Source organism: Nycticebus coucang, chromosome 2 (genome assembly GCF_027406575.1).
Source record: "Nycticebus coucang isolate mNycCou1 chromosome 2, mNycCou1.pri, whole genome shotgun sequence".
Taxonomy (NCBI): Eukaryota; Metazoa; Chordata; class Mammalia; order Primates; family Lorisidae; genus Nycticebus; species Nycticebus coucang.
The window spans coordinates 42,423,808-42,661,621 of NC_069781.1; the positions used below are offsets into that span (position 1 = coordinate 42,423,808).

Here is a 237,814-nt window from a genome sequence, read left to right on the forward strand (position 1 = left end):
GTCATTGTTGTTTGGCGGGCCGGGGCTGGATTTGAACCTGCCAGCTCAGGTGTATGTGGCTGGCGCCTTAGCTGCTTGAGCCACAGGCACCGAGCCATATCTGGAAGATTTTTTTATTTTTTTATTTTTTTTATTTTTAGAGACAGAGTCTCACTTTATGGCCCTCGGTAGACTGCCATGGCATCACACAGCTCACAGCAACCTCCAACTCCTGGGCTTAAGCGATTCTCCTGCCTCAGCCTCCCGAGTAGCTGGGACTACAGGCTCCCGCCACAACGCCCAGCCATCTTTTGGTTGCAGTTCAGCCGGGGCCAGGTTTGAACCCGCACCCTCAATATATGGGATCAGCGCCCTACCGACTGAGCCACAGGCGGCGCCCATATCTGGAAGATTTTTTTTTTTTTAATAGAGACAGAGTCTCACTGTACCGCCCTCGGTAGAGTGCCGTGGTGTCACACGGCTCACAGCAACCTCTAACTTGGGCTTACGCGATTCTCTTGCCTCAGCCTCCCGAGTAGCTGGGACTACAGGCGCCCGCCACAACGCCCGGTTTTTTTGTTGCAGTTTGGCCGGGGCTGGTGGCTTTGAACCCGCCACCCTCGGCATATGGGGCCGGCGCCCTACTCACTGAGCCACAGGCGCCGCCCCATATCTGGAAGATTTTTAAATGATTAGCATTTTTCTCCAGTTTCTTTTTTTTTTTTTGTAGAGACAGAGTCTCACTTTATGGCCCTCGGTAGAGTGCCGTGGCCTCACACAGCTCACAGCAACCTCCAACTCCTGGGCTTAAGCGATTCTCTTGCCTCAGCCTCCGGAGCCGCTGGGACTACAGGCGCCCGCCACAACGCCTGGCTATTTTTTGGTTTGCAGTTTGGCCGGGGCGGGGTTTGAACCCGCCACCTCGGCATATGGGGCCAGCGCCTTACCGACTGAACCACAGGTGCCGCCCTTTCTCCAGTTTCTGTGTATGAATATATAAATTATATAGGTGACTCTCTGGTTCCTACAATAAAATCATATAATTATAGAAAATGCTTTTTCACAATTATAAATGCTTTTTCTACAATTATCTCTTCATATTTAGGTTTTTCTAGTTTGATTGAGGTATAATTGACATGTAATTATCTGTACCTATAATATTTACAGTATACAATTTGATGAACTTCGACATTCCTCTATACTTATGAAACCATCAATACAACCAAGATAAGGAACATATTCATCACACCCAAAAGTATCTCAATACCCTTTTTTAATACATCTTCTGACCCTGTCTCAACCAGGTCTAGCAATCATTGATCTCCTGTAATACATAAGGTAAAAAATAACAGATCAGAATATGTGTCAGGTCCATGTGAAATTGTGCCAAAGAAAAAGAGAGAGAGAGAAACATCAAACCCTGTATATGCTGTTCCTTTTTCCAAACTCACCACTTACATAAGCCACCACTCCCCCAAAGGAGGTCACTCCACAAGGATGCATAAAACCTGGGATAAGGAGATTTCTTCCTCAACAATACCCCTGAGATGCCTCGCCATCTTCCTCACACAGAGTCAGTACCTCCTCTGGGCTCTCATTTTATAAACACCTCTGTAATGAGATAGGGAAAATATTATTCAGCAGAATTCCTGGAGGACTGGCAGAGTTTATGTTGAGGCCCCTCTCCATCACAGAAGCAACTAACTTGTTTCTCCCATGGACCTAAGATTATCTTCAAAGCAGCAGGATACACCTCAGTTAAGAAAGAATAATTTTGGGGGGCATTATATGAAGCTGGAGCTAGAACCCATGACCAATCTTCTGGTTTTTCTCCTACGTCCTAGAAAGCCAACATCACAGCAGTTTCCACTCAAAAATGCATTTGGGGGCGGTGCCTGTGGCTCAGTGGGTAGGGCGCCAGCCCCCTATGCCGAGGGTGGCTGTTTTGAACCCAGCCCCGGCCCAACTGCACCAAAAAAATAGCCGGGCGTCGCTGTGGGCATCTGTTGTCCCAGCTACTCGGGAGGCTGGGGTAAGAGAATCCCTAAACGCAAGAGCTGGACCTTGCCATGAGCAGTGCGATGCCATGGCACTCTATTGAGGGCGATAAAGTGAGACTCTGTCTCTACAAAAAAAAGAAAGAATAATTTTAGGGTGGTGCTTGTGGCTCAGAGGAGTAGGGCGCGGGCCCCATATGCCAGAGGTGGCGGGTTCAAACCCAGCCCCGGCCAAAAACTGCAAAAAAAAGAAAGAAAGAAAGAATAATTTTAGGCTCAGTGCCTGTAGCTCAAGCAACTAGGGCGCCAGCCACATACACCTGAGCTGGCAAGTTCAAATCCAGCCCGGGCCTGCTAAACAAGAATGACAACTACAACCAAAAAATAGCTGGGCGTTATGGCAGGCACCTGTAGTCCCAGCTACTTGGGAGGCTAAGGCAAGAGAATTGCTAAAGCCCACGAGTTTGAGGTTGCTGTAAGCTGTGACGCCACAGCACTCTACCAAGGCAACATAGTGAGACTCTGTCTCAAAAAAAAGAATAATTTTACTACTACTACTGGTAATAGCAACTACTTTTTTTTTTTTTTTGTAGAGACAGAGTCTCACTTTATGGCCCTCGGTAGAGTGCCGTGGCCTCACAGCAACCTCCAATTCCTGGGCTTAAGCGATTCTCTTGCCTCAGCCTCCCGAGTAGCTGGGACTACAGGCGCCCGCCATAACGCCCGGCTATTTTTTGATTGCAGTTTGGCCGGGGCCGGGTTTGAACCTGCCACCCTCGGTATACGGGGCTGGCGCCTTACCGACTGAGCCACAGGCGCCGCCCAGCAACTACTTTTTGTTGAGCGACTATAATACACTGGGTCCAGACACTTTTGTAAAGTAATCTCATTAATTGCAATTAAAATTTTATTAATTGACTACAGGGCGAGGGTGGCGTATTCAAACCCAGCCCCGGCCAAACTGCAGCAAAAAAAATAGCCAGGCGTTGTGGCGGGCACCTGTAGTCCCAGCTACTCAGGAGGCTGAGGCAAGAGAATCGCCTAAGCCCAGGAGTTGAAGGTTGCTGTGAGCTGTGTGACGCCTCGGCACTCTACCGAGGGCGACAAAATGGGACTCTGTCTCTAAAAAAATAATAATAATTAGGGCGGCGCCTGTGGCCTAGTCGGTAAGGCGCCGGCCCCATATACGGAGGGTGGCGGGTTCAAACCCAGCCCTGGCCAAACTGCAACCAAAAAATAGCCGGGCGTTGTGGCGGGCGCCTGTAGTCCCAGCTACTCGGGAGGCTGAGGCTAGAGAATCTCTTAAGCCCAGGAGTTGGAGGTTGCTGTGAGCTGTGTGAGGCCACAGCACTCTACCTAGGGCCATAAAGTGAAACTGTTTCTACAAAAAAAAAAAATAATAATAATTTTTAAAAAATTTCATTAATTGACTGCAAATAGTTTTATATGATGGTTGATTCATAGGCAATTGCAGTTACTCTCTAACCTTCTAAACTCATTTGTGTAAAGGGGTCAAGCTCTAGTGAAGTGGACTAGATTTCACAGTGTAAAATTAACACTGACCTGTGGCTCAAAGGGGTAGGGTGCAGGCCCCATATGCCAGAGGTGGTGGGTTCAAACCCAGCCCTGGCCAGAAACTGCAAAACAAAATTAACACCAGGGTGGCGCCTGTGGCTCAAAGGGGTGGGGTGTCAGCCCCATATGCTGGAGGTGGGGGGTTCAAACCCAGCCCTGGCCAAAAACTGCAAAAATAAATAAATAAAAATTAACACTGACCGGGTGGCGCCTGTGGCTCAAGGAGTAGGGCGCCGGTCCCATATGCCGGAGGTGGCAGGTTCAAACCCAGCCCCGGCCAAAAAAAAAAAAAAAAAAATTAACACTGACCATAGGGGTCAGGCAAGGAAAGGATAGAGTCTCTGCCCTAAATAGGCAGCTGCTACTTAGTCCCAGACAATTTTTGCCCTGAGGAAATGTGGGCTCATTGTTGTTGGATCTTGTAAATATTCCTAAGATGTCAGAAATGCTTTTTCCTATTGTCCTAATTTTTAAATCTGTCTTTTCTCTGAAACATTTCAAATACAAATGTTTAGGGAAGCTACCTTGTGTGCTCTCTTTGTTAAGAAGAAAAGATAAAATTAATGTCGTTTGGGCAGAAAAGCTTAAGCCCTTGAGAAAAAAAGGCAAGGATGAGGACAGGGTTGGTTGCAAGGTTTTTGTGGAACTTGATTTCTCTCCTCCAACCCCGAAACAGAGTTTTGCTCTGTCACCCAGGTTGGAGTTATAGTTACACGCTCATAACTCACTGTAACTTCCAAGTTCTGGGCTTAAACAATCCTCCTGCCACAGCCTTCCTAGTAGCTAAGACTACAGGTGCATACCACCATGCCCACCTAATTTTTAAATTATTTTTTTATAGAGACAGGATCTCGCTTTGTTTCCTGGGCTTGTCATGCTTTCCTGGCCTCAAGTGATCCTTCCAACTCAGCCTCCCAAAATGCCAGGATTGGAGGTGTGAGCCACCGCACCTGGCCAGAACTTGATTTTTTGAAATTATGCAACTTGCACACTTTTAAGTCTGTAGTTCTCTTGCTCACTGATGGATTTCTCAAAAGGAAATTGGGTACTAGATGGGTATAACATTATAAAGAAAAGTACTCAAAAGAAAAGATAGGCTGAGTTCCAGCTAAGTGAAGCAACCAGATCTGTTCTGAGCTTCCCTGTTTCCAGCTATATCCATTTCTGGGACCAGATCCTATAGAACGACCAGAGGAGAAATATATTTCTTACAATCCTTCAATCTGCACAATGCACTCTTGCTAGGGTTTTGTATTCCAATGCCAGGGAAAGAGAGGCTAGGGATGGAGGAAGGGAATGGGAATGGGGGAAGAGAGGGAGGTTCAAATAATATCAGAGCAAGGAGGGACACCATAGCAGTCTAGTCGGATTTTAAAAGTCCCTTATTTCTTTACATTACAAAATCGAGATGTACTTGTGGAAATGGACTGCTATAAATAGAAAGTAGACATTCCTTTTTCCCCTCCCTTCATTTACAGATGGAAAAACAAGCTCACAGAGGAAAATGACTGTGCAATGTCATCTGGTTAATAAGTGCAGGGGAGGCTCGGCACCTGTGGCTCAAGTGGCTAAGGCACCAGCCACATACACCTGAGCTGGGAGATTCGAATCCAGCCCAGGCCAGCCAAACAACACTGATGGCTGCACCCAAAAAATAGCCGGGCATTGTGGTGGGTGCCTGAAGTCCCAGCTACTTGGGAGGCGGAGGCAAGAGAATCACTTGAGCCCAGGAGTTGGAGGTTGCTGTGACCTGTAATGCCACGGCACTCTACCCAGGGCAACAGCTTGAGGCTCTGTCTCAAAAAAAAAAAATAAAAATAAATAAATAAGTGCATGGGAAGTCCTCATAAAGGCAGACACTGGGATTCAGTAGGACTGTTTCCCATGGAAAGGGAAAAGGTCAGAATGTCAAAAGGTTTTTTCAATTAACCATGTTTATATATCTAGGAAGAGGCCAAGAGGAAAAATAGAAAGACTAGTGCTGTCTTCTAAAAACAAATTAAGTGTTTACTATGGTATTGTGTAAGAGCTGTGTGTGTGTGTTTGTTGTTTTGTTTTTTGTATTTTTTGAGACAGAGTCTTACTACGTCACCCTCGATAGAGTGCCATAGCGTCACAGCTCATAGCAACCTCAAACTCTTGGGTTTAAGCGATTCTCTTGCCTCAGCCTCCCAGGTAGCTGGGACTACCGGCGCCCACCACAATGCCAGGCTATGTTTTTGTTGTAGTTGTCACTGTTGTTTAGCAGGCCCAGGTCAGGTTCAAACACTCCAGCCCCGATATATGTGGCCGATGCCCTAACCACTGAGCTACGGGTGCTGAGCCTGTTGTTTTGGGTTTTTTTTTCTTGAGACACAATCTCACTATGTCACCCTTGGTAGAGGACCGTGGTGTCACAGCTCACAGCAACCTCAAACTCTTGGGCTTTAGTGATCCTCTTGCCTCAGCCTCCCAAGTAGCTGGGACTACAGGTGCCTGCCACAAACCCAACTATTTTCTTGTTGTAGTTGTCATTGTTCTTTGGCAGGCCTGGGCTGGGTTCGAACCCACCAGCCCCATGTGCCCGGTGCCCTAGCCACTGAGGTACAGGTGCCGAGCCATGTGTGTGTGTTTTTTATTTAAGCCTTACTACACCCAGGGGAGGGAGGTATAGTTTTCCGCATATTTGAAATGAGGAAAGTTGGGGCGGCACCTGTGGCTCAGTGGGTAGGGCACCAGCCCCATATACTAAGGGTGGTGGGTTTGAACCCGGCCCTGGCCAAACTGCAACAAAAAAATAGCCAGATGTTCTGGCAGATGCCTGTAGTCCCAGCTACTCAAAAGGCTGAGGCAAGAGAATCACCTAAACCCAGAAGTTGGAGGTTGCTCTGTGATGTGACACCAAGCACTTTAACCAGGGTGATAAAGTAAGACTCTGTCAGTAAAAAAAAAAAGAGAAACGAGGAAACCTGATGTCAGAGGGATAATTAATTTGCCAAAAGTCACACTGCTAGAAAAGTGGAGTAACCAGAACCCAGGTCTTTCTGACCCCTAAGACTCAATCCCATATGGCATCTGGGTATAAATTAAAACCAGGGGGCACTGCCTCTGGGCACGAAATAATTTTCCCAGCTCCCATTCTTCTAATATGTTCATGAACATAGGAGTACATTTCACTCCGGATCCATGGCTCTTAACCACTACACAATATGGTTTATCTAACAAGCCATGGTATTTTCAATACAATGCTTGTAATATTTCTGCAAATTTTCTCCGTCAATTTCTAAAGTGAAAGAATAGGGAAGAGAGGTGCAGTACCTTCTAATACACACTAAGTCCCAGATACAAGGAAGAATCATACGGTTCAGACACAGTGGCACCATATTTTAGTCACCAAGAACCCCGGAGATCTGGGTTTTAGGGTTGTCTCTACCATAATCTAGTTATCTGACTTGGGTCTTCATTTTCTCATCTGTAGATTACAAAGAATGGATCAGATCAAATGATTTCTGAGGTCCTTCCAAATCTAAGGTCTAGGGTTTCAAGAATGAATAGAAGGTGCCCATGGGAAAATGTTTTAACATGAGCCAGCAGCTCAGCACCTGTAGCTCAAGCGGCTAAGGCGCCAGCCGCATACACCAGAGCTGTCGGGTTCAAATCCAGCCCGGGCCTACCAAACAACAATGACGGCTGCAACCAAAAAAAAACATAATAACTGGGTGTTGTGGCAGGCGCCTGTAGTCCCAGCTACTTGGGAGGTGTAAGCAGGAGAATCGCTTGAGCCCAGGAGTTGGAGGTTTCTATGAGCTTGACGCCACGGCAACAGCTTGAGGCTCTGTCTCAAAATAAATAAATAAATAAAATCAGCCAGAAACCTAACAAGCAGAAGACAAGAGACAAGAAAGAAGAGTAGAAGACTCTGGAAATAGAAAACACTCTAATTCTGTGTCTGAAGTGTTAACAGTGGCATCTAGTCTTTGCTTGAGATAAGCCATTACAGTGTTGGCCAGCTCTGGTAGTTAGAATTCCTTATGTAGCCCAAGCAACATGGTGAGATCCTGTCTCTGCAAAAAATATAGAAAATTAATGGGGCATGATGGCATGCATCTTTAGTTCCAGCTACCAGGCAGGGTGAGGCAGGAGGATCAGTTGAGCCCAGGCATTGGAATGGGCATCATGCACCAAGTAAGGCCTTGTGATGGCACCACAGCACCCAGTGAGGCCTTGTCTGCAAAAAATGAAAAAAGAGCTCCTGGGTGGCGCCTGTGGCTCAGTCGGTAAGGCGCCGGCCCCATATACCGAGGGTGGCGGGTTCAAACCCGGCCCCGGCTTCACTGTAACCAAAAAATAGCCGGGCGTTGTGGCGGGCGCCTGTAGTCCCAGCTACTTGGGAGGCTGAGGCAAGAGAATCGCTTCAGCCCAGGAGTTGGAGGTTGCTGTGAGCTGTGTGATGCCACGGCACTCTACCGAGGGCTATAAAGTGAGACTCTGTCTCTGTAAAAAAAAAAAAAAAAAATGGGGCGGCGCCTGTGGCTCAGTGAGTAGGGCGCAGGCCCCATATGCCGAGGGTGGTGGGTTCAAACCCAGCCCCGGCCAAACTGCAACAAAAAAAAAAAAAAATAGCCGGGCGTTGTGGCGGGCGCCTGTAGTCCCAGCTGCTCGGGAGGCTGAGGCAAGAGAATCGTGTAAGCCCAAGAGCTGAAGGTTGCTGTGAGCCGTGTGACGCCACGGCACTCTACCCGATGCCGGTACAGTGAGACTCTGTCTCTACAAAAAAAAAAAAATGAAGAAATAGCTCCTTATGTTGAGTCAGGACTTGGTTTCTTTATTCCTGAATAAATAAATTACTTTTATTTATTTATTTATTTTTATTTTCTTTCTTTCTCTCTTTTTTTTTTTTTTTTGAGACAGAGCCTCAAGCTGTTGCCCTGGTTGGGAGCTGTGGCATCACAGCTCACAGCAACCTCCAACTCCTGGGCTTAAACGAGTCTCTTGCCTCAGCCTCCCAAGTAGCTGCGACTACAGGCGCCCACCACAACGCCCGGCTATTTTTTGGTTGTAGTTGTCATTGTTGTTTGGCAGGCCCAGGCTGGATTCGAACCCTCCAGCTCAGGTGTATGTGGCTGGCGCCTTAGCTGCTTGAGCTACAGGCGCTGACCATAAATAAATTACTTTTAACTGACAAAAGTATACAGGGTGGCCATAAAGATCATGTGCAATTAAAAATAGTGTACAATTGGGCGGCGCCTGTGGCTCAGTGAGCAGGGTGCCGGCCCCATATGCCGAGGGTGGCGGGTTCAAACCCAGCCCCGGCCAAACTGCAACAAAAAAATAGCCGGGCGTTGTGGCGGGCGCCTGTAGTCCCAGCTACTCGGGAGGCTGAGGCAGGAGAATCGCGTAAGCCCAAGAGTTGGAGGTTGCTGTGAGCTGTGTGACGCCACGGCACTCTACCGAGGGCAATAAAGTGAAACTCTGTCTCTACCAAAAAAAAAAAAAAAGTGTACAATTTAAAATAGCACATAAACTTTATGGCCAGTCTGTATATATCATGTGCAACATGAAGTATTAAAATATGTAAATATGATGGAATAAGTAAATTGAGCTAATTAACATATGCATTACCTCACATACTTATCATTTTTTTGTTGTGAGAACACTTAAAATCTACCCTCTTAGAAATTTCCAAGAATAAAAAAAAAAAAGAAAAGAAATTTCCAAGAATACATTGGTTTTAACTGTAGTCATGTGTTGTATAATACATTTCTTTTTTTTTTTTTTTTTTGTGTGTGTGTGTGTTTTTTTGGCCAGGGCTGGGCTTGAACCCGCCACCTCTGGCATATGGGACTGGTGCCCTACCCTGTTGAGCCACAGGCACCGCCCTATAATACATTTCTTTCTTTTTTTGTAGAGACAGAGTCTCACTGTACCGCCCTCGGTAGAGTGCCGTGGCGTCACACGGCTCACAGCAACCTCTAACTTGGGCTTAAGCGATTCTCTTGCCTCAGCCTCCCGAGTAGCTGGGACTACAGGCGCCCGCCACAACGCCCGGCTATTTTTTTTTGTTGTTGTTGTTGCAGTTTGGCCGGGGCTGGCTTTGAACCCGCCACCCTCGGCATATGGGGCCGGCGCCCTACTCACTGAGCCACAGGCGCCGCCCTATAATACATTTCTTAAGACTTGTTTTCTTAGTCCTACCTGTGCCACTGGGACCATGTTTCAAATATACTTCCCCAAGACAGTCTTTCAAATATTAGAAAACAGTGAGTATATCTCCCCAGAGTGATCTCTTCTCCAGCCCAAATGTCCTCTAGACCTCCATTTACTCCCCTCCCCAAAGTTCATGGCTTTACAACCCTAGAACCAGGCTCATTCATTCAACAGACATTCACCAAGCATTTACATATGTGCCAGGTCCTGTGAGAAGTACGGGGAATACAGAAGATGAGTAAGACACAGTATCAACACTCAAGGGGTTTGTAATCTAATGGGAATGGCACAAACAGAGACACTCCTAAAACACTGCACTGGCCCGAGGAAAAGACAGTCAATTCTGCTCAGGAGGTCAGGAGAGCTTCATGGAGGAGATAGGAATTCTGCTTCCCTGGGTCCATGCACAAATCTCTTTATCTTCCTCTTCATTCAAGGACTTTACCTCCTTCTGCCTTCTTTTCTTGGCATTTCTCTAACACATCCTGTTGGAGTGTTATGTTTCAGGAAAAATTTTAAAAATATATTCATCTGCCACCTTAGAAATGTTTTCCTAAGAAGAAAATCTAGCAGCTTGTGACAAGAATGACTATTTCAGCACATACAGTCTGAAATAATTTTACCAGCTCCCATTCTTCTTATAGTCCCTCCAACCTGGCTTCCTCTCTTTTGTTATTTTCTTTTCCTTTTTCTTCCTCTCTCTTTCAGTCTTTCTTTAACTCTCCCTTTCAAGGCATTTTGACATTCTCATAGTTGTTCCTCACAATATAGCTTTTTCACAAACCCAGAGGGGTTACATTACTTGGCAGAAGGCACAAGCTGGAAGTGGCAGGAGCAGGATTTGAACTTAGCTCTTTTGATATAGATTCAATTACAGGTCATGGGGTTTCGTATAGGCGAAAAGCCTATTAAGTAAACCTTTAAATGGTTCTATTTTGTGAAGGCAAGTTTAAAGTCTTTTGTGAGTTAGAAAGGAAAAAATCCTGGATAGAACTCCATATGTGGCTTAGAAACTAATCATGTGAAAGTGATTTAGGGCGGAGCTTCGTGGAGGCAGGTCTGCAGGCAGTCACCTGTATGTATATCTCAGGATTTTCCAGACTACTCCCTAAACATGATTAACAGCCTCCAGATGGTCAAGCATTCATCTTGTTTTGTGGTTTTGTTTTTGATTACTTAGCGTAAGAATAACTTTAGTGAAGTAGTTATCAATTAATCCAGTTAAACCTTATCCCATAAGGATAGCTTTAGGTAATGTTAGTAAAATGGTTATTAGTTAATCTGGTTTTTAAGTACCAGGCAGTAAAAGGCCTGGGGCCAAGGTTTAAGTCATGTGTTTATTGATTAAGTTATGTGCCTATCTAAGCTTTGGTGGAAGAAATAAAGATTGCCACTTGCCATCAGAGTGTAAGTGGTCCTCCTTGTTACTCAGACTATTTCACTGCAGGACTCATTTCTCTGTGTCATCAGTCAATTGGGAGACTTTCACGCAACAGTTTCTGCTTGACCCTTTGCTAATCCAAGAGTGTATATTTGACTCTGGTTTCTCTCCAGATTGTATAAATCTTTAGTGTTTTACTAAGAGTGCATATTTGAAAAATATAATCATTTCAGGGGCGGCACCTGTGGCTCACTGAGTAGGGCACTGGCCCCATATACCGAGGGTGGCAGGTTCAAACCTGGCCCCAGCCAAACTGCAACAAAAAAATAGCTGGGCATTGTGGCGGGCGCCTGTAGTCCCAGCTACTAGGAAGGCTGAGGTAAGAGAATCACATAAGCCAAGAGCTGGAGGTTGCTGTGAGCTGTGACGCCATAGCACTCTACCGAGGGCAACAAAGTGAGATTCTGTCTCTAAATAAAATCATTTCCATCACATGCAGAAACTCAGGCTCAACTCTCTCATTTTGTTGCCTTTTATTCTTTCTGAATAAAATATGCCTACTCTTAACTGTGCTTAACTCATTTCTGCTATCTATGCACATATCCAACTATTTGTCTTTTAGTTAAAAGTTGTCTTCTCATTGTGTTCTGAGCAAGTAAATTTGTCAAAGTCCTTTATCTATTCTCATTTTTAAAATTTTATTTTATTTTTAGAGACAGGGTCTTTCTATGTTGCCCAGGCTGGAATGCAGTGACTATTCACAGGTGCGATAGTGGTACACTATAGCCTCAAACTCCTGAGCTCAAAGAATTATCCTGCCTCAGGATCTGGAGTAGCTGGGCTTATAGGTGCATGCCATGATGCTTGGTTTCAATTTCTGTATCTTATCTTGGAGAGATGTGATCAATATAATAAACATGATGGTTTTTTTTTGTTTTTTTTTGTGGTTTTTGGCCGGGGCTGGGTTTGAACCCGCCACCTCCGGCATATGGGACCCGCGCCCTACTCCTTGAGCCACAGGCACCGCCCAACATGATGTTTTCTAAACTTGGGTAACTTGCATATCACTTTCATAATTCTTTTACTAACTACCTTACTTTAAATTTTTTCTTGTGTTAATTTATTTGCCTTTTTAACTTAGCATGGCTCCTGACACATAGGAAGAGCTATAATATTTATATATAATATACATCACTATATAATATCTCTATAAAATCAAAGTTAGATGTACTTTTTTATATGCTTCCTAAACATTAAAATAAATGGATAATTATTTGTAACTTTCTTTTTTTTTTTTTTTTTTTTGTAGAGACAGAGTCTCACCTATGGCCCTCGGCAGAGTGCCGTGGCCTCATACAGCTCACAGCAACCTCCAACTCCTGGGCTTAAGCGATTCTCTTGCCTCAGCCTCCCGAGTAGCTGGGACTACAGGCGCCCGCCACAATGCCCAGCTATTTTTTTTGGTTGCAGTTTGGCCGGGGCCGGGTTTGAACCCGCCACCCTCGGTATATGGGGCCGGTGCCTTACCGACTGAGCCGCAGGCGCCACCCAATTATTTGTAACTTTCAAAGTTGATCCTGCACTATTTAAAATAATCTGAAGTGTGAAACCAGGGCTGCTGCATGTAGAACTCCACTGGTGCTATTTGCATTACAGTCATGTCAGAGTTGTTTAAGGCACAACCTGTGGTCATATATATCACCCATTGTGGTGGGCTTCTGTGGATAGTCCCAGCTACTGGGGAGGCAATGGGAAAGAGCACTGCCAGAGGAAGAAGAAAATGAACAACAACAACAACAAAAAAGAGTACTTCAAACGAAGAAGAATGAACAAGCAAGCTGAAATTAAAAAAAAAATTAAAATTAAAAAAAACAAACAAATAGGGCGGCCCCTGTGGCTCAAGGAGTAGGGCGCCGGTCCCATATGCCGGAGGTGGTGGGTTCAAACCCAACCCCGGCCAAATAAAAAAAAAAAAAAAAAAACAAACAAACTCTTGGGCTTAAGTAATTCTCTTATCTCAGCCTCCCCGGTAGCTGGGACTATCTGTGCCCACCACAATGCCCAGCTTCCTTCCTTCCTTTCTTTCTTTCATCAAATACACACAGATCATGAATACATTTATGCATATGTGGGGTACAATGTGTTGATTTCTTTTTTATGCAATCTGACGTGGTTACATCAAACAGTCAACATAGCTTTCACCTCATTTACTTGATCATTGTGTTAAGACATTTATGTTCTGGCGGTGCCTGTGGCTCAGTGAGTAAGGCGCCGGCCCCATATGCCGAGGGTGGCGGGTTCAAACCCAGCCCTGGCCAAACTGCAACAAAAAAATAGCTGGGCGTTGTGGCGGGCGCCTGTAGTCCCAGCTGCTCGGGAGGCTGAGGCAGGAGAATCGCCTAAGCCCAAGAGTTAGAGGTTGCTATGAGCCGTGTGAGGCCACGGGACTCTATCCGAGGGCGGTACAGTGAGACTCTGTCTCTACAAAAAAAAAAAAAAAAAATAGCCGGGCGTTGTGGCAGGCGCCTGTAGTCCCAGCTACTCGGGAGGCTGAGGCAGGAGAATCGCCTAAGCCCAGGAGTTGGAGGTTGCTTTGAGCTGTATGACACCATGGCACTGTACCAAGGGCAGTAAAGTGAAACTCTGTCTCTACGAAAAAAAAAAAAAAAAAAGACATTTATATTCTACATTTGACAGATTTGACTTGTACCCTTGCAATATGCTCCATAGGTGTGGTCCCACCTTTTACCCTCCCTCTATCAAACCACCCCCCTCCCCTTCCTTCCCACTCCATTTCTCTCTTTTTTTTTTTTTTTTTTGTAGAGACAGAGTCTCACTTTCTGGCCCTCGGTAGAGTGTCGTGGCATCACACAGCTCACAGCAACCTCCAACTCCGGGGCTTAGGCGATTCTCTTGCCTCAGCCTCCCGAGTAGCTGGGACTACAGGCGCCCGCCACAACGCCCGGCTATTTTTTGGTTTGCAGTTTGGCCGGGACCGGGTTTGAACCTGCCACCCTTGGTATATGGGTAACTCCATTTCTCTCCTTCATCCTGGGCTATAGTTGTGTTCTATCTTTCATAACAAAGTGTAAGTAAATATAAGTAGATTTCATAGAAGTACTGAAAAATATGGAACACTTCACGAATTTGCGGGTCATCCTTGCGCAGGGGCCATGCTAATCTTCTCTGTATCGTTCCAATTTTAGTATATGTGCTGCTGAAGCAAGTTCCTTCCTTCCTCCCTCTCTCTTTGTTTTTTTTTTTTGAGACAAAGTCTCAAGCTGTTGCCCTGGTTAGGGTGCTGTGACTCAAGCAGTTAGGGTGCCAGCCACATACACTGGAGCTGGCAGATCAAATCCAGCCCAGGCCTGCCAAACAACAATGACAACTACAGGGCGGCGCCTGTGGCTCAGTGAGTAGGGCGCCAGCCCCATATGCCGAGGGTGGCGGGTTCAAACCCAGCCCCGGCCAAACTACAACCAAAAAAAAAAAATAGCCGGGCATTGTGGCGGGCGCCTGTAGTCCCAGCTGCTTGGGAGGCTGAGGCAAGAGAATCGCGTAAGCCCAGGAGTTAGAGGTTGCTGTGAGCCGTGTGACGCCACGGCACTCTACCTGAGGGCGGTACAGTGAGACTCTGTCTCTACAAAAAAAAAAAAAAAAAAAAACAATGACAACTACAACCAAAAGAAAAAAAAAATAGTAGTTGTATATGTGCTGCTGAAGCAAGTTCCTTCCTTCCTCCCTCTCTCTTTCTTTTTTTTTGAGACAAAGTCTCAAGCTGTTGCCCTGGTTAGAGTACTGTGGCGTCACAGCTCACAGCAACCTCAAACTCCTAGGCTTAACCAATTCTCTTGCCTCAGCCTCCCAAGTAGCTGGACCCACAGGCACCCACTACAACACCTGGCTATTTTTTTTTTCTTTTGGTTGTAGTTGTCATTGTTGTTTGGCAGGCCTGGGCTGGATTTGATCTGCCAGCTCCAGTGTATGTGGCTGGCACCCTAACTGCTTGAGCTACAGGCGCCGAGCCTTTTCTTTTCTTTTTTTTTTTTTAAAGCAGGCCTGGGCCAGGTTCAAATCCACCATCCCCAGAGCATGTGGCTGGCGCCCTAACCACTGAGTTAAGGGCAGCCCGATATAGTCATTTTGTATATTGTTCTGAAGCTTTCCCTAGCTTTTAGTCAGAGAGGAAAGCCCTGTTGTTATTGTTGTTCAGTCAGATATAGTAAGTATTTACAAACTGAGGAGAAGAATTTTCTTTGCTTCTGTAGTCAAGAAATAAGATATTCCACTTTGGGGCTCAGTGCCCATAGCTCAGTGGTTAGGGCATCGGCCACATACACTGAGGTTGGCAAATTCAAACCCGGACTACGCCTGCTAAACAACAATGACAGCTGCAACAACGACAAAAAGAAAGCCAGGCATTGTGGCAGGCACCTGTAGTCCCAGCTACTTGGGAGGCTGAGGCAAGAGAATTGGTTAAGCCCAAGAGTTTGACATTGCTGTGAGCTGTGACACCACAGCACTCTACCAAGGAGTGACATAGTGAAACTCTGTCTCAAAAAAAAAAAAACAAAGATCTTCCACTTTGGGGCTCACGTTGGGCAAGAGGGCAGCTCAGGGCAAAATTGTAAGTTTGATATTATTATAGAAAATCAGATGTTGTTACTAGGATTATAGACATTGTAATTTGGGACTCTTTTTTCCTCTTTTTTTTTTTTTTAGACAGAGTCTCACTATGTTGCCCTGGGTAGAGTGCTGTGGCACCACAGCTCACAGCAACCTCAAACTCTTGGGCTCAAACGATTCTTCTGTCTCAGCCTCCCAAGTACCTGGGACTACAGGTGCCCACCACAACGCCTGGTTATTTTTTGTTGTAGTTGTCATTTTTCTTCAGCAGGCCCGGGCTGGATACAAAACCACCAGCTCAGGTGTATGTGAATGGTGCCCTAGTCGCTGAGCTACAGGCACCAAACCTCTTTTTTCCTCTCGACTGAAGAGTGAACTCTTTCAAGACAGGAGATCAAATCCTCACAATGCATTAGTTCAGTAGGATCTCAGTAAATGTCCGAAAATGGGAATAGAAGGAGAAGGAGAAAAATGAAGAAAAGGAGAGAGAGCAGGAAAAGAAGAGAGGAGAAGGAGAGGGAGGGAAGGCTTACCCTTTTTTTCCTTATAGTAAACTAAATTATAAATGTGAAGAGGGATTATTTCACTACTTCTGCTCCTTATCTTAAATTTTTTTTCGGATGTGGCTCAAGGATTAGGGCGCCAGCCCCATATACCGAGGGTGCCAGTTTCGAACCCGGTCCTGGCCAAACTGCAACAAAAAAATAGTCGGGCGCTAGTCCCAGCTACTCAGGAGGCTGAGGCAAGAGAATTGCCTAAGCCCAAGAGCTGGAGATTGCTGTGAGCTGTGATGCCACAGTACTCTACCGAGGGCAACAAAGTGAGACTCTGTCTCTAAAAAAAAAAAAAAAAAAATTTTTTTTGGTGGGGGGACAGGGTCTCAGTTTGTCGCACTCAGTAAAATGCCATGGTGTCATAGCTCACAGCAACCTCAAACTCTGGGGCTCAAGTGATTCTCTTGCCTCAGCCACCCAAGTAGCTGAAACTACAGGCGCCCACCACAATGCCTGGCGCATGGAGATGGAATTTCCCTCTTGCACAGGATAGTCTTGAACGCCTGAGCTCAAGCAATCCTCCTGCCTTGGCCTACTGCAGTGCTGGAATTACAGGTGTGAGCCACCAAGCCACCATGCCCAGCCCCCCTTATCTTAATTTTTTTTTTTTTTTTTTTGAGACAGAGTCTCACTATGCCGCCCTTGGTACAGTGCTATGGCATCACAGCTCACAGCAATCTCAAACTCTTGGGCTTAAGCGATTATTTTGCCTCAGCCTCCCAAGTAGCTGGGACTACAGGTGCCTACCACAACGCCAGCATTTTTTGTTGCAGTTGTCATTATGTTTAGCTGGCCCGGGCTAGGTGTGAACCTGCCAACCTCAGTGTATGTGACTGGCACTGTAACCACTGTGCTACGGATGCCAAGCCTCTTGTCTTAATTTTTAAGAATACATTATTTAATATAGTAGAAACCGTATATAGAATTTTTCTAATCTTTTTACCACTGTTAAGACTATTTTGAGATTTCCCTTATGTATCTTTGATCTGTGATGCATACACTCTATTTAAATGATTCAAATGCAATGCTACTTATTATAAATTTCTATTAATTCATTCACTTATTCAAAAATTCTTTTGAGGGCGGCGCCTGTGGCTCAGTCAGTAAGGCGCCGGCCCCATATACCGAGGGTGGCGGGTTCAAACCTGGCCCCGGCTTAACTGCAACCAAAAAATAGCCGGGCGTTGTGGCGGGCGCCTGTAGTCCCCGCTACTCGGGAGGCTGAGGCAAGAGAATCGCTTCAGCCCAGGAGTTGGAGGTTGCTGTGAGCTGTGTGAGGCCACGGCACTCTACCGAGGGTGGTACAGTGAGACTCTGTCTCTTCAAAAATAATAATAATAATAATAAAGAAGAATATCCCATTCTCCAAGTTTGGGGGATGGAAAATGTTTCTTGTGATCAATAAAAATATGGTACACTATTAAAAAATACCCTGAAAATACTGTAAAGGAAAAGCATGAGCATGCTGGTATCAATCCAGTGAAGATCACTCTTCCTACCATCTCTACATGGATGATATTCTGCTTTCCCACCCACACAAATATAGTTGTTCTTATCAATACGTGCACAGTTTTGCATCGCTTAGAACACAAATTTATGACTCATCTTTAGCTGTCCATCTTTGTTAACTCCGTTGATATTATTTAAAAATGTCAAACAAAAAGGTTTTTTGTGGGGTTTTTTTGTCTTTTTTCTTCCTTGGCCTCCTCTCGGTGGCTATGTTCTGGGAAGTCTCTGTTCTCTGTTTGTCTTGTGCTCTCTTAGATCTTATCCTTTTCTCCTGACTATGCCTCCTCCTGCCCTAATCAGAATTGTTTAGTGAGGTTGATCAGGTATAAGTAGTATCTCAGAGACTGGAGAAAACAACTGTGTCCTAGTGGCCTTTGCAGCATCAGGACCTTGGACAGCAACAGGAGCACCCTCTCCACTTAAACATTCTCATATGCTATGCCTATGCAGCGAATAATGAAGAGTAATCAAATGTATATGTCCGAGACTTGTCACAAAGCTCAATTTGATAAGCCTTATTCTATATGAATAAACAAAATGCTGTAGAAGAACCAAGGAGGAAGAGATTGAGTTTCCTAAAGAGTCTGGAAAAGTTCCATACAAAAAGTGACATCATACTGGGGGACCCAGGAGAATAATAGCCATAAGTATCCAGATGCTTGATCTAAAAAGAATTTCATTTGTTATTTTATACAATTTTGGCTAAACGTTTCTTTCTTAGTGTATCAGAATAGGATTGGCTGCACATAATAGAAAACTTTTTTTTTTTTTTGTAGAGGCAGAGTCTCACTGTACCACCCTTGGGTAGAGTGCTGTGTCGTAACACGGCTCACAGCAACCTCCAGCTCTTGGGCTTACGCGATTCTCTTGCCTCAGCCTCCTGAGCAGCTGGAACTACAGGCGCCCGCCGCAACGCCCAGCTATTTTTTTGTTGGAGTTTGGCCGGGGCTGGGTTTGAACCTGCCTCCCTCGGCATATGGGGCCGGCGCCCTACTCACTGAGCCACAGGTGCCGCCCCATAATAGAAAACTTAAAAAAAAATAATTTAAAAGCAAGGTAGGAATTTTGTTTCTCTTTATAAGAGAAGTCCAGAGACAGTTAATCTAGAGCATTATGAAGACTCCACAGTCTATTAGAGACCCAAGGTCCTTATGTTTCTTTCTTCCACTATCCTTAGTGGCTTCAATTCATGGTCCAAGATGGCAACTAAAACTTCAGCCATCACATCATCAACCATACATAGCTCTGTAGAGGACCCAGGGATTATGTTCTCCTCCTAGCACACAAAATGAATGGATGCATGAATAAACTAAATTTTAGAAAAATCATGAGGTCTCTTGCAAAAAATTATCTTCATTGTATTCTATTTCCCAGAATTTCTACTCACTAGTCCTTATTCTCCTCTGCAGTCACCTCGAACAATCTGTCTTTTTTTTTTGAGATAGAGTCTCATTTTGTTGCCCTCAGTAGAGTGCCATGGCATCATAGCTTATAACAACCTCAAACTCTTGGGCTCAAGCAATTCTTTTACCTCAGCCTCCCAAGTAGCTGGGACTACAGGCACCCACCACAAAACCTGACAATTTATTTTAGAGATGAGCTCTGGCTTTGGCTTAGGCTGGTGTTAAACGTGTGCGCTCAGGCAATCTACCTGCCTCAGCCTCCCAGAGTGCTAGGATTACAGGAGTAAGCCACCACACGTGGCCCAAATCTGCCTTTTTTACATGGCAAATCTTCAGATAAATGGAGACACTTATCATATACTGTATCCTTCCTCCAGATCTTTGCTTCTCCAAGACCACAACCTCTATGCTTTCAGCCATTTCTCTTAAGACGTGACTCCTGGAGTTTCCCTTTCAATTTGGTCTTATGGCAAAAGTTTTGTCCCAGCCTGAAGTCAGGACTAAATGAATCCATTTCAACAACAGCAGAACCTAATTTCAGGTGCTATCTGGGCTCTGAACTGACTTAAATAAGGCCTTGTGCATTGTTTTATGTAATTCCTCTACAATCAAACCTCTTACAATATAGGTGGGGAAAAAATAGGACACATGAAAAGTGAGATACCATCCAAAAGCTATCACTGGGATATCCACAAGTATTACTTGTCGCGTGTGTGTGTGTGTGTGTGTTTGGTTTGGTTTTGTGATTTTGGTTTTGGTTTTATGGAGACAGAGTTTCGCTCTCTGGCCCAGCCTAGTTCACAGCATCCTCAAACTCCTAGATTCAAATGAGCCTCTTGCCTCAGCTTCCTAAGTACTGAGACGACAGGTATTGGCCACAATGCTCAGAGAATTTTTTCTATTTTTAGTAGAGATAGAGTCTCGCTGTTGCTCAGGCTGGTCTCAAACTCCTGAGCTCAAGTAATCTTCCTGCCTTGGCTTACTGGAGTGCTAGGGTTATAGGTTTGAGCCACCACACTCAGTCTTGTCCTGTGTTTTCTATTCATAGCCCTTTGCATAGTGGAGTTTTGCCTTTTGGTTGCAGCCCCCTGGATATTCCCTGACTTCCCTTGAGTGTTGAAGGGAAGGGAATAGGTGCTGTACCCCTATTTTTCCTCTCTGCAAAATCTTTGGTCTCTCTGAATGAAATACTATCTGCACACATTACCATGGGGCTCACACTCTACTCTCAGTGCAGCTTTTCCAGAAGATGCTGCCTCCAGCCTAGGCTTCAAATCTCCGTTTAAGCTCCTCACCCACCTTCGGGTTCAGCCTATCTTTTTGCTTCTAGATTCCCCGATTAAGGCTCCCTTCACATATTTTATGAATATATACACCCACCCATGTAACCACCACACAGATCACGATACAGAATATTTATAGCTTCCTAAAAGGCTCCCTTCTGCCACCAGTCAATACCCATCCTTCAATCATAGCCACTATTTTGGTTAATTTTGCCTGTGTTTGAGTTTCAGGTAAGTGGAGTTATCCAGTTTGTACTGCTTTTGTGTCTGGCTGTTTTCTTTCATCATTACATCTGAGAAATTTATTCATGTTGTCCATAATGGTGTTTTGCTCTTTTTTTCTGTTGCGCCCATTGTGGTGAGTGATTCAATATCGTTTGTGAGTCCAGTGTGTGGTCACGATTGAGAACAATAGCTCCTAGCCCGGCGTTGTGGCGGGCGCCTGTAGTCTCAGCTTCTCAGGAGGCTGAGGCAAGAGAATCGCCTAAGCCCAGGAGTTGGAGGTTGCTGTGAGCCGTGTGACGCCACAGCACTCTACCCGAGAGTGGTACAGTGAGACTCTGTCTCTACAAAAAAAAAAAAAAGAGAGAGAACAATAGCTCTAGAATCACACGAAACAAACTTGGAATCCTGTTTTCGAAACTACTTGCCTTAGATCTGCCCCTGATATGTCCACTATCAGGTGGTTTTTGGACTCAACTAGACATTTAGCCTCACTTGGCATCAGATTAAACCAGAAGGATCCAGGACAAGAAACACTGGTGTGAGCAGGTCAGTACCTGGCACTACTCTCAAGCTCAGAGTTCTTGTGGTAATCTAGTGATTAGCCTTCTTTGGCCTCCTAGGTGACAGCACAGGTGAAGTGGATGTGGTGACAACCTTAGTTTAGAAATGTCCTATCTTGGGGCGGCGCCTGTGGCTCAAAGGGGTAGGGCACCGGCCCCATATGCTGGAGGTGGCGGGTTCGAACCCAGCCCTGGCCAAAAACTGCAAAAAAAAAAAAGATATAGAAATGTCCTATCTCAAATAGGATTTAATATCTGTGTCCTATGGGCATAAATTATAGGTTCCTCATAGGATATGAGCCTAGTTACAAGAGTCACCACAATTAGGATGGCCCAAGGCTATGGCTTCCCATCAGGTACTTATACCAGGTCAGACAATTAAGTTTGAGAACTCATCTTAGAAAAAGCGGTACATAGGGCGGCGCCTGTGGCTCAGTGAGCAGGGCACCAGCCCCATATACCGAGGGTGGCGGGTTCAAACCCAGCCACGGCCAAACTACAACAAAAAAATAGCCGGGCGTTGTGGCGGGCGCCTGTAGTCCCAGCTACTCGGGAAGCTGAGGCAGGAGAATCGCCTAAGCCCAGGAGTTGGAGGTTGCTGTGAGCTGTGTGAGGCCACAACACTCTACCGAGGGCAATAAAGTGAAACTCTGTCTCTACAAAAAAAAAAAAAAAGTGTATTAAGAAAAAGCAGTACATACCTCATTGCTGAATTTTACTATGGTCACTTTCAAAGTACTCCACTTGGCTTCCCAAGTGCCTAGTCTACTCTTGGACGCAATTTTGGAACTTTTTTTTTTTTTGCAGTTTTGGCGAGGGCTGGGTTTGAACCCGCCACCTCTGGCATATGGGGCCAGCGCCCTACCCCTTTGAGCCACAGGTGCCGCCCATGGAACTCTTTTCAAAGAATGACATTCAGAGCTGCTTTTTTGTTTTGTTTTGTTTTTTAATTTGTTGGGGATTCTTTGAGGGTACAAGAAACCAGGTTATTACTGATTGCATTTGTTAGGTAAAGACCCTCTCAGAGCTGTTTTTGTAAAGCATACAAGAACACGCAAAAATGATAATGAATGCCACTCAGCAAGACATCATCACACGTCAACACAAATACAGCTGTGAGATACTGATAAAACCAGATTATAAACCTTACGGAGTTGTTGGTACAGTGCTGCTAACATAAGCGCATGGTGGCAAGTTTGTGAACTTAATTGTTACATGCCGTATGACAATTGCTCCTTTATTAGAGTTCCTGGGGGAGCAGAACTAGGAAACTGATCCAAATTCATCCTAAGAGAAGAAGAGAAAACCCTTTATTCACACTCCCTTCGATGGACACACTGACCTTTATAGAGTAGTTAGCCAACATCATTATTTCCAAAAATGACCCTGTTCTTGAGCCAAAACAGTATTTGGCACATGAAGATGCTTAATAGAGGTTTGTAAATGAGTGAATTAATGACAATAACTACATTAAGGGGTTACGGTCAGTTCAAACCAAACCACACCAAACTACTTGATTACTATGTTATCCTTGGTGAGTCTTAATTTTTTTTTTTTTTTTTTTAGAGACAGAGTCTCACTTTATCGCCCTTGGTAGAGTGCCATGGCATCACACAGCTCACAGCAACCTCCAACTCCTGGGCTGAAGCGATTCTCTTGCCTCAGCCTCCCGAGTAGCTGGGACTACAGGTGCCCGCCACAACGCCCGGCTATTTTTTGGTGAGTCTTAATTTTTTTAAATCTCTGCTACCCTCTTTTATAAAATGGGAATAATGGGCATAATAACAGTTCCCACCTCATTGGAATCACTATAAAGATTAAATGTGATAATGCATGTAAAAGACATTACAAAAAGCTACACTTAAACTTTATTGTTAAAGATGGAGAGGGGTGGCCTAGAGAGAGCATGGGATTTGTATTAAGGCACTTAGGGTGGCAGGACTGCTCAGGTCTCCTGCCTCCCAGCCCAAGGCCTTTTCCACAAGGCTTTGTGATCCCATCACACAAGCGGACTTACCCAATTAATGCTTAAAAATTTATAAATCTCAAACTAATTTTCCAGGCGAAAACACTTTTGTGAATGTCCACTTTGCATTGCGGACTCCTCATCATCCTTCATGGGACATAGTCCATTCAGGTGCACTCCTTCTAGTGTTAAGGATGAAATCAAGATTTTTCTCAAGGGCATAAGAGAAAGTGAAAATTATGTTCTCAGCTTGCTGCTGATTAGCAGACATAGGACACATAGAACCTCTAAGCATTCATTCTTGAAGGCTCTGATTCCTTTTTCCTCTCCAATGGCCTCTGCAGGGAGGGGATGTGTAGAGCAATATGATTAGAATGTAATGAAGGAACAAATCTCCCTAGGAGTCAAATACCATTGTTAAAAAAAAAAAAAAAAAAAAGGCACCATGGGCAGAAGCCCAAAAATCAGAGGCTTCCCCCAGTGTTCTTTGAATCCATTTTTTAAGCTGTTAAAAACACCCTTAAAATAAACCTGCCATCTTGTGAGGACAGGAAGAAGGTTACCAGTCTTCCCGCCACCATCTGCAGGACTGGCTCAGCTTTAGAATCCCTTCAGCCATACTCTCCCACCCCCAGCCTGTTCTTTTTAAGATGTCAGGGTGGGATTGGTTGTAGTCTCTTTCCCTAAATTAGCAAAATTCATCACAATTAAAATTTGAAGTGAACCAAGGAGAGATTAGAGAGACAATAGTTTGCTTTATAATGCATTTTATTTTCACAATTTCACATATTATAATAATTTCTGACAAAAAATGACAAAAAATGTGCTTGGCCCATTTGTGTTTATCACACTGAGTTTAGATCAAGTCAGTTTATTTATTTTTACTTTTACTTATTTATTTATTTTTGAGACAGAATGTCATTTTGTCACCCTTGACCCTTAGTGGAGTGCCATAGCATCATAGCTCACAGCATCCTCAAACTCTTGGGCTCAAGTGATCCTCCTGCCTTAGCCTCCTAAGTAGCTGGGACTATAGGTGCCCACTACAATGCTTGGCTTTTTTTTTTTTCTTTTTTTGAGACAAAGTCTCACTTTGTTGCCCTCGGTAGAGTGCTATGGCGTCACAGCTCACAGCAATCTCCAGCTCTTGGGCTTAAGCAATTCTCTTGCCTGAGCCTCCCAAGTAGCTGGGACTATAGTGCCCGCCACAACACCCAGCTATTTTTTTGTTGCAGTTTGGCCAGGGCCGGGTTTGAATCCTCCATCCTCAGTATATGAGGCCGACGCCCTACTCACTGAGCCATAGGTGCAGCTCAATGCTTGACTATTTTTTAGAGACAGGGTCTCGCTCTTGCACAGGCTGATCTTGAACTCCTGAGCTCAAACAATCCACCTGCCTCAGCCTTACAAAGTGCTAGGATTACAAGTGTGCCTGGCCTGAGCAGGTCAATTTAAACCTATATGTAGGATTGGAGCTTAGTCTGTTTTTAGGATCATGGCTCAGACTATGGCTGGGATCAGAGTTCACCCTGTAGCTGTGATTAGGGCTCAGTGTGTGGTGACTAAGAGCAAAGTCTATGATTAAGGCAGAGACCGGTCTATGATTAGCATCAGAACTTAATCTATGCTAGAATCAGGTCTCAGCCTATGGTAGAGATCAGATTTGTTTGTGGTAAGCACTAGGATTCAACCAGTGACTGAGATTAAAGAAGAATGGGGCTCTATTCCAGGAAAGAATGGGCATGAGGAAGACTATGCCTATAAATCCCAGCATTTTGGAAGGCAGAGGTGGGAGGATCACTTGATGCCAGAGAATCCAAAGAACCAAGAAAGATTTAAAACAGAGTTGGTGACACCCACCAAAAAGGCTAAAGTTAAAAGGACTGACAACATCAAGTTTGTGTGAGGAGGTGGAGAAACTAGAACTTTATTAAGTTGCTGGTGGGAGTATAAATTGTACAACTATATCAGACAGTTGTTTAGCAATATATATGAATACATACATGCAACAGCATGGGTAAATCTTATGAAATGGTGTTAAGCAAAAGAAATCAGACACCAAAGGGTAGATATTGTATGATTCCATTTATATGAAGTTTAAAAGCAGGCAAAGTCAATCTATGATGGTAAGTGTGGTTACATCTATTTTTCTTTTTATTTATTTATTTATTTATTTTTAGAGACAGAGTCTCACTTTATCGCCGTTGGTAGAGGACTATGGTACCACAGCTCACAGCAACCTCCAGCTCCTGGGCTTAGGCAATTCTCTTGCCTCAGCCTCCCGAGTAGCTGGGACTATATGCGCCCACCACAACACCTGGCAATTTTTTTGTTGCAGTTTGGCTGGGGCTGGGTTTGAACCTACCACCCTCAGTATATGGGACCAGCGCCCTACCCACTGAGCCACAGGCGCCACCCTGTGGTTACATTTAGAAGTGGTATGGATGGAAGGGGGCATGAGGGAACTTTCCAGAGTGTGGTCTAATCCACCATCCATCATATAGATATAGATCAATATCTTTTTTTTTTTTTTTTTTTTGTGGAGACAGAGTCTCACTTTATGTCCCTTGGTAGAGTACCGTGGCGTCACACAGCTCACAGCAACCTCCAGCTCCTGGGCTCAAGCGATTCTCCTGCCTCAGCCTCCCGAGTAGCTGGGACTACAGGCGCCCGCCACAACGCCCGGCCATTTTTTGGTTGCAGTTCAGCCGGAGCCGGGTTTGAACCCACCACCCTCGGCATATGGGGCCGGCGCCTTACCGACTGAGCCACAGGCGCTGCCCTAGATCAATATCTTGATCTAGATGGTGGTTACATAGCTCCGAAGTTCACTGAGCTGAACATTTAATTGTATTTGTTGGGGAGTTAATTCCACAGTCATGACTTTTCTGCTACAGCAATTGTGATGTTACTGTCATAGCTTGTTGAGCCTGGGTGGGGTAGGCCTAGGGGCATTGGACTTGTGAGGGTGCAGCCCTTCAAGCAACCACATTAGGCAATTATATAGTACAAAAAAGCCATGGACATGGAGTCACAAATCCTGAGTTTGAATCTCAGCACTCTACTTGTACCTAATCCAGTAGGAAGCATTGGTGCATTCATGAGGTGAGTTACAAATTATTTTCTGGTAACTATAAATCACTGAAGGTTTTCATAATTTTCTTTCTAATATATTTTAATTCATAATACATGCATTTGGTTAAAAACAAACTAAATGTTGTAAAAGTACACACAGTGAAAGGTCATTTACCTCCCATCCCCAACTCCAAACACCATTCCCTCAGTCTCCCTCTGGAGAGGTAACCACTGTCATCAGCTTCTTGAGTATCCTTCCAGAAATAGTCTATGCATATTTATGAGTGATTTCCTTGAAGAAAATCAAAGCAGATTCAAGATATGCCTATAATAACGTTGCTTGCATACTGAATGCTTTATTTTAATAATTTTCAAAATGGAATTAAGTTTTCTTTTTTTGTTGTTTTTTTTTTTTTTTTGTAGAGACAGAGTTTCACTTTATGGCCCTCAGTAGAGTGCCATGGCCTCACACAGCTCACAGCAACCTCCAACTCCTGGGCTTAAGCGATTCTCTTGCCTCAGCCTCCCGAGTAGCTGGGACTACAGGCCCCCGCCACAACGCCCGGCTATTTTTTGGTTGCAGTTTGGCCGGGGCCTGGCTTGAACCCATCACCCTCGGTATATGGGGCTGGCGCCCTACCGACTGAGCCACAGGCGCTGCCCTTCTTTTTTTTTTTTGTAGAGACAGAGTTTCACTTTATTGCCCTCGGTAGGGTGCCGTGACGTCACACAGCTCACAGCGACCTCCAACTCCTGGGCTTAGGCGATTCTCCTGCCTCAGCCTCCCGAGTAGCTGGGACTACAGGCGCCCGCCACAACGCCTGGCTATTTTTTTTTGTTGTTGCAGTTTGGCGGGTGCTGAGTTTGAACCCGCCACCCTTGGTATATGGGGCTGGTGCCCTGCTCACTGAGCTACAGGTGCCGCCCTGGAATTAAGTTTTCATTATAAAAATAGTACATGCTTATTTAAAAATTGTATAAAGCAAACTGGACATGGTGGCTCAAACCTATAATCCCAACATTCTGGGAGGCTGAGGTGAGAGGATCACTTGAGGTCAGGAGTTTGAGACCACCCTAGGCAACATAGTGAGACTCTACCTCTACAAAAAATAAAAAGAATTAGCCAGGTGTGATAGTGTCCTGGCTTCTCAGGAGGTTGAAGCAGAAGGATTACCTGATCCTAAGAGTTCAAGGTTACAGTGAGTTATGATTATGCCACTGCACTCTAACCTGGGCAACAAAGCAAAACCCTGCCTTAAAATAAAAAAATAAAAATTGTGGGCGGCGCCTGTGGCTCAAGGAGTAGGGCACTGGTCCCATATGCCAGAGGTGGCGGGTTCAAACCTAGCCCTGGCCAAAAAAAAAAAAAAAAAAAATTGTAGGGGCCGTGCCTGTGGCTCAAAGGAGTAGGGTGCGGGCCCCATGTGCCGGAAGTGGTGGGTTCAAACCCAGTCCCGGCCAAAAACTGCAAAAAAAAAAAAAAAAAGTAAAGAAAAAAATAAAAATTGTAGGCTCGGCACCCGTAGCACAGTGGTTATGGCCCCAGCCACATGCACTGAGGCTGGCGGGTTTGAGCCTGGCCCGGGCTAGCTAAACAACAATGACAACTGAAACAAATAATAGCTAGGCATTGTGGTGGGTGCCTGTAGTCCCAGCTACTTGGGAAGCTGAGGCAAGAGAATTGCTAAAGCCCAAGAGTTTGCGGTTGCTGTGAGCTGTGACACTACAGCACTCTACCAAGGGTGACACAGTGAAACTCTGTCTCAAAAAAAAAAAAAACAAAACCAAGAAATTAAAATTGTATAAAACTCAAAATGAAAACTTCTTGTCCCTGTTGTACTACCTTTCACCTTTCAATTCCAGAGTTCACCTCTGTAACGGTTTCCGGTACGGCCTTTCTGACAACATGCATGTATGAACATGCATGTATTAAATAGAAATAGTACTAAAATATTACTACAAATAGTAAATTTGTAATCTTATTTTTTCATGAATATATTAATAACAGAAACATCGTTCTACAGCATTTACAGATAGTTCCATTTACCCTTCGTAATGGCTGCACAGCATCAAATACTTTCTAATGGGGGCGGCGCCTGTGGCTCAGTCGGTAGGGCGCCGGCCCCGTATACCAAGGGTGGCAGGTTCAAACCCGGCCCCGGCCAAACTGCAAAAAAAACAAAAAATAGCCGGGCGTTGTGGCGGGCGCCTGTAGTCCCAGCTACTCGGGAGGCTGAGGCAAGAGAATCGCTTAAGCCCATGAGTTGGAGGTTGCTATGAGCTGTGTGAGGCCACGGCACTCTACCGAGGGCCATAAAGTGAGACTCTGTCTCTACAAAAAAAAAAAAAAAAAAATACTTTCTAATGGGAGAGAAAAAGAAAAGATATGACAGCAATTGGAGTGTGTCTATGGGAAAGCATCATCTTTCTTTCTTTTTTTTTTTTGTAGAGACAGAGTTTCACTTTATGGCCCTCGGTAGAGTGCCGTGGCCTCACACAGCTCACAGCAACCTCCAACTCCTGGGCTTAAGCGATTCTCTTGCCTCAGCCTCCCGAGTAGCTGGGACCACAGGCGCCCGCCACAACGCCCGGCTATTTTTTGGTTGCAGTTTGGCCGGGGCCGGGTTCGAACCCGCCACCCTCAGTATATGGGGCCGGCCCCTTACCGACTGAGCTACAGGTGCCGCCCAGCATCATCTTTCAAATGTGTCATACACACAAAAATGTTGAGAGCAGCTGATTTAACATACCTGGGTCTCAGTTTCTCATCTGCAAAATGGAGACAATAATGACAGTTCTTACTACATCACAAGATTATCGTGAAGATTACCTAGAAAGAAAGTGAATGACAGAGTAATCTGAAAACTGAAAAGCGCTGTGCAAATGTGAGCGTTTTTGTTTGTTTGTTTGTTTTTGGTTTTTGGCCGGGGCTGGGTTTGAACCCGCCATCTCTGGCATATGGGACCGGCGCCCTACTCCTTGAGCCACAGGCGCCGCCCTGTTTGTTTATTTTTTTCAGAGACAGAGTCTCACTTTGTTGCCCTCGGTAGAGTGCTATGGCGTCACAGCTCACAGCAACCTCCAGTTCTTGGGCTTAGGTGATTCTCTTGCCTCAGCCTCCTGAGTAGCTGGGACTACAGACTCCCGCCCCAACACCTGGCTATTTTTTTGTTGCAGTTTGGCCGGGGCCGGGTTCAAACCTGCCATCCTCCATATATGGGGCTGGTGCCCCACTCATTGAGCCACAGGCGCCGCCCAAATGTTGGAGATTTTTATTCCTGAAGAGAAAGAGAAGAGGCGTAGTTCTAAGGTCTGAAATTTTAACAGCCAGCCTAATAATTATTGCTTCTCTTGCCCTCCCTAGTGAAATGAACTGTTCATCTTTATGTAATCATAAAGAATACTTTGCCATTCTTCTAAGATACATATATGTTCTTGTATGTATATATGTGCATTTATGTACACATACACACATATGCATGCATACGTACTCATGTAATCTAACAACTCTTTGTACAAGTACTCTTATTATCCTTATTTGACTGATGAGACAACTAAGGTTGACACAGCTAGCAAGTGGCAGTCTTACTTTTGAACCAAACTCTGTGCTATTCATTATGGAGGTTTTTGTCATGCTTAAACTGACTGTGTTGGGCTGTGACTTAAGGAGGCAGCTGGAGTGTGCATTGGAGAAAAAAGTGGCTCATTTCACTGGTACTAAAAAATAAAAAGCAACCAATGACAAAGCAAACCAATGAGTCCTGAATGTCATCTATTGTCAACACTGCTGTCTGCTCTGAGACCCTTCATGGCTCCTCTCTACTAAATAAAAACCAAGATCCAGCTCAGCACCCATAACACAGTGGTTATGGTGCCAGAGACATACACTGAGGGTAGTGGGTTCAAACCCAGCCCAGGGCCAGCTAAACAACTGCAACAAAAAATAGCCAGGTGTTGTGGTGGGTGCCTGTAGTCCCAGCTACTTGGGAGGGTGAGGCAAGAGAATCGCTTAAGCCCAAGAGTTTGAGGTTGCTATGAGCTGTGATGCCATAGCACTCTAATGAGGGCGACATAATGAGACTCTGTCTCAAAAAAAAAAAAAAAAAACCAGCCAGGTGCGGTGGCTCACACCTGTAATCCCAGCACTGTGGGAGGCTGAGGCAGGAGGATTGCTTGAGCTCAGGAGTTCGAGGCTTGTTTGAGCAAGAGTGAGACCCCAGCTCGTGAAAAAAATGGAAAAACCCAGCCGGGCGCGAGCGCCTGTAATCCCAGCGGCCCCGGAGGCTGAGGCAGCAGGATGCCCACAGCCAGAGTCTGAGGTTGGAGCTATGACACCACTGCCCTCTGCTCAGGGCATAGGGTAGAACTCTGCCTCGACGAAAAAAAAAAAAACAAAAAACAAGATCCTCAGCCTAGTGTTCCAAAGCTTCCTTATAGGAACTTCTTTTTTTCCTCCCCTACAATCCTAAGTTTTTTGCATATAGGAACTTACAAAATCACCTTTCCCATCATTTCACATCCATCTGGGAGACTGTTATGTGTTGAACTGTGTCCCCTAAAAAATGATATGCTGAAGTCCACATCCCCAGTATCTATGAATACGAACTTGTTTGGAAATAGGGTCATACAGATGTAATTAGTTAAGATGAAGTTATATTGGAGCAAGTGTAGACCCCTAATCTGACTGGTATCCTTATATGAAGAAGGTCACATTAGAACAGAGTCAAGCAGGGAGAATGCTGTGTGACTATGAAAGCAGAGATTGGAGTTACGTAGCTTCAAGTCAAAGCACTCCAAAGATTGCCAGCAAACTACTAGGAGCTAGGAAGAAAGAAAGGAGGATTGCTCTACAGGTTTCAGAAGGAGCATGCCCCTGCTGATACCTTGACTTTGGACTCTAGATCTGTGAACCATAAATTTATATTGTTTAAAGCCACCCAGTTTGAGGCACTTGCTACAGGAGCCCTAAGAAACTAACTCAGAACTTCAGCCCATTAACCCTAATACTCCAGATCTGAGCTCAAGACGCATGTGAGTGCCTTCTTTCTCTTGTTCCATTTCTGTGCTCTTAGCCATTTGCTTGCACAACACATAGACAATTATACCCATGACATTCCCCTTGTCTTTTATGGCAGACAGCAAACCAGTAGTCTGTTTACTTCCCAACATGCCCTGCGCACGGCCTGTACAGGTCCCCTGCCCCCTGCCTTTTCCTGGCTCAGAGCCAGCCCAACCCCTCTGGGGAGACAGTAGATTGAAGCCCCCTTCTGGGTTGCCTAGGCGACAGTGCTGTCTGAGTGCCCTGGAGCCAGGCGGCTGTGGCTGCAGGGAAGAGAGGGGCCAAGGGAAGCTGGTGTATGTGCAAGTGGGGAGTGTCACGGAGAAGGATTAGGGGAAAGACTCAAGGAGAGTCCTTAAAAGTGGCTCTAGTATAAACCAAAAAGGTGAAATTAAAACTGCAGCCTTAGCATAATGAGCCTCACAGAGAGATATGCCAAACTTGAGATAGAGAGGGAAAGACTTTCCTCAGGGAATTATATGCAGAGCTCAGCTTTATGGGTCTTTGAGTCCAAACTCCATTCAAACCCATGGTTTGAGGCCTTTTGTCAGCATAGGAAATCAACAGATCACAAAATCCAGGCAAATGGGGACTGGCGTTTTGCACAGCAAGGGCAACTCTTCTATAAACTGCAGTAAGATACACAGCGAGTGCGAAGAAAGATACAATATTTTGGTTCCCAATAAGCAATGCCTATCGTGTTCAGGAACATGCTGGGTGATGTGCACAAAAAGGCAGGGGTGCAGAGAGGAACACAATGCATAGAAGTACATGGTCTTTTTTTAACCCAAACATCACTTTAGCAATGGACTTGTATAATATCATGCTGGAATGCTCCAAAGCTAGGGGTTAGCAAGTGCTTCAGACATGGGACTCAGTCTTAAGTCAGTCAGGTCATCACATTGTCCTGGCCACAGATCAGTAAGGGGTGGGCATATATCCAATCTTAGTTAGGTGGTGAGTGAGTAGTGAGACTTTTGCTAGGATTACTAAGAGGGATACACATTCTCTCTCCTGTGCCAGGAGCTGCCATCACTATCTTGCCACCACATGGAGTCTAGTATGAAGCCAACATGGTGGTGAGCACAGCTGAGAGACAGAGGAAGACTGGGGGCTGACACATCATTCGAGTCCCTGAATCAAGCCATGCCAGATCCATCCCAGACTTTGGATCATCCAAGCCAATAAATTCTGTGTTTCTTAAAGTAGTTTATGTTATTTCTAATTCAAAAAATTCAATAAATCATGGATTAGAAACTCTTTTAACTGATTATATGGACTAACCAATGTTCTTCATTCCCTATGTAAAATGTACTAATTTATGCCCAGGTACACTGCATGTTCCTAGCCAGGAGACAACTTTCTGGTACTTACTAAACCCATCATTTGAGAGATTTGCCCCCAAATCTGTTTGTGTTAGTTGTATTTATTTATTTATTTTTTTGTAGAGACAGAGTCTCACTTTATGGCCCTCGGTAGAGTGCCATGGCATCACACAGCTCACAGCAACCTCCAACTCCTGGGCTTAAGCAATTCTCTTGCCTCAGCCTCCCGAGTAGCTGGGACTACAGGCGCCCGCCACTATGCCCAGCTATTTTTTGGTTTGCAGTTCAGCCGGGGCCGGGTTTGAACCTGCCACCCTCGGTATATGGGGCTGGCGTCTTACCGACTGAGCCACAGGTGCCGCCCGTTAGTTGTATTTATTATTGAAATTGTTATTTAATTAAATATTAACTAAACTGTGGAAACAGAAGTGCAAGAGGAAAGATAGATCTTGGATTTATGAAAATAAAATTAAGTTAAATGCTTTGAAAAACTTGATAAAAGTATTTCAAAATTGAAAATTGCTCTTGGGTTAGATATGCATTAACACATCTTTAGAAATACAACAATAGGGCAGTGCCTGTGGTTCAAGGAGTAAGGCGCCAGCCCCATATACTAGAGATGGAGGGTTCAAACCCGGCCCCAGCCAAAAAAAAAAAAAAAAAAAAAAAAAAAAAAGAAATACAACAATAAAAACATAGATGCAGGGCAGCGCCTGTGGCTCAGTGAGTAGGGCGCCAGCCCTGTATACTGGAGGTGGAGGGTTCAAACCCGGCCCCAGCCAAAAAAAAAAAAAAAAACTGCAAAAAAAAATAAGAAATACAACAATAAAAACATAGATGGAGGACAGCGCCTGTGGCTCAGTGAGTAGAGCACCAGCCCCATACACCAGAGGTAGTGGGTTCAAACCCGGCTCTGGCCAAAAACTGTAAAAAAAAAAAAAAGGATGGATTTTACACTCAGCTTTGGAGGATCTTCCAAAGAAACCAATGCTGAAAAAAGTGGATGATGCATATTGAGTGAGAAAGATACCATTAATTGTCTCATAAGGGGTGGTGCCTGTGGCTCAAGGAGTAGGGCACAGGCCCCATATACCGAGGGTGGTGGGTTTAAGCCCGGCCCTGGCCAAAACTGAAAATAATAATAATAATAATAATAATAATAATAAATATATTATTAAAAAAATTGTCTCATTAGAAGGCATGCAGCTTCCACCTGGGAACGCTGCTCTGGGGGAAGCAAGGCACTACGTCAGAAGGCTATCCTGAATCCACAATGCTGTTAGGAAGCCCAAGCCAGCCACATGGAGGAAAAGGTGCCCCACCAAACTCCATCTGTCCCAGTCATCCCACCCAAGGTGCCAGACAAGTGAGTAAAGAAGCCATATTGGAAGTCTAGCTCAGTTGACAACCTCATCAGACATCTCAAATTAGCACCACTCAACTGAGCCTCGTTTACTCATGGACCCCTGAGAAATAATAATGAATTATTGTATTAAACCACTAAATATTAGAGTGGTTTGTCATACAGCAACAGATAACCAGTTTGGTTTTTTTTTTTTTTTTTTTTAGAGACAGAGTCTCACTCTATCACCCTCAGTAGAGTGCCCTGGCATCACACAGCTCACAGCAACCTCCAACTCCTGGGCCTAGGCAATTCTCTTGCCTCAGCCTCCCGAGTAGCTGGGAGTAGCACCCGCCACAACGCCCAGCTATTTGTTTTGAACCCACCACCCTCGGTATAATGAGGCCGGCGCCCCACAGGCACTGCTCGCCAGGTTTTTTTTTTTTTGTAGAGACAGAGTCTCACTGTCCCGCCCTCGGTAGAGTGCCGTGGCGTCACACGGCTCACAGCAACCTCTAACTCTTGGGCTTACGCGATTCTCTTGCCTCAGCCTCCCGAGTAGCTGGGACTACAGGCTCCCGCCAGAACGCCCGGCTATTTTTCTGTTGCAGTTTGGTCGGGGCTGGGTTTGAACCCGCCACCCTGAGTGCCGTGGCGTCACACAGCTCACAGCAACCTCCAACTCCTGGGCTTAAGCGATTCTCTTGCCTCAGCCTCCCGAGTAGCTGGGACTACAGGTGCCTGCCACAACACCCGGCTATTTTTTTTTTTGGTTGCAGTTCGGCCGGGGCCGGGTTTGAACCCGCCACCCTCGGCATATGGGGCCGCCGCCCAGTTTTTTTTTTTTTTAAGATGAAAACAGAGTGTTACAAGAAAGAGGAAGTGGCCTCCGTTGTCAAATGCCATGAAGAGATCAAGGAGGACTACAACTGAGAAAAGGTCATTGTATTAGCAATTGAGAAGTCATCATTGTCTTTCAAGAATGTAGTTTCAATAGAATGATATGAGCAAAAGGCAAATTGGAAGTGTTTGTAGAGCAAGTGAATGGTGAGAAATAGATACAATGGTAGATTGGTCTTTTTTCTTTCTTTTTAAATAGTTTAACATTCACTGATGATCCTTGCTTGAATCAATTATCTCATTGGAGATTGCAATATGGTGATTTTCTAATTCTATCAATCCTTCTGCATTTATTAGCTGACATTCTTCTGTAAGAAGAGTTTGCTCTCATCAACTGGGGATGAACCTAATTTCTTCCTAAAATGGCAGGTTAAATGCTTCATTCTTTCTTTTTAATTACCAATTTCTTGACAAAAGAGTTGGTGTCATAGTATTTCCAACTGTGGTAAATGAGTTTTTTCTACCTCTTTCTCTCTCTAAGTATCGTTATGGACTTATGTATCACATTTATTCAATGTATTACAATCAATTACAGACTCAATTAGTCTTTAAAGAAGCAATGGAGGACAGGTCTAAGGATGTGATCAGAAAATTCCTAGAATACAGTAAAGAAATTCACACATACACATGTACACGTTTATCCTTAATGGAAATCAAAAAATGAAAATCAAAACTATATAAAAGAGAAAAAATATATTAAAAAAAGTTTTGCTATCATATATAGAACCCCCCCAAATTGTCACATAAGTTCTACAAGGGGCATGTATGAAGGCATTCATGGCAGTGTTGTTTTTAATTGTGGAGAGCAATTTGGGTGTTCATAATTGACAAAGTCCTTAGGCAAAATGTGGTGGATTAAATATTACACAGTAGTTAGAAGCAATGGACCAAATCTTAAAAATACATTGCATGGGCTGGATGCCTGTGACTCAAGCATCTAAGGCACCAGCCACATACACCTGAGCTGGCAGGTTCAAATCCAGCCCAGGCCCGCCAAACAACAATGATGGCTGCAACCAAAAAATAGCCGGGCGTTGTGGCGGGTGCCTGTAGTCCCAGCCACTTGGGAGGCGGAGGCAGGAGAATCGCTTGAGCCCAGGAGTTGGAGGTTGCTGTGAGCTGTAATGCCACAGCACCCTACCCAGGGCGACAGCTTGAGGCTCTGTCTTAAAAAAAAAAAAAAAAAAGAAAAAAAAAAAAAGGGCGGCGCCTGTGGCTCAGTCGGTAAGGTGCCAGCCTCATATACCGAGGGTGGCGGGTTCAAACCCGGCCCCAGCCAAACTGCAACCAAAAAATAGCCGGGCGTTGTGGCAGGCGCCTGTAGTCCCAGCTACTTGGGAGGCTGAGGCAAGAGAATCGCTTAAGCCCAGGAGTTGGAGGTTGCTGTGAGCTGTGTGAGGCTATGGCACTCTACCGAAGGCCATAAAGTGAGACTCTGTCTCTACGAAAAAAAAAAAAAAAATACATTGCATAGGCTCGGCACCTGTGGCTCAAATGGCTAAGGCGCCAGCCACATATATCTGAGCTGGTAGGTTCGAATCCAGCCTGGGCCTGCCAAACAACAATGACGGCTGCAACCAAAAAAAAACAGCCGGGCGTTGCAGCGGGCACCAGTAGTCCCAGCTACTTGGAAGGCAGAGGCAGGAGAATCGCTTGAGCCCAGGAGTTGGAGGTTGCTGTGAGCTGTGATGCCATGGTACTCTACCCAGGGCGACAGCTTTAGGTTCTGTCTCAAAAAAAAAAAAAAAGTACATTCCATCAAGGAAGAAAAATAAGAAAAAAAAAACATATACAAAAATATATACATACAGATTATCTCATATTTACATAAAAAATATACATCTAAAACAATTACATATTTAAAATAAATACCTAAAGATGAAAGGATATACATGAATGAGAAAGTGAAATGAGATTGGGAAATTTTTTTTTTTTTTGTAGAGACACAGTCTCAATTTTTCGCCTTCAGTAGGGTGTCGTGGCGTCACACAGCTCACAGCAACCTCCAACTCCTGGGCTTAGACGATTCTCTTGCCTCAGCCTCCCAAGCAGTTGGGACTACAGGCGCCCGCCACAATGCCCAACTATTTTTTTTGTTGTTGTAGTTTGGCCAGGGCTGGGTTTGAACCCTCCACCCTCGGTATATGGGGTCGGTGCCCCACCCAGTGAGCCACAGGAACCGCCTGGGAAGTTGGTTGATAAAAGAGTGAAAAGAAAAGTAAATTTAATGCCCCTTTAAGTTATAATTGCACACCTGAAAACAGTAAAAATACAAAATTCTGTTATGTATCTGTTATGTACAGTTTTTTATTTTATTTTTATTTTATGTATTTTTTTTTGGCCGGGGCTGGGCTTGAACCCGCCACCTCCGGCATATGGGACCGGCGCCCTACCCGTTGAGGCACAGGCGCCGCCCTATTTTATATATTTTTTGAGATAGAATCTCACTATGTTGCCCTCAGTAGAATGCCATGGAGTAACAGCTCACAGCAACCTCCAACTCTTGGGCTTAAGCAATTCTCTTGCCTCAGCCTCCCAAGTAGGTGGGACTACAGGCACCCACGGGAAGTCCCGGCTTTTTTTGTTGCAGTTGTTTAGCTGGCCCTGAGCCAGGTTCGAACCTGCCAGCCTTGGTGTATGTGGCTGGCGCCCTAACCACTGTACTACAGGCAACAAGCCAACAGAGTTTTTTACTTTTTATTTATTTATTTTTTGTAGAGACAGAGTCTCACTTTATGGCCCTCGGTAGAGTGCCGTGGCATCACACAGCTCACACCTGGGCTGAAGTGATTCTCTTGCCTCAGCCTCCAGAGTAGCTGGGACTGCAGGCGTCCACCACAACGCCCGGCTATTTTTTGGTTGCAGTTTGGCCGGGCGGGTTTGAACCCGCCACCCTGGGTATATGGGGCTGGCGCCTTACCGACTGAGCCCCAGGCTCCGCCCCCCAACAGAGTTTTTTAAAATTGTAAAAAAAGTGAAATTGGCAATCCTTCTATTTTGCCTCTCCTTTGTAAATCTTTGGATCTCAATCTCAGAAGGTCCTTAGTAATTGTATAGTAGTGAGTCTAGTTCATTCATTTCAGCTCTTCTGCCTTACATGGAGGGTCACAGAAATAAACTGATTTAACCAGCCATAGTTCTCTACAATCCCTATTTGCAAGAATGGCACTGCCATCCCCCCAGTTGTCCAAGGCAAAAATCTTTGTTATCCATGACTCTCTCACCTTTCTCAACAGTTACCCTGTTGATTCTACCACCTTAATATCTTAAATTCCAATGCCACAATATGGCATTCAAGAACTTGTCTTAACTTTCCAGTCTGATCTCTTCTCACCAGTCTTCATCCAGGCTGTGCTCCCACCTTATTAAACCTGTGATTTCCTAAATCCATAATGCTCATCTCACTTCCCGATTATCTCCGGAGGATGGAAATTTTGAGATAAAAATCTGAGCAAACACGGTGGAGTCTCTCTTTTGCTCCCCTTAACTGGCAAGGCGAAGTGGATCAGGGCTTTGCCTGGCCCTCTCCCTTATTTCTTGCTGGCCTCAGGTTACTGGAATAGACTGCCTCTCTTCTAGGGCTGGTTGTGAAGGCATTTGCTCAAATTGAAGTTGTTACAGCTGAAACTGGGTTTGGGCTTTGGGGTAAAAATAGATCTAATTTTGCTCAAGGCTGCTGAGATGTATTGAAGGAAAAAAACATGCCTCCATTTGGAAGCTTATAGGTGTTCTACAGTGGCCACTGGGACTGAAGCCCCATCTTCAGTATTACTTACCTTCTCTGTGACCAGAAAACCAAGAATGGGATTTAGGAAATCTTGGTGTCTTGGCCAAATATAATCCAAGTTATATTGCCACTCTACTTTCCCCAACCAGACCCACTTGGTGAATTCCTTCTTCTTAATTTCTAAAAATGTTTGTCTTCCAAGGAGATGGTAAACTCTTTGAAGATGGACTATACCATTTTCATCATTGTATCCCCAGCGCTTAGCATTGCTGATCATAGTATAATTGACAGTGTAATTGAAAGATCATGCATCTATCAAGAGCCAGCATGGAATTTGAAATGTCTATTGCCAATTCATTTACACATCTCTCATGAGATTGACCCAGCACTTTCCCTTGCCAACTCACAGCTCTTTCTGTCTGCTCAGTATCCAGTTGGGGAAAGGCTAAGACTTTTTTGAAACAATCTAGTCAACAGTTTAGCTGCACCCTCACCCACATGCCTGCACTTAAGAGGCACCCCTGTAGCTCATAGCTGAGTTTATTTTGCTCCTCTATGGCTTTGACGAAAGAGAAACGTGAAGGAAATGGATTTAGTGATCAAAATCATATCCAAGGAGAGAAGGGTGGCCAAAGAGGGTGATGAATTTGTAGAATTCTTCCCCATGTAGGAGAGCTGTCAGCACAACTCAAAAGCCTTTCCTCACCTCACAACCTCCCCTTTTTGAGACTAGGCCCACTTGGGCTGGAAGATTTTCTTCAAATCTTTTAATGACGAGGGCACTTAAAGTGAGAAAGGGGAAGTAAAGTCAGAGAAAAGGGCGAGAGGCTAGGACAGAACCAGGTTGGCTTCTGCTCAGAATTCAAGATGGGTCTCCAGGATTCATGGAAGGCAGCTCAACTCCATCTCTTTCCTTTCTGCTCCTGCTATCTTCTCCGAGTCCGCAGGGACTGATTAATCACTGAAACACAGTCTGAGAAGAGAAGGGAGAGTTTTTTCCCTAAGAGTCTGAAAGAGAAAAACTTTGAGGAAACAGCCAAGAAAGGGAGAGGAGAGGAGACTATGACTACGTGTGGGAGGAAGGAGTCCGGCGGGAGGGCACGCCGGCGAACCGCAGGCATCCGGGCTGAGCCCCCGCCACACACGCGAGGGAAACACCAGTGCCGAGGGAAGCCGCGCCGTGCGGCCGGGACGCAGCCCTTGCCTGGTCGCGCGAGGCCTGGCCTCAGAGGCCCGCGGCCGCGCCCCGGGGGCGGGCCGGGGGCGGGGCAGCCCGTGAGTGGGGCTCTCACCGAGGGCGGCAGGCGCGTAGTCTCCCCGCCTCGGAGAGCCGCAGAGGCTGAGGATCCCCTTCGGTACCGCCCGCCGGACGAAAGCAGCGACCGAGGAGGCCGGCGCCCATTGGCGGCGGCGGCTCAGTGTCCCCGCCCCCTCCGCGTCCCCGCCCCCTCCGCGGCCGCCGCCGCTTCCCGGCTCCGCCTCCTCCCCCTCCGGGAGCCGCCTCTGTCGCCGCCGCCGCCGCTGCTGCCGCCGCCGCCACCAGCCGGGGCCCAGCCTGCGCCCGCCGCGCCGGAGTCTAGTCGCAGCCGGAGCCGCTGCTTGCGGCCCCGCCATGAGCGGAAGCGCCGCCGCCGCGGTCGCCGCCGGAGCCTCCTCGGCAGCCGCCGCCGCCGCGCACTTCCAGCCTCAATCGTCGTCTCCCAGGCCGGGCCCCACCGAGCTCGGGCCCCCGCGCCGCCAGCGCCCCCCGCCGCCCCGGTCCGAGCCCGCCGCCGCTGACCGTCTCAGCCCTCTCGGGCACGGGCCTCTCCGTGCGGGCGCCCACGGTGGCGGTGCCTGCGGCCGAGCGCCGGGAGCAGGTACGGGGTCCAGAAGCGGGCCAAGTGGGGAGGGGCGTGGGTTGGTCCCGGGGGTGGGGGACCCGAAGGCGTGCGGTCCAGCCGCCCGGCTCCGCGGAGGGGGAGGAGCGTTCTGCGGGTCAGCTTTGTCCGGCCCCGGAGCCCCTGTGAGTCCTGCATCTCTGCCGAGCCGAGTGGCTCACAAAGCGTTTTTCTATCCCGTGGGTAATCCCCTCCCTCACGGTGAGCAGGGCAGGACCTCCCTAGGTCTCCGCTCCGCGGGGGAGGAAACTGAGGCTTAGAGGGGAAGTGACTTGCCCAAGGTCACATAGCAGGCGAGAGTCAGAGCCTGGCGGGGACCCAGGGCTACCCTGGGCCAGCACGGGCCCGGAGCAGAGGGGGCTGGGAGGAGACTGAGCCCCCAGCCCCCGAGAACTGTGAGAGATTGATCGGGGAGGAGGGGGCTAGGCCCTTTCGCTGGCACACCCACCTAGCCTTTTAGGGGCTGGCTTCGGAGAAGAAAATCTCTTGCGGGCACGGAGGAGCTGGGGGCCGATTTGGAAGCTTGGTGGTGTCCCGGGGAGCCGCAAGGAGAGGCTCCTGTGAGAGGTGTGCTGTCGAGGAGAAGATTTTTTGTGAGAGTGGGGCAGAGCTTCGGAAACTTCTTGTCGTGGGGACTGTTTGGTCTCTGCCAGGCCACCTTCTTCCCCACCACTGCACGGACTAAACCAATTCGGCTGAAATTTATGGGAGGGAGGCCTGCCCGCTTTTGTGGAGACGCCCGTAAGGTATCTTTTTCATTAGATGGTTCGAGTTTTGTTCATTCCCAAACCAGAAATGCATACATGGCCCTGGTAAAGACATTTATACCACAGAAGGCCATGTAAGTTTTTCCCGGTGGTCTGGACCTACCACACTTGGAGAATTCCCAGAGAAAGAACTATCCCAGGCGTGAAGGGGGAAGAAAGCTGGGAGGATTGGAACAAGTCACTCGCCTGCCTGACTTGTAAATCTTCTGTTTTTGGTTTGGGTGATTTAAGTGGGTTGTTTTTAACTGCATATGCATCTGGGAAAGGGAAGGGTTCCGGAAGAGTTCTTGCTGTTCTGGAGAAAAGGAGTAACGCGTTACAAGTAGTGAAGAGGGTCCGGTGGAGCTAGAAAATAGAAGCTGTGGAATAGGGAAAAAGGACAGGGTATTCAGTCATTGTGGGGGAAGGGAGATGAGAGGGTTGCTGAAGGGAGGGGGAGGTGTTTAGTCTAGAAAAAACGATTGGGATGTTTCAAAGAGGGAACTAAACACGATGAGTTTGAAAGGAGTCTGTTGGAGATGGATGGTCGCTTGCAAGATTGATAATGTATATTGGTGGGCAATCACTTAATTTGCTTTGAGTAAGGATAGTTAGACTTTTATAGAAATGTTCTAGCTTTAGTACCTCTTCCCCCCTCATTCTGAGGATGTTGGCATAAGAGCCTGTAGTGTTATCTTGAAAGTAAGGTTTGACAAAAAGAGAAAGGGAAAGACTAATTAATTAGCAAATGCATTAATTAAGGCCCTTTGTCCAAGATGATTCCTTGTTTAACTCAGCTGTTTTGGTGTTTTTTTTTTTTTTTTAACTCAGCTGTTTTCTTGCTGCCCTCCTGCACAGCAACTTTCCAGTTGTGGGAGCTGTTGGCAAGGTGCTTAGGGAAGGAATGTCCATCTAATTCATCTGAATTAGATTTTTCTAAAAAACTATAAGAAGCACATATTTGACATATATATCTATATGTATGTAAACAAAATGTACGTGTCAAAGACTTATAATCAGGGAAATGCAAGTTGAATCAGCAGTGAGATGCATTTCACACCAGATTGGCAAAAATTAAAAGCTGTGATAACCAAGTATTATTAAGGTTGTGGGGAAATAAACTTTTATGTACTGCTAGAGGAAATGTAAATAACTACAGCTGCCTTGAAGAGTGTTTTTGGTTGATGTTTAGTTGAAGGTGGACATACCTATCTACCTAAAATGTTCATTTCTGGATATATATGCAACAAATCCTTGCATACTTATCCAAGAAAATATAAAAAAGTATAAGAGTGCTCTTTCAACACTTTTAAACATCCACCATCAGAGGATTACATTCATTTTTAGATAGACCCACACAATTTAATGTTATAGCACTGTGAAAAATAACTATGGTCAGTTGCATTAAAATGGATGAATCTCAAAAACATAATATGGGGCAGCGCCTGTGGCTCAGTGGGTAGGGCGCCGGCCCCATATACTGAGGGTGGTGGGTTCCAACCCAGCCCTGGCCAAACTGCAACAAGAAATAGCCGGGCGTTGTGGTCAGCGCCTGTAGTCCCAGCTACTTGAGAGGCTGAGGCAAGGGAATCGCCTAAGCCCAGGAGTTGAAGGTTGCTGTGAGTGCCCACGGCACTCTACCAAGGGCAATAAAGTGAGACTCTGTCTCAAAAAACAAAACAAAACGGGCGGTTGTGGCGGGTGCCTGTGGTCCCAGCTACTCTGGAGGCTGAGGCAAGAGAATCACGTAAGCCCAAGAGTTAGAGGTTGCTGTGAGCCGTGTGACGCCACGGCACTCTACCCGAGGGCGGTACAGTGAGACTCTGTCTCTACAAAAAACGAAACAAAACAAAAACATAATATGGAGTGGGGGAGCAAGTCCCAGAAGACTTCTTACAGAATCTTTCCACTTGTATAAAACCTGAAAACATTCAAAATATTGTTTGTGGCTACTTACGTATGTAGCAATAATATCAAAACATGCATAGGAATGACTAACATCAAATTAAAAGTAAGTATCTCTGGGAAGAGAAGATGAGGAATGAGACTGGACAGGGTTATACAGAGGGCTTTATTTATACCGAGAGGGGACCTCGGTATAAATTATCTGATTCAGATTAAAAAGTCTGAATCAGGGGCGGTGCCTGTGCCTCAGTTGGTAAGGTGCCGGCCCCATATACCAAGGGTGGCGGGTTCAAACCCGGCCCCGGCTGAACTGCAACCAAAAAATAGCTGGGCGTTGTGGCGGGCGCCTGTAGTCCCAGCTACTCGGGAGGCTGAGGCAAGAGAATCGCTAAAGCCCAGGAGTTGGAGGTTGCTGTGAGCTGTGTGATGCCATGGCACTCTACCGAGGGCCATAAAGTCAGATTCTGTCTCTACAAAAAAAAAAAATCTGAATCAGGTAATTGCAGATTAAGATCTGCTAATGTTGGGTGTAGGGTACAGAGATATTCAGTATATACTAAATATTTTTCAGATGTTTGAAATATTTCTCACATGCAAAAAATTTTTTTGTTTGTAGAACACGAGTTTTTGCCCAATAATAATGGAAACTAGCTACAGGCTCTAGCCCAGCACAGCCATGCAGGATGGTGATCTTTTCACCCCTTTCTGATCTTGGAACTGCTGTTGGATGTGGATAATTTCCCAGTATATAGAACCTCTGTAAGTTGACCACCCAAGGGACTGTAACAAGCTGGTCAACAAACAGCGGTGGTTGATATAAGGAACTAGCCCTCCTGTACACATGTGGTGCATGTCTGGTCTATGAAAATTAGGTCAACTTAGGGTGGTCAGCTATCAAGGTTCTACTGTATTTCTAAACTTTCTAGAGGACCTAGGTCAGCAGTTTGAGCTTTGTCAAAATAGAAATTCTCCAGGACATTCTGATTTATCAGGTGAAGGGAGGGACCCAAACATCTTACTTTGAGAATGCTTTCCAGTAGATTAGTGGTTCTCAACTTTCCTGATGCTGTGACCCACAGGTTGAGAACCGCCGCAGTAGATTCTGATGTCCACTAAAGTTTGAGAACCATTGTCTTAGCTTTGCCCCAGCCTACCCCTTAGGCTTTCCCTCCTGCTGTCTTTTGTTGTTCCTCTGGATAACTGGGATGGGATTTAGACCCATGGGATATTTAGCTCTTTTGTGTAGTTTAGAAAGAGTATGGTAGGGTTGGATGACGCACCCTTCTTAATCTAGATCAGCGGTTCTCAACCAGTGGGTTGCGACCCACAGGAGGCCTGTATTGAAGGGTCACAGCATTAGGAAGGTTGAGAACCACTGATCTAGGTGGTCAGTTCCTCTTGTTTTCATGCAGAGAGCTAAGGGGTCCACCAACTACCAGGATAATTTGTCAGGTTTAATAGGCTTTAACCACATTATATGTGATTTTGTAGTTAGGACAAGAGCAAAAAGGGTCTAGTAGACAAGGAAAGTTACCAAATTTGGAGCAAGTAATCCCCCAGAAGTAAACTTATCTGATCATGCCTTTTTAAAAGAGAAAGACGGTTCATCCCTCTGCAGATGACAATGATTTAATGTGTTAGCTTATGACATTTATGTTTAGTTATTTGAATCTGGGGTCAAAGATTAGGGTCTTAGGAAACAACTGAATATCCCTAAAATGGGAGTTTCTTTTCTTTAAAATTTGTTGGTTTTCCTTATCTGCTAGACCTTTTTTGCAGTAGTCCTGATGTGTTTAGGAATGAATTTATATTAATAATATGAGGCTCTCTGATACTGAAATTTGTCAAGTGCCTGTTTGCAGAGGTTCTTCATTCTGGGAACCCACTTTGAAGATGCAGGGCTGCTGTGTAGGCACAATTAAAGCACACGGATACCTGTTTTGGGTGACAAGTGAGGGGGAAGTCCATTCTGTGCTCCACTTAACAAGATGAGCACCTGGTGTGCAACGGTGTACTGGTAGAGAAGGGATACCTTTTCGATTTAATGTTTTAGCTTATGACATTTATGTTTTGCAGTAGTCCTGATGTGTTTAGGGATGAATTTATAATTTATAAAAGGGCACAAAGGTGCTTTATGAACTAGTACTGTCCTCCAGCTTGGGAACTGTTTGTTGGTCCAGGTGTAACTGTGTCATCCATACTCATTGTAGGATCTACAGTGAGGGCTTGATTGGTGCTGGTCCAGGGGCTCAAAAAGAGTTCTCTACCTGAGCTTTTTCACCACCATGCTCAGCTGAACTTAAGAGCTCAGCTTAAAATTATAAACTTTACTATGAGGCTGGAGAAATGGGTGCAGAAAAAGCTATTTAGCTTATGGTAAGACACAGTGCAAGAGAAATAATTAAAAGACAAAAGTATGTGGTAAGTGAAGGAGTGGAAGTAGCTCTGTGCCACATTTGCTATTGTTTTCTTACTGCTCTCACTTCTAGGGTAAATGTAATGTTATTTTTCTCTTCCTATTTCCCCCCATGCTACCATTCCTGAATTTCTGAATACCTGAGGTTTTTTAGCCAAGTTTGAAAATATTTACCCATTTGTATTTTCCATTAAGTGGTTGTTTACACTTCCTGCTGTTTCATTTTTTCTTGGAGAGAGGAGGGGGGGGAGTACAAACCAAGGACCAGACTGGACTTCCTACTGCTTTTGCAAATAATGGCAGCATGTTTTTTAGAATAGTTGTCATGAATGAGTGCTGTTCTCGGGACTTAAGGGAGAGGTATATTTGAAATGGTTTCTGTTGTCTTTTTGTATTATTTTAAAACATGATTGTGGGTGATGGATAGAGAGTTGCATTTTGCTTTTGCTGCTTTCTTGAAGGATTTTTTGAGGGAAGAAATGATATATTAAAAAAAAACTATAGAATTGTAAAAAAAACAAACAAACCCTAAAAATGTTTAACAAAAATGGTCTTATGTCCACACAGGAGAATAAACAATTCATACATACAATTCTTACCTACAATAGTTTCAGTTTTTTTCTTGTTCTGCTTAAATGGTTATTAGTGCTGTCTTTAGGATTGCTTACAACAGTTAACTGACGTGATGTTGGGCAGGTGGAATAGTAGAATTGATGGGGTTATACTAGGGTTTATAACTAGCTCCCTCGAGTCATGATATAGAAAGACATTTTCTGCTTTTGTGATAAAGTATGTGTAGAAATAGGTGAGAGATTTTGAGTATTGATGTATGTACTAATCACTTGACATTATTGAAAGAAAAATGGAAGAAAGGTAGTATTAAGAGGAAGAAACATATACATGGAAAAAAGAGTAGCAAGCAGATAGGGCATTCCTTTCTGTAGTGCTTTTGGGATATTTCTTGAATTGAGTACCTGTCTATACATTCTGCTTCAGCACCTTTGACTTAAGTATCTGCAGATGGTGCTTACTGATCTTTTGAAACCTGTTTTATCATAGAAGTAAAAAGTGAGCAGTTTCTCTAAACTGAAGTAGGGTGGGCCAAAAAAGAAAAACAGTGTTCATTTCATGTTCACTTTTATAAGAAGAGAAGAGTTGGGATTCTCGTAAGAAAAAGTATTTTTTTTTCTTTATAAAACCATTTTATTTTATTTTTTTTTGCAGTTTTTGGCCAGGGCTGGGTTTGAACCCGCCACCTTCAGCATATGGGACTGGCACCCTACTCCTTTAAGCCTCAGGTGCCGCCCTGAAAAAGTATTTTTCATTTGGCTTTTGGGTTGTATTGTTTATTTTATTTTATTTCTTGAGATAGAGTCTCATTTTGTCACCTTTGGTAGAAGGCCATAGTATCATAGCTCATAGCAACTTCAAACACATGGGCTCAAGTGATTCTCTTGCTTCAGCATCCCAACTAGCTGGGACTATAAGCACCCCCCACAACACTGACTATTTTTTAGAAATGGAGTCTTGCTCTTGTTCAGGCTGGTCTGGAACTCCTGAGTTCAAGCAATCTGGGAGCCTCGGCATCCCAGAGTGGCACCTGGCCTTGGGCTGTCTTGTTTTAAAAAGTTTTTTTAGCCAAGCTTGGTAGCTCATGCCTGTAATCCTAGCACTCTGGAAGGCCAAGGCGGGTGGATTGCTTGAGCTCATAAATTCAAGACCAGCCTCCGCAAAAGCGAGACCCTGTTTCTACTAAAAATAGAAAAACCGAGGCAAGAGGATCACTGGAGTCTGAGTTGGAGGTTGCTGTGAGCTATGTCGCCATGCCACTCTGTCCAGGGTGACAGCTTGAGACTCTGTCTCAAAAAAAAAAAAAAAAAAAAAGTTTTTTTATAGGCTTTGACCCCGTAGCTCACTGGTTAGGGGGCTGGCAGGTTCAAACCCAGCCTGGGCCTGCTAAACAACAAATGACAACTACAACAAAAAAAGTAGCTGCGGGTGGTGCCTGTGGCTCAACGGAGTAGGGCGCTAGCCCCATATGCCGGAGTTGGTGGGTTCAAAACCAGCCCTGGCCAAAAACTACAAAAAAAAAAAAAAAAAAAAAGCAGCTGGGCATCATGGCGGGTTCCTGTAATCCTAGATACTTGGGAGGCTGAGACACAGAATCGCTTAAGCCAGTGGTTCTCAACCTTCCTAATGCCGCAATGTACTTTCATTGTTAAAAGGGGTTGCGACCCACGGGTTGAGAACTGCTGGCTTAAGCCCAAGAGTTGGAGGTTGCTGTGAGCTATGACGTCATGGCACTCTACCTAGGGTGACCTAGTGAGACTGTCTCAAAAAAAATAGACTTGTCTTTCTACGTAGTTTTTTTCTTCTTCTTTATTTTTTATTTTCTTTTTTCTATCTACATAGTTCTTTTTTTTAATGTTTCTTTTCTTTTTTTTTATTGTTAAATCATAGCTGTGTACATTAGTGCAATCGCCTGTACCCATTCTAAGATGCACCATAGATGTGGTACGTAGTTCTTTAATAGCCATCTTAATACATATTCAAGCATTTACTGAGTGCCAGTAGTGTAAGTGCAAACCAATGGTTTACTTGAGTAGCCTTTATTGTCAGAAATTTCATTACCTGAGGTCCTGAGAACAATGCAGAGGGGTGCACTTCAGGACAGCTATTGCCTGCATTTCTTCCCTATTTCTTGCTTCCTTCTGCTCCCTGGTCTAGGTTTGGTGATGATTGTGCCCATCTGTCAGGATAGGTTCCATTCCTATACCTCCCTGACCCCACCCCCATCTCTGGTCTCAAGGGAGTGCGTGCAGAGGTTAAATAGAACCCTGGCTAGTCACCCACAAATAATAGCACAAACTACATTGAACAGAACTGAGAGCCACCCTAGTGGCTCCAATTCCTATTCCTCTGTTACCACCACTTACCCTCTACTGTGGAGTCTGGAAGGCACCCTCCCACCCCCAGCCGTACAAAGAGGCTTTGTGTTCTGAGGATGTTCTAAAGGCGGGATCACTGCAATTATAATTCCCTAAGCACAACCAAGTAATGGGGGCAGGCAGGGTAAAGATGGTATCCAAGTACTTGTTGGTGAGGAGAAGTCAGGCGGGGATTAAAATCGTCTGGAGACAGTACCAAAAGTGGATCATGGAGCGTTGGGGTAATGCTGACAGGAACATGTTTAAGTGAATACATTTAAGAGTTTTAAATTCTAATACTTGCAAAACACTTGAGGCTTAAAAAAGCACAAGACTGAGCTTGGAGTTTTGTTTTTCTTTTTCTTTTTTTGTTAAGTTTGAAATTCTAGCTGAAAAATACTTCAGAAAAAGGTCTGTAGAAATCTGGGTCTACTTTGCTTTATGTCCGTATTGCCAGAATGATTGCTCAAGAAAGCCAAACATATAGCTTGCTTACTCCCCTGGAGGATGTGCCCACTAAGTAAGCACTGAATGACATTTTTGGGAATCTGTTTTCCCCCTACTGCCACTAGAAAGAAAAAATTAATCTGGGGATATGTGCTTAATAAACTCTTATCAACTGTTCTACATCATGATGTTCTTCTTAGCTCTGTTGGCAATCTTTCAGTAAAAACTTTCTTTCTTTTTTTTTTTTTTTGTAGAGACAGAGTCTCACTTTATAGCCCTCAGTAGAGTGCCGTGGCATCACGCAGCTCACAGCAACCTTCCAACTCCTGGGCTTAAGCGATTCTCTTGCCTCAGCCTCCCGAGTAGCTGGGACTACAGGCGCCCGCCACAACGCTCAGCTATTTTTTGGTTGCAGTTCAGCTGGGGCCGGGTTTGAACCCGCCACCCTCGGTATATGGGGCCAGTGCCTTACCGACTGAGCCACAGGCGCCGCCCCAAACTTTATTTCTTAATTTTAACTATTACTGTATTACTTATTACTAGTATCTCAAACTGCTGGGTTTTTGTTTGTTTGTTTGTTTTCTTAAAGAAATGCACCAAACAGTTGATTGCAAAAGTGATTGTCAGACTTGAAGATAGTCAACTTCAGGAGTCCTTATTCAGGCTGAGGGTAAAGGGCCCTTTATGTTGCTGTAATTAGCTCTGACATGTGTGGTGTACAGGTAGAGAGTGTATATTCCATGGAAACCTACTGCTATTGAAACCTGACCCTTCCTTTAATTATTTGGAGTCATGTCGGGAGTTGGAAGTTTATTCTTAACTATCTAGCATGATTTTGTCCTGGTTTGAGGAAATCGACCTTAAATTGGGTAGTCCGTTAAAAAGATATTACCCAGGCTCAGTGCCTGTAGCTCAAGCGGCTAAGGTGCCAGCCACATACACTAGAGCTGGCAGGATCAAATCCAGCCCAGGCCTGCCAAACAACAATCACAACTACAACCAAAAAATAGCCGGGCATTGTGGCAGGCACCTGTAGTCCCAGCTACTTGGGAGGCTGAGGCAAGAGAATCGCTTAAGTTCAGGAGTTGGAGGTTGCTGTAAGCTGTGACGCCACAGCACTCTACCCAGGGCGACAGCTTGAGTAGAGTGCTGTCTACTTTTTTTTTCTGTCTCAAAAAAAAAAAGATATTTTTTGAAAAGGCTGTACCAAATAGCTAAATATTACAGGATTTTAGAATACATAAGAATGCATTTTATCTGCCTATTTAATGAAGGATAAAAGTTCATTTTTTTTTACCACTTGTTTTTAGTCAAGTATGTTGATTAGTAGTGACTTAACCTAATTGTAAATTATTATCTAGGCTACTTCATTTACTTTATTTGTAATTTATATTTTTGGAGAGGTTAACCCGTTTGTATTTCAGTGGCCTCTGGTGGCCACTAAAGGTAATGGTTTGCTAAACGTATATTGAATGCCTACAATGTAGTAGGCACATTGATAATTTCAGAGATAATTCAGTGATAGATTGTGACAATGTGTTAGCAGAACACAGGTGTTTTGGGGATTGCTAGCCCTTAATAAGAAGGCCAAGAATGGGCGGCGCCTGTGGCTCGTCGGTGGGGTGCTGGCCCCATGTACCGAGGGTGGCGGGTTCGAGCCCGGCCCCGGCCAAACTGCAACCAAAAGATAGCCGGGCGTTGTGGCCGGTGCCTGTGGTCCCGGCTGCTCTGGAGGCTGAGGCAGGAGAATCGCTTGGGCCCAGGAGTTGGAGGTTGCTGTGAGCTAGGTGAGGCCACGGCACTCTACCCAGGGCCATAAAGTGAGACTCTGTCTCTACAAAAAAAAAAAAAGAGCTGTTTAAAAACAAAAGAAGGCCAAGAATATCAAAGTTGCATTAATACCAATTTTTTTTTTTTTTTTTTGAGAGATAGGATCTCATTCTGTTGCCCAGACTGGAGTGTAGTGGCATAATAATAGCTCACTGCAACCTCGAGCTCCTGGGTTCAAGTGATCATCCTGCCTCAGCCTCCTAAGTAATTTTTTTGTTTTTTTGCAGAGGCCCTGCTATGTTTCCCAGACTGGTCTTGAACTCTGGGCCTCAAGTGAACCTTCCTCCTGGGCCTCCTAAAGTACTGGGATTACAGGTGCAAGCCACCATGCCAGCCCCAAGTAGTGATTTGATAACCTTGCTGATTAACCTTTCTAAATCACAACTCTAATCAGATAAAATATTTAAGTGGCCACCTTCTCAGGAAAAGCCAGATTCTTTGGTCTGGGATTCAAGGCTAGCGCACTTGGATCTTACAGGGAGTGGAGAATGTTATTATTTTCCAGGGAAATAGAACACTTTTTTGCCCACATTGTGTGGCTCTCCTACTTCTGTTCCTTTGATTAAGCTTGGAATGCTTATCATTCATCAGTTTTTTCCCTCTTTTTTTTTTTCCTTTCTTTTTTTTTTTTTGAGACAGAGTTTCACTATGTTGTCCTCAGTAGAGTGCCACACAGCTCACAGCAACCTCAAACTAAAGGGCTTAAATGATTCTCTTGCTCAGCCTCCCAAGTAGATGGAACTATAGGCACCCACCCCAACACCCGGCTATTTTGTTGTTGTATTTGTCATTGTTGTTTAGCAGGCCCTGGCTGGGTTCGAACCTGCCAGCCCTGGTGTATGTGGCTGGCGCCCTAACCACAGAACTATGGGTGCTGAGCCTTTTTTTTCCTTTTCTAAATTCTACTTTATTTAAAAAAATTTTCCCCATTATGTTTACATTCCTGAAATCTTATTTTTTGATATCTAGGTAATAGTGGTCAGTTATTGTGTGCTTATTATATGTGAGACTCTGTTCTGTGTACTTTACATGGATAAATTCATTTAATCCTCACTACAGTCCTCTAAGGTAGATAGTACTATTATACTTATTCTACAGATGAAGAAAGTGGAGACACAGAGGTTAGATAAGTTGCTAGAGATGATACAACTATTAAGAGTGTTGTGCATGGGCTCGGCACCTGTATTTCAAGTGGCTAAGGCTCCAGCCACATATACCAGAGCTGGCAGGTTCGAATCCAGCCCTGGTTTGCCAAACAACAATTACAACTACAACCAAAAAATAGTCGGGTGTTGTGGTGGGTGCCTGTAGTCCCAGGTACTTGGGAGACTGAGGCAAGAGAATTTAGAATCACTTAAGCCCAGGAGTTGGAGGTTGCTGTGAGCTGTGACGTCACAGCACTGTACCCAGGGCAACAGCTTGAGACTCTGTCTCAAAAAAAAAAAAAAAAAAGAGTGTTGTGCATGTAGCTCAGCAGCTAGGATACCAGTCACATATACTGGATCTGGCAGGTTCAAATTCAGCCTGCGCCTGCCAAACAACAATGACAACTCCAACCAAAAAATAGCCAAGCGCTGTGGCAGGTGCCTGTAGTCCTAGCTACTTGGGAGGCTGAGGCAAGAGAACTGCTTAAGCCCAAGAGTTTGAGGTTGCTGTGACCTGTGATGCCATGGCACTCTACCAAGGGCTACAGCTTGAGACTCTGTCTCAAAAAAAAAAAAAAAGTGTGTTATCTGGGATATGAACCCTGGCAATCTAATTCCAGAATTTGTATTTTTAGCCATCATGCTTTATTGCATATCACATTACAGATAGCCCCAGAAAGCTGAGCAGTTAAGGTTGGTAATAAATGACAGAATATAAGCAAAGTTAATCACTGTTTTTTGGCCGGAGCTAGGTTTGAACCTGCCACCTCTGGCATATGGGACTGGCGCCCTACTCCTTGAGCCACAGGCACCACCCGTTAATCACTGTTTTAGAAACTGAAGATCATTTGCAGTATTTAGTTTGTCTTTATCTCTCCTGAGAAATACCTTTTCTTTTTAAAATTTTGAATCGCTGTTAGTATTTTCTTTTTGAACTGATTCTGCTTTTTTCATTTTTAGACAGTCTTGGTCTGTTGCCCTGGGGTTGAGTGCTGTAGTGTCATAGCTCACAGCAACCTCAAACTCTTAAGCTCAAGCGATCCTCTTGGGTGGCGCCTGTGGCTCAACAGAGTAGGGCGCTGGCCCCATATGCCAGAGGTGGCAGGTTCAAACCCAGCCCGGGCCAAAAACTGCAAAAAAAAAAAAAAGAGAGAGACATCCTCTTGCCTCAGCCTCCTGACAAGACCTAGTACTGTAGGTGCCCTCCACAGTGCCTTGCAAGTTTTTTTATTTTTAGTAGAGACAGGGTCTTGCTCTTGCTCAGGCTGCTCTTGAACTCCTGAGCTCAAATGATCCACTTGTCTTGGCCTCCTAGAGTGCTGGGATTCCAGGCAAGAGCCACTGCTGTCCGCCTCTTTTTTTTTTTTTTTTTTTCTTTTTTTTGTAGAGACAGAGTCTCACTTTATGGCCCTCAGTAGAGTGCCGTGGCGTCACATGGCTCACAGCAACCTCCAACTCCTGGGCTTAAGCGATTCTCTTGCCTCAGCCTCAGCCTCCCGAGTAGCTGGGACTACAGGCGCCCGCCACAACGCCCGGCTACTCTTTTTTTTTTTTTTTTAAAGAAACATTCTCATTCCTTGTCTAGGCCGAGTGCAGTGGCCCTGAGCATAGCTTACTGTAGCCTCCAACTCTTTAGCTCAAGTGATAACTTCCATTTTAGCCTCTGGAGTAGCTGGCCTTTCAGGCTCATGCCACCACACCTGGCTAATTTTTTTGTTTGTTAGTTTCTATAGAGATGGGGTCTTACTCTTGCCCAGGCTTGTTTCAATCAAATTCCTGGCCTCAAGTGATCTTCTCTGCTTGGCCTCTATAAAGTGCTGGGATTATAGGCATGAGCTACCAAACCCAGCTATTACTGTACCTATTTGGTAGAACAAAATCTTTTAAAAAATGAATTCTGGGGCAGATACCGTGGCTTAGTGAGTAGGATGCCAGCCCCATGTATGGAGGGTGGCGAGTTCGAACCTGGCACCAGCTAAACTGCAAACAAAAAATAGCTGGGCATTGTGGCAGGTGCCTGGGAGTAGTAGTTCCAGCTACTCGGGAGGCTGAGGCAAGAGAATCGCCTAAGCCCAAGAGCTGGAGGTTGCTGTGAGCTGTGATGCCATGGCCCTCTACCAAGGGTGACAAAGTGAGACTCTGTCTCTAAAAAATAAATAAATAAATAAAAATAAAAAATGAATTGTCTTAATTGACAGAAGTGATTTTTTTTAAGAAGACAGTTTCAGTTTGAAACTGAAAAAGTGAGACTCTGTCTCTAAAAAAAATAAAAAAATGAATTCTGTCTCAATTGACAGAAGTGATTTTTTTTTTTTTAAGAGACAGTTTCAGTTTGTCACCCTCGGTAGAGAGCCATAGCGTCACAGCTCACAGCAATCTCCAGCTCTTGGGCTTAGGCGATTCTCTTGGCCTCAGTCTCCCAAGTAGCTGTTTTTTTTTTTTTTTAAAGATGTGGGCATAGGGCTTGGCTCTGTTTCCAAGGCTGGCCTTGAACTCCCAGGATCAAGGGATCTTCCCACCTCACCTTCCCAAGTAGCTGGGACTACTGATTTAGAAGTGATTTTAACAAGCTATTCTGGAGCTATGTTGGAGAAGTTTAAAAAGGGGCGGGGTGGTAGTAGAAATCAAACTAGTTTTAACCATGCCAGCATCTTTTTATAGCACATTTGAGATGTAAACATATTTTCTTTTGAAATAAAATTGTTTGGTAGAATAATTATATTTTTCCTGATGCTATGTCATTAAAAACCCAAGATCTGAATTTATTTTAAGGTTTGATTAGAACTTCTTTCTATGGAGGAAAAGTTAGTGAATTGAAAGAGAGCTTTAGAAATTTTAATACCAAGATTGCTTTAAGAAGAAAGAGGCCAGTCAAATTGGGTATGAGCCTCACAGAATTGACTATGCTACTTCCTGGGTCTGGGGAGCTGAAAGAGGTGCTGTGTTGCACTGAGAGGGCGGAAGCCTGGTAGAAGCTAGAAGTGAAACTGGAAGTGCCTTAAAAAAAGCAGATTGTTGTATTCGGCTGAGTCAGGCCGGATAGAGCAGTGAAACTGTACTATTCCTAGGCACAAATGTATATGTATTGAACTGATAGTTCATCTGTAGATTTTCTGGGAGAGTTGACATGTTTGCAGCACCACAGCTCTGAGACTCAGTGGAGGAAAATAAGAGAGGAGTAAAGAGAGTCTGCAGAGGCAGGGGCCTTACAGTGCAGGTCTTGAAATAAAATCTATGAGCCTTTAAGGGGGGCAGCAGGAAGTTAAAGGTGGAATGCTGGAAATATTTTTCCCTCCCTTCAAGCTATATGGAGGTTGGGGGTAGATAACACTTGTAGGTGTTGGTAAAGGTGTCCTTGTTAGAATAGAAAGGTAAGGTACATCCGGGTGGCCTGTGATTCAAAGGAGTAGAGCGCTGGCCCCTTATACCGGAGGTGGTGGGTTCAAACACAGCCCCAGCTAAAAACTGCAAAAAAGAAAAGGTAAGGTACATCCCTATTGGTTTGTTTTAAGGTGAGGGATTCCCACTACAATCAAGATTAGTGATTGATACAAACAAAGGTTGAGGTGGTCCTGGAAATTTTATTATGCCTGGGGTTAACATTGAAAATCACTGGGGTGGTGCCTGTGGCTCAAAGGAGTAGGGCGCCAGCCCCATATGCTGGAGGTGGCGGGTTCAAGCCCGCCCCCCCCCCAAAAAAAAAAACTGCAAAAAAAAAAAAAATGGTTAGTACCCGTGGCTCGGTGAGCAGGGTGCTGGCCTCATATACTGAGGTTGGTGAGTTCAAACCCAACCCTGGCCAAACGGCAACAATAAAAAAAATTAAAAAAAAAAAACTTAATTAAAAAAAAAGAAAATCACTTATTTTAAAAGAAAAATAACTTAGAATGTAACACGACACCTAAGAAGAATACATTTCTAAGATGGTTTAATGGTGGTTATGTGCTGTCTGTTACAAAGATGACACTGCTAACATGCTGTAACTAGGGCATGCAGTGCTGATGGTTTTCCCACAGCACTGATAAGTGATAGATTCATATTCAAAGAGATTAAAACCACTGCTCTTTCTGCTGCCTTCTCTCACCTCTCATCTGTAGAAACCACTCCTAGACATTGTGTGGGTGGGTGCAGGGCAGTATGCATTGGGGTTATGGTTTATAGTTCTGAGGTAGACTGGGGGATCTTTTAAAATGCCAATTTCTAGGAAAGACCCAGGTGATGGTGCAGCAGGTTTTGAATAGCCAGGAGAGAGAGTGGTGGTTTTGAGACTTTAGCATGCATAGTAATCACATGGGAGGCTTGTTAAAAGCTGGGCAGCACCACCAGATTTGCTTCAGTGGGTGAGGCCTGATAGTTTGCATTTTAAACAAATTCCTAGGTGATGTTAATATAGCTGAGGAGGAGGGTCATATTTTGAGAACCACGGAAGTAAAGCTTAACTCAGAGGAGAATAAACCATCCATCTGGGCTTGCGTGTTGTTTTCTAACTTAACTGAAAATGATGGGAAAAAAGTTGAGGAGAATAATAGATTAATACTGTTCAGGTTAAACAAGTAGCATGCTGTAAAACAACTTTTTGTAGTTTATTACAGTGTGTCTCTTTAGAAAAAGATTAACAATAAACCCACCGAACTGATGATAACATAGATGATTACTTCTGGAAAGGAGAAGGATCCAGCATAATGGAGAATGGCACTGTAGCTTTTTATGTAACATTTTAATGAAGAGATTGTACTTGTGTATTTAATTTTATATAAAATTGAAAGGAATCTGGGCTGGGTATCTTCTATTTACGTTTCCAGATCCATCCTTTAATCCTTTCTACTTGGCTCTTTGCCCCAGATGAAGGACTTCCAGGCTGTCCAGATTTAAGGACCAGAGAAGAGGAGGTCCCAATATTTATCCCCTTGCCTCTCAGGATATCCTGTGTCTTACTTGGATTCTAGAAATCTCTGTCTCCTTTCTTATCTTGGGGCCTCCAGGAGCAGTATTGTTCTGCTTTTGATAGTCCTGGTTTGTGTTTTATCCCTGTAGGTTCTACCCCCCAACTTTTAAATTATTCCTTTTTATAAATAAATGCTCCTTAGATTAGTCTAACTTGTGTTTACCATCTCTTTACTTTTGGGACCCTGACTGAAGTACCCTCTATTCTTATTTCTCTCTTCACCGTAATCCTAGAGGTGGTTACAAGGTACCATTTTTGTGTGTGTCCACAAATTATCCTGTGTGAGAGTGGCAGGCATTTGGGTATAGAGATGATGTATGTAAGTGCATATTAATGGTTCCAAAAACTATAGTATGTTTTATTATTGCTGCTAATGGTGTTATTATTGGTAGAGATGTTACATCCCAGGTGCCCAGACCCACCCAGTTAGTGACTTTTGAAACAGGGAGCAGCAGAATCATGATCCAAACCTCCTTATTGTCATGATGAAGAAACAGGCCCACAGAGGGTCATGCTCTTCTTTTAGGCCCCACACCTCAGAGCTGCTACATCCTTGCACTGGCCTGTTCTGTTGCATAATTACTCTGCTTAGTTCAATGATACTCAAACCCTTTTGAAGATGTACACTCAAAATCTTGAACATTTTAAGTAAATGTAAATTTTTTCTTCATAATTTTGAATAGTCAAAAGTATATGGTATCCAGATTATTGTAAATATATATTGTATAGTAGTAAAAAATCAAATTATTTGCTCTTATTATTTATTTAGAGACAAACTCTCAGTCTTTTGTCTAGGCTAGAGTGCTATGGCATCACCTTAGCTCACAACAACCTCAAACTCAGGTTCAAGCAATCCTGCTTCAGCCTCCCAAGTATCTAGGACTACAGGTGCCCACCACGATGTCCAGCTAATTTTTCTATTTTTAGTAGAGTCAGGGTCTCACTCTTGGTTAGGCTAGCCTTGAACTCCCGAGACCTGGTATTGCTCAAGCAAAATCCTCTGGCCTCAGATTCCTAGAGTGCTAGGATTACAGGCAGACATGAGCCACCTATAACCAGCCTGCTCTTAATTTCTAAGTGATTATTTTTTAAGGACTCTATTCTTGGATTTATTATTTCTTTTCTTTTTTCTTTTTTGCAGTTTTTTTTTTTGGCCGGGGCTAGGTTTGAACCCGCCACCTCCAGCATATGGGGCTGGCGCCCTATCCCTACCCGTTTGAGCCACAGGCGACGCCCTGATTTATTATTTCTATATAGCTGTATACTAGTTCAGGAATTTCTGTTCTTATCCTTAATAAATTCCTTCTACATACCTTCTTAAAATGTTTTAAATGTGTACATTTATTGTCTTGTTAGAAAAACATTGCAGGGTGGCGCCTGTGGCTCAGTCGGTAGGGCGCCGGCCCCATATACCTAGGGTGGTAGGTTCAAACCCGGCCCCGGCCAAACTGCAACCAAAAAAATAGCCGGGCGTTGTGGCGGGCGCCTGTAGTCCCAGCTGCTCGGGAGGCTGAGGCAAGAGAATCGCTTAAGCCCAGGAGTTGGAGGTTGCTGTGAGCTGTGTGAGGCCATGGCACTCTACCGAGGGCCATAAAGTGAGACTCTGTCTCTACAAAAAAAAAAAAAAAAGAAAGAAAAACATTGCAAAAAATTAAAATGTTGCAGAAATAAATATCAGAGAAAATAAGTCCCTTTATTTGAATTCTACAAAGATCAGTGAGAACAAGTACGTGTATATTCATGAAGTGTTTTTTTTTTACATTTACATATACATGTATGTGTTACATGTTTAAATTTATGAAAAGTGGGACTGTGCTATATATGTTATTTCAAAACTTTCTGTTTTCCCCACTTTATATCTTGGACCTCTTTCCAAGTCAATATGTAATTATTTACTTAATTTAATTTAATTTAATTATTTAATTCTTTTGTTTCTTCTTTTTTTTTTTTGAGACAGAGTCTTACCCTTGATAGAGTGCTGTGATATCATAGCTCATAGCAATGTCAAAGTCTTGGGGCTCAAGTGATTCTCTTCCCTCAGCCTCTTAAGTAGTTAGGACTACAGACACCTACCATACGCCCTGCTAGTTTTAGAGGTGGGGTCTTGCTCTTGCTCAGGCTGGGCTGGAACTCCTGAGCTCAAGCAATCTACCTGTCTTGGCTTCTCAGAGTGCTAGGATTACAGGCATGAACCATCTAGTTATCTAGCCATCTAGATTTAAAAAAAAAACCTGTATTTGGGCTTGGTGTCTGTAGCTCAAGCAGCTAAGGTGCCAGCCACAAACATGAGAGCTGGTGGGTTCGAATACAGCCTGGGCCTGCCAAACAACAATGACAACCGCTATTAAAAAATAGCTGGCGGGCACTTGTAGTCCAGCTACTTGGGAGGCTGAGGCAAGAGAATCACTTAAGCCCAGGAGTTGGAGGTGGCTGTGAGCTGTGATGCCATGGCATTCTACCAAGGGAGATATAGTGAGACTGTCTCTTAAAATAAAATAAAATAAAATAAAGAATTTCCTTACCCACATTGGCAGTTACTTTCCATTTCCTCCCACCTCACCCCTAGGCAACAACTATCTACTTTTTGTCTCTATAGATTTGCTTTTTCTGAACCTTTGACATAAATGCAGTTATACAGCATATACTCTTTTGTGAACAGTACTGTTTTCTTTTACTTACATAGTGTTTTCAGGTTCATCTGTGTTGTAACATGTCAGTTCTTCATTCCTTTTTATGGCCAAGCAATGTTAGCTGTATGGCTATCCCACATTTTATTTATCTATCCGTCAATTAATGGACATAGGTACTACATCCTCTTTTGGACAATTATGAATAACGCTGTTACGAACATTTGTGTATGTGGACATATTAACATATGTTTTCATTTCTATTGTATACACGTGTATACCCACCCAGGAGTAGAATTACTGGGTCAGATGATAACTTCCTCTTTTGGGGAAATGTTAAAAGTGTTTCCCAAGTGGGTTGCACCAGTTTACATTCCCACCTGTAATATACGAGATTTCTAATTTTTCCACATTCTTGCTAACACTTGTTATTATCTGTCTTTTTTTTTTTTTTTTTTTGTAGAGACAGAGTCTCACTTTGTCAACCTTGGTAGAGTGCCGTGGCCTCACACAGCTCACAGCAACCTCCAACTCCTGGGCCTAAGCGATTCTCTTGCCTCAGTCTCCCGAGTAGCTGGGACTACAGGCACTTGCCACAATGCCTGACTATTTTTTTTTTTTTTTTGGTAGAGACAGAGTCTCACTTTATGGCCCTCGGTAGAGTGCCGTGGCCTCACACAGCTCACAGCAACTTCCAACTCCTGGGCTTAAGTGATTCTCTTGCCTCAGCCTCCCGAGCAGCTGGGACTACAGGCGCTGGCCACAACGCCCGGCTATGTTTTGGTTGCAGTTTGGCCGGGGCCGGGTTTGAACCCGCCACCCTTGGTATATGGGGCCGGCGCCTTACCGACTGAGCCACAGGCGCTGCCCTACCTGGCTATTTTTTTTATTGCAGTTTGTCCGAGGCCGGGTTTGAACCCACTACCCTCGGTATATGGAACCAGCACCCTACCCACTGAGCCACAAGCGCTGCCCATTATCTGTCTTTTTGATTATAGCCCCTCCCCCCCTTTTTTGCAGTTTTTTGGCCGGGCCTGGGTTTGAACCCGCCACCTCTGGCATATGGGGCCAGCACCCTACTCCTTTGAGCCATAGGCACCACCCTGATTATAGCCCTTTTGAAGATGTGAAGTGATATCCCCCTGTGGTTTTGATTTGCTTTCCCTAATGCCTAATGTTGCTGAGCATCTTTTCATGTGTTATTGGCCCAGGTGATAAAAAGGCTTTTAAATTTTGTCCAGTTTTCAGATCAGGGATGAATTGTTCGAGTCCTCATAATTCTGAGACAAGCATTTTGGTACATCTATGCCTTTTTTCTTTGTAAATATAATCTGGAGTTTTATTAATGTTATTTTAATATATTACACATTTTCTTTTGAGAATGGTTTTTGTGTATTGGACTGTGGTGGTTTTGTGAAGTGGAAAAAAAAGGGAAAAAAGTTGCATGTAATTATGTATCCAATTGGTAATAGTCTTTTAGATTTATCTGTATTTTTGTTTTTTTTTTGTAGAGACAGAGTCTCACTTTATGGCCCTCTGTAGAGTGCCGTGGCCTCACACAACTCACAGCAACCTCCAACTCCTGGGCTTAAGCGATTCTCTTGCCTCAGCCTCCTGAGCAGCTGGGACTACAGATTTATCTGTATTTTAACATGTTTTGCTATTTCCTTCTATTCTTAGCTATCAGTAAATGTACATTAATTCATTAGGTGAATATTGCAGTTTCCAGGATCCATGTTTTCACAGAATTTGTGTAGGATTACATGAATAGATGATCTATCTATATAACTGATAACCTGATATGAACATGATTTCAAAGCTGTGATTAAGGTTTGCATTTAATTAATATAATCCACATATTTGTTTGCTCTTAACTTACCATGAGTTAGAAGATAATATTCTTTGCTCAGTTACCCTTCCACAGAGGAAAGCCTTAGTGAAGTGAACTAGGGAGTTTACAAAGGAAAATGATTTATTTAATTTATTCCTTGGTGACTAGAGGGATGACTAGGGAAATCAGGTGGACAGACTGGAGAGCATGGTTCCTTTATTTGACCTAATCCCAGTGCATCATACATACTTGCGTTTGTTCAGGTGTAATATGTGTATGTTCTTATCTTCATATTTGTGTTGTTCGTCAGTATGGCTGCCCCCTCTATGACCACTTCTCTGCCTTATTACAGAAATTTTTTTGTCTAGTATATCTTTACCAAAAGGTAAACAGTTGATATTGAAATATGAATGGAAATTCTCGAGGTATCAGGGGATGGCCAGCAGGATGGTATAATTATGAGTTTTTTAGGCCTAGGTTTAGAGGCTGGTACTCAGTTTCATGGGCCCAGAAACTCGGCTTTCTCTGCATGGCTGTAGGTGATCAGACTTATATCTGAATAACAGCTACTTGGAAGGCAAGAGGCAAGAGGATCGCTCAAGCCCAAGAGTTAGAGGTTACTATAAGCTGTGATGATGCCACGGCACTCTACCCAGGGTAACAGAGTGAGACTCTGTCTCAAAAAACAAAAACAAAACAAACAGACAAAAATACTCCAGAAGACTTGTATCTATACCGAAAGTGCCAGTTTATTTATTTATTTTTAGAATCTCTCTCTCTCTCTTTTTTTTTTTTTATCTGAGACAGAGCCTCAAGCTGCTGCCCTGGGTAGAGTGTCGTGGCATCACAGCAACCTCCAACTCGTGGGCTTAAGCAGTTCTCTTGCCTCAGCCTCCCAAATAGCTGGGACTACAGATGCCTACCATAACGCCTGGCTAGTTTTTGGTTGTAGTTGTAGTTGTCATTGTTTTTGGCAGGTCTGGGGTAGATTTGAACCTATTAGCTCTGGTGTATATGGCTGACGCCTTAGCCGCTTGAGCTATAGGCACCAAGCCGAAAGTGCCAGTTTATTAATTTATAAGGCAAAAGGGACTTTCTAGTGACTTATGTACAACAAGTAAATGTCTTCTGTGTACCATGCCCTCGTATATTGGGTATACTGTGGTGAACATCTACTCTTCTGAATCGTTATGTTTTAATGGTGTGAGACAGACAGAAATCAATAAATACGTTACAAAGATAAGTGCTAAGAAGAAAAATGGAGCAAAATAAGGTAAGATAAGTAAAGAATGAAAGGAATGGGTGCTATTTAAGTCAGTTGGTCAGAGAAAGCCTCTTTACTGTGGTGATGTTGAGCTGAGGCCGGAGGAAGTGTGGAATCCAGCTATTCAAGTGCAGAAACCCTGAGTCAGAAGAAATGTACTTTCTGTATTCAAGGAGCAGCAGGGACTTCTGAGTGATTAGAGGAGTAGACTGGCTGAAGGTAGGATAGTAAACTTCTAGGCTGTCAGGAAGACTTTAAAAAAATTTTTTTTTTTTTTTTTTTTCACACATACATGTAGGAAGACTTCTTTTTGACTCTTGCTCTGAGTGAGATGAGATTACTGAGTTGAGGAGTGGTGATAGGCATGGTTGTTCTTCCAGAAGAGCTTTTCTGATTGCTGTACTGAGAATGGGCTATCTAGGAGGGTAACTAAAAACATCTCCAAGGCTATTGTGGTAGAGCAGGACAGAGATAAGGTGATTTGCCTGCTTCCTGATTATAGCTGGAAAGTTGGGTAAGTCCCAGACAGGCTGCTTGGTGTATAGTCTGTAACCATTCAGCTCCCATCAACTTGACCCTTTTCTACTTTCTTGATAGGGATTGACCATGGGGTTGTCTCTGGCCATGATCACTGCATCTCTTACCAGAGTTCTCCACAGAATTCACTCTCTTTTCTTTTTTCCCTTCTTTCCTCTTTTTCTTTTCCTTTCTTTTCTTTTTTTTTTGTAGAGACAGAGTCTCACTGTGGCGTCACATGGCTCACAGCAGCCTCAAACTCTTAGGCTTAAGCGATTCTCTTGCCTCAGCCTCCTGAGCAGCTGGGACCACAGGCGCCCACCACAACGCCCGGCTATTTTTTTTTTTGTTGTTGTTGCAGTTTGGCCGGGGCTGGGTTTGAACCCGCCACCCTGGGCATATGGGGCCGGCGCCCTACTCATTGAACCACAGGCGCCACCCCTTTTCTTTTTTTTTGTAGAGACAGAGTCTCACTTTATGGCCCTCAGTAGAGTGCCGTGGCCTCACACAGCTCACAGCAACCTCCAACTCCTGGGCTTAAGCGATTCTCTTGCCTCAGCCTCCCGAGCAGCTGGGACTACAGGCGCCCGCCACAACGCCCGGCTATGTTTTGGTTGCAGTTTGGCCGGGGCCGGGTTTGAACCTGCCACCCTCGGTATATGGGGCCGGCGCCTTACCCACTGAGCCACAGGCGCCGCCCCTCTTTTCTTTTCTTTCTTGACAGAGTCTTATTCTGTCACCTAGTCTGGAGTGCATATTCAGACCTCACTGTAACTGCTAATTCCTGGGCTCTAGGGATCCTTTTGCCTCAGCCTCCTCAGTAGCTAGGACACTAGGCATGTGCCACCACACCTGGATCATTTTCAATTTTTTAATTTAAAATTTTTTTTTTTTTTTTTGTAGAGACTAGTTCTCTCTATGTTACTCAGTCTGGTCTTGAACTCCTAACCTCAAGCAATACTCCCACGTCAGTCTCCCTTAATTGCTGAGATTATAGGCATGAGCCACTGTATCCGGGCTACCCTCTTTTTTGGATTCCAGCCTCTTAGCTTCTTAGAATCCTCTCTTTGTATATACCTTTTGGCAGCCCCTTTCCCCCAGTCACTGTTTGAGTTTCTCAGGGCTTAGGCTTGTGCCTTCATCTTTCTTCTTTGTCCTCTTTCTAGACAATAGCATTTGTTCCAAGGATTTAAATACCATTTATATGCTGAGAATTCCTAATTTGTATTTTACAGAGAGCTCATACTTTTGTGTCCAAAACTGAAATTATTATCTAGCCAAATTGTTTTTCCTCCCTTCGTTTTTTTCCATTAGAAATTGGCACCTAGTTGCTTACACCAGGAATCTAGGAGCCATTTTTGTCACCTTCATTTTTCTCACACGTATTCCTGCTACATCCTTCACCCAGTCCTTTCCAATCCACCTCTAAAATGTATCTTTTTTAAAAAAATTAAATCATAGCTGTGTACATTAATGCCGTCATGGGGTACAATGTGCTGGTTTTATATACAATTTGAAATGTTTTCATCAAACTGGTTAACATAGCCTTCACGGCATTTTCTAGTTATTATGTTAAGACATTTATATTCTACATCTAGTAAATTTCACATGTATCCTTGTAAGATGCACCTAGGTGTGGTCCCACCACTTAACTCTCCCTCCCCTCCCCCCCTCTTTCCTTTCCCCTTCTCTAAAATGTATCTTATATGCTTCCACTTCTTCCTAATGAAGCCATCCCATCTCCCCCCCCTTAACTACCACCATAGGCTTTCAGTTGGTCTTCACACTTACTTTCACATTGACCTTTTTTTCTTCCCCCCCTGGCCCCCTCCCGCATCCCCTGCTCCCCCCTCCCCCGCATCCCCTGCAGTACAGCATCCAGAGAGAACTTTTTTTTTTTTTTTTTGTGGTTTTTGGCCAGGGCTGGGTTTGAACCCGCCACCTCTGGGACCGGCGCCCTACTCCTTGAGCCATAGGCGCCGCCCGAGAGAGAACTTTTAAAAGAATGGGTCACATGGCTATACATAGTTATTCAATGGCTTCCCATTGCACTTGAACTCTCCCCACCCCCACAGCTATTTTCAGTGCATAGAATACTCTAACTCCACTTTTTTTTTTTTTAAGAGATTTGCTGTGTTGACTATGCTGGACTTGGATTCCTGGGCTCAAGTATCTTCTGAGTAGTTGAGACTATACTCCAGTGCTTGGCTCACTTTGCCCTTTGAGTACTCAGTTTGTACTCATCCATGACCTCTCAGCTTTCCTCTGAGGCCTTCCTTGACTATCCAATTTAAGAAGGTACTGTTTCTCTGCTCTCATTGTATTCTGTTTTTTTTCTTCATACTATTTAGCCACAATTATTCATAGGTTTATATATCTTGGTCCAGACATTTGTTCCTCTAGATCTGGTAGGACAGATGAGTCTGTCCTGTAGCAGAAGAGTGTGGTCTTGACTACAACTGATCACAGAAAAAAGTGAATTTGGAAAAGGCTGTCAATAATCTCTCACTTTCCTTTTGCCCACAGCTGGGAAGATCTTTATAGCTGTGTTCAAGCCTGGGTGGACCTGTTCTTGGCTCAGTTCAGCAAGGTGGTTTTAGATCATCATATTCTTCACAGTTGAACATCTTCAGGACAGACAGTCCTCCCTCTTACTTTGGCCACTTCTCCTAACGTAATTTTGATGTGTTATCCTGAAGTTCCTGTTTCTGACCTATTGCTTTAAAAAAAATTTTTTTTGGGGTCTTTCTTACTAGACTGTAAGTACCTAGAGATAATCTGTCTGCTGCATTCACCATCATGAAATACTTGGTGCTTATATAGTGCCTGGCACTTATAGGATAGAACTGGAACAAAAGGAAGTGCTCATTTTGTTAGAATTTCACAATGATGGTGGGCTGAATGACAAATCTCTTCCTCTTGCAGCCTCTAATACCCAGAAATATTTGTTTTTAACCTATCCCCAGAGCTCCTTCACTATCTCTTCCTTGGGTAGGGCTAGACATGAACAGATTTTATGTCTCAGAATCGCTTTCTGGTTGCTGATTGCCACCTTCACATGACCCTTTGTTTCACTGTGCATACTTCATGTCACTGATTGAGTTTGTTACTGCTCCCAGTCCATTAAGTGTTCTGGGACTAGACGGCCTGTTTGCCAGTAGTATACTTTGATATACTTTACACTCTGGATTGACCTTGTTCTTGGGATGGGGTTGGGGCAGGCACTTGCATACACACGCTTAGCGTTGTCACCTCCATTTACTCCAATATGAATGTGTATATGTGCTTAACTGTGCAGACCATGTGGTTAAGAGACCCAATGTGGTGGTATGTTGGTCTGGATGTGTAGTAGACGAGTCTCTCCTTCTTGTGACCAGTGAACTCTAAATGTTACTACTACATTGAGGTTCTGCATTCCAAAGCGCTTGGTGTGAATGAGGAAAGGAAATTCACCGTCTTTATTGTTGAGCATTCTTTAACCATTAGGGAGCTGCCTTGCCTCCACAGTCTGAACCCTTTGTTTCACTTTGTGATTCTTAACCTTTTTGGCATCATGGTTCTCTTTGGAAGATTTGGTAAAAGCTATGGATGGCTCTTTTCTCATAACACATACACATATGCCCTTACACTCTGAATTTTGTGTACAGTTTTAGGGAGTTCCCAGACCTCTTGAAGTCTATTGATAAACTTTTTTAAGCCTATGGACTTCATTTTGAGAACCTGTGCCTTAAAGATTGTCATCATCAAGGCTTTGTACATAGGACTTTAAAGTTATTCTGAACAAACACTAACTTATTTATTATTTAAGTAAATATTTATATCTATGCCATTTGCAGACTTGCAGAATCCATGGTATCAGCAGAACTCAGTTGAAAGGATAGATGTGTGTTTTTCTATTACAACTTAATAGGAAAGTGTTAAAATTAATAGGTTAATTGCCAGTTAAATGTTTTAAATTCAGTCAGAGAAAGTCTGTTTAAAGTCTGCCCTTAAACTTTAACTGTGTGCATTTTGTGTGGTTCTGCAAGATTGTTCGTTTTATTTATTTTTTTTTTTGAGACAGTCTCACTCTGTTGCCCTTGGTAGAGTGCTGTGGCATCACAGCTCACAGCAACCTCCAACTTTGGGCTTAGGGAATTTTTTTGCCTCAGCCTCCCGAGTAGCTGGGACTACAGGTACCCACCACAATGCCCGGCTATTTTTAGTTTGTAGTTTGGCTGGGGCCATGTTCGAACCCGCCACCTGCTGTATATGGGGCTGGCGGCCCTACTCACTGAGCCACAGGCACCACCCCTTATGTTTGTTTTAAATGTGATTGATTACTATGAATTCAGTACCTCCATGTTCAGGAAGAAAGCAAATATCTGTGATAGACCTAGTCCTACTTGAATACATGTTCATCTAGCAGAAATTGGATTTTAGGGTTTTGTAGTTTTATTCTTGGCAGGACCAATGTTCATGAATTTAAAGAATTAGGGCAAAATTTGGCTTCCATAATGATGTTATTAGTTCATACTATACAGCATGATAATCTTGTAGAATATATTGATGTAGTGCAAAAACTTGGACTACAACCCAGCAGTTCTAAATGTTAATTTTTTTATTTATTATTAAATCATAGCTGTGTACATTAATGTAATCATGGGGCACCATACACTGGTTTTATATACCATTTGACATATTTTCATCACACTGGTTAACATAGCCTTCCTGGCATTTTCTTAGTTATTATGTTGAGACATTTACATTCTACATTTAGTAAGTTTCACATGTACCCTTGTAAGATGCACCGTAGGTGTGGTCCCACCAATCACCCTCCCTCCGTCCATCCTCCCCCCTAAATGTTAATATCTTTTCTGCTACTAAACAACCCTGTGACCTTGGATGAGTCACTTAATCTTTCTGGGCTTTGGGTGGTGCCTTGAGGCTCAGTGGATAGGGCACTGGCCCCATATACTGAGCTTGGCAGATTTGAACCCGGCCCTGGCCAGCTAAAATAGCAGTGGCAACTGCAACAAAAAATAGCTGGGTGTTGTGGCAGGCACCTGTAGTCCCAGCTACTTGGGAGGCTGAGGCAAGAGAATCACTTAAGCCCAAGAGTTGGAGGTTGCTGTGAGCTGTGACGTCATGGTACTCTACCAAGGATGACTGAGACTCTGTCTAAAAAAAAAAAAATCTTCGGGCAGCGCCTGTGGCTCAAGGAGTAGGGCACCGGTCCCATATGCTAGAGGTGGTGGGTTCAAACCCAGCCCCGGCCAAAAAAAAAACCACAAAAAAAAAAAAAAAAGAAGAAGAATTGCTAGGCTGTCTTTTCTGTAGTTTGGTCAAATGGCAATTTGTAAAAGAAAAAATGAAGTCAGGAAAAAAATGAGTGCGCTTTTAAACTAATGACCTACTTGCCCCTTAGCCTCCTTTTACTGGAGATAGTTTAGAGTTGACCCCTTTGTGGTATTGTCTTTAGTATCAGGGACAGTTCTCAATTATGATAAAGAACAAAACTGTATTTGTAATTACTCTTGTGAATTTATTTCTTTATGTACATGGGAGTTGAATACTGAAAAACTTGATTTTTCGCCTTTGTGGATAATGATGTTTTAATCGGTATAATTATGTGACCTTGAAAATCTGCTACTTAGTTACAGGATTTAAATTTAATGTATAATTGATACTTTTATTAGGCATAATTTTTTTCAGGTTTTAAAAAATACCTGCATTGACGTATTTGTATAATGTTAATGTGTAAAATAATGTAATAGATATGTTATTTTCTAGGGTTTAAACATGTATTAAATAGGGCCTGGTGTGGTGGCTCATGCCTGTTATCCTAGCACTCCGGCAGGCTGAGGCAGGTGGATTGCCTGAGCTGACAGGTTCCAGACTAACCTGAGCAAGAGCGAGACCCCCGTCTCTAAAAACAATTAGCCAGGCGCTGTGGCAGGTGCCTATAGTTCCAGCTACTAGAGAGGCTGATGCAAGAGAATCGCTTTGAGCCCAAGAGTTTGAGGTAGCTGTGAACTATGATGCCACAGCACTCTACCCAGGGTGACAAAGTGAGACTCTGTCTTAAAGAAAAAGAAAGCTAAATATAAAGTTACCATATGACCCAGCAATTGATTCTACTCCTAGATAATATACCCGAGGTAATTGTTTATTTATTTATTTATTATTATTATTATTTTTTGTAGAGACAGAGTCTCACTTTATGGCCCTTGGTAGAGTGCCATGGCATCATACAGCTCACAGCAACCTCCAACTCCTGGGCTTAAGTGATTCTCTTGCCTCAGCCTCCACAGTAGCTGGGACTATAGGCGCTCGCCACAACGCCCGGCTATTTTTTGGTTGCAATTCAGCTGGGGCCGGGTTTGAGCCCACCACCCTCGGTATATGGGGCTGGCGCCTTACCGACTGAGCCACAGGCGCCGTCCACCCGAGGTAATTGTTAAGATAAATCTACACTAGGGTGGCATCTGTGGCTCAAGGAGTAGGGTGCCAGCCCCATATACCAGAGGTGGTGGGTTCAAAACTGGCCCTGGCCAAAGAAAAACTGCAAAAATAAATAAATAAATAAATAAATAAATCTACACTAAAGCTATACACAAATGTTTGCAGCATCATTCATTATTCTTTATGGCCCAAATGTGGAAACAACCCGATGTCCATCAACTGATGAATGGATTAACAAAATGTTATATACTCATACAATGGAATATTATTCGTAAAAAGAAACAAGATTGTGAAACATGGTATAACATGGATTAGCTTTCAAAACATACTAAATCAAAGAAGGCCAGACACAAAGACCACATATTGTATGCTTCCATTTATGTGAAATGTCCAGAATAGGCAAATCCACTGAGGTGGAAAATAAATTATTGGTTATCTAGGGCTGGAGGAGAATAGGGGGAGTAGTTGCTAATGGGAGTAGGGCTTTGTTTTGGGATGATGAAAATGTTCTGGAATTAGTGGTGATACATAACTCAGTGAATATACTAAAAATCACTGTAATATCACTTTAAAAGGGTGAATTTTATGGTATATGAATTATATCAGTAAAACTTATTTAAAAATTAATAACCAGGCCAGGTGCAGTAGCTCATGCCTGTAATCCTAGCAGTCTTGGAGGCCAACATGGGTGAATTGTCTTGAGCTCACAGGTTTGAAACCAGCCTGAGCAAGAGTGAGACCCCCTCTCTAAAAGTCTAAAAATAGCCGGACATTGTGGTAGGTGCCCATAGTCCTACCTACGTGGGAGGCTGAGGCAGGAGAATCTCTTGAGCCCAAGAGTTTGAGGTTGCTGTGAGCTGTGACACCATAGTACTCTACCCAGGGTATCAGAGTGTGACTCTGTCTCCAAAAAAAAAAAAATTAATACTTTAAAAATATACAGCGTTCTGTTTTCTCTCTCAAAATGATTTTTTTTTTTTTAATTTTTTATCTGGGCTCAGCACCGGTAGCTCAGCGGCTAGGGTGCCAGCCACATATACTGGAGCTGGTGGGTTTGAATCCAGCTCAGGCCTGCCAAACAACAATGACAACTACAACCAAAAAATAGCTGGGTGTTGGGGTGGGTGCCTATAGTCCCAGCTACTTGGGAGGTTGAGGCAGGAGAATCACTTAAGCCCAAGAGTTGGAGGTTGCTGTGAGCTGTGACGCCACAGCACACTACCAAGGGCAACGTAGTGAGACTGTCTCCAAAAAAAAAAAAAAAACACAAAACAAAAGATTTTGTCTATAGGGCCAGGCACAATGGCTAGGATTACAAATCCTAGCACTTTGAGAAGCCAAGCTGGGTGGATTGCTTGAGCTCAGGAATTCAAGACCAGCCTGAGCAAGAGAGGCTGAGACCCCGTCTCTACTAAAAATAGAAATAGAAAAACTCAGGCAAGACAATCTCCTGAGCCCAAGAGCTTGAGGATACTGTGAACTGTGACACCATGCCACTCTACCGAGGGTGTCAGAGTGAGACTGTTTCTAAAAAAAAAAAAGTTTGAATTAGTATTAAGTCAGCTCATGCTTTGCAAGTGACCGCCAATGCTTCTCAATTCTTTCTGTAATATTTATTGGCTTTCCTCTTTATCGTTTAAAAAAGATTTCCTGCAGTTTGTTGAAGAAACCCAGTGTAGTTTCCTAGTATGAATTTTGCTGATTGCAGTCTCAAGATGTCTATTAACACAGTCCTCTGTTCTTTCTTTACTACATTGGTTGTTAGAACTAGCGTTTCAGTCAGTTTCAGGCATAATGTTTTTTTTTTTGGGGGGGAGGAGAATTAGGGAAATGTAAGAATATATATGGGGGTATAGTAGTGTTTAGAGGATCCATAATGCCTGTTTGTCTTACTTTTTTGTGATGACGGAATCCATTGATCTTTGCCTAGTCCTATTAATTTTGGCTTGCTAATTGTGGTAATCTAATTCTTATTCTTTCCGGAATTAGTACTGCTTTCTAAGAAGTTTTAAATAAGATACATTATTAGGAAATCTTTTTTATTAAGCTAGTAGAACTATACAGTTAATGAATTTTCTTGTAAGAAAATAAGTAGTTTAGGATTTTATTATAAACCATCAAGTGCTTTTGGTGACAACCTAACAACTCTAGGTTAATTTTGAAACTTTAACAGCTGTAGTGGGGATTATTAATTTAGGAAAATACAAATTAAAAAATTTATATTTTAAGCTTTACTTGGTTTTAAATTTTGTCCCTAAAGTTCTTTTTTTTTTTTTTTTTTTTTTGGAGACAGAGTCTCACTTATTAACCCTTGGTAGAATGTCATGGCGTCACAGCTCACAGCAACCTCCAAATCCTTGGGCTTAGGGGATTCTCTTGCCTCAACCTCCAGAATAGCTGGGACTACAGGTGCCTGCCACAATGCCCATCTGTAAAGTTCTTTTTTTTTAAATTTCAGATTAATGTGAGGGTACAATTAGGTTACTATGTTGCATTTGTTAGGTAGAGTCCCTGTTGTAGTTGTGTCCCACCCCAGGAGGTGTTCCACATATCCTTACATTGTGCCTATTCAGTGGGAGCATACCTATCTTTCTCCCTCTTCCCTTCTTTTCATCCTCCTTCCCCTCCCTCCAACCCCCCCTCCCTTTTTTTAGCGGGGTCTGGGTTTGAACCCGGGTTTGGGTTTGAACCCGCTACCTTCGGCATATGGGGCCAGTGCCCTACTCCTTTGAACCACAGGTGCTGCCCCATCCCCCATCTTTTTTTGTTTGTTTTTGGGGATGGAGTCTTGCTCAGTTGCCCTGGGGTTGAGTGCTGTGGTGTCATAACTCACGGCAACCTCAAATTCTTGGGCTCAAGTGAGTATCTTGCCTCAGCCTCCTGAGTAGATGGGAGTACAGGCATGAGCTGTAGCACCCAGCCCTTCCCCCTGTCTTGAATTGAATTTTTTCTCTGGTGTGGGCGTGTATCATATTGTCTACTGGATTCATATTATATTGACTACATTGGTACTACTAGTATGGAGTACGTGCTTTTTCCATGCTTGTGATACTTTACTGAGAAGAATGTGTTTCAACTCCATCCAGGTTAATACAAAAGTTCCTTATTTATTTGAAATTTGTGTAAGTTTAGTTATTACACACTTTTGAGGGGAATTAAAAGTATAGAAATTTATGGTTCTATATTCGGGTTTGGCAAGTGAAATTACTGATCTAAATGTTAATGAAAGTGCAAGTGATTCCTTGCCCTCTTTTCCAATTTTGGGCAGCCATGACTTTTTTTACCACTTGGTGGCAGCATATCACAGTTTGAAAGTTATTAAGCCTCTTGATAATGCTCCGTGCCTGTGGCTCAAGCGGCTAAGGTGCCAGCCACATACACCTGAGCTGGTGGGTTTGAATCCAGCCTGGGCCTGCCAAACAACAATGATGGCTGCAACCAAAAAAGAAAAAATAGCCAGGCGTTGTGGTGGGCACCTGTAGTCCCAGGGAGGCAGAGGCAGGAGAATCGCTTGAGCCCAGGAGTTTGAGGTTGCTGTGAGCTGTTATGCCACGGTACTCTACCCAGGGTGACAGCTTGAGGCTCTGTTTCAAAAAATTAAATAAATAAAATAAAAGGCAAGTGGGAGTAGAGACTTACTGCTTAATGGGTATAGGGTTTCTGCTGGGGGTAATTAAAAACATTTGGAGGGCGGCGCCTGTGGCTCAGTGAGTAGGGCGCCGGTCCCATATGCCGAGGGTGGCGGGTTCAAACCTAGCCCCGGCCAAACTGCAACAAAAAAATAGCCGGGCGTTGTGGCGGGCGCCTGTAGTCCCAGCTGCTCGGATGGCTGAGGCAAGAGCATCGCTTAAGCCCAGGAGTTGGAGGTTGCTGTGAGCTGTGTGACGCCACGGCACTCTATCGAGGGTGGTACAGTAAGACTCTGTCTCTACAAAAAAAAAAAAAAAAAAAAAAGATAAAAACATTTGGAAATAGTGGTGATGGTTGGACACCATAGTGAACGTAATTAATGCCACTGAATTAAGTGGTTATGCACAACAAGAACACTGGAAAAAATGGTTAAAATGGTGAATTTTATGTTATGTATACTTCATCACAATAAATACAGAAATTAGAGGGACACCTCATGATAGTACATGATAACATATAAATAGAGAATTCAGTAGCATGGCTCTTGTGAAAAGAATTAGTATATGTTTGTCAATACTATCTACTGTCTGGAGAGAAATAATCTAGGCCAGCCTTTAAGTCAGTGAGCTTCCAAAATTACATTGAACGGCAAAACCACAATAAGACATTATAAGAACTCTGATATACTGAGGAGTCTGGAAAGCTTCTTCCATCAAGCTGAGCAACGTCCCTTGCTCTTGTCCTGATGTAGGACCCCCAAATGTTTCAAGCTCAGGGGGAACTTCTTCATAAATAGGTACATAGAAAAAATGAATAGCTAAAAAGCCATTATTGATCAGTTACAAGTTTTTCTAGAAGAGACCCAGGTACCAGTTTTGCTTTAACTGGCTCATCTTTTGAGTCTGTTTCAACATGAAATTACAGACTAGAACTTGAGGGAGGGAGTGGAGAGTATATTCTGGAGAATACTGCAGAGTAAAAACATTCTTAGTGTTCTAAATGCTGTGAGTTTCAGAGCTGGAAGCCATCTTACATTATCTAGTCTATCTTCTTCATTTTAAAGATGTGAAAACTGAGTTGCAGAGAAATTGGTTTTAATAATGCCACATAGCTAGTCAGCCAGTGGGAAGGCTGGGCTGTTGGTGCTTTATCATTACTACTTTATAGCAATGTATCGTATGTGGGCTTCAGTATATCAGTGAGGGATCACCCTCTTCCAGTTAAGAACTCAGCTCAGAAGGAGCTGCTCCTTTTGGTTGCCTGTGACAGTAGTTAATGTGCTTGGTCAAAACAAAACCCAGTTATGAAGTTCAGTTGAATGAATTTTTACTTAAGTCTCTTAATACAGTTAGTTTTTTCCAGTGTTAAAATCTGAAACTTCCCCTTGTTCTATGTCCAAAGATCATTGAGTTTAAGAGAAAGCGAATGGTAGCTGGCCATTGTTTTCGGTGTATACATTTCTGTTACTTAATAGTTATTTTAAATATTGTACTAAGTATGCTAAGAGAGTTTGAGAGTCCAGATTATGAAAAAAAATTGTGTTTTCATTAAGCTGCTCTGGTTGCTTATTTCTTAGTACTTAATTTAGCAGATTTTAACTGCCCATTAAGTGGATCATACATTACCAAATGCACACACATCTAGGGCTTGATGTATGTAGCTGTTAATTGTTAATTTGGAATCTGTTAATTGTTAATTTGGAATGGTTTAAAGGTAGCAGAATTTTAGCTAGAATGTTCCTTCTGAGTTCTATAGTAAATGTGTATGTATCACGGTTTTTCATTCAGATCTGTTTAACAACAGCGTTTTCAGAAATGTGCTGCCTTTGTTTATCAGGACATGTAAGTTGTGGCTTCTCTGAAGCAGTGTTTGGTCTAGAAGGAAAGGGAAAGCACAGAGAAGTGTCTAAATTGGGGTATTAGGTCACGGTGCTGAGACTCTGGAGTCAAAATTTCTAGCCATACTTAATCACAAGAGCTTAATCTAACTTGATATGTATTTAGATTTTAGATCTAGTTTTTATTTTAATATAAAGAAATAAACAGTTATGCCCAAACCACCTCGTCCCATATTTTTTCCCCCAAGAAGCACAGGGTAACATTTCACGTAAACTGTCATTCTGAATTCATATTGCCCTCAAGTCTTAGAGATTGTTAGGCGAATCCTCACTGTTTATATGAGCACTTTATGTTAACTCCTTTCCCCTCAGACACCAGTAACAGAAACTAACCGTTCATGTGATAAAAATCAGTGTAACATTTTTTGTACTTGAAGAGCCAAAGTTCCAGCACCGTTAGCACTTAGGAGGGCTAACCCACTGAGAAACTCCCTGATTGAGCAAAGGCTCAGTTGTACACATGGACCACCCAGAACAGTGTGAGAGTAATTAGCTCATCACAAAGCTTGGTAGACTTTCCTGCTCAAGAGCCAAAAATTTTGTTTGGTGGGAGATAAGGAAGACAAAGACTAGATTAAAACAGAATGAATATGGTAGTTCGAAACAATTTAAGTCCCTAAATTCTGCACTGTGTGGGAATAGCTCTCGTGGTCCACATCAAGGTGAAATGTCTTAAGCCAGCATTATTGAAAAGAAGAAGAATCTTTCCCTAGGCTGTCATTTTAGGTAACATGTTGATAACATAGGTTGATTTGTAAAGAAAAATTGTTAGCTAACAGCTAGTTCTCTCTACCTTTACAATACCCATGTTTTTATTCTGGCTTCCGGTTGGTTTGAGTCCCTGGTTGTAGCATGGACTGTCTGTTTGTACTACCTCTCATTCCAACTCTAACTTACTCATAAACATCTCTATACCAGTGTACATACCATTGCCTTCATACACATACAGTGACCCGCTACGCAAACTCAAATTGTATACAGGTCTGAAGGAATTTGTGAAATTATTAACGTGAAAAAGAATGGAACAAATAAGTCCATTTAATTATCCATTTAACAAATAACCATTATTGAAAAGAAAAAAATTACGTGAACTCATACTGTCTCAAAACTGGGGACACATAGCCACAAAATCTTCTCCATATGTCTGTTTGCCTACCTGGTTCAATTTCTCTACCATGTTCAAATTTTACCAGAAGGCATTTTATGATTAATTTCATCCTACCTGGATTTTTTTCTTGTTCTTTGGTTCCAGTATTTGCTTATTTATTGCTGATAAGTTGTCTTTAAGTTCATACCCTCTGTCATTTTAGTATTGAAGCATCATATATAACATGCTGTCTCATGTAAAAAAAAAAAAAAAATGAGATGGTCTGCCCTTGTGGATACTGAACCTTAGTGGATTCAGTGTGTCCTGGGTTCACTAGTATAGTCTGAGAGATTTGAGCCTTTGTAGTCTACAAGATTTGCATGGCCTGAGGGGTAATGGATTAAGCAGAGTGTATCATCAGTAATCTCTATAGATGGCTATGAAAAAAGGGAAATGGTTCTTAAAATTGCAATATGAAATTATGCTGTTTTCAGGTTAGTAAAGGGTGCTTACAGCATTGTTTAGAGAGGGGTGGTATTCCTTGTTTGTTCAGATTTTACTCTTTAGGTTTTTTTTTTTTTTGTGGTTTTTGGCCGGGGCTGGGTTTGAACCCACCACCTGCGGCATATGGGACCGGCGCCCTACTCCTTGAGCCACAGGCGCCACCTACTCTTTAGGTTTTTAAGCTTTTTATTTTTTTTGAGACAGAGTGTCTGTCACCCTTGGTAGAGTGCTGTAGAGTCATAGCTCACAGCAACCTCAAACTTTTGCTTCAGCCTGCCAAACAGCTGAGACTACAGACACCTGCCGTAACACCTGGCTATTTTTTTTTTTTTTTTCAAGAGACAGGTCTCACTCTTGCTTAGGCCTAGTCTTCAACACATGAGCTCTAGCAATCTACCTGCTTTGGCCTCCCAGAGTGCTAGGATTATAGGCGTGAGCCACCATGCCTGGCCTTGTTTTTTTTTTTTTCCCCTTTAAAAAATCCAAAGTATAGGCTTGGCGCCTGTAGCACAGTGGTTATGATGCTAGCCACGTACACCCAGGCTGGTGGGTTGGAACCCGGCCCGGGCCTGCTGAACAGCAATGACAACTGCAACAAAAAAATAGCCAGGTGTTGTGACGGGTGCCTGTGGTCCCAGCTACTCGGGAAGCTGAGGCAAGAAAATCACTTAAGCCCAAGAGTTTGAGGTTGCTGTGAGCTGTGATGCCCTGGCACTCTACCAAGGGTAACATAATGGCAGTCTGTCTCGAAAACAAAACAACCCCCCTTCCCCCTAAAGTATAGCTATATTTTGAAAGCCAGGGATTTATGGATTTTAGTCAGGGATATATGGATAATTGTGTAAAATTAGGAAGATTTTCTGAACTACAGGTTACAAAGTAGATGCTTGCTCACTGTCTTTTCTCAGGCCTCCCCCTTGGCCCCCAAGTGAATTACTAGTGAATCACTAGTGAGTCAGATCTCTTGGACTCTGATTTTTAGTTGAACTTCCTGTTTATCACTATCTTCTTTTTTTTTTTTTTTTCTTTCTTTCTTTTTTTTTTTTTGTAGAGACAGAGTCTCACTGTACTGCCCTCGGTAGAGTGCCGTGGCGTCACACGGCTCACAGCAACCTCTAACTCCTGGGCTTAAGCGATTCTCTTGCCTCAGCCTCCCGAGCAGCTGGGACTACAGGCGCCCGCCACAACGCCCAGCTATTTTTTTTGTCGCAGTTTGGCTGGGGCTGGGTTTGAACCCGCCACCCTGGGCATATGGGGCCGGCACCCTACTCACTGAGCCATAGGCACCGCCCTATCTTCTTTTTAAAGTCTTTCTCCTTTTGCTTCAGTGAACTGTTCTATCCTAATCATTCACTGTCTCTTTTTATTATGTCTTTTCAGGTGCTTTTGTTGCTTTTTCTTTGTTTCACATCAGCAGTGTCAAAACTGTGTGAAATCTCATTTGCAGGCATATTTTGTTTGGCCCTCAGAATGTTTTAAAAATGTTTATGGTAGTTGATAACAATAAAAATAGAACATTTTATATAAAAATTTGGAATATGTGACTTTAGGGTAGCCATTTCCTGTGGTAGTCATTGTCAGAGTTGTTTTCTTTTTGAGGGGCAGATGCTTGCTAGAGTTGGCTTGGTTCCATTCAGTGCATTACACTCATTTGTTAACCTTAAGTTAACTGTAGTTAATTTTGTTTCTGTACATTTCAGTTTGCAACTCCTGTCTTCAATGTTATATTTACCAGGTTCTTATCTGGAACCTCTTTTTTCTTTCCTCTTGCTCTCCCTGAGCACCTCTGTCCCCATTAGTTGCAGAAACTAGATGGATGAGTCTGTTTACCATGTTAAGTATGTTTTTTTTTCTTTTTCAGTTCAGTGGTTATGCTTGCTTTTGTGTTTTGAGTTCATTTCTTCTTTGCATTTTAATCACATTATTTCGTTGCTTTCTGGTCTATATGGTTTGATGGCTTGAAGTAATTTTCTAGCAATGTTTGTCAATTAAGACTTTATCTACATGTAGTAATTCCCAATTGTCATTTTGTCATTCAAGTCTTATGTGTGTCCCAACAAATGAATGGTGGTTGTATTGTGCATATAAATGATGTAAAGATAGAATTGCTTTGTTTTTCCTTCTTAATGTAAAAATACAGCAACATTGGCATTTATCTCACCCTTCAAATTTTCATTGCTTTTAATACCTTCATGTGAAAACCTGTCTTTGAGGTTTATGCTGTTTGCCCCCTCATCCCCTTTTGCTGTCAAATACTAAAACTCCAGGTACAGACATTTCTCTCATCCTTCTCTCCTTGATTCACAGAGATTTCATTGTCTGGTTCAAAGTATTGCTAACTCCACTCCAAGTCTTGCCACTGCTATGCCTGTGGACAGCCCATTTAATATTCTCTAGGACAGTGGTTCTCAACCTGTGGGTCGCGACCCACAGGAACTGTATTAAAGGGTCGCAGGATTAGGAAGGTTGAGAACCACTGCTCTAGAAGCTTAAAATTATTGGTAACTAACATGCATAGTGAGAATAGTATGAAACTTAAATGAAATAAATTTTATAGAAGAAATGGCATTGGCCCATGTTTGGAAAGTTCTGATCAGATTATATAAGCTGTTACTGGGGGATGGGGAGGACACTTCTTTTCTCCTAGATTCATGTTTCCATGGGGAGGGATGTCTCTCTGTAATTCCCTAGTCCTCCCTTTGCTTAGAAGAGGAGTGAATAACCTTACTGGAGAATTTGGTCAAGGAAATAGTCCAGGACCTAGCTCAGTCTCTTTCTTGGGGAGTCAGCCACTTGTAGCCTGTTCATTCAAGTTCTTTAATGCAAGTTTTTTTGAAACACATTTTTCCATGGGTAGGCCTATTGCATTGGTTTTCCAACTGTGGCTCTCATCGGGTGGTTGAATTGGCTCATTTCTGGGATGTGATTTTAAGAAACCCATTGTTTCTGTGTTTTTAATCTATATTTTAAAAATACGGGCTTTATGATAAAGCTGACAGTTTGATCACTATGTATTTGACTTTTTTGTTCTGCCATCTCTCAATATCCAACTCAAACCTGAAAACAGCTAGAAGAGATATCATCTCCCCTATAAACCTTTTAGCAATGATTAATAGTGGGGTTTAGGAAATCATTAAATAAAATTCCTTCCCCCTTATTCACCCACTTATTCATTTCCAGAATAATTGAGAAATAGGACACTACAGCACTCTACTGAGGGTGACATAGTGAGACTCTGTCTCAAAAACAAAAACCCCCAAAATGTGTCCGGTCCCATTACCTTCTTTAAGGATAAATTTTTTTTTTTTTTTCTTTTTTTTGGCCGGGGCTGGGTTTGAACCCGCCACCTCTGGCATATGGGACTGGTGCCCTACTCACTGAGCCACAGGCGCCGCCCTCTTTAAGGATAAATTAACAGTTTATGTATATTCCTAGTTTCTGTTTAGATAAATAGGATCTTAGTATATTGTTTTGCAGCTTGCTGATTTCTTGCTTAACAGTATATCTTGGTGGCTTTTCAGAGTCAGTAACTTTCCGCATGGCTGTACCTGTATAATAAGTAGCCTATAGGAAGGAATAACAATTTAACCTCCTTTGTATTGATGGATACTGATAAGATATTCCCAGTTATAACTATGCCAGGTAATTTTGGAGATCTGGGGAAATGAGGTTGGTACTATTAGCTTTTTCTATTGATATAAGAATAACTACTTATGAACCATTTTTGTGCCAGAATGCTAAATTCTTTACATAAAGCAACAACCTGTGTCATAGGTATGTTACACCCCTTTGCAGAAAAGAGAAAAAATGAGGACCACTTGTCCAAGGTCTCATAGCTCATGAGTGGAAGAATAAGGATTAAAATTCAAGCCTATCTGATGGCAATTTTTTTTTCTTTTTTACTTCGCATCTGTAGGCTTAAAATATACTATTATTAATAGCAAGTAAATGTTTTAAAATATATTATTATTGATAACAAAATGTTTTTCCTGCCAGTAATGTTATTACAATTAACTTGAATATAATTTTTGTGTTCCATTTTATTTTATTAATTTTTTTTTTTTTTGAGACAGTTTCACTTTGTCACCCTTGGTAGAGTGCTGTTGCATCATAGCTCACAGCAACTTTAAACTCTTGGGCTCAAGCAATTCTCTTGCCTCAGCTTCCTGAGTAGCTGGGACTACAGGCACCTGCCACAACACTCAGCTATTTTTAGAGACAGGGTCTCATTTTTGCTTAGGCTGGTCTTGAAAGTGTGAGCTCAGGCAATGGTTTTCCTGCCGGTAATGTTATTACAATTAACAATCCTATTACATGCGTGAACCACTGCACAAATTGTTATTACAATTAACAATCCTATTACAGGCCTGTAATAGGATTTAAAAATCATAGCTTATTTGAGTTCTATAGCTTTTCCTCCATTACTTTTCATGCATAGCTTTATTTTGCATGGACTTGAAGTATGATAATCAAAAGTGGCCCCTGTGGCTGATTTTACCTCTTATTTCTTCTAGTTTATGAAGGTAGAGAGTTTTGTTTTTTTTTTTTTTTTTGCAGTTTTTGGCCTGTGCTGAGTTTGAACCAGCCACCTCCGGCATATGGGGCCGGCGCCCTACTCCATTGAGCCACAAGTGCTGCCCTGAAGGTAGATGTGTGTGTAGTAGTATTCAAGACTGAGAGAAATGTTTAATAATATTTCTTGAGTACTAATGTCCATGTTGTAAAATTTTTTATCTCACGTATTGCTTTGCCCTCCTCTAGGCTCTCTCAGGTAATGAGGTCAAGAGAGGATGGCATCTCTTCCCAAGCAGAGGAAGATGCCAGGCCTCTTACCTGCTCAGCTGAATGAGAGAGAGATTCTTTCTTTTGGTCAGAAATAGGATTGTCACTTCTCCTGTGCCTCCCCTGAACCCCTTTCTATTTGGCTTTGTAGAAAGAATGCACAAGTATGCGTATCTATCTCAAGGCCTTTTGTACAGCTCTGTACAAGCTTTGCTACTCTGGACAGAAATATTTCCTGAATGTACCAGTGTACTCCTGCTTGTGTGTGTCAGCGTGAGGTGCGGAGGGAGGAATCTTGAATACTTTATTTTAGAATATTGTTGGGTCTTAACTTTTCAGAGTCCTGAACCACTTTGAAGATCTGATAAAACTAATACCCTTTTCAGAAAAACATATACAAAACTTTTCATAAAATTTCTTGGACTTAACAGACTTCTGCCCTAATGAGCAGTAGCTGATACCATTCTTTTCCCATCTTTTAAGACCTACCTGCTGTCTTAATAGACAACTCACCTGAATTGTCTTTGCACTTACAGTCTGAAATAAACCACCCTGATAACTTAGTCTAGGATTGTTATCTGATATTTAGGTTTTGTTTCTCTTACTAGGTTGAAAGCTGCATAAAGATAGAGATTATACTTTGCTAATTTGGTCATCCTCCCAAGCATCTAGCTCAGCATGTCAGCTAGTGGCTTTGATTTGTCTGTTCTGATTGGCTTATCACTTATCAGGTGACCTTTTCCTTGTTAATTTATTTATTTTTTTTTTTGTAGAGACAGAGTCTCACTTTATGGCCCTCGGTAGAGTGCCATGGCATCACACAGCTCACAGCAACCTCCAACTCCTGGGCTTAAGCGATTCTCTTGCCTCAGCCTCCCGAGTAGCTGGGACTACAGGCGCCCGCCACAACGCCCAGCTATTTTTTGGTTGCAGTTCAGCCGGAGCCGGGTTTGAACCCACCACCCTCGGTATATGGGGCTGGCACCTTACCAACTGAGCCACAGGCGCCGCCCTCCTTGTTTATTTTTTAAAGTGTTTTACTTAGAAAGCTTTGAGCTTAGCCAGAAAGGAGTAATTCCTGGCTCAGCACCTGTAGCTCAGCGTCTAGGGCACTGGCCTCATGCACAGGGCTGGTGGGTTGGAACCCTGCTCGGGTCTGCCAAACAACAGTGACAACTACAATTTAAAAACAACAACAACAACAAAATAGCCGGGTGTTATGGTGGGCTCCTGTAGTCCCAGCTACTTGGGAGGCTGAGGCAAGGGAATCGCTTAAGCCCAAGAGTTAGAGGTTGCTGTGAGCTGTGATGCCACAGCTCTCTACTGAGGGTGACAAAGTAAGACTGTCTGAAGGAAAAAAAAAGGATTTATTCCCCAGATGGAGGGTAAACATTTTACAACCAACTAAGGATGTGTAATTTAGGTAAGATACTCAATAACAGTAACCAACCAAGTTAGGTAGAGTTTCCTCTGACTTGATTTTACTTACTGATATTTATATTTGGGTTCATTTGTATAAGCTTCATAGAGAACCAAGGGTTGATGAGAAGATATTTTAATTATAACGTATGTTAAAATGAAAACAAATACATGGGAGGCTGAGGCAAGAGAATTGCCTAAGCCCAGGAGTTGGAGGTTGCTGTGAGCTGTGTGACACCACAGCACTCTACCGAGGGTCTTAAAGTGAGACTTTGTCTCTACCAAAAAAAAAAAAGAAAAAGAGGGCGGCGCCTGTGGCTCAGTGAGTAGGGCGCCGGCCCCATATGCCGAGGGTGGCGGGTTCAAACCCGGCCCCGGCCAAACTGCAACAAAAAAATAGCTGGGCGTTGTGGCGGGCGCCTGTAGTCCCAGCTACTCGGGAGGCTGAGGCAAGAGAATCGCGTAAGCCCAAGAGCTAGAGGTTGCTGTGAGCCGTGTGATGCCACGGCACTCTACCTGAGGGTGGTACAGTGAGACTCTGTCTCTACAAAAAAAAAAAAAAAGAAAAAAAAGAAAAAGAAAAGAAATACATTATATGACCCATCTGATGCTGATGTTAGGGAGGAGTGGCTTTTTTTTTTTTTTTGTAGAGACAGAGTCTCACTGTACCGCCCTTGGTAGAGTGCCGTGGCGTCACATGGCTCACAGCAACCTCTAACTCTTGGGCTTACGCGATTCTCTTGCCTCAGCCTCCCGAGCAGCTGGGACTACAGGCGCCCGCCACAACGCCCGGCTAAGAGGAGTGGCATTTTTGATAGTACCGTTTCCCCGAAAATAGGACAGTGTCTTATTTTAAGGTGTGCTCCCAAAGATGTGCTAGGTCTTATTTTCAGGGGATGTCTTATCTTTCCTGTAAGTAGGTCTTATTTCCGGAGGATGTCTTATTTTTGGGAAACAGGATATTAGTAAGATTGATGCATGAATTCTCTCCCCGTTCTGTCCTGCTCAGCTGCAATGCCAGGAGTGAGAGGGAAGTGAAGGGCTGGCCACTTGGCATTGCAGCCTGAGTAGCTTTGTTAAGCAGTTATTCTTATCCTATTTGCTTCCTTACATTTGCACAGGAATAGCAAAGAGGGAAAAGCAAGGTCCTGACCTTTGGTTTCTCTGGTGGTAGAAAACTACTTTCTCTGTTTCAGAACTAGCAAGTCAGAAAACAGACTTCAAAGGATATTGGCCCAGGTTGCCATAGCAAAACTAAAACTAAAGGATGGATGAGTGTTCATTCTATATTATTTTTATTTATGTTCCTTCCCATTTTTTAGTTCTAATATGATCACAACTGTTTATTGCTGTTTGATTATGCTTCTGTAAATCAGAATATCTTCCACAAATAAGAGAAATAATGAATAGTATGATGTGTTATCCACATCTATCATTACAAATTTAGTAATAGGGGCGGCGCCTCTGGCTCAGTCGGTAAGGCGCCGGCCCCATATACCGAGGGTGGCGGGTTCAAACCTGGCCCCGGCCAAACTGCAACCAAAAATAGCCGGGCGTTGTGGCGGGCGCCTGTAGTCCCAGCTACTCGGGAGGCTGAGGCAAGAGAATTGCTTAAGCCCAAGAGTTGGAGGTTGCTGTGAGCTGCGTGAGACCACGGCACTCTACCGAGGGCCATAAAGTGAGACTCTGTCTCTACAAAAAAAAAAAAAAAAAATTTAGTAATAGGCAGTTATCTTTCAGAAAAGAAGCTATATGGTTAAGCTCTTTCTACACTGAATTGAAGTCTCCTCTTATTTGTATTATTTATCTCTGTTTAATGTCAGCTTTCCTATTGAGATCATTTTACTTCCCCATATAGTTTACAATATTCTTTCTCAATATTTTACTTTTCTACCCACTCTTCACATTTTTGGCACCTCCCATATCAAAACAGAATACCCTACTACCACTTAATTGTGATAAAAGCCTAATTTAAGTGAAAGATTTCATCTATAAAACTTTATTACACAACTGTGAACATACATGCAAGGGCTGTCCTTATTAACACAGGCTGACAGCATCATATGGGAAACTTAACATTGAAATGAATTGTTTTACCATTTTGAAACAGTTGATTTTTCTTCTTTTGAGAAAATAAAAATCTATAAGTCCTTGTAGATAAGAAAACAGAGTTGCAAAAAACTGGATTATATTTGCTGCCAAGAAAGCTCCATTCAGTAAGGCCAAAGCATCAATAGTTGTCTTGAACATTTAGAACCAGAACCGAACATTAGCTATGATTTGTTTTTTATTTTTTTTTATTTATTTATTTTGAGACATAGCCTCAAGCTGTCGCCCGGGGTAGAGTGCTGTGACATCACAGCTCACAGCAACCTCCAACTCCTGAGCTCAATTATTTGTCTTGCCTCTGCCTTTCAAGTAGCTGGAACTACAAGCGCCTGCCACAATACCTGGCTTTTTTTTGGTTGCAGCCATCATTGTTGTTTGGCAGGCCTGGGCTGGATTTGAACCACCAGGCGTATGTGGCTGGCGCCTTGGCAGCTTGAGCCACAGGCACCGAGCCACCTGTGGTTTGTTTTTTCACATTCAGTTTCTCCCTCTAGATGATGTCTGATCTGTATTCAAGCAACAACTATAGTGACTTCATAGATTAATATAGATTATTAGAGTAAACTTATGTACCTAACTTACTTTTGTTCTGGAATGCAAATAATTCTTTTTTTTTTTTAATTTTGCTTTCAATTGACTTTCAGTTGTCTTAGTTTGAAGTTTTTTTATTTTTCTTTTTTTCCTTTTATTTATTTATTTTTTATTGAGACAGAGTCTTACTTTGTGGCCCTCAGTAGAGTGCTTTGGCGTTATAGCTAACAGCAACCTCCAACTTTTGGGCTTAGGCAATTCTTTGCCTCAGCCTCCCAAGTGGCTGGGACTATAGGCGCCTGCCACAACGCCTGGCTTTTTTTTGGTAGAGACAGAATCTCTCTCTGGCTCATGCTGGTCTCCAACCTCTGAGCTCAGGGAAATCCACCTGCCTCGGCCTCCCAGGGTGCTAGGATTACAGGCATGAGCCACCACGCCCAGCCACAAATAATTCTTAAGAACAGGCCATATGTCGTTTTAAAATTATGAGTTATCTGTTTGCCTGGCATTTCAACTTGCTAACCTCAAGTGTGTTTAAGAATCTGCTTCATGGGTGGCATCTGTGGCTCAAAGGAGTAGGGTGCTGGCCCCATATGCTGGAGGTGGTGGGTTCAAACCCAGCCCCAGCCAAAAACTGCAAAAGAAAAAAAATAATAATAAATAAATAAAAATAAAAGGCTAAAAAAAAAAAAGGCTTGGCGCCTCTGGCTCACGCGGCTTAGGCGCCAGCCACATACACCTGAGCTGGTGGGTTCGAATCCAGCCCACGGCCTGCCAAACAATGACGACTGCAACCAAAAAATAGCTGGGTATCGTAGCGGGCGCCTGTAGTCCCAGCTACTTGGGAGGCAGAAGCAGGAGACTCGCTTGAGCCCAGGAGTTGGAGGTTGCTGTGAGCTGTGATGCAATAGCACTCTACCCAGGGCGACAGCTTGAGGCTCTGTCTCAAAAAAAAAAGAATCTGCTTCATTTTGTAACAACTGTAATTTAGAGTGGAACCAATCTCATTTCTAAAATTTTTTTTTTGAATAAGTAATATAGTCAAATGCTTCAAAATTCAAAAAATCTAAAAGAGCATACAGTGAAGACTTTTTTGGCACCTGTCCTTCTACTTCCTAGTTCCCCCATAGAGTTAGAGCCAGTGCAGTCAGTTTGTAGACATCTGTACCTGTCTTAGCACCAGCCTTTTATACAGTGGTGGCCTCTTGTGGTATTCCACACATTGCTTTATTTCCTTAAGTGTATGGTGGAGCTTATTTTTTATATTATTTTCTTTTTCTGTTTTTTTATTTTATTTTTTTCTTTGTTGTTTTCTTTTTCTTTTATTTGTTCATTCTTAATCAGTACATAAAGAACAATGTTGCTGCTGTTTCCCCCTTTATAGTTGGCAGAGCCTTTCCTTACTGGTGAACATTTAAGCTTATGAAATCTTTGCTTTTTCTCATTTTGTCAAACAAGTATTTATTGAACATCTCCTGTGTGCCAGGCACTGTTCTTTGCACTTAGGATATAATGTATGAAAAGGAAATTTCCTGCCCTTATTGAGCTGGTTCCAATCTTCAGAGACATGCAATAAACTATGGTGCATAATTGGCACATACTTCAGTTTGGGTGCCAAGTATATTTTGTAAGATGAACTCTTTGAATTGGAATGTCTGGTTTAAAGGGTATATGTATTTTTCACTGGGGCAGCTAACAGCCAAATTGCTCTTCTTAGTAGATGTACTATTTTACATACCTGCTATTAGTGGTGTTTGAGTACCTGTTTTTTTCATACCCTTTCCAGTATAATGTGTTATCAAACTTTTGATCTTTACTGATTTGGCAGGTGGGAAGGAATATATCAGTATAATTTTCATTTGCATTTTTCTTTTTCTTTTTTTTTTTTTTTTGCAGTTTTTGGCCGGGGCTGGGTTTGAACCCGCCACCTCTGGTATACGGGGCTGGCGCCCTACTCCTTTGAGCCACAGGCGCCGCCCCATTTGCGTTTTTCTTTTGAGAAAAGCTTAACAATTTGTGTGTGTATTATTATTATTATTATTTTTTTTTTTTGAGACAGGATCTCAAGCTGTCGCCCTGGGTAGTGTGCCGTGATGTCATAGTTCATAGCAACCTCAAACTCTTGGGCTTAAGCAATCCTCTTGCCTCAGCCTCCCAAGTAGCTGGGACTACAGGCGCCTGCCACAATGCCTGGCTATTTTTTTGTTGTAGTTGCCATTGTTGTTTTAGCTGGCTGTTGGAACCTGCCAGCCTCGGTGTATGTGGCCGGTGCCCTACCCACTGAACTATAGGCACCGCCTTTTTTTTTTTTTTTTTCTTTTGTAGAGACAGAGTCTCACTGTACCGCCCTCGGGTAGAGTGCTGTGGCGTCACATGGCTCACAGCAACCTCTAACTCTCGGGCTTACGCGATTCTCTTGCCTCATCCTCCCGAGTAGTGGGACTACAGGCGCCCGCCACAACGCCTGGCTATCGCCTTTTTTTTTTTTTTTAAAGAGTTTCACTTTGTCATCCTCGGTAGAGTGCTGTGACATCACGGCTTACAGCAACCTCAAACTCTTGGGGTCAAATGATTCGCTTCCCTCAGCCTCCTGAGGAGCTGGGACTACAGGTACCAGCCACAATGCCTGGCTATGTTTTCTAGAGATGAGTTCTTACTCTGCCTCATACTGGTCTCAAACTCCTGAGTTCAGGTGAGCCACCCGCCTCGTCCTCTCATAGTGCTAGGATTATAGGAAAGAGCCACCTCGCCTAACCAACTATTTGTATGTATTGAAAGTAATTTATATTTGCTTAGACTGTTTATATCCTTTACTCATTTTTTCTGTTGAGTTTTGATATCTTATTTGTAGGGGTTCTTCGTAAATTATTCTTTGATCATTTATTCACTTTTTCCTCCCCCTCCAAATGCGAACATATCAGGTTACTTATTCATTTTTGACCCAGGAAATGTGAAAATTTTTATTTATTTATTTATTTGCAGTTTTTGGCCAGGGCTGGGTTTAAACCCGCCACCTCCAGCATATGGGGCTGGCACCCTATTTTTTTTTAAAAAGCCTTTTCATATTGTTCAATGGAATGTTATGTATATCAATATCAATGTCTCTACACTAGAAATCATTGCAGTAGTGTAATTTCTTAGTGTAAAGATTTGAATTCATATAAAAACTGTAAGGTAAGTTTGGTTACTATAATAGTAGTTAGATTATCACTCATGCTTAGCATATGTATACCTGCCACATGTCTCGTGAATGGCTGAAATAGTACTTTTGAATTTTACTTTTGTCGTTTGTGAAATGGAAGGTAATAAATGGATAAGGACGTTCATACTTACATTAATTTTAAGCCATGGGAGACCACCTGAGAAATCACTAATTAGTTTACTTTTGTTTCACAACTCAAGGAATGGACCAATGTGATATTGTGATGTAACTCTAGCACTCTGGGAGGCTGAGGTGGGAGGATTGTTTGAGCTCAGGAGTTTGAGACCAGCCTGAGCAAGAGTGAGACTCCATCACTACTAAAAATAGGAAAATTAGCTAGATGTGGTGGTGCATGCTTGTAGTCCCAGGTACTTTGGGAGGCTGAGAAAGGAGGATCACTTGAGCCCAGGAATTTGAAGTTGCAGTAAGCTATGATGGCACCACTGCAATCGAGCTGGGGTGTCAGAAGTAGACTCTGTCTAAAAAAAATAAGGAAATGAGGGAAAGAAGGAAAGGAAAGAAAAATGTATATTTGATCTTTATTCCCAGTTCCTAGCACATAATACCTAAAACTTTTTTTTTTTTTTTTTTTGTAGAGACAGAGTCTCACTTTATGGCCCTTGGTAGAGTGCCATGGCATCACACAGCTCACAGCAACCTCCAACTCCTGGGCTTAAGCAATTCTCTTGCCTCAGCCTCCCGAGTAGCTGGGACTACAGGCGCCCGCCACTACGCCCGGCTATTTTTGGTTGCAGTTTGGCTGGGGCCGGGTTTGAACCCGCCACCCTCGGTATATGGGGCCAGCGCCTTACCAACTGAGCCACAGGCGCCGCCCAATGCCTAAAACTTTTGAAATTTCCTGAGCGATTGAGGCAAGAAGAGTTGTTGTGCCTGAGTCACGGGATACCCCACAAAAATCACCTGGAGACCAAGTCCAATGCAAAAGCAAGAGGTTGTTTGTTTACAAGCTCGAACTGGGCTTCCTGGTCCTGGCGCAGCAGGAGAGCAGAGAAGCCCCGATCTCGAAAAGGAGGGAGGTTTTAAGGGTATAGAAAGGAAAAAAAAGGGAGGGGGTGTGAGGTGAGCCGATAGGGGGTTTTGGGTACTGAGCAGTATTTGTCCTTGGCTGTCTGGAGAGTGCTGTTATCGCTTGGATCATAGGGCAAGGACGGGGTCGGGGGGAGGGAGCAGGTTGCCTAATGCCTTTGGTATGCAGCTACAAAATGAAGGCTGCGGGACAAGATGAAGTTAGTTTTAACAAAATGGAGTTAACTTGGTTCTTACAGAGTGTCCTTTAATAAGCTCCTTTCAACCATACCTGTGTTTGTGTCAATGGAGTGACTCTGGGTACCTCAGGATAATGGCTTGTGGTTGCCAGAGGAATCAACCATGTGATTAGAATGTTGGAACTTTTAGCTCCCCCTTCCCTCCAAGGAGAGGAGAAGGGCTAGAGATTGAGCCCAAATAGAAGGGCTAGTGATTTAATCAACCATGTCTACACATGAGAATCTCCATAAAAAGCCTAAATAATGGGATTTGGACAGCTTCCTAGGTTGGTGAAGACATTGAGGTCCTGGAAAGAAGGCCTACTTAGAAGGCTCAGCAGTTTTGTTCCTCCCCACTTCCTTCATTTCTTACGCTCTGCACCTGTTTGATTTGGGTGCTCATCTGTAGCTTTTATAGTAAGCATAAGTATAGTTATGTACTGCATAGTGATATTTTGGTGAGTAATGGACTGCATATGGGACTGTGGTCCAATAACATTATAGTACTATATTTTTACTGTACCTTTTAAAATTTCTAGATGGGTTTAGATGCACAGCTACTTACCATTATGTCACAGTTGCCTGCAGTACAGGTTTGTGGCCTAGGAGCAATAGGTTATACCATATAGGCTAGGCTTTTAGTAGGCTATACCACCTAGATTTGTTGTGTGATGTTCAATGATGAGATTGTTTAATGATGCATTTCCCAGACCTATTCCCATTGTTATGCAACATATGACTGTTTCCCTGAGTTTCGTGAGCCATTGTAGGAAATTATTGAACCTGAGGAAACAGTATTGGAAACCTCTGATTTTTATAGTCAAATTGAACAAAAGCCATGGGTACACTGGGGACCTACTACTAGTGATTAGCATCTCAAGTGGGAGGCTGTCTGATGGGACTGAGCCCTTAAGCTGAGGGTCTATACTAATCAAGTGGTTAATGTCAGAATTGAATTGTATAATGCCCAACTGGTGTCTGTAGAGAATTGGAGAATTGCTTGGTGTGTAAAACTCGTACATTTGGTGTGAGAAGTGTTGCAAGAGTATTGAAAAACAGTATCTCCTTTCTTAGCCATAATAAGGTTAGATTTTTGTTTAGATTCAGAATGTTTGCATTCTCTTTAAAAGAATAAGGAGATGTTCTGGAAATTGGATCTTTTTCCTCCTTATCTGAAGTCCTCATATTTCCATTCAAATAGAAAAGCAAGAAGTGGAACTATTCCCTTTACTCTTAGCCTTTTTTTTTTGGCCGGGGCTGGGTTTGAACCCACCACCTACGGCATATGGGACCAGCGCCCTACTCCTTGAGCCACAGGCGCCCTCTCTTAGCCTTTTGTTAATAGTAAAATTAGTCAAATTCGATACTTTCTTCTTGCTTCTCTTATAGCCTCAAACATAATACTTTGTCTTTGTTTTCTTTTCCTCTTTTTTTTCCCTTCTTTTATCTCCTTTACTAACAGCCCTCTCCTTCAGTACATTTCAGAGTTCAGAAAATTTTAATTCTTGGCCTGCTTTTCTCTGGTTACAACTTCTTAGGAGATCTTATCTATTTCTGGAATTTCAAAGACTATCACCATGATAAAAATACAAAATATAATTAAGTTGGAGGATTAGGTGAGAATAGGGTGGGGAGGGCAGAACAATTTAGTCTTCTGATAGTAATATGGTAGAAATTCAATAAATAATTCATAAAATTGATAATACCAAGAAATAATCATATAAAATGAATTGGAGTCATCCCTCTGTATCTATGGGTTGCACATATGCACATTGCTCATCTTTAGGTTTAAATGGCTGAGGATTGAAAATCATTGGGAAAATAAATGATAAAAAAATGACAACAATATAAAATACATATACTATAACAACGATTTACAAGGCATTTACATTGTATTAGGTATTATAAGTAGTAATTGTAGGTATACAGGAGGATGTACAGAGGTTATGTGCAAGTACTATGCCATTTATATCAAATGTGTGAGTATGCACAGATTTTGGTTTTGGGGGGGTTCTGGAACCAATCCCCCATGGATACTGAGGAGTAATTGTACTAGGAAAAATTGAGGTCATTGGTGGAAGAAATGCCTGAAAGATTTGAGGATATTTCCCTCTGCGAAGAGGAGACTGGGGATTAAGGAAAGAAGTAGAGGGTTCTTTTCTTCACAGTCTGTTTTTTTTTTTTTTTAATTTTTTAAGCTTAGATACACATTACTATTATAAAAATCTATTTAAGTTAGAATATATGGGTATTTCACGAGATTATTGACTGGAAAATGCATTAAAATCAAAGATTCCTGAAGAGCCATAGATCTTATATTTATTCCTATGTCCTCAGTGCCTAGGATAGACTTAACACATAGAAGGGGCTTAATAAGTGTTTGCTGAATGAATCAGACAATTGCAAAGATGAAATTTCTGAAGTGACAATGAGATCAGAACCTTTAGAACAGCAGGCAGATGCTCTCTATGGGTTATAAGCTCCATAGAGCTAGGGGCCTTGCTTGCTCTTTTGCTGTGTCTTACACACATAGGTATGATATGGAGTAAGTACTTAGTAAACGCTTGGGTCTCTCTTCAGAGCGAAACATTCAAGACTTGGCTCGGTGCCTATAGCTCAGCAGCTAGGGCGCCAGCCACATACACCAGGACTGGCTGGGTTCGAACCTGGCCCAGGCCTGCCAAACAACAACGACAACTACAACAACAACAACAAAAATAGCTGGGTGTTGTGGCGAGTGCCTGTAGTCCCAACTACTTGGGAGGCTAAGGCAAGAGAATCGCTTAAGCCCAAGAGTTAGAGGTTGCTGTGAGCTGTGACAGCATGGCATCCTACTGAGGGGGACATAGTGAGACTCGTGTCTCAAAAACAAAGAAAGAAATATTCAAGAATTATAGCCCTGAGTATAAGAAGAGAGAGTACTTCACCCAGTTTGTGTCTTGTTAAATCTATTTAGTTATACTATACTCCCTGCCTCACTTTGTTCCTTTATTAGATGTAAAGTCAGAAGAACTCAGTTGTTCAGAATCTTTATGAATTCCCTAAACATTTTTTTTTTTTTTTTGTAGAGACAGAGTCTCACTTTATGGCCCTCGGTAGAGTGCCGTGGCCTCACACAGCTCACAGCAACCTCCAACTCCTGGGCTTAAGCGATTCTCTTGCCTGGGCTTAAACGATTCTCTTGCCTCAGCCTCCTGAGCAGCTGGGACTACAGGCGCCCGCCACAACGCCCGGCTATTTTTTGGTTGCAGTTTGGCCGGGGCCAGGTTTGAACCCGCCACCCTCGGCATATGGGGCCGGCGCCTTACCGACTGAGCCACAGGCGCTGCCCTCACTAAACATTTTTAATAGGGCTGTCTATGAACCAAACTGGTTAATACAACCTCTGCAGAAGTTACAAGGACAAATAAGACTCAGTCTCTAACTCTAAAAACATGTGGCCCAACAGGAGAAAGTGAATTCATATGTATTATATACAAGATGTAGTTATGAGGGCTTAGTCTGTTCAGGCTGCTATAACAAAAAAACATAGTCTGGGTGGCTTATAAACAACAGAAGTTTATTTCTTGCAGGTTTAGATACCAGGGAGTCAAGGATAAAGGAACCAACAGATCATTGTCTGTTGAGGGCCCATTTCCTAGTTCATGTATAGTGCCTTCTTACTGTGTTCTGACATGGCAGAAAGAGTGAGGAGTTCTCTGGAGCACTAATCTTATTCATGAAGTCTCTGCTTTCATGACTTAACTACCTTCCAAACGTCATACCTCCAAATACCCTCCCTTTGGGGATTAGGTTTTAACATACAGATTTTGCTACCGAGGCTTAAGTGGCTTGTGTGGGATAAAGGAAGATGTCATTAAGTCTCATTGGGAGAGGTCACGGTGACTCATGCCTGTAATCCCAATACTATGGGAGGCTGAGGCAGGTGGATTGCCCAAGCTTAGGAATTCAAGACCAACCTGAGCAAGAGTGAGACCCTGTGGCAGGTGCCTATAGTCCCAGCTACTTAGAAGATTGAGGCAAGAGGGTCTTTTGAGCCCAAGAGTTTGAGGTTGCTGTGAGCTGTGACGCCATGGCACTCTACCAAGGATGACAAAGTGAGACTTTATGTCTCAAAAAAAAAGAAAGAAAGAAAGAAAATCTCACTGGGGCTGGTAGGTGGAAGGACTCCCGGAAGTGTAGACCAGAGGAAGGAGGGGTTAAATCAGGAAAGCTTCATTTCCTTTCTTTCCCTCTTTTACTTTCTTGCTGTCATCCTTTGTTGCTGCACTTACTGCCTGCCATGAGCCAGGAAGTGTGCTCCTTGGTAGAAGATGAAAAGTTAAGTTATAGAACTCACAGCCTGGTTGGAAAGACAGACATGTAACCCAAAAATTACAGTATGATGAGTTTGATGAAAGAGTTCTAGCAAAAAAATTCAGGATTCACAGTCTCACAGTACATCAGCAGCAGTCTTGGTTTGAATAGAAGCATTAATTATGATTCTTTTGTAGTTCATAAGTGTGATGATTGGGTTTTCATGCGCGTGTGATGTGCCTCCCACAGATCTTGTTAGACTTTGGGCGTCTGCTGTGAAAAAAAAAAGTGTTAATTATAATACCATTTCTTGAATTACTATGTGCCAGGCACTGTGCTATTTTTCATATATTTAATCTTAATAACCCTCAGAAAAACTCTTCAAAATATGTAGAAGTAGGCATTATTCCTATTTTACAGATGCGGAAGTATGCAATTTGTGAAGTGACTTGCCTAAGGTTACACAGTCCGTAAATTCCTGACCTATATTTAAGTCTGCCTTTAAAGTTCATTCTGCTCAAAAAACTACCAGACAACCCCTTAATATATATTGCTGTCGGGATTACAAAATGATCCAGTCACTTTGGAAAACAGTTTGGTGCTTCCTCAGAAAGTGGAATAAAGATACCATATAACCCAGTAAGAAAAATTATTTCATATTGATAGGAGGATACAAATGTGTTTTTTTTTTTTTTCCCCCCCCAGTTTTGGCTAGGGCAGGGCTTGAACCTTCCACCCCTGATACACATGGGGCTGGCGCCCTACTCCTTGAGCCACAGGCGCCACCCTGATACCAGTAAGAGAAATTATAACAAACATCCATACAGAAACTTATAAATGAATGTGAAAACAGCATTATTCATGATATTTCCAACATGAAACAACTCAAATGTCTATCAGCTGATGAATGAATAAAATGTATTTATCTATATAATGGAGTATTTTTTAGTCATAGCAAAGAATGAATCAAGACCTCCTATAACATGGATGAGCCTTGCAAACATTATGCTAGATGAACCAACCCAGTCATAAAAACCACATATTTTATGATTCCGTTTATATGACATATACAGAATAGGCAAATACATAGAAAATTGGAATAGTTGTCAGGAGCTCAGGGAAGGGGGAAACGAGATAACTGGCTTGACATTTCTTTATTCTGGTTATGAAAATGTTGTAAAATTGTGATGATAGTTGTATAGCTTGTGAATGTACTAAAAAATGAATTGTATACGTTAAACAGGTGAATTGCATCTCAATAAGGTTATCTAAAACAAAACAACCCCAAGATTCTGAAATTGAATTTCCTACTCTAACTAGCTGGAAGCATCAGTAACATCTTTTTTTTCTTGAGACAGAGTCGCAGTCACTGTGGGGTTGAGTGTCATGGCATCATAGCTCACAGCAACCTCAAACTCTTGGGCTTAAGTGATTCACTTGCCTTAGTCTTCCATGTAGCTGGGATAAACTGCAGGTGCCTACCATACTGCCCATCTTTTTTTTTTTTTCTTTTAAGAGATGGGATCTCGCTCTTGCTCAGGCAATCCACCTACCTCAGCCTCCCAGAGTGCTAGGATTACATCCACGGAGCCTGGCCAGTAAGATCTTATTATAATAGTGAATAAACAAGGCGGTCATCAGCAAGATTGGCTTTTACGTTTCATGTTGCTTATCAACATCTGTCCAACATTAGTAATGTGTTAAAGTGTATTATCTAATAGAACCAGTAGTTCTATAAGTTTTTTTATTTTTTTTGAGACAGAGTTTCACTTTGTTGTCCTTGGTAGAGTGCTATGGCGTCACAGCTCACAGCAACCTGAAACTCTTGGGCTCAAGCGATTCTCTTGCCTCAGCCTCCCAAGTACCTGGGACTACAGGCGCCTGCCACAAAGCCCAGCTATTTTTTGTTGATGTTGTTGTAGTTGTCATTATTTTTTAGCAGACCTAGGCCTGGGTTTGAACCCACCACCCTCAGTGTATGCCACTGGTGCCCTAACCACTGAGCTATGGGCACCGAGCCATGTCCTGTAAATTTTAAGATTTCTAAAAACAGTACAGTCTATTTTGTTGTAATTTCATTTGGAGAAAGCTTAAAACATGAAGAGTAGATGAATAAGTAAAGTTAGATTTTTCCAGTTGAACGATACTTGAATCTCTGGAGCAGAAATCTGGAATTTATTGGTTGATTGCTAAGACTCAGAATCCTCTTAGCACATTTCTTTGTAGCCATTCCATAAACCCTGGTATCCCAGTAGCAATTGAGAAGCAGTTAGCCTGCAAGTAATGTAATTAAAACCGAGAGAGAGATCAAATTGCAGAATTTAGCATTGGATAAAGTTCAATATGTTTTCATGCCCTGCTCTAAAATCAGACACTTAAAAAAATTACTTCTGCTACTATGAAAGGAAAAGATCCCTGAAAGAGAAATAAATGGGAGCAGAACCAAAACATTAGACTTAAATGCCGAGTCTCTTGTTTGGACAGTAATCGTAGTGACAGTTACTTAAAAAGTATAGGCAAGGTTTATGGGGCAAGATTTTTAAAAAAAGAAACCTACCTGTCACTGTTAGTATAGAATAAACAGATATATACCTGGATGCATATATATATGTAAAAAATATATAATATATGTATATGTATTACTGATTGCGTTTAAATGATTTTTTGCTTCAATCTATAAATTATTTGGATCATCATGACCGGTACTCTTAAGTTTTCAAAAGACTGATTTGGGAAGGGGTTGTTAATACGTTAGAAAACAGGGCCAGATTTCAGGCTGATCAAACAAATATGTAGAATACCTACTATGTGCAAGGGCCTGTACAAGTGCCAGTGTCCTTGAGGGATCTAAAAGAAGCATAAGGTTTGTATCTTTTATCCAAATATCAGAGTCTATTGAGAGAACTTATAAATCCATGTGCCAACATGTATGCTTGAATTCCATCTTGCCAGCTTGGTTTTGGTCAAGGACACCCCATCTGAGATGTGACTTCTGTCTTGGCCCACTTGTGACCCCAAGTTAACTACATTAACCTCTTGGAATGTACTGACAGTAGTTGATCTAGTCCCTGATCATCAGCTTTTATACTTAATTGGGGTGTAGGATGCACTGGCTAGATCACTGAAGCATGAGGCTCAATTCTTAACCTGGTTTATACTGTCTTGGCTGGTTTTTCTATTTTTAATGAAGATGGGATTTCAATCTTGCTTAGGCTGGTCTTGAACTCCTGAGCTCAAGGGATCCTCCCACTTTGGCCTCGTAGGATTACGGGTATGAGCCGCTGTACCTGGTATATATTTACTTCTTAATTAATTAATTACTTAACACATTCTAGTAGTGATCTTTATAGCTATTACAAATTCAAGAGAGTGATAAATGTAAATGATACTTCAGTATATCTGTAACAACTGTGTTATATGACAATATGTGCGTGTTTTTTTTGTTTTTTTTTTTTTAGAGACAGAGTCTCACTTTATCACCTTGGGTAGAGTTCTGTGGTGTCACAGCTCACAGCAACCTCCAACTCCTGGGCTTAGGTGATTCTCTTGCCTCAGGCTCCCCAATAGCTGGGACTACAGGTACCCGACACAATGCCTGGTTATTTTTTTGTTGCAGTTTGGCCGGGGCCGGGTTCGAGCCTGCCATCCTCCATATATGGGGCTGGTGCCCCACTCATTGAGCCCCAATATGTGTGCTTTTTGTGATAAAGTCACTGTTAATAATGTGGCTCAAAAATATGGCTTCCTGGCTCGGCGCTAGTGGCTCAAGTGGCTAAGGCACCAACCACATACACCTGAGCTGGTGGGTTTGCATCCAGCCTGGGCCTGCCAAACAACAGTGACGGCTGCAACCAAAAAATAGCTGGGGGTGTTGTGGCAGGTGCCTATAGTCCCAGCTACTTTGGAGGTGGAGGCAGGAGAATCGCTTGAGCCCAGGAGTTAGAGGTTGCTGTGAGCTGTGATGTCATGGCACTCTACCCAGGACGAAAGCTTTGAGGCTCTGTCTCCCCCCACCCCCAAAAAATATATATATATATATCTTCCTTCTAGGTGTTTATTGTGCTTCCAGTACAGTCTGAATACAATTTATCAGTTGGATAATTTCTCTCATAAGTATTGTTGCCAAGTAACATAGTTGGCATGCTCTCTTAATTATGTTAAGAGGGCTTAACCAAAGTCCGATCTCCTGTGTAAGAAGGTGTTTTGTTGGGCAGTGCCTGTGGCTCAGTGAGTAGGGCACCGGCCCCATATACCCAGGATGGTGGGTTTAAACCCGGCCTGGCCGAACTGCAACAAAAAAATAGCCGGGAATTGTGGCGGGCGCCTAAAGTCCCAGCTACTTGGGAGGCTGAGGCAAGAGAATCACCTAAACCCAGGAGTTGGAGGTTGCTGTGAGCTGTGTGATGCCACAGCACTCTACCAAAGGCGATAAAATGAGACTGTCTCTACAAAAAAAAAAAAAAAAGAAGGGGTTTTGTTAACTTTAGTTTTTAATTTTGTTAATCTTATGGTCTTAAGTTGATTTGTTAGTTGATTGCTGTTTTTATTTATATTATATTTAGTATCTTCTTTTTAGAAGATTTTTTAATTCCAAAATTATTTTTTGAAACCTACATTTTGTCAGTTTGGTTTGTTCTTAATTTTAACCTTATTAAAAAAATTTTTTTAGAGACGATGTCTCACTAATATCACCTGGCTGTTCTTGAAGTCTCCTGGCTTCAAGCAGTCATCCTGCCTCAGCCTCCTAAAGTGCTAGAATTATAGGTGTGATCATGATGCCCAGCCTTGGTTTCAATTTCTATATTATATAGATCTTTGAGCTATCATTTTGTGTATGATGTGAGGTAGGAATCAAATCTTTAAAAATGGGTAATCAGTTGTTCCAATCATTTATTGAATAATAGTTTTCTTTTTTAGAAATGTCACTATTATCATATAGTGGTTGTTATTAGGATGTAGTCCTTCAGATTAACAGATGGCTTGGTATATTAACAAAGTAATAAAAATATTTAAAAGCTTATATGATTATAGGTTAGATTGTGTTTCTTACATGCTAAGAATTTATAGGATTAGTTTTTTTTTCTCAAAGTATACGTAGTCTGAAAAGGAGTTTAACTTTTTTCTTAATAGAATTTTGCCTTATTGAAGGATTTTTGTTCATACCAGTGGTCTTACTTTAAAAGCAGACCACTCAGCATAGTGGAAAGTGCTAAAAATTAGGGGTTTGAATAATGGGGTCCTAGTTTCAGACCTTTTACTTCACTGACTCCTACTCTGTGTGTAGTCTCTATGTTTTATTCCATATAAATGCATGGATAATAATCCCTACCCTTACTTAGGATTAGATGGGTAATGGATATAAAAGCGATTTAATTATAATAAAGCAGCTTATATGTAAGAAATGACTACATCTTAACTTTTCCTTCTTTTTCTTGTAGGTAGTGTTGGTGCTTTTCAATGCCAGTCCATTCATCACGACCACATTTGTCATGATGACAGTGATAAGGTGAGGTCCGTGTTGATGTCTACCATGGTGAAAGTGCATGCTGCCCTTATATTCCTAGATTTACTCGCATAAGTCTGGATCTAGGGCCAAAGATTGTGATGGGCCCTAAATGCAGAGAGGGGTAGGGGGATAAAGAGGATTTTGAGATAAAGATAATTTGAGATATAGAGGATTTTGCTGGTTTGTATGTCAGATTATTAGACTGTTTCAGAAAACCTGAATGTGATTCCTCTGCCTGAAGTGGGCTGTACTCTTAATTGATCAGCCGTCCATTTTCCTTTCCCACTCTCTCTCTCTCTATGCATCCTCTTCTCCTGCATAGCCTGGAGGGATTATCTTTATATGTGAACATATGTTCCAAAACCCTATCGCTTTCTCAGCAACTCATGTTTGTCTCCAGCTGGAAATATCTTAGACATTCCAATCTGGTTTACTTTCTTTTTTTTTTTTTTGAGACAGTCTCAAGCTGTCACCCTGGGTAGAGTGCCATGGAGTCACAGCTCACGGCAACCTCCAACCAACTCTTGGGCTTAAGCGATTCTGTTGCCTCAGCCTCCCAAATAGCTGGGACTGCAGGCACCCACCACAATGCCCGACTATTTTTTTTGTTGTTGCAGTTGTCATTGTTTTAGCTGGCCCAGGCTGGGGCCAGGTTTGAACCCACCAGCCTCAGTGTATGTGGCTGGTGCCCTACCCACTGAGCTACAGGCACCACCGTAATCTGGTTTACTTTTGAAGTTAATTAATTGTATGAAATTATGTTTTCTTCTTATACTTTGCCTTTAAAAAAATTTTTTTGGCTCTGTTTAGAAAGCCCGATTTAAATGTTGGGATTGAGATTTTAATCTGTCTGATTTGTACAAAAGAAGCCTGCTTTTGGCTTGATTTTTTTTTTTTTTCCTTTTAATAATGTACAAAACTATTGGTGGTGGTTTCACTGTGTTTTTTATTTTATTTGTTTGTTTTTGCACTTCTGTTCTTTTTATCTCTAAAGAAACCTGTTCTTCAGAGGCTTTCCAAGATGCATCAGTACCCTTGATGGTCCAGCCACTACAGCAGATAATTCTGTGGGTGTTGGAATATTTGACTGCTGAGCTGGATGGGCTTAAATTTAGTTCTTTATACCATCAGTTTCCAGTGGCTTCCTCCCATTTCCTGTGTCTTACATGCAAGAATGTATCCCTCCCTTGGTAGTTTCCAGTGGAGACCAGTCCAAGCAATCTTTTTCTCTGTTGTTTTGATTAAGATCCTCCTCCCTCATCCTGTTGGAACTGGGTCAAGAAGTTGGTTGATAATTGGAATTTTCCAAATGGCTTTCTTTGTTCTATTTGTTGCTCTCAAAGCTCAGACTGACTTTTCACTGTTTACAGTGAGAGTGGTATGTTCATCGCACTCCAGTCTCTTTTATATTATTACAGTAATTGAAAGGCATAGGTTTCACTTTTAACAGCTTTCAGAGGCAAGTCATTGAAAGAAACTTCTAGAGTATATAGTTGGCTACATGAAATTTAGTATTTCACAGGCTTTAAAAATGAACATTTGAAAGTAAGAATAATAATAGAGACAAAGGCAAAATCACTTTAGGTCAGTAAAGTGTGCTTCATACTTATGAAGATGTTTTTGGGTTAATTTTCTTTCTTCTGCTAAGTATAGTATGATTCTGTTCATTTGTTCATATATTGTGTAGAAGCAGCCAAACTATACTCTGTGCTGTCTCTAGGCTTTAGAGTCTGGAGAGATTTCTTCTCACTTTGCCAGGTTATTTACTATCTCCGTTAAAATGGTTTTCTGGGTGGCGCCTGTGGCTCAATGAGTAGGGCACTGGCCCCATATACCGAGGGTGGCAGGTTCAAACCAGGCCCTGGCCAAACTGCAACAAAAAATAGCCGGGCGTTGTGGCGGGCGCCTGTGGTCCCAGCTACTCGGGAGGCTGAGGCAGGAGAATCACTTAAGCCCAGGAGTTGGAGGTTGCTGTGAGCTGTGTGAGGCCACGGTACCTACTGAGGGCCATAAAGTGAGACTCTGTCTCTAAAAAAAAAATAAATAAATAAACTTGGAAGCTGTGACCATAGTGGGAGAAATGACTACAGTGCCAGGGATAGACTGGATCTTATCCCCAGTGCAAGTCACGTAAAGTATTTGCTTAGCTATTCTGAGTACATTATTGAAGTACATGTTGATGATTTGCTTTTATTCTTACTTCTTTTTCAGGTTTGATCCATGTCTCAGATTGGGGAACAAAGCATGATTTTTCTTAAAATGTTTCCTCACTTTTAACTAATTCATATGTGACTGGGAATGGAATGAGGGGTGAGGCAGGGAGAAAGAGGGCCCAACCATTTGCTGGATGTCACCTCTACAACCTTGGAAATGGTGACAAATCCCAAATTTTTGGCTTGACTTATTTTTCAATTTAAGTTTCTCTGCTGAATGTACATAGGCTTGTAGCCTATAATGCTAGAAAGGGGTTGATTCCAGCTCTGAGGCTTATTATGATGTTCCAGGAGTTACAAGGTCTCTTATTATTAATTTATGTTTGATATAACAATTCACACAAGCCCTCCAGCATTATTTTTATATTAATTCACAGAGCCATATTTCACAATTTCCAGGTAACATTTATTTTTTAAAATATTTGAGTACCTACTATATACTAAGCACTGTTCTAGGTATCAGAGACAGTGCCTTTAATGCAACAGAAGTCTTTGCTCTTATGTAGCTTGTTTTCTTTGAATGGGGAGAGGCAAAACAATAAGTAGTTTAAAGATACTGTTAATTGGTCACTTGTATTAAGAAGAACAGTAAAGCAGGGAAAGGGACTATGAGTACTAGGCAAAGTACCCTAAACTAGTGTATTCACAATACCCTTTGAAGTAGGGACTATTTTATTCCTATTTTGTAGGTGAGGAACTGAGACACAGCTTAATCTGCCCAAGATCACACAGTTAAGTAGTACAACTGGGATTCAAACCCAGATGCCTGGCTCAAGTCTGTACTCTACTATCTGAAGAAAGCCTTTCCTATTTTAGCTTCACCCAGTCAACTGTGACATCCTCAGAGAAACATATCTCTAGGAGAAGGTCCTGGAGAATTACAGTGAAACAGAGGTAGTTGGTAGGCATTCTGCTTGTAGTTTCTCTTGCCTAGGTGCTTTTGCTTCCATTCTGATTCATGCCTCTGTTTCTTCAGGCTTCTCTGCCATGTTACCTCTGCCCTGCTTCATGCTCAGAATTCTGTGTTTCTTTATGAGAAACTTAATGTTGTGGAGTTATACTGTACTATTCAAATGTGTTGGCCATGTAAAAGTACTTTAAAAGTATACAGAATAACACAGAAAAAGTTACATTCTGGGCAGGTGGGAGCAGTGGATTACACCTGTAATCCTAGTACTTTGAGAAGTTGTTGGTGGAGAATCACTGGAGGCAAGGAGTTTAAGACCAGTCTGAGCAGGAGTGAGACCCTGTCACTAAAAATTAGCCATGTGTGGTGATGCTAGATGCCTGTAGTCCCAGCTGTTTGGGCAGGAGGAACGCTCAGGCTTAGGGGTTTGAGGTTACAGTAAGCTATGGTGATGCCAGTGCATTCTAGCCTGGGTGACTGAGGAAGAATCAGTCTCAAAAAAGTCAGATTTTTACATTGAGAACAAGCTTCACATGAGGGAATAGGACGAGGTAAAATACTGAACAATTTGATAAAAAGAGACTGTTCCCTCAGTTAAGGTGAATTAATTTGTAACCTCAGTGATATAATTTTCTAGCGTGTCCTGGTATTAATACATTGCGAGGAAGGCTGGCAGTTTGTGAGAGGAAAGCAGAAGAATTCTGTCTTAACTGCATGCGTATGGATGGTGATTCAGAACAGAATTCTTTTCTGGAGAAAACTTCCTATACCAGGCTTGATCCGTTTGTCACAGAAGAAGGCACCAATCCAGTTTATGGATAAGTAATCCCATATAGAAGTTTGCCTTCAGGGAAGGTGAGAAATATACTATAGGTTGAGTATCCTTTAATGTGAAATGCTTGGGAATTTTTAGGTTGACACATCCCATTTTAGCTAACTAGTTATCTTTGATTTTTCATTTTTCTTACCTATTTTGAATGGTTTCCTTGACTATGAGTTTTTACCTTCCAGGTTGTGTCACTCTTATTTTTATTAATTTTATTTTTTTGTCACTATTTTTAAAACTGTTACATGTCCAGCATGATAGGAGACATCATTTTGTCTGTGCTGTCAAAATGATGTCATATTCGACAGCTGTTCGGGGCCTTTTGGCAGAAGACGGAGTCTTTTTTGGTCTTGATAATTTCCTTTTGCATTTAGAGGTGGGGGGGTATTAGGAACTATTGGGTCAGAATAGGGATAATAGATTTATAGCATATAGGCCTTTGTTTCTCCCTCTCAATCTCCCTGGCTGATACCACTAATTCATCACTATATTCTTTCCTGCCAATTGAAACAACCATGGAACCCTCTTTCAAGGTAGTCATGATAAATAGATTGGGTTGGTATGTTAGAGAACCTATTATCTTTGGATTAGATGGTATCTAAAGTTAATTCCAACTCCACCACTCTGTGATTCTAAGTTTGAAGGGGATAATAAACTTTATTTTATTTTTGAGATAGAATCTCACTCTGTTGCCACCAGGCTAGAGCTAGAGTACAGTAGCATCATCATAGCTCGCTGAAATCTCAAACTCCTAGGCACAAGCAGTCTTCCTGCCTCAACCTTGTGAGTAGCTGGGGCTATAGATATGTACTACCATGCCCAGCTATTTTTTTTTTTGCTGTTGTTGCAGTTTGGCCAGGGCTGGGTTTGAACCCACCACCCTTGGTATATGGGGCTGGCGCCCAACTCACTGAGCCACAGGCGCTGCCTATTTTTTTTTTTTTTATAAATATGAGGTCTTGTTATGTTGTCCAGCTGGTCTTGGTCTTGAACTCCTGGGCTCAAGTGAACCTCCTGCCTCAGCCACCCAAGATGCTAGGATTATAGGGGTGAGCCACCACACATGGCCAACAAACTTTTAGGGATAGTAGACTCTGGGGCCTCCAATAGTCCTAAAGAGAATTGGTGAAGGAACAGCAATAAAAAGTTAAACACACAGAAAATTGCCTTAGGAACATATGCATGTATTGAAGTTCCCTGATTATACCTTGGTAGAGAAGAAAGGTACTCTAGCTTAAGATAACAACTAGATTTTTAGGTAAATTCTTTTTTTTTTTTTTTTTGGTTTTTGGCCGGGGCTAGGTTTGAACCCGCCACCTCCGGCATATGGGACCAGCGCCCTACTCCTTGAGCCACAGGTGCCACCTGATAACAACTAGATTTTTAAAAAATTCAGGAGCTGCATGGCATCACAGCTCTTGGCAACCTCAAACTCTTGGGCTCAAGTGATTCTTTTGCCTCAGCCTCCCAAGTAGCTGGGACTACAGGTGCCTGCCACAACACCCGACTATTTCTTGAGACGAAGTCTTGCTTTGGCTCAGGCTGGTCTCAAACCTGTGAGACCAGGCAATCTACCTGCCTCGGCCTCCCAGAGTACTAGGATTACAGGCCTGAGCCACTGTGCCTGGCCTTCATAGAATTGTTTTATTCTTGATATTTTTAGAGAAATAATTCAAATATTAACAAGTTAATGTTAACTACTAATAGAATTACAAGTAAGATGCATAAGTTTAGATCAAGAGGAAAATGAAGAGAAACAGAATAATTGATTTGTTTTTGTTTTTGTAGAGACAGAGTCTCACTTTATGGCCCTCGGTAGAGTGCCATGGCATCACACAGCTCACAGCAACCTCCAACTCCTGGGCTTAAGCGATTCTCTTGCCTCAGCCTCCTGAGTAGCTGGGACTACAGGCGCCCGCCATAACGCCCGGCTATTTTTTGGTTGCAATTCAGCCGGGGCCGGGTTTGAACCCGCCACCCTCGGTATATGGGGCCGGTGCCTTACCGACTGAGCCACAGGCGCCGCCCAGAATGATTGATTTGTTAATGAAAAATACAATAAAGGTTTTTAGAAATCTTCAGAAAATAAATAAAAGTAAACAAAATGATGGCAAAGTCAATCAGTTATAACAGGTATAGATGTGTCAAATTTGCCTATTAAATGGTAGAGTAGGTTTAAAAGTAAAATTTTAGTGATATGCTTTATATAGAGACATAATTAAAATAAAAGGACACAGAAAAATGAAAAGATAATATATCTAGCATACATGAAAGTGAAGAAAGCAGGAGTGATTTTTGATTTTTAAGAGACAAAGTCTCTATTGCCCAGGCTAGAGTATAGTGGCCTGATCATAGCTCACTATAGCCTCAAACTCTTGGACTCTACTTCCTCAGCCTCCTGAGTACTAGGACAGCGGTTCTCAACCTGTGGTTCATGACCCCTTTGTAACAATGAAAATACATCCTGCATATCAGATATTTATACTACGATTCATAACAGTAGCAAAATTACAGTTATAAAGTAGCAATGAAGATAATTTCATGGTTGGAGGTCACCACAACATGAGGAACTATATTAAAGGGTCATGGCATTAGGATTGTTGAAAACTACTGAGCTAGGACCATAGCTGTGCATGGTTATGGCCCGCAAATATTTTAATTTTTGTAGAGATGGAGTCTGGCTATGTTGCCCAGGCCAGTGTTAAACTTCTGATTTCAAGTGTTCCTCCTGCCTTGGCCTCTGTAAATGCTATAATTATGTCATGAGCCACCTGCCCCACCGGAAGTGACATTTTTTAATAGAATTCAAACCAAAGGTTATTCATCTGGACAAAAGAGTTGGAAGGCATAGGTGCAGTGAATAGAGCAGTCATCAACCATCACACCCCAAATATTTCAGCCAAAAAAATCATTAAAAGTACAAGAAGAAATTAACAAAAATCACAACCCTAGAGATATATAGATGCTGTGGAAGTAGGAATACCATTTAAGAGTTTAGTGTGTTGACAGGAGATGTATTTGTTTTCTGTTGCTATATAACCATTTACCCCAAATGTAGCTGCTTACAACACACATTTATTATCTCAAGAGTTTCTGTGAGTCAAGAGTCCAGGCATGGCTGGACTGAGTCCTCTTTTGAGGGTGTCATAGGCTACAATCAAGGTATTGGCTGGTCTGTATTCTCATCTGGAGTCTCAGCTACGGAAGAATCTGCTTTTTCTAATCAATTTCACCAGTTGATGGACATTTGGGTTGTTTACATTTTTTGGTTATTATAATTATGTGTTTTTGTGAGTTTGAAGGGGCATTTTTTTTTGTAGAGATAGAGTCTCACTTTATTACCCTTGGTAGAGTGCCGTGGCGTCACACAGCTCACAGCAAATTCCAGTTCCTGGGCTTAGGCAATTCTCTTTCCTCAGCCTCCTGAGTAGCTGGGACTACAGGCACCCACCACAATGCCCGGCTATTTTTTTGTTGCAATTTGGCTGGGGCAAGTTTGAACCCGCCACCTTTGGTATATGGGGCCGGCGCCCTACTCACTGAGCCACAGGCACCGCCCTGAAGGGGCATTTTATACAGTTTTAATTTGTATTTCTATGTTGACTAAATATTCATGAACATCATTTTTTTCCTTTTTTGAGACAAAGACTCACTCTGTTGTTCTAGGCTAGAGTACTGTGGCATCATAGCTTACAGCAACCTTTAATTCATTCCCGGGCTTAAGTGATCCTTTTGCCTGAGCCTCCCAAGAAGCTAGGACTGCAGGTGCCTGCCATAACTCCTTTCTAGTTTTTCTATTTTTTTGTAGAGACAGGGTCTCCCTTTTGCTCAAGGCTGGTCTCATACTCCTGAGCTCAAGCAGTCTACCTGCCTTGACCTCCCAGAGTGCTAGGATTATAAGCGTGAGCCACTGCGCCTGGCCTGAGGATATACATCTGTTGGCCATTTCTAAACCTTTTTTTTTTTTTTTGTAGAGACAGAGTCTCACCTTATCGCCCTTGGTAGAGTGCCATGGCGTCACACAGCTCACAGCAACCTCCAACTCCAGGGCCCAGGCGATTCTCCTGCCTCAGCCTCCCGAGTAGCTGGGACCACAGGTGCCCGCCACAATGCCCGGCTATTTTTTGATTGCAGTTTGGCCGGGGCCGGGTTTGAACCCGCCACCCTTGGTATATGGGTCCCGCGCCCTACCCGCTTAGCCACAGGTGCCGCCCGGCCATTTCTAAATCTTATTTGAGGTGATCTAATTTTTTTTTTTTTATTTTTTGAGACAGAGTCTCAAGCTGTTGCCCTGGGTAGAGTGCTGTGGCATCACAGCTCACAGCAACCTCAAACTCTTGGCCTTAAGTGATTCTCTTGCCTCAGCCTCCCAAGTAGCCGGGACCACAGGCACCTGCCTCAGCGCCTGGCTATTTTTTTTGGTTGTAGCTATTGTTGTTTGGCAGGCCCAGGCTGGATTTGAACCCACCAGCTCTGGTGTATGTGGCTGGTGCCCTAGCCGCTTGAGCTATAGGCACTGAGCTGAGGTGACCTAATTTTTATCTGTAGTCTTTGAATATGGATTTTACTACATATGAAAAGTCGTCAAAAACCTCTTTTAGGCTCAGCGCCTATAGCTCAAGTGACTAATGTGCCAGCCACATACACTAGAGCTAGAGGGTTCGAATCCAGCCCAGGCCTGCCAAACAACAATGACAACTACAACCAAAAAAATAGCAGGCATTGTGGCGGGTGCCTGTAGTCCCAGGCTGAGGCAAGAGAATCGCTTAAACCTAGGACTTGGACGTTGCTGTGAGCTGTGATGCCATGGCACTCTACCCAGGGCGACAGCTTGAGGCTCTGTCTCAAGAAAACCAACAAACACCTCTTTTATATCTCTGTAAGCCTCTCCAGTTATATACTTATTTAGTCCATTATGGGAACTGGGCAAATACATATAAACAGACTTATGTCATAAGTAATCTCACTACCTTACAATAGATAACTTTAGTATATATGCTGCCAAGTGAGCGCAACAATAGATAACTTTTCTGTCTGTCTATCGATCGATTGATCGATCAATCGACAGGGTTTCACTCTGTCGCTGGGACTAGAGTGCTGTGGATCATAATTCACTGCAACCTCAAATTCGTGGACTCAAGTATTTATCCTGCCTCAGCCTCTCAAATAGCTGAGGCTATAGGAACCTGCTACCACAAATGGCTAGTTTTTCTTAGTTTTATAGAAATTAGTCTTGCTGTTGGTCAAGCTGGTCTCAAACTCCTGGCCTTAAGCAATCCTCCTGCTTTAGCCATTCAAAGTGCTGGGATTATATGTGTGAGTCACTGTGCCTGGCCTTTTCCTTTGCAGTTTTCCTTTATATCTTTGGTATTAACCTGGAGGTACAAGCAAGAATCCAGTGTACTCAATTCTACCATGAAGCTAGTAGATGATCTAATACACACTCACATAAGAGAAAAACTCAAATCAATTCAAGGTGGGGAGTAGGGAGAACAAGGGAATGGGGTGGAGAAGGGAAGGGGGAAGGGTATGCTCCCACTTAATGTGCACAGTGTTAGGTGTATGGCACACCTCTTCAGGGTGGGATGCAATTACAAGAGGGAGTTTACCTAACAAATGCAAACATTGTAACCTAATTCTTTGTACTCTCGATTAACCTGAAACAATAAATTTAGGGGAGGGAATAGCAATTGGACCACCGGGAAGTAATGTGAATGTAATGTTGTAAGAAGAGGATGTAGGGTGTGAGAACTTATTATGGCATCCCTAGAATATACATGAAAGTTCAGTGAAAATGACTGCATAATGGGCCGCGCCTGTGGCTCACTCGGTAGGGCACCAGCCCCATATACCGAGGGTGGCGGGTTCAAACCCAGCCCTGGCTGAACTGCAACCAAAAAATAGCTGGGCGTTGTGGCGGGCACCTGTAGTCCCAGCTACTCGGGAGGCTGAGGCAGGAGAATCGCTTAAGCCCAGGAGTTGGAGGTTGCTGTGAGCTGTGTGAGGCCATGGCACTCTACCGAGGGCCATAAAGTGAGACTCTGTCTCTACAAAAAAAAAAAAAAAAGAAAATGACTGCATAATGTTCCATTGTAAGGACACGTGGCAATTTATTTAAGCAGTCTTTAATTGTGGAGTTTTAGGTCATGCAAAAAAAAAAACTGTTATGCATTTATTTATTCATTAGATAAATGAATGCCAGGTACTTATTAAGTCACCAGGAGATTAAGTCACCAGGAGACAGTAGGGAAAAAACTGGCAAGATGGTCCTTGTTCTTCTGGCGTTTATTTTGTGGGAGGGACAGAAAATAAGCTGAATATGTAAACCAATAGGTAATCAGGTACTTGAAAATGCTGTGCAAGTAATTGGGCACTTAGCTGGTCTAGATTAGGTATCAACATTTGCCTTTAAGAAGGTGACACTTACACTTTGGAAGGCTGAGGGGAGGTGACACTTAACACTTTTGGTATTGACATTTGCCTTCAAGAAGGTGACACTTACACTTTGGGAGGCCTGAGCAAAGGAGTTGGAGACCAGCAAGAGCGAGACTCTGTCTCTAAAAATAGCCAGGCATTGTGGCGGGCACCTACAGCCCCAGCTACTTGGGAGGCTCAGGCAAGAGGATCGCTTAAGCCCAAGATTTTGAGGTTGCTGTGAGCTATGACACCATAGCACTCTACTGAGGGCAACAAAGTAAGACTGTCTCAAAAAAAAAAAAAAAAAGATGATACTTGGGCTACATATGGATGGTAGGAAGGAACAAGTCATGTAAAAATCAGGGCCATGAGGAAAACATTCCAGAGAGAGAATACAGCTAGTGGAAAAAACCCAAAGGCTGAAAAGATTGCTGTGGGACAGACAGAAAGCTGGTATGCAAAAGCAAGGTGGACTAGGGTGGGACTGGTGTGAGATGAGGTGGGAGAGGTAGGCATGGGCCAGATCATGTGTAGATCTTTGTAAACCAGTGAAATGAATTCATATTTTATTCTGCCTGTTATGGGAAGCAATTGGAGGATTTTAAGCAGATTTTAATCTGATTATGTTTTTCAAAGATCACTTTTGCTACTGTGATGACTTTTTTAAAAATTGTAGTAAAATACACATAATGGAGTCTAACATCTTAAACATCAATAGTGTTAAGTGCATTCACATTGTTGTACAATCTCCTGGACTCTTTTCCTTTTGTAAAACTGAAACTATGTACTTATTAAAGGACAAGTCCTCAGGCGGCACCTGTGGCTCAAGGAGTAGGGCGCTGGCCCCATATGCCTGAGGTGGCAGGTTCAAACCCAGCCCTGGCCAAAAACTGCAAAAAAAAAGGACAACTCCTCATCCTCCTTGCCTCCTTGCACCTCCAGCCCCTGGCAGCCACCATTCTACTTTTTTTCCTCTATGAATTTTACTACTCTAGGTACCTCATACAAGTAGTATCAACACTATTTGTCTTTTTGTGACTGACTGCTTTATTTCACTCAGTATGATGTACTTAGGGTTCTTCCATATTGCAGCATATGCCAGAATTTCCTTCCTTTGTAAGGCTGATAACATTCTATTATTTAATATACCACATTTTGTTTACCCACTCATCTATGGATGGACACCTGAATTGTTTTTATTTTTGAATATTGTAAATACTATGAACATGAGTATACAAGTATCTCTTCAAGACCCTGCTTTCATTTCTTTTGGGTATATACAAGACCTACTATTGCTGGATCATATGATAATTCTATTTTAAATTTTTTGAGGAACTGCCATACTGTTTTCTATGTGGCCACAGCATTTTACAGTACTACCAGCAGTACACAAGGATTCCAATTTCTCTATGTCCTTGCCAACACTTCTTTTTAAAATCAGATTTTTATTTATTTATTTTTTTTGCTGTTCAGTTGTAGTTCTTTATGTGTTCTGGATATTAACCCCCTTATTAGACATGATTTGCATGTTTTCGCCCATTGCCTTTTCATTGTTTCCTTTGATACATGGAAGTGTTTAATTAGTTCAACTTAGTCTAATTTTTCTTCTGTTGCCTGTTTTTGATGTCTTATCCAAGAAATCATTGCCAAATGCTGTGTAATGAAGCTTTTCTCCTATGTTTTTAAAAAGTTCTATCAATATAATCTTAGTTCTTATGTTTAGGTCTTTGACCCATTTTGAGTTAAGTTTTGTACATGACATAAGACGAGGGTCCAGCTTCATTCTTTTCCTTGTAGATATTCAGTTTTCCTAGCCGTTGAAAAGACTATTCTTTCCCTATTGAAGGGTCTTTGCACTCTTGGGGAAAAATCATTTCATAGTGTATGTAAGGGTTTGTTTCTGAACTCTTTATTCAAACTCCGTTATTTGTCACATGGTTTTGATTATTGTTAATTATGTAGTAAGTTTCTGATAGGTAAGTTCATGAGCCTGCATTATTACAGTAGGATTACTGAATCCAAGGACATGAACATTTTTCTTACTCTTTTTTTTTTTTTTTTTTGAGACAGATTCTCACTTTGTCACCCTTGGTAGAGTGTCGTAGAGTCACAGCTCACAGCAACCTCAAACTCTTGGGCGTAAGCGATTCTCTTGCCCCAGCCTCCCAAGTAGCTGGGACTACAGGCGCCTGCCACAATGCCTAGCTATTTTTTGTAGTTGTAGTTGTTGTTGTTGTTTGGCAGGCCTGGGCCGGATTCAAACCTGCCAGCTCCTATATATGTGGCTGGCGCCCTAGCTGCTGAGTTACAGGTGCTGAGCTAACATGAACATTTTTCATTCTTTGTCCCTTTTTATATATTTTTCACACATTTATATCTATCATATTTTACTTCCAACTGTATACTATATGAGAATGTTTGTCTTCCTTCTTTTTCTTTTTTTTGAGACAATCTTACTCTTAGCCTAGTTCATAACAACCTCAAATTCCTGTCTTAAGCCATCCTCCTGCCTCAGCTTTCCAAGTAGCTGGGGCTACAGGTACAAGCCACTATGGTTGGCTAGTTTTTCTGTTTTTAGTAGAAATACGGTTTCTCTCTTGCTCAGGCTGGCCTCGACATCCTAAGCTCAAGAATCCACCTGCCTCGGCCTCCCAGAGTGCTAGCATTACAGGTATAAGCCACCATGCCTGGTTTGTTCTACTCCTTTTTGACATCATTGAATATATCCTTAGTTTCTTAGGGTCATTTACTTTGTGACTAAGATTCATGGTATCCAATTAATCTTAAGGTGTATTTCTTGGACAACTATTGAGGCTTTATAGCTATTTGTGTGTTCATTTGTTCATTAGTCATTTGTGTTGCTTTTTAAAAATGGTACCTTTGTGCATATTTTTCTCTTCTTTGGGGATATTCTTATTTTCTTATCACTTCGTGTGAGGATATTAATCATCAGTCATATTTGCAAAGACTTTCTTAGCTTGCCTTTTAATTTTTAATGAATTTTTTTCCTGTGTAGAAATATAAAATTATTTGGTGAACCAATCTGTTGGTATATTCCTTTGAAATACATTACAATTTATTTGAGACAGAGTCTTACTTGGTCACCTCCAGTAGAGTGCTGTGGTGTCACAGCTCACAATAACCTCAAGCTCTTGGGTTCAAGTGATTATCTTGCTTCAGCCTCCCAAGTACTGGGACTACAGGCGCCCAGCTAGTTTTACATACGGGGTCTTACTCTTTCTCAGGCTGGTCTCTGAACTCCTGAGCTCAGGCAGTCTACCCACGTTGGCCTCCCAGAGTGCTAGGATTACAGGCATGAGCCATCACACCTGGCCAATGTGTTTTTTAAATTAACTCTCATCTTGAGAAATGTCTAAGGTGATTAGAAATATTATGTAATGTTAGATAGTTTGATATTATTATTTGATATTGTTTTGTTGGCCTTTAAAATGTATGGCTTGCTAAGTTTATATTTATGAGACAATATTGTAATGGGAATAAGCAGGCAGAGGGAAGATAAATAAGCTTTCCATAGAAGTTGTTTCCTGTTTACAAAGAGTTATACTGTTTTAACAGTTTTTATTCAAGGGTATGATTTCTGTTTTATGATAAAAATTAAAATTCTGCTCAGGTCAAACCATTTCCTTTTCTTCCTCAGATAACGTCCAGAAAGGCATGTAGAATGTGGCATGGGCAGGCAGGAGGATGCAGGGTTTGTGGAGATGTGCCATAGATGAGGTTAGACAGGGCCCTAAGGGGCGGTGCCTGTGGCTCAGTGAGTAGGGCGCTGGCCTCATATACCGAGGGTGGCGGGTTCAAACCCAGCCCCTGCCAAACTGCAACCAAAAAATAGCCGGGCGTTGTGGCGGGCGCCTGTAGTCCCAGCTGCTCGGGAGGCTGAGGCAAAAGAATCGCATAAGCCCAAGAGCTGGAGGTTGCTGTGAGTCCTGTGACGTCATGGCACTCTACTGAGGGTGGTAAAGTGAGACTCTGTGTCTACAAAAGAAAAAAAATAAATAGACAGGGTCCTAAAAGTGAATTACCAGTGGAAACTACTGTGATGATGCTGGTGGTACAGTGGGCTTGTCATAGTTCATGAATGCAGATGTTAGAATTCTATAGCAGGGTGTGTCATTTTGAGCAGGTTATTGACCATCCAGGCAAATGAGATCCACTAGAATTCCTTAGTGGAAGGTCTCTCATTAAACAAAATGGAAATAACAGGTTCTTAGGCTATAGCTTTTAATAAGACTACAGTAAAGGTTCAGGGATTTGACAGAAGATCATTATAACAAAGAGAACTTAAAGCTAGATATGAAATATGGGTGCTTTCAAAGTATACTAGCCCAGGTTTGGCTTCAGGGTTTCTCTGTCCCTGGTGTTTAGCTTACTGCTGTCCATAGGGTCAGCCTATGTTTCCTCAGGGATCTCCTTAAGCACTGCTGTTTTCCACTCCAGGGTCAACTCTGAACTACTTTTACTAAGTTGGAGTAAAAGTTGGTATAGCTTTTTTTTTTTTTTTTTCAATTCAAGGCCAATTTATTCTCAAGTTTTGTCAACACAGAAATAACTCCTTGAAGTGTGCCAAATCCTTCCATTAACAACTCTTGTTTGAAATTTCAACTGTAGTGCCCATGTCTCTAATGCTAATCCTTTTTCTCACTCTGTCACCTAGGTTAGGGTACAGTGGCATCATCACAGTTCTTTATGACCCCAAACTCTTAAATTTTAAGTGATGCTCCTGCTTCAACTTCCCAAGAAGGTAGACTACAGGCATGAGCCACGAGCCACTATATCTAGCTAATACTAACATTTTCTGGAAGGATGGGGTTTCACTATGTTGCTCAGGCTGGTCTCAAACTTCTGGCCTTAAGTAACCAAGGTGAGACTTTACAAGAGGTAATTAAAGTAATAGGAAGTCTGAGTGGGGTCATCCAGGAGGTACTCCCAGGAGCTGTGGTCCAGCTGGGCAGCTAGTGCAACAGGCCCCATCTAAGTAGAAAGTCTGAGGTCACAGGCAGGTTGGGCAGACCAATGTCAACCTGCACATCCATCCTTGGAATAAAAGCAAAGCACACAGTGCATCTGCATGGCCTTGGAGGTAGGCAAACCTTGGGGGCCAGCTTTCAAGGCAGCAAACACTTGGGGTACATGTGTCCTGGAGCTGTGCCTCTGCTCTGACATCCTTTGTGGCTTCCAAATCTTGGTCTGGCTGAGGCTGTACTGGCCCAGTTGCTCTAGCTGATCCTCACAGGTTAACATTTGTTGCCCTACCCAAGATGCCAGCATTCCTCACAGGTATAGTTTCCAGTGGGCAAACTCCCTGTAGGCTGAGCACTCTACCAGTGACAGAGGCCGAGCAACAGCAGGGAGAGCACGGCCATCTGGACCCCCATCCCCATGCCACATGGCTGCCACCACTACTCAACAGCCTGGCACAGTCTTTTAAGAGGCGATTTGGCAATATACATTGAAATTTTTCTAAAAAAGGAGCACATACCCTTTAAACCAGCAATTCCACTGCTAGAAATTTACTTTATGGATATATTTTAAAATACATGCCAAATTACATGTATGTATAAAAATACTCACAATGTCCTTATAATAGTAAAACATTGACAGTAATCTAAATGTAATATAGGATTTTAAAAATAAAAGTGAGTTCATCCCTAACAGTGAAATAATAGACATTGTTGAAAAGAATAATCTAGATTTGTGTGTGGCTAACTTTTTTTCTGTGTCTCTGGTTGTCCATTGGATTTGGTAAAAACTATAGTTTTAAAATATGATTTCCCTGGGGTAGCACCCGTAGCTCAGCGGATAGGGTGACGGCCACATACACCGAGGCTAGCAGGCTTGAACAACAATGACAACTGCAACAACAACAACAACAACAAATAGCCAGGCATTGTGGCAGGTGCCTGTAGTCCTAGCTACTTGCGAGAGTCTCTGAAGCCCAAGAGTTTGAGGTTGCTGTGAGCTGTGACGCCACAGCACTCACTCTACCCAAGGCGACAGCTTGAGATTTCGTTTCCAAATATATATATATATATGAAAAAATATATATGTATGTGTATATATAATATATATGTGTGTGTAGGAGAGGCCACTAATTTAGCATATAAATCATATATATAATTGGAGTACTATTACAATTAGAGTCATAGCAACAATTGTTCCCTAGGTGCTTTCTATAGAACAGAATGAGCAAGAGTCCAGCTTTAAAGGCATACTTTAAGGCAGGCCATACAGAGAAGGCCTTAGCACCTCACGGTCAGCTCCTGCTCGTTTGCCTTGCTCTAAAGATTTAATATGCTTTGGTGTGCAGTGCTCATTTTATTTGTAACCTTGGTTCCTCACTTCTGATTTGGTGTGGGTTTCTGTTTCTGACTCAGCTTATCCTGTGCACTTAGAATGCTTTCCTGGCTGATGGCTTTTCACCCTGGATCAGCTTTAGCCCTTCCCTGGCATAAGAGTTTTCTCTAGGCCAGGGCGTGGTGGCTCATGCCTATAATCCTAGCACTCTGGGAGGCCCAGGCCAGTGGATTGCTTGAGCTAGGTAGTTTAAGACCAGTCTGAGTAAGAAGGAGACCCTGTCTCTAAAAATAGCTGGATGTTGTGGAGGGCGCCTGTAGTCCCACCTACTTGGGAGGCAGAGGCAAGAGGATCGCTTGAGCCCAAGAGTTTGAAGTTGCCTGAGCTGTGACACCAGGGCACTCAATGTGGGGGGAGGGGGGCAGAGTGACTCTGTCTCAACAAAAAAAGTTCCCTCCATCATCCCAGTTGCCATGGTTCAGTTTCTATCATCTCTCACCTGCACTGTGGGAACAGCCACCTGTCCACTCTCCCATCCCCAAGCGCGATAGCTGGCTGTATACGTATTATGGGAAGCTTGGTTTGGGTGAGCTTTTGCTGCCCCCTTCTGGTCTCTAGCGTTATAGCTAGCATTAATTAACCTTGTCTACTTTCACAGGTGTTAAACATTCCTGGGTGAAACTACTTACGCTAGATCATGTCTTGGCATGCTTGTAGATACTGCATAGCCTGAATACTGTTCAGTCAATTTACCTCTCCCTTCAGTGCAGCTTCATTTTATTAAGTCCTGTTAGCTGGTTTTAGTCAAGGAAGTAAACTGAGAACTGAAGTAAACACCCAGCTTCACAGGAAAAAATTGAAATTTACTTCTTTCATCCCTTTTGCTCTTTTTTCCCACTGCTCACTTTCCTCTGTTTTTGTGCCCCTTTTCTCCTTGAGAATTTACCTATTGAGAAAAATGGAATTACCACTGCTGCGAAAGTTTACCTATCATTAATTGAGTTATTTATTAAGCATGTGGCACATGCTAAATCTTTGCCAGATCCAGTGAGGCTTATAACTTGGCTTCAAGGAGCTTACTGTCTATTGGGCAGAATAGTTAAGTAAATAAAAATGTTGCAAGGCATGGTGATTGATGCTATTTTAGAACACATAGGAGAGGCCACTAATTCAGCAGTAGCGGTTGAGGTTATTGGAATGAGGTTACAGTCAGGACGCTTGGCTGTGGACCCTGATAGCAGAGCAGCCCCATTCCTGAAAACGTTAACCTGGACATGGGGAACTTCCTTCTTCTTAGTGGAGGTCAGGGACTTGGAACAGGAAGGCCATTCTCTACCCAACATCTACTTTGTCATTTTTCCTCCATATGAATGTTTCTTCAGCATCTGGAAAAGTTATTCTTTTTTTTTTTTTTTGCAGTTTTTGGCTGGGGCCAGGTTTGAACCCACCACCTCTGGTATATGGGGCCAGCACCCTACTCCTTTGAGCCACAGGTGCCGCCCATAAATTATTCTTTTTTAAAAAACAAAAACAAAAACGCTGTGGCTGCCTGATGGACAAATGATTCTTTATCTGCAGCTCTTTAGTCATGCCTTTCATTCTTTTAAAACAGGAGGTGGCCCTTTATTGATTTTTATGCATTCTCTGACATCCATTTTTCCTCCAACATGGTGTCAGTGACATATAAACAAAGCAAAAATGGCATCTGCCTTCGAGGAGCTTACAGTTTAAAAGGGGGAAACATATTTAATAAATGCTGTGTTATGATAGTGTGAAAGGATAAGAAAGATAGCATATAACTGCATATTCAACTGTTTTTGTAAAGCCTTTCAGGTAACCATTTAGATATTCCTTGATGTTTAGGAATGTAAAATTGATCGAAAAAATAAATTTCATATTTACTATTTGACAAACTATTAACTAGCATATATTTAAAATTTTTTTTTCCTTTTTTTTTTTTTTTTTTTGTAGAGACAGAGTCTCACTTTATGGCCCTTGGTAGAGTGCCGTGGCGTCACAGGCTCACAGCAACCTCTAACTCTTGGGCTTAAGCGATTCTCCTGCCTCACCCTCCCGAGCAGCTGGGACTACAGGCGCCCGCCACAACCCCTGGCTATTTTTTTGTTGCAGTTTGGCTGGGGCTGGGTTTGAACCCGTCACCCTTGGCATACGGGGCCAGCGCCCTACTCACTGAGCCACAAGCGCCGCCCTTAGAATTTCTTTATAGTTATTTTATGCGCTGTGCTTGAAAATTTATTGCCAAATGTACTACCTTTCAAATTTATAAGATTTGGAGATGATTTCTTGAAGCAGATCATGAATTTTCGAATGAGATTTTACATATGTCCTAAGGTTGTAGTTGTTTTTCTTTAGTTACAAATAAAGACAGGAAATCTAAAGAAATTTCATTCCAAGTTTAGTTTTACAAGTGAATCTTACAAAATGCTACTAGAGAATAGAAAAAAGAGACACACTCCATTCATTTTCTGAGGCTAGCATAAGTCTTTGTAATAAAACTTAACAAAGACATTACAGAAATAGAAAATTACAGCTAATCTCACTCAAGAACAGAGATCTTGTTCAAAAATCTTTTTTTTTTTTTTTTTTTTTGTAGAGACAGAGTTTCACTTTATGGCCCTCGGTAGAGTGCCGTGGCCTCACACAGCTCACAGCAACCTCCAACTCCTGGGCCCAAGCGATTCTCTTGCCTCAGCCTCCCAAGTAGCTGGGACTACAGGCGCCCGCCACAATGCCCGGCTATTTTTTGGTTGCAGTTCAGCTGGGGCCGCGTTTGAACCCGCCACCCTCGGCATATGGGGCTGGTGCCCTACCGACTGAGCCACAGGCACCGCCCTTGTTCAAAAATCTTGAACAAAAATCTCCAAAAAAATGGGCGGCACCTGTGGCTCAGTCGGTAAGGCGCCGGCCCCATATACCGAGGGTGGCGGGTTCAAACCTGGCCCCGGCCGAACTGCAACAACAACAAAAAAAAATAGCTGGGCATTGTGGCGGGCGCCTGTAGTCCCAGCTGCTCGGGAGGCTGAGGCAAGAGAATCGCTTAAGCCCAGGAGCTGGAGGTTGCTGTGAGCTGTGTGATGCCACGGCACTCTACCGAGGGCCATAAAGTGAGACTCTGTCTCTACAAAAAAAAAAAATCTCCAAAAAACTCACCATTATATAAAAGGTCAATAATAAGACCAAAATGGATTTATTAGGGATATAAAATTGGCCTGACATCTAAAACCCAATCAATCTAATTCATGCATTAACAGAAATACGATTATCTCACAGATGCAGAAAATTTTGATAAAATTAAACATCTATTTATGATAAATTTTTAACAAATTAGAAGTAGAAATCCCTTAATTTATTAATGGGATCTGAAAAAAAAAAACAACTACTGCAACATCATACTTTTAAATGTTTAAAGTTTTTCCACTGAGGTGTAGAATAAGGCAAAGATGGCTGCTGTCACCATGTCTGTTTAGCATTGTACTAGGTCCTCTCCAGAGAAGTAAGAAAGCGTAAGTAAGAAAGAAAAGAAAGAGTATTTGTTGGAAAAAAGAGAAAGTGAGCAGTCATTATTTTCTGCCAGATATACAGTATTTAACCGGGATTGTATGAATAGAACACTCAAAAACATTGAAATAAACTATTATGTTTAATAATTAAATCATTTAAAATCCTATAATAAACCTACAAACCAAAACTGTGAAGCATTATTGAAAAAAAAGGCTCAGCACCCATGCTCAGTGGTTAGGGCACTGGCCACATACACCGGAGCTGGTGGGTTCAAACCTGGTCTGGGCCAGCTAAAACAACAGTGACAACTACAACAACAACAAAAAATAGCCAGGCGTTGTGGCGGGCTCCCAGAGTCCCAGCTACTTGGGAGGCTGAGGCAAGAGAATTGCTTAAGCCCAAGAGTTTGAGGTTGCTGTGAGTTGTGACACCATGGTACTCTATTGAGGGCGACATAGTGAGAGACTGTCTCAAAAAAAAAAAAAAAAGATTAAACGTCCAATACTGGAAGACTGAATTTTGTAAAGATTCCAGTACCCCTTAATTCATCAGCAAGCTGGCGTGTTTTTTCATTTTCCTCTTTTCTTATTTCTTCTCTTTTGAAGTAATCTGATTCTAAAATTTCTATGGAAATTCAAAAGGCCATGGGTAATCTAGACACTTTTGAGGACAACTTGCTCTAACAGATAAAAGGAGGTCTTAAAAAGCTATAATGTATATCAGCACGAGGATAAAGAGAACAGTGCAACAGACTACTGAACCCAGAAATAAACTATATGTGGACATCAGTTTTTAATAAAGGAACAGTTGGAAATACAGTTGTTTCAATCTATGATGCTATATCAAATAGATGTCCATGTAAGGAGGGAGTGCGACTTGATTCCCACCTCACCAAAACCAAAAAGTCATCTCCTGGTGATGTGTATCTAAATGTGAAAGGGGAAATAAAAGCTCCAAGAAAATAACATAGGAAAATATCCTGATGACCACATGTAGGAAAAGATTTCTTTTTGATTTTTCTTTCTTTTCTTTTTTTTTGAGACAGTCTCACTTTGCCACCCTTGGTAGAGTGCTGTGACATCATAGTTCACAGCAACTTCAAATTCTTGGGCACAAGTGATCATCTTGCCTCAGTCTCCCAAGCAGCTGGGGACTACAGGTACCCACAACACCTGGCTATGTTTTAGAGAAAGAGTCTCGATCTTGCTCAGGTTGGTCTCGAGCTCCTGAACTCAAACAATCCACCCACCTCGCCCTCCCAGAGTGCTAAGATTATAGGCGTGATCTACCACACCTGGCCCTAGGAAAAGATTTCTTAAACGGGATAACAACAGCAACAACTAACAAAAATCCAGCTGTAGTTAAAGATGTAAAGGTGGGAGAAATTAATGGTATGTTCTGTTAGGAATGATCCAGTAGCAAGAAAAAAACCATGATGGTATAAAAAGCAGAGGGAGACTTGCTAGAGTCACATACTTAGAAGATGAAAAGTGGATGAGATTTAGAACTGAATTAGCCTGAATTGGTTCACTTGGTGATCAGTTCTAAAATCCTGTGCAGTCTATCTGTGCATGTATACTGAGGCATGCCTAGACTAAGTGCTGTGGTGGCTGTTGTTATTCCTTTATACATAGTTTTAGAATGTTAGAAGGCCAAAGTAGACAATCTGGAGAGCCATTTGAAGGAACTTCAATATTTTCCTGTTTGGCCAGCAATATTTTCATGTATTTTTTATTAGAAGTAAGGGGACTCAGATGACTTGGGCACCACCAGAAGAACAGTTTTTAGTGGTGATTCACAATTTTCACTTCTGTCAAGAAACACCCCCCCCCTTTTTAAAGGGTAGCCTGAAGTCAAACTTTTCAAATAGCTTTTGCCATAAGCAATTGCATTTCATACAAATGCTGTGCTGTTCCTTAGCCATGTGGGTCTTTAAAAACTGGTTCTAGACAGTTCATTAATTATGCTAGCCACATTTCAAGTGCCCAGTAGCCACATGTAGCTAGCTAGGGGCTGCCTGCCTCTTGGATGATATAGAATGATGGTTCCATGACTTCATGAAATTTTATTAGATCCCTCTCCAACAATACTTTCCACCTTTGTGGACTGACATCAAATAAAATTTTAGGAGGACTATGATTGAGTAACCACTCTGGAGTAATTTTGACTCCTGCCCCATTTGGTTATCAGAAGTGGCCCATCTTAACCCAATTTTCTGGTTAAGAAACCCAATTAGAGAATAAATTGCAGTATTAATTTCAAACTGTCCAACTTGGGGTTGTGGCAGTATTTACATCTGGACAGACTTCTAGTTTAAGTCCTCATTGAGCTAAGATTGTAAACGTTTGATAGGTTCTTAGGGAGTTTGTCTCTAAAAGGTTGGCTGAAGCCTAGGAGAATTCACTTAAGCTTTTGGATAAGGAACACTGTAGGATTGTAACAGATCCTTCCCTCTCCAATGTTCTCTCTCATGGTACATAGCACACATCCAAGCAAGCAAGCAAGCTTTTTCTGGTTGGGTGCTGGCAGCACGCTGGTTATGGTGCCAGGCACATACACCAAGGCTGGCGGGTTCAAATCCTGCCGGGGCTAGCTAAACTTTAAGACAACTGCAACAAAAAATAGTCATTGTGGTGGGGGCCTGTAGCCCCAGCTACTTGGGAGGCTGAGGCAAGAGAATTGCTTAATAAGCCAAAGAGTTTGAGGTTGCTGTGAGCTGTGATGCTACAGCACTCTACCAAGGGTGACATAGTGAGACTCTGTCTCAAAAAAAAAGTAAAGCTGTTTCAGACTGGTCTGCACTATGTAAGAAACCTTTTTTGGCTCAGATTCTGGTGGAAGATCTATAGTAAAGTAAGTCCACAGCAGTTGAGTGGGAGCTCTGAGGGATCCAGAGGTTAGAAATGATTACAGTGGATTGTTGGCACTTTAACTCTGTACCATGAAAGAAAAAAAAAAAACTTTACAATTTGGAGATAATCCTTTCCAAATTGGCTTTTGGGGGAGAATCAGCTAGATAACTGGGCTACATAATGGGAATGTGGGGCTGGGGTGAATATGTTCATAAGGTCCTGTGATCTCATTCCAGCTTCCCTTTGTCCTGGAATTATAAAATCTGTGATGTTATTACTGGAACTTTGATGCAGCAGTTGCTAAGCACCTGCTGTTGTTGCAGGCACTAGGCCTGGGCCTTGGAGTTATAGAGCCACAACAGAGTCCGCATACTTGGTCTGATATGGGAGACAAATGTACAAATAAATACCATACAGTGTTGCTTATACATAGAAGGTCCCAAGGGTCTTGAACCATCAGTTTAGTCTAATTCCATTTTCTTTTTATTTATTTTTAATTCCATTTTCTACTGGATGCAGCTGAAGCCCAAACAGGTTTAAGTAATGCCAAGAGGACTAGAACCTGGTTTTCTACTGACTGGTCCTCAGTTTTGCTGTACACCCTATAATATATCAGCATCTTTTTGGGATCATCTAATTTCTATCAGCTTTAAAAAGTCCACACTTTACATAATATCGCCATGGGTGCCCTCTCTCCTTAACTCCACTTAACTATTTTTCCTTTTATTTATTATGCTTTTATCAACGTCTTTCTTCCTCGCTTGGATCTTGAATATGAGGACGACAGGAGCCAAGTCGGCTTCAGTGTTCGTCTTATTTCTCATTCCCAGCAAGGTCTGAACAACTGTCAGGCTTAATGAAGCCTTAAAGTCGGACAAATTGGGTTCGAAGCTGCTTGCTCCATTGTGAGATGCTTCAGGCTACAGCGGTAAAAATTCCTACTTCGGACGCAAGAATACCTATTATACTGGAAGAATTAAATGAGGTTAGGTACTATTTGCCGAGTTTCGGAGGTAGGAGACACGGATCAGTAGCAACAATGTAGGGAGAGATTTGCACGAATTAGGAAACTGGGCCCTACTGCCGGTAGGCTAAGCGAGAGCTTCGGTGGGCGCTGGGGGCGGGGCTGCGCAGTAGTGCTGCGCGAGGGCTCTGTTGCCGGAACTAGTCCGAGTCGCGCGCCAGGACGCGCGCAGCCCTGCCCCCTCTCCCGGCGGGGTGGAAACAAAGGGGGCTCGACAATCAGAGCGGAGCTTAGGGAGAAAGGGGAGGAGCACTCTGGATGTCTCGCACGCTCAGGACTCCCTAGGTTTGTGCTGGTGAGGAGGTTGGGCGGGCGACCCAGCGCTCACAAGAGAGGGAGGGCCGCGTGCTCGCGCATCTTGCGGCCTAGCTGCGAGGGGCGTAGCCTGCGCGCGCAGCGGAGGACAGTGCGCCGGCGCGTGGTGAACCCCGGTCCGCGAGGGCCGAGGAGGAGTGCGGCGGGGCGGGGCCCCTCGTGCGGCTGTGCGGGACCGCGCCGAGGACAGTTGGGGCGCGGGGGCGGAGAAGATGGACCTTCCTACACGTTAGCCGACTTTTTGTGAGCTCTAGGCGTGCAGCCGTCGTTTCCTGGCGAGGCCCGTGTGATGGTGCCAGGGGGAAGGAAGCGCCTTGACAGCGCTGCAGTCGGAGCCCAGGTTCCAGGGGTGAGGAGGCCTAGGGACAGCGGATCTGGCGAGCTGGCCGCTGGCTGGGCGAGCAGTCACAATAGGAGGCGGCGGCCCAGCGAGGAGGCGCGGGAGCAGCCCCGCAGGGCGGAGCCTCCCCTCTCAGGTACTGGCTGCTAGGGCTGTTGGCTCCTGACTGAGGGCGGGACGGGCCATGGGCTGTCGGGAGCCTGCGGGGCCGAGCCTGGCGACCAGGCGTAGGTTTGGCCCGGTTGCTTGGCGCTCTTTGTTCCGGTGGTAGCGAGGAGGTGCAGCCGCAGTCAGCGGGAGTCGCCGGCCGCTGCTTGGCAGATGGCCTCGCGCCCTGGCTCCTTCCCTTTTTGCCGAGGCGCAGGTGAAATGATGTCACTCAAGAGAACACAGAACCCGGTTGGAAGGGTCCTCTCGGTTCCTTCTCCCTCCGCGGGTTTCTGGACAGGCTATGTTTTGTTCTAAAGGGATGGAAGTTTTCCTTTTCAGGGCTGAAGAATGAGAGAGGTTGGTTTTTTGAAACGGGAATTTTTCAGGTTATTGAGAGCCAAAGAGAAAGTCTTCGTTTTTGTGTGTACAGATTGTTAGAGACATTACTTTTCTTTGTGTTGCAAGAATGATATATGCTCTTATTCAGTAGAAGTTGAGTATGCTTATTCTACTACCATAAGTAGAAGTAAATACTTGTATGAAATTATCACTAGTATATGAATTGCCATTCTTGAGAGGTGGGCTTGAGGTATGAAAATTTAAATATATTCAGTGGTAGTACAAATCATTTGTTACCTTAGAATTGCAGCCCTCGTGGATCCTATTTGGCCTTTAAGTACTATTGTTGTGCCGATGTTTATCATAAATTCTTTTCAATAGCAAGCAACCCTTGTATTGACATAGGCTTTATACAGAGTGAAATCGTTCTGTCTTTGGGGACCAACGTCCAAGGGAAGAAATAGAACTTACGTGGAAAGAAGTAACAGTACTCAAACCAAATACGTATAGGTGTCAGATCAGGTGCGAAAAATCGGGACACTCTTGTAATAAAAAGATGAAATTTCTAACTGGAATTTTACCGGGAATTGTTATCACTTCAGATACCTTTTTCTCCATTTTCTTCTGGTTTGTAAACATACTGATATATTTCACCTTTTGTTGAAAACTTAATCTTACATCTGTTCAATTTTTACGTTGCTTTCTATAATTTTATTTTTTTAATTTCAGATTAATATAAGGGCACATACAATTAGTTATATTGTTTTGGGTTTGTTAAGTAACATCCGAGTTGTTATAATTTTCTGTAAGACTTATTTCTGAGAGAATTGAAAGACCCCTAGAGACTACATTTGACTAAGTTCTGCCACAGACTGGCACAGACTGGCCAAGCGGACCTCGGACTCCTATCAGTAAAATATGAAAGAGTTGGATTTAAATTATCTCTGTCGTCCTTCCACCTCTGCTGTCTTCTGATTCTAGCAAGAAGTTTATGACTCTATGCCGCTTACAATTTATAATGTCCATCCTGTTTTTACAGCTAAACTAAATTGACTAGTATTAACTCTGGATAAGTCTTGAGAATTTTCTCTAGTAAAGAAACCCCATTTTTGATGAAGAGTAAGCAGAATGGTATAGTCAGACATAGCTGAATGTGTATTAGTATTGTTTTGTAGATCTGTTGTCTTTCTGTCAACAAATGTTACATCCTAAGACTGTTTCTAGTAAACAGATGGGGAATTGATCATGTACCCAGTCTAATTTACCCCCCAACTCTTACATCTTTTCCTTTTTATTTTTAAAAATTTTTTCCCCTTGCTATTTTTTAATTTTTTAAATTTATTTTTTCAGAGATGGGGACTTGCTAAGTTGCTCAGGTTGGTCTTGAACTTCTGGAGCTGAGCCCTATTTCATTAGCCTCCTACTAAACCTGGCTTTCTTAGATGTCCCCCTTTTTAAAGGCTCTGAACACATTACTTTCTAACCTTTATCTAGGGCTAGGTTATTGGGCCCTATTGTCCTTATTTGGTTCCTGTTAATTGTCCCTTGCTGGATAGAATCTCTTTGAGGGCAAGGACTTTCTCATCCCCATTGTATTGACAGCATCTAGCCCATGGCAGACTTGCAATAAGTATTGAATTATGATTATTATTTAATAAAAAATGATAAAGAACTCAATTATACCTCATTTTTCAAGTATTATGAAACCTTCAATGTTATTTAAGGGTGTCTGTTTATATATCTGTGGGTGTATGTGCATATATGCATTTTGTATCCAACTGGTTGTAGTCTAGATATTTTTCAAATCCTTATAATTCTTGGAAGATCAGCCTGAGTAAAATGATTTTAAACATACTTCTTTGAGGGTAGAAAAATCATTGTGCAGGCAAATTTGGATTGCGGAGGGAAGGAAAGAAATATTAGAAAAAAATGTGTTAACTCTTTAATTTTTCCTAAACTTTATTGCCACTGTCTTAATCCATGTAAATGAGTGGAGGAGTTAGTTACACAATATGTCTCTCTTTCCCCTTCCTTCCCATTATTTATGGTACTGTGTACTGAGGAGAGGAAAGTAGGGAGGCTTAGGCTATTTTTGTGGACTTCAGTTCTATGCTTCCAGAAAGATGTGGATCCAGTTCGTTGTTGACCATAACTCAAGGATGGGAATAAAAGTTTGTTTTTATTAGAAATGATTGTTAGGCAGTAGTGAACCCTTTCCCTCGTCTACAGGTAGTACCAGTCCATAAATTATTTTCTCTTAATACTTCCTCCTAGTTTGTCAAAAAAGTTTTTTAATTAGAAAACTAACTTGTGGTAGTTGCATAAAGGTGATACAATGGTTTTGTCTCTTTTATTACCTCCTTTCGGTCTTTTTCATGAGGTATTTGTATGTGTGAATTGTTAAAGCTTAGAGAAAATTGGTCTTGAATCTGTCTTAGAAATTTTGTCATGAATCTCAAAGGACAATGCATCTCCAAGAGTCACCGCTACCCCCATGTTTGGACCTCAGCTTTCTAGGATCTGTTTCTTAATTTTTTTTTTTTTCTAAAGTCATCAGCATACACAAAGTTAATTAATAAAGCCTTTTTTTAAAAAAAAAAAAAGGTTTTAAGACAGAGTCTCACTATGTTCCTCTTGGTAGAGTGCCGTCACAGCTTACAGCAACCTCAAACTCTTGGGCTTCAGAGATTCTCTTGCCTCAGCCTCCCAAGTAGCTGGGACTACAGGTGCCCACCACAATGTCCTGCTGTTATTTTGGTGTAGTTGTCGTTGTTTAGCAGGTACTGGCTGGGTTCGAACCCAGCAGCCCCAGTGCATGTGGCTCGCGCCCTAACCACTGAGCTACAGGCACTGAGCAAAAAAAGATTAAGTTATAATTTACATAACATAAAGTGTAATTCATTCAATTTGATTATTTTTGTTAAATCTACATAGTTGGGCAGGCAACACCTTGATTTCATTTTAGAACATTTTTATCATCCCCGAAAGATAACTTGTGCCCATCTAGGCTTACCTTTGGCATGGCTCCAAGAGACCTAGTCACATTCCTGTTTCTGAGGTCTTCTTCCCTACTTCATGCTAGCAAAATCCATTCCCGGAGAACTCTGCTCCCAGAAAACAAAAGCCAAGGAAACAAATTTGTTGCCAGTCGTATAACTCTCCTCAAAGGCAGGGTGGCATTTAGTTGTGAGTTCATTCTCAGGAGGGGAATAAAATCCTAGCAGGAATCATAGCACACATCAACATACAAATGATTTTTCCTGCCTCAGTAGGATTAGGTGGACTTATTGGGCAACCACTGACTCCATTGAGTGTGATCTAAAGGGAAGCAAATGAGATTTCTTCTTTGATCAAAGCTCTAGCTTTTAGCCTATCTCATTGCTAATTAGATTTATAAGCAAACAAGTTACACAAGCCAGAAAGGCAGGCTGGTAAGCATATTTGATTAGCATGAAAGATTATTCTTTTCTATTAGTATTCTATTGGAGTTGAGCGCTTCCCATGTGCTATGCACTCTATTAAATGTTAGTAATGTGCTGAACAGGACATTGAGCTTCTGTATGTTTTCTGGAGGATATGCTTTAATTACCTGGTTGATTTGGCTAGCCTTTAATCTTTAGAGGGAGTTTCTAGTTTTCCTAATAGTCTGAGATAATTTTTTTTTTTTTTTTGTAGAGACAGAGTCTCACTGTACCGCCCTTGGGTAGAGTGCGGTGGCGTCACACGGCTCACAGCAACCTCTAACTCTTGGGCTTACGCAATTCTCTTGCCTCAGGCTCCCGAGCAGCTGGGACTACAGGCGCCCGCCACAACGCCTGGCTATTTTTTTGTTGCAGTTTGGCCGGGGCTGGGTTTGAACCCGCCACCCTCGGCGTATGGGGCCGGCGCCCTACTCACTGAGCCACAGGCGCCGCCCAATTTTTATCTTAAATGTATTAGGTTCCATGTATATTTAACCTCAGTTTTGATTGTTGTATTTAAATAATCTTGTTTTCCACCTCAATAGCAGTGTTTTTGGTTGCTGCAAATTTAAATGGCTGGGTAAATAGTTCAAGCAAGTGTACCATAACTTTACTTAGCACATACTTACTTGTAAAACATTTAGGTTAATTCTAGTTTCCTTTTAAATTGTTACATTGTACTGTGGTAAACATATTTGTGCATACAGCTTTTCCCATATTTTGGAGTATAATCTGAAAATTTATCAGAATATTTAAAGATTAGGGTTTTTTTTACATTGTTAATAAGATCCACCTAATTAGTCTTAGATGAACATTTGCCATCATGGAAAGCAGTAAGGATATTTGGATTTTTAGATCATTTTTGTATTTGACTTCATTTTATAAATGCCCATACTTGGATGTTGTTTTTACTTATTCAGTTTGATTATTTTTGTTAAATCAGCTAGATTTAATTGTCCTTCATCTTGTATGCTTATTTACATATAACTAGGCGGCTAATTTACCCAGCATAACTGAGACTTCCAAGTGCACGCCACAGGCAGGCCGGTTGTTAGCTCTTGCCTAAAATCTATGAAGTTAAACCCAATATGTCCCTTGGAGCCATGCCAAAGGTAGACCAAGAGGAGTAAGGGCTTGTTAGAGGTGACACAAAGCCCCTTACTCCCTATCTAATGTTTTGTTTTCCTCTTTTATATTAGGTTGTTTTGAGCGCTTCTGACCACTTGGTATACTGCTAGAAATAGAACTTTTTTTTTTTTTTTTGGCAAATCATATGGCAGTTTTGGAGATGGCTGTTTGAGTGCCTTATTTAATTCTAGCCTAGAGGTTACGTATCTGTACATTTTCTCTCTTTTCTGAGAAAAATGTGTATGAATGAAGGAAGTTACCTTCTTTTAAAAGCAGTTTTAAAAGAAATAAGTTCTGGGACAATGTCTGATCCTAAATCATATATTGTTTTTAGTGCAATAACTATTAGTAATTACTATACTCTCAAAAAGATTAAATTGTTGCTTACCATGTTTGTGCATTTTTGTCCAAATTTATGAGGGAAAAATAAAGATACACATTGTACCTGGGTAATACTAATTATGTATCTATATAAATGTTTTTAATTTATTTATGCTTGTAACAAGAACGATATCCTTATGCAAAATAATGCCCTCAAAAATGGTTATTTTGTTGAACTTGACAACAAAAGCAATTTCATTCTTCATACTTTTTAGGCAAGAGCTAGCAATCTAGCTGAGTTTTTACAAAAATTATTGGAAAAACCCTTGGGAAGATTTTTTTTTTCCTGGAAAGTTTGGGCCCCAAGCACGTGTGTGCATGCATTCTACATGGCAAAATACGGTATATTGTTACCAAAACAGAGAAAGGCCAATTTAAATAAAAGGTTTCCTAAAATAGTAGAGTGATGTTTAAAAGGTTAAACTGTTTTCTGTAAACTTTAGTCTTGTGAAACGGTGCTTTTCTCAGTTGTACTAAGTGAATTAGTCACCTGGTTATATGTAAATAAACATCAAAAATGAGATGTTCTGAGAGTTGGAGATATGGTCTCAGGTATGTTTCTTTGGCAGGACTTTTCAAATACAGGCTGCAGCCTGATGGAGGGCTGAAGTTACCAAATCTTTATAATGCTTAACAGTTGCCAGGCTAGAGAAAAATAGAATTGTATCAATTTTCAGGTGTAGTACAACCTCAGTAGTTTTAACTGTGGGAGAAGTTAAACAGTTTACAGGAAATAATTATTTTATAATAAAATAGCTTTTAAATACACCTTGTGGAATAATTGATGGTTACTGATCAAACTAGATTATAAAGAAGAATGTTACTTTTAAAGCACGAGGTGATTTAGTGGGTTGAATATGAATCTTAGAATCTGATAGACTTGGGTTCAGATTTATGGTTTTGGTGTTTCTGAGATGTTTGACTTTAAGCTGGTCAGTTAAACCCGACATGCAGTGTGTAAAGATGGGGAGAGTCCAGTTCAGTTTCCGGCACGATGTTAGCTGTAACTACTGAGGGTTTAGAAACTGCTATATTACTTAAATAAAGATCAAATTAATAAAGCAAAATACTGGAAAATAAACTTTCCTTAGTTGTGATAGAATAATTTTTATTCTATTTATATGCATGTTCATTGTATTAGTTTTCTATTTTGTGTGACAGATTACCACAAATCTATTAGCTCACAATCTTCAGGGATCAAGTCCTGTTAGGGGTTAGCTGTTGGACCCTCTCTGCAGGTGTGATTTCATCAGAGGCTTCCTGTCCTCTTCTCACTAGTTGTTGGTTGTGGTCGTGAGTCTGAGGTCCTCTATTTTCTTACTAGCTGTTAACTGGTGTCCTCTCTCAGCTCCTAGAGGCTGAGAGAGGTTCCTGCCTCTGAGGCTCCTGCCACATGGCTGCCCTCACAATGCAGCAGTTTAGTCTGAAGGATTGGTAGGAGATTATCTTATCAGGAAGGACTCAGTTCTTTTTTAAAGAGCTTTCTCTGGTTAAGTTTAGGCCCACTCAGGATAATCTCCTCAGTGGAGGTTATTTAATTTAAATTCACCTGACTTGGGATCTTAATTACATACGAACTTCTCTCTCCCCTTTGTCATATGATTTAACCTAATCATCGGAATGAAATCCATTGCATTCATATTCATATTCTTGCCTACACAAAGGGAGTGGTTATAACAGGAAGTGTACACCCCGAGGTGTCCGTCTTAGGGGGCACCTAAATAGGTAGTCTGTGTACCACACACATGCACACAAATAAAATCTTTGCGTGTGATTTTATCTTACCCTGTTGGAACACCTGGTTTTGATCAAGTCCACCTTTCATTTTGCCCCAGACTTTTTCTTTTCTTTCGTCTTTCCCTTTCCCCTTTACTTTTTCCTTTTCTTTTTCATCTCCCTTTCCCTTTCCAAGACAAGGTCTCACTGTCACCTGGGCTAGTGTGCAGTGGCATCATCCTAGCTCACTAGAACCATGAAGAACTCCCTCAGCTTTCTTTTTTTTTTTGAGACAAAGTCTCACTTTGTTGCCCCTGGTTGAGTGCTGTGGCGTCATAGCTTACAGCAACCTCAGACTCTTGGGCTCAAGTGATTTTCTTGCCTCAGCCTCCTGAGTAGCTGGAACTATACAGGTGCCTGCCACAATGCCTGGCTTTTTGTTTGTTTGTTTGTTTTAAGAAAGGGTTGTCTCGCTCTGGCTCAGGCTGGTCTCAAACTCGTGAGCTCAGGCTGTTCACTCACCTCAGCCTCCCAGAGTGCCGGGATTACAGACATGAGCCAATCGTGCCTGGCCCCACTCCTGAGTAGCTGGGACTACAGGCATACCCCACCATATCCAACTTAAGTTTTTCTTTTCTTTCTGTCTCACTCCATCGCCCTTGGTAGAGTGCTGTGACATCCCAGCTCACAGCTATCTCCAACTCCTGGGCTTAGGCGATTCTCCTGCCTCAGCCTCCCCAGTAGGTGGGACTACAGGCACCCGCCTATATTTTTGTTGCAGTTTGGTGGGGGCTGGGTTGGAACCCACCACCCTCGGTATATGGGGCCGATGCCCTTAACCACTGAGCAGGCGCCACCCACATTATTGCATCTTTAAATGGTGTTGAACTCCTGGTAGCAAGCAACCCTCCCACCTCAGCCTCCTAAAGGAATAGGATTGTGGGCGTGAGCCTCCGTGCTGGGTTTTCCTAGACTTACTTTAACTACAGGATTTGAATATAGCTTTTCTCCATTGTATTTGTCTTTTCTTTTTTATAGACAAATGAAACTTATGACCAAAGGAAACTAATTTGAATAGGAGAGGATATGTTTGAAAATTGTGGCCCTAGAAACCAGGATTGCCAATTTTTTATTTACATATGATCAAAATCTTAAGATTTTAAAAATTTAAGATTTCAAAAAAATAAAGGAGAGAAACCTGACCTTGATTTGTTTTTCCAGCTAGCTACTTGTACTTGCAATTGGTAAGACTGCTTTGGGCATGATATTTGAAGGCAGATAGCCTTATTAAACTCTCTACAAAGGTTATTTACTGTGCAGATTAAAAGCATAAGAGAACTACAAAAAGATTATTAAACCTACATAAAAGAGCAGACTTTCTTTTTTTTTTTTTTTCTTTTTTTTGAGACAGAGCCTCAAGCTGTCGCCCTGGGTAGAGTGCTGTGACATCACAGCTCACAGCAACCTCCAGCTCCTGGGCTCAAGCGATTCTCCTGCCTCAGCCTCCCAAGTGGCTGGGACTACAGGCATCTGCCACAATGCTCAGCTATTTTTTGTCTGCAGCCGTCATTGTTCTTTGGCAGGCCTGGGCTGCATTCGAACCCGCCAGCTCCAGGTGTATGTGGCTGGTGCCTTAGCTGCTTGAGCCAGAACAGACTATTTCAAGAAAGCATTGCTGGGTGGTGCCTGTGGCTCAAAGGAGTAGGTCGCTGGCCCCGTATGCTGGAGGTAGCGGGTTCAAACCCAGCCCCGGCCAAAAATTGCAAAAAAAAAAAAAATAATAAAACCAGAAAGCATTGCTTTTAAAGTGGTAAAAGCACTCCTTAGACTGAGTAAGGGGTTAGGATTGTGAAATGAAGTATTTTCTTACTCTCCAGATAAACCAGGGCTCCTACCTCTGTTCTAATTTTTGCCTGTTTTATGGCATTTAAATATTATACTGTATTTGGTTGTTTGCTTCTAGTTTTTTTTTTTTTTTGAATTAGAATAAATTACTTGAGGGTGGCATGCATGTTTTATCTTTGGCTTGTAGGAGGCAATCAGTAAATATTCCTTGATTTAGCAATGCATACTTCTTTATAGTGGTAAAGGATATTAGCACATTCATGTTTGTAGTATAGAAATAAGCTTTAGCTTATGTCCAAAACATTTTGTTGAAAACTAACAGATTCTAAGGTTCTTGTCCTCTAATGTTTTGCTTTTTACTCTGAGGAGGGTCTATTTTTTTTTTTGTAGAGACAGGGTCTCACTTTATGGCCCTCCGTAGAGTGCCGTGGCCTCACACAGCTCACAGCAACCTCCAACTCCTGGGCTTAAGCGATTCTCTTGCCTCAGCCTCCCGAGTAGCTGGGACTACAGGCGCCCGCCACAACGCCCGGCTATTTTTCGGTTTGCAGTTCAGCCGGGGCCGGGTTTTGAACCCACCACCCTCGGTATATGGGGCCGGTGCCTTACCGACTGAGCCACAGGCGCCACCCTTTTTTTTTTTTTTTAAGACAGGATCTCAAGCTATTGCCCTAGGTAGAGTGCTATGGCATCATAGCTCGCAGCAACCTCTAACTCGGGCTCAAGCTATTCTCTTGCCTCTGTTTTTCTATTTTTTAGTAGAGATGGGGGTCCCGCTTTTGCTCAGGCTGGTCTCAAACTCATGAGCTCAAGCAATTCACCTACCTCGGCCTCCCAGAGTGCTAGAATTACAGATGGGAGCCACCGTGTCTGGACTCCGAGGAAGGTCTTGGGAAATATTTTTACTCTTACCAGTGAGCATGGTTCTCTTTGCCAGGTTTATGGCAAATAGGAAACAAGATATTATGAAGAGGTTAAGAAAGGGTATTACAGCAGGGATGTTAATACATGATTTATCTGTGCTTTCCTTTCTGGCTATTTCATTACTGTTCAGTCATAATGGACATTTTGCAGTTTCCTGACTACATTGCTGCCCTTTTTGCCAGTTATCACTCCTTACCGCCTAATGTTTACCATTATCATAGTACCTATTTTGCAGTTATTTATTTTTGTTGCTTTTTTATAGCCTCACTTTTCATCATCCTCATCATTGTTACTATTATTTATAGTACTTTGAGTTGCTGTTTTAAGCATAGACTTTTTGAAGGTAGAAAAAAATACCACAGATGCCTTTTTGGTTTGGTGCCTGTCACCCAGTAGTCACTTAAATGTATGACTGAGTGAATAAATGAGGCAATGAAATTTTAAAAACAAGATCATGTTAAAGCATAAGATTTTTTTCCCTAGGGACAAGTAGGCCCACAAACCTTAATCCCAGAAGAGAATTCATTGTCACAACACAGTGGGATAATGGATGTTTATGATTTTTAAAATGCTATAGATTAAGCATGCTTACATAGGAATTAAAGAGGATTAACCTACAATCAGTTCAAGCTTTTCAAACGTGTAGTCATTTTCTTTTGGGTTTATGATCTTTGCTTTTATTCCTTAAGGAGGTTGCTAGATTTGTATTGAATAGAGCTGAGGTCGCCATAGTCAAATGTATAGTCACTATTTATGTGCTATACAGTCATACATGTGATCGCTGTAAAAGTTTTGCCACAGATGTTAGCAAGTCTCTCATCTTCCTTTGCGTGATCATTTGGAAGAGCAATTAAAAAACAGAATGAGGAAAAAATAATCTTAGTCCAGGCAAATATTTATCATTCTGTACTTAAGATACATGATTTTACCTTGGGTTTGCTTAACATGAAATCTTTCCTTTAGTATTTAAGAATTACCCCAACAGAAAAGCTATCAGTAGGTATTTGGGAAATAGGAAGGACTTGGCATTCTTGAGCTGTGCTGTTTTGCCTCAAGTTGTTAAGACCCATTGCCAGAGGCAGACTTTGCCATCCTTATGTTTTGATGTTTAAAATTAATTTTTAATTTTTTTCCAGTCTCTGCAAACCGAATCATCCAATACCTAGAAAATCCAGACTATCCTTTGTAGGCATGACTCTCCACATTGGTGCGGCTAGCCATGAACTATCCTTTTCTTCTCCCTCTTTTTCCCAGATATCTCCCGGGGCCAATTCAGCACCTCTACCTGGCCATCCTAACAAGGTGATTTGTGAAAGGGTGAGACTTCAGAGCCTGTTCCCTCTCCTCCCAAGTGATCAGAACACTACCGTTCAAGAGGATGCTCACTTCAAAGCTTTCTTCCAGGTTCTTATATATTTACCCTTTCCCTACATAGGGCTAAAAGTCACAGATGCATTCTAGGGTATTTCTAGGAAGGCTTGAAACAAAATTTGCAGTATCTTCTTATTTTCTGTTGTTTGTGGGAATAAGTATTCTTCTTAAAGGCCTTCTTTAACTTTTGCAGCCAGCTTTTCTGACAAATGTTTTTGTCTTCTCTTGAGCTACTGTTAATTATTGTGACTACTTAATATTCTTATTTTTTGTTCTTTTTTGGTCTTAATCATTTGTATGAGTAAAAGATGCTATAGAATATATGAAGTTGTATAGGGAAGAAAAAATGGAAGCATTTAAGATACTTCTTAGAGTCACTACTTATTTGCTTGGCCCTCAGAGTCTGATAGTATGTATATTTCTGAGAGAGAAAATGATTACTTGCCTTATGTCTTTTGCTATCTGTGGTATAAATTTTTTGTGATATAGATTTTTTTTAAATATTAAGAAGTAAGGTGTAAGTGGATTAAAATTATCATTAAGTTATTAACAGGATTTTTGGAATTTGCCTACATAAATCATTGGCTACCAAACTTTCAATTGTGTACTTAAAGAAACATTTTAGTAATGGAAGTCAGTATCACTGTTACCACAAAAGAAGTTGGGGTAGCGTTGTGGTCCAACATGTATAAACCTGAGATAGGAAAATAGTTGATAATCAGGGCTGGGACCTTATTTATTTTTGAGACAGAGTCTCACTTTGTTGCCCTCAGTAGAGTGCTGTGGCATCATATAGCTCATGGCAACTTCAAACTCTTGGGCTCAAGTGATTCTCTGTCTCAGCCTCCTTAGTAGCTGGGACTACAAGGTGCCTGCCACAACATCTGGCTACTTTTTAGAGAATTTGCTCAGGCTGGTCTTGAACCTGTGAGTTCAGGCAATCCATCTGCCTCAGCCTCCACAGTGCTAGGATTACAGGTGTGAGCCACCATGCAGGGCCAGGACTTTGAGATGAAAAAGGCTTGCTCTCTGTGAGAGTGACAGGTTGGAGCCTGAAATTAGTTTTGAAAGGGAATGCATGTGACACATGAAGTTGGAGATGTGAACTTTCTGGAGGTAGCTATACAGGTGATCTAGGGCTCTTCAGTCTGGTATTCCTTGTGGGAATTTGTGCCAAATTCTCTGCTTTGCATCTGTTAACTTTGTTTTTTTTTTTTGGTAGAGACAGAGTTTCACTTTATTGCCCTTGGTAGAGTGCCATGGCGTCACACGGCTCACAGCAACCTCCAACTCCTGGGCTTAGGCGATTCTCCTGCCTCAGCCTCCCGAGTAGCTGGGACTACAGGCGCCCGCCACAATGCCTGGCTATTTTTTTGTTGCAGTTTGGTGGGGGCTGGGTTTGAACCCACCACCCTCGGCATATGGGGCTGGCGCCCTACTCACTGAGCCGCAGGCACCGCCATGTTAACTTTGTTTTTAACCCTCACAATACGCTAGTCATGAGTGGTTTTTTAGAGGAGGAAAAGAGGCTCAGAAAGAGGCTCAGAAAAGCTCACTGACATTGCTCAATTGCTTATCCAGTTATTAGCAGAGCAGGGACTCAAGTCCAGCTTTCACCATATGTTGTTTGCTGTAAATACATATAAAAGGTAGAAATTGACAATAATACCCTGTGCTGCCAACAGTAAAGTCTTTTTGATACTTTGAGTCTTCAGACTTTAACTCAACATTAACTTTAATTTAAACTCACAGTGGCCGCCAAATGTAATGGATTCAAACTCATGTTTTGAAAGTGAAACAAAGTTAGAGCTGATTACACTTGGTTGTTACAGAAAAGTGAAAGATATTATTGTTAAATTTGTATTTATGATCCTGATTTAATTTAAACCTTACTTTCCTCTAGCTTTAGAATAAGGACATCAATGAACTTTGCTCCCAGGGGAGACTAGAGGTTTTCTTTGCCTAGCCACTGTTGTACATGAAGCAAAATAGATGTTTCTCACAACCCCTCTGAGATACTGATGCCTTCAACTAATTCAGATGCCAAAAATGTGTGTAATTTGTTTCAGTTGTGCTTCTCATCTTTAAACTTAGTTATCACGTGAAAAGAAAACCCATCCAGCTATCTCCTTTCCTTACTTACTAAGTTAATGTCTTAATATATTATGCCTTTTTATTCTTGGCTTTCCCTAAAGTACCTAACCTCCCAACTCTTTGTACTTTACATTCCCTTTGGAATAATCTATTTTAAACAGTTTGACCTACCTCTTCAATTTTTTTCTTAAAGCACCCTCTCTGCTTCCTAATCTTAGATATAGCTCCTCTCCTTTCTGAAAACATCACTTCTCCTGCAAACTTCTCTACTTGTAAAGAAGTTATTGATTCCTTGCCTTACCCCACCCCATACACACACACCCTGAGGAAAGAGTTGGTGTGTGGCAAGCCAGTGTGGTGGTCATAGAGGAGAAAGTGTTGATATTCTCCTGGATCCGTATTACTGTTTCTGACCAATACATACTTTATTTTTTTAATCATAAATTATCTCATATATGCAAATTACAGAGTATAAAGCAGACCATGTATAATAATTAAATACCATCCAACTTAAGAAATCAACTATCACCAGTACTTTTTTTTGAGACAGTTCCACTATGTCGTCCTCAGTAGAGTGCTGTCGTGTCACAGCTCACAGCAACCTCAAACTCTTGAGCTTACGCGATTGTCTTGCCTCAGCCTCCCAAGTAGCTGGGACTATAAACGCTTGCCACAACACCTGGCTATTTTTTGGTTGCAGTTGTCATTGTTGTTTGGCAGGCCCAGGTTGGGTTCAAACTCACAAACTTTCTCTGTATGTGGCTGGCGCCATAACCACTGTGCTATGGGTGCCCAGCCTCAATTCACCAATACTTTTAAAGCCCTTATATGACCCTCTATATTATATCCACCTGCTATGCCCTACCTGTGCTTTAGGTAAATGTCTGTGTTCAGTATCCCTTTGCTTTTATGTATGGTATTACCACATAAAATATCCCTTGATACTATAGTTTTTAATTTTGATAGCTTCTAAATTTAAATAGTATCATATTTGTGTACCTTTTTCTTGAGATTGATCTGTATTAATGCATATGGCTGTGTGGTTCATTAATTTTGCTGCTTTTAGTATTCTATTATGAATATACTATAGTTTATCCCCTTTCTTGAGATTGAGATTTGGGGTAGTTTCCTGTTCATTATTACTGTTACAAGCACTGCTGCCATGAATATTCTTGTATGTGTATCCTGGTAACATTTGGTTGGTATTTTAATGTTTCTGTAAAAGGAATGTATAAATGTAGGCATATTTATATCTCTAGAATAACCTATATTTAAAATTAGACCCTTTAAGTACCTCCTACAATATGTGTAAAATTAAAGTATAATTAACATGGAATAAAAATTCACCCTTTCAATATATAGGTTTGTGAGTGTTGACAAATGCATAAAGAGAGGTGGAACCACCAACACAATCAAGTATAGAACAGTTATATCACCCCTTAAAACTATCATGTTTCTTTGCCTGTATCTTAAAAGTTTTTTAATTAAAACCTCAGCGGCTAGGGCACCAGCCGTACACTGGAGCTGGCAGGTTCGAATCCAGCCTGGGCCTGCCAAACAACAATTGATAACTCCAACCAAAAAATAGCCAGACCTTGTGGCAGGTGCCTGTAGTCCCAGCTACTTGGGAGGCTGAGGCAAAAGAATTGCTTAAGCCCAAGAGTGTGAGATTGCTGTGACCTGTGACACCACTGCACTCTACCCCAGGTGACAGCTTGAGACTCTGTCTCAAAAAAAAAAAAAAAGGGCAGTTTCTTTACTATCAATAGATTCAAAATTCATAAGGAAGATTATTTACAGGGAAAAAAATTTTCCCAAAATTGGAGGGGAAAATATACCATAAGAGATGGCAAATCGTGTTAGAAAAAAATAGCTCTTTGTCAGTGACCTTCATGTTGGTAAATCTAGTGGATATTTTTCACCCTTCATCTCTTTCATGACCTCTCCATTGCATCCTTGAAACTCCCTCGTCAACCAACTACTCAACATTAAATGTTGGATTTCTCAGGGTTCGTTATTGAGGACAATTTTGTTCATGCCTACAGCTTCATTGACCTACAACCTATTTGTATACCCAAACTCATCAATTTATATTCCTTACTGTCTGAGCTCAGCTGTTTATGTAGTTAACAGGGGTCCTCAAACTTTTTAAACTACTGTCCCTCAGACCGTTGGAGGGCCAGACTATAGTTTAAAAAAAAAACTATGACAGGGTGGCGCCTGTGGCTCAGTGAGTAGGGCGCCGGCCCCATATGCCGAGGGTGGTGGGTTCAAACCCAGTCCCGGCCAAACTGCAACAAAAAAATAGCTGGGCGTTGTGGCGGGCGCCTGTAGTCCCAGCTACTTGGGAGGCTGAGGCAAGAGAATCACGTAAGCCCAAGAGTTAGAGGTTGCTGTGAGCCGTGTGACGCCACAGCACTCTACCGAGGGCGGTACAGTGAGACTCTGTCTCTACAAAAAAAAAAAAAAAAAAACTATGAACAAATTCTTATGCACACTGCACATATCTTATTTTGAAGTAAAAAAACAAAACGGGAACAAACACAATCACACCACCTCATGTGGCCCGCGGGCCGTAGTTTGGGGACCCCTGGTACATCCTTCAGGTGGTTATCGCAAAAGCTCTCTTGATTTTAGGTTGTTCTTATTGTCTCCTCTGTTTTCACTGGTTTTATGCGTATGCTTTAAAGTTTTCATTTTAACCATAATGTTTATAGCTTAAAATTATTATAGTTACACAGATACATAATGAATAAAATCTAGTACTCTGGTACAACTACAGTGATTGAAAATAGTGCAATTGTGGGCAGCGCCTATGGCTCAGTGGGTAGGGTGCCAGCCCCATATACTGAGGGTGGTGGGTTCGAACCTGGCCCCAGCCAAACTGCAACAAAAAATAGCCGGGCATTGTGGCAGGCGCCTGTAGTTGCAGCTACTCAGGATACTGAGGCAAGAGAATCACCTAAGCCCAGGAGTTGGAATGCCACAGCACTCTACTGAGGGCGATAAAGTGAGACTCCATGTCAAAAAAAAAGAAAGAAAAAGAAAATAGTGCAATTGTAGCATCAAATTTAATTAGTTTGTGTGAGCCAGTGATATTAAAAATTGGGAAAAATCTAACATCACTCATCTTTTGCTTAAAAACTAGCAAAACTCTCTGAGACTTACGGTGCCCTTCCAAAGCTCATATGTCCTAGTGGATTAGCAGTTACAGCCAGTGGTAGTAATATCGATATTTTTATAAAATGTTGGATCCTGTTAATTATGATGGGATTGCAATATGCTATACCATTAGACACTTCTTTTCTAAGCACTCACTGCCTCTAAAACCATTGTTTTCTTTGGGCTTTCATGAAAAAACCACAAACTTGGATTATATCTGAAAGTAAAATTCTTATTTTGTTTATTTTGTTTCTGCATGTTTATGGTGACTTTTGAAAACACAACATCAAAGCCTCTTCCCCCCCATAAGTAAAATAACATTCTAGGAAGATAATATTTGTCTGGTTGAGAGATTGAATTTTTTTATGAAATCTTCTAAGCTGTGTAATATCAGAGCTATACATCAAAAATGATATATTGGGCGGCGCCTGTGGCTCAGTAAATAACATTTATAACAATAAATAACATAAGTAAAATAACATTCTAGGAAGATAATATTTGTCTGGTTGAGAGATTGAATTTTTTTATGAAATCTTCTAAGCTGTGTAATATCAGAGCTATACATCAAAAATGATATATTGGGTGGCGCCTGTGGCTCAGTGGGTAGGGTGCTGGCCCCACATACCAAGGGTGGCGGGTTTGAACTGCAAAAAATAAAAACCGGGTGTTCTGGCGGGCGCCTGTATGTAGTCCCAGCTACTTGAGAGGCTGAGGCAAGAGAATCGCCTAAGCCCAGGAGTTGGAGGTTGCTGTGAGCTGTGAAGCCACAGTATTCTACCGAGGGTGATAAAGTGAGACTCTGTCTCTTAAAAAAAAAAAATAAAAAAAAAGAAGATATATTGTGTAGTTATTGACAATAAATTCACTGAACTATCTTAAGTTTCAGTTTCACTTAATAGAAACTCATTTTACATATATCTGAACATAGTTTAAAGATTTCAGTTTGTGGAGAATTAAATGAGGTAATGTTTAGAGATCATTTTATAAACTATATTGTGATCCAAATATAAAATTATTAATTTTCTCCTTTCCCATGCCTATGTCCATCCATTGTAAAACAGAAAATGATCTTGTCTTGGCTATTAATAGTACGTTGCCTATATAGAGTATGATAGTGTTCTAAGTGTTTTTATCTTTGTTTAAAATAAATGAAATTCAGTGAGAGTTTGCTATCAGGGGCCATTTGCATTTAACTTTTCTTTTTCCCTTAATTGTGAATGAGACCACATTTTTGGTACATATAGTTAAAGCAAGTAGAGAAAGTCTGGAGTTTCAAGGAGAATTGAGGCTTCTTAAATCATACTGTGCTGCTTTATAAGGCCTTCTGAAAATGATTGGAAAGGATCAGGTTGTTAGGGGATTTCATTCCCTTACTCTTTACTGCTTTAGAAAGGAAATCTTTAGGACTCAACTAATGGTTACTGAAGTCAGAGGCACATTTTGGTCACTGCTTTTGTAGAACTTGGAATTTTTTTCTGTTTTGGGAGAAAGTTTGGCACAAGGTCTCCTGTCATCTTCTAGACTTCCTGGTATGTGTGAGACCTGAGATCTATGTACATTACATATAATTTGGTTTTTTAGCATTTAATAACTTCTGACTTGGTTTTGTGGAGTCATGGAATGCATTCTTACGTCTGTCTGCAGGATTGATTGTAATTCTAATAATGATATTTTGGTTATAGAGATGATTTGGTGTTGACAGAGGTGTAATCCTAGACTTATTAGATATAAGGCTAAATATAAAATCTACCATCTTTCTTTTTTATTCCCTTCATTCCCTCCCTTACCTCCTTTTACTCCATCTCCTTCCTTAAATTTGTATTGGTGTTCTGTACTGTAATACCTATACAATATTCTGTACCAGTAAAAACAGTACTTGTTCTTATTTGAACAAGATGAGTTAACATCATGTGGCTTTAGGTTGTCAACATCTGGTACTTCGAAAAGTCAGCCCACTGGCACAGAATGAATAAGGAAGGGAGGGAAAGAACTTCTCCCCCTGAGAATTAAAAACAAAAATTTTAAATAATTTATTATTAGAGCTCTCCACCAAGGAGAGTTAAATATGAGTGCCCATAGCTCAGTGGTTGGGGCGCTGGCCACATGCTCCGGGGCTGGTGGGTTTGAACCTGGCCCAGCCTGCTAAAGAACAGTGACAACTACGACAACAACAAAGAGTAGCCACTGTCTTGGTACCTGTAGCTCAGCAGCTAGGGCGCCAGCCATATACACTGGAGCTGCTGGGTTTGAATCCAGCTTGGGCCTGCCAAACAACAATGACAACTGCAACCAAAAACTAGTGGGTCGTTGTGGTGTGCGCCTGTAGTCCCAGCTACTTGGGAGGCTGAGGCAAGAAAATCACTTAAGCTCAAGAGTTTGAGGTTGCTGTGAGCTGTGATGCCATGGCACTTTACCCAAGGCAACATAGTGAGACTCTGTCTCAAAAATAATAATTATTATTATTAGGTACTTTTCCCAAGAGAGTCCCTTATCTCTTAGTTCATTTGTTCTCGAAGTGTTCCTGGATCAGCAGCATAAAGCATCACCTGGGATAATGGTAGAAATGCCACTTCGGGTACCCAGTCCCAACTTTCTGAGTTAAAGACTGGGGAGCAGGGCCAACAATCTAAGGTTTCAGAGGGAAGCAAAAGTTTGAGGACCACTGGTGTAGGTAATGGGAGTATGCTTCCTGAGTCACCTTTGTCTTTACCGCTCTCAAGAGTGCCTAGGAATAGCATAGCTCTGGACTAGTTTTCAAATTAATTTCTAAGGTTTGGGTTCACAGGCAGCATGGGTAGTGAAAATTTGTTTTTCATTTTTGAGACAGTCTCTGATACCCAGTCTAGAGTGCCATGGTGTCAGCTTCGCTCACGGCAACCTCAAACTCCTGGGTTCAAACAATCCTCTTCTTCCTATAAGTGCTTGTCATAATACGTGGCTAATTTTTGTATTTTTAGTAGAGACAGGGTCTTGCTCTTGCTCAGGCTGGTCCTGAACTCCTGAGTTCAAACGATCCACCTGCCTTGGCCTGCCAGAGTGCTAGGATTATAGTTGTGAGCCACTGCCTGGCAAAAGAACATCTGTGGTGAAAATTTGAATCTCAGTTTGGTATAAAGAATGAAGTTGAGTTTGAATTCTCAGAGGAGAAACTCCTCCACTTAACAGTTCAGATGGTCTTGTTTCCTTGCTGACTCTATGCCAGTGGGATGACTTTTTCTAATTTTCCATTTTACAGTAAGTGATTACTTTGGACATTTTGTCTTTATCTAGAGGTCTTGGTAGTAAGTTCTTATGAATTTGTTCCTTCTAAGAGCATCAAAAATACAGATGTAGTTTCCAGTTTTCCTCTCTAAGTCCCTTCCCCCCCCCCGAGTTCAGCAGTACTAAGAGTATGTTATGTTTAAGCCATTATGTTTAGATATGTATTATGATTTTTCATGTTTAACTCATGATTTTGTCCACAGTTACTTTGGCAAAGTTTTGTATTTTCTTTTCTTTCTTTTTTTTGTAGAGACAGAGTCTCACTTTGTTGCCCTCAGTAAAGTGCTGTGGTGTCACACTGCTCACAGCAACCTCCAACTCCTGGGCTTAGGCGATTCTTTTGCCTCAGCCTCCCAAGTAGCTGGAACTACAGGTGCCGCCAAACGCCCGGCTATTTTTTTGTTGCAGTTCTGCTGGGGCTGGGTTTGAACTCATCCACAGTATATGGGGCCGGCACCCTACCCACTGAGCCACAGGTGCCGCCCTTTAGCAAAGTTTTGTAATACTTATGTTCTATTCTGTAACTGCAGCAGTGAACTTTTCATGCCTTGGCCTGATTTTAATTCTTGAAAACCAATTAAACGCTTGATCTTGTGTTAGGAATATCCCTATATTATTTGTTACAGACAAAGAGCACGTTTGGCCCATGGAGAAGGAAATGTAATCTTCTGAGTACCCATTCCACTCAAAGAAAAGAATGCTTTAGATGATAAGGTCAGATGGATTTGCATTTCTCTTCGATTTTCCTGGATCAGTTACCTTTTGTATGACAGAAGAGCCATGTGCTTACATTTTATTAATAACATCTACCTTCTCAGTCATGTATTTTTATTTTAATTTTTGTATACTTTTTTGGAGATGAGGTCTTGCTCTGTTACTCAGGCTGGAGTGCAAGTGGTGTGATTATAGCTCACCATAACCTTGAACTCTTGGGTTCAAGTTATCCCCCTGCCTCAGCCTACTAAATAGCTCAGACTATAGTGCATGCCACCATGGCTGGCTAATTAAAAAAAACTTTTTAGGTAAGAGTCTTGCTGTGTTATCCAGACTAGTCTTGAACTCCTGGCTTCAAGTGATCCTTGGCCTCTCAAAGTGCAGGGATTACAGATATGAACCAGTATGTCCTACCTTCAGCCATGTGTTTTGAATCTACTTTATTCATTGGGGCATTTTTTTGAATCTACTTTATTAATTTTAGGTCATATTTTTTGGAACCCTCTAACTTGTTTTAAATTGGAATGATTACTTTTCAGATTTGCTACATTGCCATTCTTGAGATTTCATTTCATTGCACTTTTGAGTTACTTCTGTTTATTGGAGAGTGTGTGTGTGTTTTAGTATTTTTAGTATCTGAAATAATAAAGAGGGAGCACACCTAAAATCAAGCGAAATTTTTTGTTGTGTGAGGAGCAACTTTGAGTCTTTATACATTTGGCAAAGGTCTTCATTTTTGCCCTCACTCTAGTTCAGGGGTCCTCAAACCTTTTGAAAAAGGGGGCCAGTTCACTGTCCCTCAGACTGTTGGAGGGCCGGACTATAGTTTAAAAAAAAACAAAACTATGAACAAATTCCTATGTAGACTGCACATATTTTGAAGTAAAAAAACAAAACAAGAACAAATACAATCACACCGCCTCATATGGCCTGCGGGCCGCAGTTTGAGGACCCCTGCCTAGTTAATGGTTTGATCAGAGTAAAATTCTAGAGGTTCAGTGTTACTTTTCACTCAGAGCACTTTTAGCATCATTTTTTGCTACCGGAACTCTGATACTCATCTAATTCTTATTTCTTTATAGGCTACTACCTCTTTTCTGAGATTTCTTTGGAGTTTGTTAAAATACTAAAATTTACGAATGTGATGAGACCACATTGCACATAGTAAACTGCTTTTTAATGTGTTCCTGTCTTAATTATCCATCGTGGTTTACTATTACTTTAAAAAAAAAAAAAAAGGCTTATTGCCAGAGAGCTAACGATGCTCACCTACCCTCATCACTTCCTGTTCTGTTATCTCTCTTTCTCACCAGTGTGAACCCATCACAGCAGAAAGAAGAAGAAATGGGGAACTTTTCTCAGCCACCTATACTTACCTCTGTTTACTCTTGAAAGTAATTCACGCATTGTAAAATATGAGCAGCTGTTAACCAACAATTTGAACATCACTGATGAAAATATGTAAAAGTTTATAGCGTAAGGGCTTTCTCAGGTCCTTTGACCTTTACCATGTGGATCTGCAGCACTCTGCATTTTAGGCCTCCAATTTCTAGAGTTTGAAGTTTCCTGTCTTAGTTTACATTAGGCTTTCCATTATCGTATACATATGAAAGCTAATGATCATGATTGGTTACTAATATTTTGTTCTTTTAAATCAAAAGAAATCAGTGTTAATCAAATCTGTTTCACTAGCTGTGGAGATAACCTCTTCTTGGTGCTTATGTGTACATGTACGTATCTGATGTTCATGTATAAGTTTATCAGTTCCTGGTTCTACCTTTTATTTTTTTTTTTTCCGTTTTGAAATAGTCTCAAGCTGTCGCCCTGGGTAGAATAAAATTTTTTGGCATCATAAAATTTTTTGTAGAGACAATCAAGGTCTTGCTCAGCTCCTCAGGGTGATCTCGAACTCCTGGGCTTAAGTGATCCTCTCACTTCAGTCGCCCAAAGTTCTGAGGTTACAGGCATGCGCCTCTGTGTTCAGCCTAACGCTACACCCTTTTATATAAGGGACTTGAGTTTCTGCAAATTTGGGTATCTTGGGAGTCAGGTATCCTAAAAACCAGCCCTCCTGCCTCAATACCAAGTGACTACTTTACCATTAAATCTGGGGAGATAATAAGTTAGTGTGGTGTTAGGGAGGGTGACAGCAGCATGCTTTTGTATTTGAATTATATTATTTCTTAAATGTAGAAGGAAATAGATGTTTTTGGAATAGCTCTGCTGAATAATTTGGGACAATCAAATTAACCATTTAGCAATTTGCTTTTCTCCATTCAGTTTAAAATCTAACACAGAAGTATATAGCCCTGTTTACTGTTTTGCTAATGTTTTACCATGTTTTTTGTGTTAACAGCAGGTACTGTTTTGGAATCAAAAAAGTATTCTAATACCCAGGTAATTAGAACTTGCAGGAATAGATTGGACGAAGGAGAAGTTCTATTAGAGAATATATAACCTTATCAAATTTTCAATTGATTTATAATTTTCACAGTTTTCTTGAGATTAATTTAAGAAATTGAGTTGTGGGGAACCCTAGAAAGTTTATAATGTAATTAAGTGATCATATTAATTTTATAGGTAGTAAGTCCATGCTGGGTCCCTTGAAAACTTGACAGGTACTTAAAGTGCTATGATAATCTAGTTATGAACTGATTGATAATCCATTGGTTATTACTTAATTTGTAACCTTAATCCATGTAACTTTTCTTAGAGAAAATAAATGTAATGGCCTAAACAGCAAGAATAAGGAGAGGAGAGGAAGTCCTACTCAAATTATACTGCCTCCTAAACTGACCTCTTAGCTGCTTAAAAGAATAACATAACTGACAGGAGATCATAATAGATGTTGTTACCTCATGTTTTGTGATGAGTTTTAAAAATAAAGTTCATTTTTCATTTGATATTTATTATACATCTCCCTTCTTACCCCCACCCCATAATTTTTTATAAAGATTTTTAATTTGGGTTGATAGCCTATATATGAATTCTTTTGCCTGCTTTACATTTTAGGTTTAAAATATTTAAATACTTATGTATATGCAGTAATGTGAAATCCTTTAAAGGTCTTATTCAGTTGATCCATATTGTTACATTGACAGAGTGAAGACAGTCCAAGTCCCAAGAGACAGCGCCTCTCTCATTCAGTCTTTGATTATACATCAGCATCACCAGCTCCCTCACCACCAATGCGACCATGGGAGATGACATCAAATAGGCAGCCCCCTTCAGTTCGACCAAGCCAACATCACTTCTCAGGGGAACGATGCAACACACCTGCACGCAACAGAAGAAGGTTAGTTGATTTCTTGAATTCTTTTTTTTTTTTTTTCTTTTTTTGTAGAGACAGAGTCTTACTTTATGGCCCTCGGTAGAGTGCCGTGGCCTCACACAGCTCACAGCAACCTCCAACTCCTGGGCTTAAGCGATTCTCTTGCCTCAGCCTCCCGAGTAGCTGGGACTACAGGCGCCCGCCATAACGCCCGGCTATTTTTTGGTTGCAGTTTGGCCGGGGCCAGGTTTGAACCCGCCACCCTCGGTATATGGGGCCGGTGCCTTACCGACTGAGCTACAGGCGCCGCCCCTCTTTTTTTTTTTTTATTGAGACAGAGCCTCAAGCTATCGCCCTTGGTAGAGTGCCATGACATTACAGCTCATAGCAACCTCCAGCTCCTGGGCTTAAGCGATTCTCTTGCCTCTCAGCCTCCCAAGTAGCTGGGACTACAGGCGCCCATCACAACACCTGGCCTTTTTTTTTTTGGTTATAGTCGTTGTTTGTCAGGCCCGGGCTGGATTTGAACCCGCCAGCTCTGGTGAATGTGGCTGGCACCTTAGCTGCTTGAGCTATGGGCACCGAGCCAGTTTGTGAATTCTTTTCAACACCGGAAGGCATTTTTCTCTTGGCATTTCATAAATATATCAATATATCAACATATATACACACATTCACACATAGAATAACAACGTATATTGTTTAGTTGACTGCTCTAGGTCATAATAGTTCATTTAGCTTGTAACTGACAGGTGAAGAAATTGAAAGAGCCTAAAGTGATTTAAAGTATATAGCTGCCTTATGGCTTGAATTTTTATGTGCCTGTCTGCCGTCCTCATTACTGGGAAATATTTTTCGTAGTTTATAATGTGGAAATCTTAGTTGTAAGTTATCTCTTTACTCCATTCATGTTCCTTTTGCACCTTCTAAGGAAATTAGGAACCTAATTATTTTTCTTATGGAACTATAGAATCTGTAATATGAAAAAATGACCGAAAGTGAATCAGCTTTCAGGCCTCTCTTCTCTGGAATTTGGCCTTTGCCTTTCCTTCCTAGGAGAATGCCTTTGTTCCTGAGTTTCTGCTCTTGAGTGGTTGCCCAAGGTCATATTTCTTACTTCAAGAATATAATGTATCCTTAGGGCAAGATGCCTGTTCGTATGTTCAGGATGTTGATAATCTAAGGAATAGTAATGATCTTGAGTTGGGAATGTTAGTTATGGATCAAATGTTTGTGTCTTTTTTCCCCCTCTCCTACCCCGTTAATATGCTGAAGTCATAACTCTTACTATTGTTGTATTTGAAGACACGGCCTCTGAAAGTAATTAAGGTTTAAACAAGGTCATAAGGGTGGGGCTCTTACCCAACAGAGTTAGTATCCTTTCAAGAAGAATGGTCATGGGCGAACTCAATGTCCACTATGGGAAGATGCAGTAAGAAGGTGGTCATCTCTAAGCTGGGAAGAGATCCGTTTTCCAAAAGCCCAAAGGTGCTGCTACTATCTCAATGTCAGACTTCTAGTTCCCAGATCTCTGAGAAAATAAGTTTCTGTTTAGGCCACCCATTCTGTGATGTTTTGTTCTAGTGGAGTAATACAAAAGGGATCTTAAAACTGCCATTCTTTGTTCCAAGTTAGACAACATCAACTTGTGTCTGAGCTTTTTTTCTGTTGAGATAAGCCTTTTACATTACCCAGTACTTTATTAACCAATTATGTGGGAATGTTTAAGTAAAGCAATGTATGGCTGTCAGATAAATTATGTTGTAGCTGTTAAATGTAATAAAGGTGTTTCAAAGTTATAGCCCAACTACCTGCTGTAATCTTTTCTTATTTTTTAGTGAATCGTATCATACATTCAGAAAAACATGTAAAAATGTACTGTTAAAATAACAGCAAATATATGTACCCAACACCTGGGATAGTGTTATTAATTCTCCAAAAGCCCCTCTGGTATTATCATTTCCCTTCCTTCTTCCTGGAAAGTAACCTTGTCTTGCAGTTAGTCATCACTCCCTTGTTCATTACAGTTTTTAATACCTGTGAATGTATTCTGAAACAGTATGATTTTGGTTTTTGCCTATTTTCACTTAAATGTATTCTTTGGCTTTGTTTAATGTTGATTCATTTATTTTTACTATGATATAATTTTGCTTAGTTTCTTACTATAAAGATTACTATTGGGAACCTTTATGTGCATACATGTACGAAAGTTTCACTAGGATATAAACCTAGGAATAGAATAGGTCATAGGAAATGCCTTAGGCCAGGATGGGAATGTCAGAAATTAGAAATATCTGTTTATAGATGATAATAACAAGTTGTTTAGTTTTGTTATTAAGAGACACATCTCCATCTGTTGCCAGGCTGTAGTGTATTGATGTGATCATAGCACTCTGTAGCCTAAAATTTCTGGGCTCACGCAGTCCTGTTTTCAGCCTTCAGAGTAGCTGGGACTGTGGGTACATTCTGCCACACCCAGCTAACTTCAAAATTTTTTTTGAGACAAGGTCTTGCTGTGTTGCCTATGCTGGTTCTAAACTCTTGGCCTCAAGCTATCCTCCTGCCTGTCAACATGCTGGAAGTAATGGCTTGAGCTATGGCGCCTAGCCGCTATACAGTGAGAAGCAGTGTGCTCTTTATTTGTAACAATGTGAGAGAGATGTGGAGAACATTTACCATCCAGAAAACTGGCTGTACTGGTTTGTTTGGTTCAGCAGTGTATCTTGTTCCTTATTCTATTCTCACTTACTACTTAATGTAGGGTAGATACAAGCTTAGTTGCCAGATCTTGCAAAAGCAGGTTATGACAGGCACATGTAATTTTTTTTTATTTGTCCAGCCCCCAAAAGGTGTGTCACACACTGTGACCCCCCACTCTCAATTTTAAACAATAATCTAACAAGATTTCAGATACAAAGTAAAGCACAAAATCAAGAAATTTTTTTTTTTTTTTTTTTGGCCGGGGCTGGGTTTGAACCTGCCACCTCCAGCATATGGGACCGGCGCCCTACTCCTTGAGCCACAGGTGCCGCCCCAAAATCAAGAAATTATTAAACATAGAAGAAAACCAACAAACTGAAAGAGGGGCACTAAATGCAATAAAACAAACAAATTCAATAAACAGGATTATAACAAAAGAACTTTGGGGAGCTGAGGTGGGTGGATCACCTGAGCACAGGAGTTTGAGAGCAGCTCTTGTGAGACCCCCATCTCTACTAAAAAAATAATAACAATACAAAAAAACTAGCTGGGTTTTGTAGTGGGCACCTCTAGTCCCAGTTAATTGGGAAGCTGAGGCAAGAGGATTGCTGGAGCCCAGGAATTTGAAGTTGCTGTGAGCTGTCTCCCAAAAAAAAAAAAAAAAGAAGAAGAAGAAGAATTTGAAGAAACAGTATAACAAGATAAAATTTAGAATAAGAGATACAAGAGTGATAATTGCATGTAAAAATTAACTATAAATGTTAGTGGATAAACCAAATGGTATAATAGGCAGAAAAGGCGAGTTTCTGGAGGATCAGGTAGAGGAAATTTTTCAGAATATAGTATAAAATGGCAAAATGTGGAAAAGTAAAGAGTATTACAGACACAGCCATCAGTTTTAGGTATGTCTAGTAACATTTCCAGAAGGCAGTAAGACTAAGTTTTGAAAAGTCTTAGTGAAATTTTAGCCCAGAGAACAGACACCAAGGATAAATAAAAATTCACAAACATCTCAAGGGAGAAAATACTATCCACAAAGTAGTGGGAACCAAATCAATGACAAGCTTCTTAACATTGGATATAAGAAAGTAGTGAAATAAATCTTCAAAGTCATGACAAACTTGTTTTTTATTTTGAACTTTGCCAGTTGACTGATTTAGTATAAAGTCAAAATGTAAAACATTTGCAAACATTCAGACTCAGAAACTTAGCCATTAAGAGATCCCTCTAGGCTGGGCCCAGTGGCTCACATCTGTAATCCTAGCACTCTGGGAGGCCAGTGCAAGAAGATCAACTTGAGCTCAGGAGTTCAAGACCAGACTGAGCAAGAGTGAGATCCCATCTCTACTAAAACAGAAAAAAACTAACCAGGTGTTGTGGTGGATACCTGTATTCCCAACTACTTGGGAAGCTGAGGCAGAAGGATTGCTTGAACCTAGGAGTTTGAGGTTGCTGTGAGCAGTGATGCCATGGCACTCTAGCCTGGGTTACAGATTGAGATTCTGTCTCAAAAAATAAAAAAGATCATCTGTGGAAGGATCCAATCGTGGATTAAAAATACATTATTGCCTGGATATGGAACTGGTAGATGTGGAGGGGCTGACTTGTGGTATCCTTAATCCTACAGGGTCAACTGTGTGAGGTGAGTATGGATTTTGATGTCCATGTCAGGGGCTTCTGGAACCACCAATCCACCACATATACCAATTGTATTATTAGATACAGTTATATATCCAGAAAGCAGAATAATAAATGTAAGAAGTAGGGTTCAAGACCATTGGTTAATAAAGAAAAAAAAACATACTACTAAGTTTGAATAACAGTCTGTTGCTTACAAAAGAAAGAAATCCAGATAAAGGTCTGAACGTGAAATGGGGACAGAAGAGAGAGAAGTAAATTCCCTTTCCCAGGAATGCTGATTAGATGATTTTGGGGAAGTATAATTATTTGTTGGAAAATTAAAGACTAATCATGAGAGTAGAATGTATAACTCATTTAAATACATAAACAACATAAATAGAAACAAACATAGTCCAACAAACAGCAGAAAAGCAAGACCAGCACAAAATCCATACTTTGTGCTATGTACCTAAGACAGAATGACAAAGTATATATGTATCACTGGTAAAAATATTTCAGCTGAAAGAAATATTTCTCTTTTATCACTAATTCTTACTTTTAAAGAATTCCCAGTAATTTGACTTCTCAAATGCTCTACCACAAAGGCACATAAAATAGATTTAATGAAAGACAACATAGATGTAGGGCTCAAAAATCATGAAGGGTCTTAAGTGCCAGCATGAGACTAGATCTTATTTTATGATTAGTTCAAGAGCTTTGAAATTATTTTTGAGTGGGAAAGTGAGGATAAGTGGCAACAGTTGAGAGAAAATAACATTAAAAGGTTTTTTAGGTTCGTGTATGGGTTGGGTTTTTTTAAGAAAAATGAGTGATCTGGGCAGTGCCTGTGGCTCAAGGAGTAGGGCGCTGGTCCCATATGCCGGAGGTGGTGGGTTCAAACCCAGCCCCGGCCAAAAAAACCACAAAAAAAGAAAAATGAGTGATCTAAGTGTATGTATTCCATTTTGATTTTAAGGTGCACATTATTCTATATTGACATCTGATAAAAAATGGTATATGATGGTTTATTTGGCAATTCTTTTTAGTAATAAGATAATTCTTTAAAATATTTGTTTAGATAAATATTATATGTACATGTACATGAGTTGGTACACATAGATATATATCTTAATTCTTCTGCCAAAGGGCTTAGAAACGTTGACTTACTAGTAACAATGAGCACAACTGGCCCCTATCTTGACTTCTAAATACCAATCAGTAGTTAAAGAAACAAGGACTTTTTGTGCAACTGGTTAATTCCAGGGCTGGAAATAGGGAAACTACAAAATGAGCCTGGAGCAGATTGTGGTGGCAGGTATGTTTCCAAACTTTTGAGCACTTCCTTAATTGAAAGACCACCAGAACCAAGATGAAAGTGTTCCCATTGGAGTAATTCAAAAAAATAAAATGATAGCATGGATTATAATCCAAAAAATATAAAATAAATATCCTTGAGGTCATATTGATTGTAATGAACTGAGTGAGTAAATAAAGTAACAGTTCTTTCTTATAGAAAAATTCCAGTTAATAAATGTAGAAAAACTGAGAGAAAGAAAACCTCCACTAACAAAGTAGTGAGTGCAACAGACCCAACCATGCATGATAAAATTTTTAGTGAAACTTAAGGCAGAAGCAAGATATTTTCATGGTCTCAAAATATCTCTTCTCAAATATTTGGTAATTACAAAAGGAAGAGTTATAACTTCGTAGTAGAGGGTCCTGGCAGACACACATCTCTTTAGTCGTGATTAAAAACATTTTCACCAGTGATGATATTGATGATATGTGTCCCTTCATGCAGTACACTAAAAGTGGCATTTCACCTCTGTCCTAGCTTTCTTTTTTTTTTTTTTTTTTTTTTTTTGAGACAGCCTCAAGCTGTCACCCTGGGAAGAGTGCCGTGGCATCACAGCTCACAGCATCCTCCAATTCTTGGGCTCAAATGATTCTCCTGCCTCAGCCTCCCAGGTAGCTGGGGCTACAGGCATCCACCACAATGCCCGGCTATTTTTTGGTCATTGTTGTTTGGCAGGCCTGGGCTGGATTCGAACCCACCAGCTCAGGTGTATGTGGCTGGCGCCTTAGCCTAATAATGCGTAACCTTAAGTGGTAAATGGTCTGCTTTCCTAATAATGCGTAACCTTAAAGGTAGATGGTAAGCAAACAGATTAACTCAGGATGAGGGGCGTTCTGCAGGGTGAGTGAATAGTAATACCTTCAGAAATGTCAGGTCATGAAAGATAAGATTCAAAACTCACAAATTGGAGATTAGAAGACATGACAGCTATGTGCAGTATGGGATCCTGCATTATATTCTGAAACAGTGAGGGGCAGTGGAAAAATGAGTGAAGTCCAACTAATTGTTCTCTGGTTATGGCAGATAGTAATGTGAACAGAAGCTGAGTGAGGAATATGCGGAAACACTATACAAACGTTATTTCAAAATAAAACAGTTTTAGTCCTAAAGTGGATAGCATCTTGAATTCAGTGAAATACAATATGAAGATTTGAAAGCAAAAATGCAGAAAATTATACTAAAAATAAAAAAGAGCAAACAATGAATGGACTGGGGGGCCAGGAACAGTAGCTCATGCCTGTAACTCTAGCACTCTGGGAGGCCGAGGTGGGTGGATTACCTGAACAAGAGTGAGACCCCATCTCTAAAAACAGCTGGGCATTGTGGCAGGCGCCTATAGTCCCAGCTACTCAGGAGGGTGAGGCAAGAGAATTGCTTAAGCCCAAGAGTATGAGATTGCTGTGAGCTATGACACCACAGCACTAGACTCTTCCTCAAAAAAAAAAAAAAAAAAAAAGGGAAAGAAAGAAACATTAAAAACAATGAATGGAGCGAGAACCTTGGGAGGATGGTAATCAAGAGTACTATTGAATGTTGATCTTGGCAAAGGAGTGTCCCTTCTCTTAAGATTAGAGAGTCTGTAGTGAGAAGGAACAGATTTAGAAGTACAGAGTGGGAAGATTGAGGGGAAAGGTAACCTACCTTTATTGCTGAGATGGCATTTGCAGCTTTGCCTAGAAGGGAGACGTTTGGCCTCCTTTGCCCAACATGAAATACATTTAATAAACCATGTAAATGACTAATAATGGGGAATAGTGTGGCTTGCTTCAATAAACAAGTTTTAATTAAAAATTTTATATATTCTTTGTTTACCACTATCAATCATATCCATTCTCAGTATTTACTTAGTTACTGTTGTGTTTGCAGTTGTCAATAAATTATATATGCTTGGAGGCTAAGGTGGGTAGATTGCCAAGAGTTTGAGCTGTGAAGCCACGACACTCTACCAAGGATGATAAAGACTCCGTATCAAAAAAAAAGAAAGAAAAATAAAAGATTATATATTCTTTAGTTATTTTATGTTTTCCCCCTCATTTTTTAAAAGTGCAATTTTGGGCAGATAGGAACTGTGTGGGGTTTTTTTTTTTTTTTTTTTTTTTTGAGACAAAGTCTCATTCTGTCGCCCTCAGTAGACTGCTGTGGTGTCACAGCTCACAGCAACCTTCAGTTCTTGGGCTTAAGTGATTCTCCTACCTCAGCCTCCCGAGTAGCTGGGACTACAGGCATCCACCACACCACTCTGCTATTTTTTTGTTATAGTTTGTCTGGGGCCGGGTTTGAACCCGCCACCCTCGGTATATGGCGTCCTACTCACTGAGCCACCGGCGCCGCCCGGAACTGTGTTTTATGTATGTTTTAGCTAAATAGACTAACACAGTGTGTCCATTATGTATATGTGGAATACTGACAAGATATCTACAGATTAAAGTTTGCTTATAATATTTATGAAGAGAGGAAACTAATTAGTTAAACCTTATGAAATTGCTGGTATTGGACCATTTTTTACCTACAAAAAGGCAGTTTCATAGTGATATTTTATTCATTATTAGCTGTTTTCTAAATAACTTTCAGAACTGAATACTCTGAATACGATATTGTTTTCTTTCATTATTAAAAAATACATAACATATATATATATCTATATATAGATATATAGATATATACATACACGCTTGTTTAAATTTGTAAGTTTTTGGAGCTGATGGGGAACCTTAGCTGTCTTTCGAGCCTTAGGATAAAACTTGTTTTAGTATTTACTGGATAACAGAGAAAATACAGAATCCTAATAGATCACAACAGTAAACGTTTTAATGACTTTGTTTTTGACATTTGCTATATATTATAGTCCTCCTGTCAGGCGCCAGAGAGGAAGAAGGGATCGTCTGTCTCGACATAATTCCATTAGTCAAGATGAAAACTATCACCATCTTCCTTATGCACAGCAGCAAGCAATAGAGGAGCCTCGAGCCTTCCACCCTCCGAATGTATCTCCCCGTCTGTTACATCCTGCTGCTCATCCACCCCAGCAGAATGCAGTAATGGTTGACATACATGATCAGGTATAATAACAGTATCCTGGAAATGGAGTTGCTAAAAATTGGTGGCAGTCTGTTGAAATTATTTGGTTCTTTGTTGCAGATTTCTTTCAACCTAAAATGAAGTTATTTTTAAGTTTCTCATTCCTTATAAGAATTGTAATTTAAATTCTACAATTTCTGTAGAAGAAATTTGAACTTTAAAAATGAGGATGAAAGTTATGAAATCTCAGAATAACTTGACCTAATAATTGGTTTGAAATTACTGATAAAGAATTTATAGGAAATATCAGATAGCTGGGGTTTGAGTACATACATACATATCCCTGTTTCCTTCACCTTTCCAGTTTCTTATGGAATAATTCAATAAAACAGGACAGTTGAGTATATTTTTGCTCACAGATTTCCATATGTCTCCAAGGAGATGACAAGTACAAGGCTTTGTTTCTCTTTCTTCCTGCCAAGAACTGAGGGACTTAGCTAACGGAGAGAGCTTGTCTGTCTTTCAATCCTTAGGATGAAAACTACAATTATATGACTATAGAGTTTCTGATATCAAGAAAGATACAAATCTAAACATGTCCTTATAAATTTACTGATTCTTTTTTTTTATTTATTTATTTTTTTCTTTTTGTAGAGACAGAGTCTAACTTTATGGCCCTCGGTAGAGTGCTGTGGCCTCACACAGCTCACAGCAACCTCCAACTCTTGGGCTTAAGCGATTCTCTTGCCTCAGCCTCCTGAGTAGCTGGGACTACAGGCGCTCACCACAATGCCCGGCTAAAATTTACTGATTTTAAAGTTAAAAAGTCATGAAGATTTATGTTATGTTTGGTCTACATACTGAGAAATAAAGAGATTACATTATAATTAAAGTAGAAAAATAATGAGATTATATTAAATAGATTATATGTATAATTAAACACAACAACAGAAGTTCTAGAAAACCTGAATGGACTAGGTCTTCTGCTTTAATAATTCATCTTTAGAAATTACATCTGTTTTTAGAAATATACTGAATTCTTACGTAACCTTTATAGATAATTCCAATTTAAACTATTCCAGATCATGGGAAATGTAGTATATTTCATTATTAATGATGACTAGCACATCCTTTAATAATGAAACCCCATAGTCATTACAACAAAAGAAAGCTATTGACTAATTTCCCTCTGAATACAGATGCAAATGCTTTTTCTAAACTGTAGCTAATGAAATATTAAAAGAATATTCTGTTGGAATTATTAAAAGATTGATCATTGAAGTTTTTTCTAGCAATGCAGGATGGATTCAATATTAGGAAATCTTTCAAGGTAATCAGTTTCATCAAAACTATAAAGGAAAATTTTAACAGATGCCAGAAATATAAAATTTAGCTATCATTTCTCATAAAAGCTCTTAAATAAAATGGAGAAAGGACTTTACTTTTCCACAGTGGTAGGAAAGGTTATCTATAGGATTTCTTTTGCTTGAGGCTAACTAAAGTGTGAGATAAAATATTAATAGTATGCCAAAAGTATCAAATGAGCTAAAAAAAAAAAAAGAGAGAGAGATCAGAAGGAAAGGAGGGATGCTAGTTCTGTCTTGAAGGCATTTTTTCATTTGGGCAAACTCCAACTTCAATTTTAAATCTGTGAAAAGGCAAAGGGGGCAGATATCAAAAACCGTTGAAATTTAAGGATTCCCTTCCTACACAAAGTAGGTACCTTAAAGCATTGTATCCCCTAGATGAGAGTGACCAGAAGCAAATTAACAGCTCAAATTCACATCAGTCTGTGAAATTAAAGTAATTGATACTGTAGGTGCTTGGAAAATAGAGACAGGTACTCCCTGGAGGAGTACTTTGTTGTAGTTCTCAAAGAATTTTCCAAGGACAGTGAGCAGCACACAGTTAACTTGGTATATGAAGAAAGAAGAACTATAAATGTTAAACCAATAGAAATAGACTTACAGTAAATTCAGATAACGTACTTTAAATATCATATTTAATGGTGAAACTTTGAGCATTGCTGAGAACTTGGAATAAACCAGAATGATGACTATCTGCACCTCTACCTAGTATTATTTTGTAGGCTAAGTGAGGACATCAGGCAAGAAAAAGTTTTAGAAGTATGAAGTGGGACAAGTGCAATGGCTCATACCTTATTATCCATGAGGCTGAGATGTGGGAGGATTGAGGTTAGGAGTTGAAGGCCAGTGTGGACCACATGGTGAAACTCTGTTCAGAAATTTAAGAATTAGGTGGGCATGGTGGTATACTCTGTAGTCCTAGCTCCTTAAGAAGCTGAGGCAGGAGGAGCACTTGAGCCCAGGAGTTGGAGGTTGGTTGCAGTGAACTGTGTTTGCAACCCTGCATGCCCAGGCAACATTGAGCAAGACTCTGTCTTAAAAAAAAAAAATAGGGCTGGGTACAGTGGCTCACGCCAATAATCCCAGCACTTTGCGGCTGAGGTGGGCAGATTGCTTCAGCTCAGGAATTTGACTCCATTTGACACTGAGCAAGAGTGAGACCCAATCCCTAAAAAATAGCCGGGCAGACCAGCTGACCAACGCCCACCAATATTTGTAGTTGAAATGATGGTATGGATAGACTATCCCAAAGAAGTTTAGGTAGTTGTTAGAATTAGGGATTGAATAGGTTGAAATGTTACAAAAAATGAATATGAAGCAGATTCTTTATATCAGAATCAAACAGAAAAGGAAAAACTTTTTTTAAAAAGTACGTATAAACTAAACAACCTGAACATACCAACCAGTTGCAGTATGTTAACCTATTTTTTGGATCCTGATGGAGAAAAAGGAAAAAGCTGGGTGGTACCTGTGGCTCAGTGGATAGGGTGCTGGCCCCATATACCAAGTGTGGCAGGTTCGAGCCTGGCCCCAGCCAAACTGCAACAAAAAATAGCCAGACACTGTCGCGGGCACCTGTGATCCCAGCTACTTGGGAGGCTGAGCAAAGAGGATCGCCTAAGCAAAAGAGTTGGAGGTTGCTGTGAGCTGTGACGCCATAGTACTCTACCAAGGGTGATAAAGTAAGACTCTGTGTCAAAAAAAAGGAAAAAGCTTTTAATATAAAATGATTTATGATACTGATAACATAATTGGAATTTGGACATTGACAGTATATTTGGTTTTAAACAGTTTTTTTAAAGGTATTATAACAATGTATTGTTATTTTGTGTTATTTTTTAGAAATGCATACTAAAATGTTGTTTGGTTTTTTTTTTTTTTTTTTTTTAGAGACAGAGTCTCACCTTGTCACCCTTGGTAGAGTGCTGTGGCATCACAGCTCACATCAACCTCCAGCTCTTGGGCTTAGGCGATTCTCTTCCCTTAGCCTCCCGAGTAGCTGGGACTACAGGTGCCCACCACAACACGCAACTATTTTTTCGTTGCAGTTTAGCTGCCACCCTCAGTATATGGGGCTGGCACCCTACTCACTGAGCCACAGGCACTGCCTAAAATGTATTTTTTAAATGATGATTTGCCTCAACAAAATGCAGGAAATGGAGAGATGTATGCAGATGGGTTGGGTATGGTTTAATGGCTTTTAGGGCTGGGTAATGGATACGGGAGTTCATTATACTGCTTTTGAACATGATTAAAATTCTCCATAATAAAATTTCAAAGAAAAAAGTAGCACTGAAACATTGAAGTAATATGAAAGAAGAATTAACAGAAGTGGTTCAAGACCACTATAAAGCATCATTGAGGGTGTTTAAAGCAAACTTATTTAAATGAGGAGAGAGTTGACTTGAAAATTCAGTTGTTTTTTTCTTTGTTTGTTTGTTTGTTTTGTTTTTTTTTTTGGCCAGGGCTAGGTTTGAACCTACCACCTCCAGCATATGGGACTGGCGCCCTATTCCTTGAGCCACAGGCGCCACCCGAAAAATTCAGTTTTATAAAAGCTGTCTGTTCTCTAAAATGTTATATGTAATACATAGAATTAGTGTAATCCCAAGTAAATTTTCAATATATTGTCAGTATAACTTGAGAAGAGATGCCACAATTTCTATGGCACAAGAAAGCAGACTATCCTGATTGTTTATATAAAGTTTTATTGGAACATAACCAGTTTACTGTTTATTGTTACAGCTTTAGGCAGAGTCTAGGATAGTCCACAGACCTAAAATAGTCACTTTCTGCCTCTTTTCTCTTCTTCTCTTCCTTTTTCTCCTTTTCTCTTCTCTTTTCTTTTTTTTGTTTTTCGAGACAGTCTCAAGTTGTCACCCTGGGTAGAGTGCTGTGGCGTCATACCTCACAGCAACCTCCAACTCTTGGGCTCAAGCCATCCTCTTGCTTCAGTTTTTCTGTTTTTAGTAGAGATAGGGTCTCGCTTTTTCTCAGGCTGTCTGGAACTCATGAACTCAGGCAGTCCACCCTCCTCGGCCTTCAAGAGTACTAAGATTTAAAGGACTGGGCTACCATGCCCAGCCACTTTCTGCCTCTTTAAGAAATAACTGGCCCACTGACATCCTGGTCTAGAGTATAGACGAAGTTGTTCTCAGAGTATGATGTAAATCACTTATATCCACTTGTGAGTGTAGATCGTGGTAATTATAGGGCCTCAAGTTATTCTTGGGAGTGTGACTTCATTCAGTCTTTTGCACGTGTTTTCTCAGTATATGTAAAAATTTAAAGGTTAATGTTCAGCCCTGTACCTAATAATCCCTCTGAAATAAATAAAACTAATATAGCATGAGGATGTACACCTTCAGTGGCTTTTATTACAGTTGTGTTTGTATGTACTACAAAAGAGTGAAAACAATATAAATGTCTATTAATAAAATGTTACAGTAGGATTGTGTTAAGTGAGTGCTTTATCTGGCTAAGAACAAGTTTCCTTTAACTCTTGAAGACATACCTGCAATGTAATATAACACTGAATGAAAAAACAGAATTGTAGGATAATATTTCTGTTAAGAAAACAGAAACAAGACAATTTATGTGTAATCATGCTAGTGTGCTTGTGGAGAAAAGAGTAAGGTCAGAAGATGATTTAAATTTTTTAACTGACTGCTTTTCATTGTTTCGCTAGTTTATTTGAAACTAAATTTCTTTCCTATTGAATGTGACCAAGTATAGAAGATATAAGCTTTTGTTTTTCAAAAATTTTCCTTTATTTATTTATTTTTCCTTGAGACAAAGTCTCACTTGGTCGCCACCCTCAGTAGAATGCCATGGCATCACCACTCACAGCAACCTCAAACTCTTGGACTTAAGCGATTCTCTTGTTTCAGTCTCCCAAGTAGCTGGGACTACAGGCGCCTGCCACAATGCCCAGCTATTTTTGTTGTTGTTGTTGTTGCTGTTGTAGTTGTCCTTGTTTAGCAGGCCCGCCAGCCCTGGTGTATGTGGCTAGCACCCTAACCATTGAGCTATAAGTGCCGAGCCAAAATTTCCTTTTCAGAAAAATTTTCTGCTCTATAAGTTAGGCTAGAAGAGTTAATAATAATAATCCATTATACTCTTGGGTGTTAAGTTATTTGAGGGAAGTGTTCAGCCCCAGTTCTGCAGGACTTGTGTATACTCTTGAAATAGCTTTTCTATTACAAAAATAATATTCTGGTCAAAACTATTGGAAAGGTACATTGTGACAGTCTGTGCACCTGAGAGAAGAATCAATAAATGACCAAATGTTAATTTTTAATGCTTACACTTTTTATCTAAACAACTAAAGTTCTATTTTTCTTTCCTAATAGCTCCATCAAGGCACAGTCCCTGTTTCTTACACAGTAACAACAGTGGCACCACATGGGATTCCACTCTGCACAGGCCAGCACATTCCTGCTTGTAGTACACAACAGGTCCCAGGATGCTCTGTGGTTTTCAGTGGACAGCACCTACCTGTCTGTAGTGTGCCTCCTCCAGTAAGTCTATGCCTTTGTTCTCATTAGATCTTTCTGTTAAGCATACCAACTTAGATTTGGTTTTACAATTTATGACTCAGAGAGCCCTCTTTAGAATAACTAAGTCTACTATGTAAGCAAACAAAACTTAAGAGACTTTTTTTTATAGCTGCACTTCCAAGGATAAAGGCCAGTTTTATTTCAGTAGAAATCTCAGTATCATCCATTTAATTAAATTAGTAACCATTTAATAAAATTAGCTCTAAAACCTGGAGCTAATTAATTAAAATTATGCACATTTGGCTATCCTCGGGGTCAAACCATGTTAACCATGTTTTTTCATATAGCAATACTGTTTATAATTAAACATTAAAAATTAATGTTTATAATAATGTTTAACATTATTAATGTTAATGTTTATAATTAAAAATTAAAAAACCATGTTTTTTCATATAGCAATACTGTTTATAATTAAAGCTTGATTTTTATAATTAAAGGCTGATGAAGGTTAGCCCAGTTCTAGAGACCTGAATATGAAAGATAAAATGACTTAACTTTTAGAGACAATTAATGTGGGACCGCAGAGGTTCATACCTATTTTTTTAAAATAATAAAACCTCTGAAATTTATTCTTTTAATCTATCAACTCTCAGACGAACTACCTTTCACACATGAAGTTGCTGGAAGCCAGAGGATCAGAATGACCAATATAAGTTCAAAAATGTCTTCAGAGGAAAGTGCATGACAAATTTTTTTTTTGAGACAGAATCTCAAGCTGTTGCCCTTGGTAAAGTGCTTTGGTGTCATAGTCCACAACAACCTCCAACTCTCGGGCTCAGGCGATCCTCTTGCCTCAGTATTTCTATTTTTTAGTAGAGATGGCATCTTGCTTTTGCTCAGGCTGGTCTCGAACTCGTGAGATCAAGCAGTCCACCCACTTCAGCCTCACAGAGTGCGTGAGACCACCACACCTGGCCAGTGTATGACAAAATTTAAGTATAAGAAATAACCTGGTCAGAATGTAAGATTAAAACAAACATACAAGTAACCAATACCAATTTAACAGAGTAATTGACCCAAGCTTGATTTCTCAGTAATAGAATCACTTTTTGCCGAACTTACTGATAAACTATTAAGAAATCATAAGGCATTTAGTTGAGAGTTGTGCTCTTACAAAAATAACAGGAAAAAAACCATTTCTTTCAATGACTCGGCACTTGTAGCTGAGTGAGTAGGGTGCCGGCCACATACACTGAGGCTAGCAGGTTCAAGCCCAGCCCGGACCTGCTAAACAGCAATGCCAACTGCAACCAAAAAATAGCCAGGTATTGTGGAAGGCGCCTGTAGTCCCAGCTACTGGGAAGGCTGAGGCAAGAGAATCACTTAAGCCCAAAAGTTTGAGGTTGCTGTGAGCTATGATGCCATAGCACCCTATGGAGGGAATCTTACATAGTTGAAACTCTGGCTCAAAGAAAAAAAATTTTTTTTTTACTGAAAAGCAATTTCTTGGAATAACAGTAACATCTTCTACATCTTAAATCAACTAGAGAGAGATTCCTCTTTTATGCTTCTCATTTCCCTATTTCATGGGTGTTTAAAAAGTCTAAAATTTTTTTAAAGTTAGGTATTTTGACTGATTTGTAAAAGTTATTTAAAACATAGAATAATGAACCAGCCTGAGCAAGAACAAGACCCTGTCTCTACTAAAAATAGAAAAATTAGCTGAGCATGGTGGCAGATGCCTGTAGTCCCAGCTACTTGGGAGTCTGAGGAGGAGCTCTTGAACCTAGGAATTTGAGGTTGCTATGAGCTAGTTTGATGTCATGGCATTCTAGCCTAGCAACAGAGTAAGACTCTGTCTCGGTGTGTGGGGGGCGGCGGGGGCGGAGAAATACAGAGGCTTGGCACATATAGCTCAGTGGCTAAGGCGCCAGCCACATACACTGGAGCTGGTAGATTTGAACCCAGCCTGGACCTGCCAAACAACAATGACAACTACAACCAAAAAATAGCCGGACATTGTGGTGGGCACCTGTAGTCCCAGCTACTTGAGAGGCTGAGGCAAAAGAAGCACTTAAGCCCAAGAGTTTGAGGTTGCTGTGAGCTGTTACGTCACAGCAATACCGAGGGTGACATAATAAGACTCTGTGTGCGCACATGTGCGCGCACACACACAATACAGAATTACTAGTTACCAGTATTTTACTAAACATCAAAAATACACTCATATTTTATTGTTAATGTAAGTTATTTAAAACATTTTTATATGATTTTAGGGAAGGAATAGCATGACAGATTTTGAATTCTCTTTTAAAGCAATTATATATTCTGACATTTGTAACCAAAATATAATGGTTTCTCTTACAGATGATTCAGGCATGTTCGGTTCAGCACTTACCAGTCCCATATGCTGCGTTCCCACCTCTTATTTCGAGTGACCCATTTCTTATACATCCGCCGCACCTTTCTCCCCATCACCCTCCTCATTTGCCACCACCAGGCCAGTTTGTCCCTTTCCAGACACAGCAATCTCGATCGGTAGGTATCTTTACTCTTATGTCGTTAATTTTCCCAGAATGTTTAGAACAGAAATAATGTTTTATTTCAGTTTAAACACAATGACTTAGGAATTCTTATGTAGTTTCTAAAATAATTAAAGGAATACACATATAAATTAGTATAAACATATTTACCTTGAATTATCCTAAGTTCTTAAGTTTTTCTAGTTATTGTAATATCAGTTATGTAATTTAAACTGTTCTTCCGTATCTGCAATACTTTAATACTTCAGGAAGTAAATTTGGAGAACAATTTTTGTTTGGTTGTGCTAGTTTTTTCCTTTTATTTCTAAATTGGAAATGAAAATATTATAAAATTGTTAATATACTTAGAAGAATAACTGAATTCAATTATAAATGAACCCATCTAAGCTTCAGTTACTTTATCTGAACCCCTGTTTTTCTGTGTTCTGATGAAAAGCAGATGACGGTCTATTGACATAGTTAATTTTGTGCTTGGGCGGGAAGATAGCTGAGAGGCACAGTATTGTAGGGGTCTGGGAGAGGTAGGTACTATGTAAGTGCAAAGAAGGGCACAGGAGAAAGGTCCAGTTGTTTTTCACATAAGCCAAGTTCACTACATGAATCATCAGATATTTAGGGGAAACAGGAAAGATAACCTGTGGAAATTATTGGACTCAAAGATTTTAGTTTTGTGGAAAGAATTCAACCATCTATTGTAGTAGAGCCTCATTGCTGTTTACTAAGGATTTATGCACCATGCTGAGTAGCAAAGTGAGTTTACCTGGCTGCTATCCTGAAAACTATAGAAGCAATTATAACAGACATTTGGTTCATGTAAAAAGTTAGAACTACTTCTATAAGAAAATCTTGTCTTGGAATCAGGATAGGATTCAGGCCAGGATATTCTCCTCCTTAGCTTCCAAAACCTGGAAATTCAAGGTTAAAACAAAATTAAGCTAGTATTTATTTCTAAATTTGGGTTCAGTCACATAACCAAATTAGGACTTAAGTTTACTAATATTGCCATGGTGTCAATAGTTGTGATTTCTCTCTAGCATGCATAAGCTTCTAAATTAAAAGCTTAGTATTTACTTATATTTGAATGTGTTGCTATTACATAACTGTGGGAGGAAATCAGACTATATTGAAATATATATATGTCCAAGAGAATTGAATTGAAATCAACATAAAAATGTATATACAAATGTTTATAAGTGCATTATTACTGACATTCAAAAAGTAGATAATCTGCATGTCTACCAGCTGGCGAAGGGCTGGCCACAGTGGCTTAGACCAGTAATCCTAGCAATTTGGGAGACTGAGGCAGGAGGATTGCTTTAGGCCAGGAGTTTGTGACCAGCCTGAGCAACATAATAAGACTCCATCCCCACTAGAAACAGTAAAATTATCCAGTGGTTGTGCATGTCTATAGTCCAGCTACTCTTAAGAGGCTGAGGCAAGAGAACTGCTTTATCCCAGGAGTTTGAGGTTGCAGTAAGCTATGATGATGTCACTAAACTCTAGGTTGGGCAGCACAGTGAGATCTTGTTTTCAAATAATAAAGAATGACATATTGTTAATAACTCAAAATGGATGAACCTTGAAAATACTATGTTAAAAGAAGGTAGGCACAATCTTCTTGATTGTTCTGCTTATATGAACTGGGTTCTGTTTACATGGAATGTCCAGAATAGGCAAATTCATAGAAATGAAGAGCAAATGGCTTGGGGAAATGGGTAGTGACTAATAATGGGTATGGAGTTTCTTTTTGAGGTGATGAAATCTATAACTATACTGAAATTCATTGAGTTGTACTTCTTTTATAGTATGTGAATTATATCATTAAACTTAGATTTTTAAAATTCATGCTGTGTGCTTTGCATAGCTGTGTGTGCTTTATGTACATCATCTCAAGTGTTCATAACATGCTTTTGAAGTAAGCCATGAACTCATCGGTTTTATAGATGACCATATGCAGTTCAGATTAAGTAATTTATCTCAACATCAAACGGCTGATTGATGGCAGTGCCAAGATTCTGTGTAACTTCAAAGCCCATAATCTTCTCTACCATATCTCATTTAGTCCTGTTTTCTTATTTATAAATACATAGTGTGTTCTGTTTCATCTGTGAAACTTTAAGTGACTAAATCCTTTTGGTAGGTCTAGGTGCCATGACTGAAAAGTAGTTTTACAGTATTTTGCTTACTAGATGACTTCTGCCTTTCCTTCTCATTTTAAAAGAAGGTTCAAATAGTTAAAAGAAAAAATAGTGAAAATGTTTAATGTTTTTTTCAGAGACTAATTGAAATTATAGGTAGGAAGATTTTATTGTAGTCTATATGTCCACCTGCATGCAATTGCAGATTGATGTGAACATCAAGAGATACATGGCCTTAAAGATGTTTTAGGGTTCAGGGCGGCGCCTGTGCCTCAGTGAGCAGGGCGCCGGCCCCATATACCGAGGGTGGCGGGTTCAAACCCAGCTCCGGCCAAACTGCAACAAAAAAATAGCCGGGCGTTGTGGCAGGCGCCTGTAGTCCCAGCTACTCGGGAAGCTGAGACAAGAGAATCGCCTAAGCCCAGGAGTTGGAGGTTGCTGTGAGCTGTGTGACGCCACGGCACTCTACCGAGGGCAATAAAGTGAGACTCTGTCTCTAAAAAAAAAAAAAGTTTTAGGGTTCTTTTATTTTTAATTATTAAAATTCAACCTTGCTAAACACTGGAAGTATATTAATATTTTTCTCTTCTCAGCCTCTGCAAAGGATAGAAAATGAAGTGGAACTCTTAGGAGAACATCTTCCAGTTGGAGGTTTTACTTACCCTCCATCAGCCCATCCCCCAACATTACCTCCATCAGCTCCTTTGCAGTTCTTAACACATGATCCTTTGCATCAGGAGGTATCCTTTGGAGTAGTAAGTTTTCATAGAACATTATTTTAATTACTTTCTTTGGCAACTTGTTCTGAGGTGAATTTCAGTTTAACTTCTACCATGCTTAGAATGTTCAATGTATTCTTGAAAACATTCAGTTGGAAAATTATATTTAGAAATACACCTAAGTATATGTTTTAAATTAGTTGTTGCATCTGTGTTGTTAGCATTTAAAAAGTAGTAAATACCACTTGTATAGTAAACAAATTTCTAGGGTTTTAAAAAAGTGACTTTGATAGATTATAAACATAGAGTGATCTTAAACTTTTAATCTTTATACCCCTACAGCCTTATCCTCCATTTATGCCTCGGAGGCTCACAGGACGTAGTAGATATCGATCCCAGCAGCCAATACCACCGCCCCCTTATCATCCTAGCTTACTACCATATGTATTGTAAGTTCCCCTTTCTTATTTAATGATTGCTGAATTTTGAAACTCTTCAGATTCTTTTTCCATTATGAATATCGTCTTTGTGGTCTATAATTCGAGGTGTACTTGTTATTTCTTTTTAGTTAAGGGTAATCCTTAAGGTGGGGGAGGCAGTTAAGGGTTAAAAAAGAAAAAAGGGCAAGAACATGAGAGATGGGGGAGGAAGACATCTGTGAGCTCTAAAACAGATTTAACAAATCAAGAAGCAGAAAAGGTTAAGATGTTTGCCCCTTTTACAGGTAGCCACTCTTTGTTTACCCATGTTTTCATGCTATTCCTCTTGGGTGAAAAGGAGAAAAGTTATTTGTGTTTTAGAACTACTGTAGGATTAAGTTGCTATGTAACAGAAACACCCATGTATTAAACATGGTGTAATTTATTTTATTTGTTTATTTATTTATTTATAGAGACAGAGTCTCACTTTGTTGCCCTTAGTAGAGTGCTGAGGATCACTTGAGTATAGGAATTTGAGACCAACCTAAGCAATATAGCAAGACCCCATCTCTACAAAAAATAGAAAAATGTGGGTGTGGTATTGCACACCTGTAGCTACACCAACAGCTACTTAGAAGGCTGAGGAAGGAAGTTTGCTGGAGGCCAGGTATTCGAAGTTGTGGTAAGCTCTGATCATACCATTGTACTTTAGGCTGAGCAGCAGAGCAAGACCCTGTCTCAAAAGAGAAATGAAAGCAGCATGTGAATTTCTACTCGCCCCCTGCCCTCCAGAAAAACTTGTTGCAATCTTGATAGGCATTGCATAGAATCTAGAGATCAATTAGAGGGGGAAAACTGACATCTTAACTATATTGAGTCTTCTAATTTGCTTATGTGATGTATTTCTGTTTGTTCATCTTTAAGTTAGCAGTATTTTTGCAGTTTTTATTATACAGGTCTAACATATGCTTGTTAAATTTCTCAACTTAAGTTGATGGGTTCTTTATGCAATTGCAAATGGTATGTTTTTACTGTCAATTTTTAAGTTTGCTCTTATTTTTATTTCTTTCTTTGCTTTGTTTTTTTTTTTTTTCTTTTTTTTGAGACAGAGTCTCGCTATGTCACCCTCAGTAGAGTGCGTGACATCACAGCTCACAGCAAACTCCGACTCTTGGTCTTAAGAGATTCTTTTTTTTTTTTTTTTTAATTGTTGGGGATTCATTGAGGGCACAATAAGCAAGGTTACACTGATTGCATTTGTTAGGTAAAGTCCCTCTTGCAATCATGTCTTGCCCCCAGAAGGTGTGGCACACAACAAGGCCCCACCCCCCTCCCTCCGTCCCTCTCTCTGCTTTCCCTTCCCCCCTATAATCTTAATTGTCATTAATTGTCCTCATATCAAAATTGAGTACATAGGATTCATGCTTCTCCATTCTTGTGATGCTTTACTAAGAATAATGTCTTCCACTTCCATCCAGGTTAATACAAAGGATGTAAAGTTTCCATTTTTTTAATGGCTGAATAGTATTCCATGGTGTACATATACCACAGCTTGTTAATCCATTCCTGGGTTGGTGGGCATTTAGGTGTTCCCACATTTTGGCGATTGTAAATTGAGCTGCAGTAAACAGTCTAGTACAAGTGTCCTTATGATAAAAGGATTTTTTTCCTTCTGGGTAGATGCCCAGTAATGGGATTGCAGTATCAAATGGGAGGTCTAGCTTGAATGCTTTGAGGTTTCTCCATACTTCCTTCCAGAAAGGTTGTACTAGTTTGCAGTCCCACCAGCAGTGTAAAAGTGTTCCCTTCTCTCCACATCCACGCCAGCATCTGCAGTTTTGAGATTTTTCTGTTGTGGGCCATTCTCACTGGGGGTAGATGGTATCTCGGGGTGGTTTTGATTTGCATTTCTCTAATATACAGGGATGATGAACATTTTTTCATATGTTTGTTAGCCATTCGTCTGTGGTCTTTGGAGAAGGTTCTATTCATGTCTCTTGCCCATTGATATATGGGATTGTTGGCTATTTTCATGTGGATTAATTTGAGTTCTCTATAGATCCTAGTTATCAAGCTTTTGTCTGATTGAAAATATGCAAATATCCTTTCCCATTGTGTAGGTTGTCTCTTTGCTTTGGTTATTGTCTCCTTAGCTGTACAGAAGCTTTTCAGTTTAATGAAGTCCCATTTGTTTATTTTTGTTGTTGTTGCAATTGCCATGGCAGTCTTCTTCATGAAGTATTTCCCCAGGCCAATATCTTCCAGTGTTTTTCTTATGCTTTCTTTGAGGATTTTTATTGTTTCATGCCTTAAATTTAAGTCCTTTATCTATCTTGAATCAATTTTTGTGAGTGGGGAAAGGTGTGGGTGCAGTTTCAGTCTTCTACGTGTGGATATCCAGTTCTCCCAGCACCATTTATTGAATAGGGAGTCTTTTCCCCCAAGGTATGTTCTTCTTTGGTTTATTGAAGATTAGGTGGTTGTAAGATGTTAATTTCATTTCCTGGTTTTCTATTTGATTCCAAGTGTGTATATCTCTATTTTTGTGCCAGTACCATGCTGTCTTGACCACTATGGCTTTGTAGTACAGACTAAAATCTGGTATGCTGATGCCCCCAGCTTTATTTTTATTACTAAGAACTGCCTTAGCTATAGGGATTTTTTCTGGTTCCATACAAAACACAGAATCATTTTTTCCAAATCTTGAAAGTACGATGTTGGTATTTTGATAGGAATGGCATTGAATAGGTAGATTGCTTTGGGAAGTATATACATTTTAACAATGTAGATTCTTCCCATCCAAGAGCATCGTGTGTTAACAAATGGAAATTTGTTAATATCCTCTGCTGTTTCCTTTCTGAGGATTTCATAATTTTCTTTATAGAGGTCCTTCACCTCCTTCGTTAGGTATATTCCTAGGTATTTTATTTTCTTTGAAACTATGGTGAAGGGAGTTATGTCCTTAATTAGCTTCTCATCTTCACTGTTATTGGTGTATACAAAGGCTACTGACTTGTGGACATTGATTTTATATCCTCAAACATTACTGTATTTTTTTGATGACTTCTAGGAGTCTTGTGGTTGAGTCTTTGGGATTCTCTAAGTATAGGATCATGTCGTCAGCAAAGAGGGAGGGTTTGACCACCTCTGCTCCCATTTGGATTCCCTTTATTTCCTTGTCTTGCCTGATTGTATTGGCTAGAACTTCCAGCACTACGTTGAATAGTAAAGGTGACAGAGGACAACCTTGTCTGGTTCCAGTTCTAAGAGGAAAAGCTTTCAGTTTTACTCCATTTAGTAAAATATTGGCTGTGGGTTTGTCATAGATAGCTTCCATCAGTTTTAGAAATGTGCCACCTATGCCTATACTCTTCAGTGTTCTAATTAGAAAAGGATGCTGGATGTTATCTAATGCTTTTTCTGCATCTGTTGAGAGGATCATATGATCTTTATTTTATTTTTGCCTCTGTTAATATGGTGGATAACGTTTATGGACTTGCGTATGTTAAACCAGCCTTGCATCCCTGGGATGAAACTTACTTGATCATGATGTATGACTTTTTTGATGATACGCTGTAATCTATTGGCTAGGATTTTGTTGAGAATTTTTGCATCTATATTCATGAGTGAGATTGGTCTGAAATTCTCCTTTTTGGTTGGGTCTTTTCTTGGTTTTGGTTTCAGGGTGATGTTTGCTTCATAGAATGTGTTGGGGAAGATTCCTTCTCCCTCGATTTTTTTTTTTTTTTTGGAATAATTTCTACAGTACAGGAATAAGCTCTTCCTTGAAGGTTTGATAGAATTCTGGTGTGAAGTCATCTGGACCAGGGCATTTTTTGGTTGGAAGATTTTTTATTGTTTCTTTGATCTCAGGGCTTGAAATTGGTCTGTTCAGGAGCTCTATTTCTTCCTGCTAAGTCTAGGGAGAGGGTGTGATTCCAAATATTGATCCATTTCCTTCACATTGTCAAATTTCTGGGCATAGAGTTTCTGGTAGTATTCAGAGATGATCTCTTGTATCTCTGTGGAATCAGTTATTTCCCCTTTATCATTTCTGATTGAGGTTACTAGAGATTTTTTTTTTTTGTAGAGACAGAGTCTCACTTTATGGCCCTCGGTAGAGTGCCGTGGCCTCACACAGCTCACAGCAACCTCCAACTCCTGGGCTTAAGTGATTCTCCTGCCTCAGCCTCCCGAGCAGCTGGGAGTACAGGCGCCCGCCACAATGCCCGGCTATTTTTTTTTTTTTGGTTGCAGTTTGGCCGGGGCGGGGTTTGAACCCACCACCCTCGGTATATGGGGCCAGCACCCTACTGACTGAGCCACAGGCGCCGCCCGAGGTTACTAGAGATTTTACTTTTCTATTTCTTGTTAGTCTGGCCAATGGTTTATCTATTTTATTAATTTTTTCAAAAAACCAACTCCTTGTTTCATTAATTTTCTGAATGATTCTTTTGTTTTCAATTTCATTGATCTCTGATTTGATTTTGGAGATTTCTTTTCTTCTACTGAGTTTAGGCTTAGATTGTTCTTTTTCCAACTCCATAAGATGGCTGCTGAGTTTGTTGATGCGCTCTCATTCTGTTTTTCGAATGTAGGCATCTAAAGTGATAAATTTTCCTCTCACAGCTGCTTTTGCAGTATCCCACAGGTTTTGATAGCTTGTTTCTTCATTGTTGTTATGCTCAAGGAAGTTAATGATTTCCTGTTTTATTTCTTCCTGCACCCATCTGTTATTCAACAGAAGATTGTTTAATTTCCATGCCTTTGTGTGGGGTCGAACGTTTTTGATAGAGTTGAGTTCCACCTTTAGTGCCTTATGGTCTGAGAAGATACAAGGTAAAGTTTCAATTCTTTTGATTCTGTTGATATTTATTTTGTGTCCCAGGATATGATCAATTTTGGAGAATGTTCCGTGGGGTGATGAGAGGAATGTATATTCTTTATCTTTGGGATGGAGTGTTCTATATGCATCTATCAAGCACAGTTGTTCTCGGGTCTCATTTAAATCTCATATCTTTGTTTAATTTCTGTTTAGAGGATCTGTCCAGCTCTGTAAGAGGAATGTTAAAGTCCCCTGTTATTATGGTATTGTCCGATATCTTATTGCTCAGACTGAGTAAGGTCTGTTTCAAGAATCTGGGAGCATTTAAATTAGGTGCATAAATATTTAGAATTGAGATGTCTTCTTGTTGTATTTTTCCCTTGACCAATATAAAGTGACCATCTTTGTCTTTTTTGACTTTAGTTGCTTTAAATCCACTTGTATCTGAAAATAAGATTGCAACTCCTCTTTTCTTCTGAATTCCATTTGCCTGAAAAATTGTCTTCCAACCCTTGATTCGGAGTTTTAATTTGATTCGGATTTGGAGTTTTAATTTAATTCAAACACAACCTTTGAAGCCAGGTGTGTTTCTTGCAGACAGCAAATGGATGGCTTGTGTTTTTTAATCCAGTCAGCCAATCTATGTCTCTTCAGTGGGGAATTCAAGCCATTAACGTTAATTGAGATAATTGATAAGTGTGGTAGTGTCCTATTCATCTTAGTTTGTGAGAGTCCATTGCTTAGTTTTATCTTTTGCATCAGTGTGGAGGTTAGGTTCTGTCCTTTAATTTCTGAGTTCTTACTTTGCTGCTGATCTATTGTGGTGGTCAGTGTGTAGAACAGGTTGAAGTATTTCCTGTAGAGCTGGTCTTGTTGCGGCGAATTTCCTCAATGTTTGTATATCCGTGAATGATTTGATTTCTCCATCAATTTTGAAGCTTAGCTTAGCAGGGTACAGAATTCTGGGCTGGAAATTGTTCTGTTTAAGTAGATTACAGGTAGATGACCATTGTCTTGCTTGGAAAGTTTCATTAGAGAAGTCTGCAGTCACTCTGATGGATTTGCCCCTGTAGGTCAACTGGCGCTTACTCCTGGCAGCTTGCAGAATCTTTTCTTTTGTCTTGACTTTGGACAGGTTCATCACAGTGTGTCTTGGAGAAGCTCGGTTAGAGTTGAGGCGACCTGGGGTCCGATATCCCTCTGAAAGCAGTGTGTCAGAATCTTTGGTGATATTTGGGAAATTTTCTTCTTTTTTTTTTTTCCCCAAATGTCTGAGGCAGGAAAACAAGGCTGCCCGCTCATGGCAGTCCTGACAATGGTCCTCAGGGGCTGATGTTGGCTTCCACCCTTGGCTGAGGAGAAACCGGACCCTCCACAGCCCCAAGAGAGAGAGGCCCTGGGAAATTTTCTTTTATAATATTCTCTAGTATGGCTTCCATTCCTCTGGGGCATTCTTCTTCCCCTTCTGGGATTCCTATAACTCGTATGTTGGACTGCTTCATAAAGTCCCATAATTCTGACAGTGAACGTTCTGCTTTCTCTCTCTTCTTTTCTGCCTCTTTTACTATCCGAGTTATCTCGAGAACTTTGTCTTCTACCTCTGAAATTCTTCTGCATGGTCTAACCTCTTGCTGATACTTTCCATTGCATCTTTAAGTTCCCTAATTGACTGTTGCAGTTCCTTCAGCTCTGCTATATCCTTTCTATATTCTTCATATCATTCATCTCTTATTTGATTTTGTTTTTGGATTTCTTTTTGGTTATTTTCCACTTTATTAGCAATTCCTTCATTGTTTCCATCATTTCCTTCATTGTTTTCATCATGTGTATTCTAAATTCCCTTTCTATCATCCCTAACATTTCTTTATAGGTGGAATCCTCTGCACTAGCTACCTCATGGTCCCTTGGAGGGGTTGTTCTGGACTGGTTCTTCATGTTGCCTGGAGTTTTATTCTGATTCTTCCTCATGAGTGATTTCTTTTATCTGTTTCCTTGCCCTAATTTTCCTTTCACTTCCTCTTGCTCTTTAAGTTTCCGTGCCTTTCGAAGCTGTTGGCGGGATTAGGCCTTTTGAACACACGCGACCACTTATCAGTTTTCCACTGTTTTTGTCCTCCTCTTGGGGTCCAGAAGTCTCTCGCTGACTCCCTGTATCCTCAAAGGGATGATTATAGGCAGATCCCACCAGCCAGAGATGCCTGGAGTCTTATCTCCCCAGACTCACGGTACCCAGATGTAAGGAAGCTATTACTCGGCTGCCATCTTGCTCTCTCTCGATCTTAAGAGATTCTTTTGCCTCAGCCTTCCAAGTAGCTCAGACTACAGGCATGCACCACAATGTCCAGCTATTTTTTTTTTTTTAATAGATGGGGTCTCTCGGAAGTCGCCTTTGGCCCAAGGAGTAGGGTGTCGGCCCCACATACCGGAGGTTGGTGGGTTCAAACCCAACCCTAGCCAAAAAAAAAAAAAAAAAACTGCAAAGAAAAAAAGAGATGGGGTCTTGCTCTAGCTCAGGCTGGTCTTGAGCTGGTGAGCTTAGGCGGATCCGCCCACCTTGGCCTCCCAAAGTGCTGTGATTACATGTGTGAGCCATTGCACCAGGCCAGTTTGCTCTTTTAAAGTTAGTCTCTTGTAAAAGGTTGCCAATGATGAACACTTAACCATTTACCATGTATAGGGCTGGCCTCTGTTCTTGCTATCCTGTTTTTCGAATTAACTATACTAATGAGCTGATGTTAATGTCATTGTTTTCATTACAGATCGATGCTTCCAGTGCCACCTGCAGTGGGCCCAACTTTCAGCTTTGAATTGGATGTAGAAGATGGAGAAGTAGAAAATTATGAGGTTAGTAGATGAACTTTGAATTAATTTGGGGAGCATTGTATGCATAAAGTAATTGTTCTACTCAACTCTTCATCTTGTACTTAAGTACGATGTAAGCATTTATGCATTTCAAGATGAAAATGTCATGAAAGTGTTCAGTAAACCTAAGGATATTTGAACATGTATCACCAATAACTGTGATTGTAATAGGTAGACTTTGGTACTGTTAGTATTACATACAAGTACAATGAAAGAGTGCAAATGAGAAAATGATGAATTTGGATTAGGTGTTCTGAAGAGATTTTATGGGTACAGAAATGTTTGAACTAGATCTTGTTGAAGAATGGGAAAGCTTTATCGAAGCAGGGAGGCACTGGACCTTCTTGAGGAACAACAGAAAGTCTGTGAATTAAAACAAAAGACAAAAAATGGAGATTTGATTGAAAAGCTAATTGTCTTTGAGTGTCCTGGTAGAGAATGGATGTAATTTTGAATATTGTGGGGGAAAAAAGAGCCACTAAATGTTTTTGGTGCTTTTTGGCATCCAAGCTCTACCTGTAAGAGTTAAACCTCTGCCAGTAGTGTAAAGGAGTATATGGGAGTGGTTAGAAATTGGTGACAGTGAAACCTATTTAGATGTCTTAATAATTGAGGCAAAAAATTAAGAATTGCGCATGTTTTGAACTTTGGGAACTGCAGACAGAAACACAAGTACAGCCGTCAACCAGTTTTTGTTTTTGTTTTGTGATGGAGTCTCACTTTGTTGCCCTTGGTAGAATGCTGCGGGATCATAGCTCACAGCAATCTCAAACTCTTGGGCTCAAGCAATTCTCTTGTCTCAGCCTCCCAAGTATCTGGGACTACAGGCGTCCAACACAACGCCCTGCTATTTTTTAGAGACAGGGTCTCACTCTAGGCTAGGTCAGGCTGCTCTGGAACCTGTGAGCTCAGGAAGTCCACCTGCCTTGGCCTCCCAGAGTGCTAGAAGTATAGGCATGAGCCACTGCGCCCTGCCCAGATCAACCAATTTTGGACAAGCCCACCAAGAAGACAAAATGGGGAAAAGATAGTCTCATCAGTAAATAGTATTAGGAAAACTTGGCTCGGTGCCTGTAGCATAGAGGTTACGGCACCAGCCACATACACCGAGGCTGGTGGGTCCAAACCCGGCCCAGGCCAGCTAAGCAGCAATGAAAACTGGAACAAAAAATAGCCAGGCGTTGTGGCGGGCCCTTGGGAGGCTGAAGCAAGAGAAACGCTTAAGCCCAAGAGTTTGAGGTTGCCGTGAGCTGTGATGTCATGGCACTCTACCAAGGAAACATAGTGAGACTCTGTCTCAAAGAAAATAGCATTAGGAAACTGGACATCAACGTGGAAAAGAATGAAATTGGACCTTTGTATTATGCATGAAAAGTAACTCAAAATGGATTTAAAACTTTAAACATAAGACCTCAAACCATAAAAGTAGAAGAAAACATAGCAGCAAAGGCCTTAGTGTTGGTTTTTGGATATCTTCCCAAAAGTTTAGGCAACAAAAGCAAAAATAAGCAAGTTGGGGCTACAAAAAGAAACAATTTACAAAATGCAGAAGCAGCCTATATATTCAGAGAAAATATTTGCAAACCGTTTCTGGTAAGTGATTAATATCCAAAATATACAAGAAACTCAATAGCAAAAAAAAAAATCAGATAAATGCAAAAGCAGCCTATATATTCAGAGAAAATATTTGCAAACCATTATCTGATAAGAGATTAACATGCAAAATATACAAGAGACTCAATAGCAAAAAAAAAAAAAAAAGGATCAGATTGAAAAATGGGTGAAGGGGGCAGCACCCAAAGCTCAGTGGGTAAGGAGCTGGCCACGTACACCAAGGCTGGTGTGTTCTTACCTGGCCCGGGCCAGATAAAACAGCAATGGCAACTGCAACAACAACAAAAAAAATAGCCGGGCGTTGTGGCAGGTGCCTATAGTCCCAGCTACTTGGGAGGCTGAGGCAAGAGAATCACTGAAGCTCAAGAGCTGGAGTTTGCTGTGAGCTGTGGCACGACAGCACTCTACCGAGGGTGACAAAGTGAGACTCTGTATCAAAAAAAAAAAAAGTAGCTTGGCGTTGTGGCAGGTGCCTGTAGTTCCAACTACTTGGAGGTTGAGGCAAGAGAATTGAATTGCTTAAGTTCAAGAGTTTGAGGTTGCTGTGAGCTGTGACACCATGGTACTCTACCCAGGGCAACAGCTGGAGACTGTTTAAAAAAAAAAAGAAAAATGAGTAAAGGACTTGAATAGACATTTCTCAGAAGACATAAAAATAGCCAGCAGGTATATAAAGAGATGTTCAGGGCGGTCCCTGTGGCTCACTGGGTTGGGCGCTGGCCCAGGCCAAACTACAACAAGGAAATAGCCAGGTGTTGCGGTGGGCACCTGTAGTCCGAGCTACTTGGGAGGCTGAGGCAAGAGAATTGCCTAAGCCCTGGATAGGTGACTCCACTCTACCCAGGTGGAGTCTTCAGACGGAGTTGGAGGTTGCTGTCAGCTGTGTGACGCCACAGCACTCTACAGAGGGCGATCTTTTTTTTTTAGAGACTCTTGCCTCTAAAAGAAATAAATAAAAAATAAAAAGATGTTCAGCATTACTCAGTATCAGGAAAGTATGAATCAAAATCGCAATAACGGCTTGGCACCTGCAGCTCAAAGGCTAAGGCACCAACCACGTACACCAGAGCTGGTGGGTTTGAATCCAGCCCAGGCCTACCAAACAACAATGACAACTACAACCAAAAAATAGCCAGGCGTTGTGGTGGCCACCTGTAGTCCCAGCTACTTGGAAGGCTGAGGCAAGAGAATTGCTTAAGCCCAGGAGTTGGAGGTTGCTGTGAGCTGTGATGTATGCACTCTACCCAGGGCGGCAACTCGAGGCTCTGTCTCAAAAAAACAAAACAAAACAAAACAAAAAAACCGCAGTAACACTTCACACCCTGTTAGGGTGGCTATTCTCAAAAAGTCAAATGATGAAGTGTTAAGGCTATAGAGAAATGGGAATCCTTGTACACTGTTGGTGGGAATATAAGTTGGTTATAGCCATTATGGAAAACAGTATAAAGATCCTTCAAAGAATTAAAAATAGACCTACTGGGGTGGAGTCTTCAGATGGCTGGTGCACTGATCCCCAACATCCTCCTTCAATCATGGCTTGTGGTCTGGTCGCCAGCAGCCTGAATCTCAAACCTGGGGAGTGCCTCAGAGTACGGGGCGAGGTGGCCCCTGAAGCCAAGAGCTTTGTGCTAATCCTGGGCAAAGACAGCAACAACCTGTGCCTGCATTTCAACCCCCCCTTCGATGCCCACCGGGAGCCAATACTATCGTGTGCAACAGCAAGGATGGCAGGGCCTGGGGGGCTAAGCAGCGGAAGGCTGCCTTTCCCTTCCAGCCTGGAAGTGTCGTGGAGGTCTGCATCTGCTTCGACCAGGTGGACCTGACTGTCAGGCTGCCAGATGGTTACACATTGAAGTTCCCTAACCGCCTCAACCTGGAGGCCGTCAACTACATGGCAGCTGATGGTGACTTCAAGATCAAGTGTGTGGCCTTTGATTAAAGTCAGCTGGCCCGTGACCCCCAATAAAGGCAGCTGCCTCTGCTCTTAAAATAAATAAATAAATAAATAAATACAGATAGACCTACCATATGATCTGCATTCCCTCTGCTGAGGTTATACCCAAAGGAAATGAACTCAGTACCTCATTGAGATGGCTGCACTCCCATGTTCATTGCAGCCTTATTCAAAAAAGCCAAGATTGTGGCTAAGTATCTATGGAAATAACCTAAGTATCCATCAGTAGATGAATGCATAAAGGAATTACGAGATACACGAGGGCTGCCTGGAAGTGTCCAGCAATGTAATATAAAAAATAGAGACACAGGGCAGTGCCTGTGGTTCAGTGGGTAGGGCGCCGGCCCCATAAACCGAGGGTGGTGGGTTCAAACCCAACCCCGGCGAAACTGCAACAAAAAAATAGCCAGGTGTTGTGGTGGGCACCTGTAGTCCCAGCTACTCGGGAGGCTGAGGCAAGAGAATCGCCTAAGCCCAAGAGCTGGAGGTTGCTGTGAGCTGTGTGGTGCCACAGCACTCTACCAAGGGTGATAAAGTGAGACTCTGTCTCTACAAAAAAAAAAAAAAGAAGAGGAGGCTCATCATAGCCATTAAAAGAAAAAAATAGAGACACATACGCAGTACTTTCTGGACAGCCCTTGTATGAATGTGAATATTATTCAGTCTTGTAAAATGGAGATACTGCCTTGTGCTACAACATGGGTGAATCTGGGGGATGTTATGCTAAGTGAAATAAGTCTAATACACAGAATAACATTTCATAATCTCATTTATACATAGAAGCTTTAAAAAAAAATGAAGTTGAATGCATAGAAACAGAATGCTGGTTACCAGAGGCAGGGAGGGCAAAGAAATGGGGGAGAAGTAGATAAAAAAGTACAAACTTAACTGTTTTGTACCATGAATAATTCCAGAGATGTACCACTTTGAGCCCTGTAGTATAGTAATATATATAAATTATTGCATAGTCTGCTGTATAGTACAGTATTATATATACAATATTGCATTGTATGCTGAAAATTTGCTAAGAGTAGGTTTTAGGTACTCTTACCACACACAAACATACTAACTATGGAAGTTGATAGGTAAATTGCTTGACTATAGTAATCATTTCACTGTGTGTAAAGTATGTCAAACCGTCAGGTTGTATACACCCTAGAGAAAAGGGAGCACGCCTTTGAAGGACATTTTCACACTGGAATTAATAGGACTTGATTACTGGATAGTTTATGGTGAGGTTGAGGTTGGGGAAGTTGCAAAAGATGCTCTGCAAAAAGTACTGCAGTAGCCTGGAAAGAAGCAGAATCAGAGATGACAGTAGGTCAAGTGGATGACATTACCTAACTGAGATGATGCTGACCATGCTGTATTATTTGAGGTTAGGAATGTAGGAGGTAGGGTTAGGAAGTTGGAAGCCAGTCTGGATTTGAATATGTTGAATGTAACTGTGTGTGACTTTTGATATTGCCAGGCAGCCTTTCTCACTCTAGCTTCACAGTATGAATACTGAAACAGGTTTTTGGTTGAATTTAACCTGAGGACAGAGGAGGAGAAGACACATACAATATTAAATTACCTTTGGGAGCTTGTTTTTTTTTTTAATGCATGTGAAAAAGTCTAGCCTAATGCTGTATTCTCCTGTAGTTTTTCAAAAATGCTACTATGTTTCTTCTACATACATATTCACACTGCAGTGCCCTTTGTATTCCACTCCCAGACTGGTAAGAGAAAGGGGCTATAATAATTACCTGTCTCTACACTGTTTTATATTAGTTTTGTAGAGAGCAGTAAGAACAGTTGCTATTGAAGTACTAAAATCTGTCATAATATGTTGACTAAAGGGACAGCTGAAAATATCTTGTATTTCGCTGTGGAATCCCTTCTGTGGGGGAGGGGGACAGATAGAGCCTTAATCTGTTGCCCATGCCAGAGTGCTCCTAGGTTCAGCGATGCTCCTCCTTCAGCCTCCTGAGTAGCTGGGACTATAGCACTGGCCAAAAACCCCAGCTAATTTTTTGTTTTCACTAGAGACAGGGTCTTGCTCTTGCTCAGTCCAGTCTCCAATTCCTGAGTTCAATTGATCTTACCACCTCAGCCTCCCTGGGTGCCAGGGTTACAGGCATGAGCCCCACCCCCAGCCTGGAATCCCTTTCTTTCTTTCTTTCTTTTTTTTTTGTGGTTTTTGGCCAAGGGCTGGGTTTGAACCCGCCAGCGCCCTACTCCTTGAGCCACAGGCGTCACCCTGGAATCCCTTTCTAAACTATATTTTTGAGTTGATATTTTGATGTTCTGCGAAGTCATACTTTCAAGCAATTTATTTAAAACGTCTTTTTTGTTTTTCTGGTTGTGTTTCAGTGTAGATACCTAGAACACTCCCTAGTCCTGGCTTACTCCAGAACACTCAAAATGTTTTTCACTGTATCTTGTGCCTTTAGTTCCTTCAATCCTTCCACTAAAAGAGTTCCCCGCCTCCACATTTTAAAAACATACACATCTTAGAACACCCAGTACAAAAATTGTCATCTTTGTGAACAGCATGTCTAGTCGATCTCCTCGTCATGTCCTGCCTTCAGTTGTGCCTTGTAGATAAGTTGTTGAGGGCTTGATCATTATAGGCATGCTTTAGAGATATTGCATGTTCAGCTTCAATCACAATAAAACAAGTCACACAAATTTTTTATTTTTACAGTGCATATAAAAGTTATGTTTATATAATATAGTCTGTTAAGGGTACTATAGCATTATATCAAAAAACAATGTACATTAATCTTTAAAAAAAAATTTTTTTTTTTTTTTTTTTGAGACAGACTCTTGCTATACCACCCTGGGTAGAGGGCCATGGTGTCACAGCTCACAGCAACCTCAAACTCCCTTAGCTAAAGCAATTTTCTTGCCTTAGGCTCCCAAGTAGCTGGGACTACAGGAGCCTGCCACAATGCCCAGATATTTTTTTTGTTGCAGTTGTCATTGTTGCTTAGCTGGACCAGGCCTGCTTCGAACCCACCAGCCTAGGTATATGTGGCTGACTCTGTAACCATTGTGCTATGGGCGCCAAGCCTAAAATATCTTAAAATATTTTATTGCTAAAAAATATTAATGATAGGGCGGCGCCTGTGGCTCAGTGAGTAGGGCGCCGGCCCCACATGCCAAGGGTGGCGGGTTCAAACCCAGCCCCGGCCAAACTGCAACAAAAAAAATAGCTGGGCGTTGTGGCAGGCGCCTGTAGTCCCAGCTGCTCGGGAGGCTGAGGCAAGAGAATCACGTAAGCCCAAGAGTTAGAGGTTGCTGTGAGCCGTGTGACGCCACGGCACTCTACCCAAGGGCGGTACAGTGAGACTGTCTCTACAAAAAATATATGTATGTATTAATGATAATATGAGCCTTCAGGTGAGTCATAATCTCTTTGCTGGTGAAGGCTTTTGCATCAGTGTTGATGGCTGCTGACTGATAAGGGTGGTGGTGCTGAAGGTTGGGGTTACTGTGGAAATATCTAAAATAAGAATGAAGTTTACGAAAGTTTCACAAAACTTTTTCTGAGATGCAGTTTAATAGCATTTTATCCACAGTAAAACCTCTTTCTAAATTGAAGTCAGTCCTCTCAGCCTCTTCTACGGCTTTTATCAACGTAGTGTATAGAATAGTCTAAATTCTTTTTTTTTTTTTTTGAGACTGTCTCATTATGTCGCCCTCAGTAGAGTGCTATGTTATCACAGCTCACAGCAACCTCAAACTCTTGGGCTCTAAGCAGTTCTCATGCCTAAGCCTCTCTAGTATCTGGGACTACCGGCACCTTCCACAGCACCTGGCTGTTTTTAGAGACGGGGTCTTGATCTTGCTCAGGTTGGTCTTGAACTCCTGAGCTGAGGCAATTTACCCACCTTGGCCTCCCAGAGTGCTAAGATTACATGTATGAGCCACTGCACCCAGCGTTAGTATCGATATTTTGAAAGAAGAAAATTTTTCTGAGTAGTAAGTCTTTAACAGTTGGACTTAAAATTTTTTAATGAGCCATACTATAAACAGATGGCATTGTCATTCAGGCATTATCGTTCCACTTATAGAATATAGGCAAAGTAGATTTAGAATATTTTGTCAGGGTACTTGGATTTTTTTGAAAGACAAATGAGCATTGGCTTCATCTTAAAGCCACCATTTGCATTGGACCCTAACAAGAGAGTCTGACTGTCCTTTGAAGCTTTGAAGCCAAGGATTGACTTCTTTAGCTATTAAAAGTCTTAGATGGCATCCTCTAGGGGTGTTTTATCTACGTTGAAAATCTGTTGTTTACATTAAGAGTGCATCCGAAAGTAAAGTATAGACTTATGGGATAATGATGTATCAATGTAGTTTCATTGACTACAACAATAAACCTTCACTCTGGTGGAAGGTGCTGATAATGCATGTGGAAGGGAAGCGTCTACAACAGTTTTGCTGTGAACCTGAAATAGCTATAACAAATAAAGTCTATTTAAAAAGGAAAATATGTTGTTTAGTGTAGCTGTCTTCATTATTTATCTTTTTTAGCCAGGGCCGGGTTTGAACCCACCACCTCTGGTATATGGGGCTAGTGCCCTACTCCTTTGAGCTACAGGTGCCACTGTTCATTATGTATCTTAAGTAGATCTCCTGGATAACTTGGCAGCTTCTGTATCAACACTTGCTGCTTGTTACACTATGTTACCTCACATTACATTACTTAATGTAGATGACTTCTTTCCTTAAACCTCATGAACCATCACCATCCTCTGATAGTTTCATGTTGTTCTTGTAGCTTCTTGCAGCCTCCATAGAATTAAAGAGAATTAGGGCCTCTGGGTTACGCATTGGTTTAAGGGAATGTGTGACTGGTTTGACCTTCTGTCCACACTACTCAAAGCTATAAGGCTGTTTCACTTCCTTTTTTGTTTTATTTTGTTTTTTGCGACAAGAGTCTCAAGCTATCTCTCTGGATAGAGTGCTGTGGGATCACAGCTCACAGCAACCTCAAAGTCCCAGGCTTAAGGGATTTTCTTGCTTCAGCCTCCCAAGTAGCTGGGACTACAGGCGCCTGCCATATGCCTGGCTGTTTTTTTTTTTGTTGTTGTTGTTGTTGTTTTAGCTGGCCTGGGCTGGGTTTGAACCCACCAGCCTTGGTGTATATGGTCGGTGCCCTACCCAACTGAGCTACTGGCGCCACCCCTGTTTCACTTTCTTAACATTTGTATGTTCACTGGAGTAGTGCTTTTACTTTCCTTGAAGAATATTTTCTTTGCATTCACATCTTGGCTAACTATTCACAAAGAGGTCTACCTTTTTGGTCTATCACATCTTTTGATACTTAGTTTCATCATTGCTAGCTTTTTATTTAAGGTGAGAGGCTTTCAATTCTTCTTTTCACTTGAGCACTTGGAGGCCATTGTAGGATTGTAATTGGCCTAACTAATTTCAATATTGTGTCTCGGGGAATAGGGAGGTCTGAGAAGGTGAGAGAATGGACAGTCAGAACACACATTTGTCATTTAAATTTGCCTTTTATATGGGTGTGGTTTATGGCACCCCCAAATAATTATTATAGTATAAGGTGTCTAAAAGATCACCATACATGTATGGATAGAGAAAATGGGAATTTATAGCTAAATGTACCTTTATTTACAAAGTATTCATTACGGAATTTTAGAAGATTATTTACAAAATATTTCTCTATGTATTGATATATAAATATAAAAAATATTGGCCGGGCACGGTGGCTCACATCTGTAATCCTAGCATTCTGGGAGGTGAGGTGGATGGATTGCTTGAGCTCAGGAGTTTGACACCAGCATGAGCAAAAGCAAGACCCGTGTCTATTAAAAAGAGAAAATCTGAGGCAAGAAGATTGCTCAAGAATTGGAGGTCACGGGCAGTGCCTGTGGCTCAGTGAGTAGGGCGCCTGCCCCGGCCAAAAACTGCCAAAAAAAAATTTTATTTTATTTATTTTTTTTTTTTTTGGAGGTTGCTGTGAGCTATGATGCCACAGCGCTCTACCTAGAGCGACAGCGTGAGACTCTTATCTGAAAAAAAAAACTCAAAAACATAGAAGGCAATATGCGTTTGTTGATTTTCCTATGTATAGTGACCTTTGGGACACCTTGTAACTTGTTGATCACAAGTCTTCATAATCAATATAATAATAATGAAAAAGTTTAAAGTATTGTGAGATTACAAAAATGTGATCCAAAGAAATGAAGTGAGCACATGCCATTAGAAAAATAATACCAGTACACTTGCCTAATGGGGCATTGCCACAAAACTTCTCTTTTTTCTTTAAAAAGAAATGCAGTGTTATCCATTCCTATAACCCTATGGCTGCCTGAAAAGTACAAAAGGCAGTCCACAAAAGGTAACCTAATTGTAGGATAAAGCAAATGAGTTATTGGAGTCATTAAAAACTAAGAGAGTACATACAAGTATAAAATCAATAAGCATAATAACTGCAATATATTTTAATAAATCAAACGTTAAAATTCATGAGTTCTTATTCATTCTACCTCTGCTATATAAATTACGTTACTGAGGTCTGTTTAGTATGAGGCATTTGTTCAATATGGAAATAATTTAATGAATAAAAAGAAAATTAGAATATTACCATTTGTCATCTTTAATAAGTCTCATCATTGGCTGCTAACATAAAAACTAAACATGATAGACCTCATTATAGAAATAGTCTAGTCAATCTGGCTCGGTGCCTGAAGCTCAAGCAGCTAAGGCACCAGCCACATAGACCAACGCTGGCGGGTTTGAATCCAGCTTGGGCCTGCGAAAAAGTCAACCTACCAATTTATAGGAAATATAGGAAGCAGGGATTGTATTAAACTACATTGGTCAGGGAGGGGGGAGGTTTATTCAGCAGTATTCAAACTGGGAATTTCTATAGTGCATTGATGTGAGCTCTTCAACAGATGAGACGATAAAAGGGAGACTTGGGACATACCCTGTTTCCCCGAAAATAAGACAGTGTCTTATTTTAAGGTGTGCTCCCAAAGATGCGCTAGGTCTTATTTTCGGGGGACGTCTTATCTTTCCTCTAAGTGGGTCTTATGTTCGGGGAAATGGGGTATTAAGCCATGGTAATGTATAGATTTATTTGGATCCTTAAATTTTTTTTTTTTTGTGGTTTTTGACCAGGGCTGGGTTTGAACCCGCCACCTCCAGCATATGGGACCAGCGCCCTACTCCTTGAGTCACAGGCGCCGCCCAGATCCTTAAATTTTTTTTAAATAATTAAAACAGTTAAGAGATATTTGAACATGAATTGGACATTTGATGTTAAAGAATTAGTGTTAATTTTTTTTAGTTATGATGATGTCATTGTACTTACGTTCTTTTAAGAAGTCTATCTTATGGCTGTAATCTTAGCACTCTGGGAGGCCAAGGCAGGAGGATCACTTGAGTCAAGAGTTAAAAACCTGAGAAAGAGCCTGTCTCTATTAAAAATAAAAAATTAGGGCGACGCCTGTGGCTCAAGGAGTAGGGTGCCGGTCCCATATGCCAGAGGTGGCGGGTTCATACCCAGCCCCGGCCAAAAACCAAAAAAATAAAATAAAAATAAAAAATTAGGGCAGCGCCTGTGGCTCACTGAGTAGGGCACCACTCCATATATTGAGGGTGGCATGTTCAAACCCGGCCCTGGCCAAACTGCAGCAAAAAATAGCTGGGCGCTGTAGCAGGCGCCTGTAGTCCCAGCTACTTGGGAGGCTGAGGCAAGAGAATCACCTAAGCCCAAGAGCTGGAAGTTGCTGTGAGCTGTGATGCCACATCACTCTACCGAGGGCGACAAAATGAGACTCTGTCTCTAAAAAAAAAAGAAAAAGAAAGTAGCTGGGTATTGCAGCGGGCGCCTGTAGTCCTAGCTACTCAGGAGGCTGAGCCAAGACAATAGCCTAAGCCCAAGAGCTAGAGATTACTGTGAGCTGTGACGCCATGGCACTCTACTGAGGGTGACAAAGTGAAACTCTGTCTTAAAAAATAAAATAAAAATAAAAAATTAGCTGGGTGTGGTGGTGAGTAGTCCCACCTACTTGAGAGGCTAAAGCAAGAGGATTCCTTGAATCCAGAAGTTTGAGGTTGCTGTGAGCTAGGCTGAGACCATGGTACTCTAGCCTAGGTGACAGGGTAAGACTCTGTCTCCCCCCTAAAAGGAAAAAAGTCAAAGTGGTTCTCAGTCTGGGAACAGTTTTGTTTGTCTCCCAGGGAATATCTTGACAGGTCTGGAAACGTTTTTTGGTTGTTCTGTGGGGGTTGGGATGAGGGTTATTATTGGCACCTAGTAGATAGAGAGAGGCCAGGGATATTGCTAAACATCCTGCCATCCTCCCAGTCCTGTCCTGGGACTATATCCAGGCCATTCCCCACAGCAAAGAATTATCCAGCCCATAGTGTCAAAAGTGATAAACTGTGTTTTACAGATACCTCCAATACTAATGAAATAATAACTGTCTTTTTATTTTGTTTCAAAATAATGTGAAGTTGGCTCTGTGCCTATAGTTCAGCAGCAGAGCACCAGCCACATACACCAGAACTGGCGGGTTCTAACCCAGCCCGGGCCTGCCAAACAACAGTGACAGCTACAACCAAAAAAAATAGCCGGGCATTGTGGCAGACGCCTGTAGTCCCAGCTACTTGGGAGGCTGAGGCAAGAGAATCACTTAAGCCCAAGAGTTTCAGGTTGCTGTGAGCTGTGACACCACAGCACTGTACCAAGGGCAACATAGTGAGACTCTGTCTCAAAAAGATAAATAAAAAACAAATCTGAAGTTTAGAATAAATAATAATAGATAAAATAAGATTAAACATGAATTGTTGAACCTGAGTAATGGGTCTGTAGGGGTTCATTACACTATTTCTCTGTCTTATGTGAGTTTCATATTTTCCATAATAAAATGTTTAAATATTTGAAATAGAAAATATTCAAAAGATGGAAATACTTGTCCTTTTCCCGCTGCAGGCCCTGTTAAACCTGGCAGAGCGACTAGGAGAGGCTAAACCTCGTGGTTTGACGAAAGCAGATATTGAACAGCTTCCTTCTTACCGGTTCAATCCTAACAACCACCAGTCAGAACAGACCTTGTAAGTATATTTTTCCAATATCACTCGTAAAGTTACTTTTTCTATCTTTATGAAACAAAAGCTTGAAAATCAAACATAACTTGAATCTGTATTTTATACTTGAGGACTATGCTGTCCAATAAGTAGGCACTAGTCTCATAAAGCTATTTAAATGAAAATTAAAAATTAAATTTTTTAGGCCCACTGCTGTTTTAGTGACTGCTATTTGGAAAGTATAGATGTGGAACATTTCTGTCATCTGAGAAAGTTTCATTGGACAAGGCGGTTTTGGATTTTTAGGTTCCTAGAAATTTTGTTTCTACTTCAGACTCTACAATGTTTTAATGTGAGAAAAGTCCCATGCATATAAAGTTTGAGTTTTTTACCTGAAAATTCTGCTTATGACAGTATCTTTTCTTGTCACAGCTTTAATTGAGATATAATTCACATACCATGAAATTCATCCATTTAAAGTGTATAGTTCAATATTTCTTAATACATATATTCATAGTTGTATAGCCATCACCATAGACCCTTTTTGTCACCCCCAAAAGAAACCCTTCACACATTAGCAACTATTCCTATCTCCCCAATCCACTCCACTTCACCCTGGCACCTTCTTCCCCTCCCCTAATCTACTTATGTCTCTAGGTTGTACATAATGGGATCATATGGTCATTTTGTATCTGGCATCTTTCATTTAGCATCATTTATTCAAAGTCCATCTTTGTTGTAGCTCATATCAATAAGTCATTTCTTTTTGTGGCCAAATAATATTCCATTGCAAAGATACACCAAAGATTATTTTTGCATCAACTGGTAGACAATTGTTTACACTTTGGACTTTGAATAATGCCAAAGCCAGGTAATAACTTTGAATAATACTGCTATGAACATTCGTGTGCACGTTTTTCTGTGGATATATGTCTTTATTTCTCTTTGAGTATATAGCTGGGAGTGAATTTCTGGGTCATGTATTAACACTGTGTTTAAACTTTTGAGGTCTGCCAGTTTTTGCAAAGTAGCTATACCATTTATATTCCCACCAGCAGTGTACAAGGGTTTTGATTTCTCCATATCTTTGCCATCACTTGTTATTACCTGTCTTTTTTAATTATATAGACATTTCAGTGGGTATGAAGTGTATATTGTGGAGATTTTGACTTGCATTTCCCTGATGCTAATGATGTTGAGCACCTTTTTTTTTTTTTTTTTTTTTTTTTTTAAAGACAGTCTCACTTTGTTGCTCTTTGGTAGAGTGCCATGGTGTCATAGCTCATAGCAACCTCAAACTCCTGGTCTTAAGCAATTCTCTTGCCTCAGCCTCCCAAGTAGCGGGGACTGTAGGCGCCTGGCTTTTTTTAGAGACGGGGTCTCGCTCTGGCTCAGGCTGATCTTGAACCTGTGAGCTCAAGACAATCCACCTGCCTCGGCCTCCCAAGTGCTGGGATAACAGGTGTGAGCCACTGCACCCAGCCCTTATGTTGAGCATCTTTTCATGTGCTATTGGTCTATTCAAATCCTGTCTCCATTTTTTAAATTGGATTGTCTTTCTATTGAATTATGTAGGTTCTTTCTGTATTATAGAAACAAAACTCTTATCAGATAAATGATTCTTTTTTTTTTTTTGGAGACAGAGTTTCACTTTGTCACCCTCGATAGAGTGCCATGGTGTCACAGCTCACAGTAACCTCCAGCTCTTGGGCTTAGGTGATTCTCTTGCCTCAGCCTCTCGAGTAGCTGGGACTACAGGTACACACACACACACCCACCCCACAACACCTGGCTATTTTTTCTTTGTTGCAGTTTAGCACGGGCCAGGTTTGAACCTGCCACCCTCCATATATGGGGCCGGTGCCCTACTCACTGACCACAGGCACCACCCCAGATAAATGATTTTTAACAATGTCTTCCCATTCTTGGTGTTGTTTTTCACTTTCATAATGATGTCCTTCAGGCTCACACCTGTAATCCTAGCACTTTAGGAGGCTGAGACCAGTAGATTGCCTGAGCTCACAGGTTCAAGACCAGCCTTATTAGGAGCGAGACCCCATCTCTAAAAACAGCTGGGCATTGTGGTGGGCACCTGCAGTCTCAGCTACTCAGGAGGCTGAGGCAAGAGGATCACTTGAGCCTAAGAGTTTGGGGTTGCTGTGAACTATGGATGTCATGGGACTCTACCCCAGGGCAACTAAATGAAAGTCACTCAAAAAAAACCTTTATTTGAGTAAATAATGATGTCCTTGAAAGCACAAAATTTTTATATTTTGATGAATTCCAATAGCTCTTTGTATTCAACTGGGGATGAAAAATATTCAAGAAAAAAACAACACAATAATAAGTAGTACATATTAAAACCTATAGTATTACCAAATTAAAACAATATAACTATGTACATAGCATTTACATTGTATGATAAGTAATATAATGATTTTAAAAGTCTATAGAAGGATTTGCATAGGTCACAAATACACCATTTTATATAAAGGTCTTAAGCATCTGCAGATTTCGAGAGATTTTTGTTTATTTATTTATTTTTTTTAGACAGAGTCTCACATTGATCCGCTCAGTAGAGTGCTAATGCATCATAGCTCACAGCAACCTCAAACTCTTGGGCTCAAGTGATTGTCTTACCTCAGCCTCCCAAGTAGGGACTATAGGCCCTGCCACAACAGTGGTTATTTTTAGAGACAAGATCTCACTCTTGCTCAGGCAGTTCTTGAACTCCTGAGCTCCAGTAATCCACCCGGCTGGGCTACCCAGACATCTGCAGATTTCGGTAGTCACAGGGAGACCTGGACCCAATTCTCTGCAAATATCAAGGACAACTGCAGCTCCTTTTTTGCTATTGTTTCTTGGGCTTCTGATGTCATCTCTGAGAAACTATTGACTAATCCATGGTCATGAAGATTTACTGTTTTCCTCTAAGAATTTAATAATTTAGTTCTTAAATTTTAGGCTTTTGATCCATTTTTGAGTTAATTTTTATTTATGATGTGAGTTATGGGTCCATCTTCATTGTTTTGCATGTGGGAATCCAGCGGTTCCAGCACTATTTTTTTTTTTTAAATAATTTATTTATTTATTTATGTTTTTTTTTTTTTTTGGTAGAGACAGAGTCTCGCTTTATGGCCCTCGGTAGAGTGCTGTGCCCTCACACAGCTCACAGCAACCTCCAACTCCTGGGCTTAAGTGATTCTCTTGCCTCAGCCTCCCGAGTAGCTGAGACTACAGGCGCCTGCCACAATGCCCCGCTATTTTTTGGTTGCAGTTTGGCCGGGGCCGGGTTTGAACCCGCCACCCTCGGTATATGGGGTCAGCGCCTTACCAACTGAGCCACAGGCGCCGCCCCAGCACTAGTTTTTTGAATACTGTATTACCTTTGATATTAAGACTGATTTGGATTTTTTTTTTTTTTTTTAACTCGCCACCTCTGGTATACGAGGCTGGTGCCCTACTCCTTTGAGCCACAGGTACCACCCAAGACTGACTTGGATATTAAGCAGTAATTTTCTTTCTTTACGTTTTGGAGACAGAGTCAACATCGGTAGAGTGCTGTGCCTTCATAGCTCACAGCAATCTCAAACTCTTGGGTTTAAATGATTCTCTTATCTCGCCCTCCCTAGTAGCTGTAACTATAAACACCTGCCACAATGCCCAGCTATTTTTCTTTTTTTTTTTTTAATTCATTTATTTATTTATTTTTAAGGCAGAGTCTCACTTTGTCACTCCGGTAGAGTGTCATGGCATCATAGCTCACAGCAACCTTAGACTCCTGGGCTCAAGTGATTCTCATGCCTCAGCCTCCCAAGTAGCTGGGATTACAGGTGCCCACCACAACGCCCACCTATTTTTAGAGGTGGTGTCTCACTCTGGCTCAAGCTGGTCTCAAACTTGTGAGCTCAGGCAGTCCACCCGCCTCAGCCTTCCAAGTGCTGGGATTACAGGCGTGAGCCACTGTTCCCAGCTATTTTTAGAGATAGGGTCTTACTCTTACTTAGGCTCGTCTTGAACCTGTGAGCTCAGGCAGTCTACCCACCTTGGCCTCCCAGAGTACTGAGATTACAGGCGTGAGCCACCGTGCCCAGCCACCAGAAGTTTTCTTAACATCATGATTTTTTTCAGGATATGGATTAATAATTTTGTTTAATGGCTCAGCACCTGTAGCTCAAGCAGCTAGGGCGCCAGCCACATACCGGAGCTGGTGGATTCAAATCTAGCCTGGGCCTGCCAAACAACAGTGACAGCTACAACCAAAAAATAGCCAGGCGTTGGGGCGGGCACCTGTAGTCCCAGCTACTTGGGAGTCTGAGGCAAGAGAATCGCTTAAGCCCGAGAGAGTTTGAGGTTGCTCTGAGCTGTGATGCCACGGCACTCCTCCCAGGGCAACAGCTTGAGACTCTGTCTCAAAATAATAATAATAATAGTAATAATAATAATTTTTTTGTTGTTTAAAATTTTAAGTGATGTTTTGATAACTAGGAATGATAAGTGGTTTTATAGGCTTCTTGGTTTTGTGGTTAAATGATCTTTTTGCTTCTTTTTAGGTGTGTAGTATGCATGTGTGATTTTGAGTCAAGGCAGCTACTTAGAGTCTTACCCTGTAACCACGAGTTCCATGCCAAGTGTGTTGACAAATGGCTTAAGGTAAAATAAGGGCATTTGTAAAGGAAATAACATTAAATTTTCTGTTTGACCATAGATTCATTAGAGTAAGTTCATGGTATGGTGGAGAATAAGTATAGGAGATAAAACACAGATTTCAGTATAATCTCTGCAAATGAAAAGGCCAGTGAGAATTAATTGCAGTCATCAACATAAGAGTGATTATGTAAAACTTGAAACATGGCTTATCTATTCTTGGCAATTATTGTGTCCTGACTTTCTCATTCTATGTAGGGACGAAGTGTGAACTTGTGAGGCCACAGTTTCCTCTGAGAGTTAGGTGCCTATTGGAGGAGCTCCTTTGTCAGAGATTTATATCAGGAATAAACATCTAGTGTTTTTATTTAATTCTGACCATTTTCTCCTTTGTATGTTTATATATGAAAAACAATCAAAGGATTGTTGATTTTACAGGATCTGTAACAGTGGTTTTGCTAGAGTCCAGTTATTGCAGAGGCTGCTTTTTTTCTATTTTTTTTTAATGTGTTTTAGTGTGTTTACTCCTCACACTTTCATAGTCTTGAATTATAATGGTTAAATAAAAATGTGATGCAATAAAATAATTTAAATAGTCCACTTTTTTTTTTTTAATGGAATGTTCTGATTTGTAGATAATACTGGTTTAGAAAACTTCACAGTTTGGGTGAGGAAGATAGATAAAAAAGTTAAAATAATGTGCTGTTAAATACAGAAACCACTAGTCATTTGTGTCTATTTAAATTTAAATGAATTAAAAATAAACACACTTAAGAGATTCCTTAAATAAATAAATGTGGACTTACCATTCAATTCAGCAATCCCACTACTGGATTTTTACCCAAAGGAAAAGAATTCATTTTATCAAGAAGACATCTGTAGTTAAATGTTTATTGAGGCACAATTTACAATTGCAAAGATGTAGAATTGACCTAAGAGCTCATCAATTTGTGAGTGGGTGAAGAACAGGTGGTGTGTATGTATATATGTGTGTATATATGGACACAAACATACCATGGAGTACTACTCACCCATAAAAAGAAAGGAAATAATCTTTTCCAGCAACTTGGATAGAACTGGAGACGATTATCCTAACTGAAGTATCTCAGGAATAGAAAAACAAAACACCACAATACTCTCTAATAACGGTGACCTAATCAGTGGGAACAAGGGCACAAAAAGATGTAAAGGTCATTGGAAATCAAGAAGGGGGGAGGGGTGAAAACTTTCCTATTGGGTATAATGAACACTGTTCAGGTGATGGGCACACTAAAAATCCTGACTAAAGCATTATAAAAGGTGTTATCTATGTAAGACAAACATTTGTACTCCCTTAATATTTTGAAAATAAAAGAGTAAAATACAAAAAAAAAAAAAAAGTTAAAATAGGGCGGCACCTGTGGCTCAAAGGGATAGGGCGCCAGTCCCATATGCTACAGGTGGTGGGTTCAAACCCAGCCTCAGCCAAAAACCACAAAAAAAAAAAAAAAAAGAAAGAAAGAAAGTTAAAATAGAGTAGTTCTTTGAGCATACTTTGAGGGTACCCAGCTTAGCCAAAGCTGAATCCTGAAGATGAAGACTCTTAACTTTTATTTAAAAAATTTTTATGTGTACAAATCCCTGACATGTCGGAACAGAGAACAATTAGAAAACCACAAGTTATTTGTGGCTGATAGCTAGAGTGTGAGGGAGAGTGGCAAGATTCAGAGATAAAAGCAATGACCAGCTTTTTATGCACTCTAAAGTGTCAGGATATAGGAACTGAGCCTGAAAGCAATGGGGAAGGACTGAGATTATTTTTTAGAAAGATCATTTGGCCACTGTTTGGAGAACAGGTAATTTCTCAGAGACAAGGAGATAGGTATGAGAACATGGTGGTTGGGCAGCGCCTGTGGCTCAGTGAGTAGGGCACTGGCCCCATATACTGAGGATGGTGGATTCGAACTCAGCCCTGGCCAAACTGCAACAACAACAACAATGACGAAAAATAGCCGGGAATTGTGGCGGGCACCTGTAGTCCCAGCTACTTGGGAGGCTGAGGCAAGAGAATTGCCTAAGCCCAGGAGTTGGAGGTTGCTGTGAGCTGTGATGCCACGGCACTCTACCGAGGGCAACAAAATAAAACTCTGTCTGTTATAAAAAGAAAAAGAACATGATGGTGAAGACAAAATGGATGGTGGCAGTGGGATAAAAAGGACTAATTTAAGAACTGTCATAATGTAAAAATTAGACTATTTACTGAAAATGAGTTGTAGGAAGTAAGAGCACATGATGCTTGCTAATGTTTCTGGCTTTAGTGATTTAGCATATGTTGGTACCATTTGTTGAAATGGAGGGGGAGGAAATTTAGGGGCCAAGGAAGGGAGTCAGTAGAGTGTGACTAAAATTACATATTTTACAATCAGTTTCCTCAGAACTACTCAGTGTTTCTGTGACATACTATTAAGAATAGCCAAGTTTTAGCTTTCAGTCAGTTATTAAATTTGTCTGAACTAGTGATGGCTAATCTTATTTATATGTTTGAAAAGACTTAACTAAAAACCATTCATGAACTATTAAATCTTTGAGGTTTGTGGGTTTTTTAAAAAATAGACAAACTAAGTGATTGTTTTGTATCTTTTTAAAGGAACAAAGAATATAATAATTATATGAGAAGTAAAGTAGTTTCATTGCTTTCAATGTGTTTCATCATATGAGTCATAATTCAGACAAGGTTTCTCCTACTTTTGTTTTCTAGGCAAATCGTACTTGCCCAATTTGTCGAGCTGATGCTTCGGAAGTGCATCGAGATTCAGAATGACCAACCTAAGAGCACAAATTTAGTTTGGGTGTTCCTCATCACATGTATATACGGACTATCCATTGAACTTAATCTGTGTGGCTTCCAGCCCTCCCTTTACCAAAAGGGTCAATGGACCTTTCTTTGCACTGTGTGATTTAATCAACTATAAAAGCTTACAATTAGTCTTCACAATTATGGGATTGTTATACTAACCGTGTGATTGGAACTCCAAAGACTTTTTCTTTAGCTTAATTTCGTGTGTGCACTAACATTCCCTGGTTTTTGTGTGATCATTCCGAGTGTTGCTGCAAGATTACAGTGGACGTGATCTTTTAGCATGTGCTTTTATAAAAAGTGGTAGCTCCAGATGATATAGCAATCTACCTTATATAGAGCCTTCAGAAACTGTGAGTGGAAGTGAATGCAGTGTATGACTGTTGGTAATAAATGTATCTGTGTGTGTGAGGGTGGGTGTGCAACCACTTGTGTGAGGGCATGGTAGCTAACGTGTGTATGAGATCCTATATACCAGCATGTACCAAGAATGTGTGTGTAGTTTTAATTATGCTGCAATGTATAATCTGGTGTGTTATTTAAACAGCACTAGTACTGTACACTGGTTTTTCCCCTTGTGTTTGCTGTTGCACACTGATTGCTAAGGGTGCATCAATTATAAGCATTGAATACTCCATCCCCTTCCCTCCCAATGAATGGAATAAGAAAAAAGCCTTCTTCCTTTGCTTCAGGCAGCTGTCACCTTCTCTTTATTGGTGGTCCTAAGTAGGTTACTTAAAAAAAAAAGTGTAACAGATTCTCACTCCATGAACCTAATTTTTTTTATTCCGTTGGGAAAATTTTTTAAATCTCTAACTTGCTGTTTCCAAAAAGAAGGTGCAATATTATACACCATCAGTTAGCAATATTAGCATTTCAATCAATGATTTGAATGTTGATACTTTCTTGTTTTTCCTGTACATTTCCGGTAAGCTTCTTACAGAAAGTACCTGTGATTTTTTTTTTTTGTTTGTTTGTTTTTAATATTTAGATTTGTAGTCTATTCTGAAGATATTTGATTAATATATTTCTAAGATTACCACTGGTCCCATGAAGTCTCACCTCATTGACTTCCACCCAAGCAAAATCTGTTAACTCAGCTTGACTTCCAGTATGTGTTCCCATATCACCTCCCATAGACAACTAAATTGTTTTATGAAAACCATCTTTCTGTTCTTATAAATTCACCTGCCAAGCTCCAATTCCAAATATTGTCTAGTTGTTTCTCTGTCAGTAAATGTGCTTCCTGTCAAAAGCCTTGTTTTAGGATGAATCAGGTGCTGTGACAGCTCATGTTCTTTAGACCTGATTTGCTTTGATATTTTATTGCTTGGCTTTTTAATTTTTGTTTGAAAACAGTTTAACATAACAGGTATCCAGAATACTTGCAGTATAAATGAAGATTTGATTTTTGTATAAGAAAATAATGCTGTTAAACAGGAATTGACCTTCATTTAGTTGATCTGAAATAATACTTAGCTATATGGGTTTTTTAAGAATAGCTTCATTGAGCATAATTCAGATTGTTTAAAATCGTTTTTCCGGTAATGTTTAGATTACTTTCTCATTCTTCTAGTGTATTGAACATTGTCTGCCTCTTCTGCAGTTGGTGTCACTGCTTTTTTTGCAGTAGCACAAACTGCATTGTTCCAATCAGGACTGTGATAACTTGCTGCCAGCCTCGCTCAACTTGCACTTGGCTCTCGTCAGTTTTCTACTCAGACAGTGTTAACTTATTACTGCCATGCTGCTTGCCCTTAAAGTCTCTATAAGCTCATCACAGCCTAGAGTTCAGTAAAGTCAATTCACACAGAAGCACAATTTTGCCCTTTTCTAGACACTGTTGCCTCTATCTAGTCATATAAATAGCATTTTGCGTACTTTCTCTTCGCCCCTAGGTTTGTCAATGCATCAGAAATATATCTAAACAGTGTAAAATGTACACGTTACTTATAAGTCATCCAGACATACTCCACCCATCCTGATGAATAAAAAGTGTGTTAAAGACCAAAATTATTGGCATAATAATCACCTACATACAAATCACGCATAGTTTAATCTTTATTTTTTTTAATGAAAAAATCATGTTTAAAATAGCAAAAGCCCATCTTATACATACATAGACTCTTTTATATAGCTGCAAAAAATTTATATCTGTACAGATCTAACAACACTATTACACAGTATTCATTTTATTGAAGCATGCAAGTAAAGCACTTTTTCTAATTTATATAGAGATACCTAATTAACAAGGCACATTGTACTAATGACTAGGAAAAGTAGCTTTTTCTTCCCTCCCTCTGAATTCTTATAATGTCCTTTTTTCAATAAATTTTTGAGAGGCAGTTGGCAATTTAGGAGGCAGCAGAGTCTGTTTTGGTAAAATCTTGAATTTAATTGTTGCACTCTTGTGACTGATATCTCTTTTGAATGTCTTTTCTTTGCATGGGGCTCTTAGAGTTGTGTGCAGACTTGCTTCTTAAGTGGTTAGTGTGTATGTGTGCTGACCAGCTCAGACTAGCCACAGTGAGCAGCCTTGTGGCTGCACAAAGAGAAAGAACAGGTGATGAATGCCCACCTGTTGTCCCCTTGGGTAATGCACCAGATAGCAGGCAGATGTTGGTTTGTTGCCTTCATCCTCTTTCTTCCTAAACAGTATTGGCTTTACCATCTTAACTCAGCTGTGGGTTTTTTGTGGGTTCTTGTTTGTTTTTTGGCATGATGTTTAATGTTTTTTAAACTCCACTCCCCCCAGAACAAGGCCTCCAGGTATCAAGATCTCATATTAGGATTTTTGTCCTGGAAAAAAAAAAAATTTTTTTTTTTTTTTTTTTTTTTTTTTGAGAAAAATCTGGAAAATGTGACCACATATTTTAGATTTTATATATTCTCTGAAATGTGATTTATTAAGATTCTTAAATTTGGGCCTCTTGTAATAATTTTAAACGAGATCTACCAACTCAAGAGAATATTTTTCACAGGTATCTTTAGGCCTTTATTAGAAAGCTATTTTTCCCCTGTTGGTACATTTGGTTACTTCATTTTGCTGTTTGTTCCAAATTATGAAAGCTCACAGGGATGTTTTTGGAATCATTTGCTGAGTCATTTCTTCAAATCATATTCCATTGTATCAGTTATATAGTTTTAAATGTACGTATTATAAATATCCGTAACCAAATCATTTGAAGGCTTGATAAATTTTTAACAAAGTTTGTACATTTTTTATGAAAGTTACTAGTAATGCTTTACTAAGTAGTGCAATGAATTTTTATTTTTAATCCCTGTGCCCAATTTTGGAGTTGAGAGGGTTGTTGGTAATAAATGTATGATGTACACTTAAAATGTTTGTTGTGTTTCATGTTACACGGTCAGGAAGGGGTGTGTGTGCTTAGTGAGGTGGGCATTCCAACAGGAAGGTACGGCTGAGTTGAGCTACTAGCTGCCAGGTTTAATTTTTAGATAGTATTTCAGATTTTATGTTTTTGCATTTGTGTAAACTTAGAAGCACAAAAGTAACTAGCATACCTATTTCCTTAAAAAAGCTTCACAGGGTCTATGCATGTTGAACAGTAGAGATGCATAGTAACTAGATTTTTTGTATAAGTGTTAACTATGAGGTGAAGGAAACCAGATAACAATAGGTCAGATTTGGCCGTGTTACCTATTGTTTGTCATCTTAATATGGAAAAAGGAGCCTCTGGTTGTTACTTGTCCTGTTTGTGTAATAACTTTCCACATTCTACATATAGATTTTAAACTATTTAATTTAAAGAGGCTGATACTTTTGGACCTCCAGTACTTACTTAACTGACAGAAACATTCAGAATAGTGACCAAATCCTGATTTCCCCCCTTTTTTCCAATATACTTAGTAGAATGCTATGTCATAAGAAGCCCAAAACTTATGCTTTTTTGTTACAGAGGCATTTAATACTCATGCACTCTCCCAGATCACCTTAAATTGAGGCAGGGAGAGCCATATCACTAGTTCTGGCCAAAGGCCTATAAGCACAGGCTGTGTGGCCTTTCCATGCAGGAGCATATGAAAGCCAGCTCCTCTCCCAGGACAGAGGCAGTCCTGAGTCACTGCCTGGAAGAAAACTGCATTAGAAAGCCACTGGATCCTCAGGATATACTTCTTTGAGCAACAGAGGTCCTTAAATAAGACAAACTGTGGACCCTCTGAGAACTTCATCCTTGCTGATTTATTTTCCTTTTGAGTCATTCTAATCTTATATAGTGTACTTTGATAATACTCATCCACAAATGTTTCAGATGTGGTAATCATCACTGGCTACGATTAGTTCTTAAGCCCCTATTTGCAACAGAGATTCATAAAATTCTTATGAATGTGATCAAGTGTTTCAGGTCTCTGAGGCACTTCAATGAACTGGCTAGACAACGTTGTCCAATAGAAGTACAATTAGCCCCTTCAGTAATTTAAAACTTTCTAGTATCTACATTTAAAAAGTAAACAGTTGGCTTGGCGCCTGTGGCTCAAGAGGCTAAGGCGCCAGCCACATACACCTGAGCTGGCAGGTTCAAATCCAGCCCAGGCCGCCAAACAACAATGGCGGCTGCAACCAAAAAATAGTTGGGTGTTGTGGTGGGTGCCTGTAGTCCCAGCTGGAGGCAGGAGAATTGTTTGAGCCCAGTAGTTGGAGATTGCTGTGAGCTGTGATGCCACGGTACTCTACCCAGGGTGACAGCTTGAGGCTCTGTCTCAAAAAAAAACAGTAAACAGTTGTAGTTTTTTGTTTTGAGACAGTTTCACTTTGTTACCCTGGGTAGAGTGTTGTGGCATCACAGCTCACAGCAATCTCCAACTCCTGGGCTCAAGCAATCCTCTTGGCTTCAGCCTCCCGAGTAGCTGGGACTCCAGGTGCCTGCCACAATGCACTTTTATTTTTTAGAAGACAGGGTTTTGCTCTTGCTCAGGTCTTGAACTCCTGAGCTCAGGCAATCCACCCGCCTCAGCCTCGAAAAGCGAGCCATGGCTCCTGGCCAGTTGCAGTTATTTTTTTATTTTATTTATTTATTTAGATTCAAAGAACTCCATTTATTAACCTCAAAATGGAATTTTAAGATCTCTGCACAAGTATTTCAGGAGAACCTTACCCTCTTTCCCACTGCTATGCTCATTGAAGTCAGCTTGCTTCTCGTGCTGAAGCCTCTATTATCTTCCTGAGAAGCTAGGAGTACTTAACGTGCCCATTTCCTTTGCAGTCTCTCAGCATTTGTGATACTCATAGGATGCAAAGGGAAAAAGCCAGAAAGACCCAGAAAGCTTTTCCACAGGCTTACAGAGGTGGGCTCCACAGCCAATCCAATGCCAGATCCTGTCCAGGTTGAGGGCAACAAGTTTTTCTCCATGGATGTTAGGCAGTGGATCATAGGAATCCAACTGCTGTACGAAACGGCCATCCCTGGGACACTTGTGAGCAGCCACAATGTGGTAGAAGGGCCAGTTGGTGCAGCCATCCAGAGCAAGGCGGATGGTTAGGTGGCCCCATGGTAGGCCTTGCAGAACAAGATAGTGAGGTGAACCATGGTGTGGCTCCTCAGAATGTCCTGCTGCCTGCATGGATCAGCCCTACAGCTGCGGCAAGGTTAGGACACCCCGCTCCCAACCCAGCCGGTCAACACAGACCGTTGTGAGACTCGACCACGGGCTACCCTTGCCCAAAATCCCCAGTTCTGCAGTTGTAGTTATTTTTAATACAGTTTTATTTAATCCAACATAAGAGTATTTCAAGATGTAATCACTGTATGTGATTGAGATACTTTTTTCTCATATCAAGTCTCCAAAGTCCAGTGTATATGTTACATTTACAGCACATCTTAATTTGGAGTAGCCACATGTGGGTGATGGTCACCATGTTGGATGTCACAGGTCTAGACTAGAACTATACCAAGTTATCTGATTTCTAAAGAATGGACCCTTACCCCAGAACTTTAACCAATGTGTGCCTTAAACTATGATTTAAAAAGTCTTAGTGGTGCAACGGAAGTTTTGTTGGTATGATACATAAAACTCATTTCAAAGGCTTAATTGCTATGAATTTCATATATGTAGCTGCCCTAGATAACATTCAAGAACAAACTCCAGTGACTTTCTAAGTCTTATATTTGCCTAGCTCAGGATTCATAGTTATTTAAAATAATTTGGAAATCATAAAATTCAGCATTCTGAAAAATGGAGGGTAGCAAACTTGAAACCCACTTTTGAGATGTTGGAGTGGATTCCTCCTGAGATTGCTCTCCAGTGCACATACTTTTTTTTCTTTTTTTGAGACAGTCTCACTATGTCACCCTCTGTAGAGTGCTATGGTGTCACAACTCAGAGCAACCTCTAACTCTTGGGCTTAACGCCATTCTCTTGCCTCAGCCTCCCAAATAGCTGGGACAACAGGCACCCACCACAACGCCCGGCTATTTATTGTTGTTGCAGTTGTCATTGTTGTTTAACTGGCCCAGGCTGGATTCGATCCTTGGCACTGTAACCACTGTGCTATGGGCGCCAAACCCCAGTGCACATCCTCTTAACCTTTTTCATGTGGCTCTGTGCCTCCCAAACTGAGGGAAAACATGTAAAAGACTGGAAGAAAAAATGTCAACATTGTAATGGCCAGGAATATTGAATGTCATCCTCCATTCTAAAAATAAGCTGCAGAATCTGTATGAATGTTTTCCACTATAGAGAGGAAGTATTAACAAAGAAGGAATTTAAACCTGTGGTTCTTGGTCTTCACATGGAAACAAGGCATGGGGGCTCGTTTGCAATCTTTAGCCGCATATCTAGCAGTCTGCCAGACCCAGCAATATACACTGTAAACATAACAAGCTACCTTCTTACTCTTCCTTTCCTGCAGCTTAAGTAGCATAGGATTGCAATGTAGTAGCCTCCCTCTTTAAGCCTGCATAAGAGACATGTTTACATTATCTAACAACCTTTTTGGGAGTTACTCTTAATTTCTTTCTTTCTTTTTTTGCAATTTTTGGCTGGGGCTAGGTTTGAACCCGCCACCTCTGGAATATGGGGCTGGCACCGCCCCTTTATGGTAGTTACTGTATACCTTCTGATAAAGAAGAGTTTTCTGGGCTGGGTGTGGTGGCTGCCACCTGTAATCCTAGCACTCTGGGAGGCCTAAACCAGGAGGATCGCTTGAGCTCAGAAGTTGGAGACCAGCCTGAGCAAGATCTGTCTCTACTAAAATACAAAAGTTAGCTGGATGTGGTGGTAGGTGCTCATAGTCATAGCTCCCTGGGAGGCTGAGGCAGGAGGATGTGAGCTAGGCTGATGCCACCACACCGTAGCCTGGGCAGCAGAGTAAAACTTATTCCCACCCCCATGCCAAAAAAGTTTTCCAAATGTATGCTGAGATAAGTTTCTGAAGTGTCAACTTCATCCTGGAAGAAAAATTGCTGTAGTCAGTGCAAGTATCCACACATTCTCTTTTTTTGAGATGGAATCTTACTACCTCGCCCTCAGTAAAGTGCTATGGCGTCACAGCTCACAGCAACCTCAAACTCTTGGGCTTCAGCAATTCTCTTGCCTCACCCCCAAGTAGCTGGGACTACAGGTGCCCACTGCAACACCTGGCTATTTTTTGGTTGCAGTTGTCATTGTTCAGCAGGCCCAGGCCTGGCTCCAACCCTCCATCCTCTGTGTATATGGCCAGCACCCTACTCACTGAGGTACAGCTGCCAAGCCGATCTCTTTAACTTCAAGATCTACAAGAAACTGGGACCATCAATCTAATCCAAGCTACTACATTTTAGTTGGGGAAACAAATCAGGAAAAAGCTTGTTATTTTCTGTTCTAAACACAAAGATCCTGGTTCTCCCTGGCCTGAGGTATATCCATAGCCTCAGAATGCTCCACAAACTTCTACTGATCACCAGCTTATGACAGACAGCTGCAGAATCAGGACAAGTTTTCAGTTTGTCTCCTAGAGCTGTCATACTGGGAGGCTCTGACAATATGTTCTTTGTTTCTATTCTAGCTTCTTGTGGCTGCTAGCAATTCTTGGAGAGTTCCTTAGCTTTATACACCTCTCCAATTTCTGCCTGTCTTGATGTGAATCTTCACATGGGTCCCTCCCATGTGTCCTTTTCTTCTCTCTGCTCCTGTCTCCTCTCCCCGCTCCTCCTTTCCCTCCCTTCCCTCTCCCTCTCCTCTTTTACTGCTATACTCATGAGGAACTACCATGTGTCTTTGTCTTCAACTGGACAGAAAGCCTCATCCCTCTTCTACCCCCTCCCTCTCTCCATAGATGTCAGCAGTAGGGTACCTAGAGGAAAAGCCAGATTTGTCCCAACTCAAGAAACCATTTGGGTCTGTTCCAACAAATGTACTCAAAACTCCAGAAAAAAACCAGGAGTTGGAGGTTGCTGTGAGCTGTGATGTCATAGCACTCTACGAAGGGTGATAAAGTGAGACTGTCTCAAAAAAAAAAAAAAAAAAACGGGCTGGTTTGTTTTTTCGTTTTTTCTATTTTTAATAGAGATGGGGGTCTTTGTCTTGCTCAGGCTGGTCTTGCACTCCTGAGCTCAGGCGATCCACTTTGGCCTCCCAGAGTGCTGGGACTACATGTGTGAGCCACCTTGCCTGGCCTCCACATAACATTAATAAAGCTATTTTTAAAAAGTACATGACGTATATACCGACCATAATCTATAATTATAAAGAGTAACAATACCATGTGTTGGTGAGGATGTGAAGTGAAATGGAATTCTCATTCACTACTGATGGGAATATAAATTGGAACAATGAATTTAGAAAATGAGCTGACAGGGCAGCGCCTATGGCTCAGTCGGTAAGGCGCCGGCCCCATATACCGAGGGTGGCGGGTTCAAACCCGGCCCCAGCCAAACTGCAACCAAAAAATAGCCGGGCGTTGTGGCGGGCACCTGTAGTCCCAGCTACTCGGGAGGCTGAGGCAAGAGAATCGCTTGAGCCCAGGAGTTGGAGGTTGCTGTGAGCTGTGTGAGGCCACGGCACTCTACCGAGGGCCATAAAGTGAGACTCTTGTCTCTATAAAAAAAAAAAAAAGAAAATGAGCTGACATTATCTGTTGAAGTTTTGTACACTCTACAACCCAGTAATTCCTCTCCTAGGTATAGACCCAGTACAGATGCATGCATGCGGGCAACCAAAAGCAGGTATAAGAATGTTCATAGCAGACTATGATAGTCCCAAACTGAAAAGAAATGCTCATCAACTGTAAAGTTGACAGATAATAGTTGAGCCTGTGCAGTGGTTTTTTACAGCAAAGAGAATAAGCCACAACTACATGGAGCAGCATGGATAAATCACGCTAATGTACTGAATAAGACTAGGAAGCCTGTACTCTATTTGGGAGAATAAGCTCACAAATTATAGAAAGTTCAAAAACAAGCAAAACTGATCTCTGCTATAATGATCATGATTACCCTTGACGGGACTGGTAGTAACCACAGGGCACAAGAAGGGTATCTGGAGGGTCATTAGTTTTCTGTGTATTGATCTGTGTGCTTGGTTACACAAAAAGTGGTTTAATTTGAAGATTACATTGTTCAATTTTCCATATTTGTAATTTTGTAAACTTTATTTATAAAAAATAAGTGGTAGCCCCGCTTCATAACCCACTTAATAGAAGCACAGTTATACAATGCACAAGGGTAAAGGAATTTTTGTCATATTAAACAATACATACCAGTCATCAGTACCCCCAAATGTTGTAAAACATAAAACCCGAATCAAGCATTTCCCCCATCTGTTTTGAATTTGCTTTTTGAGTTAAAGAGTATTAGAGCTAATAAAAGATTAATGTTGGCTTGGCACCTGTGGCTCAAGTGGCTAAGGCACCATCCATATACGCCTGAACTGGTGGGTTCGAATCCAGCCTGGGCCCACCAAACAATGACAACTACAACCAAAAAAAAAAAAAAACCAGGTGGTGTGGCCCACCTACTTGGGAGGCGGAGGCAGGAGATGAGTCCAGGAGTTGGAGATTGCTATGAGCTGTGAGGCTACAGCACTCTCCAAGGCGACAGCTTGAGGCTCTGTCTCAAAAGAAAAAAAAAAAAAGATGTGTTTATGCCTGATATCTACACCAGGGGGCACTGTTGTTCAAAATTAAGTTCTAAATACAGTACTAGCCTTTCAAGGAACGGGTCAGGATCAGTGGTTATGAACATCCAGAAGGTGCTTTTGCATTACTTTTATTCACGGAACCGTACATTAGAAACCTGCCAAAACAGTACTGGGTCACTACAACTCAGGGACTCATTTCTTCCTGAGCTATGTTGTGTTTATTCCCTACAGAATGGGGCCTCCAAGTTTAGATGTGTGGGGTTTTTTTAGGCTGGGTGCAGTGGCTCATGCCTGTAATCCTGACACTCTGGGAGGCCAAGGCAGGTGGATCTCTTCAGCTCAAAAGTTCAGACCAGCCTCAGCAAGAGCCAAGACCCTGTTTGCAAAAAATAGCCGGGCATTGTCGTGGGTACCTGTAGTCCCACCTACTCAGAGGCTAACGCAAAAGGGTCACTTGAGCTCAAGAGTTTGAGTTTGCTGTGAGCTATGATGCCACAGCACTCTACCAAGAGCAACAAAGTGAGACTCGGTTGCAAAAAAAAATAAGGGTTTATTTATTATTTGAGACAGAGTCTCACTATTTCACCCTCGGTAGAGTGTCATGGTGTCACAGCTCACAGCAACCTCAAACTCTTGGGCTTAAGTGATTCTCTTGCCTCAGCCTCCCAAGTAGCTGGGATTACAGCTGCCCGCCACAACACCTGGCTATTTTTTTGTTGTGGTTGTCATGGTGGTTTAGCAGACCCAGGCCAGGTTCGAACCTGCCAGCTTCAGTGTATGTGGCCGACGCCCTAACCACCAGCTACAGACGCCGAGCCAAAAAATAAGTGGATTTTTTTTAGTAAACTATTTACTTTTGAGACAGTCTCATTCTGTTGCTCTGGATAGAGTGCTATGGCATCATGGCTCGCAGCAACATTAAACTCTTGGGCTCAAGCAGTCCTCTTGCCTCACTCTCCTCACTATCTGGGACTTCAGGCCCCGGCCACAAAACCTGGCTAGTTTTCCAGGTTTTGTTTTGTTTTGGTTTTGTTAGAGACGGGAGACAGGGGTCTCCTGGCTGGTCTTAAACTCCTGAACTCAAGTGATGCTCCTGCCTCAGCCTCCAGAGTGCTAGGATTACAGGCATGAACCACCAAGCCTGGCCATTTACGTTTTTTTATTGTTGTTGCAGTTTTTGGCCAGGGCCAGGTTTGAATCCGCCACCTCCTGTATATGGGGTTGGCGCCCTACTCCTTGAGCCACAGGTAGGTGGGAGGTCCCTGTTTGTTTGTTTGTTTGTTTTCTTTTTTTTGAGACAGAGTCTCACTATGTGGCTCTCAGTAGAGTGCTGTGGCGTTGCAGCTCACAACAACCTCAAACTCGTGGGCTTAAGCGATCCTCTTGCCTCAGCCTCCCAAGTAGCTGGGACTACAGGCACCCACTACAACGCCCAGCTAATTTTTGTTTGTAGCTGTCATTGTTTGGCAGGCCCGGGCTGATTCGAACCTGCCAGCTCTGGTATATGTGGCTGGTGCCCTAGCCGCTGAGCTACAGGCACTATACCACCTTTTTTTTTTTTTAAACAGAGTTTCACTATGTCACTCCTCAGTAGACTGCCATAGCGTCACAGCTCTTGGCAACCTCAAACTCTTGGGCTTAAGCGATTCTCTTGTGTCAACCTCCCAAGTATCTGGGACTACAGGTGCCCACCACAACGCCCAACTATTTTTTTGTTGTTGCAGTTGTCATTGTTGTTTAGCTTGCCTGGGCTAGGTTCAAACCTGCCAGCCTCAGTCTACGTGGCCGGCGCTGTAACGACTGTGCTACAGGTGCTCAGCCTATTTACATGGTTTTTGATGCCTGTAATTCTGGCACTCTGGGAGGCTGAGGCAGGTAGATCGCCTGAGCTCAGGAGTTTGAGACCATCCTTAGCAAGAGTCAGACCCAGTTTCTAAAAATAGCCTGGCATTGTGGCAGAAGCCTGTAGTCCCAGGTACTTGGGAGGCTGAGAGAAGAGGACTTGAGCCCAAGAGTTTGAGGTTGCTGTGAACGAGGATGCAATGGCACTCTACCAAGGGTGACAAAGTGAGACTCTGTCTCAAAAAATTAAAAAAAAATAGCTGGGGCGGCACCTGTGGCTCAGTGAGTAGGGTGCCAGCCCCATATACCGAGGGTGGCGGGTTCAAACCCGGCCCTGGCCAAATTGCAACGAAAAAATAGCCGGGCGTTGTGGCGGGCACCTGTAGTCCCAGCTGCTCGGGAGGCTGAGCAAGAGAATCGCTTAAGCCCAGGAGTTGGAGGTTGCTGTGAGCCGTGTGAGGCCACGGCACTCTATTGAGGGCCATAAAGTGAGACTCTGTCTATACAAAAAAAAATAATGATAATAAAATTAAAAAAAATAAAAACTGGGGGCTGCGCCTGTGGCTCAAGGAGCAGGGCGCTGGCCCCATATACGGAGGTGGCGGGTTCAAACTTGGCCCTGGCCAAAAACTGCAAAAGAAAAAAAACTGGTTTTTGAATGTTTAATTTACCAACTTTTTTTTCTATTTTATAAAATGCAGTTTTGTTTAGCTTTAAAATCTGGCCTCCTCTACACTGAACAAGATTGATTCCTGCATATGAATTCTACTCTGATGCTCTTTCCACACACACATAGGGACAGTGAGACTGGGGATACTCTACCCACCAATGGGTAGGGGATACCTGCCCCACCAATCACAAGTTGACCAGTGGCTAACCAAAGGCCACGTCCAGTGAGCACTTTCCAGCCTTTCTCCTGCACTTCTCTGCTCACTTCTCCTCCCTTAATGCGCATCCCCCAGCCTGTCCCTTTGGCTTTCATGATACTCTTCTCACTACCCTCCTCCTACCTCTCCGTGTCCACGCACTCTCCTACCTGGGTTTCTCTTGTCCTGCCTTTTACCATTTGGGGTCCCTGGGTTAGGCTCCTCGCCCTCCGTTTCTCATTCTGCCTTCTCTCCCCAGAGTGACTGACTGCATCTCTCCTCGTGTGTCAACTTTTTATCTCCTGAAATTCCCCTCCTGAATATCCTGTAGGCTCAAACTCGATGTATCTGAATATGAATTTGCCCCTAAACTTGTTCTCCTCCTATATTCTCTGGTCCTATCCAATACCCTAGCCAGAAACAAGGAGGCCATCTTTCACGCATTCATCTCCTTCCTCCTGATGAATTGTCCTTTTCTCTCCATTCCTCCACAGCCCTGCTCAGGTCCTATCATCTCCTGCCTTTTCATGAACTTGCTCCCTGCGGTGCATCCGCCACTTTCAGATCCAACCCTCTACACAGCTTCCAGAGGAAGCTATTCAAAATACAAATTTGATAATGGCTCTTGCCACCCACTCCCACCCTCAGCAGGACAAAGTCCCATCTTATTAGATGCTCCCCATGCTCCTCTTCCCATGAAAGCCATCTTTTCTCTTCTTTTTTTGAGACAAAGTCTTGCTCTGTTGCCAGACTGGAAGACAGAGGCACAATCATATCTCACTGTAACCCTGAACTCCTGGCCTCAAGGGATCCTCTCACCTCAGCTTCCCAAAGTGCTGGGATTACAGGCGTGAGCCACTGTGCCCAGCCCAGTGAAAGCCTTCTTAGTCTGCACCTGGCTCCAGCCTCAACTCTTGCCTCCTTTGTCCTGCAGGTGTTACACTCCAGCAGCATCAGCTCAGTGCCCCGTATGCCCCAACCTGGAAGGCCTCTTCCACCCCTCCTCTCCCTTATCTCCTGACTCAACTCTGGTATCACCTCTTCCAGGAAATCCTCCTTGAACCTCATAAGCCTGTGAGCAAGACGCTCCACCCTCTCCTCTGTAATAACCTTGCCAAGTTCTCATTACTTCCCTTCCACAGTGTGTGATCATCATTGTGCTTGTGTGCTTCTCACCAGCCTGTGAGCTTCTTATGCCTGCACTGACTTGTCTTTCCCTGGCACATGGCAGGGGCTGAGTAAATGTTTCTTGAAGGAAGGAATAGAGTGTAACTCCTGGCTTTGAATGGTTATTTATTCTCTGAATCAGAGAATACAGGAGGAGAAACAAGTTTGGGGGATGATCACCCAAGGACTGAATATTAGAGGGACAGGTTTTAAACAGAGAAAGGAAGGAGAAAAGAGTGGCCTTTGCATCCTGGGAAGTGCCTGGGGCAACACAAGGGCAGCCATGCAATAGACAATTTGGATGACCTCAGTCTGGCACTCCAGAAAAAAGCCTGGGCCTTCAGGTGGTAGGAGTAGTTAATTGTGGCAGCTAAGACAAGTTGGCTTCAGAACGCCTCAGAAGGAAGTCTCTTTAGAAGAGCACTCCTTCCACTGCTGGAAGACGATTCCTGCCAGACTGGATCCAGGGTGTAAGGCTTCTTTGGAAAGGCCCCCAGAGGCTGTGGGGTGCCATCTCTGCCATCTCAGGGTTGGCTGGGGCCCTCTGGCCACCTCTACCTTCTTCCAGACCTGCATCCTGCTGATCTGGACACAGCTCTGCATGGCTCTGCATGACTCGCCACAGTGCCTTGGTGGAGACTTTTAAAGGGCTCTGCTGAGACATGCCAGAGAAAAGCTGCTGTGCCTGCCATGACACTCCCAGTTCCGGGGAAGCCACCCTTCCTGGATCTGTGTATCGAATGAATTAGGGTCAGGTTACTATTAGCCGAGCGTCCTTGAGAGCTGCACGCCACATACCACAAGCATGAGAAAATCAAAAGCAGGAACAAGCCCTGGTCTGTGCCTGGAATACAAATGCCATCAACCCCTTGACCTCCTGGGTTGCAGGGGTGCCCACCGTCCACATAGGGCCCCGCCTGTCCCACAGACACTTGTTCCTCATGACTCAATCTGCCACCCAAACCCAACCAGAAACCAAAGGCCACGCTGGAGGAAATGCCCCAGAATTTCTCCCCACAAAAATACAGTACAGGGGACCTCTGAGGATCCAGGCAGCTATTCCTGAAGGGTTCTTGGTGCACTTTGCGAAATGTATAATGAACAGCTGCAGGGGCTGCTTTGACAAAATGCCCACGGTGACAGTGAAAGTGGGAAGCCTGCAGAAGTTGTGGATTCACAGCTCCTCCCACAACCACCCACCTGCTGCAAGTCCCTGACTGAGCTCACAGAAGTTTGTTCCCTGCTGCTGGTCTGTGAAGCAAGTGCCACTTTCGGGTTCTCCACTTAGCTCATAACTGGCAACCACTCAGAGTGGGGTCAGGGAAACAGCCATTTTGCATAATATGACTCACCCTCTGTGTCCATGGGTGAGCTTCTCCAGGATTTTGGAACTGAGGGAAGAAAAAGAGATCAGTGACATTGGTGGCCACTTTTCTTGTTACAGGCCTGGAGAAGCAAAGAAAGGATGCCCAGAAGAAAAGAAAAGAATGAAGCAAAAAACAGAGGAACAGAGAGGTGAGGGGAGAATCCTGATGCCACTTAAGTCTCTGGGCTTGTCCCACCTGCACCTCAGGCCTCAAAGCCCCTTGAGACATCCTTGACTCTTTTTTTTTTTCTTTTATTTATTTATTTATTTTTTCTTTTTTTCTTTTTTTTTTTTATTAAATCATAGCTGTGTACATTGATATGATCATGGGATCCTTGACTCTTATGACAAATCCCTGTGTTTTGATTTAACTAACTTAAGTCCAATTTATTGAGAATCTTAATACCAGGAATGTGCCACTAATTGTCTATGTATCCACGGGTAATTTGCTTAATCTCTTTGGGTATCATTTCCTTATTCATCAGGTGGGGCTAATAAGATATTTCACAGAAGCAAAGGAACTAAATTAAATAATTTCGTGGGAGTGAGAATGCTAACTATAGTTTGACCCACATGGCAGGCTCTTCACAGATTCCACTCTTCTGCACACCTTCCCTAAGAGACTAAAACGTGCCTTCCAAAGGTCTGGAGAGAAGATTCTGGAATCATTCACATACTAGTGATACATGCTTAAAACCCGGAATTGAATGGAAAAATCAATTATTTTTCTTCCTAAAAGAGGACTGCAGTATTCAGTTTCTTCTGAAACAGAAAGCACAACATTTTTCTATGGCCTGGGTTCTTGGGTTTGCAGATCTAGACATTTTGTCTAATGAATATTTTTCATTGCCTGCTGGTAACCATTTCCTTGTTCCCCCAAGGCAAATGATCTGAGAAAGAAACAGCTCAAGTCTTTTGTAACCTCGTAGTAACCTTATGACCTAATCTTAGAGGTAACTTTCCATCCTTTCTGTCTTATTCTATCGGTACCATGTAGAAAGGGACCACCCAAGGGTGTGGATACCAGGATCAAAGTGGGAGGCCCCATCACTGGGGCATCTTGGAGGCTGGCTACCACAGGCAGTACCTTTCCAGATGTCCTACCAAAGCATCCCAGAGAGCATAGGGGAAAGACTATGAAATGACTGGTACCAAAGCAGCTCACCGGAACAGAGTAATGTCCAGACAGCTTCTAATTTATCCCTCTTGTATGAAGTACTCAGTAACTATTCAATAGCCCCCCTTTTAACCAAAATAATTAAGTAAATGTAATGCCCTCATAGCCCTCCGGCATATATTGGGTTTGTCCAGGCTGGGTGTGGTGGCCCGAACCTATAATCCTAGCACTCTGAGTCCGAGGCAGGAGGATCCCTTGAACTCAGGAGTTCTAGTTCACCCTAACCAAGAGTGAGACCTCCTTCTCTATTAAAAGTAGAAAAAACTAGCCAAGCATTTTGGCTAGTGCCTGTAGTCCCAGTTACGTGGGAGGCTCAAGCAAGAGGATCACTTGAACCTAGGAATTTGAGGTTGCAGTGAGCTGGGCTGACAAGTCTTTCTAGCCTGGGCAACAGAGTGAAAGTCTGTCTCAAGAAAAATAAATTAATTAAAATAAAAATGATTTTAAAAAATATATTAGGTATGTCCAGCAGCAACCTTCTCTCAGTTTGAGAAGCAGGGCAGGGGACTCTGTTCCACGACTGGTTAGATGACCTAGGGAGGCCAAAGTAGCGATCGTATACAGGAATCATCAGCTAGATTAAAAGCCTCCCTGGGGCATTGTTAGCAATAGCTCAGGAAGGCTCACTTGTGCATTTGTAGGAGGGTGTGGGCACGCATGCGCGCACACACATATACACACAGACCAACCCAATTTCTATCAATAAAAGCTGGTTAAATAAATGATGGCATAGTTACATGTGACGGGGCACAAAGGTGGGAATATTTGTCTCCATTTCAGCTGAGACCTCAAAGTCTGAGACTACATAATAGATGCTTAGCTCCCTGACATCTGCAGGGAGGGGCTGGACCACGTATGTAGGACATGCTAAGATATCATGAAACCAAATCTGCTGGCATTAAGATTCACTCCTATGCTACCTATCAAAGGACAGAGGGGTTGAAAGGGACAGTGGAGTGCTGAGGCGTCCCATCTCGTCTCCTCCCCTCCTCACCCCAGTTGTGGAGAGGTAGGGGCCATGGGCAGGCTGTGCTGTGCTGGCTTGTGGAAGTCTGCCCACTTGCTTTCCAGCTACCTTTTCTCTCTCTCCCCCAGGCCACTCATCTGCAGCTGGTGGGGAACCTGCCAATAAAGGAACTGAGGCTCCCACCCAAGGTCAAATGGGGTTAGAGACAGGTCAGAGCTGGGACCCACACATACTTTAAATGACTCCACACACCCTGACAGCGTAGGTGTGCCTTTCCTCACCCTCAGCGTGCCTGTTAATTAGAAAGAGATTAAAATCTCCTCTACTTGTGGTTCTTATACTGTCCAAGATAAACATGTTTCTATGTTACTAAAAAAAAAGAACAGAAAACAAAGGAAGGGAGAAAGGGAAGAAAGAAGAAAGGAAAGGAAAGAAGGAAGAAGGAGAAAGAAAGAAAAAAGAGAAAACAAAAGAAGAGAAGAAGGGCGGTGCCTGTGGCTTAAGGAGTAGGGCACCAGCCCCATATACCGGGGGTGGCGGGTGCGAGCCCAGCTCCGGCCAAAACTGCAAAAGAAAAAAAAAGAACCAAAATAACACATACAAGGCCAGGTGCAGTGGCTCACACTTGTAATCCTAACACTCTGGGAGGCTAAGGGGGGGGCACTGATTGAGCTCAGAAGTTCGAGACCAGCCTGAGCAGCCTGAACCTGTCTGTACTAAAAAAAGAAAAATTGGCCAGGCATTGTGGTGTCACCTGCAGTCCCAGCTACTCAGGAGACTGAGGCGAGAGGAACACTTTAGCCCAGGACTTCGAGGTTACCGTGAGCTAGGCTGATGCCATGGCACTCTAGCCTGGACAACACAGTAAGATTGTGTCTCGAAAAACATTAAATTAAATTAGAAAGCACATACAAACAATGAATGGTTTGCTTTCTGGGACAGCACTGGGAAAAATTACCTTCAGCCACTTCAGACTTTTGTGATATCTGAATTTTTTACAATAAGCCTGTTTTATTTATAGTAGCAGAAAAAATATCTAAAGAGAACATTTTAGAAATAAATTAAAACTACCAGAAGGACTTGCTTTCACCCTTCTCCTCCTTCATTTAAACACAGAACTTGGACCAGCTAAGCAGGGTTACACCCCAGAAGTCCTTTCTCCTGCTGTAGAGAGGCGGGGGCACCCCAAGAAGGCTTCTATTCTCTGGCTGCCAAGGCCGGGGGGGAGCTGTAGGCCAGGCCAGGAAGCAGGTCTCTGCTCAGGACCAGGGATGGGTGGGACACCAGGCTCTTGACCGACCCCTGGTTCTCCCAGGCCAGGCCTCAGCCACCTCCTGGGAACTCCCGGCCTCAGCCTGACGCCCAGATTCTGCCCATCTGCCCACTTGCTTTCCAGCCGCCCTTCCTCCCTCTTCCCCAGGCCACTGGTCTGCAGCTGGTGGGGAACCCGCCAGTGAGGAAGCTGAGGCGCCCAGGGAAAAGGCAGCTACCCAAGGTCAAGCATGGGAGAGAGACAGGTCAGGGCTGGGACCTGAATGTACTTTAAACAACTCCACACACCCTGATAGTTTAGGTGTGCCTTGCCTCACCCTCACTGTGCTTGTTCATTACATAGAGATTAAGATCTCATATTAAACTCTAAATAAATAAACCAAAGGAAAGAGCAGTCATTTTTCCCTCACAAAATCGAATTAGAAGGTAGGGTATGTGCAGTAGAAGCAAATATCTTAACCTCGCTCCGCCTTACTTTCCTCACGTGAAAAATGAGTTGAATAGTTCCTACCTCATAGCATTGCTGTGGGGAAGTTAATGAACACTAACACGCAGTAGGTGTGTCGTACATGGTAGGGTCTCTGTCCCCCAGACATTCAGGAGCTGTTCTAAGTGGTGCTCACTCAGGTGGTGGGGAGTAAGGGGACTTTTTCTTCCCTAATCTTCCCCCACCAGCAAGTGAAGGGGTTTGGCTTGTTTAACATCACTGGGTCCCTAGAACAATTTGAGGGTGCACCCTTGGCTTGCTGTAATCTTCTTTATACATCAGCATACCAGATAAGGAACCCAAGCTTGGTGGTACCTGTGGCACAGTGAGTAGGGCGCTGCCCCATATACCGAGGGTGGTGGGTTTGAACCCGGCCAAACTGTTACAAAAAAATAAATAAATAAATAACTGGGCATTATGGCTGCCTCCTGTAGTCCCAGCTACTTGGGAGGCTAAGGCTCATGGCAAGGCCATGGCACTCTACTGAAGACGACAAAGTGAGACTCTGTCTCTAAAAAAGAAAAAAACAAGCTCAGGGCGGCGCCTGTGGCTCAGTGAGCAGGGCGCCGGCCCCATATACCGGGGGTGGCGGGTTCAAACCCGGCCCGGCCAAACTGCAACAAAAAAATAGCCGGGCGTTGTGGCGGGCGCCTGTAGTCCCAGCTACTCGGGAGGCTGAGGCAGGAGAATCGCCTAAGCCCAAGAGTTGGAGGTTGCTGTGAGCTGTGTGAGGCACAGCACTCTACCAAGGGCCATAAAGTGAGACTCTGTCTCTTAAAAAAAAAAAAAAAAAAAAAAAAGACCAAGCTCAGTGCCTGTAGCTCAAGCGGATAAGGCTCCAGCCACATACACCTGAGCTGGCGGGTTCAAATCCAGCCCAGGCGTGCCAAACAACAATGACGGCTGCAACCAAAAAAAATAGCCAGCGTTGTTGCGGGCGCCGGTAGTCCCAGCCACTTGGGAAGCAGAGGCAAGAGAATCGCTTGAGCCCAGGAGCTGGAGGTTGCTGTGAACTATAATGTCACATCCCTCTATCCAGGGCTACAGCTTGAGGCTCTGTCTCAAAAGAAAAAAACAGAAACCCAAGCTCTCGGCCCAGTGGGTCGCTCTTGCCTACAATCCTAGCACTTTGGGAGGCAGAAGGATCTCTTCAAAGCAGGAATTTGAGGTTGCTGTGAGCTAGGCTGAGGCCATGGCACTCTAGCCTGGGCAACTGTGTCTCAAAAAAAAAAAGAAAGAAAGAAAAGAAAAGAGAAAAAAACTCAAGGCTCTGTCCACACTGCAAGCAATTATCTTCCTATGACCCACTTCTCTGGGGCTGGAAAGGTGTGAAATTCCTGGTGCAATAAATCCCAAGATAAAGCCCCGCAGCGCCCCTCCCAGGGCTTCGGGCTGCAGCCGCCGAGCCAGCCGGGCCGGGGCTGTGGCTGCCTCCGCCCTCCGCCCCGCGCCGGCCGCGCTCCCACCCCTCGCCCACCGCCGGGGCGCCTCGGGGTTGACCCGAGCTTGCTGGCTGCCGGGCCGCAGGGACAATAGCCGTCTTAATGAAACAGAGAGGCGGCGAAGTTCCCGTGGGCGGTGGGCGGTGGGCGCTGGACTTTGGCTCCTTCACTCAGAGATCTAGTATCAGTAGAGTCTAGTCTTTATAAAGACTATAAAGTTCATCTTTATCTTCGTGAGGGAAAAACGTTTGGGGTCTGAGAATTTTCCAACAGGCAGGGAGGCCCCGGCAGGTGATGTAGCGGCTGGGAGTCGGAAGCGCCGCGGAGCTGGCAGGTGCGGGCCAAGGGGGCGCGCGCTAGGGCGTGACCGTGACCCCCTTCTCTGCGGCCCTCCACCCACTCCTCCCCGTCTTCATCCTGTTCCCTAAGTTGGCCCGCGATCAACTTGAAAGGGCTGCGGACATGAGCAACAAAGGACTTTGTGTCTTCTGAAAAGGATACTGAAACGGAACTTAACCCAGCTTGTGTTTTCAGATCCTTCCCTGGCCAGCTGCCTTTCTGTGTGCCAGTAGCTCACTCCTTCCCGGGCTGGTGACGCCCATAGACCATTTCTCAGAACAATGTTTCTTTTCTTTTTTTTTTTTTTGGCCGGGACTGGGTTTGAACCCACCACCTCCGGCATATGGGGCCGGCTCCCTGTTCTCTTGAGCCACAGGCGCCGCCTAGAACAATGTTTCTATTGCATAAACAAGCACAAATGACGGAACCAATTATCTTGAAATATAGTTATGAAAAAATTGAGATAGGGAATATAAATGCTACTTTATTAATGCATCAAACAAAACCTGGTGTAGGTCTAATGACTGTGATTTTGAGGAAGTGAGGAAGGCAAGAGATAATTTAACGTCTCTAAAACAAGAGTGATGTAATGTGAAAGTATTTAAAATTCTAGTTTTGACAGTCAATGGTGTCTCTAAGACATCATGGTTTGTTACCTATGCTCTTTTTTTTTTGAGACAGAGTCTCACTATGTCACCGTGGGTAGAGTGCCATGGCATCACAGCTCACAGCAATCTCAAACTCTCTGGCTTAAGCGATTCTCTTGCCTCAGCCTCCCAAGTGGCTGGGACTGCAGGCGCCTTCTACAACACCCAGCTATTTTTTGGTTATAGTTGTCATTGTTGTTGGCAGGCCTGGGCTGGATTTGAACCTTCCACCTCAGATGTATGTGGCTGGCGCCCTAGCTGCTGAGCCTGTTACCTACATTCTTAACTGAAGGAAAAGCTCAACTTTAGTGAGAGGTTAATGAAAATAAGGGTGTACTTTTTTTCCTTAATGAGTTTGCCGACTCTCTCAGTTGAGTTCTACGTGTGGACCCCTGACTTTGACTCCCCAGGTCAAGGCTCCCACCTCAAAGATTCTCTTTGCCTGGGGAACATATTAATAATTTCCCTGGGCCCTACAGCTAGATTCTCATCTTTGTTCTCTCATCTCTTTCTGTGTGTCTCTCTCTCTGCCTCCTCCTGAGTATCACTCAGGGCTGAGAGTTAAACATTTGGAGATTTAGATTCCCAAGAGGCAGGAATTGAATATAACTCCCTGTGACCCAGCTGGTAAGTAGGTGGTATTAGACCTCAAACCCAGATCTATTAGTATCCAAAATAATATTGGCCCCATCAGGGTCTGGGATTCTTGTGGTCATCCGTGTATATTTCCCTCAGACTGTTCTTGCCTTTGTCTAGCTCTAGAAAATGTTTATCTAAAAAAGGGCAGCCGTGGGCCAAAATGTCATTTGGCAAATGTTTAATAATGCCTTCTTTTGCCACAGGCCCTACTCTAACTAGACAAAAAAGACCCAACCCCAAACCTCATTGCCAACACCAGACACTTGCTTATGTTATTGTTTCTATGTCCTGCAAATGTTCATCAGAAAACCTCTCTCGTAGTCCCAGCTACTCGGGAGGCTGAGGCAGGAGAATCGCTTAAGCCCAGGAGTTGGAGGTTGCTGTGAGCTGTGTGAGGCCACGGCACTCTACCGAGGGCCATAAAGTGAGACTCTGTCTCTACAAAAAAACCTCTCTCACTGGACAGAGGGAAAATGAAGGTCACATTATCTTCTTCACATGGAACTCTGAGGCTGAGCAAAGGCTTATCCACAAAGGCCATTGTCTGCTTCTGCTTTCTTTGCAACAAATCAGAACCTTCTTTAGGTCAAGCTTGGTGGCATCACTTGAGTTCACGAGTTCAAGACCAGCCTGAGCAAGAGCAAAACCAAAGCTCTGCTAAAAATAGAAAAACTAGGGGAGTGTTGTGACAGGCACCTGTAATCCCAGCTACTCAGGAGGCTGAGACAAGAGGATCATTCAAGCCCAAGGATTTGAGGTTGCTGTGAGCTATGATGGTGCCATGGCACTCTACCCAGGACGACAAGTGACACTCTTGAATGGTGTAAATGGTGGTATCTAGAGACGAGGCTGCAAAGGTGTTCAGACCAGGTTTAATGAAAGGGGAGAGTGACTTGCCTAAGCAGGGCAAAGATGGTGTCTGCCCCGGGGGGCAGAGATCACTTTTTTTTTTTTGAGACACTATGTTGCCTTCAGTATAGTGCCATGGCGTTACAGCTCACAGCAACCTCAAACTCTTGGGCTTATGCGATTCTGTTGCCTCAGCCTCCCAAGTAGCTGGGACTACAGGTGCTGGCCACAATGCTCAGCTGTTTTTTGGTTGTAGTTGTCGTTGTTGTTTGTCAGGCTGGGGCCGGGTCCGAGCCCGCCAGCCCCAGTGTGTGTGGCCTGCGCCCTAGCCTCTGAGCTCCAGGCGCCGAGCCTGGAGACCTCTTTTATATGAGGCTGTGGGGGGGGGGGGAGGCATATTCCACAGGTTGCCTGTCAGGTTAGGGTCTTTTGGCTTGAACTTCTGGGGGGGTGGGGCTATATAGATCTTTTCTGTCTTTGTTTTAGGAGGAGCCAGAAAAGGGTTTGTGTGTGGCTATGTTAGGATTTCCCCCACTTCAAAGAACCTATTCATCAGACAGACTTCCTTCTGGATAGCTTATCTGCCCCCTCCCAGCCGTCTCTTGTCATCCTGCTCCATTTCACCGAGGGAATCAGAGCAGCCTTGGGTACCTCATTCATTCATTATTAACCTATTCATCAAAGACTCCTTGAGTGTATAGGTCTGTGCGTAACCTGGTACCATATCTCAGCTCATACTCATTGGATTAAATTTTCTTTTTAAATTTTTTTTTGTTTGTTTTAAACAGAGCCTCAAGCTGTCGCCCTGGATATAGTGCAGTGAAATCACAGCTCACAGCAACCTCAAACTCCTGAGCTCAAGTGATTCTCCTGCCTCCACCTCCCAAGTAGCTGGGACGACTACAGGCGCCCGCCACAACGCCCGGCTATTTTTTGGTTGCAGCCATCATTGTTTTGCAGGCCCAGGCTGGATTTGAACCCGCCAACTCAGGTGTATGTGGCTGGCGCCTTAGCTGCTTGAGCCACAGGTGCCAAGCCTTAAAGAGGTCTTAAAGGTGTGACACTTTTTACTTTTATTAGAAACATTTATTTTATTTTTATTAAATCATAGCTGTGTACATTAATGTGAGCATGGGGCACCATACACTGGTTTTATAGACCATTTGACATATTTTCATCACAGTGGTTAACATAGCCTTCCTGGCATTTTCTTAGTTATTGTTTTAAGACAGTTATATTCTATATTTACTAAGTTTCACATGTACCCTTGTAAGATGCACCACAGGTGTGATCCCACCAATCACCCTCCCTCTGCCCATCTTCCCTCCTCCCTCCCCTCCCCTCCCCCTTCCCCATATTCTTGGGTTATAACTGGGTTATAGCTTTCATATGAAAGCCACAAATTAGTTTCATAGTAGGGCTGAGTACATTGGATAGATACTTTACTAAGAAGAATATGTTCCAGGATAGCAATTCTTTCCTTCTTTCCTTCTTTCTTTCCCTCCTTCCCTCCTTTCCTCCCTCCCTTCTTTCTCTTCTCTTCTCTTCTTCTCTCTTCCTTCTTTCTTCTTTTTTTTTCAGAAAGTCTCATTATGTCACCCTGGTTAGAGTGCCCTGGCATCACTGTGGCTCACAGCAACCTCGAACTCTTGGGCTTAACCAATCCTTTTGCCTCAGCCTCCTAAGTAGCTGGGACTACAGGCGCCTGCCACAACATCTGGCTAGTTTTCCTATTTTAGTAGAGATAGGATCTTGCTCTTGCTCAGGCTGGTCTTAAACTCTTGAGCTCAAGCAATCCATCCACCTCAGCCTCCCAGAGTGCTAGGATTACAGGCATGAGCCACCATCCCTGATGTAGATAGCTTGTGTTAGAAAGCAGTTTATAAATAAGCCCATGGGTTATGGCCAGTTGTTATAAATACAGAAGAGATAAGTTTTAGTTCTGATCTGAAGGACTAAAGAACAGAAATCTTTCCTCCCTCTCCTGGTAGGGAGATTCCCAGTCTATTTCTCAGTACTATCCCATGTAAACCCTTGGTTCTGCATGTTCTAGCACCAGGATGTATCTCCCTACCCTTGCTTCAGCCTCAGAAGGCTTTGCCATCCTTTGTGGCTCAGTGCCTAAAGCTCAGTGGCTAGGGTGCCGGCCACATAACCTGGGGCTTGTGCATTTAAACCTGGCCTGGGCCTGCAAAACAACAATGACAACTACAACAAAAAAAATAGCTGGGCTTTGTGGCCGGCACCTGTAGTCCCAGCTACTTGGGAAGCTGAAGCAAGAGAATTGCTTAAGCCCAAGAGTTGGAGGTTGCTGTGAGCTGTGATGCCACGGCACTCTACCAAGTGTAACATAGTGAGACTCTGTCTCAAAAAATTAAACTAAAAAAATAAAATGTTTGGCTCAGCGCCCATAGCACAGTGGTTACGGCACTAGCCACATGCATGCACCAAGGCTGGAGGGCTCGAGCCCAGCCCAGGCCAGCTAAACAACAATGACAACTGCAACCGAAAAATAGCCGGTGTTGTGGTGGGCACCTGTAGTCCCAGCTACCTGGGAGGCTGAGGCAAGAGAATCCCTTAAGCCCAAGAGTTTGAGGTTGCTGCGAGCTGTGACAGCACAGCACTCTACTGAGGGCAACATAGTGAGACTCAGTCTCAAAAAAAAAAAAGAAAAGAAAAAAAGTAGGGCGGCGCCTGTGGCTCAGTCGGTAAGGCGCCGGCCCCATATACCAAGGGTGGCGGGTTCAAACCTGGCCTCGGCTGAACTGCAACCAAAAAATAGCTGGGCGTTGTGGTGGGCGCCTGTAGTCCCAGCTACTCGGGAGGCTGAGGCAAGAGAATTGCTTAAGCCCAGGAGTTGGAGGTTGCTGTGAGCTGTGTGAGGCCACGGCACTCTACCAAGGGCCATAAAGTGAGACTCTGTCTCTACAAAAAAAAAAAAAGAAGGTAAAAAGAAAGTATATTGAGGGTTGCCTCAGGCTTTGTGGGGAGAAACAAGGAGAGTTGGGGGAAATGGGAAATGATGATTAATGTGTATAGAATTTCTTTGGGAGATGATAAAAAATGTTCTGAAATCCGGGCGGCGCCTGTGGCTCAGTGAGTAGGGCGCCGGTCCCATATGCCAGAGGTGGCGGGTTCAAACCCAGCCCCGGCCAAAAAAAAAATGTTCTGAAATTCACTGTGGTACAGAAGCTTGACTATACTAAAAAGAGATTCGGACTCCGCGTCTGTAGCTCAGCAGTTAGGGCACCAGCCACGTATACCAGGGTTGGTGGGTTTGAACCTGGCCAGGGCCTGCTAAATGGGAAAAACGAAAAAAAAATAGCTGGGTGTGGCGGGCACCTATAGTCCCAGCTACTAGGGCAAGAAAATCGCTTGAGCTCAAGAGTTGGAGGTTGCTGTGAGCTATGATACCATTGCAGTCTACAGAGGGTGACAACATGAGACTCTGTTTCAATAAAAATAAGTAATGATTGAATGGTATACTTTAAATGGGTGAATCATATGATATGTAAATGATATTTCAATAAAGCTGTTATTTAAAAAAATTTTTTTGAAAGCGCAGGACAACTGCTGCTAGCTTTTAAGAAATTCAGATGTATAGGGACTATCTATGATCTCAGCTACCTGCAACCTTACCTGATTTGATGAACCTTATTTCCACAGCCCACTAAGCCCACTCCCTGGCCTACCACTGCCAGAGCAATAATAATCCCTACCCTTCCTCACACTCCACATCCTGTCGACACACTACACGTTGGCAGAACCCAAACTGGAACTCTGCTGGGGGCAGGGGGAGTGTAGGAATTGTAATTTCCCAGCTGGAGTGCCTATGATGGGGTGGGGAGGCAAAGTGGGAAAGGCACTGAGAAGCCACGCAGACAATCCAGCACAGGAAGTGAAATCACCTCTTTTTAAAAATGAGGAAATAGAACTCAAGACTGTAGGCATAACTTGCTCAAGGTCATATAACTTGCTAGTGATAATGTTCTGTCTAGCCTATGGCTTTCGTTAGGAAAAAAACATCTGTGTGAAGTTTAGAAGGCGAGACAAGCTATCAAATTACTGCTCTGCCTTACACCCAGAAAACAAACATCCCAAAACAAACATCCTGATGCCATAGGAGGTTTAGGAATATCTAAACATCACACTTCAGATCAAGCAGTTGCCTGGCATTGCCAAACAAAAGCTCATTTTATTGGTTTGGTGGTTTTAAAAAAAAAAAATCCATGTGATATTTTGGTACACACACAAACGAATCTCACTATGAGCAAAAAGTCTGATGTTTCTTATTAGGATTTCTTTACTGAGAAAAGCCATTTATCCATTCTTTAATTTGTTCATTTATTCAGCAAATTTTCCCTAAACATCCCTTCAGAAACTTACTTCAATGGTGGAGACAGAAATGTAAAAAGTAATAAACTGTTTACACGTACCTGGCAGAATGAACTAAGAACTGGGAGAGCAGCACTAAGAAAGAATTAAAGAATCAGGGCGGCGCCTATGGCTCAGTGAGTAGGGCGTCTGCCCCATATACCAAGGGTGGCGGGTTCAAACCCAGCCTCAGCCAAACGGCAACAAAAAAATAGCTGGGTATTGTGGCAGGCGCCTGTAGTCCCAGCTACTCGGGAAGCTGAGGCAAGAGAATCGCCTAAGCCCAGAGGCGACTGGAGGTTGCTGTGAACTGTGATGCCACGGAAAAAAAAGAATCAAAGAATCAGAAGAGCATCCAATAATAATAACTAACTCTGCTGGGTGCTTTGGCTCATGCCTGTAATCCTAGCATTCTGGGCAGCCAAGGCAAGAGGATTACTTGAGCTCAGAAATTCGAGACCACCCTGAGCAAGAGCAAGATCCGGTCACTACTAAAAACAGATTAGCTGGGCATTGTGGTTGATGCCTGTGGTCCCAGCTACTGGGGAGGCTGAGGCAAGAGGATCTCTTGAGCCTCAGAGTTTAAAGTTGCCGTGAGGTAGGCTGAGGCTATGTTACTCTAACCAGGGCGACAGAGTGAGACTGTCTCAAAAAAGAAAAGAAACAGTCTTAACTGGCTGGGCATGGTGCCTCATTCCTGTAATCCTAGCACTCTAAGAGTCTGAGGCAGGTGGATGGCTTGAGCTCACCAGTTCAAGACCAGCCTGAGGAAGAGTGAGATCCCCTCTCTAAAAATAGCTGAGCGTTGTGGTAGGTGCTTATAGTCCCCGATACTTGGGATTACTTGAGCCCAAGAGTTTGAGGTTGCTGTGAGCTATGACACTACAGCACTCTACTAAGGGCAACAAAGTGAGTTTCTGTCCAAAAAAAAAAAAAAAAAAAGACACAGTCTTAACATCCTACTAGTATCCTCAACAATTAATGAAGTGAATAAAATCTTTGACCCAGGGCGGCGCCTGTGGCTCAGTCGGTAAGGCACCGGCCCCATATACCAAGGGTGGCGGGTTCAAACCCTGCCCCGGCTTAACTGCGACCAAAAAATAGCTGGGCGTTGTGGCGGGCGCCTGTAGTCCCAGCTACTCGGGAGGCTGAGGCAAGAGAATCGCTTAAGCCCAGGAGTTGGAGGTTGCTGTGAGCTGTGTGATGCCACGGCACTCTACCGAGGGCCATAGTGAGACTCTGTCTCTACAAAAAAAAAAAAAAATCTTTGACCCATGTTCATTTTTATATCTACACAAAAGCCATGTTTTTACATTTTAAAAATTATTCAACACCGTTCATTCCTGCAGGTTTTCCAGCATCTAGGCTAATCAGAAGAAAGCAAACTTCACAGTTTTCATAAATGCACCAAAAGTTGTTTCCAGAAAATCTACCTGTGTTGCATGTTGGCAACTTTGAGAACTCTAAGGAGATTTTTAAACAGATATTTTATGAGAAATTAGAAAAAAAGGAGAAAAACATTTACTAGGTACTGTGTATTGCCAATTACTCGGCTAGATGATGATAGACATTCTCTCATTTAATCCTCAGGAAATCTTTGAAGTAGGTACTATCCTCCTAATTTTACAGGAATACAAGGAAGTATATTTGAGTAAGAATGGTAATCTCCCATCTGCAGATCAAGTCATGTAAGTGGAAAATTACAGTAATGGTTCGTGAATCCCGGTGTTTATAAGTGCACATGGTAAGTAAGGATATAAAATTCAATAAACATGTGAAAGGACAACCAGCAAGGTTAAAGTCAGAAACAAGAAAAACTGGTACCAGTGCTTGGGCAGGTGCTCTTAACTACGTGGGTACAGCTGGAAAGCTTCTTTAGATATCCAACTACGTGGGTACAGCTGGAAAGCTTCTTTAGATATCCTGTTTCGTTAGACTTCAGTTAACAGCAGACCTCCCACACATATCCACTTTCTACTGTCTGCCTTCCTAAGCAGACAGGGAATTTAGAGTCAACTTCAGTGGCTGCCTTCCTGCATCAAGACCTATGTACTATGATTCTCAGAGTGACTTGCATTTCATGGCCAGAAGGCAGCACCAGTGACCAGAAGCTGATGGGAACAGCAGAGTAGATCCCTCCAGTGCATCTGTGGTACTTACTGATGCCAAAAGGCATAATGCTAACATTTAAATGTTGGGTTGCAGGCTGGGTGCCTGTAGCTCAGTGGTTAGGGTACTGGTCACACATCGGAGCTGGTGGGTTCGAACCTAGCCTGGGCCTGCTAAACAAACAAATAAATAAACAAACAGCTAAGCATTGTGGCAGGTGCCTGTAGTCCCAGCTACTCAGGAGGCTGAGGCAAGAGAATCGCTTGAGCCCAAGAGTTTGAGGTTGCTGTGAGCGTGATGCCAGGGCACTCTACCGAGGGCAACAAAGTGAGACTCTGTCTCAATAAAAAGAAAAAATAAATAAATGTTAGGTTGCCATATTTATTTCCTATTCTTGTCTCTATATTTGATATAATGAAGAATAATTATTGTTAAGAAAAAGAAAGAAAACCTGGAAGGAAAAATGCTTAAATTTAAATATCTTGATTTTGACCCTGCCCATAACAGAAGAGAGACAAGAAGGAAAAGGAGAGGAGGTGCTGAGTGTTCATAACAGCTCCTGGGGGCCTCGCCCCGGCCTGCTTCTCCCAGTCATGGGCTCTTCCTAGTAACATTTGGTCTTTTTGTCTTCCGCAGGATAGATACCTCCTTCTCTTGGGCACATTTCTTGAAAATTTTAGGACAGTTTATGGAGATCATACACACAAGATTTGTTGGCTTAGGCTCGGCACACGTAGTACAGTGATTATGGCACCAGCCACATACCCTGAGGGTGGTAGGTTTGAACCTGGTCCGGGCCAGCTAAAAAAAAAAAACAACTGCAACAAAAAAATAGCTGGGCATTGTGGTGGGCGCCTAGTCCCAGCTACCTGTGAGGCTGAAGCAAGAGAATGGCTTAAGCCCAAGAGTTTGGGGTTGCTGGGAGCTGTGACACCACGGCACTCTACCGAGGGCGACTTAGTGAGACTCTGTCTCAAAAAAAAAAAAAGATTTGGGTGGCGCCTATGGCTCAGTGGGTAGGGCGCCGGCCCCATATACCGAGGGTGGCGGGTTCAAACCCGGCCCCGGCCGAACTGCAACCAAAAAATAGCCGGGCGTTGTGGCGGGCGCCTGTAGTCCCAGCTGCTCGGGAGGCTGAGGCAAGAGAATCGCCTAAGCCCCGGAGTTGGAGGTTGCTGTGAGCTGTGTGACACCACAGCACTCTACCGAGGGCAACAAAGTGAGACACTGTCTCTAAAAAAAAATAAAAAATAAAAATATTTGTTGCCTTAGCCATGAGAGTCTCTACAGGTCTCATTTCCTCCTCTAGCTCCCTGTCCTGACTTCAGCTCCAGTATCTCCTCCTCCTCCCCATGCTTGCATATTTATTTTGTGTTCTCATAAGCATAGTCCCCATCTACACACACAGTCTGCCCAGACCAGTGCCTTCTGGGCTCTGCGACTTAGAAAGGAGTATCAGTTGTTATCTCAGAGCCTGAGGATCCCCGCCAGGTTTTTCCTGAGTTTCACCTACTTCTGTTGCCACATTGCATTCCAGCAGATCTGCCCAAGTAGTCAGAAGGAATTTGGGCTTCCAGCAGCTCATGGGTCCAGCTCTAGGACAGCACTTTTCACTCCTGGGTGCCTATCTGTTGAATGGTGAAGCAGGGAACTTTTTGCCAGCTGCACTCAGAACCTGCTGTGTTTGAAACAAGTTTTACTACTACCTGGTACAAAAAGGGGCTCCAGGTCTTCACAGACATCACTAGTGATCGGAATCAGTCTGTTAGGGGAGCCCTGAAATAGTCGCAGGGCAAGCACCTGCCCACTGAACTCAGACTTAGAGCACATCTAGGCCCTTTATTTTCCCCTCAACATCTTGGGTGGAGCCCCAAGTCATTCTGACAGTCATGCTGCCTCCACTGCCCCTCCTTTTCCCTAAATCCTATCCATAGCTCCTTAGGACAGTGGTTTCACTTCACTCTCAACTGGCCCAGCTCTTGCTGTCTATAGGGCTGTCAAGACAGCCCTTGGTTAACACCTCTCTGAAACCCAGAAGCCCACGTCTCTCTGCACATTCCCCTGAGTAGCAAGTTTGCTTGCTATCTACAGAAAGCAATGTGGCTGGTCTGTTATTTTTCATTCTTTATAAGTCTCTTTGTTCTTCTGAACCGGCAGGCTCCAGGGATCACGCTTCCTTCTGAAACCCTGAGTGGTTCCCTTTGAACTTCCCAGAGGGCTTGTCATGAGGCTTCCCAAAGTTCTATTTTTAGTTCTGAGCTCTGAGAGGGAATGAGAATGAAGCACAGTGTTGCAGCCCTGCTCTCCTGTGAAGGCTGAAGGCCACTGTGTTGAAGGGCAGGAGATGGCACAGATGGGGCTGCTCCAAGGGAGGACAAGTGCAAAGAGAGAGGAAGAGAGATGGGGGGACACAGCCCTCGAGGGCTGCGGGGAGAAGAAGATGAGCCAGGAAGAGCCTTGAGAAGGTACAGCCCATGGCCTTCCGGTGCCCAGTCCACCAGAGGGTCCCAGGCTGCAGAGGGGGGTGAGGGTCACAAGAGGTCACTGCTGACTTTTAGGAGACCCTGCAGGTAACCCACTCTCACTATATGTCAGTGCCACAAAAGGAAGGAAAAAGATGGCAGAAGGTCGGATGGTAGAGAGAACTGGTTTGGATCAATTGTTTTTATTTTTGCCACAGAGGAACATGCTGGTACATGGAGGAAAAGGCCCCTAGAGTAAAGAAGAAACTGCAAATGCAGGAGAAAAGGAAAGAACTGACAGAGCCAAGTCCCACTGAAAATGAGGACCTGCCGCCTTAGTTGAAGCAGAGTTGATTCCTTAGAGCAAAAAGTCTGACAAGGGCTGATAAAGCTGGGTGGAAGCCCTCAGTTTAGCCTGAAGGTAGCTAAACACCTGGCCCCAAATCTTGGGATCTTATCAGTGTGAGGCCTGGAGCCCAGAGCAATGTGAGTAGAATCCCGGGGGAAGAGCTGGAGAGGGTGGCTTGCTCAGTCACTGCAGACCCTCAGCCAATTTACACAGGCAGCTGTGTAAATTGGCAAGAGGGATAGAGAACACATATACCTCTGTACACAGACACACATGCCACCCGCACACCGCGTGCACACACACGCACACGCACTAGCCATCCCCTCAGAGCAGGCTTGATTAAGTCTACTTTGCTTTCAGTCACCTGAAAGTGAGAATTAGATGAGAGAGCAAAAACAAAGTGCCCAGGCCCTGAGATAGATGCCCCGCCCCTTCTAACTCTCTTCCCTCCCACTGCAGGTGTGCATCTGAAGGTAGCAGAAAGCTCCCGGCCCAAAGCCGAGAGTTTGGTGTGCCCTGGCTTGGCTCCTTGGGAACACAGAACAACTTCCTAAGTCTCCACCTTCCAGTAGCAGACTGGGGCCTGGATCAGCATGAGCGGCTCAAGAACTTAGAACCGTGCCAGGCTATTCTAACGTTAAAAAACACTGTGCTGAGTGAATGGTGACCTGAGTATTTGTTATAATGTATATTACAAGCAAATATATCGAACCAGCACGTTAATTCTATCAAGAGCATAACACTCTATCTCTTCTATCTCTTGAATGAGTGACTAAATGTTTACTGTGTGCTGGAAAAATATATTAGCATGTGAAACCCATGATTTCACAAATAGTATTGGTTAAGAAAGGGAGGAAAAGGGAGCGAGTCACTGCGTAGAGAAATTGTTCAGTGTGGGGGCGGAAGAAGGCAGGGGTGTCCTGGGAGGTTCCCTGTCTGGCTAAAGTCAGTAGTGAGTCCATCTGCTGAGCCACTGTGAGGCATCTGATGAGAAGCCGCCCTGATTAAAGCTTTCCTCCTGATCTGATAGAAAATTCAAAGAAATAAAAGCATTGAAAAAGGGAGACCCTTAAAGAGTAAATGCGCAACCATCATGACACTTTATGTCGGAACTAAGTGAGGAACTATTTGAGGAAAGGCCAATTTTTCCAATTTTCCCTCCCACATAGATTTGTAAGTCCCTGCTGCTCAAAGTATAGTACCAGCAGTAGGGTGACAAACCATCTTAGCTGGCTGAGAGCTCAGAGATTTCGTGGGACAAGGGACTTTCAGTGCTAAAACTAGGGTGTCCTGGGAAGTGTTGATCACTCTACCCAGCAGCATCTGAGAACTTGAATCTGCATTTGAACAAGATCATATGCATTTAGGTCTGAAGAGCTCTTCTCTAGATTGGATATAATTGATTAGATGGTGGCCCCTTATATCAGTCAGGGTTTTCCAGAGAAACAGAATTAATAGGCTATATATTATAAGATTTATTTAATATATAAATATGTATTTTATAATATATAAATAAAAGATAAATATGTGTATAATACATGTATGTGTAAATATATGTACGTGGTGCATACTTTTTTTTTGTGAGATAGAGTCTCACTTTGTCACCCTTGGTAGAGTGCCGTGACATCATACCTCACAGCTACCTCAAACTCTTGGGGCACCTGCCACAACACCTGGCTGTTTTTATTTAGAGATGAGGTCTCGCTCTTGCTCAGGCTGGTCTCAAACTCCTGAGCTCAGGCAATCCATCCACCTCGGGCTCCCAGACTGCTAGGATTATAGACATGAGATAACTTGCTCTGCTGGTGTACATGTTTTTTTTTTTTTGTTGTTTTGTTTTTTGAGACAGAGCCTCAAGCTGTTGCCCTGGGTAGAGTGCAGTGAAATCACAGCTCACAGCAACCTCCAACTCCTGGGCTTAAGCGATTCTCCTGCCTCCGCCTCCCGAGTAGCTGGGACTATAGGCGCCCGTCACAACGCCCAGCTATTTTTTTTTTTTTTTTATAGAGACAGAGTCTCACTTTACTGCCTTCAGTAGAGTGCCATGATGTCACAGGACTCACAGCAACCTCTAGCTCTTGGGCTTCCGCGATTCTCCTGCCTCAGCCTCCCGAGCAGCTGGGACTACAGCCCGCCACAACGTCCGGCTATTCGCCTGACTATTTTTTGGTTGCAGCCGTCATTGTTGTTTGGCAGGCCCAGGCTGGATTTGAAGCTGCCAGCTCAGGTGTATGTGGCTGGTGCCTTAGCTACTTGAGCCACAGGTGCCGAGCCGGTGTACATGTTTTTTAAGGAATTGGCTCATACAATTGTGGGGGCTTGGTTAGTCCAAAATCTGAGAGGAAGACCCTGGCTGGAGATTCAGGAAAAAATTGCTCTTCAAGTCCAAAAGCAGTAAGACTGGAGACCCAGGAAGAGCAGCTATTACAGGTGATGTCCAAGCAATCTGCTGACAGAAATCCTGGGGTGGATTTTGATCTTCTCAGGCCTTATTACTGATTGGATGAGGCCCACCCACACTATGGAGGGCAATCTGCTTTACTCAGAGTCGATCACTTTTTATGTTGAGCATCCAAAACACCCTCACAGGCTCGGCGCCCAAAGCTCAGTGAGTAGGGTGCCGGCCACATGCACCGAGGCAGGCAGGTTTGAGCCCAGTCGGGTCCTGCTAAACAACAACTTGCAACCAAAAAATAGCTGGGCGTTGTGGTGGGCGCCTGCAGTCTTGGAGGCTAAGGCAAGAGAATTGCTTAAGCCCAAGAGTTTGAGGTTGCTGTGAGCTGTGACACCACAGCACGCTACCAAGGGCAAGACATAGTGAGACTCTGTCTCAAAAAAAAAGAACAAAAGCAAACAAGCAAAAAAAAAAAACACCCTCCCAGAAACATCTAGAATAATGTTTGACCAAATCTCTTGGTACCAGGGCCCAGCCACTTTGACACTTAAAATGAACCATTATCTTGGGTCAACCAGGTAGGCCTCAAATCCAATGACAAGTCCTTATAAGAGAAACATAGAGGAAGAAACACTCAAAAGAGGAGCAGGCCACATGAAGACAGGAAAGAGACTGGAGTCATGTGGCCACGGACCAAGTAAGCCATGAATCCCTGCAGCTACCAAAGTTGGAAGAGGCAGAGAAGTACCTACAGCCTCCAGAGGGCACATGATTGATGCCTTGATTTTGGACCTCCAGAACTGTGCGAGAGCAAATTTGTGTTGTTTTAAGCCACCAGTTTGCGGTCATTTGTTATGGCAGCTGCAGGAAGCTACTGTGACTGGGAAATGGCAAGAGGCTCATGGATCTCACTTCTCACCTGTGGGAGCTGGTCCACACCTCGCACGCACACGTGTACACCAGTGAGAGCAAGGGGCAATCATCTCTTCTTCAGGATCCTTCACCTCTGGTCTCCTCCCACCTCCTGCCCAGGCCCTGCTTAGTTCTCCTTCCCCAAGGCCAGTCAGCACTCCTGCCTGTGCAGCGGCCAGACCTATGTGTTCCACGCTTCAGACTGCCGGTGGCCAAAGATACAGACCTGATTCTCTCATTCAGCCTTAGAAAGTCTTAATCCAGACCTGCCCCTGTCATAGTCTCTCAAGTTTGCAAGCATGTATTGTATGTCTACCACGAATCAAGTACTCTTTCAAGTGCTGGGGACATCTAGAAGTCCCCACCCTCCAGAAGTCCCCTGTCTGTGGGGTGATTTCCCAGCCTCTCACCTCTCTGAAAGCACAGTCTGTGGTTACCGATGTCCAGCAATTTGCTTGGTGTCTGCCCCTCCTCCAACTTGCAGGGCGTAAGGATCCCTCTTTGTAGGATATTAGAACTGAAATCTAACTACAGAGCCTCCATCAAATGTGAAGTTTCATTTGTTGGTCTTTGCTGTGGAAAAAAAAATATGGCATGGGGCAGCGCCTGTGGCTCAAAGGAGTAGGGCTCTGGCCCCATATGCCGGAGGTGGGGGGTTCAAACCCAGCCCCAGCCAAAAATTGCAAAAAAAAACAGAAAAGAAAAAACATATGACAAATTAAAGTAAGGGAGGGGCTGAATTGACACATGTAGTCACAAATCGTTTCCACTAAAGCCACAGACCTCAGCCTGGTCTTGTTTGTATAAGAACCGATAAAGAACAATGATGTTAAATTTTCCAATCTAAAGTGGTTAAAGTTTACATAAGTGTTAATTCAGTTGCTAGAAAATTGTGAGGTTTTTTTTTTTTAAATCCTGTCTTAAAAAAAAATCATACTGTAAAATCTACTTCAATAATCAAGATGTTTAATCAGTATAAATTTGTATTTGTTTGTCAACTTGTTATACTCTTTGAGTATAGACATGCCTCATTTTGTTGCACTTTATTGTACTTTTTACAAATTGAAGGTTTGTTGCAACCCTGTGTCAAGCAAGTCTATTGGAGCCTTTTTTCTAACAGCATGTACCCACTACGTGCCTCTATATGTCACATTTTGGTAATTCTTGCAATAGTTCAAGTTTTTTCATTATTAGAACATCTGTTATAGAGATCTGCAATCAGTGATCTTTGTTGTTACCATTGTAATTGTTTTAGGGTGCCCATATAAAATGGCAAATTTAATTGATAAATGTGTGTGTTCAGACTGTTCCCCTTACCAGCCACCCCCCTCTCCTGGGGTATTCCTACTCCTTGAAACACAGCAGTATTGAAATTAGGCCAATTGATAACTCTATGATGACCACTAAGTGTCCAAGTAAAAGGAAGAGTCACAACTCTCACTTTAAATCAAAAGCTAGAAATGATTGGGCTTAGTGAAGAAAGCAAGTCAAAAACTGAGATAGGCGGAAAGCTAGGCCTCTTTCACCAAACGGTTAGCCATGCTGTGAATGCAAAGGAAAAGTTCTTGAAGAAAATTAAAAGTGCTACTTTAGGCTCAGCTCCTGTAGCTCAGGGGCTAAGGCACCAGCCACATACACCAGAGCTGGTGGGTTCGAATCCAGCCCAGGCCTGCCAAACAACAATGACAACTACAAAAAAAAAAAGCCAGGCATTGTGGTGGATGCCTATTGTCCCAGCTACTTGGGAGGCTGAGGCAAGTGAATCACTTAAGCCCAAGAGTTTGAAGTTGCTGTGAGCTGTGACACCACAGCACTTTGCCCAGGGGGACAGCTTAAGACTCTGTCTCAAGGGCAGCGCCTGTGGCTCAGTCAGTAAGGCACGGGCCCCATATACTGAGGGTGGCGGGTTCAAACCCGGCCCCGGCTGAACTGCAACCAAAAAATAGCTGGGCGTTGTGGCGGGCGCCTGTAGTCCCAGCTACTCAGGAGGCTAAGGCAAGAGAATCACTTAAGCCCAGGAGTTGGAGGTTGCTGTGAGCTGTGTGATGCCACGGCACTCTACCGTGGGCCATAAAGTGAGATTCTGTCTCAAAGAAAAAAAAAAAGACTCTGTCTCAAAAAAAAAAAAAAAACCAACAGAGAAGTGCTACTTCAGTGAACATATGAATGATGAAAAAGTGAAACAGCCTATTGCTGACATGAATGATCTAGATAAGAGATCAAACCAGCCACAACATTCCCTTAAACCAAAGCTTAATCCAGAGCAAGACTCTAACTCTCTTTGATTCCATAAAGGGTGAAAGAAATAAGGAAGTTACAAAAGAAAAGTTTGAAACTAGCAGAGGTTGGTTCATGGATTTGAGGAAAGAAGCCCTCTCCGTAACATAAAACGGCAAGGGGAAGCAGCAAGTGCTGATGTAGAAGCCGCAGCGAGCTATCTGGAAGCTCTGGTTGAATTGCTGAGGAAGGCGGCTACACTAAACAGCAGATCTTCAAGGTAAACAAGACAGCCTTCTATTGTGAGAGGATGCCATTAGGACTTTCCTAGCTAGACAGGAGAAGTCAATTCCTGGCTTTAAAGCTTAAGGACAAGCTGAGTCTCTTGTTAGGGCAGCTGATGACTTTAAGTTGAAGCCAATGCTCATTTGCTACTCCAAAAATCTAAGGCCCTTAAGTAGTATGCTAAATCTACTCTGCCTGTGCTCTATCTGTGGAACAACAAAGCCTGGGTGACAGCACATGTGTTTACAGGATGGTTTTCTGAAAATTTTAAGCCCACTATTGAGACCTTAGCGGAAAGAAAAAAAAAAAAGATTTCTTTCAAGATAATACTGCTCATTGACAATATACCTGGCCACTCAAAAGATCTGACAGAAGTGCACATTGGCTCGGGGCCAATTCCAGCCTACTACCTGTTTTTCCAAATAAAGTCTCTCTCTATTTTTTTTTAGAGACAGAGTCTCACTTCGCTTAAGAAATTCTCTTGCCTCAGCCTCCCAAGTAGCTGGGACTACAGGCTCCTACCACAGTGCCCAGCTATTTTTTTGTTGCAGTTTGGCTGAGGCTGGGTTCGAACCCGCCACCCTCAGTATATGGGGTCGGTGCCCTACTCATTGAGCTACAGGCGCCGCCTCCAAATAATGTCTCAATGGAACATAGCCATCCCCTAGAGTATGGCCCCTTTAGCACTCCAAGGGCAGAGTGGAGTGACTGTTACAGAGACGTGGCCTCCAAAGTCTAAAACATTTGGCCCCATATAGAAAATGTTTGATGACCCCTATTCTAAATAATAGACTGGAAAGTAAGTATGTGAACAGAAGAAGCTTACCGAAATCTGAAAGATTATTCATAGCAGAGCTCTTGGACCACAGTAGACGCTCACTGAATATTGTTCAAAGGATATGTAACCAGATGGAGAATTTTCTTCATCAGAATTCTTGCATTCAGTAGGCTGGGCAATCTTTTGAGAGAAGCAGTAAGAATGAGGTGATTCAGAAAAGCAGCAAGGAGAATCCTATGGAGAGAGGGAAAAAAGGAGATTTTAACATCTGGGAAACTGCGGGGACAGGAGAGCAGTGTGAAGATATTTAGAAGCTTTCTGAGTGATAGTCTGAATAAAATTCCCGTGGAGCCCAATTAATGTAACCTACAGTAAAGATCAACATTATACTTTCAGAGGAAGACCAGTGTTTAATCTCAACTCAGTGTAAAGACTGAGTCACAAGGAGTATAGCTTTCAAATAGATGATTGAATGACATAAAAACAACAACTTGCTCTACCAGTATATACACAAAAGTTATGTAACTGTTGTTCTCCATGTTTTCCTGCCCCTCCTTACTTATCACGTAGAACATCATTGTTTTGTTGTCCTCAAAAAATCTTTCATTTAACAAGCTCCACCACCAGTTTTCTTTTTCTTTTCACACACCACACTTACCACACAATTGACCTATTTAAAGGGTTTGATTCAATGGTTCTCAGTATGTCCATAGAATTGTCTAATTTGACTAATTTTCCTATCTTTTATAGAGATAGGGGTCTTGCTCTTGCTGAGGATGGTCTTGAACTCCTGAGGTCAAGCAATCCACCAGCATTGGCCTCCCAGAGCACTAGGATTACAGGTGTGAGCCACTGTACCTGGCTCAACACTCGGTATTTTAATTTTTTACTTTACTAGTTTGAGAGGCAAATATATTTGCATTTTCTCCAATAGTAATAAGACAGGACTTTGATGAGAGGTGTGCATTGATTATGTATTTCTTTCTTTGTGAGTTCCCTAAGTCTACTTTGTCTCTTTTTATTTTTTTATTTTTTTGAGACAGCACTCACGATTGCCTGGGCTAGAGTACAGTGGTGTTATCATAGCTCACTGGGCTCAAGCAATCCTCCTGCCTCAGCCTCCTGAGTAGGTGGGACTTTAGGCACCACTATTCTTGGCCAGTTTTTGTATTTTTTGTAGCAACAGGGTCTCACTGTGTTGCCCAGGTTGGTCTGGAATTCTTGGCCTCAAGAGATACTTCTGTCTCAGATCCTCAAAGTGCTGGCATTGCAGGTGTGAGCCACTGTGCCTGGCCTACTCTGCCCCTTTTTCTCTTGGAAGACTCATTTACTCCCTGCTATAAGTTCTCAAGTGAGGCCCCAGAGGCAGTCTATGGACAATACATTAAATATTAGATATTTTTAAGGGGGGAGGGCATGTCTGTCAAGATCAAGGAAAAGGAAGTGAGAAAGCATTAAGCATTATCCATGAGACCCACTCCTTTCTCTGCTTGAAAAAGAGGATCCTACTTAGAAGTATTCACTTAGAAGTACTCTCTCGGCCCCTCCAAGGGGGGTCCAGCTGGACTTTAGTAGTAAAGACCAAAAAAAGAGGGGATAATAAGAGGACCCCCCCTCCGAACTTTTATGAATAAAGAGAAAAAAAAGAGCAGGCTGGATGTGAGAAAACGATGGGAATGAAGAGTAGAGATTTAACAAAAAGTGTTAAAGGTTATCTATACCTTTCATTGTATTTAAGAAGAAATACAAGAAAAAATTGCATTATCTACAATTACTCTTTGGTGGCCCAAGTGGTTTCTCTGATTACAGCACTGCTTTAAATTCAGACCATCGCTAGCTTCATAATCTATACATATATAATGATTAACTTAGAATTTCTGGGCCTGGGTGGGATTCTTTCTAGCAAAGCTTTCCTTTAGTGGAATGTAAAGTTGCGTGGCAGAAAAGGCTGGGGTGCTCATATGTTCAAATGAGCATTTACCAATGAAATGGAGAGTCACGTCGGTCTGGATTCTTGGCCACCAATCTGTCTTTGAGCGTCCCTGAGCACCAAAAACCCAAGATGCATTCTTGGTAAAATGTAGCATATTTTCTATTCATTAGGTAGGTTAGATAAAATGTAACAATATTGATTTTCCCTCAATCTCATCAAGCTAAGGGCTCTAAATATTTTGAGGTCTGCAGCTGTTAAGAAATCTTTTAGGCCAGGCACGGTGGCTCACACCTATTATCCTAGCACTCTGGGAGGCC

The 237,814-nt window shown here is 42.2% G+C and overlaps 1 protein-coding gene, 2 non-coding genes and 2 pseudogenes across 6 annotated transcripts; 3 read left to right on the plus strand and 2 right to left on the minus strand.

Moving 5' to 3' along the window:
- Nucleotides 1–14,241: 14,241 nt before the first annotated feature.
- LOC128579982 (U6 spliceosomal RNA) lies at nt 14,242–14,344 on the minus strand. Its single transcript, XR_008378348.1, has one exon. It is a non-coding gene; the product is annotated as a U6 spliceosomal RNA (small nuclear RNA).
- A 25,830-nt stretch (nt 14,345–40,174) lies between these two features.
- On the plus strand, nt 40,175–199,888 carry RNF38 (ring finger protein 38). Of its 4 annotated transcripts, XM_053568815.1 has the most exons (13): nt 40,175–40,531; nt 99,756–99,823; nt 135,753–135,902; nt 148,202–148,395; nt 156,894–157,107; nt 162,786–162,953; nt 165,300–165,470; nt 168,207–168,368; nt 168,675–168,781; nt 176,336–176,420; nt 188,969–189,090; nt 193,617–193,716; nt 196,448–199,888. In XM_053568815.1, the coding sequence occupies exons 1-13, from the start codon at nt 40,285–40,287 to the stop codon at nt 196,508–196,510; spliced, it is 1,851 nt and encodes a 616-aa protein (XP_053424790.1). In that variant the 5' UTR covers nt 40,175–40,284; the 3' UTR covers nt 196,511–199,888. The 4 variants fall into 4 exon arrangements, with proteins under 4 accessions (XP_053424790.1, XP_053424779.1, XP_053424800.1 ...); XM_053568804.1 differs by lacking the exon at nt 193,617–193,716; XM_053568825.1 differs by lacking the exon at nt 193,617–193,716 and having other exon boundaries at nt 135,753–135,800.
- Nucleotides 94,503–94,598, plus strand: LOC128580373 (uncharacterized; annotated as a pseudogene).
- Nucleotides 174,842–174,972, minus strand: LOC128580328 (small Cajal body-specific RNA 20). Its single transcript, XR_008378624.1, has one exon. It is a non-coding gene; the product is annotated as a small Cajal body-specific RNA 20 (non-coding RNA).
- LOC128570055 (galectin-1-like) lies at nt 179,585–179,991 on the plus strand (annotated as a pseudogene).
- Nucleotides 199,889–237,814: the final 37,926 nt, after the last annotated feature.

Coding starts and splice junctions, on each gene's coding strand:
- RNF38 (XM_053568804.1), top strand. CDS start 40,285: ATGAGCGGAAGCGCCGCCGCCGCGGTCGCCGCCGGAGCCTCCTCGGCA. Junction 148,396..156,893: donor CCTGCACGCAACAGAAGAAG/GTTAGTTGATTT, acceptor TATATATTATAG/TCCTCCTGTCAGGCGCCAGA. Junction 189,091..196,447: donor CACCAGTCAGAACAGACCTT/GTAAGTATATTT, acceptor TTTGTTTTCTAG/GCAAATCGTACTTGCCCAAT.